Genomic DNA, 286192 nt, shown 5'->3' with positions numbered 1-286192 from the left:
GTAAACACACAGTGACAGCAGCAGTGGAAACGCTGATCCAGATGTGGTGATGTCCTCCGTACATGCTGCAACAGACCTCATTGCCGTTTCATGCTTAAGCTTTGGCAAATGTTTATTTGCAGTGACGCTGAACATTGCTATTCTCAAGGTCATAGTTCAGCCCTGACCTTTTGACTGAGTTCATCGCCACAATTTGAAATGTTCTCTTTTTGTGTTTTCACAAGGTGACTCCATTTATGAACTATATCATGCACATGGCTTTATGTGTGTGTTTGGTTTGTGTGTGGCTGACTGAGTGAAAATGGCAGTAAACAGATGGTGCGATGCAGTCTGTTCCAGCAGCTTTGTCACCAGCGAGTGAGTGAGAGAGAAAGAGGGGGAAGATAGGTGGAGAAAACAACTAACGCTATGCTAGCATATTCCTCTTATGTCACAGACAGGGGGGAGATGGGGCTCTGGCCTCACCTTCAAGGAAGGTTGGGCTGATCCATTCTGCCAGGGTCACGGGGGGTGAAAACAGAGCATCACAAACATTGTTTGGGTCCATGTTGCTAGAGCAGAAGAGGCTGGAAATTTTTATGGATTTTGAAAAGTCTGTTTACCTAAAAATAATAGTTTGTCATTTACTTTTTCCAAACTCATGTAACTGGCCACATAAACATTTTTTTTAAAATGTCTTCTATTTTCCTCTATGGAGGAAAGGCAGTGCTTAAAATAATGTACTGTAATAATGTTGAGTAAATGGTAAATTACAGGATTTTCTTTTGTTGTTGCTGTTGTTGAAACATCCTTTAAATGCATTCACATATGCCTGAACTAAAGCACATTTTTGTCTGTTAGCAGTGATGTCACTAGTTTCTCTCACCTAAAGTGTTTGTAAATACAGCTACTGTATTTTTAGCCAACTTTTTCCCACACGTTTTTTCTTGTGTTGTTCTGGTGTTTTTGTGCACATGCGTGGTGTTCAACGCCAGTGGATTTAGCTTCTGAGCTGAAGCTGTTCTTTGCTAATTAAAAATTTCCACACACACTTCTCTGTGTGTTGGTCGATGGTGTGGAAGACCGACCTGCACCTTTAAGCCCAGCTCTCCTAATGCACTTTAGCCAAGATTATCCAGCATCATCAAACTGCACTGCAATTAGCCCCTAATAACACAAATAACGGCCCACTGAAAGGACCCACTAACCTTTTAGTGGCTCTGACACCGTTCCACAGAGCAGTGGACCACATTAAGCTCCTTGTCCATCTGACAGAATTACGACTTTAAAAAAGCGAATGTGCTTTGTTTTCATAAAGGGTCATCTTTGCTTCTCTCTTGCTCTTAATGTGCTATGCTGAACAGACTGTAGCTATGAACAGTGCAGGGGAATTTTATTGGATGTGTTTTATTACTGTACAACATTTTTCACATGTAAATCAAGCATGGTTTTAACCATCTTAGTGGGCTTGTTTGAATTTATAAGCATGTTTGTACTTTTGAAATCAAATCATAAAGTGACTGTCATTCCAAACCACAGCCCAACAAGGTAAGACTGAGAAAGTAGCCTGACTCAGAATGTGAGCTCAGTCTGAGTGTGTGTGATGCCTGACTGATACCAGATTAGGAACAGGGGGTAGAGATCAAATCGGCTTCTCCTGTGCCGCTCCGGACATAACGTGACTGTAGCTCTGCTTCAACAGAACTGGCTTATGCTGGAAAATCAGGTCATGAGCAATTTCCCCCTCTCTCTCTCTCTGTCTCTCTCTTTCTCACTCATTATTCATCCTGCATGTTTTATATTCTGTCCGGCCCTTTCAGTAAAGCCCCTCTTTTTCTATCTAGCTTTCCCTCATTCCCGTATAGCTTCTAGTTAAAATCAGATTATGGAGAAAAATCAGAGGCCCCATCTGTAGGATTAGAATCGGCCATGAATGAAGTCACAGTGACTGATAAAGTGTTGATATCATCTCTGAGTTTCATCAGTCATATTGTTATGAGTCTCTTTGTAGGTTCTCATCCTTAGAAATATCTTTTCTGCTCCACTAACATCTCCAGATGGAATTTCAATAATAAAGACTTTGCCTGCAAGTGGTCGACAAATCAATTGAAGAATGGTTGTTTTGGACTGATGAGGTTGCCACCGAAACATAGTTCATTACATTCTTGAGGAATTGGTAGACCATTTGTGCTTTAAAAGGCATCACATGCATACTTGCAAGTATGCTCTGTTTCAACATCATCCAATATGCATAAGTTTAACATTCTGTTTTTTGACAGATATCCCCAGAGGCTGTGTCTGCCTGTAAGAGCAGGTTTAGGTCTAAATATCTGTATGTATATGGACGTATGTAGTCTGCATGTGCCCCGGCTCATTGGGATTTGGCTGACAGAATGGGAGCTGATGGTGATGTCTCCCCGGTGAGATGCGGAACAGATTGGAGTCTGAGCCCCACTCTCCTGACTCATTAATCTTCTCTTTAATTCATTTACGGTAGGCACAAACATGGCCACATTGCCAGGCAAGCACAAAGGACACCTCCCACAGACAGAGATCTTCCAGATATACAATCTAAAATAAAACAGTAGGTGTGCCGCTCGGATTACTTTGCATGCCGTGATGCGATTGGATGTTTGTGGTCTAAATTTTATTTGGGCCGTGGGTTTAATTGTCAACTAAATTTGAGGCGTGGGGTTTCAGGTGTCGTCACCTCTCACTAAACAGTTACATAATGAAACACTAATGATGTTTCAGGGCAAAGACTGATGTAATTGGAAAAATTGGATGTAGGAGAATAGTTAATAAACTGAGAACATTTACTGCAGTTGCTGGAAAAATCATCTGTCCTGGCCAGTGTTGCTGTGGTTTCAAGGTGACTGTACTTTCTGTGCTCGGGAAACTGATGTTTGGTTTTCATCAAGGGCGCTGCTTCCTGTATTTGGATTACTGAAATGTTAAACAGTTGGATAACTTTTCCGTTGTTGTCTGTTTTGCAATAGAAGTGGCTGAATATTATGTAATTTTTATTTGCTTTGCCACCATTTTACACAATTTGAATACCACTGTTAAATGTAATCTTCGCTAAATGTGCATTATGGTACCCAAATTCACATATTTTAGATGACAGTGATACATTTTTCAGTTAAAATAATGTAATCTAATTATAATATCAGTCATAACATAAAAATAATTACCATATCATATTAGCAGAAATTTAAAAATTGGTGGATCCAAAATTTGGTACTTGATCTTTTGGGCTTAAATTTTTTTTTTTAGGTTTGGATCATTTGAATTAAATAATTATGCAATTTATGATTGGATGTCTGTCAATAAACTGACTCAACAAAATTAGTAACATTATTTCACATTGTACATCAAACAAATACAAATTGATACAAATTGTATCTTAATCCAAGGATAAATAATATATCCTTTTAATGAGATTTAAGGTACATATTCCAAAGAAAGCCGGCAATACCATTGTGCCTGTACCATTAAGGAGGTAATTTTAAATGCGCTACTCTAATTCTGAACCACTAAACCCATGGCCATAAACCAGACAGAGATTCTTGCTGTCTATAAAAAGTGAGAGACACTCTATAATAAATGTTTGCCTGACCTGTAGGTGTGTGCTGACATCACTGACAGCTAAAATGGTAAATACCAGGCTGACATCAGAAATCCCATTTGCTGTAAACCACCTTCACAGCATCACCCTCTTAGAGTAAGATCACATTGTTGACCTAAACTGAAGAGATGATGGCAATCAGTTTGATCAGAAATTAAGTAACCATGGTTTATTTTGACCCCAAAAATGTTGCAATGCAATTTCACCTTCATCCTGTTTGTTTTGCAACATTGATGTAATTCTCAAATGGCCATGGCTGTCACATATCCTGCTCTGTGATGGCTTAGGTGTTTTTTTTTTTTGCTTCATTCCTCTTTTTACTTATTTTTTCCTACCATATCTACGGTCGTGGACTGGAAATCTCAGTTTTCAGCTTGAAGTCTGAGTGACTCAGCAGAGACTGAGTGAGAAACAGCAAGGCCAGTTTCCTATCAGCTGATTTCCACACAGGAATGAGGGTGTCCAGCATTCCTGAGTGATCGTGAGGAAATCCTGCCCTTCCAACCTCTTTATAATTGTTCTGCTCAGTGATGGTGTGCGGGCTTCACATCTGAAAAAAAACCCACTGGTTTCCTCTTGTCTAACCACTCAGGCTCAACGCGTTTTAAAAAAAGGCAGACAGTGTGTGTGGTTTTTTTGTTTTTTTTGCTAGGAAACCTCTTGAACATTCCAGGTTGTTGTCTCATCTGCTGGGAACTTGGCTGCTTTGTTTGGTTGCCAGCCTCGGGCTGTAGATATCCAGGATGAGCTCTTTCAGTGGTGGTGCTAAGGAATCATTATTACTACTGCTGAGGGTTAGGGATTTGAACAAACCCATAATCCTAGAGATTAAACTGTTTAACTCAACCTGCATTGTTCATGCTTTGGACATCAATGATACCTCAAATGTGGTTTAAGACGTAATATTATTTTTCTAAGTGATTCATTAGACAATTTAAAATTATTCATTTTGAGGGACAATTTCCAGTGTTTTACGTTGGCCAAGAGATGGGAGTCAAATTGAGAAACCAACATATCATAGGGAACTGGTTGTGAGGTCTTTTGACTTTGGAAGTGACCAGATTTCTGTCTGAATATGCATACTTCCTACAATATAAGAAACATTATGTGAAAGACTAGTAAGTCTGAATTAACAGTATAGTATATAATACTGCCAAAACATATCTGAATGACAAGATTCTGAAGTGTGCATGCAAAATACACTTCACAATCCCATGAGGCCACTGGAGAGAAGTTGTGAATGACAGTGAAGCAAATTAACTGACGTCTGTAGGTCACATTACAATAATAAACAATAAACATATTATGTCTGGATTACATTCATACTATATAGAACATACTTCTTGCTCAAAAGGAATACTTAGTCAAGAGAGTATGCCATTTGAGGTGGAGCCCAGGAGCTGGAAATGAAAATGTCATGCTTCGTGTAGAGATCTCAGTTTAAAAAGTATGTTTTGGTTTTTTTTGGTAGTTTATTTATTTTATAATGTGTCCATATTAACTGGACCTTCCTGAGAACGAGGTTTTTAGTGTGATTTGAGCTAAAGATGCATTTATGATGCAAGCTAGAAACACATTTTCAGCACTCTTCTATTCAAATTTTATTAAAAGTACAGCTTCTGCAACCCAAAATGATTAGAGCTGTTTGGGAACTTTTCCAAAAGCAACCATACAGAACACCCTAACATAGAGGCTTGCATGGGAATATTTTTGAGGATGTTTACATATGTAGGTTTTCAGAGGATTCCCTTTGGTCAACCAAGCAAGAAAAGGCTGAAACGGAAGTATTGATATGATTGATTGAGGTGATGGAGGATGGTGAACCATCACACCCTTCCCTCACTAGCTTCTGTACAGACACACCAGTGTTCTCTAATCAGTACAGAAGAGCAGCCACGCTGTGTTTCTGTAAAACGTGTTACGCTCTAAGTGTGTGCATCATCAATCATCTGGCTGAAAACAGAACGAGCTGTTCTGGAAAACAAGTGACTGGCTTCACAAACGCCATGGCAAGGGTTATGGGGTCAGGATGGTGTAACAGTGGAGAAACCCAGTGCTCTGACTCAACTGAACCAAACTGAACTATATGTACGACACACTTATAATCTCCCCAAACACACACACACACACTCTCTCTCTTTCATGAACAAATTGCTCCTCTTTTAACAGGATGAGGCTGGACTTGATGTAATACGCTGATGTCAACAGAGTAGATCATTTGCGGTAGCAATATAGTGGTGAGGATGACTTTGTGTTTCTGTGGCCTCATCATCTGTGCCAGCTTATATCTCCCCTCTAGTACCTCACCTTCACCATGTTCCTTTCAGAAACAGAATCGGCCCCTTTCTTGGCCTCTATTTGGATATTGGCCTATGCTAACTAACAGAACGCAGGCACCTTGCACCTGGTTTCACTCTCTCCTGTAGGGCCTGGTTTGTATGTGCTCTTTGTTCAGATAGGGCTGTGGAACACGCCTGGCAGTCACCGCTGCCTAGCAGCCGGTATCTCTTGGGAGCGTTCACACAAACTCGGTGCTGTTTGGAGCCAGTAAAAATCAGGCTTTCTTGACAGATTGTGTTTGTGTACAAATGCTTTCTTACTCAGTCACACCTACAGTGTATCAGTGGGAGTTTGGGAGTGGATCTTTTAAGGTGTCATTGCAAGATGTACAAAAAGTCACGTTGGTTAATGATCTGTTTAAGAAGAGGAACAAATTCTGTCCCGATGGTCAGGAGTATTACACTTTGTTGTTAGAGACATGTCAGGGCATGTGCTGTACCTGGCATGGTGGGCTTGGGATTGTTAATCCCCCCAAAAAAATAAAAGTTTTGTTTTTAGTTACTCATCCTCATGTCGTTCCAAACTTATAGCAAATAAAGACAATCTGAGATTCTTAAGTTGCTTAATTGAATGTCTAAACAACTGATAAAATGCTTTTAGTCTAGCAAATATTGTAAAAGAAATCCATATCAATAGCACATCAAGAGTAAGAAAGTACGTTTGAGCCCTCGTTTACCATATTCAGTGTGCAGTGTGTGCTCTGATCTGTTTATTAAAAATGTTACTCCTATAAAACAATTGTGTCTCTTCAGAAATGAGCATTTAACCACACAATTAATATACATTTATTTCATTTATTTTAATTAGTTTTAGATAAACTAAACTTTAAAATAAACTAAGCGTTAAACTGAACTTTTGAAAATGCCTGGCGAACTAGAAATTTTTGTTGTTTGCTAATTAGCACGAAACGTAGATAATCATGGAATTAGACTGAACATGAAGGAAATGCATGTTTACTAAGGCAAGCCTTACTATTGCATTTTACTATTGCAAAGTTCGGTTATGTTTCAGCTGATGATTAATTCATTTAAAGCTGATTATTCATGAGAGATATTTTGCTTACTCACTTCAACATGATGTCAGCTCAAAAGACACAGCCAAACCTCCATATCTGCTCCTCCTCGATCCACCTATCACATGTATTCGATTGCACATATAACACATAAAACACTGTAAAATGTGTGCTGCTGTGTTGCAGCAGCATAATCTTACTGCCAGCAAGCATGCCTTAACATGTCTTGGATTTATGACTTGGACTGTAATCAAAGAGTCACATTCTTCTCATACCAAACTACATTGTTCTCACCTTGTTCTCACGATTTCACAAACTGATACTCGTGAATGCATGTGTGCATTGGGCTTGGTTCTGCTTTTCGGCCGTACTGTTAGCATTCCTGCAGTGGTTACTCATATACATGTTAAAAGGTGATGCAAATTCATGCCATCTTGACTGTATTGACTACAGCACGCCCTCTCTGTTCACCATTCATGATGAGGTCAGCGCGGGTCATGTTAAAACGGAGGTTGACAAAGGCGTACCTGAGGAAATGCATGAGGAAAAATTATATTTACTCTTCACTGTGCATTGACACAGTGGTTCACTTTTACACTAGATTGTTCTCATAGGATAGTAAACATTCTGTGGGATGTACAGTACGGTGTTATGGGGTACTGTTCGTTACATATATGAATCAAACATCAAATGATGTGGTTTGTATGCAGGTATTTTGGGCAGGTATTATTAATTTGTTTTTGGGTTTTTTACAGAATTGAAAAAGTCTAGTTGTTCAGTAATTAATAATTAAGCAATATAACTGTGGGAGAAATTGTAATCATTTTTATTATTATTATTATTAATGATTAGTGCTGTACAATTAATCCATTTTATGCAGTCGTTCAAAGTGACAAATAATCATAAGTCCACTTGTTATTTTGTGTGCTTAAGATTTTCTTAAGGTTGTTTCCATCGTTTTAATTTTAGTTTCAGTATAACATTATGATTCATAATCATAGTTTAGCTTTTTTATTTAAATAAACCAATCCCATGTGTAATTGACTTTTGAGGTTTAATACTACAGAAAAGCAATACGTCATGCAGTTGCTTCAAACAATGATATAAACATTCAGTGTAAACTGTGATAATGGTAATTAACGATTACAAGGGATTAACTGACAATTATGTAGTTTTTTTTTTTTGTTGTTGTTGTTTTAATAATCACGCAGCCCTATTAATGTTGTTTCTAATAGATTTGTGCTCATGTGAGGTGTTTTGTGGGTGTTTTCGGGTATCTGTGTCAACCTTAAGTCAAAGTGAGTTGTGATGTCATGTGCCGCGTCACTGTTTGTGATAACCCCTCTGCTCTGGAACTGCTGGTCTGTTATCAGCCTCCGCCATTCCCATCACCCCTCCCTCTTTCTTACGAAATCAATTCCTATGAATTTCACCGTGTCCCTATATAAATCACTCTGCTTTTTTGCTTCACTGCACACATCTATGCAAGGGACATCTCCTTGACTACACGTGTCACACATTTCATATCCACCTACTTGACCGTCTCTTACTTCCTTCTCTTCATCCAACTCTTTCAGGCTCTTTGTCAGTTAAAACACAAAGTACCTGTCAATAAATTTGACAGCTCCACCCCAGATTATATAACCAAGGCTTATCAGTTGTATTTAGATTGTCCATTACCCTTCCATCTCCTAGCGGCTCCTTTTTTGTGTGATTGCACATAATATTTTTAGTGCATGACGGTGTAAAGATATTGTTAATGTTTAAGAATTCACAATCCAATCCTCTGATTCTCGGAAACATGACTTTAGTGTATTTGCTAGAATAGATTATGATGAGTATTAATTTGCAGAAATAAGGTGACATGTATCCTCGCTGCTTTGTAAAATTATGGTTGAACTGATGTCATGAACTGTTTTACAGTAGGCCTTACTAAGTTTCTAGGCCTGAGAACATTTGCACTGTTGTCTGTGCAGGGTCTTTTTAATTAGCGATAGCTGATGGTTGCTTAATATATTTGGTCTGCTTGGCCATATACCAAAGTTTGTTCTTAGTGTTTTATAATATATTTTCTAATTTTATCTTTGTATGATAGTATCACATAGATGGAAAAATGTATCAATATTATACCAGCCATCAGTCACGTACCCCTTTTTATTCTGAACAATCCAAGTTAAATAAATAGTCAAATAAACTTCTTCCTGCTACATGCTTTGACATGTCCTCCAGTTTTGTTTCATTGCAATGAAAAACGCTGATAAATCTTGTGATAGTGCGGGTTTTTTTTAACGCATTGGATGGTTTCATTTAAGTCCTTCACATTCCTTTTCCCATATTTTCAAGCTTGTGTAGATAACTAGGGCAAAGGGAAAGACTGGAGGATGACATCAGGCGTCTTGAGTGGAAAACAGGGGTGGGAGTCTGAGGGGTTGTGTGTGTGTGTGTGTGTGTGTTGTAATCGACTACATGCACAGAATGTTTTCGGCTTGATCGCTGCATTGCTCTAATACCGTTGAAAAAAAAAAAAAAGCAACATCAGTGAAACAAATTGCATTGTCCCTGAATCCGATGATCCAACTGAGAAAACATGAAGAAAAAAATGCTTCTGTCCTCAGAAATTGTCTGGGTACATGCATGTTTATGAGTCATATTAGATTTTAGCTGCAGCGCTTTGGTTGAGTTATTTCAGCCTCCGTCTGGAGTTGGTGTGGTCTACTTGAGCGTGTTCCCTGAGGAAACAGGTTACGTTATAAAGCCTGAAATCCCCTTTCAGCTTTTCAGATAAAATTGGGCTTGCTACAGAATCCTGCTGAGAAATGAGGTTAGTGAAGTCTTGGAAACAGACGTGGTAAATCTCGCCCCCTGGTGGCACACGCTGTTATCACAGGAAGGGCGGGATTATTGGAAGGCCTGAGGGGGGAGGGGCACTGAAGGAGTGCAGTGGTTGGCTGAAATGAGCTACTTTCAGTATCTGTCAGTTATTGGAGTAGGTAGCTTTAAAGTACTGTACCAAAGAGTTTTATGTTACCTTCACTGTACAACTGATGGGGCAGCTGGTAATAATTTAAGCGTTCATTCATGTTAATAATAACCAGGGTGACCATACGTGCTATTTTTCCAGGACTCATCCTTGCCAGGATTTTTATATCGCTTTAATTCAAAGTATCTCAAGCATTTTAAAAACATAAGCAATCGATGTCATACACCAATCAGTCTGCACACGCAATCAAAGCCAAAGCCTAGTGGTTTGGTTTTTTTTAGGCAATAAAGAAATCCTGGCCAGGATGTGTCCGGTTTACTGTTATACGAGTCTGCTCCTATACAAATCAATCCCATTCTAAGCTGTTTTTTGTGTGTGTTTGCAGGAACGCTTCGCAGAGATTTTTGGAAAGGATGCAGCAGCAGAGAGCAGAAAATCGCAAGAAAGCTTCAAGAAGTGGTTGCTGGCGGGAATGACCTTGCTCACAGGTGTCGTGGTTGGGTCACTCATAGCACAGAAACGCCTGTGAGGATAAGGATAACTGAAGATCCAAATACACCCACTGCTTCACTTAGACCTCCTGCTAACATGAAGGAACTTCAAAAATACATTTGTTTCCGATTTATTTGTTTCCCTTTTATTGCCAAGAAATTTCATGTTTACATCCCACACCCCACCGTGTACTGTTGACTGAGTGGAGCGCGTCTGTGATGTGATGTCACATGATCCAGACTGCATTGAGGGGGCTTTGCTTTTTAGCTGACTAAGATCAAGCTAGCCTACGTCTCCTTAAACCCTGTTTAACAAAATGAGAAAATGACTATAAAAAGAGTCTAGGAAAAAAGACTTAAAAAAAAAAAAAAAAAAAAAAAAAAAAAAACGAAAGTTTGACCAAACCTTCATTCTCTGTGTCTGTAATTATTATTTTTTGTTGTTCTAAATAATTATTTTCAGCTCTATTATCAGTCTTTTTAAGTATCCTTATTATACTCTCGTTTTCAAAGAGACTGACGAAACTGACAAGGATACAAACATTTTATCTTTGAATCTAATTTAAGGTCATTTTTTTGACTCCTGAGTTAATGACCCGATGACAGAGAAGAAGTTGAATCCAAACTGAATCGGCAGGATTCAGTTATTAAATCAGCACTGACGTTTCTGAGGAAAGTTGTTGCTGTCTGGAGTGCCAGATACCACCTTTAGGGCCCCGGCGCTACATTTGAGGGCCTGCTTCCTCTGTGATCTCTCTATCATTAGAGGACAGTGTGAAGAACAGATGAAACATGTTTGCGTGTGTGTTTTCTCCAAAATATTGTTCTGTTCTGTTCTTTTTTTCTTTTTCTTTTTTTTTTTTCCCCCATGCACATCTGAGGGTTAAATGTTTGATTACCTGCACGGACAGGTTTGAAATCATCTGGAGCATCTAAATTAAAGGACCAACAGTTATGAGAAATTTGTTTTGTTGTGAAAGAAAGTTCTGTATGTTCATTGCAGTTTGATGTTTGATTTATTAAACCTAACTTCAGCTTCGGATGAAAATCTTTATACCTTTTGAGATTGTTGTAACTAGAGATAGAGGAGACGCAGATACACAAGACGTGATGAGGTCACTCCTGATGTACGTGTGGCTACCTTTTACTGTATACACAGATAATGTAACAGAAAACAGCAGAAAGACATTAGATTAAACCATATTGCCACAAGAGCGCTCGGTGTCTTGTGTGGTCTTGGGAATGAGGATGTAACTAGAATACTGGTCTAGCAGTTGTGACAAGCTAATAGTCATTGAGTTTTTGTTTCACTTCAGTATGAAATGTCATTTGCAGCTGTTTCGTTGGTAAGCAGAAGTTTAAGACAGAGCCAGACTAAAATGCTAATCCTTTTAATCCCTTAGCATTCACATTTCCAAAGTGTAAATGTTACGCAGATTTCAGCATTCTTGGATTTGTTGAGTTGACCCTTACCGTGTAATGGTCCACAATGTTTTGAATCCTGGATGTCAGACATGTATTGGGTCAATTAACATCCTGGTGACGCCGTGAGAAAAAACAAACAAACGAAAATCTGAAGTTTTTGACTGAACCTATTTTTTGTAACTCTGAAATGTAAGCTTCGCAGTCTCCCTCCTCAAAATTCCAATTCTTCATGCTTTTGAAAAAGCAAACCTCAGAATATTTTGGATAAATATCTACATTTCCCCCCGTCTCCCCACAGCTGATTCCCGCCAAATCTGATTTGAAGTGCTTTGCTGTCAGAGCGGTTAAGCTTGAGTGTCAGTCCGCGCGCACCTGCTGCTTCATGCTCGGCTCGTGTCAAACTCGTTAAAGCGCCCGGAGATGTGGAGAAATGATCGTTAGGCTTCAAACCATCATTAATTCAAATAGGACGTCGGCTTGAATATTCTTCGTCTTTTCCTCGAGTTGTAATGATTGACGGGCGGGTTAATCCGAACAGACGCGGTGAAAGCTATGGCGGTACAGGTGTGTTTCATGCCTTCATCCCGGGTTGCGGATCTCGTGGGGAAGCTGAGATCTTTTGGTGTGTCAATCAAAACATACAAGTCATAAGCGTAGCGTCCTTTGAGACCTAACCCAGAAAAGAGACGTCTATAGTGTTCTGCGGGTCTAGAATAACGATTTTTAGCCTACTCCCTGAACCACTCTTGGAAGAACTGTTAAATGAATTCCCAGAGCTCTGGTGTTTTGTCTTAAAGTCAACATCGAATCAAAATTTACCCGTTTAATTACTACGTTTGATTGTGAATGATTCATCAATCTGTACAAATCCAAACAGGAAAAGTCGTCTTTGAATCTTCAGATTGTAATGTATAATAACATCCTTTTGCTCTCTTGTTTTCTTAAATAGCCTACAGCCTATTTAATGCTGTTAATGTAATAAAACACACGGCAATTACAATGTCTTTGAAAGTCGTTAATCCGAACGGATGACGCCTTGCTCTTTCACGATTCCAAGTTTCATTCAGAGGTTGAAAAAAACAGCATATGCTGGTTGGGTATGTTTTGAATCTGGGATGCTGGTTTGAGCTAGTTTAAGATGGTCCTTAGATGGTCCGATCAGCTTAAGACCAGCAAAGGACCATCTTATCCCAGCTATAAAACAGAACTAACAAGCAAGCGTATGCTGTTTTTTTCAACAGTGTAGGCGTAAGTAAAATGGGTTGCAAATTTACTTTCATGCTGACTTTAAAGAAGTTTCACAGTTTTGACATTCCATCCGATAGCTCCCTTTTAAACTTCGAAGTTTAAAGTGAAGTGTTCAGTAAATGTACAAATTATTGTTGGTGAGTCTCAGCAGATTAAAATTGCAGACATTTACACTTTTTGCTGCTCTGTAGACACTGATTCACAGAATACATTCCGTGTTACGAAATTTGCTGCTTGCATGCTTAGTCTGTGTGTCACGTTGCAGTGTGTGTGTGTGTGTGTGCGAGAGAGAGAGAGTGTGTGTGTGTGAGCGTGAGATGCTGTGTGGTTAGTTTGACAGTATGCTTAAGAGTGAAATGTACCAGCATTGGCTCAACACTATGTAAACTAGCTAACTTAAATGACAATTAGCCTAGCTCATTATAGCTTAGTGAAAATATTTAAGGCATTTGATGATTTGAAAATATTATTTATGATATTTGGTGTAAACTCATTGTTCCTTCCTATGGCCTTAAACTCCATTATAATTTCTTTTGACGTGTATTTGTGTCTTATTGTGTTTATATTTAGCCAACTTAACCTAAACGAGGACAAAAAAAGAAAACTATTTTTTTAAGGTTTTGGGTTTATTTAAACAGCTTCGCCCCTGAATAATTGTTTTATGTCTTAGGACTTTTTTTTTTTTTTTTTTTAAATGTCTGATATCGTTTAAATTAAATAAAAACCCATCTGAATTCATAAGACATCTCTTGTGGTTATTAAGAGTGTTGAATGAATACAGCGACACACAAGGCGTAATTTCTCTCAAGTTTTACTTCCGCCAGTGAAGAGGAAACACTTGCGATTCATTCAGTGTTATGAATTCATTTTCCTCACTTCTTCAGATTTTAACATGGTTGCCCACTGGATAATATTCAAATGTTCACAAAAGGAGGGCATAGTAATGCATGAAGACTGCCAAAGGAGAACGGCAGATAAGTAGCAAGGCTTTGATCTTTTGCTCACAGCTGCATTTCTATTCATCTATTTCCACTGGCCCTTCTCATAGTCCCATTTGGCTGAAAAACCCTCCACGGGGTTCACCCGCATGTCCAGCATCCGCTTCACCTGCATAGCCTGCCATTCGTCATCCAGGGTACGAGGGTGAGGGGGATATACTGAGAGAGAGAGAGAGCACAAAAGACTTGTCTTAAAAATTTTGAAAATAAATAAATAAAAAACCACCACACATGATCCCTTACCGTAGTACGTTTGCCAGAGAACAACCAGGCCAGTAAACCCAATGAAGAAAAAGATGCCACCAAAGACCGTCTTCCACTCACCAGTTGGTTTCTTCATCTCAGCGTACGTCTCGTTAAACATAATTCTGTACACTGCCATAAAGAATCGCAGCAGATAAAGATTTAGTCATTTCCGCTTAGTAGGATACTCCTAAAACAATATTAGGAGCCTTAAAAATGGCATAATAGGGGGACTTTAAAATCTCAACTGCACTAGCACTTAAGTATCAAAGCCACAAAACCCTTTAATTAGAATAGATTGCTCATAAAGCTATTTGAACTCCCCAAGCTGAATGTGTGTAGTACTGCATAAAAGGGACACGCGAGCATTAGCGGCACTAACAAGCAAGCTTCTCCTCTTTGGAAAGGCTGTTCCAGGGGCCCTTCTCCTTCTCCTTCAGGCTCTTGTCTGCAGCGCTGAGGGTATCTTTGTATGGTCTGTCAGGCAGAGGAGTGTCCAGACGGTCCCAGTACAGGGGTAAAGACATGTCCGTCTGTTCGGTCACCCCACCTGTAAAAACAAGAGCAGATGAACAGTTGACTAACGACAGGAAAACATGGAATAGAAAATGCAGGTCATCGTATTTGGGTCACATAAATAGTAAATATTTCATTTAATGCAGTTCTTTAAAATAACATTAAACATTACCGTGACTGGCCATCTTGACCGCGCTGGAGCTGAAAGCAGCTACTCCCCGTCTGGACAGAAGCCCCACTACACGTCCTGCTGTCAAGTGCAGCATCTGATCCACAAGAGAAGATAAAAACACACTCAGAAAAAGAACGCAATGCACGGCAGGCTATGAGGTGAAATACAGTCACACCAAAATTCAACGTTTCTCACGTTATAATTTTTTTAATTTGCTAAATTCGAGGAAAAGTCCGAGTTAAACTGCGTAAGAATAAATCATCTGAATAATGTCGGTTAGCATTGATATGAAGGTATGTAATGAATTAGGCTAAATAGCTGTCAGCTGTTAAATTTAAGTAGACAATTAGATAATACCAATTCAGGTCAACCAATTACCAAGCAACTTTTACTGCTGTTCAGTCTGTGAATGACAAAGTTTGCATTAGCAATTCTATAACAACACATGGATAGGTAGATGTGTCAGAATATTGTTTGGCTCCAAATTTGTATCCATTTTACTGGTTGAAGACAGACAGACAGACACAGTTTACTTGATTTTGCTATTAACTATTTTGCGCCCACTAGTAAAATAAATCTAAGTTAACTCGAATTGTGGTATAACTAACATTTATGTGCTCTACACTACGAAAACTGCTATGCTCCTAAAGTCAAGCTGAAAGCTATGCTTTTAATGTGAGTACCTCCATATGCTATATTATACATTCAGCTCTGGTGTTGTTTACTAAATGATTTCAGGGAAAAGGAAAAAACCTTGACAAGAGGACTTGTACTGCAATTTTGCTATGCATGTATATGTGCATACATAAAGGTATATAATCCCCCTGATGCTTTAGCTTCTTCCTCTTCTGTTCTGGATCACATCCAAATCCCTGCACGTTTAGTCTAGTCACGCAATCATCTTTTGTTGTTAATTAGAGTCTCCACAATTCACAGGTTGTGTCTACGGAACAAAACAAGTGGACTTTTGCTGTCATAAAACATTCTTCAGTTATCTGTGCGAAGCACTTTCTGCATTTTCCATGTGCAGCAAGAGAGAGACAAAACTGCTGTAATTAAAATGGATGAAATTGGCAAAAGGCCAAACCAAGAGTTCTCAGGGACCCCATGCACTCTCCAACAAATAAACAAATGATTTACACAAAAAAAAAAGTTGTTCTTTTCATATGGCTATCACATTGCTATTCTACCGTATAAAAATATGGACAGTATATAATCATGAACAACAGAAAGTAAAAGCCGTTATTGCATTAAATGCATTAAACTTTTCAGTTTTGCGACTGCTAAATGCTAATCAATTCATCCATTTCTCACCAGCATCAAAAATATGTCGCATCTCTTTCTCTTGCTGCAGAATTGTTAAACGTTTCATCTTTGGCGCTATTTAAATTATTTTTTTCTAATAGTGCTTTTAAGTGCACAGATGCGTTTTTTTCTTCTTCTTCTTCGGTTTTTCAGTCCATGCTTACTATCCTTCTCCCCTTGCTACTTCTAGAAAGTTCCCTCATCGTACTCACAGCCTTCCTGAGAGACAAGATGATACAGTTGAAAAAAATCACGAATGAGAAAATAATGGAAAAGGGAAAACAAAAAAGTGCACACGTTTTGCTTCGTTTTATGCGTATGTCCTTACTTGGGCTGTTGGCAGCAACTGACCATGAAAACACAGGGTGGGTGGAGAAATGAAGGAGAGAGAGAGAGAGAGAGGGCCAGTGGGAGGTACTGGCTTTAGAAAGGGATTTTAAACTGTGAGAGACTGTGCAAGTAAACATCTGAGACAAACATGTGACACTGGGACGTCTGTGCTGAAGTTTAACTCTTTACGTTATCAAATGCTCAATGCTGGTTTTGTTGTTTACTTTGACCCAGTGTTCCCCTTCTTTTTCATAATGGGTTTTGATCCCCTAAAGGTTAGTTTTTGAATCTGCAGATTATTGCATTTATGCAACTGCAGTTCTTGGAAGCAAACGTTCGGAGAACAGAGGAAATGGATGCAATCGTGAAGAAAACAAGGGCTAAACAAGAGGAGGGGGAGAGAGGCGTGGAGTTTATCTGGCTCATGTCCAGTCCTGATCTGGGTTTAGCCCAATGCAACCTGAACTAAAGTCTGGCAGTGAGTCTGCGTGTGGGAATATGTTTCACCGCAAGTGAAAGACGGAGGAATATTGAGGAATGCTCGGTGTGAAGGGTCAAATAAGGACAAACCTGCTGTGAAACGTTCCAGCTTCTCCGCAACAAAGGGCCAGATATATCTAAAGAGAGATCAGACAATCATGATATTTCTGCTTTGCTGTGAGTGTAAGGGTTTTAGAAAAATAAGGATTTGGCGACAGTAACTGCAGGTGTCTACATCTGATCGATATCTGATTCCCTATCATTGCTGATTTCTGTCACTTGACATAAAAGTCACAAAAAGCAACCAAAAGCTACTTGCCAAGTCACATCTCTCATTTCTGTTAATAGTGTGCTATAATAATTACAACTTTAATGGAAAGAAAATAAATAAAATTATAACGCACTCATTTAAAACGATTTAACAGAGCTCGGCTCATAGACATACAGGACCTGTCCACTCTTCAGGACCATTCTGTGTCAGAAGACGTTACCTCAGATGTAACCAGAATTACCTGCTCCACTCTTATCTTAGCATTTGTGTTTACAACTGAATGTAATTTGTTTTCATCAGCCATTCAGTCGTGCTGAAACAAGCATATGTGTATACGTAGATGACAACGCTAGTTGTCACTGTCACTTTTTCCTCAAACTAACAAAAAATGCAGGACAAGTCGGGACAGTTTTCTTTGCATGTGGACTAACTGATCTAAACATGCTCTCTCTGGTTGTGTATCAGTGAATAGATAAAAAAAAAAAAAAGAACAGGACATGAAAGCCTTCGAAAAGCACCAGCAAGAGCTGAGTTTATTTGTGTGAATGTACATACCTTGTGAAAGCTCTGGGTGGCAGCAGTAAGCCTCACACGGTGCCAAAAAACGGTCTTCAGTCCTCCTCAGTTTATCCAGGGGGCAGCAGTCTGACCGAAAAGACATATGCTCACAAGACAGGCTTTTGTTGGTGATGTGAACACGAAGGCTTGCTTTGCTTTAAAACGGGAATAATGGCCAGCATCACAAATCGTACCCCTGAGTCACTGATGTCAATTTATAGACCCGACTGGAAGCAAGCCTATAATTCACCCAGTGTCCTCTGGAATTTACAATGGTTTTTTAGAAAAGCTATTTCTGAGGAAAATAAGGTCTGCGGTGAACCACTTGAAGAGACATTTTGTTCTACAACATAAATAAGCGTTTCCATAATAAATGTCAAATGTGACTTTTTGTTATACTGGTGCTGCTGTTAGCGTTGAGTTACTATAAAATGGTTACACTGGTTGTCTGGTGTGTGTACATACGCTGACAAAGCAAGCTAGCATATGCTGACACTGATGTGGTAGTTAGCTGCTCACTTTACTGACAATTGCAAAATTCGCACTTGAAGTATAACTGCATAATTTTTTGTTAAGGTAAAACGTTTAAGTCTCTTTAAGTAATGATAACTCATAAATCAAAACCCATAGGAAATTCCAGAGGGAAATTCATGGCTGGAAAATGCTAGCACTCTTCATGGGTTTATGACTGCAAACTGAACAGCTCTATATGAAGTTTGTGTGTGTGTGTGTGTGTGTGTGTAAATCTGCCACATAGTTAAAATACTCTTTTACTTTCCATTTAACAGATAATTTGATGATTACATTTTAATCGCTGTTTGAATGAGTGCAGGAGCGAGTAGAGGAAAAAATGGATCCTGTATCATACAATTAGTTCATAACAAAGTACATTTGTCTGTAAACTTTCTTCTGAACTTTAGAATATAAATGTATTTTCACGCTAGAAGGATAATCAGTATAATCAAAGTAGCACCGCAAATATTTGGCCTCTGTGTTTGAAATATAAAATCGCAAGTTACATGCACAATAGTTTTGAATTGCTGTTTGTAGCAACCAAAGATTTTAAATAAGACTTTCTGATGTTTTTGAAAGTGTCTTATTCTCCCCAGGGCTGCAAAAATACTGTATTATTGTGAAATATTATTGTTATTATTAATGCAATTTAAAATAGAGTATAGTCATTTATTCCTGTGAACATAAACCTGAATTTTTTAACATCATTACATAATTCTTCAGTGTCACATGATCATTATCAGTTATCAGAGTTACATTTATTTATATATATATATATATATATATATATATATATATATATATATATATACCAGAAGGCATCTGCAGCTTCAATAAGACATTTATGCCTGATCTTTTTTTTTTCAGCTGAAATCAATCCCTTTCTATCAGAGGATAGTGTTTGTGAGTGTTGTCTGTCCCGCTGATGCTCGGTGCTGACCGTGACACCAACAGCTGGCAGAACAAAGCAGAGGGCCGGATCGGGCACCACTGGCTGTGCTCCCTCAATTCCATCCTGTCCCCTCCCACCGAGAGTGGCACGTGTCCCTGCCCACCCCCAACTAAACACAGCTTAAACTGAGCGTACACAACCCCCTGCTTCTGCCGTTACACCCATTGTTATCTCCTAGACCCCTTCCTCCAGCTTGCTCCTATTATATGCTTACATTTTGCATTTTTTGCTCTCTAGAGGAAAGTCATATGCCATTTGTCCTCGCCCTCCCCACCCCAGGCTTCTTGCTTTGTCTCATCCGCTCACAAAGCCACAAAAAAAGCTAGAGATGTAAACTGAAGTAGAAATGACCCTCTTGACCGTTAGCTTTAAGTCAATCTCATCCCCAACTCCATAATAGTTTATCTGCAAACCATGATAATACTTCACTGCGGGCACCTCAGTGCATCTCAGTTATTTCATGAATGAAGTGGTTTGTTAGCCCTTTTGCTAAAGACGTCTGGGCAGGCGACTCTTGATTTGACAACTTCAGCTTAATTCCACTCATTGTGCAGCTCTCCCAAGTGGATGAATGGGCTTTGCTTGACAGTATTCTCAAGCTTGCAGTCATCCCTGTTGCTTGAGCACCTTTTTCTACCCAATATCGTCCTTTCAGTAAACTTTGCAAGGAACATGCTTTGATACAGCACTCTGTGAACAGCCAACCCTTTCAGTATTGGCCTTCTGTGACTTACCCTGTTTGTGGAGGGTGTCAATAATTGTCTTCTGGACCAAGTCTTCCCGATTATTGTGATTTTTTTTTTTTTTTTTTTTTTTTTTAAAGAACAGGAGATGCCTGGAAATCATACTGTGTGGATGGTCATTTCATGTAAATATTTTAATATTTTGATAGGATTTTTGACTTTCATGAGCTGTAAACTTTTGATAATCATCACAAAAAAAACTTTTAAAATGTTTTGTTTTACATCTAATGAATCTAAAATATATGAAAGTTTTACTTTTTGAAATAAGTTACAAGAAATATTTTTTGCAATACATTTTTTTTAATGCACATGTATATATACACGTACACAGAACAAAGCGTGTTTGTAGCTTGTGTACAAGTTATATGCATTACGTTAAAGCCCCACTCATCCCTTACTATAACTGTAGGATAACCACAGACTTCACCAAGCTGAAGGATGGCCCTGGCAGTGAGTTATTTCTGTCACAGAAGTGAAGTTTAAAAAGATGCTTCATTACTTTCTGCCTCTGTGTGGTTCATTCAGCCTTGCAGGGAAATGCCTTCTCATACCATAATCTGAAAGAGCACTACTTTAGTGATAATATATCATTCATTCTCTTTACACTAACCCTTGTAGGGTCCTAAATATGAGAGTGAGCCTAAAACCCAAGAAACCCTGCCCTCAAAAATATGGCCAAGGGCAGATGCCACACATACAGTGCCAGCTTTGACCAGAACCTTCTTCTTCCAGTGCCCTGGTTTATTTTGCCACCTCTCTCGCTCTTCCTTTCCTTCCTCCATTCACATCCAACCTACTTTGCATACTGGCACCATAAGACAGTCTTTTTCTTTCAGCCTCCAGGGGAATGCTGGGTAAATGGGTCACTCTCCCACTGCCTTTCGTACGAAGTGTGGCTGCTCTTTTTGTTGTGTGGTTACAGTTTTGTGTTTGATCTGGACCCTCTCCTCCTCTGCTGGCTCTTGTTCAATGAGGTTATGCTCGCGAGCGTTGAAAGGGACGTCAGATGATGCACTCCACGATGGCCCTGATGGATGATGGGACACTGACCTGCATTACACACCAATTAGAGCTTCTCACTGTTTGTTTTTCTCTATTCAAAGTGGCATTGCCAAACGTTTGGCGGTAATAATAGCATTCAGTGTTATCTTCGTGACAGGATTATCAGGCTGAGCTACCTACTTGCTTAGAGTTTTCCATATTATCTGCAGTGCTGGCAGGATATGTAATGAGGCAAATGAGGTTAAGCATTTGGCTGCAGGGTGTAACATCATTGCCCTTCCCCCCTAAACAACCACCGTGAACACAGGCAACAAGTTCAACATTATTCAATTCATTCGTATTTATTCAAATTTATTCATCCGAAAACCGTGATGTACTGCGTACTAAAACATTCCATAAAGACAAGATGAGATATGTCTGAAATAGAAATCATTTATGCACCATTTGCTGGTCCAACAAGTTTCCCTGCCAAACATGATAAGTAAATATAGAATGTGTTACTTTTACTGTCCTTTTACTTCATTACATTCCAAAGCATTTTTCTATGTTACAGTAAAAACATGCCTCTCCTCGTTCAGCGATGTTAGATTTGTGAGCAAATCATTCGAATCTATTCTTTTTCGATGAACCAGTTTCAAGGCAAGTTACATTTTGGCCAATTGCCGTCTAAAAGTTAGTCTTGTTAGTACATTTTTGATCTGTTTATGCTCCACTGATGCTGCTTAAGGCAGGATTAGAGGTACATTTTTCATGATACATGATCTTACAAAATAGTCACCTTGAAAAAAAAACTTAAATTTGAGTGATCTGGGCTGCGTTTCCCAAAAACAACGTAATCCTAAATGGATTTTAGCTCCTGAAAGCAGAAAGTTGCTTCTATGATCAATGCTTTTTTGGAAACGCAGACATGAATGCATCAAAAGTTTACTGTTAACACTCATTACATCTGGTGCTGATGATTTTCTCTGGTTTGTTTTAGCCCATGTATGAATCAGAAGATGATTACATGGTCTAAATTACATAATCACAGAAAACGGTTATTTCCAGATTTCTCAGTGTGTGCTAGCCCACCAGCTGTCGTGAATCATGGGCCATCATGCTCTAGATCATATTATTACAACACATGCAATGTCGAAACATTTGTGAAAATTGAACAGGGTTTAAACTGATGTTATCATTTACACACAGTCAAGTAGATCCAAACCGACATGAATTTCTTTGTTCCGTTGAACACAAAGGAAGATATTTTGAAGGAGGTTTGTAACCAGGCTGTTTTGGTCACCATTGATTTTCATAGTATTGTTCTTTCCTACTATGGAAGTCAATGGTGTCCCAAAACAGCCTGGTTTGAACCTTTTTCAAGATATCTTCATTTGTGTTCATACAGGTTTGGAAGTACTTGAGGGTGAGTAAATGATGACAGAATTACATTTTTTGGTAAACTATTGCTTTGATGAACCTACATGAATTTAGCAAAAGCAGCGATTAATTTAGATGTTGCCAGCACACTGCTACCATTTGAGCTGCTGGCAATAACATATACGGTAAGATATGATGTGTTATTTGTGCATATTGAATTAATTGTTGTTTTTTGAGTTCTAGGGAAGGAATAGACATTCGTCCTCTTAAGTCAGCATTTAGTTTTATGAGGAACTTCAGTGGAATGGATATCTGGAGCAAGTGGAGCAAGTATTGCTTGTTCAGGGGTTTTCTTGCTTTTGTTCTTTGGGTGAAGAAGGAAATAATTTCCTTTTCATCAGAAGTGTATGTACACGTAAATATCTACACAAGAAGGAGACCGAAGGATTTGTGTGTATGTGGGGAAACTACAGAACCGACCCCACTGTCCCAAATGTGTGTAAGTTTAACCCAAATCTGTGAAACACTTGTGCCACGTCACCCTGCATACACGCTCGACCGGAACGACTTTTTCCAAATACAACATTAGAAAAACAAACATGCTTATGTGCATATACAAGCAAAAACATTAAATCGGCCAATGGCGCTCGGGGTAATGACTGCGGCTTTCCACCAATGGATGTTCATTTTTAAATACATAGGGAAAATTCAGGGAAGTTGTGACACTGTCGGGATTGAGATGACTGGGAAAAACTGTCCTAATTAACCTGAGCTCACCCTGCTATTGTAAAGTGTTACCAAACTTATTTACTGTAAAGTATTATATCAATTTTAGCAATATTATATTGGATACAATGTAGAGGGGGAAATATTACAATAAAAGTGTTCCTTTAAGGGATTGTAAATATTAAGTGGTTTAACAAAAGTATGATATGCATTAGCTGTATTAAAAATGTGATCCCATGATTATTTTATTTGGTAATTTTACCACACAGTCAGTTAACAAAATATTGACAGCAGCTAAATTACATAAACAACTGTTCATTTATACAAATCCTTATGTTTACTGAATTAATGTGACTAATCCTCACATAAAAAAACCCCCCATAAATTAGAAAGCATATAAAAATTTGCTGAATAACCGCTGGAGATGATCCTAAAGATTATCCAAAAAAAAGAAAGAACCAAAGCAGCTCTGACCACAATGCAGTGCAGAATAAAAACCCTTGTCCTACATCTGCAAGTCTCTAAGTCTCATCCCTTTTTGCACAGCTTCAGGACAAAAACATTATCCTTCATTCATTATTCATTATGATATTCATATTCATAATTCAGCTGAGTGCTTCTGTGCACAAGGATGCAGTCACTGAGCAGGAACACGTGCCTCGTGTCATTTTGTCACTTAATAGCAGGATCAGTAGAGTTTGGAAGATGGAAAGAGTGAGAAGGCAGGAAGGGAAGGGATGCTAGGGATAACACCTCCTTCTCAGGAGCTTTGAGGTCAGCTCCCATGGGTTTTGATCTTTGACACAGCAATGAGCGAGTAACGAGCCTGTGTGTGTGCGTGTGTGTGTGTGCGTGCGTGCGTGTGCGTGCGTGCGTGCGTGTGTGTGTGTGTGTGCGTGCGTGCGTGTGTGTGTGTGTGTGTGTGTGTGTGTGTGTGTGTGTGGCTAGCTGTGCATTTTAAAGGAACTGAAAAAGATGATTGTGTAATGTGCTGCTGCATAATATGAACAACTGTGTGTCTGATGTTTTATGGCTAATTTCACAGTCAATTTGCCTTATAGCACTGACATAAAAAAAGTGAAATAAAACAACATAAATACGTGATGAAAATTTTAAACTAAAAAATTAAAAATACAAATAAAATAAATAAAAAGTGTCCTGGCTTCTAACTGAAAAAAAAATTAACAAAAAAACTAAAATACAAAAACAAATACAAATTGTGACTAAAAATATAAAACTTAAAGCTTCAAAATAGCACTATTATGCTATAATAGCACAATAACACTGAAATAACACTGCTACATCTGTTTCCGTATTCTCCTTGCTACATATTTTGATTAAACAAAATATATGGGAATGTAAGTTAGCAATTATTTATTCCTTAATATTTTTTTAGATTTTAGTTAACGTTGTATTTTTTATAAGAAAATCTATTGTGTTCTCAAGTACACACACATTAGACTCCTACGACTCTCTTTTATCTCTTTGTTTGTTTTAATTTTGAAAGCATTATTTAATCCAAATATATAATAGAATTGATTCATTTACCTTGATGTACCACAATGCCATTTCAAGTTGCTAAACACATTAAACCAATATATGTGTGTCATGTTAAAATAGTGCAAAAATGTACAAACTGATGACCACCTATTAAAGGACAGAATGACCCCATTAAAGATTTGTAGTGCAGTGTGTGTGTGTATATATATATAATGGTTAATAGGTGTGTGCACTTGCCATATAGAAATCTGGCACATGCAGTCTCGACCTTTGAACTGTAGCGTCTAGTCACACTCATCCTCCATCTCTCCTGGGGCTTTCCATTCACAGCGAGAAGGACAGCTGCTGCGTGTCTAGATGAAGAAAAGGAAAGAGGATTTGGAAGGATGCGGTATTTGAGAAAAGATGAAAGGAAGGAAACATGAAAAAGTAAAAATGCCATGTGGACTGTATGTAACAGCCTTGCTATATATAGTTTAAGGTTGAGCTTTAAGGGTTCACTTTTCTTTTTTGTGAAGGCCTTCTGCCATGATCATCATTATCCATGTTTTTTTCTTTGTTGTGGTCTTTTTCACCACACTTTGCACATTCACACTTATTGTTTATCCTGTATGAACAGATGTTATCTTTGACCTTTTAAGCGACACCATCAAAACATCAACCTTTAACACGCCACTCTTCCTCTTTCTACTTCCACACGCACTTATTGTGATGCGGTTAACATGAACGATCCTGTCAAGAGTGGGGTTTAATACACTCTCAAGTACTCACATTCTGAGACACGTGCAATTCAAGCATGCCTTAGCTCCCTAAACGACACTACGCCTGGCACAATAGTGGTTTGGATTTGTATACACATGTGCAAGCTAGTGTACAAAAATAGACAAAAACACACCCGATGCTAATGAGCTTGAAGCAGCCTTGACTTTGAAAGAACCATTGTTTACACTGTGTCTATTTCCTGATAAAGACTGACAGAGAGTAGGTGGTGCATGTGTGTGTGAGAGAGGGTTTTTTTGTGCATGTTTGGGGGGGACTTTGTTGGCTGAACCTGTTTAATTCGCTGTGAGTCTCTGCTGCCTGGCATCTGCTGATCCCTCTGTCATGGTCCTGCTGCTCACGCGCTCACTCCACTGGGAACAGAAGAGCACCAGAGAGCATGCAAAGACAGTATTCGAGAAACAACATAAGTCGGATACAGTAGTTAAAGAGACAGCACACCCCCAAATTTTAATCGCTCACGGCCTCATGTCGTGTTTCTTCTGTGAAACATGAAAGGAGATATTCTGAGGAATGTTCACAATAAAAAAGAAAAAGAACAAATGCACAGTATGAAAAGTTTTCTAAAGCTTTGCAACAGCTTTGAGGGAGCGGGAAAAATGTCATTGTTATTTACTGATGTCTTACCTTAAAATGCACCTGTAAAATTTGTTATTTGTTTTACGGAGAAAAACTGTAAAAATGGCACAGTAAAAACACGTTGAATAGTATTATCTGCATGTTACCTTACCATTTAAGATAAAAAATATGAATGGTTTAGATTTACATTATATGCAAATTTATGAAGTTTGCCAGGAATAACTATAGCATATAATTAATGGTGAAAACAGGTTTCTCAGCTTGAAACATAGAATTCAGTTTTATTTATATAATTTAGTTTCTTCTTAGTTAATCTTTAAGGCATTTTAGTGTACTGTGTTAGCCTGATGGTGTTCTGTGTAGCTGATTTTTGAGTAGATACATTATGTTACTTGAAGAAATATACAGTTATTAGTTTCAGAATATACAGGCATCAGTATACAATAATTTAAACATTGTAAGTATTTTCTGTGCATGCATGGTCACCGTTCACATTCATTGTAGAAAAGTATAGCTGGAGCATTCTGTTTAACATCTCTCACAGAAGAAAGACAGCCATATGAGTTTTGGAAGCATTTGGTGAACGTATTGCTTAAAATACAGTGATAGTGAAGGGAGTGTTTGTGCACTGATAAGACAACACACTGCTCTTTCTCTTGTAAGCGTTATGGAAAGTCAGTAGACTGTGACCTTACGCTTAGTCAAAACATTTTCAAAGGTTTTTTTTTTTTTTTATCTCAAAGCAACGCACTTTTCATTCTTGTTAACAACAAATGCATTCTGTATGGTTTAGGTTCAGTATATGGAATATTATTTATCACCTAAGAAACATCTCACACGCTGATCACGGTTGTCATCTGGTGTTTTCTCATTGTCTGTCTCTGCAGTGGTTTTCTGTTATCCAAAGCTGTTGGCCTTATCTTTCCTGTTTCATCTTGCCACTCTCTTTCTGTTTTCACCAGTGGGATAATGAAAGGTAAGAGATAAGAGATCCTTCCCCATCACCAGCAGCATGGATCCTTTCCCATGGGTCCATCGTCCAATGGGAACCAGTCAGGGTGCTATGAATAGCTAAAAGACAGGGAAAGGAAAAGACAGTATTTGTTTGTATGAGAATGAAAATGTGTGTGTGTGTGTGTGTGTGTGAGAGAGAGAGAGAGAGACATGTCATTGGTGATTGAATAGCAGCATCCTGGTTTGGCTTTCTGCCAGCCTCTGCCTCAATGCAAGGAAAGATGCGGTTGTCAGATGGGCTTTGAAATATGGGTATAAGGTAATTAGAAATGTGTATTCATATTTCAAAATACAATACAAAATAGTCACATGGTTGTTTGTCTATCATTGTTAAGATGCTTATATATTATTAAAGTGAGAGTTGTTCGTATTCCAAACCTGCAGTTTAGATGCTTTTCCCCCCCATATAAAGGAAGTCAATGCGCACCAAAACTGACTTTGCGTTCTGCAGAAAATGGAGTGACATGAGGGATGATGACAGAATTCAGTTCTGATCGTGTCACGTTTATAAATCTGAATTATAAGCATATTCTGTGTGAGCAGAAAAACTAAAAAAAACGTAGCCATGGCATCTACTCGAGATCTGCTTGAGAAAATGTTTAGCGCCTCACCAGTCCTCCTCTGTCGCAAAAGGCTAAATAAAAACATCAGATGAAGCTTTCAGAGTGCGTCAAAGTGTGCTTTTCCTCTCCTATAATTATTAGAGTTGATTTTGGACCTAGATTAAGCAGAACATGAAGTCCTGGCTCAGTTAAATGGAAGTCATTGAAAACAGACAATAACTTGGCTCTCCACAAGCTTATATATAAAGCCTCAGAGCATCGTCAGGCAGGTTTTCTCAGAAGCTTCTCAGGAACATTTATTCGGAAAGCGGACTACCGCAGACTGCTGACATAATCGTCATTGTTTCATGTCCAAGGGTTATGAATAAAATGGAAACAATTTTCAGAGAGAGAGAGAGAGAGAGAGAGAGAGAGAGAGAGAGAGAAAACTCAAAATAGAAGTTAAAGAGATAAACAGATGGTATTATTTGCTCATATTCTGTATTTAAATCAGCCAAACTGATTTTCCGTGGAGAAACGTTTTCACTTCTCTTCACAGTCTTAGATGAAGCACTATGCTTACGTAACACTTACGATGGTACAATGGTTTTATGCTCTTTTGTTATGTTTTCATGACAGCGTATAAAACCAGAAGCTTCTGTTGCAGGTGGTAGAGTGAGGAACTGTTATACTTCACTTTTTAAATGGTTTATTTTCAGTAGGGAGATGGATCAGCAGTAGCTTGGTGTTTAATGAGACATGCTTGTAATGAGAGAGGATTGACGGTTGAGGTTCATGGCCCAGGGGACGATGTCTTTGTGTCTCAGAGTTCTCTGTTTTCTTCTTTCATGGCTAACAGTTAAACTGAGCGCTGAACAATGGATGCAAACGCCATTTGGCCTCTCAGAGCCCCGAGTGGGAGTGAGTAACGGGAGTTTAAAGATCTGGCTGCTCAGGCTTCCCCCCCAAAACATCTTTCTTATTCTCTGCTTCTCCTCATTAATTACATCCAGTCTACACAGATTAGCAGCAGTGTAGAGTGTAATATTCTTTGGTACATTGTATTCCCCTACAATGCCTGTAAATCATATCTAAAATAATATGCACTTCATATCATATTATCATATGTATATAGTAAATGCTCACATTGTTTTTTGTATACATATACCTTTAAAATATTCAATAAAATATTCAATAGAGATTATGCTTTAATTTTTAAATCTGTAATAAAAATCAGCATAATCTCTAAAAATCTGCATTCTTTGTCCTCACGTAGAACATAAAGAAGTCAAAAAGTAAAAGTCCACCTTAAGTTAATTAAATCACTTTCAATTCAGCCTACTTTAGTTTATCAGCACCCCATTGTATACACAGACGTGAACAAACACTGCTATAGTCAATCTGTGGCAGTAATGAATTAAGCCCATCCCCCAGTAACACCCTGTCTGGGTTGGCTGGGCCTCATGATGAAGTCCATGTAGCAAAAATGCTTTAATTAACAAACTAAAAAAATCCACTAACTAATATCCACTAGCTAATTAATAATTTGTTAATATTGTTGTAGTTATGAGCCATAATAATAATAATAACCTAAGCCAGAATTTAAATTAATTTACATTTCTAAAGTACCATCCTCTTTGTGTATTCAGCATCCTCTCCTTATAATGTACCGTGTTTTTTTAAGCATTGCTGACATATCACCGTCAAATCATGTTTAAAATGTTGACTAAAAGGTTCAGGCCTTGACAAAATGGAAGATTTAATGTGAATGCTCCTAAGTAGATGCCGGAATAAAACCCAATGAATTTCCCCCCAGCTATATTTTATTAGTTACTTACTATGCGTTTGTAACGACGCTAAACATTACGTAATGCGTAACACATAGAGGGCGGTTACCTTGGAAACTTCCCTGCGTTTTCCAAACTGGGAAGTGACCAATGGCGGGATTCGGCTCATACCATTATTTGCAGTATTAGGGGTGTTCAAACAGTGGGCGGACACTCCAACCCACTTTATTGTCCTAAACAGTATATTTCTTTCATTGTGATAACATATTAAAAAACTCTCGGCATATATTTTTGTGATAAATTAAAGCACGTGTTACCGTCGACGTCCTGTTTTAATTTATAATAGAACAACACTGCACCCTCATATTTTATGGACTGCGGTGGTACATTCCCCGCAGAAATTCAATCGGCTATCAGGGCTCACGAAAATGTAGGTACTCTCATTTTTTCCTCTCAAAGATATTTTAACTCTAAATTCATACGGTACAGCCTAGTTAGATTTTCCTGGCCGAAGTCTGCTTTGGAAACGCGGCGGTGTCTCTGCTGAGGTGAGTGCTTAAAATGAAGCCTCAATGACAGATTGTGACTCCAATGAGCATCAGAGCATCTACTTTAAATCTCGAAAAGACATTCTCAAGGTTTAGTTTAACTTAATTAATGTATAATGTCGATTAAGTGTTAAAATAGACGATGCTCGAAATAACTGGAAATGTTATTTGCTCACAGTTGTTTTGTAAATTATTTCTTGAGCATATTCAGTTAGATCAGATGTGATGCAAAGCGTATCAGTGTACTGTATTTGTTCTAGCGAATCTTTTGAATGGGTTTACAAATTACTTTTATACTGTATAATGCAAACGCAGTTAAAAGAGGTTTTCTTGAGAATTATGTTTTTATGAGTTGAATGTTATATCGATAGTATAATGTGATGAATGTGATGCGCAATTCCCTGAATCCTTAAAGGTTTTAACTGTTCGAATCTGTTCGAAAGAATCGATTCGCTGCGCCGAGTCAGCCTACCCATTCCTAATCAGTTTTGGGTGAAGAGCACTTTTACTGCAGGACGTCACTTTATTAATGTGCAGTCCTGTTAAAAGTGTAGCCCATGGGCAAGTCGTGGACTGAAGGTTTACTGCACACTGGGTGATTTGTCCTTGACTGCTCACTAATGTAACAAAATAGCAGCACATAAGTATGAAGTGACATCTGCTTCTCTATTTCACAGTGCTGTCTTTTGGACTATTTATATTTGAGTGCATGGAGCATATTTTCTTAATGTTTTTTTTTCCTTTGAGACAGATTCCCATGTTACAGAATCCCTGTCTTTGGAAGAATCTTTTTTTCTGCAATCCAGGAAAAGTAAACTAGTAAGTGTTTGGTTGTGTGACTGTTAAAGTATGTTGCACATGATGTTAAGATAGGCCCGTGTGTTTAAATTTCTGCACAAATAGGATATAGGATGTCTTTAGTCACCAACCCAAGTGAAACCGATCATATAACAAGATAGCTTGGCAGTTTTGTTTAACTGTACACATATAGGCTCCTACTCTTCATGTTGTTCTGACCTGATTCACTGTGAAGGAAACTGGAAAGGGATTAGACTAGAGCATGTTTTTGTTATTCCCTGTTAGTGGATAGCCTGAGTATTATCATTGAGGCAGTGTCTGTCTAAATAGGAATTGCATCACATTGACCTTTTTGGACACTATTATAAGACCTATTATATATCATATCTATGTATTTTTATCACTTGTGGTACTTTTCTTTGTGGTTTATTGTAGATGTTGCCCTAAATTTTAAATATTATTTAAAAAATCAAATACATTTGATGATTTTTTTTTTTGTTTTTTCTCATTACTTTATTTAAAGGATATTTAAAGCTAAATGTTTTTGTTGGCTGTGTTTGTCAATATTATTTTTTCCAAAATAGTTTTTATTTAAAATGCATTTACATTGAGTAACATTTATTATAAATGTTAATCATAAATTACAATTATAATTTTTTCCCATAAATTCTGTTTCCCATTTTAATGGTTTAATTACATTTTATAATAAATTGAATTAATAAAACGTTAACATAATTTATAATTTTTTAATGATTATTAGGCCTATGTAATGCTGCAATAATAGTATATTTATACTAAATTCTATAGATAAATATAGATAAGTTCTGCATGTCTGTTTTAATTATGATTTAATGCAAATTATCATCAAAATTAAATAAAGGCATAAAACATTAACAATTCATACTGTAAATTAAATATAAGATTTTTTTCTGTATTATGGAAATCTTTGGTTAGCTAGTTAGTGTGCATGCAGTGAATGCATACTTGGAAGAGTCCGTTGTGGAAAATGAAGATATGTGCTCGGATGGAGAAAAGTCCCACAGCATCACACATGTGGCAAAAGATTGCATACTCTTTGCTTGAGTATTAGTGCTAATGTCAGTTTTGTGGAAAAAAAATCCTTCACAGTGTTGTGAAATGTGGGATTAAACTGAATGTCATAACACAGCCAAAGTCCATGACTTCACCGGCCTCCTCTGTCTCATCTGCTAGTGCTTTGTGTGTTTCCAGTATGTGCTGCAAGTCAAATTTCAATTCAGCACTGTCAGCGGTGAGTGGAGGTCTATCAGCAGAGATGGAGTACGGGGGGACTGTTACGGTTTAGTAAAGATTAATCTGGAGTCTGCATGTTCTGTCTCCTCCAGAGCAAAGTCTGTTTTTTCAAACCACACACACACACGCACACACACACACTCGCACTCAACCACAGACTAGCCACTAGGTCCTAAGCCAGTTAGTTTGCAAACCATGTAAAGCACCACAGTTTTTTTTCTGTGATTATTTGACAGCCTCGGGGCTCCAGCGCATAAAATTATCCCATGCTCAGCAGAGTCGAGAAGATTAGAGAGAGTCTGAGACATTTTGGGTTCCCAGAGTGATCTTAAACTTTTCTAACACTTTCCTAAACTATTGATGATGATTCGTTTAGAAATTCATATTGAATCAGTGAGGTGTTTGGATAAGCACGAACGTGTAAACACGAGGTGTAGTTTATTTGGTTATTTCTAAGTAGCTGATAATGGGCCATACACACACAAAAGCTACTGCAGAACATGATGTTGACTGTGACCGGGTTCCCTTTGACCCACATAAAGTTTCACACAGTTTCCTCAATCTATGGCTTTAGTGAAATTGATTACAACTTTCATGGCATTTTCATTTATATATGATGTTTTTATGAATTTTTTTTATGTTTTTTTATTAACTTTTAAAGCAGCTGCTGTCTGTAGAACACAGAGATATTGAGCCAATGTTTTTAATCATTTTTTCCTTTACAATGAGCAAAAAAAGTTTTTACCACAAACATTTCTGAGAGAGTTTAAAACTTTTATTATAGTGACACACTGTGTGACTCATTTCTCTAACGGTCCATTTAACCACAACCCCTGTATTGAGTTTTTAACATTGGTTGCTAATCAACAAATGTTTATATTTTGTAAGCTGAATTTCTACTCTATACCTGATTACTGAGTATTATTGACTGATGGAGTTCAGTTGTAAATCAACGTGGATAAAAGCATTCGCTAAATTAATAAATATAAATATTGTATTTGATTTTATTTAGGGGGGAAAACATCTTTAGAGTCACATAATATGAGTAATTCCAGAAAAATGAAATTTTGGCAAACTCCTCTACTAAATCTAGTCTTATTTTTATCTCTGAGTGATGCTTTTGACCCATAGGAAGTTTGCCACATCAACCGCCCACATGCATTTACTAAATACAGCTTCCCCACGTTTGGACTTCAAAACGTGACCAAGCTTTTCTCTTTTACTCATACACTCTTCTAAATCTCCATTTTTTTTTTCCTGAGGAATGTGAGTTGGCTCTTTCAAGCCTCTCCCTAGAAACTGCCCTCCCAAGATAAACAGCACTAGTCCAGCCAGCCCTCCACCCTTCCCAGAGGGCCGTGTTTCCCTTCAGCACGTGAGACGGTGGATCTGGCCTCCTCCCCTGTACGGCACTGCAACTGAGAGTGCACTCACCCCTGATCTCCCTATTGCTCCATGCATTGATTGGCTCAGGTGCTTATGTTTTTGTGTTTTCTCTCCAAATCTGTGGTGCAGGCTCACCAGGCCTCTTTCACGAACTCTGTGTGCGTGTGTGTGCGTGCATACGCTTGTGTGTGGGAGTGTGCACGCACGTGTTAAAGCAGCCTTAACTTCAGACAATCCTTTCAGTGCCACCCACTTGTATCCAGGCACAGAATTCCGCTGAAAACTGTAGATTTCCGTGGAGTAGAACGTTCTTTTGATGCTCCGCCCCTTACGTGGTTGTTCATCCAGTTAACAGGGAATATCCTCAGAACCTTTCAGTAATGTTTTACTTGGATGTTTATTTTATTTATTATGTTTTTTGGGGGGTTTTTTTTAGAATGTTGCTAGTTTCAGAACATGTATCATTCCCATAAAGTTTGCAAAATGATTTTTAAAAATTTCTTCTGTCCATTTCTAGTGTTGCTCACATGGAAATCTTAACTGTTTATTTAATTGGCGGTGTTAAGTGTGTAAACAGCTTGTCGTGATAGTTGACCTCATTGTTTGCAAACAGTCATTTTCATCGCTGCTTGACTAATCAGTCGATCGTGTTTGTGCACATGCATGTTCACGGAGGGGTGTGTGTGTGTATTTGTGACGATTTAGTGGTGTGAAAGCCCGTTTGGACACGTCTGAGTGTAATACGAGTTGTAAAAGGAGATGTCCATGTGTGAGTCTGACCCTGTGAGTGTGTCTCGCTCCGAGCCTACAGCGTGGTCTTCAGAATGAAAGATGGGCAGCGGTAGTAATCCTGCACTGCTCCATAATCCTCTCTTTCAAAGACGCTGCCATTCTTCAGCAGCTCAGATGAGCACCCAGACAGATCAGTGCTGACAGCATTACCAATGTGGCACTGCACACAGGGCAGCCACTCCAACAGTAGTGTTGATCCTGCAGTGTAAGCAGCTTCGCCGTAAACCTTTGCGCAGGGATGAAGTTACGATGTTAAAGAATAGGGTTCGCTCAAATGTAAATAACTGCATATTTTACTCCCCCCGAAGCCATCCTAGATATATATATGACTTTCTTCTTTCAGATGAACACAGTCAGAGTTTAAAAAAAAAAATTCCTAAGTTTGGTAATGCTGGTGCATAGCGGCCATTATTTTGAAGCTCTGTGAATCAGATATATACAACATAAAGCCAACCTATACGCCTTTAGGGGGTTATCACATGTCCTCTGAAGCAGATCGATGTATTCGAAATCGAAAGTATTATCAGGGCAATTTTTGGTCTAATTGGGCAAGCAGAAAAAATGCTTAAAGCTAAGCACTGATAATGCTTGTTATGCACCCTCTTTTTAATTTTAGCCTACTTTTTCACAATCCACGGGTGCCCATCTGTGTTGCAAATATTCCATGCAACTCAATGTGTATTTTCACTTTAGATCCTTGTATAGACAGGTTTTTCATACTGCTAAGTTGATTAATCATCAGTTTAATTTTCTCAATTTAATTATGCACAATTAATCGTCAATCAGTTGTTAACACCCCTATGTCAGATTTTTGGTAGTATCTGCGTGATTCACTTTCCTCGACTTAGAGCTTCAGCCATTCCCATAGAGATCTGTTACCATAGCCACAGGCAGACATTCTGTGGGTATTGTGATTACGGTGGGTCTCAGGTATGCCCCCTTGGCATGAGAGGGTGTGGGTTTCAAAGTCAGTCGGATGGAGAGGAATGGGCTAAGAATCCACACCTGCATTGACTGAATGAATAGACCTAAAAAAAGAGGAGCTGTTTGGGTCAGACTCGTTAATTTGTTGTGCATCTGGATGGTAGATGTTATTTGTTTTTCAGCAGAACATTCACCTTCCCACAAAGGTGGTCTGCCAAACCAGAACTCCTTAAATGGTTGTGGTTTGTTAGTTAATCTTACCGAAAACGGAGAGGTGGAGTTTTCAAAGCGAGACTGATACTGGCGCGTTTAGTGTTTGTTTCGTAACTTTCATTCATTTCCATCTCTTTGAGCTGAATCCAGTCCACTCCCTATTCTTACGGGATTTTACTTGTATTTTGAGGACGATTCTCAAGCCAGACTCTCATTCTGAGATCCGAGAAACTACAAATTCTTCTTAGCTTCCCAGAACAGAGCCGGTCATACGAGATGATTCTCTTCATTCTGTCTCAGGTAATTCCTTGGAAATCTTCCTGAAATTGTCAGAAGGAATGAATGGATTTCCTTATGGCTTCCACTGCAGCGCTCCTTTTACTTTGATGAAGCCGACAGTCAGTCTTATATCACTTCCTCCTGTATTCTACAGTAGGTGCAACGTGGGAAAGGATTATTGAGAGCTGTTTTGGGAAATGACCACCACAAATATCCAGGAGGTGAACAACAATCGGAAGCGACAACTCCAATCGGAAACCTCGCGACTAAGAATAGGCAAAGGATTTGTGGAGTAAATAAGACGAGCACATATTCGTTTGGTCATGTGTCTGTAGGGAAGAGTTGCGCTTCCTGCTTGTGTTTCTCCAGTCCTAGCTCTTCCTGAAAGAGTTGCCTGGGAGGAGCTATGGTGGAACGAGGGAGGAGGAGAAGTATTTGAGTTGCCGTGTCAGTCGCGCTCACACACACATACACACACAGACTCTCACACACATTCACTGGAGCGCCGACTCTCTGCTGAGCTCCGTTCTTCAAAAGGCTCGACAGCTTGAGAGCTTCATCCTGCTCTTGGAAAACACTTGTCCTGGTAAGTTAAGCAACCTGTAACAGAAATCCAGTAGACTAGAGACCGGATTAGCCTTGTGCTTTCTGCAGTTAGTTTGCATTGACTGTGTTGAACTCTGGCTTTATATTAGTTTTTTTTGTTTTGTTTTTTTTAAATCTATTTATCTCCCTAACTTTTATTTTTTGTTATTTTATGTTTAACTGCAATGGCATTTATAGTGAGGCTCATGTATAACTCATGTTTTCTCATTTCATCATTCATTTATGAAGGATGTGAGTGTCTAGTGTGTCTAATTTAAGCGTGCTGGGACTGGGCTGATTACCTAGTAGGACATAATAGTTGTTTATACAGGATCAGCAAAAAATCGTGTGAGTGTAGGGTAATTGAGTTCAGTTTTAGGCAGTTAAATACAGATCAAGTCCATTAGGACTTTTATCACATGCATTAAAACGGCGGATGTCTGCAAGTTTGTGCTGTTGTGTTGGATTTAATGTGTTTCGAATGTCAATTTGTGCCATTGTTATTAGGGATGCACCAACATTACAATTCTGGCTGACACGTGTATGTGTATAATTTTATGCTGATGATTTTAAAAATACAATTTTATTTATTACAAAGTGTATTTCTGTAATTGGTTCTTTTGGGTATTAATATAGACTCGTAACATAAAACTAGCCGTTCATCTTGGTATTTGTTTCTTTTTATAAATTTATTAGTGTTAGGTGACACCAGAGGCAATTTGAATTTAAACATAGGGGAAATGAGCATCAACAACTAAACATACAATATCAAAAAGTAGTGATTAATAAAATTGACAGCCGCTATGATGCATCTTACATCCCTGAAATGAATGTTAACAGTTTGTCAAAATAATAACGATTGAGAAATGAGGAACTGAGTAAGTGTGTGTAATAACAACTGTGAGGTGTCTGCATATTCGTGCAGGAAAAGATCTCTATCTTTCCCTCTCTGAGATCCATTAACTCGTTGACATTCCTGGCTTAGTTATTGGTCAAACTGGGTTAATAGGTGACCTCTGTCTGTGTGTGTTTGGAGGTTGTGTTTGTGTTGTGCTCTAGTTTTTGTAAACCAAGTTGCTAGTTGTTTGTTGTTCTTTTGTTTTGATGTGTGTGTGTGTGTGTGTGTGTGTGTGTGTGACTGTGGGAAAGCGGAATTGGTAGCTGCTGTGGAAGAAGGTAAAAACAACACTCTGGGCTGACGCTTAAACCGTCTCGTCTTTGTGATTACACACTGTGTCCACACTCACATGTGTGTTTGTTAGCATGCTTGTGTGTGTGTGTGTGTGTGTGGCAGGCGTGAGTTTGCATGTGTCTTTAGTGTTGAGAATGTGTGAGTGACATCTCTCAGCTTTACTTTGTCAGGCCTGAGGTGGGCCACAGGGTCAGGGTCCATTTAGAGGGCCCCGGGGTCACGGATTCCTGAGATGAGTCTGACAGAGACAAGGTTGCCATGGTTGTAATTAGGGGATGATCAGGCCATTTTGTTTGATCAATATGACAGTGAAGTGCATCTCTCTTTTTACAGCTGACAGGGAACAGTACTGAGTTGGGAGTTTAAAGAGACCTCTGCCACCACAGTGCTCTTCCCTTAAATGTGCAGCTGGTACTGCAGAGCTTAATCCAAAGGGAAACAGTACATCACTAATAGTCGTGTAAGTGACAGATCACCTAGGTCTTTGGGGTCAGATACATTTATCTGAGTGAGCGTGAGCATCTCTGCTGTGACGTTCAACCCTGATCAGAAAACTCCAGGGAAACTGATTTGATCTAATCTGGTTTCTCTGGTTTGAAGTTTTAAAGTGATGGATGGAGGGAAATGTAGGGAATTTATGGTTGCATTGTGGTTGGTCCATGAAGGACAGATGGACTATTTGCTCTGATCTGATTATCTTATTACAGTCAACATGAGAGATGGAAGAATGGCCTTATTCTGTTCTCTTTATGTGTCCTTTTTAACATGCTTTCGTGACACGTTTAAGGGGGAAAATGTAATTACATTTACCTTTCTACAAGATAAATTGATATTACAGGAAGGACAATTTTAAAAAAACCTTTTAGGCATAAAATGAATGTACCTAATATGATAGAAAAAATATAAGATATCTTTAGGGATCCACATATTGGCTGAGATTATAAACGGGAGATGAATGATGATAATATCTTCAGGGCTCATTAAGACAGTCAGTGTTAGCTGTATCCTGGTCTTACTGTGGGGCATTTAGTACAATACCAGCTCTGTATAATGATGTTGTGTTGAGAGGTCATCCTGGGCTGCTGTGGACGGAGGGGAGACAGCTGTGCTGTGCGTTGCCACACATTGAGAGGAGAAGGCTGTTTAAAACCGTTATAACCAGCTGTCCCTCACCGATGGAGCTTTGTGGCAGTTACGGATTGAAGCAGTGTAAAAGGTTATCAGGCTAAAGGCTTGAGTCCTCCGGGGCATCTTTATCGTGGTCGCTGAGGTGAGATGAATGAGAAGTGTGACTCTGTCAATGCAGTAAAAGCCATCAGGGCCAACCCTTGGGAATGATGCTAGTTAGCTTGTACTTAAACATAACACCTACAGTGTAGCACAAGAGGTCAAATCTTTAAGTGTGGTTCATCTGTAGGGCAGAGTCGCTCAGATTCAATCCAAAACAAGCCGTTATCAATAAATCAATTGAGAGCTGTCACACAAAACACTGGGAATATATGGCTACTTGTTGCTATATAGTAGTTTAATAGTAGTGCTTGTCTAGAATTGTTTTAATCTGGCAGAAAAAAACGACCCTGGAAAGGTAGTCTTTACCTCACCGTGTTTCTTTTTTCTGCACAGGGTGGTGATGGTCTCTCCCTTAGTTTGATTGACACATTCCTTCTCCCTGTTCTTTACATCCGCTAAGTCAGCAGGATGCTTTACGTTTCCAGTTGGGAGAGATTCCTGAATTCCCTCGTTACTCATAGTGACGTCAGATCTTCTATGCTCAGTCCTTGCCTAATACCTAAAGAGACTCACGCAAGCTTCCTGCAGTATTGACACGCTAAAGGATGGAAAGTATGTAGCCTGGGGAACAGGAGTGTAACTGTAAGATTGCACAGGTGACTCAGAGTGAATCCTCCCAGGCTGCTAGGAGCAGGAAATGTAGGTTTTGATCTATTTAGAGCTGTCAGTCTCCAGTCACAAAGTCGAACATGCCTCTACATAGACAGTTTGACATCCAGGAGCTTCTCATCAGCGTTCCAAGCCTGACAACTAGGGCAAGCATCACCGTTACTATTCCTCTCTATCCCAAAGTGTAGGCATTATATATGTCTTTATGACTCATTTTTGAAATAAGGCAATGTCAGCTCTTGTGTTAGGAATATGAAACCATTCCTCAAATTGTGAGGTTTGTTGAGGAAAGGACAAGTTTGTTGTCCTGCTGAACACATTTTAGCAAGAGCTTGAGATTGTGGTGATTTGCTTTTGCAAGCACTACTCACATTTTCTTTTAGAAACTAAAAGCATTGTTTATTCTTCTACTGTTTGCTGTTTACCAACTTTCTGTCTCTGTCTGACTCTTTATCTCAGTTTTTCACGTATCTGACCCATTTCTCTCTCTCTCTCCCCCTCACTTTCTCTATCTTTTTTTTTCTTTCTTCTTCTTCCTTGTCCCCCCCCCACTCACGTGTATCTCTCATATTGGGTCTGTTGTCGCAGCAGTAATTGAAAGATATCCTTAAAACAGCAGATCTCATCCACTCATGCTGAGTTCCCCTCTAATTACGATGTGGAGTTTCTTTCAGCCAAAATTAGTGAGGTCATTTTTTTTTACTTCCTGCAGCTGTAGACCGCCGTGCTCGACCCGTCGTCTCCTAGTGCTTGTGTCCATGGGTTTTAGTGTAAGCTTATTTGCATCACATTTTCCTTCATCTAGTGTACCTCAAATCTTTATATGCTAATAAAATGAACATTACACATCCATTCAGATTTAAAAACACCCACAAAAACATCACTGTTAGATGCCATGCTCAAGCCATTAGCAAACATTTTCCATTCACGTTTTTTGCGGCTCAATAGTCCGGTCCACCACTAAACACTGTGGGGAAAATTACATCAGCTCTCAGAAATCAAGAGCAGATCTTTATTTTGTGCCCAGCAAGGTTTGCTTTGGAGATGCCTGTGTGTTTCTGTGGTTGTGGCAGTCAGACGTGGGTGTGTGTGTCTCTAAGTGTGTGTATTCCTGGCTCTCCTCACGTCCTTGGTGCTCTGAGTCCAGTTGGCTCAGTGCTGAAATGCTTCTGTTATCTCAATCAGTTCACACCACGCTTGTGCCCATAGCTTTGGGCTGTACGTGCCACCCTCGCCCCTGTGGCCCTCACATTCCACAGTGTGTTTGCTTCTGTTTGGAGATCTTACTTTACATGAGACCTAAACACTTTAATGGTTTTGGGATCACTGTGTGCTGTAAGATGAGTAAGATTTTAACTTCTGTTGGACTGAGTATATCATTGCTCTAAACAGTGGTTCCCAGCTGGTGGGTTGCAACCCAAAATTGAGAACTAAACCCTGCTTATTACAGTCTGCATGGGGGAAGTTTTTTTATGGACCGTATGGACTGGAAATGTACAATATTTTGGTATGCATATTATCTGGCAATATTAGAGATCTGTTTTTAACATTCGTTTATGTCTGACCATTCTGTGTATCTGCCAACTTTGGATATTTAATTGCATATTAATATTTCCCCGTTTTATTGATTACATATTAAAAACAGATTAATGAAATCTTGAGATGTTTTTTATGTTTAATGGGATTGATTTCATGCCTATTTTATTTTTAACAAAATATGATATATTTTTAATAGTGGCCATTTACTTCGCTGTCTATGCAGGGTCAGAAAGAAGGTCATAAGTAATTAATGACAGAATTTTCTTTTTTTAGATGAACTACCACTTTAATGATGTTCCCAAAAGCATGTCTTTGGATGTTTCATAGGCTGTTTCTGTGTGCTGCTTATCTCAATGATGCCTGAGGTAGTTAAATAGTTTTATGAAAGTGCTCTGATGACTTAACAATCAAAGCAAGCAGAAATTGTAGGCTTGTTATCCATAAATGTACAAGCCTTCATTCTTGTGGTCTATGGTTCCTGTGGAAGAATTTTCTTCTATATTGGTGTTTAGTAAAGGCCGGTGTAGCACAGGGGAATATAGAGATGTGGAGGGGAAGGAATGATGATCTGTTTTGGCTTTTTGACACTAGAGCTGCCTCACCCCTAACAGCATAGCAGGGTCCTGAGCAACTGTGCTTTCTATTAAAAGCCTGGCCATTGAGAGACAGCTGTAGGTGTATATATGAGTGTTCATCATCTAAATCCATCACAGAATTTGACCTGGATAAGCATTTATTGCATTACTCTGTTCATAAGCCTCTTATAACACACAGTAACAGATAGAAACATGCCAAACATGTTTAATTAAATCTATTTACATTGTAATGGAAACATTACAACACAAAACATTTCTGCAGTGTTAACCTACTTTTAACCTACCTGTCTCTGAATAACCCTGAAAAATCAGGACACTTTACCATGAAACGTTCCAATTTTACATATTGAAATGATAATAAGCTTAACATTGAAGTTAAAAATTAAAAATTGAACTCTGAAACTTTAGAGAAAAAGCAAGCTACTAAAATCTAAGAATTGCGAAAATGCCCTGATAAAATGGTCCTCGTATTATTGTGAACATGCATCAGGAAAGTAAGGGGTCAAATTTGAGCTCATTTAAGCGATTTATTTATTGTTCACTCTTTGTGGCAAATGTCAGAAGGGTTATTAGCAGGTTTCTCCTAAAGGCAGTTCACTCTGCAGCTAGAGTTTAAGACTATATTTATGATGTCAAATGAACTGTTGCTTGGTTGGGGGACTCTTTCTATTGTGTTAAGTCTTTTCTATCTTATTAGTGAAAAGGGGAGGGGGAGCGTAACGGGGATGAGGGCCCAGACTAGAAGTCATGCTATAAAAAGATTAATTAAAAATGTGTATTTGAATATAATGATGATGAAGATGATGATGAACAGCAAGGAACAAGCCTCTCAGCGCTCTTCATGATGTAATCCAAACCTTTAATGCAGTAACAAAAAGGAGAATAGGGAAGGGAAAAGGCAAATTGCCTTCACTCCCTTGACAATGAGGATCAAGAGGAATATGAAAGCATCAGAAGTTATGATGGAGAGAAAGAGAGTGAGGGGAAAATGTCTAAATTTGAGCCAGCACAGATTTGAAACGGCGCTCTGTTTAATTTCTTAAAGTAAGAATGTTTTACTATAAAACTAGCTTTTCTTAGACAAGCTGTATTTGAGTATATGAGCGTGTGTGAGTATGTATACATGAGTGTATATGAGTGTTTCAGAGAGATTTAAATAACCCTTGGCTTAGGTCTAGTCTGAGACCAGAATACAAAAGATGATAATCTGCCTATAATGTACTTTGTAAAGATACTACACAAAGCATCTTTGTGCACTCATGAACACTGAATAAGTGGAGGAGGATATTTAAATATTTTCATAAAATGCCACTATTTGATGCAACTGAATATAAAGGATTGCAGCTGTTCTGTAGCTCTGTCCTTTTCTTTTTTGTTTCTTTTCAAAGAATCACATTTGAATGAAAATTCAGTAGGAGTGTTTGTTGTGAGTGGGGGGAAGGGTGCAATTGGTCAGCGTTCCGAGTTTAGACCAATCAGAGATTGGCTGCTGGCTTACTCCTTTCTCCTCCTCTTGTGCTTGGAACTGTATTCTCTTTCCTGATTGGCTGCTCCCACATGCAGCATCTGGAGGCTTTAAGAGTGTAGTAGGAGGGGCCAGACAGTGCATTATAACCAAACGTCTGCCCCCATTCGCCCTAGAGTACTCCAGTTATATGTGTGTTGCAGAGGGAGTGAGAGGACGTCCTCTCTTTGCCTACCCATGTCTGACAGCATCTTTCTCTCTCTCTCTTTCCTCCAGGAAAAGAGTCCAGGATTACAAGAAAAAGAGGATCAGGTTTTTAAGGAGCGTTTTACAAGTCTAAGACATCTGGAGTTTGAGAGGAAGGGACAGAGTCACAGTGTTTCACCAGAACCGTTCTGCTAACCTTTCAGCTGCAAGGAGCTCGATTTAGGATCTGCCCCATCCTAGTGGGTCACTCAGCCGGACTGATGTGGAATGCGACCCTTTATGACCCCATCCCACGGGCCTCTATTCAATGAGCCGGACTCAGGAGAGAACAGATAATAGAGGCAAAAGTCCGGCACACAAAAAAGAGTGAAGTAACAGCAGCAGGAGTGTTCATACTGGTAAGAAAGTTAAAGGGGCCCTTGAAGGTGGGGAAACATATACAAAGGAAAAGGAATAAAAAGACCTGTGACTACAAAAGTCTTTCTTTGGAGTGCAAGACTTTCTTGAACACAACAAAAACTTTGACCCTTAGCCTTGATTTCACCTCTTAAATTAATCCCACTTCTAACAATCATGCCAGTGGAGACCCTTCGTCCCACAGATGGCCGTCTTACTGGGGGTCCATTCACCTCTGCCATGCCTTTCCGAATCCTCAACAAAGGCCCGGACTACTTCCGCAGAGCCCCCGAGCCAGGAACGCGGAAGCTGAGTGCAGTTGAGCGCCTGGAAGCAGACAAGGCCAAGTACGTAAAGAGTCAGCAAGTAGCACTCAATAAGCAAGAACCTGTGAAACCCCCAATCATCCGCAAACCGCTGTTATCACCAAGCATGATGATGCAGTGCCGAATAAACACTCCGCCTGCGAGGAAGATTACCCGGCGCATACTTGAGACAGAGAATGGAGGTCCAGATCATGGCATGAGCAGAGGTCCACAACTCAACCTTGAAGTACTCAATAATCTAATCAACGTTTGTGACGGACCGCTTGCATCCTCACCTACCCCATCTTCTCCTTCTCCCTCAGCCTCCTCACCCTCTTCCGGAGGTCAGAGTGTTGGTAGTGGACAATCTGCAGAACCTCAGCACTGCATTAACTTCAAAGCACACATTGGATCAACGTCCAACTCCTCTCGCACCTCCTCTCCGCTTAACAATCAGTCCTCACCTGCTGAGCCCAGCCGAAGGCCACCTCCGGTCCCAGCCAGGGTTCCCCGGCTGGTACCACAAGGTAGTTACGGGACCACCAACTCTGTAACTGTACGACGGGTGGACGTGCGACCGCAGGCAGAGATCAGGAAACCTCAGAGATTGCCTCTTCAACCCAAACCTAGACAAGCTCAAGTAGCTCAACCACAGATAGCCCAGCCACAGGCACCTCCCACACAGCAGCAGCCTTCGGGAACTTACCCTGCATCCCCCTGCATCCCCTCCAGCCCCCTGCTTTTACGTGCTGGCGTTCTACCCCCGGCTTCCCCTGCTTTCACCCGCATTTCCTCAGCCAGCTCTCGGGGGTCACGTCCCGGTTCAACCCGGAAGCATCCCTCCCTCCACCGCTCCAAATCGGACTTGAGCGACCGCTACTCTCGGGCCACAGCTGACCTGGAGCGCTTCTTTAACTACTGTGGACTAGACCCAGATGAGGTGGAAGGAATGGGTGGTGTGGAGCGGTTTGCCCGGGCGAACTCGGACATTGTTTCGGTCTCCAAACTCCGGAGCGTCAGTACACCTAGCTCAGAGTGCGGGGACGGTGGGGACGGACGCCGAGGAGAGGAGGAGGAAGATGATGAAGATGACGATGGACCTATAAAACCCAGTGAGCGTGTTCCTTACGGCATCTCAGTCATTGAGAGGAACGCACGCGTCATTAAGTGGCTCTATGGTATCCGACAAGCACGGGATGCCTCGCAAAATATCTCCAATGTCTAGAAGCTTCTCTCTGGTGGTCTACTCAGACATAGACAGTATAAATAAGAAAGAGACTTGCTGTAGTATTCAGTTGATGTCTATCACACACCTAATATTTATTATGTTCTTGTTTGAAGATATTTAAAGGCTCTGACAAATATTTGTTTTGTTTGTATTTGCCTTACTATACGGATAATGTTCATGATGTTTGTTACATAGAATTTACATGGGCATCCTGTCGTTTTTTGAGTATCTGATTATCTGCAAGGATGATGTACCTCTAGATGCGGAATACTACAGACTCAGCACTGTGACTTTGATACATTTTGATTTTAAGCAATAAGATTAATGCTAAAGGCACTAAAAGAGTGGATGATGATTATGAGAGTGATGAAAGCAGCAGTCGATGTGCTGTGTCGGTGCTGTTTAGGTACAAAGTCTGTATTAACAGCAGTGCTGTCGGACCCGTGGCCTAAGCTAATTCTTATAGGAACCGTTGTGTTCATCAAAGTATTGGAGATCAAGCAGGTACTTTCTAGTTTTAGAAATCTTTGAAGAATTGAAGAATGAATGAACCTTTTTTTTTTGTATGCTTGTGTTAATGAGGTCATCATTTGGTGTCGGTGGTAGTAAGACCTCAGGGACAGGTTTAATAAAGCCACACCTAGAACAGAGACACAACCTGCAAAGTCCTAAATTGCACACATGTAGAAACTGAGACACATATGAACCCCTGCTCACTGTGCACACACTTTTACTCCATAGGTGTCAAATTCACAAGTGCGTCAGATTTTCAGTGTAGACTTGTTTTTGTTTGTTTTGTTGTTTTTGGAAGGCGAGACTATGATACTGTGAAGAATTCAGAGCTTCCACAGAGGTGCTGCTCCTCTGCAAACATGGCTGGTAGACTGTTATGTTGAATATAAGTTTAGAAGTTCAAAATATAAGCATGTGAGAGCCTCTTGTCAGCATGCACACGTGGATGTACAGCTGTATTACGTGGCAAAGCACAGTTGCACGATGTGCACTTCTCAAACATGCATTCCAAAATATATGGGTGTACATTCCATTCAGCTTAATGTTTATGTATGATTTGTGTGGGTTTTGTTTGTTTGTGACTGTTCCTTCCTTCATAGGTTATGTTTTAAACAGTTGTGTAAGACAGGTAAGGTTTGAGAGCTGACAGAACTGAGAGAAAGAGTGTTTGGCTCAGTACTTTTAGGGGAAACAAAGCTGTTAAATCAGTTTACTGCAGATTTTTCACAATTGTAGTGAGAAAGGGAAGCCTTACGAAGAGAAAAAATACTATTTTGATGGAAGTTGGTTGAATATGTGCACAAGTCATGAGGCCACACAAATGTTCACTGTTGGTTGAGAGTTTTTTTGAAAGAAAGAATTGCTTTATTAAAAAAAGCACAATAATCAAAATTTGTGCAATCTCAATATAGCCATAATTGCATGAAGAGCTAAATGCAAAACATTTATTGACTGAAATACATTTCTCTGCAAGCACATTCAGAAAGAATACAAAAAAGGTACAAACCCTCAAACAATTCATTAGTTATTGAAATAGGAGGGTAACGTGGTGGTTCTGCTTGTTTTCTGAAGTTTACCATTGACTTGGAAAGAGTTGAATGCAAAATCGGTCCTTTGAAGATGTCAATAAAGATATGATGTTTTTGAAAACAAGTTGTGAGCTTTTTATTCTCTGCATGATTGGAATACTTTTAAAACTTGACCTAGATTACTAGAAAAGACATTTTAATCCAGGGTGCAACATATTTCAAAGCCACTTTACATGAAGAACTAGAACAGATGTCGTTCTGAATATGATTACAAATTTCTGTCCCTTGAGACAGAGCATTACATATAAAGGCAGCAGATACAGCCTAACATTTAAACAAAATCTAAACCCGAATTCGACAGATGTTGTCCAAAGCTGTGAACGTGCGCTTGCTAATTTTTTGTGTTAACTTATTGCAGAAGCTTTAAGTTGAAGCGATTTGCTTACATTAAAAATGTTATAACGCTTTTGGCTATACAGTGAAAGTCACCTGAGCGCTCTTTGGCTTTGGCAGAACAAAGAATCAACACAGAACGTCTTGGCGTACGACAGATTGTCGCGAGATGCGACCTCTACTTCCAAACATACACTTTTTAAAATGCTCTACCCTGAGGATGAGTCTGAGGCTCTGCTACAGCAGCAGCAGCCTGTTGCCCCAGTCACCTGTGAATTATGACCAACCTTGAGCAGACAAGTAGAGAATTACAGCCAAGGAGAGAGAGGGGGATGTGACCGTGTTAGAAGAAGAGGAAGAGGCCAAAGATGTGATTAACAGCATCTTCTACAGCGCAATTAGTTTTTATTGAAGAACCTCCTCTTTTAAATGAAAGCGGCGTAAGGATGAGTAAGATTTATGATAATGTTTTGCCCTAGTGAGGTGGTTTGGGGTGAAGTGTGTTTTTCTGTGAATGCAGTGAACTCATGTAGACTGATGATTGTGCGAGTGAACTAGAGACGCAGAGGGATATGTGCACTCATACAGTGTTTACTCTTTCACCAGCTGCTTTCCTCAGGAACACACAGTACAGTAAATACTTCTGCACCTGTGAGCCTCCGGCGATGTGTTTTAATTTTCACTTCTGGATAATGAGAGGAATCTGTTTGGTTACAATTTGGTAACTGGCTGCGTTATGCTCTTGTAATCAGATTCGAGTGCTCGTTGCTTCCATGCTTTCTCAGTGGGATCGCATATTAAACGTATCGCAGAGATCAGAATGTTGGTAGCGACTTTTTTGGGGATTGCACCGCTGAGGCTGTGCAAAAAGGAATTACATTTTATCCAGAGGCTTTTTTAAATTGCAAATGAGAAATGTGAATTACTTTGCTTCTATATAAAACGTTTGAGACAAATGATAGTCTCCCGAATGTGCTGCGAACAATGTTGCTGAATTTGCAGTGTGAATGTACCTTGCATTCTCTGTAGCATGAATAAATTATGAAGTTAGCTTTATATGCTTATTTTATGCTGTTTACTGGCTGTATTTATGCTGACAATGTAGTTTTTGTCATGTTTGCTAGATATTTTCGGTGATGTTAAGATCTTTTGAGCTTTACTGATTTCTCTCTGTTATTGAAGTCTACGTGTGCTGCTTCTACTTCACAAGATGTTTTTTCTTTATTATTAAGTTCGTTACATAAAAAGAGTCATTTAAAGTCGTACGAAACGGAGACCAAATAAGAAATCCTCACACCAGTTCATTGGGTGAATGTGACATTTTGTATTTCGTGAACGGACGAGTTCAAATCTGCTGAACTAAGCAGGAAAAATAATGTGCAATCTTTCCCTTTTATTTTATGTTTACAGTGCAGCGCATGTGCCGTGTTGTTGTAAACCGCAAAGCGCGGCAGCCGCCAATGTATGTCACTGCCTGACCCATGGGCTCCCTCACAGGCGGTCGGGTGGATATGTGGTCGTAAGCTGATTAGATACACATACACAGTTCCATCTGCCCCGTGCATCTAACTGGATGCGCCTTGAGTATTGGTTAGTCTGCTCTCATCAGCCTCATTCTTCGCTGAGCTAAAGCCACTTAACCCTCACTACTCATCTGCTTAGAGAGCAGACTGTCAGCGGCTGAAGTCAGGGGGATAAGCTGTACAGATCTATGTCAGTCTTAAGCATCACAATCTATCGATGGTGGGAATGAACTTTGACCTATTAAGCATCTATGCTTTTGCAAAGTCTCTATCAAGAAATGTCAGTTCACTTAGCAGGCGTTTTCATCACATCCAGGCACTTATTCCAGCCATACATGAAATGAAATAGCAAAACGCCAATTAATATTTTGAATCGACACCTAGATGTGACATGAATTGTCCTATAAATGTTATATACATATATATGTATATATAGTCTTCAGCCAATCTCAGTCAGAGTGTATGACAAATTTAAACTTAACAAATAAATACATTTTTCAATTTTAGTTTTTGCACATGAGAAAGGACCATATGTGTCATATTTAACAGTTTTCCATTTCGTAGATTTGTATGAGGACGCTTGACAATCATTCCTCGGGCTGGAAATTAAGCTTCTTTGGCTTTATTGTTTATGAGAAGTGGTATATGGCGAAAGAGAGACATGGCTGCTGGCTTGGGAAGTTTTTCAGGAAATGTAGTGCATTCTTGTGTCTGTCTGCTTTGAGCTTAAAGCCATGAGATAAAGGAGGGCTAGCCAATGAGATGCAGGCTATGTTTATCTGGACTTTGACCTAATTGTTTTGCTCTTTTTGCTGTGAGTTGTAAAACGTGCCTTAAATGTATAAAGACCTTGACTGTATGGTTATTTATTATTTCAGACTAGCAGTTGAGATTAGTGAGTTCCTGTAGTCCTCGTGAGATAAACCAGCAGCCTTTTTACATTTTTGTGCAACATCTTAATAGCTATTTTTTAAATATTATGCTTTTAAATATTATGCTTATTTGCTAGCACATGACAAGCGGAAAAAATGAGATTCAAGTCTGTAAATAATCATGAATATTTTGCGATTTTTGAGACAAATTTGTTAGATTACTTCGAACCAGTCCGAATTGAAAGTCAGAAAGTCAGATGTGTGTCAGTGGGTCCTTCATCCTTCTAACAGCCAGACTCAACAGATCGATGGCTCATGGCCCTGACTGATGAGCGGAGCTGGATTAGACATCAACTCTGACTAATAAACCAGGTCATGTGATATCACTTCCCTCTTTTCTGGCACCCTCCCTTCGCTTCAGTTTCTCCATTAAATGCATTCATTCATTAAGATTGCAATTTTAATGCTGTGAAAATGATACGGTAAAAACCTGTATTCATGTATTTTACTGTATAATCATGTTAAATATCATTCTGAGAAGTTCTTTTGTAAATTAAAACTATACTACTATACATTCGTTACAAAAGTAATTCGTTTCACTGTCTTCAGCTTGTTTATCTCACTTCTTTGCCTTCAGCTCTCTTTTTCATGCATGGCTCAATTCTTCTTGCCTCTTTCTCTTGATATTCATCACTCAGCGTCTGGACTTTATAAAATTTACTTTCATTCCCTCACTAAAGAACAGATATACAGAATGCGGCCCAACTCCTAGTCGTCTTTGCATCATTGTGTGAAATGACACTAGGTCCCAACTGACGGCAGGTGTTTTGGTAGATAAGAGCTAGGCTGTTTGTCTGGTTCCTGTTTGAATCTCTGAGTCTGTTTATGTGTGTGCCCAAAATCCTTTTCTTTATCGCTTTGGAAAGGAAAGTATTTTTGCTTGTCTCTGCATGTTTGTTGTTTTATGTTGTGGGCATATGTTATAAAAGGTAAACTACTTCAGAAATCTATAATAAAGCACTAATTAGATGTTGTCTGTTTATTTTAGTCAATCCTCATACTGTTCTTTGATGGGTTATGCGACCAGGATTTAGTCTATTTGATATGATCTTTATATCATTATTTAAAAAAAAAAAGTAGAGTTTAAGTGAACCTGGATTATCTTGCTTCATGTTTCACAAAGCTCATAATTTACACAGGGTTAACAATTAATCCTGTGTATTCGTAGACTCACATTTAACACTAAATTCCTAAACATGGGTTAACGTTCTCATTTGTGGTGTGTCCGTGTTATTGATTGGACGAATGCAGCATGCAACCTATTTATGTAACGGCTGTAGCATTGTCCTATTGCAGATTTTTCTCCTATTGACATTTTCTGGCACCATTTGACGTTTTTTTCCCTCAGACTGAAACGACTGTTTGTATGCAGCGTTTCACTGTCGAAAGAGGCTCACGTGATTGGCTAAACTCTGATTGTGTCTGAAAGAGGAAAGTCCTACACACCTATGGCTTAATGTTGAGTATCATAGGGGAATTTTCACTTGGTTGAACTATCCCTTTAGAATAAACATTATGCCACAAATGCTGTCAATCTGAGTTTAACTCAAACTGACAAATATTCCTCTTGTTGTAAGAGTGTCCTGTTACAGATGTGATTTCTGGACAGTGATATCAACAGCTGTGTGATGCAGTATGTCCTTCTGGTCTATCTGTTGTGTGGGAACCTGCAGACGGAGCCAAAAACGCAGGCCTACTAGATCAAGTACTGACTGTAAAATATGTCTGTAAAGCTCATGAAATCTAGAAAGCCATTTTGAGCCAGCTGGAAGAAACCAGAAACATATACACTATTGAGGGCACACAAACAGCAGCATCATCAAAACCTCTTCCTTCTTTGGTCCTCTCACTTCCCTCTCCATTCACTCAGCAGAGGATTCTCACAGATAGTAAATCCCTTCTCTAATTAAAAATGCAAAATCTAGCCCACTTTTGGCTCCCACTAATGCGCGTAAAGAGAGCTGTGATGCTCCTGCAACTTTCAGATGCCGCCTCTCTCGCTCCCTCTTTCTCGGTTTAGATCTGAGTAATGTAAATCTCTCTCTCCCTCGCACACTCCTGAGCCTGAGGTGTGGGTGAAAATTTTCAGACATAAAAAAAAATCCAAATGACTTTCAAGTTAGCAGGCAGTGATTCATATGTGGAGTTTCATACACTGGCACATACTGAGAACTGTCACCATTTGCTGCGATCCTGAAGCCTGGCATTTCATTAAACCTTAATTAACCTACATATCGTATGCTTTTGCTATAGTGTCTAAACATTTCAGTCTCTCTTTGATCTTACTGTTACATATTTTTCACGTGCAGAAGACGGCTTGGTTCCCAACAGCAGAAGAGAAAAGTGAAAAAAAAGACTTCCACAGATCTTATTGTTCTCTCTGAGCAAGCTGATGTTATTTTCTAGATCATGCACATTTTTAAGCAAAATCACATAAGCATTCAACCAATTAAAGTTTTTTTTTATTTCACCGTTTACTCTGCATGTATTTTGTACGGTAGTACTGGAGCCTTCCTAATATTTATTGATCGATTCTTTTACATTTATTAATAGTTACAATTATTATTATTTTGGTAATGCTTTGGTAATGGTTTTATTTTCTTTTTATTTCTCTCCTACGCACTCTCTTTAATGGGGATGTCATGCTGTGCAGCTCAAGCTGTCTTCAAAAAGAAACAGTAATGTCTCAAAGGCAATGTCTCCAAACTGGGTCGTTTGAGTAGGCATGAGATCCTGCATTCGGAGGAAATCTGTGGTTGAGGCTGAGAACAATGCGCACAGAGAAAGGCTGTTTCATATTCTCGCAGTTTTCATTTGTCTTGAGAACTGCAGGTGGGCTCTCCTTACAATGCATTCAAACAAGAGACTCTATTTCGGGTTCAGAGCGAATTGTATATAATTTTCTACAGAGTATTGTTTTAATGTATAACGCAGTTTGTCATATAAGAATGTGGTGAATGAGTGCTTGTCTTTTGGCAGAATGAAAATGATCAATTTCTGTCTTGGCATACTTTTAAGCATGTGTGTGACTGTATTTATGTGATATTTAATAGGTATAGGATTTGTTCAAAATAATCTTCCAAAGGGGTGTTTAATATAGCCTACTGTTTTAAAGGTTTTGACCTCAATGCAGTTCCCCTGATAGTTCTCCTGTCTCTCTGTTTAGAGACCTTCACATGCAGTCCTCATTAAAAATGTACTAGTCCATAACATGGGCAAGATTTCATGCTACGAAGTGAGTTTGTGCATGCAGAAAATGTGAAGTAAAGTACTCAACACAAAAATAGAGTTGCACACAGACACAATTTTCCTAAGGGACACACGTGAGCAAGCTAAGGTAAAAAAAAAAAAAAAAAAAGGTAAAGCTGTTGGTAAAGAGTGAATTTAACGGAGCGTCTGTTTTTAAAGGGACCACCTTCTAACGTTTAGAATACATTGCACAAAAAATTTGAGAAATCAAAATGACCTTAATCTTTTGATATGTTTGAGGTTATATTGAAGATTATATTGAAGTCAACAGGTTGTGACATGTGTCACTGTGTGATGTAATAGTGTGGCTAAACATCACTTCCGCAGAAGAAGATCAACGCCTGCTTCTACATCACTGCCCGTTTAGCCCCGCCCACAGATTCACACACAAGTGTAGTAGTTGTGATAAGAGCGACAAATACAAAAACCAAAAGATGAACTTTTTTGATTAACTATATTTTTTTAATGAAGTTCCAGACCACGTTAGTAAGAATCTGGTCCTCTCTTCACTTCTTTTTGCTGTGAATTCATTTACAAACAAGGTACTATTCAATGCAGGATTTTCAGAAAGACTGATGTTAAAAGATGTTGCTGTGATGTGATGACTAACTGTTTTTATTATGTAATCTGTTAAAAAGATCAAGTGATATAAGTATGTATGCCTTTAACCTGAATGACAGCAGTGTGTCTGTCTAAAGGATGTAGGATGCCAAGCGTACACAACTATCAATTCTTGGCAGTGGGCATTTACTTTAGAGTCTACAGTCCACAAAGCGTTCTGATTAAAGTTAAAAACAGGACAAAAACATTCAAAATTATGTAAAAATCTTGATAACATGAGTCAAGCTCAGAGAACAGTGCAAAATTATAAAATAGGCAGTTCATGATCCCTTTAAAATTAGAACAGAATTTAAAACACTACTTATCATAAATGACTGAGGATCACACACTACCCTGACTTTCAAGTTGTTCAATCACAGAAAATTAATAAACATTCAGCTTGTTCCTAGAAGAGAAATTAAATTGTGTTCCAAAATCAGATCAAAAAACAACAAACATTTAATACCCTCCTTCTGGATGAAATCATAATCTGAAGCTGAAAAATGAGTCTCTATCATACACTGCACAGTTTTCTGGGAAATCTGTCAGCTCCAACTGCCCAGTATCTGACTGGATCTGACTCCTTCAGACTCTGTAACACTTTATTTTGATGGTCCCTTATGAATATTCTGTTGACAATAACTAACTTACATGTCAACTAACTTTAATTAGAGAAGTAGATTGTCTGATAATTATCTGGTAACTGTTTTCAAGAACATGTCGACTTATTCTAACCCTAACCCTACCAGTCTACTAATACTCTACTAAATCACTAAAATGATTTACTAAAATTTTGCATAAAGCATCATTTTGTGTTTTGACTACATCCTTGTGGTGGAGATCTGTCAGAGGTCATGTGGGCAGGGACAGGACGGGTCTGAAATAACACGAGGCACTGTCTATCAGCTGTGCTAGTACCTAATTGTGTGTGGGGGGTTTAAGGTCTTCGTTTATCTGTCGCCAGCTTCACTCCCACCGCCTCAGCCGCTGACGTCCGATCACACAGCATGTTGAGTCTGCGCTTTGTGTCTTAAGGTCATCTGTAGCGCCACAGAGATGTTTTGTATGACTCTTTCAGTGGAGGAGGCTCACAGCACTCCTTCCATTCGCCCATCAGTTTGTGAAGTTACGAGAATACTTTTTGTGCGCAAAGAAAACATTAATAACATAATTTATGTTTATTCGATTCTTCCCCCTGAGTTACCGTCTTCCATTTTCCTACATATCAGAAGAATTGCAGAATAACCTATGTTTTGTTTAGTTTTTTTTTATTTGCAATGATTTATCATTCAAAATAGACTGTCGATTCTGTAATGAAGTCATGTTAGAATTTGTGTAAGTGTTTTCGTAAGAGCATACAAAAAAAAGGCAGAGCTGTGTAACCGGAGGCAGAAGCAGAGAAGAGGTGTGGAATTTCACCAGAGCGAACCGCTTGTTGTTGTCTAATGCGTCCTTGCTTGTCGCATTACTCATCTCGTGTGTGTGTGTGTGTGTGTGTAGCGCAGGATAATATCTTTTCATCTCTTGATTTTATGCGCTGTCATTTTTAGCACTCGCCCCAGGCACCCGCGACCCGCCCTGCGCGCATTCTGCCCAGTCTTGTCCGAGATGACCCGACCTGTCCTCTGACTCACCTGAAGCCCTTCAGAGCCGTGACGCAGATCGCTCCGGTAAAGGTGATCTAATCTCCGGATCGCCTTACATCAGACCCGACTCTGTTCGGAGCGGCATGCTGCGTCTGCCCTACCGAGGGTGCTTTGTTTCTGGGGCCCTGATAATGAACCTTCCCCCTCCGACTCCTCACCTCTCCTCTCACAGCTTTCATGCTGTGAGTTTATCCGAGCCTCCCAGCACATGCAATAACGGAGCAACTGTAGTGATGCCACCGTGTTATTGTTTAGTCAGCTCCCGTTTATGTTCTGAATCACCGTGTTATATTGGTGTGTGTATGGTTTTGTGCAGTGTGAGTCAAAGTTTACCTCACTTACTGATTTTGTGTCGAATCTACTAGCAGCAGACTATAGCGAATCGTTTCTGTCTCCTGCTGGTTTTAGTTCAGTTGTTTGCGGCCGGTCACAGCTGCATATCTGTCATGCCGGTTGCTGTCCCATTCAGACAGACATGTTTTGGAGAGGAGATTGTGGCTGTTCAGGGAATGTAAATTACATGTTGCAAGTTCCTTCGCATAAAGTAGCGGAGTTTAAGAGGCTGCAGTATATAATACAGCCTCGTTTGGCGTGACCGTGTGTGTATGTGTTTGAAACTGAAAGAAGAAATACTATCTGCACACAAGTACACATAGCCTCACGGACAAGGTACACAGGCACATTACGCCTTATGAAAAATTGAAGGTGCATTCGGGTGAGCTGGAGTCTTTTAAATATTTCATTAAAAGTTGTCTCTTTCTTGCTCCCGACATCATTATCCTTTTGCATGGAACTGGGACAGGATGCCACTCACTGCCACTTCCTGTCTGATAACAAAGACCAGGGGGGAGAGGGGGAGAGAGAGAGCTTTTTTGAGGCAGTTTTTGTATAAAAAAAAAGTAGGGTGAGAATGATATCTGGACAAGGATAGTTTTAGAATGTGACAATGAAAGTTAGTAAGTAAAAGTATGTTTAATGGCATGAAAGAAAATGTTTGTATTCTTTGTATTCTTTTGAGTTGTGATGTGCTTTGTTGGAACACAAAGAGAACAAGTGAACAGTGAATATAAAGAGGCATTCAAACCCTTCAAACAACTTAAAAACGAAACACAAAGACATTTGATCAAGTCATATTAAGATTAAATACGTTAGATACAATGCAAACCGTAGGACCTGCTGGTTAAATGTAATTGCAAAAATTTCTCTCTCCTTTTTTGTGTTTTGCAAATGAAACTTAATTTTAAATTGTTATACGATGGAAGGATTTTCATTAATATCTATGTATCTATAGTTCACAAATTGTGAAATTAATTTTACAAATGTGTTTCAATTTATTCAATTTATATCAATTTAAGATTTTTTAATTATCCAGTACACAAGAGAGTCTCATTTTCCTAGAAATTGTTTTAATAAGCGATTATATTGTAAAATGATATTACAATTAAAAAACTTTTTTTTTTTTTTTTTTTCAATCTATCACAGCCTCTCAATCCACGGCTTTATGTTGTATGAGAACGAATAAATTAAAACTTTAGAAATAGTTTTTATATGTGTTGTTACCCATGCAGCCTTTTCATATTTGAGAAAAATAACATGTGGTTTCTCTCAGTGTGTTTACATCTCCAGCCTGGATGCATTGTGGCAATTTACACATGGATCTGTGGTAAGCCGTCCTGGCCATCGGTCCTGCCAGCTTCCTTAACAACATGACCGGGCGCAGATTTATGAGGTGAAGTTGAATTGATTGTGCGATGCAGGCTTGCTTTTCCAGTGGTCACTCTGTCTTTGTGTGAGTTTCTCATTACAGCAGCTGCATGTGTGTGCTTGCTACAGAGATGAATTTAGTCTTAATAGGCACACTGCTGTCTTTTTTTCATTTCTGCGAAATTCACAAGTCTGCATTGCAGCTCTCACATTTCTTCCGGATCCTGTGCACCTGTTGTTCCTGCAGTGTTCCCGAGTCGTGGTAATAGTATGAGTGTTAATTACAGCTGTTGAAGGCCAGCTGTGTTCCCCTCCGTTCTCTCCTCGTGTCTTACATGAAGACACAAACATACACTACTGTTCAAAAGTGTGGGGTCAGTAAGGTCTTTTAAATGCCTTTGAAAGAAACTTCATTAAACGGTTTTATCTTTGATTTAAAAATACAGCAAAAACGGTAATATTGTTATTATGATTTAAAGCAATTGTTTTATATTTCAATATTTTTTTTAATGTAATTTATTATTCATGTGAATTTTCCGCATAATTACTCTAGTCTTCAGTGTCACGTGGTCCTTCAGAAATAACTTTAATATACTCATTTATTATTATTGAAAACAGTTGTGCTGCTTTGTGAATGTGTTTTTTATTTTCTTACAGACCATTTAAAATATTTTACTCTCACTTCAAAGCATCTCTTGCAGTTCAAATGCAGTGTAGTAAAATCAGTCAAAAAATACATTAAATATCACAGGTCTCATAAATGCTTAATTTAAATCCGTCAACAAAACACACAATTCAGAGTAATCCTATCAGTGCTATTAAATACTCTCCCCCTAAAACACATCATTTAACCTACATATACACACATTTGCACACGCATGGGTCACAGAGCAGCCAAATGTTCACTTATATCCTGGGCAGTTAGTTGCTGACACAACCCAGACGTCTATCCAGCCAGATGAGGTCCTCACTGGTTGCCATGGTGACTTCCCTCCTCTCGCTATATTAGCGAGCAAGAGAGACCATTGCCTGGGTGTCTGGAGGAGGAATGCTGAGCTGAAGACCCTGATGTATGGAGTCTTAGTGTCTGAGAGAAGCTCTGATGATGCTGTGATAGCACGCTGTAAACACAGACATAAAGAACACTAGGACCAACACACATTTTGGTATGGGTTTGTCAATGTCTGTCATTTTACGTGATGAATACACACTTTTATTGTCTGACTTGAGAGGTTAATTGTGCTAACAGTGTCATAAACACATTCGCAGACTCTGACTAATTGTTGATTGCTTAAATAAATACAGGATGAACTGTGGAAATGTCACACCTATTCTAACAGGATGCCATGTCTGTTTCCCTTTCACCTTCTGCCTGCACCAGTGGGATAGAAAAACGGCTAATTAAGTTACTTTTACATCTCAGTGTTAGACGATGTAGAGACTGAATGAAGAGCAAATGGAGACTTTTGCGTAAGTCAAAGTTTAGTTGATTTTAAAAGGAGAGAAAAATTGTGTAATTCTGATCTCTTTAAACTTTTTATTTTTTGTTACGATGACTGGAATCTTAGTTTTTTTTTTTCTTTTTGTTTTTTTCAAATATTTTTTGCAAGAACCACTTTTAGATCATTTTAAGATAATTATTTTATTACATTTAATTTTATATTAAGAGAATTTTAAATAAGTGAAATTCAAAGAACCATATGAGAAAATGTGTTTGAGTATTCACTGAGATTTCAAAGATGAAAGCCATCTCAATGAGTGTTGTTTAATTAGAGTTTACACAGTGCTTTGGAAAGGTTGTCTGAAGAAAGGGCTCTTGTTAGAGTGCACTAAAAATAGATAGAGTTACACTGCTGGTGTGCTCACAGTAGATTTACTACTCTCACTCTGTCAAGGGGGTGATCAATCTGTCCTTTCTGCTTTAAAACCTGTGTGCTTCTGTTCTCTGCTGCTTTTGAACACTGTGGGCTCTTGTAATAGCAGGGTGGGTCACACAACATGAATCTTCTTCTCATTTTCTGTGAAGATATGATTTCACTCTGGGAGGTTCCTTCAGTTTGATGTTCCTCCTGTGATCTCCGCCGTGATACGGGGCTCACCATTCAGTACGTATAGTGGAGTGAAGCCGCTTCGAGTCCATTCGTGCATACGTACAGGTGGATTGACAGCCGACGCAGAGAGCGAGACAGATGGAAGCTGATTTATGCAAAATGGGAGGGACCAGAGTGAAACGGATGGACAGGAGGGAGGAGAGGAGGTCAGCTTGCTGTAGTGTAGTTGAACTCTGATTAAACTGTCAGAGTGAAAAATGGAAGGTCATAGAGAGGGGCGTTTGAGATGTTACACACACACACACTAAAATGAGAGAGCATTATCAAAAATAAAGATTCTTTATTGACATCCAGGGTTCCGAGATAGAATCTTAAAGTCCATATATTATGGAATTCCGAAAATTAGCTTTTTTTTGTTTAACACAGTTCTAGTGAATGAAAACATCCTGCAAAGCTTAAAATCTGAAAGAGCACAACGTATAAAGTTAGTGTCTCTTAAAGAAAGACTAGTTTTTAAAACTAATCTCAAGCCGTTATGTTGATGTAAACATGAAATATTAGCATATTGTCTTCCCACTTGTTGGTCTTTTATCATAGGTCTGAATAAAAATAAAATTTAATTCACTGACCGAATCGCTTGGGAGTCGTTATAAGGAAATGAAAGAGTTTTTTGACCTTGCAAGCATGTTAACCTGTTGTTTGGGACTCCCAAAACCAAAAATATTGGGCACCTTAAAATCCATGGAACTTTTCTAATACATACTTTTTTTTTAGAATGGAAAAAGTTTGCGCAGTGGATAGGTCCTATGGAACCATTTATGCCAAAACAAAAATAAGTATTTTTAAAGATATATGTGATAGTTGATTAGAAATGGCGAAAAGATGGAAAAGTGCTATAGAAGATGCCTGAAATGGAAAAGATGACAAGAGTTGGGAGCATAATCTCATGGCTCTCCGGTCTACGAGCAAAGCTCTTCCTGTTGATCCAAATTTTATCTCCACATCTAACCCAGTGAAGTGCTATAGAGCTCCATACAAACAGAGCTAATCCTGGGAGAGGAACAGATAGCACGGGAAAGCGGCCTAGCTAAGTAAACAGAAGTGTCTATTGATGTAAATTAAGATTAAACTAATTTGTTTAGCAGTATAATTTGTTATCTTTGTAATTACGAAACCTTTTCGTATTATTTACGTTACGTATTACTATCCTCCAAATATCATTCATGGATAGAATATCATTCATGATTTTGCCCATGCATCTGAGTAGCTCATGGGAATCGATTAGTGAAGGTGACCATCACTGGAGAGGAAGTAAACCATGAGTTCTGTTTGGAAGCCATAAGCTCTGATAGGCTCATGGGTCAAAGGTCAGGCATTCAGTTTCAGCTGGAGGGGTGGTGGTGGTATGAATAAGAGGGATGGACCGAGAGACGCTATCTGCGCACAACTGATGCAACTACTTCTCAAATGACAGCTTGAAAGGGGTAAATGAGTCTTAATTCACTTGACCAGGTTGCCCATTAAGACTCCACCCAGAAGTGGTCTTATCAGCACAGAAACTGATGCACGTAAACCTTGCTCTCTCATTATTTTAATCACCTCCATTCTGCTGTATGCAACATACATCATGTCACTGAACAGATCCACTTTCCTGTTTGGACATTAGGGAAATATTTATAGTATGGTAAACCAGATTGAAGATTAAAAGACGGATGTTGGTTTAAAATGTGTACTCTGAGTATGAAAGCAGTGATCATTTCACACGTCAACTGGGCTGCATGATTGTGAACAAATCTCAACTGTCAAACTGTCAAGATTATGCATGATGATTAGTAGAATTAGCATTAACATATTTTTGTGTATGTATAATGGACAAATCAGTGCCATATTTTTATTGAAACCACACATCCTAATTCTGTCAAAATATGTCATAATTTTGACATGAAAAGTCATTTTTTACTTAGTAACTCATAATTGTGATGTTGTGCTTCATGATTATGACTTAGCATCTCATCATTTCTATCTTTTATCAATTTTTTTTTACTTTTTGTTAGGGCATTATTTTATATTTAATACTTATTTTATACTTATTTTTAAGACTTATTTTATAACAATACCATAGTTTAATTTCGATGTGGCAAAAATGGTTTATGGAAGACCATTTCTGAATGAATCTATTCTTTTGTTCTGTTTTGTTTTGTTTTTCCATCATTAAATGGCAATTAAATGGTCAACTTGCATAGAAACTTGAAAATATAAACTTGCGATGCAGCTGAAGTAGATGTTAACAGAATTCTCTCATTTTCAGCAGGCATTGACACGGAATTATTGTTTTCCTGTCTATTATCCTTTACTATTAATGGTATTTCATACATGCTTGTCCTCTAAAGTCTGCATATACGTGTGCTTGTGTTACATATCAGTTATTCAAACTCTCACAGGTGCGGCCTTTGACCCTAAATGTCCTGTTCCACACTCATCCTGACCTGTCATCGGGAAAGAGTGCGTTCATCCAAGCTCAAACGACGTACTGTTAGACGTACTCTTATAGCCATGCTTGCGGTATAGCCTACATAATATAAGACCTCTCTCAAATTGATTTATAAGAACACGCACAGTCTCAGATCGGTCATATTGCTCATAGCCATCTTGTTGATTCACACTTGTGTGTATTTTCTAGTATCACACCCAATGAGGAAATCGCTGTTATTCTGATACGTCCTTCCTCGTTCTGGCCCTGGGATACTGTCTGTCTGTCCGTTCTTCCTCCTGCAGCTGAGGGTCGCAGGTCTCCGCTCTCTGTATTGTGTGTTGGGAACTACTTCCCTGCCCTTTAACACAACAGTGACTGCAGACCCACAGCCAGGCTGCCGGTGAGAGTTTCCCCATGATAAGGCTGCTTCTTCCTCTTTCTCTCTGGTTGAACGCACCCATATTTATCACTGTCAACAACTGTTGAACTGTTGCTTACAATATTTCATTAGTAAAGAATGGATGCATATTTTGGTATATTTTATGCATAATATGATCCAATCTACCAAGAATGGAAATATAGCACCTTTATGTCATGTATATGTCTGTGTAACTGATTGCAGAAAGAGGACGCACTTTTCTCAATCAATAGGAGCACGCAGCCATAATGCATTTAAAAATAGAATCGTTGTCCCTTAAGGGCCTGCAAGATGATTAAAAAAGGTCTCGCACATTTGAGGGCATATTGCTGTCTTGCAACAGCTGCAGTGAGTGTGATAGGAAAGGAAAGCTCGGGGGTGAATGATGACAGCAGTGCTCTGGTGTTTAGTCATGTACCAGAACCTGATTATCTGTGAAGATCAAACGAGCCAGTGCACTTGAAAACAAACAACAAAGCATCGCCAAGTTTCTCTCCAGAAACAATATGTGCTAAATTAGGTCCTCCAAAACTAATTTAGCACGTATTTTGCCTCTGTTAGGAACCTTGGAATCAGCACTTGCCAATGAACGGATATTACAGGAAAAAATCCAGAGAAATCCAGGTCACACAATAACTATGGTTTGTAAAAGCTCTGCGGTAAAAAATCACGTGTGAGAAGAATCTTACAACTAAATTATTGACACGTTATTTCTGAATTATCAAAGGGCTATACATGGAAAAAAGAGACATTGTTTTATTACTGATTTCACTGAAACTTTGAAACCCCACAAATGTTAGGCTTATATTGTTAAAATATTCCTGTGTTATTATTATTATAAATAGTATTGCTGTATTATCATGAAGTATAGATATAAGAAGCATGGGATTCAATTTATCTTAAGCTAAATATCACATTTACATTTTGTAGCTTTCATTTGACTTTTTGATTTTATAAAAAGGTTTCTGTAATCTTATCTAACTGAAAGAAAATGTCTGGAGTGAGGAAAAGCTACTACCTAACAGAATGAGCAGCATTGAAAATTTATTTGAGGACACAAGAAAAAAGGAATGATGACCAATGACCAATTGTTTGCTTTAATTAACAAAAACTAATATAACTTCCATCTTTGTGCACTTTAAATAGATAAGTATAAATGTTATCTAATGTGGAGCTGAAATGATGCACTGTATAGTAGGTTCTGTATTGCCATCTGCTGGCCAATATAAATATATATTTTTAAAAAGAGCGATCGCGACATAATGTATTTGGCTTTGAATTCTCTATTCCCCACATGTGCTTAGGTTGAAGTAGTAATATCTGCATTATGTAGATTCTAAGCACATAAAATAATAATCGTGCAACTTACAGCCTACTGAATAAATACGTGCAAATCGATATATGATTTTTGCGCTGTTTTGGGATATTATAAATCTTTACATTTAATACAAAAAATATTTGCATTTACAAAAACATCGACTCCATAAAAAAGCAAAACAAAAATTCGCTATAAACTCTGTGCTCCAAAATAGTGGAACCAAGCGTTCGTTTGCCCGTTTCCTGCCGGATCTTTCCTGCGCGTGACACGTTAAAATGGCGGAGCGGGAAGAAGCGGTGAGGGGATTCGTCGCTGTTACTGATGTTGATGAAGAGAGGGCCCGTTTCTTCCTCGAGTCAGCCGGCTGGGACCTACAGGTCAGTAGCACACTGATCTCTTTAGCACTGAAATATTATGCTGTGAAGCACAAGCGCTGCAGCTGAGGATTTAGCAGACTTTAAGCCTCCACTGGCAGTCAGTGAACTGGACAACCGGCTAACGAAATGTGCAAGTCACTCTTCATTAAAATCACCAGGAGTATCTAAAACCGGTTCGTCTGATTAATCATATGTGATGGGATTCTCACTTCAGGACTGGGCAGTCTGTATTGCGTTGAAGTAAAGATTTTTAAATTGTGCCGGTATATTTTACGTAGAAATGAAGTCTTAAGCTAGCAGCTTTTACGTTAGCCTGATCAAGTGATGGTCATGTTTACCTTAGTGGTTTGGTTTTTTTCGCCCTTAAACTCCTAGTTTGGAGTCGTTAATATAATTAGTTCCGATTTATTTAGTTACAGAAGGCAGATAGTGTGTGTGAGGGTTGTTTTGTTTCTGTAAATCATCTCATCTAGTGTGTGTTTGTCTGTCGGTGAAAGAAGTGACAGGTCTATTACCTCTCGGTCCACAGCTTGCTTTAGCTAATTTCTTTGAAGATGGAGGAGATGACGATATCGCCACCCTCCCTCAGCCAGAGTCTGGCTCGGTCAGTCGATCCACGGGGCCAAGGTAACATAACTCAGATGTTTGGGCTTTTCAGTCATGCAGTATCAGCTATAATAGTAATATATATATATATATATATATATATATATATATATATATATATATATATATATAGTAAGGTAATGTCTTTTGATTTCAGTGAACACAGAGTGACGTCCTTCAGAGATCTTATGCATGAGGATGAAGATGACAGTGGCGACGAGGAAGGCCAAAGGTATTAAATTCCTCTGCAGTTAAAAGCAGATCGCCATGAAACTTTCATTTTTAATGGAATATTATTAAAACGTGAATTATTTATAATTGTAAGTCAATATTGCCGTGTTTATTAGAAATGGTGGTTTATCTGTACAGTCACAAATACAGTATATTTGTTTATTGTATACTGAACAAATGCAGTATATTTGTTTATTGAACATTAAAATGTATATGATTGCATAAAGCAAATTGTATATTTTAGACTCTGTGAATGCACACATTGTCTTTTGAAGTTTTTCTCCATGTTTAATCACCATTTGTTTTTTCGGTTTTCAAATGGTCTTGCATTGACATGATTCATATTCAACGTATTCTTTCGGTTATTAAAAGATCATTGGATAAAATGTGTGGTGATTATAGCAGAATTTAAAAAACCTTGTTTTTAATTCCATGTTAATTTATCCTAATTCCCATTTAATGCTTTATTTTATTGAGCAATGTCTGACTCTTCCTGTCATAGGTTCTTTGCCGGGGGTTCAGAACGCAGTGGGCAGCAGATTGTTGGTCCTCCCAAAAAGAAGAGCTCAAATGAGCTGGTCGAGGACTTGTTTAAAGGTGCTAAGGAGCACGGGGCGGTTCCTGTTGACAGACCAGGCAAGGGACCTGGAGAATCCAGCAAATCCAGCAGGGTAGATTCTCCACTGAATAAACTCTACTCTAAATCTAGGATAACATGCTTGCTTGCATCTCATTTGATTTGAGTCGCTCAGTTTTTCCCACCGTCTGCCTTTTCTACAGCCGTTTGTGGGTGGTGGCTATCGATTGGGTGCAGCGCCAGAGGAAGAGTCTGCTTATGTGGCAGGAGACAGGAGACAGTCCAGCAGTGCACAAGATGTGAGTCGCTGACCTGTGACCGCTCAAGTCTCTGAGACGTAGAGAGATCTGCTGCAGTGATTTGTGCTGTGCCAACAGGTGCATGTGGTGCTGAAGCTCTGGAAGACTGGCTTTAGTCTTGACGAGGGGGAGCTGAGGAACTACAGTGATCCTGGGAACGCTCTCTTCCTGGAGTCGATCCGCAGAGGGTGAGCTCTGAATCCATTCTCTTGCTATCTGCGTTGTTTCGGCAGTTTTCAGTAGTATATATTTATTAACTGAAGTTAACTGTAGTTGCGGCTCAAAATCCTCTGGCTGTGTTCTTTACACGCATTAAAACATCTATTTAGTTTTGTGTCGAGCCCTCTAGATAGTAGATACTCCAAATTAGACTTTAACAGGACTCCTTTCTGGCTCCCTCAGGGAGATCCCTCTCGAGCTGAGACAGCGTTTCCGGGGGGGACAGGTAAACCTAGACATGGAGGACCATCGGGATGAAGATTTTTCCAAACCTAAACCTGTTTTCAAGGCCTTTACTGGAGAAGGACAGAAACTTGGCAGGTTGGAAAATTGTTTAATTTCTCTCATTTTCTTCTCTCTGCTGAGCTCGTAATTATACGCTTCTCTTCTAAAACGTGTGTGGCTAATGCCTCATTGTTGGACAGGCAGACTTATTGCCTAAATAAACCAATCAATGTCTGTTTTTCTGAACTTAAGAGGGTAATTTGTTTTAATATTAACAGTGATTAGACACTGTCCGTTTACTCTTTCACTTTCAGCAGTGAAACTGTTCTACAGCATTTTTTAGAAAGCGGTTGCATAACTTGATTCTGATTGGTCAGCAGCTGTTTTTGTTTTGTTTTTCTTTTTTCATGATACTGCATGGCTATGACTGCTTCATTGAGCTTTTCTGTGTATCATTGAGCAACACCCTTAGCAACATAAACAGTTAATATAGCATTAGAACTGTTTAAAGTATTGTGTATTTCAGCAGAATTAGCGGTTTATTTATTTCAAGTATGAGCGAGCGCTATGTTTTCTCATGTGGAGATGTTGATGTGTGAATCACAGCTAAAGGGGTTCTAGGCATTCTTGTACCTTATTGCTTATTTGTTAATATTGAGGTATAATAATAATAATAATAATCTAAAATGAAAAACTAATCACCAATAACTAATCTAACTTAAATTGGTGGTTAATTAGTCGATCCTCATTCAGCTGGAGTGTGTACAATGTGCAGTTAAACTTTTTAGGCCTGGTCTTCTTGCTCCAGTGTATCTATTTTACCACAAGGGGGCATTTGTTTATTTCCTATAAGCCACTTGTTTTTTCCTCACTGTATTTGGTTCTGTTTTTGCTTTTAAAAGCAGGGAAATAGTTGGGCTTCACAATTTGGTGAAAAATATTAGGATTATTTAGCTATTAATAACAATAATAAAAAAACTCCAGGTTTGTTTTGCTTGTTTGTAGGGCTGCAGAAGTTGGCCCAAAATTGTGTGATTTGTGTTAATAATAATAATAATAGTAATAGTCATACTTAAAATATTAATATTTTTATTTTAATATTTTAATTTTGTTGTAAGACAGTATGGCTTGAATTCTATTTTCAGTATAGAAAAAATGCACACTGTTTATAAGGGCTATTCTAACAAGTTTAAGAAGATGCATCTATCCAGTGAAATTGAATCAGTCACTGTGAATTGATAATCATACTAATCCACAATTTAATTATATTTTTCATTTAGCACTACTAGCTCTACTAAATAACAGCTTGATTAGATTGATGACTACTTTGAAAATCCAACAATTAATTGTACACTGTGATCTTATAAGTTATGTATTTGCACATGGCCGAAGTGTTCAATCCTTCCCGTCTTTATTTGACCCTCACCCCCCTAGTGCCACTCCAGAGCTGGTGTCGCTCCAGAGAAGCCCTCAGGACCAGGCCGCCAGCGAAGCTGAGGCTAGTGCTTCCATCAGCGTGGACAGCTCTCAACCTGTCACTAGCATCCAGATCAGACTGGCTGACGGAGGCCGCCTGGTGCAGAAGTTCAACCACACCCACAGGTAAAAGCTCAGTGAAAAGGCTGTGAAAACGTCCCCATAGCTTGAAAATGCTCTTACACCATCTTTCTCCTTCGCAGGGTGTCTGATGTGCGTCAGTTTGTGGCGAGCGCTCGCCCAGCTTTAGCTGCCACCGAGTTTGTTCTCATGACAACTTTCCCCAACAAGGAGCTGACGGACGAGGGCCAGACGCTGAAGGAAGCCAACCTGCTGAACGCCGTCATCGTGCAGCGGCTAAAGTGATCGCTGAGCGGGCTTTATTACAGCACTCTGGAGATCCGGGGACTGAAAGGACTTCTAATTACTTAATTTTGTTTTCTTTAGTGATATGTTATTCCTCTGTGACAGTTTTGGGGTGGTGGGTGTTCCTGATAAAGAGAAAATGGAGATGAAGGGGAAGCAGTCACACTGTGATACAGTTAAAGAGAGGGAGAGAGGAAACCAAGAGAAGAACTAACGAGTTTTATGGTTTTAGAATAACTGCTGAACATATTCAGATCGAAATAAAGAGCTTTCTGAAGAGTTTTGACATCCTTTTACCTCGGTGTCTATCTTGCAGCTTTACGCTGCTTCGCTTTACCTCCTCAGTTTTATTCCTCGTTCTGTGATTCATCTCTTAATATTTCTCAGAACTGTCATTTAAACTAAAGTAGCCTTATATTCTAGCCCCATGACCAAGATCAACCTCAACTGTCAATGATCAAAACTTTTTTTTTTTGTTTTTCTTTTTTTACAAAACAATCTTTATTTTATGACGTTTGAGGCTTTATTTTGTTATTTAGGTTGTCACACTATATTAATTTTTTTATTATTATATTTTTCCTGGTTATTAAAGAATGGAATTATGAATTGGTTGATTAAGAGCCAACTTCAATTTTGGACACTGCTGCTGGTGAACATATCAGTGGCCTTCTTGTATTCTATGCAGAAGCGTACTATAATTCTGGAGATATTGTGTGATTGTGAGCTGTGGTGAACCTGATATTAAATCCCTTTGTCTGGCACTGGAGAGCACTTTATTTTTTGGAGCGTTTCAGAGCACGTGTCCATGCGTGCTGATATCCCCTCCCCATGAAAGAGACCTCTGCTTATCAGGAAGCAGTTCGTTTTTGAAAGCTTTGTTTGTCGTGAGATGAAGCTAGAAGGCGTGATGGAAGCTATTAGTTCAGAAACTGGAGTCATGAGTTTGTCATGCACTCTCAAGGTCCGTTGAGTCCACCGGCTTGCGGTGCATCTGTGAGAAATACTTTCACACAGTAATGACATTGAAATCAGACATTAATCGCTTAATCGAATTTATTTGCAAAAATACATAGTAAAACTTTAGCGTATGGATACCATGTTTACAAGTACCCTTCAGGACGAAACGAGATTAAGCTGGGCCTCTTTTATTATTAAATTAGATATAATTGAGCTAATCAGATAGATTAGTCGTGCTTGCCCTTTAAGAGTTAACTAAAACGCGCTGATCCTCCGTTTCAGTTTTGTATATTTATATACGGCTAAATACAGTCTAAATAGTCAAAAAAAATAAGTCTCGCAAGAAGTATATAATCGCTCAGCGGAGTATATCAACAGCAAACATTCTTCACGTGGCTTGGCTGTTTTTAGGAGACTCGTTTTTATTCCCTTTTCCTCAGATGGATGTACATGACTCCGCTGCACAGGAGCAGAGGCACACAAACCCACGCCAAGTAGAAGCAGTACCCGAAGCGTCCCGAGCTCAGCTCGCGCGAGTCCGCCAGGATTTCTTCGCTGTGCAGCGTGTAAATGAGCACGGCCGTGAAGGCGTTGAGGCCTGAGAGGACACGACAGTTTGCGTTACTTTCCCTCGACTTCCGAGTCACCGAACACGAGCGCTTTGGCTCGCGCTGGAGGGGGCGACCTCGGGTGATAAAGTTAATTAGGTGGAAGCACTTACCGGCAAACGCCTGGCAGACGCCGGTGAGGTAAAAGAGTCCTCCTTTAGACATGGTGAAGAGTTGACCCAGGAATATCAGGAACGAAATGGCGGAGAAAACCACCGACAGGATCATCAGGACCTGCACGGCCTGAAGCCACTCTGGTAGAAACAAAGCAGAGGTGTTTACGCTCGAGTAGATCCCATTGTTATCTAAAAATTATTATTATTATCTTAAACTTATTATCTAAATGCGTCGCTTTACCCGTCTCTTCGGACGACGCGCAGAACCACGCCTCCGTTTCGTTGTCAAATCTGCAGTTGTACCAGAGGTCCGAGTGTTCCGTGCCGTCCCAAACCCACCAGGACTGAGGCGTACAGCACATTACATATGCATTCGTGATTACAGACGCACGCACGCTTTTCTGACGGTTTATCAAATAGTAGTGTGCCCTGAAGGGTTTCACACACTGACCTTCTCCATGGTGGCGATGAAGAGAACGGCCAGTATGATGAGATGAAGCAGGGTGACAAACACCAGAAGGGACGCCATGCTGATCAGCGGCACCTGTCAACATCTGGAACTTTATCATCTCTACTTTTGTGTTATACATCAGGACAATAACTTATTCTTGTTATTAGTAATTGTATTATTATTAGTAGTAGTATTGTTATATTGTTTAGAAACATTTGAAATAATGCTCTATATGTAATTTTTTTTTATAATACTATCAATATATGATAGTATAGTAAAAAAAATATCATTATATTGTTGTTTATAAACATTCCACTTAACATTTTTATAATGTAAATATAAATGATTAAATATATAATATAAATACTATTATATTATTAATAATACATTTAGTATATTTATTTTGGTATATGGTAAAACATTATTATATGTTTATAAACATTTCAATCAACGTTAAAATATTTTAAATAATATTATTAGTACTGTTTGTATATTTATCATATAAAACAATGTTCTGTTCATTTTTTTAGAATGCTTTTTTTTTTATAATTATATATATATATATATATATATATATATATATATATATATATATATATATATATATATATATATATTACTATTATTATAATATAATGAGTAGTTCATTGGAGGGGTTTAGATATGTCTGCATAATTGTATGATTACTCTCAGGTTTTTTGTAAGCACGAAAGGTAAAACAAATCTGCTTCTGCTAAAACGTAACGATGGAAAAGGCCAGGAAGTAAAAATACTAAGTAAACTGACTATGGCTGAAGTCCAGAGCTGAGAAATGAAGGCGCTCATTCAGACTTTTTTTTAAGTCTTGAGACACACCATGCTTTTTTTTTTCAGGGCAAAGCCAGAGAACAACAGCCCACTCTCATAATCAGTCTACTGTGAGATATATCATGTTATATATATTTGATGTGGTAAAGTCAGTGTTATGCTGTTGTATTTTATGGTTCAAATCTAGTTTTTATAACAATTTTACAATTCCAAGTGATACAAAAAATGGTATAGTCTACCTAAATAAAATGTAAACTCACCAAAAGTGATCCAAATCCAGCAGAAGCGAATACAGTGTGTATGGACTCTTGCTGTGTTCGTCCAGGTCTGCTTCTGCTCTCCGCTCTTTTCGGCTCACCAGTAAATTGGAGGATTTTTTTGGGGTCAGCTTCAGCAAACGCCCATTTCCTCGTCTCCGAGTTAGTGCTGTTGTCCTGCACACAGTCCCATCAGATCCTCCTTGTGTGTTCAGGAAACGCATGAGCATGAGCACACGTCTCTCTTTCCTCGCTGGTCGTTTATCATCTCAGAGGGTGTACGCTGAGTTCCTATGGGCTTCTATCATAACCTCAATCTCCTTTGATGATGTTGATTGTGTGTGTGTGTGTGTGGGTTTCATTCATCATCGCCCAAGATACGGAGTTATGCTCATTTAACAGGGACGGGAACGCCACCTAAACTGGGAAAACAACAGGAACCTCAATGTTTATTTGTTAACTGTGTACAGTAAATGTTGGGGGCCCCGGAAAAATATAAATATATTTCTGCATGTTATATTATCTATATCTGTATTCGTTCTACAAATGGTTTTCATCGGCCATTTAAATAAGTGAATATGCATTCATTTCATTTATTTGAATGATTTCATAGAAAATAATGTTCATCTAGCAAGTTCATAACAACCGCATTGGGTAAACGGTTTAAAATATATAAGCATATTTCGCTTTTAAAAATAGTAAAATAGCACAACCCTAAATGCTTACTGTTTACTAGTTTTAGTAAACAGTGAGTAAAATATTAAAAATCTATTATCGTTGTTGTCATCAATTATTATTACTAATTTAAGCGTAAAAACTAATTTCTTTTTAACTTTAAACTTTTTAATTTTTGATTAAATAGTACATGTGCTTCAGAGATGAAGCATACATTACAGTTTGATTGTTTTTCTGTGTTTGTGTATGAGAGAGATTAATTTAAATGATATAATATAGAATAGTGACAGAAAATGTTATTTAGTCTTAAGTTCATATAACATGTTCATAACAATGGCAGTATACGCATATTATGCTGCTTTAAAAAATAGTGATCTACATTACTGTACGTTACAACTCTGACTAAATTAAATGCTTGCTGTTTACCAGTTTAAATACATAAAATCTATAACAATAATAATAAAAAAACGTAAATATGAATTAAACGCATGCTTCAGAGTTGAAACTAATTAATGAATTATTTTTTAGTAGTATTATTTGTTATTGACATCTGTGTGATTTTATGATGATGATAATATTATTATTACTACTAATTATTATATGTTTTGACAATAATGTGTGATAAAACGGCGGGCGCTCCAGCTGTGGTTCATCAGAGGATGTGGCTGTGCTTTCGACGCCAGTCCAGCAGGGAGCAGCATTAACTCCGTCATCTCCGGCGGCCTCGCGCACACCTCGCTGCGTCACAACGTCAGAGCGACAGCAATGGCGACGAGGAGCTCTGGGTTTCCACGGACCCAAACAAGCAGAGGAAATTCACGCAAAAACATTTTTAACAAAATCCGACAGTGCCAAGTCACGGGCGTTGGGTTGACCAGAGGGTCTCAGGTGAGATCTTGAATCACGTTAAGCTCTGAACTGTCTTCGAAGCGTTTCTTAGACACTGTTTACAAACGAGGGCCTGAAGAGCCATGGATATAAAATCGGTCCCGAACAAAACTATACAGCGTTTAGACAGTATCTCTTGCTTAAGATACTTAGTGCTCAAACAGTTAATGCTAATGAGGAGGGTAATAATGCAGTGTCTGACCTGTTCGTCGTATGTTTGCAGTGCTTGACAAGTGTTGTGATTGTGTTGTCAAACGCAGTTTCCTGTGGCTCTGCTGGAAGAGAGAGATAAGAGAGCTCAATGGCAGGGGATACCAGTGTTATTGAGGAGACTACACGAGAGCAGTCACCCTAACAGCGATCTCTCCAAGATTCACAGCATGGTTATGGTATTCAAGACTTCCTTGTCTGTTCACGCAAAGCGTTCACGCAGTAATTTAATGTCAGATGTTAAGCTGCTTGTTTTGTGACCGTGCAGGAACTGTCATCGTTGCTGTCCATGGAGGCTATGTCATTTGTCACAGAGGAGCGCAAAACACCACAGGAGTCGATTTCTCCAAATACGTATACGTTTGACTTGTTTGGAGGAGTTGATGTGAGTTTTTTTGTAATTAAATATTACTCTTTACTCCTTATTGAACCGTTCCAGTTTCAAGGCATTAATTGAAATGATTATACATGTTTGTCTTGAATTTATTTTTTAGTTATACTTGATCAAGAGCCTGCTAAAAATGAATGCTATTGTACAAACTTTTTTGAGTTAAAGAAATACTCGGCAAGGAGTGTGAAAAGCAGCCGTCCTCGTACTGAGCCTTGTGGTACTCCATACTGTTTTTGATTTATATGATACCTTGTCATTCGCTGCTATGAATTGATGATGGTCGTATGAGTAAGATTTAAACCACTCCATTGCAGTTCAACTCATGGAAACTTCATTTTGTAGTCTATTTAAAAGAGTGCTGTGGTTGATAGTTCTAAGCCATTCATTAAACTCTTCAAAATAAACTTCAGTGAACTGTTGAAAATAAACACATTAAAAATATGATAAAAGATTTATATTTAAAAAAACCAAGAGAATCTTGAACTGAATGTATCAGACATTCCACAAAAATCTTAAACAGCTCAACATTTTCAACAGACATAAGCTTCTTAAGTGCCAAATCAGTTTTAAATGCACATTAATGCAGTTATTTTCTGATACTAAACAGCTCCGAAGCTAGCTGTAGATTCAGAAATGAACATTTAAAAATATAGTCAAAGCAGAGTTTGTGCTACAAATAATTATTACTTTGATATACTTTCCATTGTGAAATTTAACATCATGCTCAGTTTTTATCCACTAGTAAATATTGTAATATATGGTATTTTATTATGGCATTGATACTCACAAGACCTTTAGTGGCAAGAGCTTCTGTTCTTGGCTTTGTCTTCTTATTCAGCTCTTGCAGTGTGGAAAATAACAACAGAAACTGAACTGTACAAACGTGTCATAATATTTTAATTAGAAATGAACCAGTTTGGCTGGTAACATAATTATCTTAATTGCAGAATGAAGGTTTGTTAGTCACTCACTGTGCTTTTGTCATCCATACACAGTTATTTGTAGAGATTCTGATGCGGCCAACTCTCACAGTACAGGGAGACCTACCCATATGTAAGCTTATTTAAATGATAAATCCAAGCTTCTTTTTTTTTCATATTTAAGTATAGAAATAATACTCATTTTCATTAATGCTGTCCCAGTCATTAAATGTTTGCTTCATTATTTTCAGTGAGTGATGATCTGATCAAGGATTGTCTGAGCGTTCTGTACAACTGCTGTATATGTGTAAGTATAAAACAATGTGTATGAGTCCGAAAGGACAGAAATAATAATTCTCAATTATTTCGATTGTTTCTGTATGAGTAACAGCATCTGTTTTTGTCTGACAGACAGAGGGCGTTACAAAAAGCCTTGCAGCAAGGGAGGACTTTGTCACGTTCCTGTTCACTCTCATGTCTAATAAAAAGGTTTTCCTGCAAACCGCCACTCTTATTGAGGACATCCTGAGTGTTCGAAAGGTAAAAGCCAAAGCATATACACCCTGTTACCTAAAGGTTTGGGTTCAGGATAATTATGTTTTGAAAAAATAAAGATTCATTAAATAGAATTGATAGTAAGTACTTTTGTCTTACAAGTGATTTTTATTTTGAATACTAGTATTGTGTATCATTTTTATTTTTTGTGGAAATACACTATATTGCCAAAAGTATTGGGTCACCCCCTTCCAATGAGCATGTTTAGAACTACTTTAGTAATATTCATAAGTACAAATCTTAATGTTAAAGCACATAATTCTTTTCTACCATGACAATGCTTCTGTGTATAAGGCAAGGTTAAAAAAGAAATGACTGATTGAGTCAGTGTGGTCTGCATAAAGTCAACTCCTAATCTCAGCTCAACACCTAAACCAAAAACTCATCACCATCACCAATGTACATGTGGATATTACTACAGTAGTCAAACCTGTTTATTAGAAGGGGGTGAGCCAATGCTTTTAGCAATATAGTGTATGTTTCTATTTAATTTTTAAAAAGATTACTTTTTGTTTAAATTGATACATATTATAGTGTTATAATGGTGTTATAATGTTACTATAATATGTATTTGTGTTTCCACAACAAATAAAATGGCACAAATGTTTTCAAGATTTCTAAGAAATTGAGCATTAAATCAGAATTAATCAGGGTAATGATTCAATATTCAGTGTGCCTTTTACAGAAATATTTTAATAATAATAATAATAATAATTAAAATGTCTTAAATGTGTTTTTAGGAACGTAATCTGAACCTTAGCAATGCAATAATTCACCTAATTTTAATCTTAGGAAATCATCCAGCTTGAAGAAATTCCCAACTTGGCCAGTCTGGTCCAGAGCTTTAACCAGCAGCAGCTGGCCAACTTCTGTCGTATCCTCTCAGTCACCATATCAGAGCCAGACGTGGGTGTAGATGACAAACACACTCTCCTGGCCCGCAGCACCCAGCAAAAGACCAGCACATGTCCATCTCGGGCAGAGAGCAACCAGGGTTAGAAAACACAACTGCAGTTAATCCACACCAAGTGTTGACAGGCTTATAAATGCGCTGTGATCTTTCTGCAGTGACTCTAGTGAATATCCCAGGCTTTATTGAGCGTCTTTGTAAGCTCGCCACGCGGAAAGTTACAGAAGCTGCGGATGCCTCCGCCCGACTTGAGCTGGAGGACTGGCACAGTTGGCTTGACAATGCATTGGTTCTGGATGCTCTCATGCAGTTAGCAATTGAGGAAGCAGAGCAGAGCAGTACAGGTGAGATCCTCCTTTCTTTCCCGCTCTGGTATTTCTATTAGCTGCGTTATTTGGTCTCACCAAGTCTTGATTGGCTGTCTTTCAGAGTCATCTGATGAGAGCTCCCTGTCCTCTAGTCCGCTCAGACACAGGCTGCCTCAGTCTATGAAGATCGTACATGAGATCATGTACAAAGTGGAGGTTCTCTATGTGCTGTGTGTGCTGCTCATGGGCCGACAGAGAAATCAGGTAATGTGATGGGCTTATAGTGACTGTGAATCTTCTGGTTAACGGACTAGTCACCGAATAATGTTGGCTAAGGTTGACCAGTATGTTTATTTACAGTTGTTTTTTTTCGTATGTGTGTATAGTAAATCAAATTTAAACCATTGGTATCAAAGACCATTGGTATCAAAGCTGAATTATCATTATTATGACATTGCATTGTAAATGGCTTTGTACGGTCTTAACTTTTGACTGGTGTTTTGAAGCATTTTTTTCATAAACGTTTACTTTTGTGACACAGGTTCACAGAATGTTGGCAGAGTTCAAGTTAATTCCGGGACTCAATAACCTGTTTGATAAGCTGATCTGGAGAAGGCAGCCTTCTGGTCACGTCCTTCATCGGCAGAACCAGAACTGTGACTGCAGTCCAGTAAGAAGCAGCCCTTTATTACTCTGAATTATATTAAAGACTCACATATGGATGATCACAGCCCTTTTCCCCTCTACATCAGGAGATCTCTTTCAAGATCCAGTTCCTCCGGCTGCTGCAGAGCTTCAGTGACCACCATGAGTGAGTATCACAAAGAGAAACAAGGAAATGCTAAAACTGAGAAAAATCCACTGGGCTGATGGGAGACTTTTTCTTTCTTGTTCACAGGAATAAATACCTTCTTCTAAGTGGACAGGAACTGAATGAACTGAGTGACATCTACCTGAATGCAAACATCTTTGAAATGGAGGCACTGAATAACACAGACAGGCATGGGGACGCTATTCATATCATATTACTTAAGTTCTTCCTTATTTTAAAGTTCGGAACTGCTCATTAACTGGTTTATATAAATTGGTTTACAGAAACCTTGTCTGTGATGGTAAAAAGGGTCTTCTTACACGGTTAATCTCAGTCATGAAGAAAGAGCCAATTGATTCTTCGTTTAGGTGAGATCTTTAGTTACATTTTGTAATGTTTTCTTACACTCGCTGATCCTCTTATTTCATAATAGACATCTTGTGTCTATAGATTAACATTTCTCCATGTCTCTCTTCAGGTTCTGGCAGGCAAGAGCCGTGGAGAGTTTTCTGAGAGGAACGCCATCGTACGCTGATCAAGTGTTTCTTCTCAGACGAGGCTTGTTAGAGGTCAGCAAAATATGTAACTTTTCATTACATTGTCTCCACGAACGTACACTGCCATTCAAAAGTTTGGGTTCAATAATTTGTTTGTTTTCTTAAGAGATAATGCTTTCAATTGTCAAGGATACATTAAATTGTTCAGAAGTAAATTGAAGCAAAGCTGTTTTCAGCATTGATTAAAAACGAATGTTTCAGCAAATCAGCATACTTGAATGATTTTTGAAGCATCATGTGACACTGAACACTGGAGTAACGGCTGCTGAAAATGATTTTTTTTTTTTTTTTTTTAAGATGTATTAAAACTATTCAGTTTATTTCAAACAAGTATTTAAAATGTTACTGTATTTTTAGTCAAATAAATGCAGCCTTGGTGAGAAGACAATTATTTTAGTAACTTTAAAAATCTTAAGCAGCCTCAGACTTTTGAATGGACCACTAAGTCATCTCATAATTCTCTTCTTTCAGCATATTCTATATTGCATCATCGACAGTGGCTGCAAGTCACATGACGTCCTTCAGAGCTACTTTGACCTTCTTGGTGAGCTTATGAAGTTCAACATTGATGCCTTCAAAAGATTTAACAAATATGTCAATACAGAGGAGAAGGTGGGTTTATATTCAGACCCTTCGTGATTTTTTTTCACACTGAAATAATCGAGTAGATCTCAAATCTGTCCTTTTGGCACCTCAGTTTCAGATGTTCCTGACTCAGATCAACAGCTCTCTGGTAGACTCTAACATGCTGGTGCGATGTATAGTCCTGTCTCTGGACCGCTTTGAGGGCCAGACGAAAGATGTGAAAGGTTTGACTCGAATGACTAACATGCTCCTCCATCTCTCAATTAACTGTTCAAAGAGTGTTAAAAATGTGTGTCTTTGTCTCTTTCTCAGTGGTTGAAGTGTTTTCAGAGTGCCGCCTCTTGTCCTACATGGCTCAAGTGGAAAACAGGTTGTCCTTCCTTTTCAGACTGTCCAGCATCATCAATGTCCAAACTCTCACTCAGGCAAGTTCTGTTAATAGCAAATGTAAAAACCCTTTTACTCAAAAAAGTGCAATGAATAAACCTCAGGCTTGTATATTATAAAGTACTGCGTTACTTGTAACTTGAAAGAAGTAATCTGATTACATAACTCTCATTACTTGTAAGGGGTTACCTCAACGCTGAATTACAGTTGTAGTAATTGCATGTAACTAGAATGACACCAAATAAAATAACAAAATAAAGTCTTGTTGCTTTTTAAATTATATATCATTAACCCTTTAACTGACTTTGATGCATCACAGGAGAACGTGAGCTGTCTGAACACCAGTCTGGTGATTCTGATGCTGGCGCGGAGGCGGGGTAAGTTGCCTTTCTATCTGAGTGCTCTGCGAGAAAAGGAATATTCCGAGAAATATCCCGGCTGCCTGCTCAACAACTTCCACAACCTGCTGCGCTTCTGGCAGCACCACTACCTCAACAAGGACAAGGACAGCACCTGCCTGGAGAACGTGAGCTCTGATGCACTGATATCACAGAGATCCTCTTTCGGTTGTGAGCTCTTAAAGCATAAACCTATCTATCTCTTTCCAAAACAGAGCTCTTGTATTCCGTTCACCTACTGGAAGGAGACGGTCTCAGTGCTGCTGGGCTCTGGGAGAAGCTCACGCTGTGCTATTGCCTCCTACATCGATGAAGCCTACAGGGACCTGGACAGAGACTTTCTGGAGCTGTGACTCTAGAGACTGGGAGACTCTCTTTACGTTAGAATTACATCATGCCTACATTTATAAGACCTAGCCCATTCAGATGCATTACAGAATAGGTGTGTGTGTGTGTGTGTGTGTGCGTGTGTGTGGATGCAAGTGTATCTGGGTATTCATGGTGCTGAGGGTATTGATCTGCTCCTGTTCAATAGCATGAATGTATGTTGGCTCAAAGTGTTAAATATGAATGTGGGAATTTGTAATGCCACTGTAGGTGTGTTTGTGTTTGCAGTGGCACTAGGGTCTGGATGTTTTTTAGTTGGTAGAGTTACAGCTGCCTTGTTCTCTAGTGCTGATTTCTCTCGCCTCCTGTAGGTTGGCTTGCCAGTTACGCTTTCAGACATGACAAACTCCTGGAAGTAGTCAGGAAGAGCCTCACTGCCCACTGGTCCCTTACTGCAAAAAAAAAAAAAGACTATTTAATTCAGGGACATTAAAATGTCTAATATTGGTGATTGGCTTAGTTTACATAATGCCTGTATATTTATGTTATTATGTATGTAGTTCTCACTTAACCTAAAATTTTACATTTTCAGATCCAAACTCACAGAGTGACAACACAAAATCAACAGAAGAAAATAAAGATCTTGTTTTATCACATGCATGTTTATGTTATGGCCACTAATTCAACTGAAATCAGTTTGCCATGTTTAAGATTTTAACTTTGGGATTATGTAAAATAACCAGATAGTTAAAAGATAAAAGCAAGTTGCTGGAGTTACTTTTATTTATTTATTCGATGTAATCTTTGTTTTCTGTACTGATTTTTTTTTCTGTTATTCAAAGAACAACAGCCCCGTCCATTCTGTTTTACTTTTTCCCCTCTCTCTTCAGTCTGACCAGGTTGCTTGTTGAGTCAAGTTGGCATCGATCCGGGAGTCTGGCCGGAATGGTGCATATTGTTTTTTTGTTTTATTTTTTTAAGGTGAGGTACTTTTTTACTTATGATAAATTAATTACGTTTATTAGATTACAAAGTGGTTTTAAGACAGATGCATTGCAAGCAACAAAACCAACTAAATATCAAGTTTAGTATGTATGCAAGCTTAATGTGTAACTTAATGTGCATCACATTCATATTATTTACTTTTTTAAAGGGGCACTTCAACCAAAAATGAAATTATTACTCATCATTTACTCACCTTGTCATTCCAAACCTGTAAGACTTTTGTTCATCTTTAGAACAAAAATTAAGATATTTTTTATGAAATCTATGCGCTTTCTGACCCTCCGTAGATAGAACTACCATGCTTAAAGTCTAGGACATTGTTAAAATAGTTTTGAGACATCAGTGGTTCAACGCTGTGTGCTGCTACGCTAAATGTGCTATGTCTTGTTCACAAGCAGACTGTACATGATGCACGCTGTATATAAAACAGTATTCATAAACATTTCTAAAGATTTAGACTGAGGATGTCTTTAAATTTTTGCCTAGCCTTATTTAAAACAGAATATACAACCGTCAATGAACTAAGAGAGATGACGTTCTACGTCTAAACAGAGACTTTGTACCAGCATGGTACTCTTGTGAATGCACAATGAAGAGAACAAATTGTTTGTCATGAATTTTTTGGTGAACAAAAATCATTTTTGTAGTTTGGTAAAAGTTGAACCACTGATGCCACATTGACTGTTTTAATGATGTCCTTATTACCTTTCTGGGCCTTGAACATGGTAGTTGCACGCTGTATGTGAAGCTTAGATTTCATCAAAATATCTTCATTTGTATTCCATAGATGAACAAAGGTTTTGATGGTTTGGAACGACATGAGGGTGAGTAATGACAGAATTTTCACTTTTAGGGAGATCTATCTCTTTAAGTAAATAATTACAACTTTGTATTGCCTCTAATTAGTCTTCTGATTCCTGCTGCTTACAACAGTGTGTAAACTGGTACTGGAGAGACCAGCTTAGTAAAATTACCTTTTCATAGCAGCCAGATAATATTATATTTTAAATCAAGAACATTTGGTTAATTTGAAAACATAACCAAAGACGTACAGTTCTAGGAGACTAAGTGCAACTCTCAAACTTGACCATTCAAAGTTTTCATCCATGGAAGGAATGTAAAAGTGATCAATTAACCCACTTTGTTTAAAACTACTTGTGCTGGACCAGAAAAACAAGAACACATTCTTAGCGTTTTTATTCCAAATGAATTTCTGTGCAACTTGACATGATCAAGCAAACATTTCCATTTAAGTGCTGTTTATTTATCATGTCCAAATAGCTTTTCAAATACCCTGTGGGTCCTTAAACTCAGTCCAGTTTCAAATCAGCTGTTACAGAAAGGCACACAGCGATTTCTTCATGCTGCTCTTCAGCTGTACTGTAATGACGCAGTGGTTTTCCAGAAACATCCCTTTCCTTCCAAGAAGGACATATGAACAAACACTTAAAAAAAAAAAAAAAAAAAAAACTTTTCAAGACTACTATTGAAGGCTTCAATCACATCAAGAAAAATAAGCTTGCGTTGACCTTCAGTAAGCATTAAACATTTCCAAAACCTTTGTGCCTTGCAGCATTTCACAAAGACCAAAAAGAAAGGAAAGGTACTTGTCACACGATACATGACTCTCAAAAGTCATCTGGCTTAAGTCAGTCTTCACTCCACGATCTGTGAACAAAAACACTTTTAATTTTTATTTCAATTTATTTACATTTAAAGAAATGGACCGCTTTTCTGAAAAAGGAATTAAACTTGAGTTTTACCGTTTCTGAATCCATTCAGCCGATCTCCAGGTCTGGGGGTAGCACTTTTAGCTGTAGCTTAGCATAGATCATTGAATTTAAATGTTCCTTTAATTAAAAGTTCCCTGATTATTACGCAGGAGTAAGAGTATAGTTCCTATCAGCTTAGAAAATCTGAACTTTTCATTTTCTTCCTGCCTTAATGTAAATACACAAGTCAAGTTTTAAATAGGAAAAATATCGAAACTCTGGTCACTTTTGAGAGTGATGCTAACAGTCTAATCAGATTCAATGATCTATGCTAAGCTACAGCTAAAAGTGCTGGAGATCGGCTGAATTGATTAAAAAACTCAAAACTATTAAACCGTTTCATTCAAAATAAAATGTTGTGGTCCTTTAAAGGGTGAGTTCATTTTTTGTTGATTTTGCTGAGATCAGTTAAGTGTGTGTTACCTTGACAACGTGAGTTTCTCGGGTGCGCACACGCAGCTTGTTGACCTGAGATTCGGCTATATCTGCCCTCTCCTCTGCTTCATCCAGATCATGCTGGATCTTCTTGAACCGAGACATATTGCTGTTGGCCTGCTCCTCCTGCCACACAACAGTAAAATAGCCTTAGAATGGACAATGCCACATTATTTAATAATATATTTTCAAGCACTATTTTAGCCCAATTAAATAAAAAAAAGAATGAATTTAAAAAGCTGATTTTGTAAATGAACAGGAGATACGTACTGCATCCTCAGCTTGTCTCTTAAAGCTTTTTACTTTTGCTTGTAGTTTTTCGATCAGGTCTTGCATCCTCAGGAGAGTTTTCCTGTCCTCCTCTGTCTGCAGACAGAACAGTCTTGTAAACTCGCTGAAGATGACAGTGTTTTTTTTTCACATGTCCTGTGAGTAATACCTGGTAAGTGAGCTCTTTAATCCTCCTCTCATATTTTCTGATTCCTTTTTGAAACTCTCCGCTCTTCTTCTGCTCACAGTCCAGCTCTCCCTCTAGCTCTCGCACCTGAGGATTCAAATGTTCCCTCAAATGTTCCTGTAAAGTATGTTATATACAGGTCTTGACCGACGCTAAAAAAGACATTTTTCTGCCTACCCGAATTTCCAGCTTCTGAATCTGTTTCTTTCCCCCCTTCAGCGCAGTCTGCTCAGCCTCATCCAGACGTATCTGCAGATCTTTGATGGTCTGCTCCATGTTCCTCTTCATCCTCTCCAGATGGCTGCTGGTGTCCTGCTCCTTCTTTAGTTCCTCTGCCATCATGGCTGCCTAATGAGGGATACATTTGGTTAAAAACTATAACATCAAACAGTAAAAACACCTCTGGAACCAACACAGCTTAAAAAGCCGGCAGGCACTAATGCAGGATATTGTTGTTTTAGTAGGAACTCACATCAGTTATGGCCTTCTTCGCCTTCTCTTCAGCATTACGACACTCCTGCAGAGTATCATCCACCTCCCCGGACAGCGAGGACAGATCACTCTCTAACTTCTTCTTGTGGTTCAACACCACCATGTTCTGTAGAGATTAATGGATGTTAAGTTGTCTGATCTCACTACTGATTTGCTACTACTAAATATATTACATGGTGAAGAGTGCTATACAAATAAACGTGAATTGAATTGATTGATTTTACCTGAGCGTGCAGCAGGTTCGCTCTCTCGGTGGACTCCAGAAGCTCGTGCTCAGCGACTTTACGCATGCGGTCCGTTTGCTCCACCACTCCACGCAGCTCCTCCAACTCTGCAGTCAGCAGGGTGTTTCTTCTTTCTGTGACCATCACCTGCTCCTTCAGGTCCTCACAGTGATGTATAGACTCATCTAACTCTAACTGCAGGTCCTGAGAAGACAAACCAGTTGCACCTGATAAAAGAGCACTGACACGCTGAGTTTAAATGATTATTTCTATAAAGATTTCATTGTGTGTAATACAAACCAATAGCCATGCATTGATATTAACGTAGATGATTTTGTCTAAACAATTAAAAAATAAAAATGGTATTTTAAAAATGATTTTAAAATCGTTATTTTAAAGACTACAAGTGATATAAGGCATCACAACTTTATTATGCACATTCTGAAAATTGACTCGTTTTTAACGAGGAACTGTACATGAACATTACATGACAGCAAAATTAATCTATATGTAAAATTAAAGGAAATGAACATGAATAATTAAATATTCAATATCAATGGATATCAATAATTAAAGAGAGAAATCACTATATTATGCATCCCTAAAGATTATTTTCAATTCCAGATGTTTAAGATTATTCAGTTCTTCCAACCATTCCTCCTTCTCACCTTGACTTGAAGCTGTAGGTTGCGCACCATTTTCTGAGACTCCACAGCTTGCCTGTTTGCGTGGTTCAGATGGATCTCCATCTCATTCATATCTCCCTCCATCTTTTTCTTAACCCTGACTACCTCGTTACGTGTCCTGATCTCTGCATCCAGCGTGGTCTGCATGGTGTCCAGAGTCCGCTGATGGTTTCGACTGCATTGATAAACAGTTTCATGTGATTTAATTATATTCTGTAATTTGAATAGTATGTTTTCTTGTCTTTCTCCCTTACCGGAGATTGTCAATCTCTTCATCTTTCTCTGCGAGTTTCTTTTCGACTTCAGTTCTGGTCTGGCTGAGCTCCAGTTGGATGCGTATGGTCTTACTCTCCTCGTGCTCCAGAGTGCCCTGAGTCACACAGAGTCAGCTGCCCGTTAGATTTTTACCCTAGTATATAATTATTAATGTCTGCGGTCAGCATTGTTTGGTATCTCAGATTATATTCATCACCTCAGCCTCCTCCAGTGCTGCTTGAATATTATTCTTCTCATGGTCCAGCACCTTCTTCATCTGCTCAAGCTCATTTATGGTCTTGTTGCCATGACTAATCTGATCAGTCAAGTCAGTAATTTCCTCTGCAAAACAAACATATTGGTTGGGCTTATTTTCAAAATCAATCTGAACCATAATCGATTCTTCCTTCCTTTAAAAATGTTTGCAATTTCATATGCCCTGTCCTGAAGTCTAGGTGCAGTCTTTTTACCCTGCAGGTTCTTGTTCTCCCTTTTGATCGTCTCCAGCTGGTCTAGGGCTTCTTCATAAGAGTTTTTGAGCTTGAAGAGCTCTGTGCTGAGACTACGGGACTCTTTCTGAGAGCTTTCCAGCTCTGCCTGTGTCTCCTCAAACTTCTGCCTCCATTCACACAGGACCTGGACATAGTAATAAGAATATGTGTTAGTGGAAAATAAATATGAACCATGCCTGGTTAAATCAAATATTTAAATCGTCTTATCCTGACCTTATCAAAATTGCGTTGCTTTTTGTCCAATGCAACAGCCACAGCATTAGAACGCTCCAAATCAACCATCAAGTCCTCAATCTCAGTCTGCAGACGGTGCTTGGTCTTCTCCAGCGAGGCACATTTGGCATTGGATGCTTCCACTGTCTCCTCAGATGTTTGGAGTCGTGCAACCAGCTTCTTCCTGAAGAAAGATAAGCCAGTTTTAAATAAAGCAAAATAAAGCAGCAATTCTGCTTGATCTGTGAACAAGACACAAGATTGACAGCAGAGTGACTCTTACTTGGCGTCCTCTAGTTCATCAGTCCTCTGAATGGCATCAGTCTCATACTTTGTCCTCCACTGTGCAATCTCGGCGTTGGCTTTAGACAGAGCACGCTGCAGCTCAGATTTGGCTTCCTGCTCCTCTTCAAACTGCTCTCTCAAAAGCTCACAATCATGCCTGGATGACTGTACCGCATGAGCTAAACTGTTTTTTGCCTGGTACATAACACAAACCCAGTAAGATATTAAATGTGTGATATTATTATAATGCATCTGAGATGCATATACTGAATAAATTAACACTATCGTTCAATAGAATTTTTTTTAATCCTTAAGTAAGTCTTGAATGCTTACTAAAGCTGCATTTATTTGATCAAAGATACAGTATTACACTAATATTTTAAATAGTATTACAATTTAAAATTAGTTTTCTATTTGAATGTAAATTAAATATTTTAAAATCCTGTAAATGGTAAAAGTCATGAAGTGACAGAAATCATTCTCTTTATGCAGATTTTGGTTCTAAGAAACATAAAAAATCTTCGTAAAAGTCTCTTTTTTTCACTTTTGCGGTTCCAAAATACTTCATCAGTAGTGTACGCAAAACAATACATCAACATCTAAAGGCATTTTTCCCCTATGCTTTTCTTGTCTGCCATAGTATTGTTATGTTTAATGTCTTTTTTTCAGCAAACATTGAATAAAAATTTTGTCTCACTTTGCATTCCTCTTCTAGCTGTTTCTTCAACTCTTCCATGCTTTGGCTGAGAGCACTCTTTGTCCGCTGCAGTTGCATAACCAGAACCTCTCTCTCTTCCAGTTTGCGACTGACCTCGGCTGTTAACGGCAAGACCGAAAAGAGAAAGCAAAGCCTTTACGAAGTGCCAGTGGCCCTTTTCTTACATTAATCAAGCTCTGTTTTGCCACATGTTTCTAAGACAAATGTGAATCTCAAATTTCTATTCTGTTTTAAAACACAGGACACTGACCACTCTCTGTCTGGGCCCGTGCTTTTTGAGAGGTGATGTCCATTAGCTGCCTCTGAAGTTCCTCCACCTTTGTTTTTGACTCATTCAGCTGGTCTTCATACATCCTGCACATTTTCTCTGTTGTGGCCTGCAAACAACAGAATTTCTGTGAACTCTCTCATTTGGCATATAACAACCACCGTTAACAAAGTATTTTTCAACCAAGTTCATGTTTACTCTATATGTTTTAACCATGAGCTCCATGGATGATTAGACAGCGATGAGTCTTAGAAACCATGTAGAGCACATTGAGATGTCTTACTTTGGCTCTGGAGAGATTTTCAAGGTTAGATGCCAGATCTTCAGACTCCATTCTGACTTCTGCCTTTTCCTTCTCCAGTTTTTGCTTGACCCTCTGCAGGTTGTCCAGTTGCTCCCCCAACTCAGCCACAGTGTCTGCATGCTTTCTCCTCAACATGGCCATAGTAGTTTCATGATGCAGTGAGGCTTCTTCCAGATCTCTCCGCATTTTTAAGAAGTCTGCCTCCCGCTTCTTGTTCATCTCAATCTGAGCAACCGTAGCACCTCCGGCTTCCTCCAGACGTTCACTTAACTCTTCCAGTTCCCTTGATACATCAGCACGCTGCTTTTCTGACTTTGATCGAGCTGCTCTTTCAGCCTCAAGTTCCTCCTCAAGCTCTTCAATACGTGTCTGTGAAGAGTTTACCATGATATCATTATAGTAATAACTTGTTAAGCAAATGTGGAATTTTCTGTTTAATTTGCCAAATAATTACCTGCAGTTCCTTAATTTTTTTCTGCAGTTGCATAACCAAGGCTTGCTCCTCTTCAATCTTCGCACCTATGTGAACCATTTCCAGGTCTTTCCTTCAGAAAAGACCGTATACAGATTTTGTTAGAGCTGTGTTGATCATGCAGCATAGCAACATAAGCATATTATGCATAATGTCTGTAAAATCTCACTTCTTCAGTCTTTCCTCTAGCTGCTGTTTGTTGTTTTCTAAATCCATGGATGACTCAATAGAAATCTTTAGATCTCCCTCTAGCTTCCGCTTCACTCGTTCCAGATCCATACGCACTTTCTTCTCTTGCTCCAAAGATCCCTCTAACTGTTGCAGTCAGGAAATAATAATAAGCATTGAGCTGTGATTTAAAAATCTGTTAAAAGTTACGAACTGTTACAGACTTTTAAGTTTGTCTCGTAGCTTTTAATGCATACTCACATCATCCACCTGCTGCTCAAGTTTGATCTTGGCCTTGGACAGCATGTTCACTTTGTTTTCCTCATTCTGCAGGTCTTCCAGAGCCTGCTGATGAGCGTCCTGGAGGGCTTTCTTCTCTTTTGTCAACCTGAGGATGGTTTCATCCAATGCAGCCATTTCCTCCAGCAAGTTTTTCACCTGAGTTAAGTATAAATAAGGTTCTTGATAATTAGTTCATTAAAGCATCAAATGCAGACAACATTTTACCATCCACTGACATACCTTGTTCTCAGTGGCATGTTTTTCCTTCTCCACCTTGGCCAAAGTAATCTCTAGGTCATCTAAGTCTTTCTTCAACTCAATACACTCATCCTCAAGTTTGCGTTTCTTGGCCAAGATGGTGGCATTAACCTCCTCTTCGTCTTCAAGCCTCTCCATCAGCTCCTTAATTTTCCCCTCCATCTGAATCTTAGCCTTGATTAGCAGGTTACAGCGGTCCTCAGCATCGGCCAGGTTATCCTGCTCCTGGGGTTAGAATGTATTTCACTAAATGTATGACGCATTAAGATGTGATCATGAAGCCATCAGGAAATCATGATGTTAGAGAGTGATTCTGATTTGTAAGTTGTTTCATTGGTGTGAATTAACTCTGACACTAACCGCTTGAAGCTGTAAAGAGAGGTCATTTTTCTCTTGCACCAGAGAGACCTGTCTCTCCTCAAACTCCTTCCTCTTCACCTCAGATCTCTCGAGAGCCTCTTTTAGCTTCTGGAACTCCTCTTTCAGCGTAGCCAGCTCCTTCTCTGTAGCTGCGCTCCTCAGAAGAGGTTTGATCTTAAAGAACAAACACATCCATGGCCAGTTCTTGACGGCATAAAAAGCACGGACGTTCCATTGAATGACCATCAGAGCTTCCCTGAGTGAAGATAATGAGATGGTGGATTAATATATATATATATATATATATATAATATACTATATAGTATTAGTATTAAATAGTATATGATTTTTGCTTTTCAAAATCAAACAAAAAGGTAATCTTAAAGAAAAAAAATATTTTCACTTTTAACCATTTTTCTCTGTGCATGTTGATTGCACTACAAACCTTTCTTCATAAGGAAGTTTTTTAATTTCATTTCAGTTTTTCCCCGTGATCTCAGGGAAGACTATCAGTAACACACTGATATTTTGATATCATCAAATATCAAAATGAATTTAATTTCTTCAAATTTGCATCACAGAAGCAGTGTATTCAAGTCACTGTGTCAATGAATTGCATTTCAAACATAGTTTTAATTTAATAGATCTACAACAAAATGTGAATCATGTCATTGACCCCAGTGCTGATATTAATAGACATGTCTAGAAAGTATTACATAAAGCATCAGATGAATATCTTCCAAACAAAAGATATTACTGAATACTAAGCTTAATTGAGGAGTATCAGGATGAAGTCTTTCATACCTTCTCAAAACTCTTTCAAACTTTTGCCCAAGAATAAAAGAAGCCCCATGCATTTTGTAGCCTGCACCTCACACTCCCTGTCCTTGTTGTTCTAAATTAGCTCAGTATGTCTAGCACCAAATAGGGCCAAGCTGCCACACGCCATTGTTTGGTGTGTTCTATATCAGTAATCCCACTGTGATACTGAACATGCCTAAAGAGTAAATCAATTCCGCATTGCTGAAGTGGCGACACAATCAGGGACAGTCAAAGGTCAGGCAGAGGTTGTTGATTATCTAAAGCTGAGCCCATTTGAAGAAACAAGAGGACTTAATCCCCTGTCACCTGGGATGGCATTTCAGCAATTTTCAGCCAGCTCCCAGCCATATCCATTCTGGACAAAAGAGGGTTATTTATAATGAAGACAGGAGGGGGAACTCTGGTGAGGAATCGTCAGCAACTGGTATGCGTGCCGTTTGCGGGATACATGACCCACCTCTACACCTGCTTTTGGAAATGCCATTTGGGGTGGAGGGGGTTTAACCGGCTTTTTCTATAGTGACCGCACATACACGTACAAACATACAGACACACGCCGGACACACGCCACAGCATAGTCTGCATGCACTTTGGACATTCCTCCCATAGATTTGCAGGCTCATAGGCCTGTGCACACTCTCAACAGTTTATCACAGTGCTCAAGTAAGCAATATCTGGAATATGACACTTTCTTTGGTTAGTGTTTGATAGCAACTATTCGGACACTTTATAACCATTGACATCCAATCGGCACATACTTCTCTTTCATCATCCTCCTGCGCTCCATCCGCATGAGTTTGCCCCTGCAGAAGGCCTGCAGCAAGGTGAGGATCTCAGACAGACGCTCGTCCCTCATGTCTTCCAGCTGGCCAAGAAGTCCTGCCTTAAAGAAAACCTGAAGAAGCACAGATTCACAGGTCGGTGTAGCCTAGGATGGGTTTCAGGGACTGAAAATAGGGAGTAGCAAGAGAGTGAGAGAGGACAAATTCATCAACCTTGCTGTGGCCAAACTTGTACTGCGTGTGGTCGATATCCAGAGACCCAAGCAACTTTTCTACAGCTTTCCTGCTGTCCACATATGTGTCCTCTGGGATGGCCAAAGGGTTCAGGATACGGTAACTGGTAAAAGCATAACGGTTTAATGTCATCTTTATTATTATTATTATCTTCATAATAGGGTTATGTGACCATACTACTATTTCATTAAGCTGGTAAGCAAGATACAGTACCGCAAGTTGAATCTGAATAGTATCAGAATCAAACACTGTCCACCTTTTATTTCAACATGGAAGTAAAGCTATGGGGGAGGCTTCTAGACATACAGGTAAATAATGAGGAGAATAGTAACGTGCAGTAAACGGTAATACTGTTTGCACTACAAACCAGTGTGTTCCTAATTAAGATACATTAAAATAACAAGCTTTTGTACAGCTAAAAATATTTGGATGCGGATGAGACCGAAAACTAGACCCATAGAATTTACAAATGTGCAATATGTTGGAATAGTTCCACCTTCTGAATAAAACAGACAACAAGTCTGTTAGAGCGGCTGTTAGAAGTTCTGGTTCTCACACAAAGCAGAGACGCAAATTTATGACTGCACGTGCGCATCAGCTTGTCTAGACTGGACATTTTAACGCTATATGGACAACATTTATGGGTTAGTTCATTTCAGATTTTGTTGCCAATTTAAAATTCAATTGTCACTTTTGGAGATTTTAGGATTCCCTGTTCATTTAGATACGACTAAGGTCTTGGATGCCCAAAACAGCTGCCTGGAGGAGTTGCAAAAATGGCTGCTGAGTGAACAGACTTTCTATGAAAGAGACTTACTTGGGTAGCATTCAATTTGAAAATCAAAGATTGATAGATGGTTAAAATTCTATTCCTGCAATTATCCAATCCCATGTGTACTGCTGAAATTAGAAATGCGACCCATGAAGAAAAACTAACCGCTGTTTGAACTCTGCATAGAGAATGCGGTTGGGAAATCCCTTCCTGCAAATGCGGATCCCTTCCAGGACTCCATTGCAGCGAAGCTGGTGGAGAACCAGAAATGGCTCCATCATCCCTATCAGATACAAGAAAAAAACTGAAGACTGATGATGTGTTGACGATAGGTTTATGGAGATCTTGTAGTACAACAACTGGTTTTATCCTCTGCACTGTGATATTTTTTTGTACCTGGGTTCTTTGACTCATTGGGGATAATGCATCGTACAAAATGAGGCTGGGTGCTTCTCAAATTAGTCATCAACTTGTTTAGATTCTCCTAAAGTCATAGAGAAAGAAAGATCAGTCAACATGTAGTCCATAATACAATACATGTTCAGGTTTCTACTGTAGTGATGCTAACTACTAGGTCAGATCTTACCTGCATCTTTCACTCTGTAGCTGGTGAAAGCTGAGCCAGCACAGACTTAAAGTGATGTTCATGGGTCAGATTACCTAAACATCACTGCAAGTCTTAACTGGCTCACTCTCCAAGACATTTCCGATATCTATATAATTCTAACTGATATTCAAAGAAGTGAAAAGTGGCTTTTCTGGTACATTTGACCCACCTTATGCAGCTGGGACACTGTTTGAAATGATGCTCCTTTCTTCCTCTTCTCTTTGCTCCCTGGTTTTGCTTCTGTACTTGTAAGTACACATGGTAAACACCTCAGTACAATCAGGTCCATTGGAATTAACAGTAATGTAACACTTTATAACAATATAACAGTACACTATGAATTATTAGTTAAGCATTAGTACCTTTATCTTTTATAAAACATTGTTCCAACATTCTAAATACAGTTAAGTTTATAAATACAGTTGCAAATATTTTGTTCTTGAGCATACATATAATGTTTAAGAATTGTATTTTCATACTTTATTAACAATGAATTTTGAATTTCAAAATTTTTGTGTTATTTACAAACCAGTTATTTAGGAGTTGTCAGTGGTTCATAAGATCATTTAGAAAGTAAATGATTGATAAACTATTTAAATGCACAAAGCATTTATAAGATGTTTTTATAAACTGCTTACTAATGACTATTATTGTTGGGACAATGCTTTATAAAGAATTCTTTATAAAGAATACTGACAATATACTAATGCTTACTTAATGATTCATAGTGTGCTGTTATTATAAAGTGTTACCGAATTGGCTATTGAATTGAATATTGGTTGTAATAATATGCACCTGAATCTAAGCTGATGAAGTTCTCGAAGAGGCTTGCCATTAACTTGTTTGATGTCCTTTGGAAGATTCCCACCACTGTTTCATTCAGAGGATCTCTATTTTTGTCGAGCCATCCATTGATGTTATATGGCACCTGACAACATACATTTGTATGTGAAATTTTAAGTGAATTATAGTTATTAAGGATTGAGTTATCACCATTGTGTCACTGAGCAAGGCACTTAACCTCAGCATGGTCCAGACTATCCCTGTTACTTAAATGGTGCCATTCTATGGCGGCAATGCATACTGTAAATTGCTTAACAAATTCCACTGGCTCCAGTTATTGTGGCATATAAAGACTCCATTGTATGCTATGGTAAAAATAGCCTTGAAATATGTGTGTAAATATGAAGTTATTTCCACTCACCACTCCGGCGTAGTGCACCAGCTCAAAGTGAGTCTCGTATTTGCGTTTTTTGTCTGGCCTTGGTTTCAGGAAGTTGGGAGACTTGCCAAGGTGATTATCGTACAGTTTAGCTTTGAAGCTGCTCTCTGTGGCTTTAGGGAACATGCACTCCTCCTCCAGGATAGAGAGTATACCCAACGGCTGCAAACAACGAAAGAGGGATGTAACACTTTAGTGTAGCTTACTGTAGTATACTACATTTCTTACATATGCTTTCATTTCATTATATTTAATTCCATATCAACCTTCTCAATGAGATCAATGCAAGCCTGCAGGTCTAATCCGAAGTCTATGAAAGTCCACTCTATGCCCTCTGTCTTGTACTCCTCCTGCTCTAGGATGAACATGTGATGGTTGAAATACTGTTGCAGTTTCTCATTTGTGAAGTTGATGCACATTTGCTCAAAGTTGTTGAACTGTTCAGGAAAAAAGAAGAGGAAGAGTTTTAGGTAACATGAGTACTGAATAATGTGTAGGTTGTGTATCAATGCACATTTCCTGAAGTTCTCTACATTGTTTGCAATGGACATTTGCATAAGTCATTATTTTATGAATCACAAAAAACTGGTGCAGAACACATTGTCATATGGTAAAAAAAGGAGTAATCCAAAGCAATAATCAACTGACTTACTTCAAAGATCTCAAAGCCTGCTATGTCCAGCACTCCTATGAAGAACTGCCGAGGGATGGCCGTGTACAGGGTTTTATTGATTCTGCTCACCAGCCATTTAAACATGCGGTCATATGTGGCTTTGGCTAAAGCACCAACAGCGTAGGTCACCTGTTATGACACAAAAGCCCATATTCTCTCACTGCAAGATGAAATTATATAGCAGAGAAGCTGTATATCATTACTCTGACCGAACTGACCTGTTCAACTGTCTGTCCTCTGACAATGTACTCATTGCCCACTTTCACTCTGGGGTGAAGCAGTCCCTTTATGAGATCAGCTGAACTGATCCCCATGAGATAGCAGGCTTTATCCGCACCTGGGTGAAAAAAAAAAAAACAGGTCTTGCAAGACACTAAACCGAAAACACTGATATTGCTTATGACAGAATCCCTCTTACTTTCAGTGCCGTCCGCCTCGGCTTGCTCCTCTCTTTGCCGTACTTTGAACTTCATGTTGCCAAAGTGCATGATAGCACCGACTATCTTGTAACAGCCATACTTCTCCTCAGGGGTGAAGCCAAGGGTGTCCATTGCATGCTAGAGAAGGCGGTAAGCACGTTTTCTTATAGCGAGTGGTTATTAAGTGTTTAATGTGGAATAATTAGGGATCTCCTTCATACAAGCAGCACTTACATCAGTCGCAAGCAGTTCGTCTCCGTCATCCAGCTGGTCTACAGTTATGACGCCCTGCGAGCAGAAGTGGTAGTCATAGGGATTTGACGACACCAGCAGCATATCTGAGATGGAAGATGAAGAGCGCACTTTGGATTGCAGGCATGTAGATTTCTACACTTGAAATAAAGTTAAACTTAAATAGGAGTCATGTTAAAGGGGATTCTTCGGAATACCTTGGAGTTCTGGTTTCCTCTGTGAGAGGATCTGGTAGTAGATGTGGTAGCTTCTCTCTCCAGCTTGCTGAAAAATCACTCTGGATTTTTCCAGAAGATCTAAACAAAAAAGAATGGAAAACGGAACAAGAACTGAAGTAAAAAAACTGTAGATTTAATCTATTAAGACAGGAATATTTTTCAGATCAGCTTACAGATGTCAATGTCAGCAGATGCTAGTTTCCCTGTTGGCCCAAAATGGATTCGTATGAATTTGCCCTGTGTTAAAGATAGAGAAGAAAGTGAGACGGAGAACAATATTGAGAAAAAAACTAAGATGTTGTGCTTATGATGTTCACTCACAAAGCGGGATGAGTTGTCATTCCTCAGGGTTTTTGCATTGCCGAATGCTTCCATAGCTGGATTTGCCTCAATGATCTGATCCTCTAATGTACCCTATTTACGTTGAAAACAGAAGAATGTGTGAGTTTTTATTCCAACACCAAAATTATATCTATGAGTAGGACAGAACAATCGGAAATGGAAATGAAAATGAAATATTATCTGTCATGATTGAGGGGAAAATAGATGAAGTTGGGTTTTGGTTTTTCAAAGAAATGCAAAAAGGAGTTTATATTGTTAAAAACAAGAGACAATAATGAGAGACATTGCAAAAAGGGAAAAGGGCAATGTAGAGTGGTATAAAAAAGGGTTTTAAAAACATACTGGAACGGGAATACAAAACTAGGGTATCAAGTCTCTGAGGGTCACTCCTTATCGGTTAAAAGGATGTCTGTGAATCCAAAAGGAATAGATAAACATTCAGACATTATTAAAAATCCCCAAAAACAAGAAGTAGAGGAACAAAAAGAAAACTCGTAGGGAAACAAAAAACAAAGGATAAGGATGGGTGATGACAAAAAGACAGAAGTGAAGTTTCTGCCCTTACTCCTTTTTTGCCCCCTGCATCGCCAAGAGCAGCTATAATGGCAAAATACTGAATTACACGTTTCGTGTTGACAGTTTTGCCAGCACCGGATTCTCCGCTAGGCATGGACAAAATTTATGTGAAATATACATGAAACAATATTGAATTCAAGAAGTGAAGAAGAAGAAGAAAAAAGAAAACTTTTCAAAATGGTAAAACCCCATTTTTTTATACCGCTTCATGATTAAATAATGAGAGAAAAAGGATTTCCGGACATTTTGACCTAATAGTTGTAGAATAGAGATGTAATGGAGGGTCACTTACGTGATAAGCATTGACTGGTTTTCACGATCTACAGGAGAAAAAAACTGCTCAGATCACTTTAAAAGTATGCGTTAAAAAATAAAAAGACCATTAAATTCATCAATTTTGTTTTGATCTAGTAAGTGTATTCTGAATCAAGCTACGCAACATAGAAGACATGGGTTCATAACATACTTTTTAGCATGTCATTGTAGGCATTGTCTGCTATGGCATAGATGTGAGGTGGAACATCTGTGCGACGCTTGCCCTTATATGCTGCAACCACTTCAGGAGAATAGACGGGAAGCCATTTATACGGGTTAACTGTCACACAAAACAGCCCTGAATATGTCTGTGGACAGACAAAAACACACGCATTGAGACTGAGACAGCCCTGAAATTATCCAAGCGTCATAAAGAGCATTAGAGAAACAGACAACTTGACTCTCAAGTTATTCTTAAACCTCTTTTGGTCACAGACAGCTGTTTAGCAGTAAATGATAAAGCGTTGTCTCACGTAGATCATCCAGAAACTGTAGCGTCGGCTGAGGTTGAAAAGAACGGAGGCCTCGTTGAGGTGCGTAAGCATAGCCATGTCTTCAATCATGTCAAACTTCGGGGGATTCATCTGCTGAATGTCTTCCTCTTTCACCGTTAACATCTGTCAGTATTAGATTCAAGAATGAAATCCCCACCTTGTGATTCATTTTAGATATTTTAATGAAAACATGCATTTTTTCCTCACTTGAGTCTGATGAATTGTTAAAGAAAATCTAACATACAGCATTGTTTTGATGTACAATATAATTTCTTTAATCAATATTTTTTTATAGTAAATACCTAGATTTGTCTTTATTTGTTGTGCTTGTTGCATGAACAAAGATATTATTGGATTTTTGCTTACAACAAGAAAAAAATATTTTCCATGAGTTAAGAAAGATTGAAGGTTTTTTTCTTAAAGAGAGTCTTATGCAATTTCTTCAATTTCTATACTTACTGAAAAAGTAGACAAACTGATTAAGACTGTTATTATTATGACTGTGTTCACGGAAAATAATAAGGGCAATTGAAGCTTCACTGACCATTCCATCTTTGGTCTCCACCATGACTTTATCTCCATCTGTATCTCTGATCTCCACCTCAGTGTAGGCTTCTTTCTCATCTGGAATCCAAACGCGTTTCTTCCCTGCACACAGAAGTATGTGTTACTTCTGAAATTAACTCTACATGCATGGTAAATATCCTCTTATGCTTATACTAAATCGATAAAAATACTATTACAACTGTTATATCTTATCAAGCTATGTAGGATGTAATATAAATGTATTTTGCATCGCTTTGCATGTAAAAGAAATAGCTGGTTTTATATCAAAATATCAACTGATTATCATTATTCTGTTTACATGGATATTACATACTCGCTTCGATGTGTAACCTATTCATTCAGAATCGAATATTATTTGAAATCGACTGAAACATTTTGAGAGGCCTGTGCACCAATACAATGTCTGGTTTTCACACAGGACTCAAACAGGGTGTGTGACAGTACCATCAAACGCATGGGACTGCGCAGCGAGTTGTTCCAGGTTGGTTTTACGCAGAAATGTGGCCGCATCTCCAAAATCCCTCAATTCCATAAAGCGGGACATGATTAACGCTTCTGGTCCCGGAGCTGCGCTCAAACACCTGTAACGCCGTAGAAACTTCGTTAGAAGAAAGCTTTCTCCACTTTGTTGTGTTTGTCGTAGACGTGTGCTGGGAGGAAATAAAAAATCTCTAATCCACAACCTCGGTAAGCATTTGCGTAAAAAAGCAAACAAAAAAAATCTTTAAATTACACGTTTCGTCACATGCAATGCAGGGCGCCCTATCCAAACGGCGCCGTGGAAACACATGCATTTGAATATACTAACCTCAGTAATGTCTAAACGGGTTGGCCTCGAAAGAAGCGGCCCGGTGCTCTTTTATTGTTTCCCTCAAGGTCAGAGTTGGGGAGATGTGTCAGATATCCCCATGTGTCTGTGTGTGTTCAGTTGCTCATTGGCTGCGCGCTCGTGCGGTCCGGCCCTGCGCCTTCACAAAAGGCAAACAGGTTTGAGGAACCGTACTGTAAGGGTTTATTTTTAAAACGACATTGTTGTTGGTTGTGATTTATACGCTGCTGTCCAGAGGCTAAATACGTGACCTCCCTATTCTTTAAAGACTTACGTGATGTTATAATTGGCAAAAAAAAAAAAAAAAAAAAAATATTACGATTGCAATAAAATGCAAACCTAGGGCGCGAATTGTGCTGGGATTTGGAGGGGTCTGGGCCTAATTAAGATTTGAACCCCTTTAAAATAGTAAGATCGGGGCGGGAAAGAGGCTTATTTTGTGCTTTTTCAGACAGTATTTCTATTACCACAAAAGTTAAATTATCGCGAAAATGACTCACAAGAGTCATTTATATTTGTAGTTTTATTAGCATAATAAATATTATAAAAATAAAGTTTTATGCATAAAGAAATAAATGTTTAATTTTTTAAAATAAATATTTATATAATATGATTACTTACTAAATGTACACATTAAATGCATACCATAAAACATGGGCCAGATAGCTCAGGCAATTCAAAAAGCTATCAAGAGTACTTCATTCTACTCAAGAGTAGAATTAAACTATGTTATGACAGGATGAAATATGGTATTTGAAAGGGATAAAATCAGCCTGTGCTTCTACCTCATCAACGGCTTCCTGTAACTAATTTTTGAGATGAGGAATTAATTTATCTACTTGATGCAGTCCATGTGTGTGTGTGTGTGTGTGTGTGTGTGTGTGTGTGTGTGTGTGTGTGTGTGTGTTAGAGGTATCTCACTTTGCTTTATTCGACAGACTAGTTGTATGTTCAATAGGACACACAAGATATGCATGATGTTCATACTCGGTTACTGATACAATCAGTTCCTCCTCAGCAAATAGGCGCCTCAGAAGCTGTCGACCTTGAGGGGTAAAGCTGAGATAAGTGTCCTCTAGCAGAATCCAGAGCCCACTATGTAGTCCGAAAATAGAAGAGAATACAACTCCTGTTCGCAATAGCAGGCATTCCGTGCAGAGATAGCCGTGCTGTCTGGCATGGGTTTGTGGTTAAAGAGGCGGTGCTCTGTTTTGTTTCCCTTAGAAATTACTGAAAGTGATCTGCCAGTGATCAAACACTGAAAGAGCGTCCACATCTCAACCCTAAAAATACCGTCAGATGTCACCATTTATACAGCTATACACTATATTTTTCAGATTTGAGGAAATTTTTCTTGAAAATATTTTTAGCTATAATGCTACTTAATGGTGCAGTATGTTTTTGCAGAAAAAAAACTATTAAGTGATGTAATTTGCAATTTAATCAATGCTTACGCCAAAAAAATTAGGGTTTCTGAACAGTCAGAGTGTCAGTATTATATTATATATTATAACAGATCCTTTTATATGTATCCTACTACAGTCATACAGTACACATCCTACTGGCAGAAATAGAAAATAGTATTCTACATGGAGCAAGGATTTGAATATGAGAATCGTTTTGTAATCTATTTGTTTGGAAGAACCAATTTATTACAAGGAATCTTTTTAATGCTAAACGAAACAGACACAGACAGAACTGTTAAAGAGAAATCGATTCATTACGACTCAAAATGTCCAATGGTACATAGAACAGAGAGAACTGTTTAAGAATAAATGGTTTATTTGAATGAATTAGACCAGGGCTGTCCAAACGCTGTCCTAGAGGGCCGGTGTCCAGCAGAGTTCAGCTCCAGCTTGCCTCAACACACCTGCATACATGTCTAGTAGGACCTTGATTAGCTGCTTCAGGTACGTTTGATTAGGGTTGAAGGTAAACCCTGCAGGACACCGGCCCTCCTTTCCATTGCTACATAGTACAGAGAAAACCATTTAAGGTGAACCAATTCACTATGATTCAGACTTTCCAAAGCTAAACATCAGAGAGAGGATCGTTTATGAAAACATTATTTCATCAGTTCAGCATTTAAGAACAGTGACGTACCTTAAAGACAGTTCCTCTCCAACATTATACTATTCATTACAGTGTCATTTGCCATAAAGAGTGGCTGACATGGCACACCTAAACAAAGCTTCCAGGAACCAGGGTTTGAAGCTGTACGCATGGCGAGCAGTTGTTATAGATTATCAGCTCTCACCCAGTGGCACAGAGCTCTAACGCAGAGGCTGAAAGGTCAGAGGTGGAGGAGGGTGGTCGCATTCTGTACGCACACATCCAACGGGGGCCAAAAAAATACACGTAAACATACTTAATAAATGTTTTCCTATTGCCAATCAAAACATACGGTGTCTTCTGGTCTTCTAAATCCTATGTGTGATCTATCCACCAGGTGCAGACATGTGAGTCAGATCCCAGCTGAGAAGCGTTCGCCTTCCCACAATTCAGGATTCTACATTAATTTTTCCCGCTGATCTGCGTCTGACAGTGACAGTAAGACCCTGGCACACAGCGACCCCCTGCACCTGTGCGTGGGATTGAGAGCGAGAATGAAGAGAAGGAGAGTTTGGGAAACCCTAGATGTCCTAATCTCGGGATAACCAGCTAGCCCGTCCCCACAAATCGTCCATAACGTAAGCTAATCAGTCTTTTAGCAAGTGACTCATTGGATGGAGACAACCAGTGCCATTCTCCCCCATCTGGCTCCGCGCACGGCCTGTCTGCATTGTGTTAGTTCTAGATTGCTACACCATCAGTCTCACACACACTCAAACACATAACCTAGATATGAGCACCCACAGCTGTCTGCTTATTTTAGTCTGGATTTTGACAGCGCTATATCTCTCCCCCTAAGATCCCCCATAACAATCCCTGACGCCTTCACCAGAACAATAGCCAGCAGCTCACATAAACCTTTTAAACTTAGAAAGCGCTGAGGCTCAAGAATAGCGCAGCCATTCTGGCGCAATCCCCTGCCACACGGTAAGCCCAGAGAGGACGGACTGAGTTAACAAGGCCTTGAGTCAACACTGACTTCAACAATCCCAGATGCCTGATTCAAGTCTATAGGCACTGATGCTTAAAGGTTCAGTTGCATCAACGGAGAGATCAATATTAATTTTGTAATAATAATTTAATTTAATTTAATGTAATAATTTATGGCCAAAAGAAACAACAAAACACCCTATCATGGTAAATCACGGTAATACCTTTCCAGCTAACCACATGAGAATTGCTACACATTTACAGTGACTGAAATGAGTAAAACAAGAGCTATGATGAACGTGACCATGTGTTCAGCCTCACGAGCGCGCTTTATCTCTTCATCTGTCACATTGTCTCTTAACATTCCCAGTATAGTCTTACACCACCATCAGAACTATTTAAATAGTACATATAACCTGCAATTAAAATTCTCAGCTCCACTTATATACACCTGCACATCTCTACATTCATTTACTGTCTCCCACCATGGGGCAATGGGAACTTTGACAGATTGGAATGGGAAGTGAATATGGGTTAATTCAGTCAGTCTCCCATAGATATTACTGTGTGACACGTCTCTTAACTATTCAAAGGCCCAGGGATTGATGGAAACATCCACATGGCTGACTCAGAAAAGCCACATTAGGTGTATCCAACACTGCAACCACTGTTGAAGAATGCACACACACACACACACACACACACACCAGGACCATATTTACCCACAGTTCTCATCCTTTAACTAGCTGTGTTTGCTGTAGTTCATTTACCATTACTACTCGAGTGCTCAATGATGATGAATAAATGCAGATATTTTCAGATGTTTTAGTAGTTCACAAATGTTTGCATGTACAATCTTTGTTATACTGTCTTATATTATTTGCTAGGGCACCATGCTTGCATGTTCTGTGTCCAGCTGGCACAAGAGTTGAGAAGACAAATGATATTTGTTAGAAAAGAAGACGGGAGTGGTTGCGAAACTGAATATTTCCTCCAGTCATCACCTTGCACTGCACAAGGTCAGAGAGACGGCAGGAGCATCGTGGTGTAACTTGTAAAGCTGCTATAAGGCTGCTGAAGAATCCTGTCAAGTGTTGTATGGTATGGAAGCAGTGTAGTCTTACACTCTTGAGATGTCTAACACACATTCCCTCAGGGCCGCTACAACACTCAGATATTTAATAGCTTGTTTATGAAATAAATTACTGATTTAACTTTTATGGATGCACCAATACCATTTTGTGTACAGGAATCCTACACGGTAATCGATTCCTGTTAAACCACGAGGATTTATATGACAGGGTATGTACAAACGTTTCAGTGCTAATATAATAAGAATCATTTTTATATTCATTTTGTTGTGGTAGTCACAGTCATTTTGAAATGGCACGTCTGAAACTCGCAATGCTATGCGAGGTCCGTAGCAGATCGCCGGTTCTTTGCAAACTAATTGGGCAATATGAAACTAGAGTCAGTGCATGCGTGAGGAATTAACAGTTATGACCGCGGATTCGCCTTTGCTTTTGAAGCCACGCTGCATTTAGATATAAGAGGTTATTTTAGTGCTACGCACAGGTGGCATAGATTTGGAGTGACATGAAAGAGAAAGGGAAGCATTGCATCTATATCCAGTTCGTTTTTTCCTTCAACGGGAACGGTTTTCTTTCTTTCTTTCTTTCTTTCTTTCTTTCTTTCTTTCTTTCTTTCATGTTAGCATCTTAAGGTGCGCAGTCTAGTGTAATCTACTGCCATCTATAGGACAACAGACGTACGTCGTCTGAAAAGTTAATAAAAACTGCGTAATGAATGTGCATAACTTTTAAACGTTTACAATATTGGTATAAACTACAGGACTATAAATATTACCAGTGAACATTTGTTAAGCCTATCGTGCTCATTAGTTATATAGGGCTATATAAAATAAGCATGACCACATTTACAATGAATGCCATGGTAGTTTTGTGTAAAACACTACATAAAACAGTTTTTGTTACAAAGTTTTAGTTTTTGATTTTGAATTAATTTGGGACCCCGAACATTTTAAATGGGTTTCAGGATTTTGCATTTATTTTAATTCGAGAATTTGTTTGAAATGAGGTAAATACAAAGTTTTGCTGCGTTAACTACAGTTTATATGGTGTACTGTGGTAGCTATTTAAAAAAAAAAGTTCGCAATGGACTATTATTATGAAATAGTAAACGTCAGGTGATTACAGTAGCACGTTGTTGCTTGCAGCAGTAGCGTACACGCGCACCGTGTCTTTTGCTATTCCTTATTTAGCAGTACGCGTTATTAAATGTACAACTGATTCATTTGTTTATCGCTCGTGCTGTAATGGCGGAACAGATCACGAGAGAAGATGCGTTGACACGGGAGGGCTACAGACACGCGTGTCACGTTTTGCTGTACGGAGACTCTAGTGCCAAGCTCTTCGGGAAAATCCCAATCAAACATATAGTACTGGTAAGGAAGAGTGCACTCACTTTTTTTTTTTTTTTTTTTTTTTACTTTTTATGTGAAGAGCGTGACTACGACAGGTGCCCTATACCAAAGCAGGAAGTTAAATAATATGTAAATAAATGCCCTCGACCTGAATTCAGATTACTGTCATTCAGATGCAGATGCGTTTTGATGGCTTGCTGGGTTTCCCAGGGGGGTGAGTTACTTTTTATGCAAAAAATAAATAAATACATTTTGAATGAATTTTAAGTTTGTTTGTTTTTCCAAAAATGAACCGGCATTATTCATGAAGGCTGTGTGTTATTTTATAATCAGATTGGTGAACCCGTCTGAGGAGACCCTGGAGGCGGGGCTTAGCAGAGAGCTCCACGAGGAGGTGGGCGTGGCTGTGCCTGTGGGCGTGGACAATCACGTGTCCTCCTGTCTTTCTCCATCCTGCTCTCGGCTCATCACGCACTTCTACATCAAGAAGATGACAGAGTCAGAGCTGAAAGAGTTAGAGCGAGCAGCCGTAGCTACAGCCGCAGACCACGGTTTAGAGGTTAAACTCTCTGTTATTTTGCCTGTGTAAGTGCACTTACAAAATCTTATTAAGCAACTTTCTTATCTGTCTCCAGGTATTAGGTATGGTCAGAGTACCCCTCTACTTCCTCAAGAATGGAGGTGGTCTTCCCTATTTCCTGTCCCACTCGTTCATCAGCGACTCTCGGGCCCAGCTGCTCTCTGCCCTGCAGCGCTGTGGGCTGCTGTCCCAGGGGGAGCTGGAGAAGGCTGTGAAACAGGCCGAGCAGATGAGACGCACACACAGCGGTGATCCACACTGACATCAGTTTACACAGCGGTGCCTTTTCACCCCTGGGCCACAGCTACATCACAGTAGCCCAACCCCCTCACTGCCTGTAGAAACTCCCTCCTGTCCTCATTCTACCTTGCTTTCCTGATTCAAGCATATACTGCATGTATTCTCTGTAGAGATCCTGTGACCTGTTTAACAGGGCCTTGGCTGTTAACCAAACATTTACTTGTGACTAGATTCACTTAATTGGGATTGTTATTGTTTGGTAGTGTCTTTATGTCCATATTCGGATATACCGTGGGATGTTGCAATAATTATACCTCATAATATAATTTTTTGTTAATATGTACTTATATAATTTGCACATGCAAATGAATAATATATTATTTCTGACGAGGCGCATAAGAGATTTATACGCCATACTGATTTTGAATTTATCAGATCTGTTCATGAGAGTAAAATATTGTGCATGCTGGTTGACTAATAAAAAGCAGAATGCTTATAAGGCTTATTTTTCGAAGATTTCTTGCTAATTTAAATTAAAGCTAGGGTTTCAATCACAGAACACATGCAGTACTTAGAATTGCCACAGAGTTGTGCTACCAGACTTTTTTTACAAGCATGTCTGTATATTTGGCTGTGACTTTATAATGTCAGAGCCACTTGATTTAATTATAAAATTGTATTCTAATAATATTTGACAGAATTGTAAAAATAAAGATTTTTTTAATCTACCATTGCTTAGCAAACAGTCCCGCCCCAAACTCACTCCATTGGTTGTACCAGCGTTGCAGACCACAAATAGTTATTAATAGAGATTTAGTGTTTACACAGTCAAGAGAAATTTACCAATGGCTCACTTAAGGTCTTACATAACCTTTAGTGTTATATTAGGTTATAATTCAGAAAATCAATCCATCAATTACTTTTATTTATATAACGATACAGATTGTGTCAAAGCACCAAACCGTATCAAATAGGAGAATAGAGTGATAGAACTGTATAATGACCAGATGAAACACTCAGGTTTTTATTAAATGCAGAGTCTCTGTAATCAAATCGACGATAATCGCTAGAATCAAGTGTCCCCAACTGAGGAGGCCAGAGGCGACAGCGACAAGGAACCAAAACCCCATCCGTGACAGAATGGAGGAAAAAGAAAACTTTAGACCCCCAGAAAACTTTAAATAAAACCCACTGGTGATGAAATGAGAGTACAGTTATTTTCAACTCTCTTTCAGGTTCCCCTTTCTTTAAGGAAACAGTTCCACAGAATTCATGACTGTACAGTAATTTAATGCAATTTAAAAAAGCACTGGAGGTAAAAGGATTACAGATTATGTCTTTTGCTGACAAAAATGGGGATATCTTGGTACAAGTAACAGAACAGAAGACACACATATATAAAATTAAGGTGTCTAATGTTTCAGATCAGTCTGTTAGTGAAAATGTTTCTATTTTGAATTATTCCCATTTAATTTTCTAACTTTAGTACAAACTATATTAATAATTGCCATGAACTAAAAAATAATGCTAGTTTTGTTCCTCCTTTGCTTTAATGGCAGCAGCACTCAACAGGTTTGTGTGAAACCTGATCTTCATGTTCTCTAGCATGATTTGAAAATGATCCAAAGAGCATTTTGAGCTTCAGTGCAGTGTCACCAATTTGCTTAAACATGAATTCAAATATTTCCTATCCGTTGACCTTTCCGGTGTAATATTGTAAATAAACCCTCCCTTGATGATTGATTTCGAATCTCAGCATTAGGGCCGTGGTTTCAGAGTTTCGAACCCCACTCTGATCAATGCACACGTGTCCGTGCGGTCTGTTTATGTCACTGCTACATCCTGCAGTCCATCAGCATCTCTGAACAGCAGCTTTGTTGATGTGTTCGTCAGACCGCAGCAGGTGAAATCAGCTTTGTAATCACCACTCAGCGTTCATTTGCATCGCCGCATGTGCACTTTTGAGCGTGTGCGAGTCCATGAGTACGCATATGAAGCCGGAGACGTGAAGTAGGTCAAAGCTGTGAGGACTGACTGACCAAGTGGAAACTGAACTGTCCCTAGGGAGGACGGGCCGGGGTAGTAAGGACTGATGCGGGAAGAGGAGCAAGTGTAGAACCAACAGTATCAGAGGCAGCGCTGACAAACTGCTTATATGTTTCCTACCTGCTGGGCCCTATAAATCGCTTCTCGTATTGCACAAATCTGACAACCTGCTGTAATGTTCACGTCACATTGATGTCCGAGTCCCATCGTGGCTTCCCCCCGGCCACCCTCTCAGTGGAGTCGCCTTTCCAAGCACTCATGGGTGGGGTGATGCTTCCCGTAGACCGTTCGTTGGCCACAAGGGAACTGGAGCATGTGCAACAATCCTTGTCACAGCTATTATATCCATGATTTTTGTAAGTCCTTACTGACCAACTACACCCGTATATATTGTTTATGCTTGCTAGACGCATATACGGTTTCATTATATGTGCACTCTGTTTAATAGTGCTGCCGCTGCACTGGATTTCTCTTTGGGGATCAATAATCATCAATCTTTTTATATCTGGTGAGATTGGGGCGGCACTGCAGCTGTAGATGTTTTGTTCAGCTGTGTGTGCTGCAGTCTGGTTTTATGTGTAAATATGTATATATTGTGAGTGTGTGTGTGTGTCTCTGTTTCACTTTATAGGATTTAAGGGGCTTAATTTCTCTTTATTTGTCACATCCTGAGGATTTTATAGTAAGAGAAAGAGAACGAACACAGGCTTAACATGAGAGAGGAAGGAAACAAGCACAGGAAAGATGGGGGAGGTGAAGGGCTTGAACTTCTCTTTGCACCTCAACCTTACAAAACTCAAGACAGGAATTTTACTGTAGCCTAAAGTTGGCCAGAAATATAGTGTTTTTTGAAATTAGATAGTTACCCACAAAATGTAAACGATTACGTTGCCACATTTGTTTCATTAAATGAGTTTTTCTCTGTGATAGATAGAGTGTTCAGAGTGTTTTTTAAGAATTGCTAAGCGATTTCTTGTTCTGTGTTTGCCGAACTCTGAGCTTCATTGTACATTACTACAAATATGGATTTAAAATTGATTTTAAGAATAACAAATAGTCAAATAATCTCATTCTAGGTATTAAAGGGATAGTTCGTCCAGACATTTTTTTAATGAACTATCCCATAAAGGTCTTCTTCATTTACTAAACCCATGCATAGGCTTTGCAAATGACAACGGTGAAAAATTAAACTGCCTCTTCTAAATTTGTTAGCCAAGCATATTTACGTTTCAACAACAAATTTAATAATTCTGGCACATTCACAAGTCACGACCCACACACAAACACTTCTGAGCATCCTTTTAGCATCTGAAGCTGTTACTGTTCACGATGTGACCGAGTAAATTGGCGGTTTTGTGGGCACCATTTCCTGCGAGGTGCGAACTCATCCGAAAACTTGTAATGCCCTGCTCTTATTGTATGCATAACCATAACGCATCTAATGAGCTACTCGGATATTTGCACATGCATACTAGATGTGACAGATAGGTCGTTAGCACATGACAGCGCGCGCGCGCTCGCGTGGTGCAACAACGGTGCGTTCACAATGAACGTGTTGCGTTTGTAAGCGAGCGCAGTGGAATTGAAAGAACGTTTATATAAAAAAAGTTGAACTTCGACGTGTCGTAACGTTCAACGGTCCGCACAAAACAACGCAGAGGGACGAAAAAAGGCGTCATCTGTGAACCAGTCACTATAGTGCGAGCAGGTGTGTGTAGAGAAGCGTCGGCCATTGTTTGTTTATCAGCCAGCTATTGCTATTACCCATTCAATTCTTTTTGTACAGGCATTAGTATCAGTTTTACAGCTCATCTGCAAGAACATTAAATAGATTCACGAGTGTACATTAATCCTGAACGCGCGCGTGTGTGTGTGTGCAGAGAAAGGGGGGCTGGTAGTCCGCGAGCACAATGCAAGGTCATAAGAGAAGCATTTCATGGCCACAGAGAGGGAGAGAGAGGGGGACTATTAGGAATGAGAGATGGAGCAAAGCGGGAGGTGGGGGGGTCTAAGAGAACAAGACAGCATATTCATATCCATCCCTGTATTTATAGTAAGCCTGCGGGGAGGGGGGCGAGGGGCGTGGCTTCGGTTATGACATTCTCTCTGATTGCCTGAGAGCGGAGGAGACGGAGAGAGAGGCTGTGTTTCAGCATGCGCGTGTGGTGTGTGTGCATGTGTGTGTGAACCAAAGAAGGGGAGCTGTTTTCTAGCATGCATGCTTGTGTGTGTATGCGTGTGTGCGCTTCCACCTTATTTTGAATGCACTCCCCGAGAGAGAGAGAGAGAGAGAGAGAGAGAGAGAAGAGAGATGTGTGTAGAATGTGTCAGAGGGGGTGAAATCAAACTAGCTGCATGAAATCTGTGTGACTCAAACACAGTGTTCTCTGTGTCCAGCGAGAGGGAAAGAGAGACGGAACCTAGGAGAATGAGGTAAGCTTTTCCTTATTATTTATGACTGTAATATCACTGTGCGGTCCTCTCGGCATGACCGGCTGTATGTTTATGTGTTCTCGGTCCACCTCCTCACACACGCAGCGGAGGCTCTCTGACATGTTTGTGTGTGTGTGTGTGCATGACAGCGGGCATTGCGTTATTATCCTTTTAATAGAATGAGTGTGTGCCTGCGTGTTTTTGGCAGATGCGTCCATCACGTCCACGCACAGGCTGCTTGTTTTTGCATACATGACTGATTGTGCGCATGAATACCACAAAGCGAGACAAAGTCGCTAACTGACGGGCTGCTTCCTCTTTCGGTCTGTCTCAGCATTGATTGTTATCAGGCTGTCCGTCCCACCTTCTTTGCTTCATTCTTCCACCCCATCACCTCTTCTACCTCTGTGGTGGTGTCATTTGGCTGAGGGTTTCCCTCAGTGTCTCTCTTTCTCTCTTCCTCTTGCATAATAATCTGCCTTTCATTTTTCACACTTCTAATCGCCCATAAACGAGTGGTACACATCGAAATTCAATTTTTCGACATTGCTTATGCTCCCTCGTGTAGTTTTACACCTGTGCGAGTTCTGTCTAACGCAAAAGGAGATGTTTGGTAGAGTGTCCGTGCTGCTCTTTTCCATACAATGAAAGTCAATGGTTGCCAGGCTTTACGCATGTGGAAAAAGCATACAAGAATAATGACTATTCGACACCGTGGCGCCGAAGTCTTGAGAGTATCGATTGAAAGCAAACTGTGTACGCTGTTCTGTCAGCCACAACACACTAAAACATCTCTGTGTTGATTTAAACGAATGCAGCGCATCCGTGTGTCGCAGTTGACACAAAACGGTGATGAATTGTTGAATAAAGTCATTTTTTTTGTGTACAAAAAGTATTCTCTTCGCTTACTGATATTACAGTTTTACTGATGGGCTATTCTGATGGTATCGTTCATACTTTTCTGGGCCTTGACAGTGCTATTCACTTGGCAGTCACCAGGAAATCGCAAGGCTCCCGGTTTTCATCCAAAATATCTTAATTTGTGTTCCGAGGATGAACAAAGCTTTTACGGGTTGGGAACGATATGGGGGTAAATGATTAATGACTAAATTTTGAAGTTTGTATTATTTTTAAAGAGCTAAACAATTACTCGCACAAAAGGAGATGGTTGGATTATTGAAATGATAGAAATATGTATCACTTGTGGTGTCATCTTTCCAGCTTAACAGCGTCTCATCATCATTCACTTTCGTATTGTGGAAAGCAGAAGTATTATCGTTCTGCTAAACTTCTCCATTTGTGTTCCAAGTAATAAAAAAAATCATACAGCTTCAGTACAACATGTGTAGGATGAGTAAACAAAGATTGCTGAACTAACCCGTGAAAAAGGCAGATATGTGGCAGCTGGGATAGATGCTCCCATCAAAGAGGTATTGAAAGGTAGATGTATGAGTCTTCAGAGGCTAAACTTGGCAGATAAGCAGAAGAGAAGAGATGTGTTCTCTGTACCCACAGAGCACACCACAATGTCAGACTTCAGGTGAAGTGCAGGAAAGACTAGTGACTCAACCTGCTTAATATGGGATTAGAGAGAGTGTGTGTGTGTGTGTGTGTGTGTGTGAGAGAGTATTCATATACACATGCTGAAAAGGAGGCGACAGTGCAGGAAAGGGAATCGTGATTGTCAAATAAGCAGTCTCATCTCAGCGTGACCTCTACTCAGCTCCTATTTACTGCTCTAAGATGTCCCTCAAAGCTCTCTCTGTCTCCTAAAAAGAACGAAGTTGCTCTTTCATACCTTATTTGAGTTAAAATCTCAGTAATGGTCTCAGACATATTAGAATGATTTCTAAAGCATCACGTGACACTGGAAACTAGAGTAATGGCTGCTGAAAATGTAGCCTTGCCATCATACAAAAAGAATCTTCAAGTAGAAATAATTTTAAATTGCAATGTTATTTCACACCATTACTGTTTTTAGTCTGTCTGTGATCAAATAAACACAGCCTTTGTTAACCTAAGATACGTATAGTCCCCAACCAACCATTTTTTGAATGGCGGTATATGAGCTGAGGCATTATTGAGATCTCTTGAATCTCTGAGTGTGATCTTCAGGAGACTTCATCACATTGCTGACTTGGAAAAAGCATCGAGATGCTTCAAAGATCTCATTTGTGATATTTAATTCCTATTGGCAGCCATCAGAGCAAGTCATATCTTAATTAACTTATTAGTCTGAGGCAATATTTACTAATTGCTTTTGCAGAACTGCATTTCTTTCCTCCGTAGTCCATAGCACGCATGTTAAGAATTATGCTCAATTTAATGGCTCTTGGCGCAATTGTGATGCCATTTCATTATTTATTGTAGATAATGCACATTAGAAACAAGATTTGTGGACGGACACTCTAATCTGAAGCCTACTTCAAAAAAGAGGCCGGGGGTGTGAGGAGTAAGTGTATCACGGATGTGGTATGCATTATCAATGATCACATGAGTTTCTGTACTGTTGTGTAGGTAGTGATGTTGTGGTTTACTGTTGTGTAATTGGACGAGTTAGATGGTGTGTTTCCATTTTGAATGGCATTTGACGTTAGGGCTATGTTGCACTTCAAAGTGTGACTTTAGTGTTGTACTGGCATATTGGCAGGATAGAGTGTGTGGGTGCTGGTGGGAACATACATTGTGTGTTTTATTTGTAATTTGCATCTCCAGTACCATTTTAAAAAAATGTTTTTTGAAAGATGTTAATACTTTTATTTAGCAAGGATGCATTAAAATGATCAAAAGGACGGTGGGCACTTTTATAGTTGTTTAAAAAGAAAGTTAAACCCCAAAACAATCATTTTAGAGCTGTATGACTCTGGATAAATTGAGAATAATGATTTTTTTTATCAAAAAAACTAAAAGTCCTTTGAAAAAAAATTACTAAATATTTGACTATATAACAACCTATATAGATTTAATATATTTAATTAGCCAAGTTTTAATATTAAAATGATGAAAAGGTGGTTTAAATGAATTTGTTCATTTGTTTCATTGTTTCATTGATCATATGAGTTACTGTAAAACAGAAATAGTGCTGTGTAGTTGAAAAGACAGAGGTGAGTCGTTTTGCATGGCTGCTTGAATCGAGATTGCAATCTTTTAACAGTTTATCATGTAAATTCTGTTGTCATGCACCATCACCAACATGTTTTTTCAAACTCATATGAGTTTTTTTTTCTCCTTGAAATATAAAAAGAGGTATTAGACAAAAGTATATGTCTAGTTCCAATAACTACAAAGTACTAACTATTTTAAAAGTAAAATCTTTTAAAGCCATAATAGCTTTGTGTGAGCGTCAGACTGAAATTTAAGTGATTATTAACTGCAAATAGTGTCTATAAAATTGTATTTGACAACCATTATTGCATTTATGAAACGGTACAGCTTAGACATTCATTTGTTGTGTTCCGCTGCAGAAAGAAGGTCATACGGGTTTGAAATGGCATGAGGGCGAGTAAATGAACTTGAACTTTACTTTTAAATAAACATTTTGTGATGCAGTGTTTAATATTTGTGCCTTTGACTGTGTGGCGAGAGCTAAGAGAGAACACAGCAGAGGTCTCAGCGGTGGTGGCTGTAAGTGTGTGCGTGCGTGAGGGTCCCTGTGGTCTTCTGCTCTGAGAGATAAGACCAGAGCTCAGCTTCTTCCCAGCCTCCACCGGGAGCGTAAAACAGGATTGATCCCATGGATCTCCAATTCCCCTCAGTTTCTTTAACTCAATACAGCAGACAGATCAAGTTTAAACAGGCACATTCACTCAGTCATGACACCAGAGTGGTTTCACGCAGGCATTCCACTGCTGGATCAATATACATGCTTTTCTGGCCTATGTGTAGCTGACACTATATGTGTTCATATATGTAAAAATAGAATTAACCACCGCTATTATGCTGATTTGTGAATTGCTAAATAAATTATGCAGTTAGATGAGTGGAAACTATGTGGGGTTTTATTTTTAGAAATGTAGGCTTGCCTTTTTTTTCATCTTGAAGTAGAAAATGCTTCAATCTTTTCTATAAAATAAAGAAACTACTGCCGAGAGTATATATCAAAACGCACTGACATGCAGCATTGCCGGCATACACTAATACAATAGAATTCAACCCCATTGTGCACAAATTCGATTCAACTCTTGTGAATCAATAACGGCATTATCATAATGAAGTCTCCGATGAGTTCTGATTGGCTGGCTGAGGCTTTTGACCTCTAAACAGTGAGATGGAGGAAGTGAATAGCAAACTGCCATGACCCCTCGATGACTGAGAGCATATGATCTGGCTTTTGCATGATGTCAGTTGACAAGGAAATGTGCTGCTTAAAAATAATCTATACTATTAGTATTATGGGTAATGTGCATTAATAATGTATTTATTTGATGCCATTGTTAAATTAAAAGCTTTGCGTTTGTAATGGTTGGAAAAAAAATGTTAATGATTTACTTAAAAACAGCAATGCAAATAGTTGCTAGCAACATTTGAAAATAATTACAAAGAAATGGCAAGTAACACATTGAATAAAAAAAAAAAAAATTGATTTTGAAGTAGAAAGACTGTTCGGTAACATAAGAAGGCCTGGACATCAACAGAGGAAAATAGTGGTGGATGATCTTAGCATCCTCTCCATGGTAAATAAAAACCCTTTCACAACATCCAGCGCTCTCCAGGATGTAGACATGTCACTGTCTACTATCAAGAGACTATTTCACCAGAGTAAATAAAGAGGGTTCACCAAAAGATGGAGGGGGAACTGGGTTACTGCTGTTTAGTGATGATTTACAAAGTCAGAAGCAGTCAGAAGAATTCTTAAGTGTACTGACAAATACATACAGTAGTCAACATTTGGAAGAAGATAAAAAAAAAAATCTAAGTTTCCCTTAGTCAAGCACATTTTTGTTTTATGTTTTAGGAGAACTGTGATGAAAGTTTTGATCCACTTTAAATATTGCCTACTGTACTCCCTGCCCAGATTCAGCCAAAGTTAAATGAATGGGACTTTATAGTACAAGTGCACAATGACCCAAACCACACTGCAAAAACAACCTTGGGGTTTTTGATGGTGAAAAGTGCTATATTTTACAAAGTTCAAGCTCAATCCAATTGAGCATGCATTTCACTCGCTGAAGACAAAACTACACAGAAAGACTTTTATTCATATATATATATATATATATATATATATATATATATATATATATATATATATATATATATATATATATATATGTATGTATGTATGTATGTATATATATATATATATGTATATATGTATGTATATATATATATATGTGTTTACATGCATGTTGGGAGCATTAACCAATATCAGAGAAGTGATGTGCTTTTAAACTTTTGAAATATTAACCTTAAGTCGCACATCCAAACATTTTTAAGTGCAGGCATGAGCCAAATGATGAGATACATTTTTACCCCATTTATGTAAATATATGTCCATTAATTCAAAATGTGCAGAGCATTTCTGTTTGCGTTTCTCAGGTTACTCACCAAATATGTGCGGTACCTTAAATTCTTAATGCACAGTGCTAGAGCAGCACTCTCTGGTCTGACTAAGAGTGTGTGTGTGTTTGTGCCGAAAGCCATGATGACTCAGGTCCCTCCACCCTCTCATAAGACCAACGGCCATCACTGGCGCAACTCACAGGAACTGTAGCACACTTCAGCCTGCCGTCCTACAACAAAAAAATCAGTCACACAGAGCTTCTAAAAATTCCTTCTTTCTCTGTCCAACGTGTTTAAGGCCTTTAATTTGAGTTATTAGCTCAAGCTTTAGAGTAGTGATTCTCAGCAGTGGGTTTCAACTAAAAATTGGGTCTCAGGTTTGTCTGATTGGATAGTAAGCAGCATTAAAGATGCAAAATGTGAATAATAAAATGTTAGCATAGCAAAATAAACAGACTGCATAAGAAGGATATCGTTTGTTGTTGATATCAAAGACTGTGTGTTCAATTACACTCTATTTCTGATGAAAATTCATCTGTCACTTGGTGGAAGCGGCCAAACTAGGCAGATGGCAACATGGACAGGTTGCATATGCAAAAATAAATACAATTTTGGTACTGTGTTGGGTTTGCCACTGAGAACTTAAGAAGTTTGTTTTTAGAAGCAGTTAAACGTATGGATACTTAATTTTAGGATTGACAGGATGTCTTGATGTGAGAATCTTTCTGAATTATACACATACCATAGAAGACAAACAGGATGTGGGCAGGTGTGCTGTGTTCGCTTAACCGTTTTTGTCCTCTGGAAGTGCCAGAGACATGTCATACTCAAGTAACATGTCTCTTCCTCTCCTGCCTCTCTCAGATTGTATTTACTTCCATATTCCATTTATGGTTTGTTTCTGTCTTGTACTTTGTCATCATCACACCTCTTACCATAATTCTCTTCCTGTCTCTCTCTCTCTCTGTCTTTTTCAGGCAAGGACAATCAGATTTAACCACAGTCTCAGGAAAGAATAGTAAAAAACAGGCCCCTGCAACGTTCTCTGCTCTGAAAACGAACCTTTAAATGCACAGACTCAGTGCTGAGAGAGAATTGCTTGGATTGGAGCTCCCTCGGTGTTCACAAACACTCGTACACGCGCAAACATACACGTGCACACAGAGACTTCCCTGTTCCGTTTCTGCTGAGGGCACAGATTGAAAGACTGAAAAGAGTCAAAAGGTTTTTTTTTTGTAGCCTGGTATGAACTCCAAACTGAGCCCGTCTTTCTGCGCTCTAATGGAAATATAACTCATTTTGCAAAAAAAACAAAACGCATTGATACTGGAATTAGAATAGCTGCTTTTTGAAGAGTTACAAACCTTCGCGTGATCATCTCAGACTGTGAGGAGCTCTCAGCAAGTCAACGGGAGCGCTACACCAGCGAAGGAGAACATGACATCACATGGAAAACTTCGAAAGGAAAAGGGGAGTCTGGCGGAGTATGAGACACAAATCAAAGGTAAATACTTGATCTAATACTCTCTCTTTCTCTTTTTCTCTCTCTCTCTCTTTCTCTTGACTAGATAGTATAGACTGTACGTGTAATGTTTGTTCTTTGTGTAGGCCTGCACTGTGATGTATTTATAGGCAGTATTAGGGATGCTGTCTTCCCTCATCCAATCAGCTCTCAGCCCCAGGCCTGGGACACTAGTGCGGGGGGGAAACAAAGTCATTAGTTCACGCCACTTTTTGTGCTGAAAACCGCCCATATGTGATTTCTTTCCCTTCTGTCTCTTTGCTCAGAGGTGCGGGGTCAGCTCTCAGAGCAGCTAAAAATCCTAGACGCGCAGCTGGAGGTCAAGACACAGCAGCTGCAGGATCTAAGCGAGTACCTGCGCAGACGGGGGGAGATTGAGGCAGAGTATGCCCGCTCTCTGGAGAAACTCAGTGAGAGGTTCACTGTGAAGACAAAGAGGTATCGTCTTGCTTTTAGCACTGATGAAGCCAGACTGAGATGTGACCTAGTGTTCTATAGCTGTTGATAGATAAATAGATAGATATCATTAGGTGGATAGATATCAATTGGTTTATTAAATGTATTTTTAATATATATTATAAATATAATAAATATTAAATACATTTGTAATAATTTGTGACAATTAAACACTTTTCATATTCATATTTTGTCACAGCCTCTAGTAAATAACATTATTTTGTTAAGTTCAGAATAGTGGAAGAATTCAAACACAGTAACCAAATAAATGACTGTCTGCATCCAAAATTTCATACTCTCTGAGTAGGTATTACTTTTAAATAAGTAATTAGTGACATTAAAAAATATGAGGTAAACAATATAAATATAACTTGAAAATAATACATTTGTTATGTTATTGTCATATGACTTACCAGCATCAGTTGCCAGTCACAAATCCAGACCGTGGCCTCTTAGTGAAATATCAATTTGATGTGATTTTCAAAATCTCACTGGAAATAGTAGATAATTTGAGGACCTGTATTCTTTTATAAATACTCTCAATTTGGACATAATCCTCTTTATGCATGTTTTGTATAGGATAAAAAAATGCAATACAGGCTCCGCCAGTTATATCTGTGAATGTCACTGGATCATTCACTCAACTGATTCATTCAAACATACTGGTTCTTTCGAAAACAAATAATTGATTTTGAGTGAGTCATTAAATCATTCTCTCAGCCGATTAGTTCAAAACAACCGATTCATTTTGGAACACCTCTTCCAAGTTCTCAGTATTTGTAATAAGTATACCAATATTAACTTCTTGTTTAACAATTTTTCTGTAAGTACATGCAAAACATGTCTTTGACTTTTGATGTCTTAAGGAACTGTGTATAATTTGTAAGCTTTTAATGTTATTTCAGGGTTTTGCTGTGTCTCGAGACCCATGCATTCTGTGCTGTACATTTTTATTATTCCCCAGTGGTGTCTGGAGCATTTAACTAAACAGTTCTTATATATATATATATATATATATATATATATATATATATATATATATATATATATATGAGAGAGAGAGAGAGAGCGGATAGTATTATTGAGTGTACATATATTGGCATTAAAGTCATTATGAAATAAAAATGTACACTGTTTATTTTCAAAAAGCATGGTAGTATTGTGAACAATTTCAGTTCACATTTTTAGAAACTGATAATTTTTTTATCAGATCTTCTGGCAAAACGCAACCTTTTGGATAAGGTATGCCAGATTTTAAACACTCGGCTTTTTTTTTTTTTTACAGTTAATTGTGAGCTCACTTTCAGATCAACCACTGATAGAACAAAGTTTATGTATTTCTTTTACAATAATTTGATAATACAGGAGATCTGTCACCATTTCTGTAACATTGCAACTTTAACCTTGTCTTTCGTTCTCCCTGCTGTTGCCTGTCTTCAGGAAGGAGCAGTTGGACCTGTCTGTGGCTCAGTGCTGGTCTGTTCTTCTGACCCAGACCAGGCAGGAGAGCCGAGATCACAGTTCACTAAGTGAGCTTTGCTGCAACACACTCACGCAGCGGCTTTCGCACTGCATAGAGGACACACACCGCCTGGCAAAACGGGTACAGAAATCTCTCTCTTCCACTCTATTACCAGATCTGACATCTAAATCCCCCTCTTATTTACAAAAATAACACTCCCGCACAAAACACAGCCGAACCATCTTCCTTATTTCACACGGACTCTTATTCTCTGTTTCAGAGCAAGGAGGTGGGACTCCAGATGCAGGATGAGCTCTTGAAAGTCACCACAGAGCTGCAGACGGTAGGTTGGAGGCTGTTTTGCTGCGAACATGCTAAATTTACATGGAGGAACACGCTCTAGTGAGCTGAAATAGAGTCCAAATGGCATCAGCTTTGAATTACATCATCTCGCTGCGGCCAGAAACTGTGTGATTAAACTTGACTAAATAACACATGATGCACATATTTGCTCATGCATTCATTATTGAATGCGTCTTTCTACAAACCCCAAGTTTCAGTGCATCTTGGTTCATCCTGTAGCACAAAAAAGCGCATGCTTTCCTGAGCTAATTTCTAGCTGTGCTCGGGTCAGAGCTCACTGACCCCAGCTGACGGCAGCTGTGTGCTCTCTACCCTCTAGTAGACAAACAGCTTGCCTACCACAAGTGTCTTGGCTCAAGGCTCAGTGATTTTATGATTGCGTGTATGTTCTTTTTCGTAGTCTTACGTTTGATTGTAAAAATCTGGCTTATTATATTAAGCAATAATTGGAAAAAAGGATTTGCCTATGAAATAAAAATAGTAGTGTGTATGTATATATATGTATATGTGTATATATATATATATATGTATATATGTGTATATATATATATATATATATATATATATATATATATATATATATATATATATATATATATATAACAATTATTATTACTATTTATTTTATTTAAATCTTGTCTTATTGACAAATTTAACAATAAGCCAAACATCTGTCTCATTATGTTGGCATAAATTAAATAATTAGTTGCCCAAGGAGTAAAGTTTACCATGCCTGAAGGATGTTTAGATATTACTGAAAAAGATAAAGGAGTATAAATTAAGATTAAAGTATTAAAAATTTTTTTGCCGTGAATGTTGTAAGTGTTAACAGTTGTTAATTTCTAACAGGCATTGAAAACTTACCATCAGTACCACATTGATAGTCTGGCTGCCGAAGGTAAGCTCAAAGAGGCCACACGACTGGAGGAGAAACAGACGGGCAAGTCAGCTGACCTGGGGCTCAGCCAATCAGGAGGGCAGAGGCGCAGCTCTGTGAAAAAAATGGAGAGACTGATGGAGAAGGTAAAATCAGTGGTTTGTAAGAATGAAAGACAGTGACATCCGGAGCTTCGCTCTGTGAAGATGGCACAGGAAGAGCAGTATCTCACTTTATCTCTAACCCCCTAGTTTCCACTATACGTCTGTTTTCTTTACAGAGACAAGGCAAAGTACAGGAAACTCAGCTGAAGTGCACCAAAGCTCGTAATGACTACGTGCTTAACTTGGCAGCAGCTAATGCCTCCATGAATAAGTACTATCTGCAGGACATTTGCACTCTGATTGATGTGAGTCTAAAACACCGCTGTCACATTACCATCTGTCTAGACACTCTTTAGGATATCATTAGGTTTTAGTTCCCTTTTCATTTTGAATTGACCCCTGACCAAAACAGCACAGAGCATTTTATCTAATGTGTTTACTGTATATAGAATATGTCCATTGAGAGAGCTCTAAAGTACCAGTGAGCACACTCGACTGATTTATGTTTCTCATGGTCTTTAAACAACTTTTGATGCAGGAAAAGAGCTGACGCATGTCGAGCATACATATAAACCCCCTTAGTATTGTTTAAAAGAATCCCAGGATGCACCTCACTAGATCATTTCCGTGTTTGTGTCAATTCATAGTTTCAGTTGCTTCCCTATTGTACTTCTTGACTGGTACTGTACATTTTTTTGCGGCTCTCAAGTCAGCTCTCAGAAGTGTCTGATGGTTTGTTATTCCTACTGCCTGAGGCACATTGTAGAACATGTCAAGTCAAGAACATCACAGCAGTTTTAGTCAGTGAGCGTGAATCAGAACAGTCGCGTTCGTTCAAACAATGACTGTATTTTTTCTCTTTTTCCGTCTTTGTCTCGCCATCTGGCTGATGCTGAATGCAGTGTACAGATCTGGGCTACCACCTGTCTGTGTCTCGGGTTATACGTGGTTACCTCTCCAACAGAAACCGAACCGTCCAGAATATGAAAAATGGCCTTCAGCAGCTAGACACAGCGGTGACTGGACTCAACCAGGGCCAGGACAGAGATGCTCTGCTCCAGGCCCACAACACGGCATTCTGTCTGCCCTTCCGCTTCCAGTACCAGCCCCACGAAGGAGACCAGGTAGCTCATCTGCATTTAGTGGGGCTTTCAGTGGCAGCAAATCAGCATATTGCAATGATTTCTGAAGGATCATGTGACACTGAAGACTGGAGTAATAAAATTCAACTTTGCCATCATATGAATGATGAACACTTTAAAAATAGAACGTTTAAAATTGTAATAATATGTCACAGTGAATATAAAAAATATGAATATAAATCTTATTAATGATCAATCACAATCAAAATAATAGTTTTTGTTTACATGTGTATAATGTGTGTTTGTGTGTGTGTATTTATTTATATATACACTATATTGCCAAAAGTATTCGCTCGCTTATCCAAATAATGAATCAGGTGTTCCAATGACTTCCATGGCAGCAAGTGTATAAAATCAAGCACCTAGGCATGCAGACTGTTTTTACAAACATTTGTGAAGGAATGAGCCGCTCTCAGGAGCTCAGTGGTGTAAAGCACGACTTCAGCTGCTTATGTGATCTTAACACATTGACCATAATGAGGGGACATTATTATGTATAATAAAAACATGTGGTGTATGTGGCAGGTGTGTGAGGTGAGCGCAGAAGGTCAGGTGAGGTATGAGCTCGAGACCAGATTCCAGCAGCTTCAGTCCAGACTGGCATCTGTTACCTTGGAAACTGAGGAGGTAAAAATCTGTGCAACGCTCTTTATTTTTGTGCACTCCTTCAGAGATGCTGATAGCAGCACTGTGCATCTTACACTCTGTTTTTCAAGTGGATTTATAAACAACTCCTTTTTGCCACTCATGTGCTGCATCTTAAACATGAAATTCTTTCAGATCAGTAAGACACTTAAGACAACACTCTCAAACCTCCTGGAGAGTGTCTGTGATGATGACTGTAACCCCACCCCTGATGCCTCCGCCAACCCATCAGTGGAGAGCTCAGGAGACAGCACAGGAACCAAACCCAGCCTCGCCAAACGCAGAGCCAATCAACAGGACACCGAGACCTTCTACTTCACAGTAAGACCTCCTCCTCTTCTTCTGGTCTGATGTGCTTTATGACCAAAAATATTTGCACAACCCCTACTATTCATTAAAGCTGTTAGAGTGAGAACAGATGCATAATGTTATTTTGAATAAATGATTATCTAAAATATGTTAAATAAATAAATTCAGCTTTTAACTTATGAAAGTGGTTATGCTTTTGTCTTTTCATGCAACAGGAAAATAAATACCTTGATGGCAAACAATAATACAGTCATTATGCTTTTTTTTCCAGAAAGTGAAGGAGCATGTAAGTGGCAGCTCTCTGATCTCAAAACTCCAAGCCAAGCATGACCTAGTTAAAGAGGCCATACAGAAAGGTAACTAACCAGAACTAACCAACTCTTCAACTAAGAATGAAAAGAAAGAAATGAAAAATGCATGTGTGAAAGAAGCTTATTACTCTGCCCTAATAAAATATAGGGTGCAATGATTTAAAATGCCTCACAATAAAAGAGTTTTTTAGAAGCAAGAGTGACTTTAGTATCTATAGTACTTTGTTGGAAACTATGTGATGGAGTAACTGTCAACTTAACAGTTATCCTTATTTTCCTCCTGTCTCTTTTGCAGCTGAGGCCATTGATAGCGATCCCTCCAGGTACGTCTCCCATCCCATCTGTCTCTCTGTGACTGTGTGCTGTTCACGCAGTCATGTGCTGAAAACATTGGCCGCAATCCAGCAAACATCTGTTCTTGTTTGCTGGCCGACGGCCTCCGCGTGTTCAGCAGAAATTAAGACGGCTAAACAATCAGTTGAAACGACTCAAAAGGATCAAACGAATCAATTTCATAATGAGGCTAAAACATCTCATTGTGGGATAAATAGAGTGTGTTTTGACCCAAAACCGTGTGCATGCTCTTGAGTACGTTTCCGTTGTGTTGTTGTCTGTTCTGTGTGAATTACTGTTATGTTAGCATGTTTGCATGAGTACACTGATGCCATAGTGTCACAGTGGAGTGCCGGTGTAAATATTTTCCCAGAATGCAGCCTGGTAGGGCAGTGCGTGTGCGGAAAGCCAGGCCCTGCTCCCAGTACAACCACAAACTCTTCTCTGGAGATATGCTCTCCTTCATTCAGGTATAGCCCTGCGGCTGACAGCCCTCTGATCTGTTACAGACAGATTTCTGTATTGTTCTTGCTGTGTTCCTCTAACGTCATTCCCTCCATGGCTTCCTTAACACATCGTGCTTCTGCATTTGTGCACTTCTGGTACAGCTTTAAGCATGGCAATAACTCATCGGTTTATTATTGTGGCCTTTTAATGATTATTTGTGGATCAAGACCTTCTGGTTTGACCGTTCGGGTTGCAAATCTACAAGGTCAAAGTTAGATGTTTAATGAAATTTTTGTAGATAATGTGATCGCTTGTAAGATTAGAGGCATTGGCATGGTTTGCGTGATTCTGTTACCGAATCTTATTTGAAATGACATGCTACGTTATTTCCATAAAGTGACATGGCTGCTTATTAAATCTGCAGAGACAGACGCGCTCACAGTTTCCTCTCCAGGCATCTGTGCAGCCTAATAATCCATGTGCTAGCCAACAAAAATGTGTGTTCACCTGTGTGTGTGTGTGTGTGTGTGTGTGTGTGTGTGGAGGCATGCATATTTTTGTGCATGTTGTACTCATAAGATTCACAGCAGTCATTGTTTGAATGCTTATCCAAGCCTCTTCCTCAGTGAAATGCTTTGTGATGCTCGTATTTATTGCTTATCTGGCTTCCCATTGATACTACAGCCAAAAGAGCCCAACAGTTACTGTCCAGTTTTTCCGTAGGTCCGGAATTTTCATTGATTCTAAAAAAAAAAATGTCCCTTCTTGTTTTTTCCATTTGGATTAAAAATATATTAATAGAACTACAATTCCTTAAAGTTTTGTGAATTACCTGGTCAATAAAAAACCCTAATGTATATTAAACTACAATAAGAACTATATATGATAACTCATTTTTGAAGAATTATCAAAAATCATGTTTTTTCATTGTGCGTTCCAATTAATCTCAATCCAACTGCAGTTGGTTTGTTTTGGCTAGGTTAAAAAATAACATGAAAAACAGCTAACTAAAACATAAAAGACAGTAAAATACATACATAGTTATAACTTGTGTGTGTATATATGGTAGTTGACAAATAAAAAATTGGACTGTGGACTATGGTGTAACAGCAAAAATGTAAAAAAAAAAAAAAAAAATAAAAAACATCAACACAAATAACATGAGAAAAATATATTTTCATTCTTGGAGTTCACTGAATGAGAGCGGTTTATCTTCAGTGTTAGGATATGACAAACAAAAGTGAAAAGAAAAGAAAAGATGCGTCAACTACACATAACTCTTATATACACACACACGCTATTGTTGCTCTTGTGCTCTTTTGTCACTATTTGTATTTCTTTGTGATTGTAGGAGCTCCCTGTATTTATTTTTAAAAAATGAAGTTAAAATGACAGCATATGGGATTTTATTAGCCACATATAGAGCTTGCTTTTATTAACTCTCATTTGCTCTGCTGACAAGTGTTTTACAAACTAAGAATAAGACTCATAGCACTTTCAAGATGTGGCTCTCTGATAGCGCTGGGGAACTCCAGACTTCACACTTTCGTTTTTTTTTTTTAAGTACATATCCTACCGGTTAAAGCATAACAGCTTGTGCATAATGTGCTAAATTTTACATCATCTAAGACCTATCACTCTTGCTGTCATGCTTATCTGCACTTGATGCCCATGGCTCATTAACAGTGTCTTTTGAAGACCACCAAAAATCCACCCTGCTGAAAAGACCAGCTTAAACCAGCATGCACTTGGGTAGTTGACCAATAATGTACACAAAATATTTTTAACAGGAAACATGTAAATAAAAATAAGTTAAGAAATAAGTATAAATGTTTAAAGAACGAATTACACTACCTGTTAAGTTTAGAATAATTAAGAATTTGCTTATGTGTTTATTTAAAGTCATATGCTCACCAAGGCTGCATTTATTTGGCGAAAAATACAGTAAAATGGGTTTAAAACTATTATTTTAATTGTTTTCATCATTTTCAATTTAATGCATCCTTGCTGAATAATAATGATAATAATAATAATAAATCACAGAAATAAATTGCATTCTAAAATATATTAAAAGAGAAACTAGCTATTGTAATTTCTAATAATATTTCACAATACTACTGTTTTTGATCAAATAAATGCAGCATTAGAGAATATTAGATACCTCTTTTAAAAAAAATCCCAATTATTCCAAACATTTTAAATATAAACAGTTGAATCATTTTTATGTACATTTTTACCAGTTTAAGTGAATTTAAAAAGCATTAAAAATTAAAATAGCGTGTCACACATAAGTCACCGTTCTCAATGCTTGAACTTTAGTGTGAACTTTCCATTTCATCGCTAGTCAAGGCTGATTAATTTTGGCTTTGAGTAGAGCAATCATTGAAGGTCATATAGGTCAACCAGCGTGGTCTTTCTGGTGAAGCTGGTCAGCGATGGTAATCTCCCTGTTTAAGCTATTTAAGAAGGCTTTCGGGGATGCCAGCATCCACCAGACAGCATATGCTGGTGAGCGGTCATGCTAGTGGTTTCAGCAGGGTGCTCTCTATTCTCTGAGATTCCCACCGTGTCTCTCTCTGTCCCTCTCTATTCCTGGGAGCTCAGGCCTGTAGAGCACCGCTCTGCCATCTGGCTCTCTGTGCTTTGAGAAGTGACTTCCTTCTTCTCGTCCACTCGCTGCCATTCTCTCACACTTTTATTCTACTGTGGTGGAGTGTCTAACAGTGTCTTCTACATCCTGCATTAGCTATAGCTGGTGTATCTCTTCATCTTAAGTGGACAGTAAATCTATGAGATGTGCACTCTCGTTACACCGCTAATAATTGGATAATGCAGTCAGGGCCACAGTACTGCTTTGCCAACAACACTTTTTTTTTTGTCTTGATTGGTTGATCAATGGGTACGGCCCAGTAAAATGGACATTTTTCTGGCTAAGTGGACCGAAATCTGATTTAGAAACACGGTTGGCATTGAGCTAACTTGCTAACATCTTGTTTTTGACCCTAAACTTATCCAAGACTTTTAACAAGCGTAGTTTTGTCTCCTAAATTTTGGTTGGTTGCATGAGATATGTTCAAGAAATAAAACTAAAAACTAAAAAAGTAAAAAGACATGATATGCTTTTAAGGGAGAGATTTTCTTATTCTTGAGAGAATTTGATTGGACAAAAATCTGTGTAGTGCAGGATGAGCCATCAATCTGTTTCCTATAAGAAAAAGGATAACAGTTTAAAGCGACAGAACCTTTGAAAGTTTGGGATTGGTACAATTTTTTTGAAGGAAGTCTATTATGCTCACGGATGCCTTTATTTGACCAAAATACAGTAAAAAAAATAGTCAAATGTTGTTATTCCAGTCTACAGTGTTACATGACCTTTCAGAAATTATTCTAACATATGCTCACACACATTTTAATTCTCAATGTTGAAAACGGTTGTGCTGTTTGATTTAATTTTGAAAACGTAAATAAGATTACGTTTACGTTTCACGTTTGATCAATTTAATGCATCCTTGCTTATTAAAAAAAATCTTTCTGACCCCAAACTTTTGACCCCAAACAGTAGTTTATTTATCTGCTAAAAGTGTATTTTGTCAGTGTCCAAGGGTACACTAGCATATAAATAAGAATACATGGACTAATCGAATTTTGATGTAATATACATTTATTCCTATCTAACCAGATCTAAATTAAAACAGAACATCCCTAATGTTGCTTTTCATCTAAACTCCTTGTTCTCTGCTTTTGTCTTTCTCCCTCACCCTGGTTTTTCTCCCCTTTTTCTGACTGCTTTTGCTTTGGTTTGCTATTCTCTCCCCATTTTTCATGTTACACTCCTGATCATGCCACACAATCTACTCCTCCTTCACACGTCCCTCCTGTCTCTCTTTTTCCTTGCTTGGCTGCCTGTGACTGTAGAAGGAGGAGACGGATGTCAAGAACTCAGGTACAGCTGTTTCCCCTATCATGCATGCATCCGTGTTTGTCTGTTTGTGTGGGTAAATGTATTTCTGCGCTCTCTGCACTCTTGGTCTTTGTCTTTGTTCGCTGCATTTCATATGTATATTTGTTTGATTTTTCTTTCATGATCTCTGTACAGCTCTAGTCCTATTCGAATGTGCATAATCATTTTCCAATTTCCCCTTATTGTTTCTGTCAGAGCTCTGGGCAACAGATCCCTCTGGTGGTGGAGAGCTGCATTCGCTTCATCAACCTGCACGGTAAAACTGTTCATCACAAGACAATGCATTATAGTTGGCCTTCATTTTTGTACACATAATGAAACACGATACATAAAGACTGAGTACTGTGTGAATACAAATGTGCTGCTGTTTTTTTTTTTAACAGGTTTGCATCATGAAGGCATTTTCAGAGTTCCTGGATCACAGACTGAAGTCAATCATATCAGGGATGCCTTTGAAAGAGGTACAATCATGATAACATCGATAAATACACGTGTATCATCATAAATACGTAACAAGAAGAATACTTTGAAAATCATTCCCATATGCTGATTTACAAAAGGATCACTTGACACTGAAGACTGGAATAAAGGCTGCTAAAAATTCTGCAGTGATTTCACATAAATTAATTCAATTGTTTTTGTTTCAAATTTAGTTTTTTCTCGCTTACTGCATTTGTTATAAATACATATAAATGCAGCCTTGGCAAGCATAAGAGACTTCTTTAAAAAAGCCTTCAAATATCTTAGCAACCCCAGTTTTTTTTATGGTGGCAGTAGTATGTATTATCATACAATATTTAAAAATATACAGTTGTATTTATAAACAAATATGCCTTCTTTTTTCCTCTCTCTTTTTTTGTGGTTTTTGCAGGAGAGGACCCGCTCACCGACAGCGAGAGTGACATTGATTCAGTGGCAGGGGTTCTGAAGCTTTATTTCAGAGGTCTAGAGAAACCTCTGTTCCCCGAGGAGAGCTTTAGCCAGCTCATGGAGTGTGTCCGTAAGATGCCTTTCATGTGTTCTCTCTGCTTCTGTGTGATTATGTGCACTTTCAGTCACCCAGAACAGTATTTGGACATTTAATTTGCATTAGGTAACGACATATCAAATCATTGTGGCATCTGCAGGCAAATAAGGCCAGAGTATTTCTCAGAGTTTTAAGCTAATAGTGAATTTCAAAATAAAGTAATAGTTATAATAATTATATATGGTTGTAATTATCAAAAGTAGTCAAGAACAAATTGTATAAATTAATTTAATGAATATTTTTATTTTGTATAGACCAATTACATTGATCAAAAGTAACAAAATGTATATTAAAAAAATACTCTCATTCCAATGAAAAAAAAATTTTAAACATAAAAAAATTATTATTTCTAAATATATGTGTGTATATGTGTGTGTGTATATATATATATATATATATATATATATATATATATATATATATATATATATATATATATACACTAAGCATAATATTATAATTCATTTATTTAATAATAAATGAGCAGTAAATCTGCATATTATAATGATTTCTAAAGGATCACGTGACAGTGCTTTACCATCACAAGGAGTAAATTACATTTTGAAATGTAATAACATTTTTCTATATTAAATGTTTTCAAGTTTTTAAACATTTTATTTTAAATTATGATAAAACTACAGTATTGTCGCTTTTACATGAATTTGTTTAGTTTACATTAATAAACATTTAAAAAACATAACAAAACTTTCTGAGCCCAGACTTTAAGTGTATATCCCTTTAATAGTTAATTTAATAAGTTACTGGTATTTAGTGTTAAAAACCAGTGTGTTGACTAATCTCTGTCAACTCTGTTTCTCTCAGAGATGGAAAATATGACAGAAAAAGTAGCGCAGATAAAGATCATAATCTCGTCCTTCCCCAGACCAGTCATCATAGTGATGCGGTATCTCTTCGCCTTCCTTCATCAGTGAGTCCTGCTCTCTCTCTTTTTTTTTAAAGGTCTATGTAATCATTCTAAACTGATTAAGGTGGTCAGTGATACAGTTCTTAACCTGGTTTGTTGGCGTCTGTTCAGTGTCTCTCAGTACAGTGATGAGAACATGATGCAGCCATATAACCTGGCCGTGTGCTTCGGACCCAGTCTGCTCAGAGGGGTGGAGATGGGTGGTGATGAAGTGACACTGGCACCTCAGATCAATGACCTTGTTAAGACAATGATCATCCATCATGAGAGCATTTTCCCTGGGCCTTCAGAACTCCCGGGCCCTGTCTATGAGAAATGCATGACTCTAGAGCAGGAGTACTGGTGAGTCCTAAAAGGGACATAACACACACAGTTTCATCTAATCTTTTGTTAATATTGTGTACCTATAGAGTAGTATTGCATCATTTTATATCGAGTTTTTACTTTTAACATATTTATAAAATGAAGATAGAGCTTTACACTTTTCTTCAAAAATAGATGTAGTTCACCCGAAAATGTAATTCTCTAAAAATGCACTCACCTTTTTGTTTCTTCATCTGAACAGATTTGGAGAAATTTAGCATTACATCACCTGCTCAATCCTCTGCAGGGAATGGGTGCCGTCAGAATGAAAGTCCGTAATAACACCAGTCAAGAAGCCTATTCCCTTTTATCCACTCACATCAAAATCCACCAATATATTTGTTTAGATTAGAATTGTTCTGGATGACTGGAGAAAGCAATGTTATGCATATAGAACTAGTATTTTAGCCTGAAGCAAGTTTAAGGTTAAAATCTCCTAATGATGGATTTATTATTACAAAATCATTTTTTTTCACTTCACAAGATGTTATTTGATGAACTGTAGTCATGTAGATTACTTATGGATCATTGTAATGTTTTATCAGCTGTTAGGACTCTGGCAGCACCCATTCACTCCAAATGATGTAATGCTAAATTTATTCAAATCTGATGAAGAAACAAACATCTTAGATGAGCATCTTGGTTTTATCATTCTTTTCCAGTAAAATATTCTTTTTAAGCAGTTTTTACTAGATTTTCTTTTTTCTTTTATGTATCTCCAACCTTTCTTTCAGTGAACCTATAACAGAAGAGGGCGAGGGAGACACTGAACATCTCCCCAGTGAAGATGGTAAGAAGACCCAACACATACATGATGCCAATATATTTTTAAAACCTTTCAAGTTGTAAATAATTGCTTATCTAAATGTTTCTGTGTGTGTTCCATGTTGGGTTTTTGTGTCCTGTTGTTGCACTGTGGCCATTCCATGTTGGATTTTGGCATATGTGGCATTTTTGTTGCCATGCTTTGCGTTGTGTTTGTTTTTTGTCTGTTCGTGTGTGTGTGTTCATTGTATGGGCAGAGTGGGAGGCTGTGGCCATGTTTGATTATGTTGCACGCTCTGCAGCCGAGCTGTCGTTCAAGCAGGGTGACCACCTCCTACTACACAGCAAGGCCTCTGCTGATTGGTGGAGAGGGGAAGTAGGAGGAGTAAAAGGCCTGATCCCCCATAAATACATCAGTGTGGTAGAAGGGTGAGAAATAACTTCACTATAAACTGGATGAACTTCCTTCAAACATTTCGTTGATATTACTATTAGAGTAGCTCTGTTTTAAAACTTAGTGAAGGTTTTCTTCACACAATGTTTATGTATATATTTTTATATATGTATACACACACACACACACACACTGGGTGAAATAATCTGTTACACTCAATATACTCAGTAATGAATTTTGCCTCTATGGACAACTCATTAGGTTTTGCAACAGAGCTAATGAGTACAATTTGCTAACCAAAACAGCTGTGATGATTAATTATCTGCTTTAACATTACCATGTGGAAACACAACTGATTAGAAGCACAATAAATCATTTAATTCTGCCTTGAATAGAGTTTTATTCAGAATAGATGCCATGTTTAATTTGACACAGACACAAGTAAGACCGTCAGGGACAGAAGTACAGTCCATGGTACTCATTTATAAAACTATTTTTTACATAAACAGTCACGTTCATTTCACTGCAACCATTTACATAAGAATGTATTTATGACTGATTTACACAGAAATTCTGCTTGTGCTGTATTTATGAGACTTTTTTTTGTTTGCATCAAATCAGATATGGTTTCTACACTAACTGAAGTCTAGCAAACCATTGCAGAGACATGTGACTAAGGAAACTAATTGGCAGCAATAACCTGACCACTAGCTCTGGTGACCTCCTCTTGTTGCCTTCTCCTCCTCAGGGCAGAGCGTAAAGAACGAGGAAAGAAGGAGGACAGCAGAGGGGGCAGCACAGGAAACCTATCAGACGAACAGCAGCTGTCTGAACACAGCACTCGGTATTTTCACTCAGACCGCTGATAGTAATGAACCTTGAATGTTCTTCACAGGCCCAGTGAGATCTTTACTGTAGCGTGTTTGCTGTCATCCCCAGTATGAGAGTGAACAGTGACAGCGCGTCTTTGCCCGGCCGGCAGAGGACCAGCAGCGGAGGCAGCAGTATGGCTGGAGGCAACAGTGGGAGTGGAAGCCCCATCCGGAAGATCCTGCAGGTGCCTGAGGGACGGCTCATCTTTCCTCCTCAGACAACTGCAGTTGCACGCCAATTCTCATGGTAGGAGAACTGAAGGTGTCATTTTGATGGCACCAGCTGCTGAAGGTCTTGTGTATGATAAGTTATCTGATTCTAGGACCACCATTAAACCTCAGTAAGTTTACAGAATTATTTGGGAGATGACAAAAAGAGTGTTATGGGAAATCAAATCATTTCCAACCAGATAAACACTTTTATTTAGCGAGGATGCATTATATTGATTAAAAAAAATGTCAGTGTAATTGAGTTTTAAACAAGTTTCAATTTGTCAAATAATTCTGAATAATTCTTGTTTTTTTTAATCCTAAAAAAATAAAAATAAAATAAAAGTGCCTATTTTGGCAATGAATTAATGATTTCTAAAGGATCGTATGACATTGAAGACTGGAGTATATTCTGTAAATTCAGTTTTGCCATCACATGGATACATTTTTAAATATCTTAAAATAGAAAAGTTATTTTAAGTTATAAAATTTGACTTAATTTCAAAATAAAAATAAAAAATCCCTTAAAGGGATAATTTACCCAAAATGTTGTCATTAATTACTCAAAACCTGTAAGAGCTTTGTTCATCTTGATGAATTATCATAGCTTTGTAAAATTGAGGATAAATCACTGATGTTAAATGTACTACTTCACCGTCTATGGGAGGGTCAGAGATCTCTCTGAATTCATCCAAAATATCTTACTTGGTTTTCTGAACATGAATGAAGGTCTTACAGGTTTGGATTGACATGAGGGTGAATAAGTAATAACAAATTTCATATTTTTGGGTGAACTGTCCCTTTAAAGCAGTGGTCTCTGAGTTGAACTCAGTTCATAGTGGGCCAGAGCTCTGAAGGGTTTAGCTCCAACCACTTCTAAATCACACCAGTTTAGAAGTTTCTAGTGATCCTGCAGACCTTAATTAACCAGATCAGCTGTGCTTGATGAGGGTTTGAGCTAAACTGTGCAGAGATGTGGCCCTCCAGGTAGTGAGTTTGAAGACCAGTGTTTCAAAGCATGGGATAAAAACGGTATCGCTGTTTCAGCTGTCTGCTTTCTTTAGTGTAATAGTTCATGGTTTGTTCGTTTCTGTTTCTGAGAAACAGTGAATTGTTTGCCTGGAGAAGGCAGATAGATGAAACGCATAGTAAAGTAAGTGCAGCCTTGTTGAGCATGAACATCTTTAAAGAACATCTTATCGACCACAAAACTTTGAACTGTAGTGTATGTTGTTATAAGCCTTTGAACATTTTTACATGTTTACATCATCGTTCCCTATTTGTCTGTCTGTCTTTCTCTTCAGTCATCAGGAGCGCAGACACACTTTAGACAGTCTGAGGCCAGTGGGAGGACCAGCAGACAGACAGACGGTACATATCGACAAGGTCTGATTCTTCTACTGATATTTCCATTGAAGGAAATCTAAGTTATGCATTGATTTACCAAGAATGAGGAGTCTTGAAGAGCTCCTTCACGTGCAGTGAAAGTATACAAGTTTGCAAGGTCTTTCAAGCTTGACAAATAACAAAAAGTACCATGAAATATTCATAAAGCCCCAGAATAATAGGCCCAGTGACTCATGGTCTATTTTCATGTGTCATTTGCCAAATGAAAGCTTTATAAGATTAATAGAATTTAAATAATTATTAATTGACAGTTAAATTTAGCATGTCAGTCATCAAACTGGACATGCAGTATTGTAATACATACCAGGGCTTTCACACTTATGGATAATCTGAATATATTAGGAAATTGCAAAAATATTCTTCCAGGGTTGAGAGAGTCATGAAAATGTATTCAAAATCTTAACAGTCATGGCATGTTTATATAATGAATCTAAATTGTTCTGGAATTATCTACTGGACCACATTCAAATCTCTGTTTTTTTCTCTTCGGCCACATTTAATCCTCAGTCAGGGTCTAGATATAACCTAACATTGTATTCTTTTGTTTTATATTGCATTATTCAACAAATGTTATTTTTATTTGAAAAAATCTTATTATATTAGTAATATATTAAATTATTTTACTATATTTCCACTTGTGAACAAAACAGCAGCGTTATCATTACAGTGAAATACCAAAACTATCTTACCTACATGCCTACATGGGGTGAATATTATTATCTTTTACAATAAATGTAAGCTCCAATCCATGAATATGAAGAGCTAGCACTTGTAATCTCAGATGGATGTCCTTATGTATCACAGGAGGTGAGCCGGCAGATGAACTCAGTGTTTAAGGAGCTGCTGTCCCGTCAGCCTCCTCTGGAAGCCTCGGGTTCGAACCCTCCTCCCTCCTCTCCTCCAGCCTCTGTCCCTTCAGTGCCCTCCACTGCTGCTCGACCTCCGGTGAAGAAGGGAGGCTTTGGCCTGCGCAGCAGAGGTCTCTTCAAACCCCAAGACCAACAGGACTGAGGGAGAGGAAGGGACGACAGACGAGTGAATCTGAGTATGAGTGTTGTGGGGGAACAGCAAACTCATCACAGATATGAATATATTTTTCCAGTCATACAATATGTGGTACTCTTCACGCCTTATTAACTACAGTGTGTTCAAAAGATTTCAGTCGACAGTGACTGAATATGGTTTTGTTTCACGTGAGGCATTGATCCTGTTATTGGTTGTATTTGTGTTTTAGCTTTGAATGCAGTTAATCTGGACCTCATTTGAGAATCTCCCTCTTCTTAACTAATCATTCATCACAGTGATGTCCAATGTGTCTGACGTTCTTGACTGTAGTGTAGACTGTGTTCATTTGGAGAAACATAAGTATCTGCTGATGATGTACCTGAAAACAAGTGTTGAGTCCCTCAAAGCACATCGATTCAGATGGACAAGTGAACTGTGGAAATGACGTCCATGACAGACAGAGTCCACATTGTTATTTTAGATATAGACGTGTCTCCCTGAATGTAGCAAGAGATTTTTGAAGGCCAATACTACCCTCAGATGTTTGCCAACCAAGATTCTACGGTATTATTATTTTTCTTCAGTGCTTTTTTGTTGCTTTTTGATATGCATAGCTCAAATAGGTCAAGGTACGACATAATAAATATTAAAATGTTAAATGTTTACCTTTTTTTTTTTTTAAGAAGGCTCATTTAGGTTTTTTTGTATCATTTGCTATTTAATCCATTTTTTTTAATCATTTAATTGCATTATTATTTTTACAGTTATTTGCATTACAATGAATTATTCTTTAAAAAGCATTCTATCGTAACTGAACCAGCACACATGCATGCAAACACTGACGCGGACGGTCTCGCGTGGGAACAGGTGGAGCGGCCAAAATAAGCACAGCTCTGTAGCCGCTTTTACCCCTACGGCTCCATTTTCTCTTTGCCACATACAAAAAACTGGAAAGACAACTGTGAAGACAAGTGCCACTCACAGCAGCTCAGGAACAGAGAAGCCAGAGAGAGAAGATCAAACTGTGAAACAGCACATGTAGTCGCAGGAAGTACAATGGCACTCACTTCCTTTTTTGCTGCACATTATTAGTGCCCCTAGTCACCCAATCCCCCCCGACGTCCAGCCCGTCACCCATGCATTCCCTTTAGCAGTGTGTGTCTCTGGTAGATGATGTCATCATTGATGTGTGGATTACAATAATATCAAAATAAATTATATAGATTCTAAAATACCGTCGGCTTGCTGCGTGTTTCATCATAATGTGTAATTATTACTCTTGAAACGCTAGTTAGGTATTAATCATAATAGTATTCATTATATAATAATTTGAATTAGATACTACATTTACTGTTAGCTTGTTATATAACTTGTGCTTCTGTAATTTTAGATTGATATTTAGCTAGAATATGGCAATAATATGTGCTTAATTAGCACTAATAAATGCCCATATTTTATTAATATGCATGCTAATAAGCAACTAATGGGTGTGACCGTTAAATCAAGTGTTTATCACGTATAACAAATTGATTTATGAAATGTTCTATTCCATAAAGTGATGGCTTTTTCTCATCGCTCAGTCCAGCAAATAACATCACAGTATGATTACTGTGAAATTAATATCACCTAACAACACTGTGACACAATGACAGACATTTTAAAGGGAATGATTTTGAAGACCTCTGTATGTTTTTAGAAAAAAAAAAAACTATAAATGATTAATTGTTTTGAGTATGAGGTGATATGTGAGGAAACGGGCTGTGTTTGAGGAGGGTTAGTCTGTCCCGTAACTTGATCGGCAGTGCCCTCTCCATTCCTCTCCCCAAAATAACTCTACATTCAGCCTGCTAATTCTTCACTGGGTACAGACACTTCTACTCACTAGACTATGGCAGAAAGAGTGAGGTCACACCTCCACACCGAAAGACGCTCCCCTCCCAGCAATAGCTTGATAAAGGCCACAGATTCATCTGTTAGATGTGGGCAACAAGACAATTTATGGAGATTATCAGCATCTGTCAGATAGATCGAAACTGTAGCTTTTGCTGAATTTGCTTTGTTGACCTGGACAGAATTACAGTTTATTTTTGGACCGGGACCGCTGAATAGGGTAAGTGATAAATATTCATAATTGGTTAAATTATCTTGCACAGCGTTGATGGGTAATTTTTAACAGAATAATAATCATCATCATCTAATTTAATTACCATTCAAAATTAAATGCAGCCTTTTTCACTGTTTTAGTTGCAAAATGCTTTTTGTTAATTTTCTAAACAAATTGATATAAGAAATGCTAGATATTGACATTTACATCCATACTGTACTGATGAGTTAATTTAATCACCTCTCAGTGGAGTACTGTAGCAATACAATATGATGTAATACTATAATGAGTAATACTAGTAAGCAGGATTTGCCAGGGTGTGTCTCCTCAGATCTGAGTTTATAATTGTCACATGGGCTTATAGTTCAGTGGGGCTGGGACTTTTAGCACACTAGCAAACAAACGGAAAATAAGAAATAACAAAGATAAACACAAAAGTAAATACAGCTATTAATAATAATAATTTAGCTAATTTTATTTCTCCTTAAAAAACAGGTTCTTTCTCAGACAACTTGTAGAAATTGCGAATTTTACAGAGCTTGCAAATAAAGAAATTTTAATATTCTAAATAAAGTTATTTTATTTTTATAATGCAAGATTAGATATTCATGATAACAATGTTATACAGTGTACAGTGTTTTACAAACTAGGGAAGTCATGTAAATTGGTCATAAGAAATGCGTAAACCATGAACAGTGTAATATAAGATTGAATTATTTGTAAATATTTAATTTTATTTACATTGCCAATTGAGCATCTGTCAACAGAAGTATCAGAAATATGGATTGGCCTGTCTTGCAAATATCAGAAACCAGAAATGTCGAGAACCACTGCTGTGGTTTCTCTACTGGAGCTAAACCATTTAATCCACAGCTTGATCCACAATCCAAAACCTAATTTATTTCAATAACAATAATGAAAAAAAAAGCCTGGTAGGCCTGCTGTACTCTATGGTTCAGCACTGATGTGTGTGAGAAAGTGCATAAAGAGTGTGGTCTGCTTTGCAGTCAAAATGATGTCAGATGAGTATTTGGTGGAGTGTAACATCAACGACGACGACGACGAGGATGACGATGACGACGATGATGATTATGATTATGATTATGAAGTGAAGAAGATCCACCCGTCTCCACCTCCTCCCCCACAGTTCTCCTCCACCCCGTCCCTCACTCAGTGTGACATCAGGGACCCCTGCGGCCTGAACAAACACCTGAAGGTGAGCGCAGCTGTCTTTTCTACCAGTGAAATAACCATGACACCAATAAATGGCCTTTCGCTTCATTCTGACGCACCAGATAGAGTTCAGCGACGTTGTGGCGGAGCCCGCGTCCACGCACAGCTACGACCGCGTGTGGGTGTACAGCGGCATCGGCTTCGAGTCCTCGCGGCTCTGGGGCTACCGCTGCCTCACCACGCTCTGCGCGCTTCCGCTCTCGTGTCTCTGCGGCTGTCTCTTTGCCCTACTGGCCTGTATGCACATCTGGTACGCTCATTTTGGTGATTATTTATGAAACCTGTTACGTTGATGAAATAAAACCTTTTAATCCGAAGCACTGTCTCTTGCCATAGGTGTGTGATGCCTTGTGTTCAGGTGTTTCATAGCTGCCTGCCCTGTGTGAGGTCACTGTGGATGAGTGTGGTCAACATCTTCATCGCTCCTTTCTGCTCTTCTGTGGCTCGCTGTTGCAGTGGCATATACGTAGTGTTCTCTAAAGAGTGAAGGAACTCAAGGAGGAGTCTGAAGAAGCTCGGAAAACTGCTTTCCTCTCAATTAATGGAATACCAAAATAGTTTTTTTTTGTTATGTAAAGCTGTGTTGAAATAATGAGACATTCAATGAATAGGAATACATGTTGTTAAATAGATTTTTACATGTTATCAAATATATATGCAATCATTTATAACAAATTCTGCATGGGTTTGTCATATACGAAATTAAAATTTTTCATACAATCTGCTGACAGGCCTATTTTTTGTCTCTCTCTCTCTCTTGTGATGTCATGTATGTTTCTTTTGATGGTGGCCATGCCATACATGTATTTTAAGAAAATAACTACTTAGCCTGCATCTTGTAAATACAAGATTGTACATTTGCAGTCTTCAGTGTCACTTGATCTTTCTGAAATCACTCTGATTTGGTGCTCAAGAAACAGTTCTTATATATATATATATATATATATATATATATATATATATATATATATATATATATATATATATATATATATATATATAAAACACTATATATATATATATATATATATATATATATATATATATATATATATATATATATATATATATATATATATATATATATATATATATATATAACACTAACATACTGAACTGTGAATTTTCCTATCCATTACAATAAGTCTGTTTCTTCCTTTCAGAAGGATGCACAAACTCAATGTTAAGAGGATTAAGTGTAAACTATTATTAATTAAACTTAATATTATAATCTAGGTCTAATAATATTATCTGAGTTAATAAAGGGTTGAGAAACACTGCTGTAATGCTCCCTTTATGATTTATACGATAGTTTTTACTGCGTAAAACATAAATAATCTACATTAATATTGGTTATAAACAAAAAACAATAACAAAACAATATTGGTCGGACCTAAAAATGTATTCTTAATCAAAGATATGTACATAAATGACTTGCAGACGTTAAAAGGTTTGTATCTGTAATAACAAAACGCCGAAGTTCCTCGTGACTTTTTACTCTAATTTGTCTTCCCATAATTCCCCCACCCGGAAACAGCTCAGAGTGTGATGAAGCGCGGAAGTACCGAGGGGGAATTCCTCGACAGTCTCTACCTGTCCGAGCTTTTCTGGGTATTTCTGTCTAGTTCACTTTATAAAACTCGATTCTGACTTTCCAGCTCTGCGAGGCTGAAGATGTTTGCCGACCTTAGCGTCTGTGGTCGGCTGTAAACCGGGCCGTGTTTCCTTGGCGGAAGATCGACGGACGGGGGATCTGTGTTAGCGCAGTTAGTTAACACTGCGAACGGCTTGATAAGGTAGTAATTACCTTCCTGTTACATCTTACTATATACTTATCACGTATACGATGTACATCTAATTTATCTGACTCGTTTTAGTGTGTGGCTCTGAATGTTTTGGGGTGTTAAACGCGCTGGTGCTAGTCGTGTCGTTAGCTCCGCGCGCCTGTCAGAAACCTGTAAACAAAACATTAAATCTCGTCTTTCAGAAGATGCGAGAAGTTGTTTAAAAAACGTGTCGATAAGAATTAAAAATCAGCACGATGTTCTATTGAACAGTGTTTTTGTGTTTAACAGTGTTTCTTTGTCTTGGGAATCGACACCGCACTATTATTTATTCGTTATTACTCAGCTTTCACTCTCCAAGTGTACTGTGTAACATTTTATAGACAGAAACAGATGAAAATAAATTAGCGTTTTTTGATTGCAGAAAAACTGCATAAATGGCATTAATGCAAGTTCCATTAATACAAATAAAATATGTATTTTCAGATTTAATGTTATTAAAATCATTGTATATGTTAATATTAATTAATGGACTTGAGCTAACAGAGTGAATGCATTCTGCAAATGCACTTAATAAAGACTCATAATTTGCTGCAGCAGTCTTTAAAAACTGATTCATTATGTTTATCTAACAATCACAAACAACTGTAAAATTAATTTAGTTTTCGAGCTCCCGATGTTAATTATTGTCTGGTCTTCTCTCTCAGGATCATGGTCCAGCCGCAGCCATCAGGTGGTTGTACTCTGCAGTGGGAGCTGACTGGAGAGGAGACTGTGGGTGCCAGGGGTCAAGGGTCACTGATGGCCAGTTCACAGGGGTCTATGGTGGTCCCTCCTGAATTAGCTGGAAATGAAGTGGTCCATAGACTCATAACAGATAATCATCAGCTACGAGGTGAGACTTGAGAGATTATATATGCCAGATTCCTTGCCCATTGATAACAGTATAAACTTGCATAAACAACTCAAAACTTTCCACAGAGGCTCTGAAACGAAGCAATGATGCCCTCAAAGAAAGATGTGAGGAGATGGAGGGGTGGCAGAGGAGGTCAAGAGAGGAGCGCGAGTTCTTGAGCTGTAGATTTCGTGAGGCCAGAGCTTTAGTGCAGCGACTGGCACAGGAAAACCAGAGCCTGTTGGGACAACTCAACCACAGCATCGGTCAAACAGGGAGTCTGAGTGTTGGCATCTCTAAAGAGACTGGAAGCCAAGGCCAGGACCAAGAGCAGAAGTGCACTAATGTAGAGAAGAATGTCCCCATGGACTCACCAGAAGTAAGCTCTTTTGTGAAGCGTTTGGAACTTGCATAAAGCTGTCAGTTCGCTGAATTAAAACTTCCCTTTATCGTTTCAACACGCAGGTATTAAATGAAGCTGTACTGACAGACCGAGCTGAAGGAGACGCTGACAGACACACAATGCCTCAAAGTTTGGTAATTCACCATAATTGTCAATATGTGAAATATCTGTACAATAGAGCTTTATCGGCATTGAGGGCTAATGAGGTCTGACTTCTTTTGGGTGTGGTGGGTTTTATCCTCTTGCTACACTACACAGTGTTTCTTTATTTGGGCCTTCATCTGTACAAATGTTTTTTTTTTTCACTTCAGCCTGCTGAGGGCTCTAATGAATTTCTGAAACTGCTGAAAAGCCACAAAGAGAAGCTGGAGGAAGGGATGAGGGCGCTGAAGAGGAGGAATGAGGAGCTGGAGAACGAGAAGGCGGACAATGAGAAAGAGAGGGAAAATCTCCTCGCCACCGTAGAGCAGTTACGCTCCAAACTCAGTCAGGTAGAACATTTATGCTTCATTTGTTTATTGATACAATTACATCATATGGGTAGTTATATTTTTACTGTTCGTCTTAATTTGTTTAATTAATGCTAGGCCATAATAACGGCATTTATAAAAATACACAAATTAATAATAAGTCATATCTAAATTATATACACTACTGATTTATTTAATGTTTTGAAAGATGTCTCTCATATTCATCGAGGCTGTATTTATTTAATTAAATATATAGTACAGTAATATTACAGTTTAAAATAATCATTGCTTGAGTATTCAGTGTTTTTTCAGAAATAATTTTATTATGCTTGTTTGGTGTTTGCAAGATATATTACTTGATGATATCAGTGGTTTTGCTGCTTAATACTTTGGTACATTTGTTACAGGATTATTTAAACAGAAATGTCAAAATGGTATTTATATATCCGTGTCACTTCTGATGATTGATTAATCCTCTCTTTGATAGAATGGTGGTGTTACTGAAGAGTCAGTCCAGCAGGCATGTGCTCTCACCGTTCCTGCAGAAAGGTACTCTCAGATGTTCAGTTTACACTGCTCTCTCTCTCTCTCTCTCTCTGCAGGCTGTAAAGAGCCGGCAGCAACTCTCCCTCAACTCTGCATGCTTGGATTGTATTGTAATAAATCTAAGTGCTTTCATGTGAATGGTTTGGAATCTCTCTTTTCTGTCTTCTGTTTTGATCCGTGTGTCTGCTTAGCTCTCACTTGGCTAAACTAACTGAGCAGCTTCAGGCTACACAAGGCAGGTGAGGGGAACTATATCTCGCTGTGTGTGTGTGTGTGTGTGTGTGTGTGTGTGTGCACACTCGCATGTCCCTCCCCTCATTGGTGTTGAAAAAACACAGTGTCTGTGACTGGAACGAGACAGACGCACTAGCATCATTGACATTTGACATTTCTTGTTTGGTCTACTGTTCAGAAGTTTGAACTACTCTACAGAAAGAAGTGAATGCGAGGACCCATTAAGTTGTTTAAAAGTAGCAGTTAAGACATCTATAATATTACAGAGGATTGTGTGGACTTTCTATAAATAAATTTTTTTTCTCCCCATAAAATATTATGCAGTGAAACAGTTTCTTGTGCACCAAATTAAGAATCATGTAACACTTTAAGGCTGTAGTGATGGCTGCTGAAATCTCAGATTTGTCATCACATAAATATATTAAAACGTTTTATTGAACCCAAACTTTTAACAGTAGTTTGTATATTTACTATATTATTCACAGGTTAAAAAAAATGTAATAGTGAATTCAGTAAATGCAGTAAAAGTTCCTAGCATACACAAAATCTCATTGTTTACCAGAATTTGCATCTAGGCAACTTATAGACAAGTACATTAAAGAAGCTGAAATGTAAGTTCATTTTGATTTGAACATTTTGGTCATGTTTCCCACACTTCAATTCATGTGACTTATGTCTCTTTAATTTCATGATTTGATAAACTGTACTGATAATACGGATTGAATAGGGATGTTTAGTGGTGCAGTAAGATGGACTGTTAATCCTGTGTGTGTCTTTGCTGTGATGTAGGTACAGGGAGCTCCAGGAGAAGCTGGACTGTCTTCAGAAGAGCTCTGTTCAGAGAGACAGAAATGAGGCTCTACTCAAACAGAAGGAGAAGGACTTTGTTCAGGTACATAAATGCAAACACAGCCTGTGATTCTTGCAATCTGTTGCAGCATTGGAAGCAGTGTGGAATGAGTGATCATCATCTTTGTGTTTGTAGCTGACAAAGGATAGTGAAGCTCTGAGAGCTCAGGTCACGTCCCTTCTTGGCGAGTTGAATGAACGACAAAATTGGCTGGAGAAAAGCGAAGCAGAGAGACGAATTTTAGAGGATAAGTGAGTGAATCTCTTCGTGCTTGTGCATGTGTTTGTGTATGAGATTTGGCAGCTGTGTGTACAAGACCTGTTTGATCTCCCAGGTTGGGCAAGAAGAGCGAACGCCTGCAGACTTTAGAGAGAGACATGGAGCAGCAGAAGAAGCAGCACAGTGTGACCGTGGACAATCTGTTACTGCAAACACAGAACCTAGAGACTGCACTGAAGAACGAGAGGCTCGTCATAGTGGAGGAGAGGTGAGGTTAGCGTAACAAATGGAGCACCTGTAACAGCTTCCCTTTTCACCGTTATGGTTGTAACATTAAACCACAATTCCCGTTCTCTTCCTCATCTAGGAGGAAGCTGGCTCAGCTCCAGCATGCGTACACATGTTTGTTCCAGGATTATGACAAAAAACTCAAAAGTGAAAAGCAAGCCAATCACAGGGTAGGTAGCTGCTGTTTGTAATTTTTTTTTTTTTATGGTTATTAAAACTAAATTTTCGATATTGCTATTATAGTTTTTATTTGATTCAATTTTGGGGTTTTTACTTATTGACATATTGAATTTTTCATGTTTTCATTTTATTTCAGATTTTTTCAGTTATTGAAAGCAAGTTGTAATAGTTTTAGTTAACACTAACAAAGACAAAATTATAAATTTAAATGTGTGATCCCTCGTAATTGTTTGTGGTAGTCAAAAATAAACATTTATTAATAATTCATGATATTTTTTAATAAATACTTAAAATATCTCATTGACTTTTTTTTATAGATCTAAAATATTTTAACTAGATTTAAAAACTATTTTTCTGTTCTATATAGTATATGATTTAAATGCTACAAACCTAGAAAAATAACAGTTTGATGTTTGTTGTAGGCACAAAATAGGTCAGTTCATGATTCATATTATATATTTGTTAAAGGAAGGCATGCATGTGGTCATTTCCGTTTCAGAGTGGAGAGGCAGACACACTAGCTAACAGGTTAGCAGAAGCTGAGAAAGCTCTGGCCCTGAAACAGGATCTCATCGATAAACTCAAGGAGGAAACAGAGCAGCTAAGAGCTGCCCTAGAGACTATACCAGTGCTGAATGCTCAGGTGAATATGACACATGCACACTAATGTTACAGTCCTCTGCTCACGTGCTTTGTCTTAACCTGTTATAAGTACCTGTTCAGCATGCATACTGCATATAACGACACAATCACACACTGAATTTTTGCAGGCAGAGATCTATAAGATGGACTTCCTGGCTGAGAGGGAAGCCAGAGAGAAACTTAATCAAAAGAAGGAAGAGTTGCAGGAAGAGCTAAGCAAGGCACTAGCTGAAATAGACAGACTCAAGCAAGAAGGAACCTCAAGGTAGGAAAAGAGATGGACACTGTGACTACTATATGATACGTTATTAGAGATTTTTTTTCATGCTATTGATATTGTTCATATTGGATGTTAATTTGCTAATTTCCTTTATTTTTACATTTAGCCTCTTGTATCGTATGATGCTATTTAGTAAAGGCAGTGGATTTTTGCACTGGGTGTAAATAGCGATAGAGGCTATTTTCACCAAGTAAAAATGGCAGCGGTTTTTAGTGATATGCTTTTTGAAAATAGAATATTTGCTTAGCAATTTTCAGCTTCTCTGATGTGATTTGGAATTTAAAAGGCAGATTCGAACCCTGGTTGATCGCATCAAGATAAGACCACCGTACGTTTTACCATCTGCTCCGCTGGAGCTGACATCATCTTTTGTAATGATGACTCTCCCAATCGCATGTTGGTGGGCGGAGTTAGTGCAAACGGACCCTGCCAATAAGGCTGTAGTGTAAATAGACACTCCATTTATTAAATCAGAGTTGATCCGTAATCTGTATGGACCAGGGCCTGTGGTTTTGCACATGGCTTGTAGTTTAATAGCTAAAATTTAACCACCATATAGTGAACTTTTGTCTTTCCAAAGTCCAATATTAATCTGTATTAATTTATACTATGAAGTGTTGTTATATTTGAATCCGAATACTTCCCTTAGACAATAAAAAAACCTTTTTTGATCATCATACATTTTTAATACTGTACACTATATTTAATGCCTAAATTCAATTCAAAGAATTTAAAGTAATGTTTTTTTATATATTTTTTAAAACCAGAAAATAGCACATTTTAAGTTATTAGTATTATTATTATTATTTTCATGTTAGTAATGTCAATTGAGCATTTCAATGTAGCATGCCAGTGATTTAATATAATTAAACTGAAAGAAATTGTGTTGAATAAATATACATGAATATTGGCTTATAAAAGCCCCCTAATGAACCAAGAGTAACATGTGCTTGTTGTTTTCTCACAGAGCTCGCATTGAAGAGATGCAACAGAGACATTTGGAGGATTACAGGCCTCGTCCACACCCACCTCCCCCAGTCGGTAAAACACCTTTTTCTACGTCTCCATCAACTACAACATGCACTGTCTTTCCTTCGGTTTGAATGTAATTGTTTCATTGACCACATGACAAACGCAGCGGTTAGGTCTTATAGCATATTCTATTAATCTGTGGTGAACATGTTTGGGGTCTCAACTTGAAATTTCTGCTTTTAAAGCGCCATTCGCAGGAGCAGCCATGTTCAACCCCGCCCAACCTCCATCTGCACGCAGAAGAGACGAAGATCAAGACGGGCTGCCCGATTACTGCTGTCCCAAATGTATGTACAAGGCTCCGGACATGGACACCCTGCAGATTCACGTCATGGACTGTATCCAGTGAGGGGAAGAGATGTTTCAGATGATCTCTGGACACCTGAGTGAACTAGAACAACAGAAAATACCAGAAGTGAAAATCAAAACCATGCTAGAAACAAGAACACCAGACCCATCTAAAGACTTTGAACATTTAATCCTGCTGCAGATTGACTTGAAGTAGACCGATAGCAGATGTTTTTATCATGTGGCTATAGAGCAGTCACCGTGTTTGTGTACACTTAGCGTGTGTATCTCTTTACAAAAGAAGCTTATCTGTACTGCCTTTCTGTGACAGCGTAGCGTAATGTACTGCACGTGTGAATGTTTGCGTCTGCTTTACGTCTGCACACACCTGACAGTGACACTGTTTCCTGTATAACTGTGGTATTCGTTGATCTGGATGTACGCACTCTTGAGGATTCACGCCTGTGTTAATATTGTGTATTATCTCGGCCGAAGTGAATACGAAAAAACTTTGAAAAAAACTTTGTACAGACTATTGTTATGGAGAGATTTAAAGAAATAAAAATATGAGTATGTATGCAGTCTTTCATTTGACGAGCACATACTTTGTGTGCAGCAGGAGACCTTAAATGTCCTACTTTTATGAAAAACCTGAAAAGTATAAATTAATAATACGGTGGCCGAGAGAGCTCCACGCGCTGCAAATAGGAAAAAAAACACCTGCAATTGAATAAAATAAAACTAATTGGTTTGACAATGCACTGCAAATGTGAACCGCAAGTAAAATTGTGAGCACTGATGAGGGTGTTTTCTTGATTTGCTGCTGCTTTTTCTGAAGTTGAAGTGCATTGAGCTCCAGGTCTCTGTTATTATAACCAATGGATTTTATTTTTATTGGTTTTGGTCAGTTTTGTATATTTAACTGTCCACAACATAATCTTTAAAAATAACTTAAACGATGAACTGTAATTTTTTGCAAATCTCAAATTATTAATTAGATTTTTTTTTGACCAAATAGTATTTAATTCATTTTATATTACAGTAATATAATTATTCTGTCACTTAAAATTACATGTTGGTTAACAGATTAGGTTAAGTCCTATGTAATCACATTTAGTAATATCTGCAAACGAAATTCTAATTGTTGCAATTGTTATAACTAGCACACCAAGTGAAATTAAATTTATGTTTTTTGTGTTAACTTGCTCAAGCGAAACATTTAACAAAACTTTGAGTTTTAATATCTATAATAAATTAACTTGAAATATTACCTCGCAATGATACAACGCCGCATAATATATTTAACAAAAATCCCCTTGACCAGTTGGTAAAAAGTATTGATGGGATGTGGAATGTCGTTAAGCAGATTTGGCTAATATCACCAATTTAGAAAATGCTTCCAAAAATGTCTACATTCTGCTTTTGGAGCGTCTTCCCAACTCTTCAAATAGCTTTTTTTTACTTTAAGGCGCAACACTTTTTATTTGGTTTAATAAAAAAAATAATAGCATGAAAACTATTTTATATTGATATATGTATTGATTTATTTAAGCGACTGTTTAGATGTATCAATAACGTCTGTTACGTGAAAGAGTCGCCCGGCGCGCGCCCGTCGTCTCGCGCTGCAGTCCCGGCGTCTTTCAGCAGAGGCGCGCTCGCGCTCGCGGTCGGACACGTCACCCCTGCGCTGAGGTGACGTGTCTGTGCGCGTTTCATTGGGTGAAGGCTAGCTCTGCTCTCTTTCCGCAGGTTTGACTTGAGTAACGTTAGCGGTAGATTCAGCTGCCCGGGGACCGACACAATGAGAGTTATAACAGCGATTTTGGCTCTTTGTCTTAGCCTGTGTGCAGGTAACTTTCACATTTCTTTCATGTACGGCATCATCATTCGTTCAGTCGTTTCTCTTTGTCGTCTTTGCTAACACCGAGATGCCTCGGGCTAGCGTTACGTCGAATTGGTTCCGTTTTTTTATCGTAGTTTGATTCAGGGAGCGAACTTGTAAGCGGTGTTTTCTCTCCTCAGCCGAGACTTGCACAGACCCGGTCATTTCTCCGTCTTCGTACACGACGACAGACGCGCTCATCTCCTCCGAGACCGTCTTCATCGTCGAGTTGAGCCTGGCGTGTGCGAACGGAGCTCAGGTGAGCGGCTAATGCTTACATGAGTCCACGTTTCAATTAGAAGTGTGCACTGACCAGACTTGTGCTTCTTCTTCAGAGTGTTGCTCTCTATGCAGACGTCAATGGCAAACAGTTTCCTGTGACCAGGGGCCAAGATGTTGGCAAATACCAGGTGAGGTTACAGGATTTAAAGGGATCGTCACCAAAAAGTTTTACGTCTGTTATCATCTGCTTACCTTTCACTTGCTCTAAACCTGGAAGAGTTTCTTTGAATGCAAAAGATGTTTTGAAGAGTGATGGTAGCTGTTGACTTCCATAGTATTTTTTTTTTCCCTGGAGCTCAGTGCTCAAATTCAAATAGCCTGAACTATCCCTTTAAAGTCTTCTGAAAAAGACATACACGTAAGATTTTTACAAGGCACGTGACAAACTGTTCCACTGATTTTTTTTTTTTTTTTTTCCAGGTCTCATGGAGTGTCCCTCATAAGCAGGCCAGCTCAGGCACATATCAGGTCAAGTTCTTTGATGAGGAGTCTTACAGCACTCTAAGAAAGGTTGGTAAAATTAAGGATTGATTGTAATAATTGCCCCGTGAATTATTATTTGCTCACCGATGTCATTCCTACCTGCTTCTGTGGAGCATAAAAGAATGTTATGAAGAATGTCTTTGAACTCACAGAGCAATAATACAGTTTGGTTACCAATATTGTTAATATATAGTTCTACATAATAAATGAATGCAAGTTTTGAATGACTTGAGGGTGAGCAAATAATGTCAGTTTTGGGGTTAATTATTCATTTAAAGTGCTTTGCGAGACTGCGTATATTTAATGGGGCTGATGAAAATGTTACTGATTTCAGGCTCAAAGAAACAATGAAGACGTTGATGCAATCAAGCCTTTGTTCTCTGTCAATGTGGATCACAGGGTACATATGCATGCTTATGACTGTCATCGGTTCTCTTATCCGTTTAATGAATGGGGCCAAGAAAAAAAAACTATAAACATACATTAACAAAAATGTACTTCCACACAGAAACGTGTTATATAGTTTGTGATATTTTCTTTTTTTATGTATCATTTGTCTCTCTGTTTGTTAATCGGTGTGTTTATGAATTGCAGGGTGCATGGAGTGGTCCCTGGGTGTCTACTGAGGTCTTGGCTGCTCTGATTGGCATTGTGGTCTACTACCTGGCCTACAGCACCAAAAGTGCAATCCAGGCTTGAGATGATGAGTCAAGCCACCACGCTGTTCAAACTGGTCTTGAGGAATTCCCTATTCTGATGTTTAATATTCAGATTTAAGTGCCATGGACAGCTTGGCTAAACCACGAGACCGGTTTGTTGCAGAGCTTGGAGAAAAATGTCAGTATGGACATTAATTATAACGGCGGTCATGTTCATTTTTTTTCTTTTTTTTAAATCTCGAATTTAAGAAATAAAACTTTTTTCAGTTGTGGTATTAATGTTAAACTTCAGAAAGACAACGCCTGAGGTGGTTTACCTGTGACTTACCATCATAGTCCAGTTCTCTATTGTGAAGTGTCCCAAATATCAATGAAATTCATTGACTATGGGAATAAACAATTTCCTCAAAGTTTCCCTGAGTGTTTTGTTGTTGTTTATAAAGAACTCATTTAATTAACCAATCTACCTCATTAACATTGTGACATCACACACACACACACATAATTTTTTTTTTTTTTTAGAAAAATGTAGGTTGTGTGTGTTAATCTATATACACATATATGCGTGTATGTATACATATATCATTACTTATTTGTCTAAACTTTCAGATATTTTTACACACACGCATATATACATACATATATTTAACGTGTGAATGAAAAAATTGCTAAAGGTTTGGTTTACTATCTCTCTCTATCTCTCTCTATCTCTCTATCTCTCTATTTTTTTGTGAGGAAGCAGATGTATCTGTATTTGCATGAACGTGCAATCGCCTGGTGCACCTTTAAGGCAGTACCACAACAGGCGGAGCTCACGATAGCCGACTATGCTACGCTTCTTTTTGAGGGGGTTCAAGTGTAACCAGCCAAACGCAAAACACCCTAGACGTAGTTAATTTGGTGCGCGGATCATTTCCCTGCACTTTCTCCGCCCGTTTGCTTGTATTCTGGCAGTGATCTGTCTGTCTGCAAGACAGTCTCTTACCGGTGTCCTAAGTCGAGTGCCTGAAGTCCCCCTCTGCGGGGTGAGATGGTTCAGTCCGCGAGCGCGCCGCGTCCACGCTCGTTTCTATGACCGAGCGTGCACATAAAACACGCTCTCTTGATTCAGTCAGCCATTTATCCCGTCAAACGACTCACCCTGTTCTTTCATTTACCCGTGGCTCACCGCCTGAATGAGGAGTAAATAAATTCACCCTGGCCATGTCAGTGTCTGAGCCAGCGTCGGTGGACTGTGGCGGAGCGGGAGGGTACGGAGCCTTTTACCCGGCTGGATACCAGGCGTTGAACCCGGAGGAGCACGGCCTAGACCGCGGCTTCCGACTCACGGCCTTCTCCGATATGAAGGGATGAGGGTGTAAAGTCCCGCAGGAGACTCTGCTCAAACTCCTGCAGGGACTAGAGCCGGACCGGCCGCCCGGAGAGGACGGCGGCTCGGGGGCGGGTGTCGGAGACGAGACCGCTGAGTTCGGACTTGTTTCAGTAGCTCAGGGTCCTCGACTAGGTAAAGTATGACTGACCTGTCACAGTCACACCATCGCTGTCAAACAGCGAGCGCCGATTCCCGATCCCTTTGAGTCGGATCTTTTTCAAAAATGTGTTGAGCAGTTAAAAAAAAAATCAGCTACCTGCGAGTTTTCATTTATTGATAGCAAGTGCATTTGGAGTGAATCAGGAATGTGACTGATAGGGCGAAAATTAGTGTAAAATATAGCCAGTAGAAACATTTGTACGAGTAAACGTACTCGAAATATGTTTTGAAAACGATGCTAGAATTTCCCAATAAGAGGTGAATTTAATAAGTTACATCAAACAAATTGCTTAGTATAAAATTGGCATATACGTAAGCAGTAGTGTGTTGATTACTTCTGGTTTTATTGTGATTAAAAAAAAAATCTGTGAATCAGTTTAGTGAACCGGTTCGTTGGAACAAACTGTTCAAAAGAACCGAGTCGCGGAAATGAGTCAGACTTCGCATCATTGCCAAATATCACACTGAAAGAAGGAAAACGCTGTTAACTGACTGCAAGGTGGAAGTTAACCAACCGGTATTGCGAAGAAATCCTTGTTTATTCCAGCGTTTGTGCTGCAAAATAGAAAACAGATTTTATTTCTTGCATCAGTTTTTTTAATATTCCCTGATTAACCTAACTCTTTAATGCATCTGTTAATAAATATTATACTATAGACGTTATTCAGTGTGCAATATGTTGTCATCTATTTATGTATAACACAGAACTACAAAGCACCATTGTTTTCACGTTATTCGTATGTCTCGAAAAAATACACGCAACATCTGTGTTTGTAAAACTGTTTAACCTTTGGCTTATCCTGTTAATAAAAACTGCTAGGAGGTACAATGCAATCATTTGCAAGAGATGTGAACTATGGACCCAGGCTATTAATAAATGCTTTTCACTGCAAAATGGATCATAAGTAATCCTACAAAAATGCTCTTGCCAACTGATCGGATTTAAGTGCCTATATTATATGATTAGTCAAAGCTTCTTTAAATATGCATGCACGCTGTGCATGAAATTACAGAGGGTGAAAAATAATCTCTCTGTTCGTTCTTTATCTCCAGGTATTGGCATGGACTCATGTGTGATCCCTCTGAGGCATGGAGGTCTTTCCCTGGTCCAAACCACTGATTTCTTTTATCCCTTAGTGGAGGATCCTTACATGATGGTGAGTGTTCCCTGTTTATATTTCGGAAATGCTAGCATTGAACTTACAAATAAGTGGGACTCACAGCCCTCTTTTACAGGGACGGATAGCTTGTGCAAATGTTCTGAGTGATCTGTATGCCATGGGCATCACAGAGTGTGACAACATGCTAATGCTTCTCAGCGTCAGTCAGAAGATGAACGAGAAGGTGAGCTGGGATCTTTTTGTTTATATGTTTTCTATATATAGGTTTTTTGCAAATATATGATGCTGATTGTGAAATGGTTAATTGTCTTTGTACTGTGCCGTTGTTCTCTCAGGAGAGAGATCAAGTGATGCCTTTAATGATGAAGGGCTTCCGTGATGCAGCAGAGGAGGCTGGGACTTCGGTAACCGGGGGACAAACAGTCATCAATCCCTGGATCATCGTTGGGGGTGTGGCTTCTGTGGTGTGCCAGCCCAATGATTTCATCATGTGAGCGTCTCTGCTTGCTCTCTCATGAATCCAAAGACTTTGTGTCTGTGCACTCGGTTCGGAATGATTCAGATTTGTCTTGATGGATATTTTCACAATCGTAAATGTATATCTATTGTGTGCCTCTTCACGGTTTTAAATTTGTAAATGCTCACATGTATGTAAATGTCTGCAGGCCTGACAGTGCTGTACCTGGGGATGTGTTAGTTCTGACTAAACCTCTGGGAACTCAAGTAGCAGTGAATGCCCATCAGTGGCTAGATATAGTGAGTACCGCTGTGCATTAGACTCTGTAGTCTGTTTTTTTTTTTTTTTTTTTTTTTTTTTATCCACTTTATTTATAGATGTTATGAGGAGATAACAATGTACATGCATCACATCTCTGTAATCGCATATAATTTATTTCTGTATCTTTTTTACCTTTTGTGCTTCATTTGTTTAGCCTGAGAAGTGGAACAAGATAAAGTTGGTGATATCCAGGGAGGAGGTGGAGCAAGCTTATCAGGAGGCTATGCTCAACATGGCCACCCTCAATCGCACTGGTATGTTGTTGCATAAGCATTCTTATTGTGGATTCATTTCAACATGCATATTGATTATTTATTAGTACTTTTATAAAGCACACATTATTGCCTTTTCATGCATGACTATATTTTAGATTTCCTTAATCCACCCCATAATCTTAACAATTTCCTTAACTATTGATAAGCAGAAAATCCAAAAATTGACTATTTTTCAGCAATAAATGCAGCCTTAGTGAGCATAAGAATTTTCTAAAACAAAAGTAGGTCTTTTAAGCAGTTGAAAGTGGTTGTATTTAAAAAAAAAATTTATATATATTGTTTTCCAATTTTTATTTTTTTATTTTTTCTTTCTCTTCAGCTGCTGCCTTAATGCACAAATTTAACGCACACGCTGCCACAGACATCACAGGCTTCGGGATCATAGGTCACGCACGGAATCTCGCCCAGCAGCAGAAAAATGATGTTGCCTTTGTCATTCACAACCTTCCCATTATCTCCAAAATGGCCGCAATCAGCAAGGCTGGTGGCAACCTGTTTGGGCTTTTGCATGGCACGTCTTCTGAAACATCAGGTGAGAGTCACAGCTCAACACGGTTATGAACCAGTAATAATTGTTATAACTTTCAAATCGCAATGAAGCCTGAAGTGCCTTAACATAATCAGATCAAGATTGTCACTTCTTCAAATGTTTTAATAAAAAACCCTGCTCATTCTTTGCATCATCCCAATGGCAATCGTAAAAGATAACTGTTAATAGTAATAAATGAACCATAAATTAACGGAAATAAAACTACACTGAACTGAACCTAAATATATTAATATACAGTGGATTAACAATATCCATTCTTGCATTTGTATTATAAAAAAATTAATAAAGAAAAGCACGTTATATTCGCGATCCTCCAAAGGTTTTTTTGGTATTAACATTAATCACATAATGAAGTTCCTGGGTAGATAAAAGTCTTTGTCCTGCCTCTCTCAGGTGGTCTGTTGATCTGCTTGCCACGTGAGCAAGCTGCCCGCTTTTGTGCCGAGATGAAATCCAGTCGTATGGGTTTGTCGGGAGCTGTGGGGCAGGACGGAGGGGCGGGTGATGGGCAACAGGCTTGGATCATTGGCATCGTGGAGAAGGGCAATCGTTGCGCCCGCATCATTGATAAACCTCGGATCATAGAGGTCCCGTACCGTGGCTCTGTGGTCAGCGCACAGGAGGGGAGCAACAATAACGCCAGTCCTCCTGAGGTGCAGCTGACCTAGCGGCTCCACAGAGGCCCTCTCAGTGAGCTTGATAAATTTGTGTGTGTGTGTGTGGCCATAACAGACATGGGGTTTGTGTAAAGGACGGAGTATGTGTGGTTATTCCTGCTGTCCATTTCCTCCCCCTGTTCAACCAAAGGGTTGAGAGCAACAGACCAAAAATATCTTGATTTACCTGGTGGGAGATGGAATGGACAACAAGCGAACAAATTTTCATCTCATTTCCCAATTCATTCTTTCAAACACACACAGCTCCATTTTGTTTCTCTCTTTTTTTGTCAGTTGAGCTGTTTTTATTGTTTTTCGGCTGTTCTTTAAAAGTAGTTCACCCAAACGACACCCAAGCTGAGCTATGTTGCTGAAAACCTATATGCTGCTTATATATTTGCAACTCATCATAGTGACTATCAAAAAACATCATAAAAGTAGCTCTTCTCCACTATATTTCAAGTTTCTTCAAGACAGAAACATCAAAAATGTTCGTACTGTTTTATTTTCAAGCACAAAATATCCAAACATTCTTTAAAATTACAGCTTGCTTCTGAAAAACAGACAGAAACTCTTACCTTCATGCCACTTAAATGTTGAATGAGATTTGTACTTTGGGGGGATACTAAGTGTTTTCTCTATCAGCAGACAAAATTTGTTCAAAACTGTGATGTATCAACTAAGCTCCGGATAATCTAATAATTCTGGTTATAAGGAAAAGTGCTTAACTTCTGTTTCGTGTTCCTCTGAAAAAAGAACATGAGGGTTTGGAATAACATGAAGTGGAGTAAGTGCTAAAATGTACATTTTTGGGTGAACTATTCCTTTATCTAGAAAATGTTTGACCAAAAACATTTTTTTGTTTTTCTGAGCTTAATTCTTTCTGCTTTATGATGTGATGGCTTTGGGCCTCACACTAAAATGAAAGCCGTGCTTACCAAGAAAACATTCCAATGATCAATCCTGATCTATCAAACGCTTTGGGTAGCAATGATCCTAAAATGACAATCAAAAGTGTTTTTTTTTAAGCCATCTGACAGATGCGTCAAAGCTGGGCACGCTGTCACACCAATGTATCCTGAGGCCTGAATAATCATAATCGTTTATTTAATTGTGATATTTATTGGTACAATCAATATTGAATTTGTGTCAAAGATTTAAATGCAATTATCCAAATTTCAAGTGTTGTTTTTTTAGGTGATGCTGATCTTGTACGCTCCACATAAGTCTGAATGTTCCACCTGTTTTAATAGGACATCTTTGTAACACTGACATATGCCTGGTAACATCAGTTTAATGTTCTCTCTTGTGGTTTGTTTTCCTGAATAGAGTGACCTTACTCTGGTTAGATTAGGTTAGACTGGTTCTTCATTCATTAGAATACATAAAAAGTGTCATGGTTTTAGGGGCAGCAGTTAATTCTGTATGATTGTGTGGAGAAATATGGATGATGTGCATCGAAACTCTCTTTCTTCTCTCTCGTTCACTCTGTAGAGCAGAAGATGAGGTAGTCTGGTTCTCTCCCTTGTATTTGAGAAAGGGTTGAGCAGCTTTCTCTGGTCCAGTGGGTGAGCCCAGAATGCCCGTTGTGCCAATCTGAATGGCTGGGACAGAACAGCAGTGTCCACAGTCCTCTTTATGACGCCTCTCTCTCTAACCCATCTCATGGGACGGGCGAGGTTGATGTTAGATAGGAAGGGATAGGCTGATCTGCCATGTTCATTCACTTGCCACTGGTTTTGTCATTGCAGTTTTCATCCGTAATAAACCTGTAATTTCTCTAACCTGGCTCTATTATTTATTGAAGCTTTGAAGTTGTTTGAGAGTCTAGATGTGTTGCACTTAGTTTACCACAGTGTGTCAGCAGAGTGCAACATTGGAAGATGAAATTAGTTCTGTTTTCTTCATGTACTGGCTGCATAACATCATGCTGCTTTAGTTTACCTCTTTTGAACCTCAGTAATTGGCAGCTAAATTGAGTGTATAATAAACATGCATTTTTTTGAGCATTGGCCAATGGTTTTTGAGCAAAGGGGGAAACTAAGAAAGAAAGAAATCATAAATGTGCACAATCAGAAACCAGTTTTTTTTTTTCCATCTTCAGCCAATGGACAGATGGAGGCTGAAGCATTTGTGAAATTTTTCAAATTCAAGATAAGGAAGATTTGTCATATCGCTTTTCACTAGTCTAAAGTTAACTTGCATATTGAATGTTTAATACTGGAGAATACATTTGTTTCCGTCACCTCATGCACTCCCGTTTACAAAAGCTTTCTAGATCTACATGTCTCCAAATATTTAGCTAGCTTTATGTATTCATAAAGAGTAGAAAATATTCTCCCTCAGAATAATAAGAGACTGTTCCATTGCTCAAGTATCAGCGCAATATGAGAGTATGTAGGAATTTGTGCAGGCGGAATGCTTCCTTTACGCCGTCCTTGTTTTCACCTTTAGGTTCTGCCCTTTCTTGTTCTACTTTTCCACACTTCTTGCCTGAATCTGCAATTAGACCATAATCTGTCTTTATTGACCTAAAATGTTTAGTTTACTTCTTCATCCATCATCCGGTTTGTTGTTGATTAGCAAAGGAAGAGATTGATGATAATTGCACTTTGTGTGCATATTTAGTTTTTCCTTCTCACAATCCTTTTTGGTGCAGAGTCTGTTCTCCGTGAGGAAATAGTTTAACAGCTTGTGATTCCACTCATTTTCTGTCCATGGTGCCTGACACCATGCCCAGTCTAAACCTTTCAGCAGAAGCCTTGGTGGAGCAGTTATTGCACTGTGTATTAATGTCCCCTTTACAGCAGACACACAAGGGTCATTGCCATCACTGATTAGTGTATATATTTATGTTGATTAGGCGTGATATGCTGGTTTTGAAAGCTCCCCTGTTGTTGAATCCATGCCATCACTCCTAAGTCTTAAAAGCAAAAACAAATATTATTTTACTAGAGCTGAGTTGGCATTTATACAAAAACACAGTGCACTACAAAGTGATATCTAACAGCATGACATACAAAGAAAAACAAAAAACAAACATCTCAGTGAGTGTATTTGGATTAATTTGACTTTTTTTTTTTTTTTTTTTTTTATAAGATGTATCATATTAATGAATTAAAAACATACATGACCCATGAATAACTCGAGCCATGGTGGGCTTAGTCATTTAAAATGTTTCAAATTTGACAAAAAGCCAAAATGTAAATAGTCATAATTTTTACTTTGATTATAAATGTGTATCTCTAGAATTCTGATTTGTATTATAGTTCTAATTATCCCCTAATTATTATTATTTACTGGAGCTTTTTTAAGAGCTGCTTCTCATGAGTAGTTCAGACTTTCAAGTTACCATTTGAGTGCTAAGCTGTGTAATTTAAACCATTAGCAGAAAGACTGCGTCTCAATGTCAGCAAAGTTAACTTTTGATTCATTTGCATAATAAATGTAAACTCAAATCAAAATTTGTACTTGGATATAGAGATCATTATTTTTGTTTGCAGTGATTTGTGTGTGTGATCTAGAAATCTTTTTCACCAGTAAAAACAATGTGTCATGAGTTTGAGTAAAGTGGGATAACAGATATGGGTTTTTGAGTTCAGTATGGAGAGCACGAGCCCCAAAGGATCTGCACAGATAGACCACAAACACTGCCTCTGATGTAAGTGCATTTTTGCATCCAATCTCCAAAAATACACTTTGCAGCTGTTCTCAGCTCTCTGATTTTAAGAGAGTGGAGTAAGTTTAAAAGATTCACCTTTTTTTTTTTTTTTTTTTTTTTTTTTTTTTTCTCTTGTCCAGAAAGAAAAGTAAAATAGTAGGCTGCTCTAACAGAAGACATTGACTGTATTCAGCAAGGATGCATTAAACTGGTGAAAAGTGACAGCTGAAGACATTTCTAATGCTACAGAAGATTATTATATTTCACACAAATGCTGTTCCCTTTTAAATTTTTGTGGATCAATAGATCTAGAAAAAATGTTCCTTTCACCATTCTATAGATTTCTGAAGGATCATGTGACGTTGAAGAAAATTCATCTTTGCATCTTAGGAATAAATTACTTAAAATAAATAAATATATATAAATAATAGATTAAAAAAATCTATTATAGTTAAAATTGTAACAACATTCCACAAAATTAATGTTTTACTGTGTTTTTGATCAAATAACTGCAGCTTTTATGATGCGCAATAGAGATTTGAAAATCTTACTGACCCCATACTTTATCCTTTTTGTGGTTATGCACAATTATAACACTGTATGCACGTTACGTATTATTCAATAAGCAGTAGCTATTACACCATTCTATCCATTTCGCTCTCTTTTCTCCCAGTCCTTGTGGTGCTTTAAGAGTAGACTCCACAGGCTGAAATAACCAATTAATGGGGTTTAGCACACCTTTCATTACAGTTCATCCTTCCTTTCTAAGTGTCCTCTGATGGTGACAATCAGATGGAATAAAACTGCTACATTTTTCCTTAAAACACAGAAGCATCTTCTTTATACAGTCTAGCTGCAGTGTGGTTTTTTTTCTTCTTTTGAGATGCCTGTCATGTTTTAAGTTTGATTTAAAGATGAAGGGAGGTTTCTCTGCGTAAAGGAAAGAGACAGGTACATGCGGCCACCTCTTTTGACCCCGGACACGACACCCGTCCGCCTGTCATCTCCCGGGAGGTAAAGCACATCAGCCAGCAAAGGCAGAATAAACCCGAAGCAAATCCACAAGCAGTCACTTCCCATATCTAATGCATTCAGTTTCTGAGCCACACAATATAGAAGCTGACACGAGAGACAGGAGAAGCGTCAAGTCTTATAAAATTACAATTCATCTCAAATGAACAGAACGACAGTGTCATATAATGTTTGAAATGTAAATATCCACTCAGTATAGGGTTTTTAAGCATATAAATACCTTTTAAAATTGGTCAAGACTCTGAAGTAGACTATACTTTTACTATGTGATGGATAATATAGACTCAGTTTATGTAAGGGATGTAAACCCGACTTTGTTGTGCACCGCCTTGCATCAAAAAATAGATGTGAAAAACATTTTCTGCAGTTGTCACAAAGGTGATGTATGTCCTGTTTTGACTTTAAGAAAATAAGGACCAAAATATAGAACAACAAATCGATATAAAAATAATTTATTACAATGTTTATCATATTTTAGGTACTGCACATCTTGTCAATTAAATGTGTGCGAAATAATTTTATGATTATTCATCATTATGCATTGAGTATAACAAAAAAGGTCACTAGCAGTTAGTTTTCTCAACGTTTCCAATATCTGATCACTATTCTTACTAATATCTAATGGTTAGTAGTTTACAGTTAACTCTGGTCATGGTACACTGTTGGACAGTATTATATTGATAAACAGTATCTCTGTCCCAGTCAAGACTGATTGTTCATGGAAATCATGTGATTTGTTGGTTTTTATGTTAAATGGGGAAATTTTTTTATAATGCATTTCCAAATAGCAAGAATTTCAATCCATTTTTCATCGAGGAGGAAGTCAATGTATTTCAAAACAATTTCCTAAAATGAGAATACATTTTTTTTTTTATCAAACTAACATTAAGCAAGCTATGGACTTCCAGAACGAATTTATGATTGAAATACGTGTTTATAATAATAATTTGCGGTGGTGGGATTAAAGCAAGCAGACGTGTAGCCTCCTAAAACTACTACAGACACTACTGAACTCTAAATTGCACTGACCGAAGTACCTCAAGAGTCTGGGTGTTAGAAACATACATGTACATACTGTATATATAATACTTTTTTAATAATAAGGCGCTTAAGTTGCAATGTAATATTTTGTTTTTCTTAAACCTTCAACACTTCTTTATTATATTTATTATATTCTCTGTACAAATAAGTTACTCTGAAGCATGTGAATGGTCCCCTGATTCCAGATGAGAAAAAAATGTAACACAAAAATCAAGCAAATACTAGAGGTAGAGCTAAAAGAGTGACAAATTAACGAGTGATTAGTGTGTACATATATACATAATAGAGATTTCAACTGTGACGGTTGCTTTTAAAATTTTGCTACTTATTATATAGATTGGAAATTGACCTGTATATTGCTGTTCGTTTACCTTCAACCTGTTTCTTTTGTAAAAAAAAAAAAAAAAAAAAAAAAAAGAAAAGTTTTTTCTCACCCAAATAAATAGAAAAAAATAAAATATAATTTTTTCCACTGATTCTCCAGGACTGCGAGGATATGTACATAGTATCGGTTGTACTGAAATGCATTACACACTTACCAGCTTCTAAACTGTGTGTTATGTCTTTGTTTTGGTACATTAACCCACAAAAATGACAGAACATGAGATTTCCTTCTGCATTAGTCACATGTAGATTTCTGTCCACTGCCAGCGCTTTTAATCATTTAAGAGCTAATACTGTAGACCAAATAAATTCACAGTGTCTTCTGAACGCTTTACATTTGATAAATAGATTAAATATGATTCGGAAAGTCACTAAGTTTCCACTGTGTTTGATTGGCACAGTCAGGCTGATATTTTCCTAACATTTTTGCTGGTATTGGACTTCTGAGGCTCTCATTTGCAGCATCTTGCCGCAAGCTGTCCGGAGTACAGCCAGATAACCTTTGTCCATTCCGTATGCATTGTTCACATCCTTTTTTCTCTTCCTACTATCGCATTTTCCACACTTACTTTATACTGTAAAGTCTGATAGATGTAATCCTGCAACCCTAATCTATGAAAACCATCCATGAAAGAAAACCGGAGAAGAATGGGAGACCTCCGATCCTTTTCTTCCTAACCTTCCTCTTGATTCATCTCTCCAGTCTGCTATCACGTAACTGAATGGACAGCTGTCTGTAAAATGCACTGGGTATGGCAATGCAATTTTGTCTTTGTTATTGATGTAACGCTGTTGATGACAGATCAGTATCTGCCTTTCAGATTGTGTAACCGCCATGTACCTGAATCTAAAGAAGCCAGCCAGGACTTTGCCCCAGTCTTGTACCAAACGGCACACTTTTAGCACATTTGTGCCATTGGCACTTGTCCATGAAGATCGCAGGGCATCCCATTTGCCATTTTAAATACTACAAAGGTGTTTAAGAGCCCTGCTGGTCTATTATATCCTCAGCATGTGGGTCTAGGCCCTAACCCGTCTGTGTTTGCCGTGTATGTGTGTGTGTGTGTGTGTGTGTATACAGTACAGTCAGGCCAGAGCTCAGTATATGGAGTCCTTGGTGTTGGTTGATGTGTGAGTCGTGGTTGAGTCGTCCGGCAGCGAGCCTCGTCGTGGGGGTCCGGTGTGGCAGCGCAGCAGTGCGAGCAGTTCACGGGACACACTGTTGGAGAAGGCTGTGTAGATCCATGGGTTAGTGCAGGAGTTTAGACTGGCTAGAAGCATCAGGATAGTGAAAGCAGCCCCTGCAAGAGAGAGAAAGGAGAGGAAATCATACTTTGCATTTATCACTGCATTGACAGCTCTACTGTACTGCCACACTTTACAATAACAGCACACTTTGAATCATATAAGTAATAATTAATAAATCGTCAGTACATCCTTTATAAAGCATTGTCCTAGCAATAATAGTCATTAGTAAGCAGTTTAAAAAAACATCTATAAATGCCTTGTTCTTGATTTATAATCATATCTCTTACCAAGGAGATTTAAAGGCTCAGTTATCTTCCTAACAGAAAAACTAATAAGCAAACACTGAAACTAATAAGCAAAAAATTAAAACCGTACAACTGTATACTTTTTTTTATCAAGTGCATGAGTGGTAGGATTTTGTATCCCTCTGTGCTGTGATTAACTTTTCTGTTTGGAAAATAAATAAGCCTTTAGTTCTCCTTTGTAAATGCTTTACAAGGTATAAACAGTCCTCACTTTAGATGAGCTCACAAAAAGTGGCATCTATTAAACGTTTTGTAACTACCTGACTTAATCATAAATTACAGAAGGAATATGTGTTAATAAAGCAACTATTATCATGTGTCTAAATAATAAGATTTACATATGTACATTTAAATAGTTTATCAATCATTTACTTTCTAAATGATCTTATGAACCACTGACAACTACTAAATATTTGGTTTGTAAATAATGTAAACATTTAGAAATTCAAAATTCATTGTCTATAAAGTATGAAAATACAATTTAAAAAACATTATAGTTATGCTCAAGAACAAAACATTTATAACTGTATTTATAAGCTACTTACTAATGCTTATTAATGTTGGAACAATGCTTTATGAAGTATAAATGGACTATTTGCTAATGTTTAACTAATGATTTATAGTGTGCAGTTACTGTAAAGTGTTTTATAGTAATCTTTGCTTGAATAATATGTGTGTTTTTATCATCTATCAGTTGAAAGTCTTGAGCTTGCTTAGTGACAAAAACATTTTGAGCAAAAATAATATTTTGAAGAAGTTTCTATATCCATATATTATTATTTAAACATCTGCTGTAACTGATAACACAGTTAAATGCCATAGATTTCTACAAGGAAAAGTGGAAATTAACACACTGAATTTTTTTTGAGGTAATAGGTTGCAAACAATTTACACTTAAATAAATTTAGTTGAAAGTTAGTCAGCATTTAAATGTTACTACAATAAATTGATTGCAACTCCTTGCCTTAAAAAAATAAATTCAATGAATCATTTTTTTCAGTGTATTTGGTTGAATGTTTGAATTTGACAACTTTTTCCTTTAAAAAGTCGCTTATGTTCAATAAGGCTGCATTTATCTGATTACTAACACATTAAAATAGAAATTGTGAAATATTATTACAATTTAAATTTAAAGTATTGACAAAGATGAATTTTCCGTATTATTACTCCAGTTTTTAGTATCACCTGAGACTTCAGAAATCATTCTTTTTCCTTTTTTTTTCAAACCCAAACTTTTTAATGATAATATATAGTAAAATCAATGCATATAGGTGCATATAAACAATGCATATAAAAATAATAATGTAAGCCATATAGAACTCAAATTTAGGTTTACTTTGGGAGGGAAAAAAAGTAAGTTTGCGCCGTTTTCATAGTGATTTGGTTGCCAGGTGGCTGGTCAAACTGTGCAGAAAGTCCAGTCTAATACAAGGGTGTAAATACCAATGAGATTACCCAACACTCAGGTGAGCGAGCAGGTGTTTGTTTTTCTATGTGTTAAGGCAAAAGAAAGCAGGAGACAGTTATATAAAGAACAGGACGATAAAAAACGGGGACACGGTGAAAACATGATTGATTATTTCTGGTCCTGGAGATCTCCCCTCCTGCAGACTTCAGTTCCAGCCAAGCTCTAACACACCTGCCTGCAATTTCCAAGCAACCTTGAAGACCCTGATGAACCGATTCATGTGTTTTTGATTGCACTTGGAACAAAACTCTGCTGGAAGGTAGATTTCCAAGAACGGGCATCTCTGTTTTTGAGAGATTCCTGGAGAATGTGCTGCTTGTTTAGTTACGAACACCACCCTGCTGATGGCCAAGCCGAAATTCAGCATCATTACTCCAGTCTTCAGTGACACACGATCCTTTAGGAATCATGCTGACTTGCTGCTCAAGAAACATTTGTTATTATTATCAATGTTGATAGTTGCTGCTTAATATTTTTCTGAAAATGTGTTATACATTTTTCAGGAGCTTTGATGATTCCACGTTTATTTATCGTTATAAATGTCTCTACTGTCACTTTTGATCAAATTAATCCGTGTAGAATAAAAGTATTATTTCTTTATATATTTGATGCACCCTGAAAAAAATTCTCTGGCTAAGATAATGTACATGCACAAACTAGTCTTATCTGTATATGAAAAAAATGTATTGCCTATTTATTATTATGATATGAACCTATTTAATAACACATCATACTGTTTTAGCATCCGTTTGCTTCAAATCTGACCTTGGTTTGGTGGGTTGGGGTCCCAGGCTGCCCATAACTGAACAATAAAGAAAGGACACCAGCAGACGGTGTAGACCAGCACAATGACAAGAGTCATCCTCACTGTTTTAGACATGGCCTTAGTAACACCGGGGAGAGGCGGCGGATGCGAATAGTCTGTCGGAAGGGGAAAAGCATCTGGAAGCACATCTGGCCACAGTTCAGAAGCTCCAGAGCTATTTGGGTGTCCAGTCAATGCACACACGCTATTGGCTGATAATGATTGAGAATGGGAGGGGTCTGAGAGGTGTCTGGGAGTGCTTTGCATGTGAGTTCGGACGGAAGGGGAGGGGCTGTCTGTTGAGGGGCGTGGCCTAAGACAGGGCTCGCAAATAGAGCTCCTACAGGGTAGAGTATGAGAGTAGCTATCGTAAAGACCCGAGGAGGCGGACGCTTCCTCTCCCGCGTGATGTGAGGGGCTGCAGTGAGCTTGAACAAGACCACTGTCAGCATGGTGGCTGTGTCTGCTCTGCCTGTTTCTCTCTCGGCTCCTTCCCCTGCCCCCTTCCCGCTGAGCAAAGTGGAAGAACACAGAGTTCCTCTTAAATTCTGCAGTCACCACCCGCTCCGACTTCAGGTAGATATTGTCATGGATTTCTCTGAAGATGCGAACCTGAGGTGAAAAAGAGAGACATCACTGTACACGTGCTCCTACTAAATGAGTTGTGTGTCATTTAGAACTGAACTAAGAATACTTTTTGAATACAGTTTAAGAAACACTCAGAACTGTACATTTGATTGAAACTGAATTAAATGGCAAGTGTAGTAATGTGCGGTGGACAATGTATGGTGCTGTATGGAAAAGTTAACATTTTTGTCCGTTTTGGAAGTATTTAACGTCTAATAAATATGCTTAATATATTGAGGAAATCATTTTGTTAGATTGTGTACAGGGTCACATATGGCATTAAGAATAATGTTGTAAACATTAACTAAGAACAGAAAATGGATTTGAAAAATACCCTATAACCCTATCTAGCTCAATGTAAATTACTGATAAAAGAAAAAAAATTTAACATACATGAATTACAATCATACAGTGTGAGATTTGTTACAGAACTTTTGTGAATGTCCATTTACTGTTTTCACAGTAAATGACACTGTATAATGTGATGTTAAACATTTACAGCTAATTTTAACCAAATACATTACTTACTTACATTACTAACATTTTTTTAACATTACAATGCATTTACTATATATTTGGACAAAATAGTTTTTGTAACTTTCCAAATACATAGATTCTCAATAGCCTTACACTAGAAAAAATCAAAAGCTAGTCTGAAAAAAATGATACATGGCAACCTTTGCTGGACACTGTTAAAATTTTAATGTGAAGCTTTTGCGTACGTCATTTACATTCATGCATTTGGCGAGCGATGTATGTGTTGTATTCAAGGTATACACTTTATCGGTTCATGAGTTCTGGGAGTCAAACCGATGATCATGGCATTGAAAAATAAGTAAAAAGGAAGCCAAACTTGTTTTGGTCTATGGAAATTCCTCTGTGGCGTTACAGTGAATTTTTTTTGAATTGCAATTAACTAAATTCCTCTTCCTGTCATTCAAATTCAACATCCACCTCAAGAATTGGAGCCAATTATTAAATGCTGAATTTCACCCGGCACTAGCACAGCCATCAAGCTGTTCTCTGCAGTGCATCTAATTCCCGTTAAACATGCCAAGTCTTTGACATTTGCATAGTATACATCATGTTCCTATGCTATGACGCATTGTTAGACAAGAGATGTCAAAGCAATACATGTAATTAAAACAAATAGTGGAGATAGTGAGAGATTAAAAAGAAATGAAGCTGGATATACCTGACAGACAGTGATGATAAAGGCTGGCAATACAAATACAGCCACAGTCATCCAGGTGACGTATGCTTTGAGACCCCATGGCTCAGCAAAGTGGCCCCAGCATTCGTACACCCCGGGGGACACCTCTGACCGCGAGAAGATAAACACCTGCGTGCAAACAAGGAGACCGTCATGAGCTCGACAAAATAGAGCCAATCACAATTTAGACTGTTTACTGTTTACCTGTGGCAAACTGAGCACAAGAGCCAGGCCCCAGGCAACCATAATGGGGGTGTTCCAGCGGGAGGGCGCACCTCCTCGATACGCTTGCAGGGGGCAGCAGATGGCATAGTGCCGATCCACGGTCATGGCAACAATCATGTAGGAGGATGCGAACATCCCGACAATTTGCAAATACTTGACGGAGCGGCACAGAGCGTCAGGGCCCTGGAAGTGCTCTGTGATGTCCCACACCAGCTGTGGCAGCACCTGGGGACAAAAGTCACCTTTATTCATACGGCGCTTTATACAGTACTGATTGTGTCAATACTCATTGTTTAACAGTATTAAACAGGACAATAGTGTGTCGATAATGCGAGAGGACAATAGTAAATACTAAATGTTCAGAAGTTCTTCATTGACTCCAGATCAGTTTGGTTCAGAAAGCATCTGTGCAATTAAGTCGACGGTATTGCCAGAAATGAATTATCCCCAACTAAGCAAGCCACATTTAAGTAACCACAACTCCATCTGTGACAGATCTACATATATCTATTTCAGTCATGAAGCTCTAGATGGTGCAGACTGACAGGTCCTTTTACAAGCTGTCACGTCATGACACAAACTGGCCTTGGCCTTTGCTGATTCTACAGCCAGCGAGATTGCAAACCTCCACCTCCATCAGCACCAATTTGCATAAAATTTTTTTTTAATCAAAATTATTTATTGACATTTATTTATTCCAGCTGATGTAAGAATAGGCTATAATTAAACAACGTGCATGCACCTGCAGGATCCTCAGCTGAATGAGACGACAGCCTGTACTTGACTAGTTCTTCATGTTTACAGACGTGACGTAATGACGCAGTGGCATGCTCGAATTTCCCACAAAAATCTACCCCTACCACTCAAATTAGAAATCATTATTATGAGCAAACCATTGTGAATCGGGCTAAAGTAAGGCAATAGTTTTGAACACTGGCTGGTTATGTACGTTTTCAAATATTAATTTTGGATGATTTTTCACCAAAAATAAAGTTAGGGACAGCATCTTAAAAAATAAATGCAACCGCTACTACTGATACTACTACTACTACTACTTTTATTTCAGCTTATTTCATTATGTATGTTTAATTCATTAGCTTTTTTCAAAACCGTACCACGCTTCACTCCTATTATATTGCAGTTATCGAAATCTTATATTCACTCAACCCCTATCACGATTTCTTTTTTCTTTTTTTTTTCAATGAATCATGCAACCCTTAGAATATCTAGAACTTCTCTGCTGACACAACATTTCTCCCACGTCTGATATTTCAACTGCATTTAAATAAATGTAGTCTCACTATATGTTTCCATTCAGGTCAATGATTACTTAACCGTTAAGCTCATTTCAAAGCGCTCATTATTTTTAATAGTCTCAAGAAGCTGTTACCTGAAAGAAGGCCACTACCAGGTCAGCCACACACAGATTGACCATGAAGAGGTGCATGGGAGCGTGATGTTTCTTTCTGCGCAGCAACACCCATAGCACGAATCCATTACCCAGAGCGGTGAGGGCAAGCACCAACCCCAGCACCCCGATCTCCGCCTGGGCCAAGGCTTGGTCCCGTACCCGTGGAGGGGCAACCGGCTGGATTGTGGGCCTGGTGGTGGTCCATGTGATGTTCTCTGACGGAAACAGCCAGAGAAAAGCCCCCGTGCCCCCGTAACTGCTGCTGAGATTAAAGAGAGAGCTGGACAGGTCCGGTGGCCCCTCCATCTCCAGCACAGAGCGATTGGGCTGACCCAAATTCTCTTCCCAAGAGGCCATCCTCATGACCTACAATGAGAAGGACAGACAAGAGAGGCAAATCCAAAACATCCCAACACTGATCCCTATCTGGTCTAAATGGTTAAACAAACAGCTGTAAATCATTTTGATAAAATTAGGCCAAATGAAATTCATTTTGTTGGCTATTTCAGTAAAGGAATGGTGGCGTCTAATCAGATGAAGTCATTACGATCTCCCATATCATCTCAAATGAAATTTTCCATCTCAGCTTCTGTTTTTAGAGACAGCGCTTAAAACATCATGTTAAATCATTGTGTTTTTAGCCAAAACAGTAAGAAATTAACTACACATGTACTCAACAGAGTTTGGAGGTTAGTTTTGAGGTTTGGAACAAAAGGAATGCAAATGACAGACATAAATAATAAAATTGTTTATGAATTTATTACAGACAGCTTTGAATCGTTGTCTTTCTGGAACCTCTACATAAAACATTTAGAAACCCCTTCGATTTTCTCATTAAGATGCTGCGTGGATTATTATGACCAGCTGCTAAGGCAAGTTTATTAGTGAATATCTGAAGGGCAAATGTGAGATTCTCTCTGGATTTACTCATCTTTTGTCTCCAGACAACATATTTGCAGTGAGACTGAAAAAACAAAATATGAAAGAGATATGGGAACAATTATGGTTTAAATCCCTCTTTTGGATACACGGTGAATGACTGAGGCATGGATGAGGGAGGTGAGGAGGACGAGGGCTTTTAAGGGCTAAATGGAGAAGTATGCAGATTTTAAAGGTAAATGTAATTATTATGCTCTGACACACAGTATATAACTGAAATGGAAGGCCCAAGAAACGCTTGCTTTTACTTACATTAAACTTAATTTTTTGCCTAATTTATTGAATGTTTATAAATTGCTTTCAAAGTGCATGCAATTTACCGTACATGCATACTGGTATTACGGAAATGCAAAATCAAATATAAGTGCAAAAGAATTTAAGAAAACAACATCGGATAATAAAGGTTGAACAGTGTTGGTTATTGCAAAGAGCGCTGCCACTATTAGGAGAAAATGTGTGGTTACATTAATAAGTCTCACACAGACAGATTTTGTTTTAATTTGACTAATATGTAATGTATTTTTAAAAGGAATAAATGCTTTTATTCATAATTAATATATTTCGATTTTTTTTAATTCAATGTATTTATATAAATACATTAAATTAAGCAAAATATTTATATTTCAGATAATTGCTGTTCTTACTAATATATGTCTAAATATATATTAATATACTATATATAAAAAGAATCTATATATTATTTTTATTTTATATGGTTTTCTCTGATATTTTTGATACTTTGATTCCTTTGGTGTTTGTTAGCTCATACACGCTGCTTAGCCTTCAATCAACGTGTTTATGATTTATGCGAGGATTAGCAAGAATAGAACCAGAATGCGGTTTGTTTCAAAATTAGCTCTTGATTCAAGTCCAAGTCTCCGAGACCTGCAATATTTCATTCACTTCATTCATCCTCACTCACTCAGTCTTGCTCTCACTCACTCCATCCATCTGGAGAGGTGGTTTTCATCTTCCATTTGCATAATCAATTCACAACAGAAATAGCCACTTCAGAGCTGTGCTGGTTACAGAGTCCTAATGAAATCCTTCCAATTGTAACACAAAGCCTGGCAAGATCTTCCTTTGACGTTGCCCGCGGAAAGCCCGTCAGTCGCTCTTGCTGTCCAGTTTGTCGTCTGTTCGCACTCTTTGCATGTCCCAACTACTTTCCATTACCTACTTTGATACCTCCTGGGAAATTACAGAAAGAGCCTCCTCTCACGCTCTGGGTCTTTAAATGCTTCTGATGCACATGTGCTGGCTCTGGCTATTCATCAGGCAGAAAGTGGCTCTGCTGGGCATGTGTGCATGAAGAGCTCGGCCAGGTCTGCCCACAAGATAATGTTGAAACTCTCATGTTGAAATTACATGGAGAGCAAATGGAATCTCCTCTCTGGAATTATCACATGCGTCTTCTCTGTGGTTTTAAAAGGGATTGCAATAATTTCACACAGTGTGATCAGATTTATCAAGAAAGAGCCTGCGATCAAATGAACAGACATTTAATTAACCCTTAAAACACACTACACTAAAAATAGTGTAGCTACACAATGAAATAATATTTTTTTGTAAAACATAGCCACCTACCATAATGTTTGTTTTATTCACAATTGATTCAGAGGGGAGACACTGCAGGCAAAGTTTGAGATTTTCAGACTAGTGGAAAGAAAACATCCAAAAGACACTGTAAAGTGTTTCTTTTATAGCACTATCTATTTGTTATCAAAATGTGTTTTCTTTCTCCTAAACTGAGGCATAAATCTCAACTTCAATAGCACCAAGCTTTACATTTTTATTCCTGTTTATATTCTGAAGATTTTTGTGCTTTTTCCAAAAGGTTTTTGTACTAGTCATTTATGCAAATTGGAACATCATTCATTAAATAATGACACATTTGCATATCTAAAACTAACTTGTAATACAAAAACATTGTTTGCAATTATTAATGTAATCAATCATCTGGGAAAGTAAGGAGATGATTATTAGTTATTTTTCTTACCCTGTTCACCTGCAGTGTCTCACCTTAAAAATGTTTTTTTGAAGCTTAAAAATTTTTGTCCAGCTTAAAAATAAAAATGTAATATGTAACAATTATGTGAATTACACATTTCTAATGATCCAATATTTGCATTTTAATTATTCCATCTTAGCACTAGCACTAGTTTGTTTATTGGCATCTCTGGTTCTATAAACATCCATGGAACCCTTCCGTTCTACAAAAAGGTTCTTTAGATTTTGAAAATGTTCCTCCCACACAAGAAAGTAAGGGCTATTTGAGGAAACAAAAAGGCACTGATGTGAATTGGGAACCTTTATTTTTTTTAAAGCTATGAAAGAGCAACCTCTGTGCAATCAAAGAATCCGGTCAAAACCACACCAAAACTAACAGAGATGTGTTCTCTGTCTTTCAAACCTCCATCTGCTGGTTATCAGAAGGACACTAAAAATATTTCACGTTTCCCATGGTGCTCTGCTTAGAGGTCAAGGGGGCAGTGGAAAAAGAGGAGATGAGATTGGAGGATGTGAAAGCCAACTGTGGAGAGCAGCAGTGCACTCATCTGTCTCTCTCACTCCTTTGCTCCTTTCTCAGTTTGTATCCTCTCTCTGTTCACCGCTGCTGTTCATAGTATCTGACTTTCACGTAAATATCATCCTTCTACCAGATCAGCCTGCCCTTGATATCTCCTAATCTATTCCAGCAACAGAATAGCAACAGTTTTAGCCAAACCCAACCTGGTTCTTCACTTCGCAGCTGAACTCTTAATGTTGATGCTCAGATATAACTACTGTCTTTCAGATCTCATCTGCTTAATGACTCTTATGGGTTTTAAAAATGATGCTTCCCAGACCCGTGTCTTTCACAAAATGCTCTGTGTCAGCTGGGGTCATATGACAGGAGGAAAGGACGGTCAAGGCGCAGCAACGGGGTGCGCTGGGACTTGAGCCCACGACCGTTAAGGAGCACTTTCTAAAGGTGCCCTTTGCCAGCAAATAAATAAATATGGTGAAGAATTAGAGGAAATACTAAAAGATGTGAACAAGAAAAAGACAGGAAAGCACGCTGGAAATTGAGTGAATTTAAAAATTGAAGAAGGTGATATAAAACCTCAGGTGTTTACTATAATATTGCATCTCTGGTTAAATTACAGGAGCAATGATGACCACAAATTAAATTGTATTTGGCAATTATATATGCAGAGAAATACATTTAAAATAAATGTAAAAAATACTCATGGGCCAATATAGATTTAAAAAATATATTTACATAAGTATTTTCAATATTTCTTTTTTGTATCTATATGAAATATATTTCTATAAAAGAAAAGAAAATGTACACATACATATGTAATGTAAACAAAAACATTTTTCATGCAATTCATCATTTTATGTGATTATTTCATTAATCATTTGACAGCACTAATATGTTTTATTAAATTATTTATTTTTTCAAATCCAGGATTTTTGTGCGGCTGTGTGTGTTTGTGTTTGTGTTTTATAAAAATGTTTCAGAAATGTATTATATTTCAACTGAAATTTGCCAAAGTGGCAAATTTGGGTTTTCTTTTCGGCTTTGTGGTCAGCATTATAGTGGGTTGTGTTGCTGTCTCTAATGCTAAACTATGGTTTATTGGTTATTATTTTAATGGCTTCTGTATTTTAGTAGAACTTTAAAACTGCTAAAACCTCAAACGTAACAATACATGAGAATTTTGACTGAGAACGTAGCAGATGACAACAGTTGCTATATAATCGCTTAATAACGGGCTTAAAGAATTGCCAGGTGATCAGAAAACTACTCTCGCAATAACAAAAACAATAATATATTTATGACCCACTGGATGCTGGGAAGTCTTACCTCCAGCACTGCAGACATCACTATGACGTAATAAATAAAATTTGCAATTTAAATATGTTATATAAATATACGAGTTAATTGTGCGGCGAAGACTACATCGCATTCATATTGAAAACAGAGAATAGGCTTGGATGGTCGACCAGGATGGTTTCTTTAATCCTACTGCCGCTGAGTTTGAGCGGCCTGATCTCACACTGAGCGCTGATGAAGTGCTGATAAGGAATTTATCAATGTACGTCAGCACATCAGAGCAGAGCATTATGTGGCTACACTGGAATCTGTGTGTGTGCGTGTGTGTCTGCTGGACTAGGTGAAAAAGACGTGTATGGAAAGTAATCCCTAATTTATGAACGCCTCCCAGGAATGCCTCACAGCAGGAGAAGCTAGCGTGTAGTGCAGCATCCCTATATTTAAAGGGACGATAGAAAAGAATAGAGAGATTGAAAAGAGTCAATTAACGGCAGCAGATCACTCGTGTGTCTTCTTTTTAATATATAAGTAGCTGGCCGCCGGTCAAATAAGTCTGAGACCACTTCTGTTCCCATCGAAGCCTGAAAGTCATTTGAAAGTTGAGGTTTTAAAAAAATGGAAAACAAGAAAAGCTGTGTTGGAGCTACAATAAATAAGAAATATTTCAGATTATGCGCCTTATTTTTTGGGACAGTAATCAAATGCCAAGAGAAAAAAATAGAAGCGTAACTAAATCATTCAATCAGTCTTGGCTTTTAAGAAATATTACTTCTGTTGCAAAAAAACCCCCAAAAACAAGTATGTCTCGCTTCTTTATTTCACGTCTTGTCAATGACAGGAAAACAGCCACACCACAGGAAGGATGACTGAGTGATCCACCTATTTTCATCTGTTAGCGCTTTTGTTTATCTAACCCATTCCCACTGTCTGTTTGTCCTTTCATGTTTCATTTCTGTTCTGTGCTGGGGTCAGAAACCCAGAGTCCCTCCCAAAAACACCCGCATTCCTACAACCCTGTACAGTATAGTTTAATGCAGCAACAAAAATTTTTTTTTATGTTTTTAATTTAGAGTCTTTTCAGTGTAGGTAGAAACATGATGCATGCATGGGTGTGTGTGAGAATAAAGACCTGGAGATCTTGGAAACTGGTTCATGCACTCATGACTTGAGCAAATGACTGCGCATTTACTCATTAACTCATCGCTTAGATGCCTGTTTAAACAGATGCAGACTGAAACCTAGAAAAAATGTAAATAACACACCCGAAACGGCAAAAACAATATGAGCAGTAGGTCCATAACCTATTATCCTGCTTTACTCTGAATATTCTGGGCCGTACGCAACGAGGGAAACATAAGCTAATACATCATGAGGAATCAATGGACTTTGAAACCTCTCAGGTTCACAGAGAGACGCTGTGTGTTTGTTTACTTATAACAGGATTCTGTCCGTGATTTCAAAGTTCTCCGGGAGGCACATTAACCCAACTCTGGTAAACACGCTGAAATTTGCAACAGCTGTGGGCAACTAGCTTAACCTAGTCGTTTTTCTCTCAGTCCACAGCTTCACAAAGCTCTGTGAGGTTTTAACAAAAGCAGGTCACCCGTGTTTATTCAAGACCGTGATTCCAGTTTTGCGGTGTTACCGGGTTCCATTGCATAGCTACTTTAGTTTTTCTAAATCCTGAACAATTAAGCGTCACTGTATTAGTTTTTTCTTCTCCGGATTAATGCATGTATTTTGTTTGTAAGCCTGTACATACATTAATTTAAGCCCAAGTTCCTGTTTGCAAAATCCTCTATAAGTCAATCAATCATAAATGTGACACAATGACCTGTCCGGTGACTCAGCGGCCATTCATGGGTAGCCTAAAGCTTCTCATGAAAGGCTGTAAAGCGTTTTCTAGTTTTAATTAAGAGGAAAATGAAAAGCATCAGGGGCAATTAGCATCGCTCTGAAACTCATTGGATGATGGATGTACTGTGGCCTTTACAGCTGACCTCAGCCATCAAAATCCACTGGACAGACACCTCATGCGACGAAGCGCAATCGTTTTATGAAATCGTTTTATACTGTATTGTGTTATAAAGTTAATCGTTTCAACATTGCAGATAGCTCTGAACTGACAACTCAGCTATGACTTAACCTCGTATTCTTCACTTGAAATATTTTGACACAACCTGGCAACTATATCATTGCCAGCAATTCAGAAAAAGTGAAGACAGTGTTTCAGGCATTTCAAGATGGCATTTTGGTGGCTGTAGCTATACATCATCAACCCACTTTAACTACTAAAACAATAAAACAAAGCCCATCAAGTTTTTAATGAGCATTCAAAATGTGCACAATATTATCCACATAAACGCAAAACACTTTTAGTAACACACTTGACTTTAGATACACAAAATAACTGAGCAATATCAAGTGTTACCACCAGCTGTTTAAATAAAATAGCCTATAATTAAATGTGACACAGGGAATTCTGGGAATGTTAATTTGCTGTTTATCAGTGTTTTCATGTAGCTACAAAAACACATGGATTGCTTTAACTATATATATAAATATATATATATATATATAAATATATATATATATATATATATATATATATATATATATATATATATATATATATATATATATAGTCATTGTAGATATAATTTTTTACAGATAAGCAATCAATTACTATTATTTTACATCTTCCTTGCGAACATTTTTAAGTCATATATATTTAGTAATCAATTAAGTGCTCTATCCCCACGTGTTTTTTGCTGTACATACATGTTAATTCATTTTCTTGTCTTTCTTATCTTTATTACATACTTCGTGTTTCTAAAGTAAGGAAATGCTTACGGTAATAGATACATGTTGGTGGTTACCAAATCAAAAATACGTTCGGGATTTACCTCGTTGGTCCTCAGATCCTTTGAAAAAAGGTAGGCTACAATATGTATTAATTCATTTTAGTTTATATTATCGTTAAGCACTGGAAAATCGGGGTCGTTATTTAAGTGTATGAAGACCGCAACAGCAACCAAAAATGTGGATGCATTCAACAGCATTAAAGTCGTTTGACATTGTAGCGCGTGAAGGGAGCGCGCGAGTGACAGACATAGTTGAGTGGCGCGCGCGAACAGAACGCGCTGATTGATTGACTTACCGTCAGGCAGCTCCGCGTCTTCACTCAAAGTATTGCGCTTTGCGATATAATCCACAGTTTTCTTCACGAACTAAGCCATATAATGCTCTGTCCACGCCACGTCCGCGGCTTCTGTGCTGACACTGAATCTGTTTTGGATATCCGCCGTCTACCATTGTAACTTTGTTTGGAAATTATGTCAAATATAAAGGACTGTTGCCAAATCGCGCCGTTCTGTCAGTCGAAGCTCATTTTACCTACAAAGTTAAATGCGCTCATATGCTTCCAGGTTTCAAATAAAATAGCCGAGTGGGTCTATATGTCTTTCTCATGCTCTCTGTCTGTTATGTCTCAGTATATTCCCTGATCTGGTGCGCGCACTAAACATAATTTGGTTGAGCTACTTCTGTTCCTCCTACTGTCTCCCTCCCTCTCGAAGAACTCCTCCCTAGCTCTCTTTATTTTTCCTCCGCACTCTAAACAGATTCTTTCAAAAAATAGATAGATAGATAGATAGATAGATAGATAGATAGATAGATAGATAGATAGATAGATAGAAACAAAAAAAATATCATTAACCTTGACATCTCAAGACAATCATTTACTAATTGTGACAAAATTCAACAACAGAAGTGTACAAAAACCTGCAATTGGTCAAACATGCAACCAAACTGTTTAAGCAGATTAATTATATCCTTAACAAAAATTGTAACACTTTACAATAAGGTGTCATTTGTTAACATTAGTTGATGTATCGACTAACATGAATTAACAATGACATTTATTACAGTATTAATTCATATTTGTTCATCTTAGTTAATGGAAATACTGTTGTTTAGTATTAGTTCATGTTAATTCAAGGTGCATTAACTGATGGTAACAAGCACAACTTGTGATTTTAATAAGGCATTGGTAAATGCTGGAATTAACACTAAATAGACGGATAAATGCTGTGGGCCTAGAAGTATTGTTCAATCTTAGTTCAGGTTAACTAATGTAGTTAACTAATGTTAACTAATTAACCTTATTGTAAAGTGTTACCACAAAAATAACATGAAATAAAAATGAATAGATATTTTTAAAATGTCGTTAATCCAAACTGTAAATGCATTGAAATATAATTAAGTTAAATACAGTGTTCAGTGTTTCGTGAAGTCTACAGAAGCACAGAATATTTTACAGTGTGGCAGCTTCTTTATGTAGTTCAAAATAAAAATAATGCTAGTATTATTATATTAGTCTGAATTCATTTTTCACAAGCTGATCTGTATCAAATATTTAAAGAAGGTGTTACTTTGGTGATTCTACAGTGTTCTATACAAATATATATATATATATATATGAAATGCAAAACTTGTAATATTCCAGCTGACTTAAAAAGTCTAAGAGCAGACATTTAGTCCTCAGGACAGATCTGTGGCACATAATTGAAGGGCTTTTTGTGTCGTTGAACACTGGTAGATTCTGTCTATAACCAGTTTGGAGTTATGTCACTGAAGTAATCACACGTATGCACATTATGCACACTTACGAACATTGACTTCATTGTAGTGACAAGTTCTTTGTGTATTCTGTTTCTTAGAATCATAAAGTCTATTCCAGATTCACAGGCTTTGAAACTCAACACTCTTCATCCATCTTCAAAATATGTGCGTGTGCAAACAGAACATAACAAGAAATCCCATGTTTTTATTTTCCCCCGAAGGAGGGCGAAATCATACCTGACAGGCTCATTATACAATGAAATTAATCACATTAAAGGAATGATTAAAACATGGAAGAGATTACACACTTACACTGAATACATAAACATGACAGTGTTCAGCCTCCGAGCGTTTCGAACACCTGCTCCTCTGAACGGGATTAAATTGAAGTTTGAGCAAATGACGGTCTCTCTTTTCTCTGCAATTCAAATGAGTGCAGAACTCCATCCTCAGCAAACCCAGTGCTTGAGTCAGCCAAAAATTAAAAAATGACATAAATCCCCCTCCCTCCTTTTTCAAGCTCTCCCTCAGTCCTGCCTAATCATTTTTTCCTGATGACAGAACAATGGATAGATAGATTAAATAGATAGATGGATAGAGGAGAAGAAAGAGTGGGACCGATATGAATGCTTAAAAGTAATTAATTGCGTTCATGAAATAGATCTACAGGGCTGATTCATGCTTCGGTTAGCAATGACCCTCCGTGCGATTGTTTTGTTCTCACAGAGAAACAGAGGCGTTGTGAAAGAGTCTGTTTGTTCTCTCTGCAGAGAGTGTTTCTGAAAGAGGGAAACGCCACATGCCCGTTACTTAAAGTCTGTATCTGAGCAAAGAAGATTCAATTTTGTGAAACTTTCCATCCACAGACCAGATCGGTTATTAAACTTGTCTCAACCAAGCAGGTCTATAATACCTGGAGAAGGATATATTCATAGCAATGGCAGTGGCTCGGCTGGCACAGGGACACCCGACAGTATGTGATTCGATTTCTGATCTGTTTGCTCGTATGGGTTTGGTTCTGGCCAATCACTTGAGCCTTAAATGTGACGGGTTGCTTTGTCTTCGGAGGCTTCCTTTGAATTATTTACGTGCGACATAATAATCAGTTTGTAATTTGGATTCGTGACTAAATTGTACTACGGAGAAGTCTTCATGTATCCACCTTAATCCGTCAGGAGTTGTGTAGACAGGGAAAACTTTTAGTCATGTAAATGCTTCAATCTCAATTTCTTTTTACGTAGAATAAACCGATACATAAAGGAGAATGAACCCCAAAAAAAACATCTGACATACTTTTGGCCATCACGGTGAAAAATAACATTTGCAATATCTCTGGTGACATTTTTTTACGAACGTGAGCACTTTTGTTCAGAATACACACAATGCACATTTTGCCTCCCGTTGGCTTGCGGACTGATGTCCAGCTTCTCGCTGCAGTCTCATCATGTGATCAGAATCATAAGCGAGTGGTCAGAGGTGAGAGGTATAACGGCTCGCTTCACGACTTGGCTCATAAAATGCTGTCCTCTGCAAAGAATAAGACAGCACATATTATAACACTCTGTGCGGTGTGTTCATTATTAGGAAGCATTTGGTGCACATATGGACAAAGTATTAGAATTGATTCTCTAAAGGCGACATATCCTTTAGGAGGGGACCTTGTCTGTCTTCATAATGGACTTGAATCAAAACTTCCTCTCGTTCTAGGATTTAGTCCAAACTCCCTTGTGTCCTTGCAGACGCTACACTGGAGACCAATTCTGGCTCTCTGCAGAAGTTTCAGATTCCCATCTTTGGTGTCCAAAGATGTGCTAATAATTTATATAAGAGACAGTTGTGTAGGGGGACTGATATAAAATGTGTTTTTACAAAAAATGCATGTTCTGGGTGTTGCGGCCGAGGGACTGTGCGAAAAACTAAGGCGTTCGTCGGTTACTAGATTTGTGTTTTTATGGTCTTGAGAAGCCATAGAGCTAGAAGAAAGACCAAACACACATGAGCTGAGGTGAGAGGAAGGTGTGCAAAAATCTCTTTTTGGATTTCTTATCTTATACTTCTGCTTTCTATTTCCCTGACATTCTCTCCTTGCCCCTTTATATTTTCCATAAAACAATGCCTTTCAGCGGTTATATTTTGACATCCATTTTTCATCACCCCAGTCTTACATTTTTCACCACTGGCCAAAAAAGAAAGAAAGAAACAACAAAATATAAAGACCCTTAAGCTCGCCATTAAAAACAGCATTAACAGTTCTTTTATCCTTTTCCGCTAATTGAAACTGTCCCAAGAAAATGACAAATCACACACTTATAGTTGTATCATTTATTCCTTAGACAGCAGTAAGATCAAAGCAAATAGGGACTTACAAAAACAGAAGAAATACTAACAATATCTTTACATGTTTATGAAAATTTATTAGATATTTAACTGTTAATGTTTTACATTTAAACTATTTGCTGTTATTAAACCAGGGTTATTATCATTAGCTAAGACTAAAACATTAACTAAAAATGTCATTTTTATTATTTAATATAACTCCATGTAGACAAGTTGTGCTGTACTTCAGATAATATTGGTAACTTGCTATTTATCAGGCATGACATGAAAATCTGCTCATCTGACTTGATTTTAATATTGGTACATCAGTGCTAATTCATCTGCATTATCTTCATAAAAACTCAATAGTCGCTTCCTTTGTGTCTATTTTTTTTCACTTATTAGAAACATATTTGACCATGCTCATACAAAGCCAGGAATAGAAGTCCATCAAGTCCTCTAAGCTATGCAGGAGATACTGTTGAGCAATAACAGATTCCTCTGGGGTGAGTACACATCCCAAAGCCTCACTTACATGTATAATCTATTACTGAGCTGTAGTAATTGTTTGTGTTTAACTGTGTGTGTGTGTGTGTGATCATTCAGTACTTCACATGACAGAGGGCCATTTCATAATTATCAATTACTGAAACTGACCAAAGAAATCCTTGCACACAATATGCTATCATTATATCTAATAGTTTTTGACCATGGGTCCCAAGGCTATCTTAATCACGAGGGGCCCTTAAACACACATGAACATCTATCTAATCATGAGAACAATGGTGGTTGTCAGCAGTGGTCCTGTAATATATACAGAGTACATAGGTTAGGGTGAAAGGTTCGGTTCATGGGGTTGCATGCATCATTTGATGCAAATTCGGGGTTTAAGGTTATTGTATAAGTCAAGGTCACACATGTAACTACATAAACAAAAAGGTCTGATTGACATGGAGTGAGCATGACTGCATCTGGATCTGGATCGCGGCAAGTGCATCTGATTAAGGTCTGAATCCTTTGAGGAAGGCATGAGGGGGAGAAAAACATTTGGATCGGGTTCCTAGTGTTGGGTGCCAAGTTAGACATCTCACAAATCCAGCTGCAGGCTACGGTTATCCAGACTTTTCTGGACATTTCATTTAAAACATGTATATTACACACATTATTGCACATCCGTAAACAGAATTCAAAGTTCAGGTTAGAAGGTGCATCAAATTAGACAGTACGAATGAATGACTCCTATGATCTGAATAGAATGATCGGGCCATTGTACTCATTCTGTTTTGTGTAGAAAACAGCATAAACGTACAGGTATTAATACTTTTTTTCAGTTAGGATGCATTAAAATAATCACAATAATTAAAATAATTACAAAAATGACAAAAACTTTCCCTTTTAAATAAATGCTGTTCACTTTATATTTGAGTCCTGGAAAACATGTATGATGGTTTCTTCAAAAATATTAACTGTACAACTGTTTTCAACATTTATAATAATAGTAATGTTTCTTGAGCAGCAAATTCGAATTAGAACACTAATATATATATATATATATATATATATATATATATATATATATATATATATATATATATATATATATATATATACAGACGTGACAAAATTGTTGGTACCCTTTGGTCAATGAAAGAAAAAGTCACAATGGTCACAGAAATAACTGTTATCTGACAAAAGTAATAATAAATAAAAATTCTATAAATGTTAACCAATGAAAGTCAGACATTGTTTTTCAACCATTTCTGCTTCAACAGAATTATTTAAAAAAATAAACTCACGAAACAGGCATGGACAAAAATGATGGTACCCCTAGAAAACACTGAAAATAATGTGACCAAAGGGACATGTTAATTCAAGGTGTGTCCACTAATTAGCATCACAGGTGTCTACAACCTTGTAATCAGCCATTGGGCCTATATATATATGGCTCCAGGTAATCACTGTGTTGTTTGGTGATATGGTGTGTACCACACTCGACATGGACCAGAGGAAGCAAAGGAAAGAGTTGTCTCAAGAGATCAGAAAGAAAATTATAGACAAGCATGTTAAAGGTAAAGGCTATAAGACCATCTCCAAGCAACTAGATGTTCCTGTGACTACAGTTGCACATATTATTCAGAAGTTTAAGATCCATGGGACTGTAGCCAACCCCTGGACGTGGCCGCAGCAGGAGGAAAATTGATGACAAATCTAAGAGACGGATAATCCGAATGGTAACAAAAAGAGCCTAGAAAGACTTCTAAAGAGATTCAAGGGTGAACTTCATGCTCAAGGAACATCAGTGTCAGATCGCACCATCCGTCGTTGTTTGAGCCAAAGTGGACTACATGGGAGACGACCAAGGAGGACACCATTGTTGAAAACGAATCATAAAAAGCAAGACTGGAATATGCCAAACTACATGTTGACAAGCCACAAAGCTTCTGGGAGAATGTCCTGTGGACAGATGAGACAAAAATCGAAGTTTTGCCAAGGCACATCAGCTGTATGTTCACAGACGAAAAAATGAAGCATATCAAGAAAAGAACACTGTCCCTACTGTGAAACATGGAGGAGGCTCTGTTATGTTCTGGGGCTGCTTTGCTGCGTCTGGCACAGGGTGTCTTGAATCTGTGCAGGGTACAATGAAATCTCAAGACTATCAAGGAATTCTAGAGAGAAATGTACTAGCCAGTGTCAGAAAGCTTGGTCTCAGTCGCAGGTCATGGGTCTTGCAACAGGACAATGACCCAAAACACACCGCTAAAAACACCCAAGAATGGCTAAGAGGAAAAAATTGGACTATTGTAAAGTGGCCTTCTATGAGCCCTGACCTCAATCCTATTGAGCATCTTTGGAAGGAGCTGAAACATGCAGTCTGGAAAAGGCACCCTTCAAACCGGACACAACTGGAGCAGTTTGCTCATGAGGAGGGCCAAAATACCTGCTGAGAGGTGCAGAAGTCTCATTGACAGTTACAGGAAGCGTTTGATTGCAGTGATTGCCTCAAAAGGTTGCGCAACAAAATATTAAGTTAGGGTACCATCATTTTTGTCCAGGTCTGTTTCATGAGTTTATTTTTTTAATAATTCTGTTGAAGCATGGTTGAAAAACAATGTCTGACTTTCATTGGTTAACATTTATAGAATTTTATTTTATTATTACTTTTGTCAGATTAAAGTTATTTCTGTGACCATTGTGAGTTTTTCTTTCATTGACCAAAGGGTACCAACAATTTTGTCCATATATCTGTATATATATATATATATATATATATGCTAATCGTTTCCTAATGTTACAGTTTTTATTCAAATGAGTGCAGCCGTTAGTCCGAAATGACTAATGCTTTTGTTTAAATCATTTATTTAGAGGTGAATAAATTTCATAAAATTGTATTTATTCATATGTGTACTAATTATACAATGACTCAAACGCTCTTCTTCAATAAGCACGTTTTTAATCTCTGTTAAGATGTTTTCCCCCAAAAATCTTTATAAACTAATATTCTTTAATTAATACATTTCTTTAAAAAGTACTTGTTTTTTAACTAGCTTTGGTAACGCTTTATTTCAGGGTGTCCTTGTTACAATGTTATTATAAATTTAAGTACTGATTAATATTAATGTGTTAACTGTATGGTTTAGTGTAACTTGAATGTAATTCTGCGTAATTTATTGCTGTTATAGAAGTTAATACATTTAACGTGCACCAAGGACAACGCAAATAGTATATTTTTCTAAGTATTTAGAATGTAAAACGTTGTTTAAGCTAGATTTGTTATAATCAGTCATTTTTCCTGTGGTAACAAAATCCACAGGAAACAGCCCAGTCTTTAGCACATGAACTGATGTCCTTTACGTCCTCTGCAGCTCTCCTCCTATCCTCTCTACCACACAGCACATATATTTCACACCTACCACTGTTCTTCAATGAAAGACGGATGTAGGTATCCCAGATCAGCTCTCAGTGAGGTGCATTAGTCATGCTTTGATTAATCGTTATTATACAGCTTAATTAAAAGGAGCAACGTGTAAGTGAGCAATTACATCGGACCGTTCCTCCTCAGACTGTTGTCATCTGTACTATTCTCTCACCACCTCACAATAGGCTCATTACGATGCTTCCACATTTGGCCATTTTTCTTCTCTCCCTAGATAACTTCTTCTGTTTTCCTCGGTCAGTGCTGTGGGAATTGCAGAAGCAGCTTTTACCCAGGCCAGTCCGAGAGTATATGACAGCGTGCTGTAAGGTCAAAGATGAAGAAGGGCCAGGACATTCACCCAGCCGCCCGTGCAAAGAGAGAGGGGCTGCTCATTTTTATCAAGTAATAGTAATAGTATACAATAAAATGAAAAAATGTACTACATTAATTTTTTTTTTTTACAAATTATTTGTATTTTAAATATAAGAACAAAGCTCAAAACAACAGCATTTAAGAATGATCAACACTGATAATATGTTTTTCCTGAGTATTAAAGCATATTTAAAAGATTGCTGTAGGATTTATAATGTTAAGTTATAATGCTGAAAATTCATCTTAGCGTCACAGGAATAAATTACATTTTACAATATATTAAAATATTTAAAAATGTAGTAATATTTATTTTTTTTAAATGCAGCCTTGCTCTTTCAAATACAGAAAAAAATCTTATCCACCTCAAATCTTTAAATAGTGTATATATAAAAATACTATTTTGCCAGAGTACATGGCTATTTTTAAATAGCCATCATTAGACGGCTGTCTTCCAGCAGGGCTAACAGGGCTATGCTAAATAGCCAAGCCTTGACCTCTTGGATCTACCCGCTGATGGTCATTAGCATATGTTGTCTTTTGGATTCTGCTGTGATGCTGTTCCCATCAGGCAGAGAGTGATTTCTGTCATCATTTGCACTCTATATGACTTTTGTCTTCTGGGGAACACAAAAGAATATTTTGAAGAACACAACTTTTTACACCCTTCATTATATCAACAAGAAAAATATGTAGTCTTACGTTTCAAAAATGCACACAGGTTCTGAAGTGCTAACAGACCAGCACTAACCAGCCTGAACCAATGAGGAAATTAACTAGAGTGTGTGCATCACCGTGGACGTTTATGACAGGTGTTTCATTACAGTAGAAGAGTACAGTATGGGTTCTGGCATATGTTGTCATGTTGCATTAGCAGAAGCTATTAGCTATTAAAGGGATAGTTCACACAATAAATAAATAAATAAATAAGTACTCATCTTCATGTTGTTCTAAACAAAAGACCTTTGTTCATTTTCAGAACTTAAGATATTTTTAATGAAATCTGAGAGCTTTCTGACCCTGCATAGACAACAGTGCAACTTCAATGTTCAAGGCCCAGAAAGGTAGTAATAGCAACATTAAAATAGTCCATGTGACATCATAAGTTAAGCTTTACTTTTATGAAGCTATAAGAATATTTTTGTAACAAAAAAAAATGACAACTAAAAACTTCTCTTCTGTGTCATTCTCAGCCTGCTTGTTTCTTTGTTCACAAAAAAAGCATTCTAGCAGCATCATAAAATTGAGGTTGAATCACTGATGTTTTTACATGTGTGGGTAAAAGCTTAGAAAATACTGTACCTGGTTTCATTTGTTCATTTGAGTCTCATGTAGTGAAGATGTAATGATGAGGGGAATACAGTTGTCCACAAGGACTTAACAGAACTGAGCTGAATGGTAAAAGAAGCAGATGGCTCACGCTGCAGGTGCATGAACCGTGGAAAACATAAAGGGTAGCGTGGCAAAAAGAGAAGGAGAGGAGAGAGAGAGAGAGAGAGGTGATCATGATGAATGGAGAAGGCAGTAAAGGAGGACACTTCTGAACCCAGGAGAATCCATTCTGATGCATCTCAGGTCTTCTGAGCTTTTCTCTCGAACGCCGCAGAATTAAATAACGCTGAGGAGGAGCGGAACCAACATTTATAAGCATACTGCACACCTTCAGGCTTTAGATAAGACGTTTTAGGAGAGGTTGTGATAAAGACCCCTTCACTTTCTGGATGGGCAGCGTGGAGTTAATTTCAGCTGATAGGGCTAATTAATTGCCATTCAGTTAGCATCATTAGCATACGTGTGGGTGAGGGCCCATGCTAATCATTCAGTTCCTTGCATATCTCGCTGGACTTAACCAAATGACTCTCTCCATGAGGAGTTTTGTTTTTATCGAGTTATTTGCTACTGGGTCGTCACAAGCATTAAAAGTGCCTCATTAAGGCAGTTCGGTGTTTCTGTCTCCAATTTCCTTTGCTTTGTCTCTGTCTGTCGCATCCTATTTGCTGTCCGTCTGTTCTACAGATTTTTATATTTGCACTTGACAGCCTCTATCCGGGGCTGATATCATTATGCGTGTAGAGGAGCAAGGCCACGATGTATTTCTCTAGCAGATTTATGAAGGACTCCGATCTACAATCATCTTGATAACCTGTAATTATGTTGTCAGGGTAACTGCTGTTGTGAAGCGGGACATGTGGAGGAAGGTCAGTTGAGGGCACCTGGGGTGAAGTGTCCATGCAAAAGAAATAATATTTTTATTAAGAGACAGACAGCCATATCATCTGTTACCAGACGTAGGGTTATAAAAGCAGTGCATCTGGTAATGAAGATGATGCTCTAAAATGACGTTTTGAGATTTAATAAAGCATTTCTAATGCAGTCTAAGGCAGCATTTAGTAAGAGAGAGAGTGTTTGAAGTACCATATGACTCTCAACAATGTTTAGCAGCATCTCTACTCATAGCAAAACTTTAAGTTTCATTGCTTCAAGAACAGCAATGTTATTAACTCAGTCTCTGAACTCTGAAGCAGTGGAGATGAGAGAACAACTTGAGAATAGTGTAGAGAGGAGAAATCAATAAACATAAAATATTAGTCACTAACTATTGGTCACTTTCTAAGTAATAAAAGTATAAATGCATCTACTAACAATTAAAAATAAATACATTTTTAAAAATGTAAAAATGTTAGAAATAATGCTTCGTGATACAAATGCCAACTTGTATCCGATGCTCATAAGAGAATCTTACCATCCCAAGTTTTTGGGAGTTTTATTTCTTGTGTTGTAAAGACCCCGGACTAAAAATAACTGAAATTGTTTGAAGTAATATTGAAGAACTGCCAGGAAATACTTTAGTCGTGTGTCTCCAGAGGAATAATTGCACAGCTTAGAATGTTCGTCAACCAATCAGATTGAAGCATGGAACATCCCTGCTGTATAAATCTAATTTAGATATAGATATTATTTTTGCCAGGACCGTCTCACAGTCATTTCAATATTTTTCAGCAAGGAATGCTTAAGCTCAATCCAAGCCAAAAAAGGCATAGCCAATCATGCAATCTCCTAGGATCGCTTTATTAAGAATATTATTTTCCCAGAAAGTCAAAACCACATAGCATGATGTGTTAAAACAGAAAGGGATAAAAAAACAAAGAAAAAACTAAGAGCGGGAGGTATAGAGCAGAGGTGTGGACAGATGGATTTGTTTGTTCTATGTGTAATTCAATAACATTTAATTCCTTTGAACCAAACCATTCCCAGAAGCTTCAAAAACAGAGTGAACTATATTGATCATTGCTGCTTCTTTTACCATGGAGACATTAAATCAGCTATTAGTTTTCAGCAAATAATGAAAGCCTTGTTTATTACTCTCCGTCTGGTTTTGTTTAATCTGTGGTGCCAAATACAGATTCAGACAGGCGACTGGAACAGTCGATATCCTGTCTACAAGCACATGAATGGAGAGGCTGCGAGGGTAAAGCAGGTCCTTTGAGGTCAAGAGATGGTCTGAAAGAGGAAGAAGATGCTTTGCGTGACACTCAGGGAATGCGCAGAATGGAAGGATAAAAGAAAGAACTGACTGCAGATGAGGGTAGACAAATATGGATAGAGGAGGAATCAATGTGAGGAAATGTCACATGGTGAAGGGGGAGATGAACGGAGCGGATATTGTAACACTCTGAGGGTGCAAATTAGTACTTTCCTGTTTATCAGTTGGAAATGAACAAGGAAGCAAACGATGTAAGACTTGAGTGCAAGTGTGCGTGTTCTTTTATACAACAATAGACAAGAAGTTAATATTTAATAACTTACATTTCAGAGACATTGCCCGTTACTTTGTCTATTTCCCCTCAACAAAAATAGTTCCTAATGACATCACAGCAGAATTAACTGTTGCGTGACTAAGTAATATACGCTAATGGCTTTGCTGAACGAATCAGTGTTTTTGAGAAAATAGTTTGAGGAAGTAGTTGAATGGCTTAGAAAGGAAGTCACTTGTTTAGCTCTTGATTGAATCGGTTTCACAAATCAGTTTGGTAAATAATTGTATAAATTGCTCTGTAAGGCAGTCGTCACCTGCTTCATTCCTGAATGAATCTTTTTTTTTTAATTGGTTGAGTAAATGTTGAATGAATCAGAATGAGTCAGAAAGGTAGTCAGTTGTTTTGTTCCCTAATGAATAAACATTTTTGAACAGCATTTTGAAAGAAAATGCAAATTCATTCCTTGCCACTAGGTGCCGCTTTTGGAGCATTAAAAGCTCACAAATGCTGCTTTAATTTGACCAATCACTGAAGAGGTTTGAAAAAAAATGACAAACAAATTGTTTAGGAATTATTGAACAAATAAAAGGTAAAAACAAATGCATATTTTAAGAAAATTACAGTGTTTTTTTGATTTTGCATATCAACCTGTTTCAGACTCCTGAAACCATAATATGAACCTTTCATAGCTAATAATAGGAGCACTTTAAACAAATTCATTAAGTAATTGGTTAAATGTATAGCACAGAAAGTAAACGACTGAATAAATCACCCAGAAAGGCAGTCACTTGCTTAACTTGTGAATGACTTGTGAAAAATGTTTTCTGAACAAGTCAGTTGAGTGAATGACTCAATAACTCATTAAGACAGTCAAGTGCTGCCACCCATCGGTGCAAAGACGTAACCTGCAGAAAGAGTCACTAATAAAATCCCCACCACAGACAGTCAGTCTGTCATAAACACACCAGGCATAGTTACACCAGCAGTGAACAATCCCAGTGCTGTTGTTAGAGAGTTATATCAGCACTCCTGGAATTCAGTTCAGCCAAATAAATTTGAGGACCAGAACAAACTATTGTATAATGGTGCATTTATTAAAAGTAATGATAGATTGACTTGGCTGAGGTCAAAAACTCAGTGCCCCCTGTTTACCTAAGAGACTCTGGTAACTCTAAACACATGCATTGCCCACATACAGTACATGCACACGGTAAGCACTGCATTCACGGTGACGTAACCGTGAGAAGTCGCCAAATATATGTTTAGAGATGATCACACATTCCAGGGGTGTCATGCACCTATTTTTCGCTCAGCTCCTACTTTCTCCCTCTGTTTTAATGGCCACTTCTGATATATTCTGTCTGCCTTTCATTGTTTCTCACTCTCCCAGTAGAGATGTGGTTCGACAGGTGTCAGCTCACAGCTGCCAGTGTGAAACTACAGCCCCTGATATCTGACCCAACTAACGATCCGCAACATCTTTCATTACACGAAACACTCGCACGCACAGTTTCTTGCTTTGAAATAATAGGCCGGGTCATGGAAAACCATTAAACTCTGCATTAAAACGTGAACAGTTTCCACTGAACGAATGCTGAACAGAAGCGCTGTCGGGAGGATGCGGTCATCTGTGAATGAGAACACGACTGATCGTTCCTCTGCAGGTTCAGCGAGGTCCAAATCTGTTTCCAGCCGTTGGATTATAAGAGCAGTGCACCTGGTGAGGCTGATGAAGGGGACAGAGGAACGGTGTGGAAAAACGGACAGATGGTGGCAGACATTCTTAGAGAGAGCGGGAAAGAGGGGAAAGAGAGGAAGCCGTGGAAGGAGGGGTGGGTTGGAAAAACAGCAGCTGTTTGGCACTGAGGAACAGGACAACATAAGATGCTAAAATGAAAGCGCACAGCCCATCTTACATAGCAGATCTCACCGTAAGGCCTGTTTCACAGCGCATGCAAAATTAACAAGTTTGTGCTAATAGTAACACTTTTTCACAGTGCCCACGTAACAGAGGAATCCCAGTGAATGGAAGGCCCTAAATACACTAATTCTTTTTATAGTTAAATGGATAGTTCACCCGAAGATTAGGGACAATACATCATGGTACTCTACAAAATGACACGGAGAAGAACTGCTGAATAAAGTCGTTATTTTTATTTTATTTTCTTTCTCATAGCCCTCGAAGATGAGCAAAGGTCTTACGTGTTTTGATTTTTTACTAATGAGATTTTGGATGGGGGGTGGATTTAGCTAAAGTAGTCAATATTATGAGGCCATTTCACCGCATTTTATTCCTGATTGAAATACGTTTCAGTATTTTCACGTTCAAGTAGAGATGAGCTGTGTTTGCATTAATGGAAATTAAATTGCTGCTGTAATGACTTGCAATAAGGGACTGCATAACAAATAGGGTTTCAATGTCAAACCTATTTTTTTTCCACATGAAGTGCATTGAAAAAATACATTCTCTGTAAAGCTACTAATAAAATAATAATTAAAAAATAAAAACACATTGGGGCTGAGCCAAGTTTTTAAAAATGTTATTTTCAGTATATCTGTCTGAATCTTGTCCCAATTCTTTTTTTCAAATATATATATTTTTGATACTTCTGTTGTGATGAAAATAGCTTTTAACCTTATGTACAGAAATTAGGATTGGCAATATATTAAAAACCATATATAACTATAACTTTATATTCTTTATTTCCATATTGCTTTTAAAAAAACAAATATATTTATTTTACTCTCATTTTGATTTCTACCCTGCAGTTGTATTTTTGATATACTGGTAACACTTTATAATAAGGTGTCATTTGTTAACATTGTTAATTTTTTTGTTCATGTTAATACATTAACTAATGCATTTATTACATTCTTTATTCATCTTTATGTTAGTTTATAAAACAATTCAGTTGGTATATGGTGCGTTCACTAACATTAACAAACAACTTGTGATTTAAATAATGCATGTTCACTGAAGTAATTAACTAATGAACCTTATTGTAAAGTGTTACCAATATACTAAACTGTTATATGCGAGCGTCTAATTTTTCACTTTAAATGTAATTCAGAAATGTCTTTATTCTAGAGAGGTGCAGCTAATGTGAAAGCATGCTGCTGCTTACGTGTGTGGTGTGAAACAGGCCTTGCGGTGAGACTGGAACGCATGCACTCAACCCTAATGTTACCATGGAAATAAGCAGTGGCCCTTGTAAGTTCCTGCCGGGGAACTGAGCACCTCCTGCTGTTGTTTCCATCAAGGCAGGATCTATTGCGCACGGCCGCTGATGCTGATCCGGGATGACTGCAGGTCTCGAGGAGGGCAGCGGGTGTCTACACTAATTACTACAGCCTACGAGAACCTGCGCTGAGCAGCGTGATGGACAGACCGAGAGGGGCAGGGATGTACATGTGGAGGGAGAGATGGAGTGAATGCATATGTGAACGCATACTTGGAAAAGTTAAAAAAAAAAAAAAGCAGCAGCAAGAATGAGAGCAGTTACATGAGCAGCTATAGACAGCGTGATCGCTGGCTCCGCTGGGCTTTCAACTGCCCTGCATTTTGGCAACATTTAGGTCAAGACGTCTTTAATTTTTGATGACATTAAGTAGCTGCGTCGACGTAAATGTGAGGGTATGAAAGGTATGAAATCACAAATGCGGGTTCCCTACATTATAACCATATGTCCTTAACATGGTTATTGCTAAAATTTAAGGTACACAAAATTGATTTTCTACTTAAAAGTACTTAAAAAAAAAATTCTAATAAATTTAAAATGAGCTTAGTTAAATAGGGATTTTAAAGGATAATCATTGGGTTCAGTAAGTTATACCTCACATATGTGTTTAAAAAATTAAGCCTACTTTAAATATTTTTAAAAGCGTATTTTCCATGTTCCTGTATGTTTTTCCATTAAATAATTTTCAATATGGTGTTCAACCTGACTAGCTGGGCACTTTCACAAAACATTACTGACCCATGACTGTTTGCTTTGTATGTCCAGGGTACAGACAGGAGAAAGGAGGAAAACAGAACAATCTAAGTGTTTCCTCTGCGAAAAGAGATGAAACTGCCCTCCTCAGCACTCCAAAACTGAGAGACGGCTGTTTTGGAGAGCCCTCTTCAGTTGGAATATGCCTTGTTTTTAAAAGCAGAGTTACAGACAGCAAAATTACTTTTGGCCTTTTTCCGTTTGATTCGCGTGCTGTTTTTCACTACATTGCTGGAGCTGCGATGCTGAAGCTGTTTTTCTCATTTTACTTCAGAGGTGCTTCAGTACGTATTACTAGCAAAGCGCCCCTCTCTCCCTCCTGCTGTGAGCAAAGATTGCCAATTTTGTGTTTTTTTTGCCAATAATTCAAATCATGTGAGGGAATGTATGTGTGATCAACAGAAAAATGTAATCGGTATAACCCTGCTAAAGTCTTTGTTCTTCATTCCGGCATCATTTTTCCTTCCATTTCACTCCTTTCTTGACATTCCATCACTTTCCTTTTCATCGCCCTCTCGCTGGCAATGGCAAACGGTCTTTTTTCCGCTCAATTGCTCTCTCATCAAGAGAGCGCGCTTACATTGATTTAATAACCACAGGGTGATATTAGTTGCTTTAAAGTCTTTCTCTCCTTTGATGGATCTTTTTCTCATCTGACCTTTTTTTTTTCTTTCTCCTGATTACTATTATTTCAAACTTCAGCGGGTCAAAAACAAGTGTTGCTGCTTGTCAAAGCTCGCTAGTGCACCCAAATTTTGAAAGATTTTCCTTTCTGTGCATCATTCATTCTGTGCATCATTCATAAAAACAACAACAGCAAAAAAAGACATGTACGGCTGGATGAATCAGATAAATAAATCAACCTCAAAAGAACGGCTGTTATTAATACCAATCATAACACAACGTCTGCCAGAAATCTTTGCACAGCACTTTCGCAGGCATGTGTTTTGGACACGTATCTAAACCTCTTAACTTTTGGTTTCCTAATTCACTGATGACAGATGTAGTTACGCTCAACATTCCTACAGGACTCGTGATGCTAAATAATATTTACCTGATGACTACTAGAGACAGAAACAGTCAAATGCCGTGTCAAAATGAAATTATAAATAAAAGCCGTTTATATTTTAATATTCATAGTGATTTTTCATGAAAAAACAAAAGACATTCTAACCCACTCATTATTGCAGTCACTTGTGCTGAAAATTATATGTAATATATTTCACTTTTTGCAAGTCATAACTTTATGATGCTCATAAAAAACGATCAAGCTGAAGTGCAGCGTTTTAGTGCCACCTATTGGAAAATCTTTGTCTATGCAGCACTGTCTCTTTAATTTTGAACATGTCTTATGAGGCATGAAGTTTTATAACATTTATTCGTGAAAGCGCTCGATGCATCATGAGTTAGCAACAGGCAAACTTCAATACAGAACCAGTTGGGTGAAATACACAGCAGTCCGGTCCAGTTCAGATAAAGGCCTTAACTCAACTTGATCATAATAAATGAATCACACCAGGAAACATTTATACTACCAGCTATATAGATTTTAAGAGAAAAACGTATACGCTTTGAACACACTAACTTTACATTAAGGAGTTCACAATGTGTCCAGTGTTTCACAAAAGAGTTAGATTGTTTCTGTGTGTGAGCTAGAGGTGTGTGAGAGGGTCTAGAACTTGCAGAAATGAAGGTCAGATCTGTTCTGAAGTGCGTGGTCCTCCTCTCTGGATCTCCTGCATAACAGAGTAGACCACTTCAGACGTAGTACCCCGACCTCCCAAGTCAGAAGTCTGCCACTGATGACACATAGAGACATGTCAAACATAAAGCAGTGCGTGTTTAGAGAGATCTAATACTGCAGGTGTGTTAAAGTGGTACGGTAAGAGTATGAGCTATTGATTCATCCTGCGTGAGATGAACTGCTATAGCTGTTTGACACAACGAGCGTGTGTTGTATGATACCTGAGATTCAGACAAAGTTTTCAGAACTGCTTTTCGAATCATCTTGGCATATGCATGAAGCCTAGGAAAGAGAAAAGACAGCCCAGGCTTGAATGGAATACACAATTCCAGTCTCACTTTTTATGTATAATGCATGAAGTAAATGTGGATTTAAAAACTCTAATATTAATAAAACCTCCAATGAAAATGATTATATTAAATTAATATTCATGCACACAGACTTTAAGTGATCCAGCATCAGGCAGCTTGCCAGCAGTGTGGCTGTGGGGTTTGCGATATTCTTGTTAGCAATGCTTTTCCCAGTGTTCCTAGTGGCCTATATAAAAACAAAAGATATCTAATGTGTTCTTTAATCGCTCTGATGGCTGACCAGTACATGCTCTGTTCTTTCTCACCGTCTCAAAAACAGCGTAGTCCTTGCCGTAGTTGACTCCTGGTACCAGACCTGGACCTCCAACAAGTCCAGCGCACACATTGCTCACCACATTTCCATAAAGGTTAGGCATCACCATCACATCAAACTGCTGGGGTTTAGAGACCAGCTACAGCAGCAAAAACACACTCAGAATATTGGTAACACTTTACTTGAAGCCTTCTTATTATGCTTAAAGGTATAATGTACTTTATGCTTTCATAGATAATGTTAATCGAAGTTAAAGAAAAAAAACGTTTCATAGACATTTCTCAGGTTACGAATGCATTACTTTTTACTTTATTTGTTACAATATTTAGAAGATTGCCTAATTCATTATGTGATGATATGCAAGGCCTTAAAAATGTATAATACCGCAAGTAAAGTTTTATTAAAAGTATTGGCAATGTTACTATATTCTATATATGTGACCCTGGACCACCAAGCCAGTCATAAGTGTCATTTTTTTTCTAAATTGAAATTTCTACATCATCTGATAGGACAATATTTGTCTATGATACAACCATTTGAATATCTGGAACCTGCAGGTGCCAAAAATAAAATAAATAAATAAACTAAATACTGAGAAGCTCTCAGCAAGACATATTGCTAAACAAAAAAACAGGTTTTAATATTTTTTTACAGTTTATATTTACCTATATAAACAAACCCAAAATAATTTATTAGATGAACTATGTATTATATCATGTAATACACAGAACTCAAAGAACAAAATACAATGCACAACCACTTGAAATGTTTTTCAAATATTTTTAAAATGCATTTTCAAATGCAATTTATTCCTGTGATGCAAAGCTGTATTTTCAGCATCTTTAATCGAGTCTTAGTGTCACGTTTTTTTAGAAATCATTCTAATATGCTGCTGCTCAAGAAATATTTATAATATATTTAGTGTTAAAACAGTATTGCTGCGATATATTTGTTGGAAGTGAAATAGAATAGCTTTCTTAAAAAAAAAAAAAAAAAAAAAGAATCCTTTTGTAACAGTATACACGTTTTAACTCCTTGCTGTATAAAAGTATTAGCTTATTAAAAAAAAATTACTAATCTACCTGCATGGTGGTATTATCCACTATCATGTTATCAAATGTGATATCAGGATATCCAGCTGCCACCTCTTTACAGCACTGCAGGAAGAGGCCGTCGCCAAGCTTCCTACAAAGAACAGGAAAAACATACATGTACTGATGTGTTTTTGTCCGTTGTTTGGGCTCAAAGTAAAGCAGAATTAAGTACGAACAAGCTCTTACATGATATTAGCTTTATGTACTGCCGTGACCTTACAGCGGCCTTTCTCTCTGGCCAAGTTAAAGGCATACTCAGCGATCCGCAGCGAATTGACACGAGTTATGATCTTCAGACTCTCCACCACCCCGGGAACATTCTGGAAGACAGGAGATTTAAACTTGAGGAATGAGTGTGACCGGTGTCCTATAAGACCGAAAGAGACCCAAACACACGGACCTCATGCTCCAAGCTGCTGTACTCTCCTTCTGTGTTCTCTCTAATAATGATCACATCAATGTCTTTGTGTCGGGTCGGGACCCCAGGAAGAGACTGACAGTGCATGACATTGGCATACAGATCTAAAAATGTGCTGTGGGAGAGTTAAAACCGGTTATACGATTTAACCCTAGATATTTACCAATGATATCCCAGTAAAGAAAAAACTAATCCAAGATGTCTTACCGAAGCAGGTTGTTCCTAGATTTATGAGATGGAGGAAGGTTGTGATTTGTCTCTATGTTACCTGTAAAAGAGTCACACTGTAATTTAACTGAATAATTCACCCAGAAATTAAACTTTACTCATCCTCAGGACATTTAAGAAGTAGATGATTTATTAGATGCTGATTTAAACTAAAGAGGATAACTTTCCTTTTTTAATACATATAGGCTACCTTAAAATAATATACACTCTTGAACAAAATCTTAAGACCAGGGAAAGTATTGATATTTGACGCTGGTAGATTGTAACAAGGTTGTAAGTACTGCTTTAAAAGCTTTGAGTTAAAATGGGGTTTTCCCCCCAAATTGCATATTTTCACAATTTTTGCCTCTTGGTCCCGTTTCTTCTCTTGACTTTTTGTAGCTGTGCTGGTTTCGATCCACCAGCGTGAAATATGAATACTTGTAATGTCTGAGGTGCTGTATGTGTGATTTTAAGTGTGTTTGTCGTGATTTAAATGTATGCTACTGTGGGAGACCAATACTTAATTTAAAAAAAGAATAGAATAAATGTAACCTTATTAAACGGAGGTTGGAAATGTTTTTATTTTTATTTTTTTTACAAATCTTACTGATTTTTAAATGAACAAAAATGTTAAATGTACATTTCTAAGACAAAAAATTATATTAATATTATCAGAGAGTCCTGTTTCTTAATTAGAAACTAATTAGAACATTCAATAAAAATTTTACATTATTGTGATAATTATCAATATCGACTGATTTATTAAAATTATTGTGATATTTTTTGGCCGTATCACCCAGCCCTAACTTTAAGTGACTTTGTTATATGATCACAGAGGTAATTTAATCTAAAATGAACTGATATGGTACCAATATATTTATGCATTAATATGCAGCAAGCATTTGCGTGGCTGATGAACCATTTGTTGACGCTCACCCTTCAGCGCTACTCCGTTACGTTTGATCGCAGTCACCGCATTATTGATGTCGTCCTCAGAGGAAGCAGACGAATCCACCCTGACTATCTCAAAATCCACTGGCACACAGCAGAATCTGTCAATATTATCGAATGACAAAAATATCAGAGCTCTTCTTTAGTATGTTCTGGCGAAGTCTGTTTATAGCGCGCTTCAACTTTAAACCTGAAAAGCTCTCTGACGTGGTTCAGCAGTTCTGGCCCAATACCATCACCAGGGATCAAAGTCACTGTGTGTCTGCCTCCGTATTTAGCAGGAGGAGGCTGATGGGCAAAGATGCAAAACAGAGCATTGACAGAAGAAGGGCAAAGGTCATGCTCACAATATGAAGCCAGATCTCGGGTGCTATTAAATTGCCATGTTGAAATTACTGCATCAAAATATAACACTGATGCTTACTTTGAACCAAATACCTGGAAGCAGCATTGTAAAGTTGTTTGCTTTGGTCATTGTATGTTGATTTACCGAAACATCAAGCTCAAAAAATCTATAGTTTGCTGAACGGTACTCACAATAGTCTAGTCGTGACGGGTTGATGAATCAAGGGAGTGAACAGAAGTGGTTAGTCGGAGGACAGAGTTAAATCCATTCTGCTTTGGTTATGCTTACACAAATCAGCTTACAAGCACAGGAGAGAAGCAGGACATCGGAGGAACAGCGGAGATGCATTTAAGTGCTACGTTTAATTAGGATATTATATTAACTGCAATTAGCATGTTACCCAAAGTACTAAATTAAAGTAGTTTCCGATGAATAGGGAGAGGGAGTGAGATGACAGTAAAGGGCTGCAGGAAGAGATTAGTCAAGCTGTAATTAGTTTTCATTAAGTAAATCATCAAATGTAGGGCAATAGGGTCAAACGTTTTCATAAATCAAGACTTCAGCCCACACTTACAGCATATGAAGACTTCTTCCTCTGGCAAAACACTACAGGGCTTTTCAACTGTCAAAATTAGAGAAAAGAAACATTTAATAAGTGATGTTCCTTTTAACTTTTCCTTCATAAAATAACTCATACTGCTTTATAAATAAGTCAAAATATCTCAATAAACGCATTGCCGACACCTGCAGCACCTGCGAGCAGTCAAGTGACCTTGTCACTGTCACACAGCACCTTTCCCCCACCTGACTTCACAAACATCTGTTTCTATATTCCGCACACGGTCAACTAAATGCGCTTGATGACATTTGTTGACTGCTATTTGAAGCGGAGGCTTACGCTGAACGCGATGCTCTTCGGTCCGGTCCGTGGCTGCAGGCGCGGTGGGAAGCGGACGAGCGCTGATCTCGCTGCTATGGACATTTCGAGTTTCGTCAAGCTCGCTCCGGCATCAGCAAACAAACCCGAACAAATGCCACCGTGCGCTATGTTTGAACCAGGCGCTGTTCCGCAAACTCTGGAAATAACTTTTTATGACCAAACGCTTTTACTTTAGCGCGCTCTAGTGTCGATTATGTGTATATATATATTTTTTGTTGTTGTTGAGGTGCGCAGACATGACGTCACTTTGTAGGCCAACCCGTTCACCGTCGGGTTTTGTTTTTACTTTTTAGAATACATTTTTTCGATTCGTGAGTAAATTGTGGTAGTTAATATTACTTGAAAAGACTTTTGGGTTTTGTACTACAGTTATATACAATCACAGAGCCAACCTTTTAAGCGAATTTGCTAACATGTTGCTACAAAAGGACTACAACTACCAAGAGGATGTGCATTGACGTAAAGATTCAGATAACCGTTGTAGTAGTCCTTGTAAGAAATAATTTTCCAAAGTACTTGGAAAGTAGGACTAACTGTCATTGTCTTATATTAACAACTTCATGTAATTTTGTGAAGGGCCCTATTGTAGACTGTGTAATGATTTTATTTTCCCAACTCACGTTCCCACATAGATTTAATTGATTTAAAATACGAAACACAAATGTTTCATAAGTTCATAAGTTACTTATTCGATAACTCTTATATTTCCTATAGGGTATGTATATGATTTACTTTTTTTGTTTCATTTTCTTTTTTCCTAAGGGATTGTTAGATTCCAGTGTTTCCTTTCGTGTCTGTGCAACGATTAAAAACAGTATTATAGCTTTTAAACGATTTCTTGTTATTGTGTTAAATCTATATTTAACCTAGTGGCGGCGTTTTACAAAAAAAAAAACTATGGTGTGGGGGTGGGAATGATAAATAAAACAATCAAGCGCTATATGCACAGGATATTTAAACCGTGCACAAGTATATTGGCTACAATTAAACAGCTACAACCCTTTAAACACAAAAATATTAGTCTAAGTTACAGACATAGCGTCTGAGCGCGTGGCGTGTCAATCTAAATGGAGGCGGGGTAAAATTTCACTGACAGTTTGAGGATCCAGTTGCGGTACTAAGTTTTACTCACAAGTTCTTTTTAATGCTTATTATTGGTTAAATATTTGTAAAAATATTTTTTTATTATGATTTATATTATAAATCGTTATAATGTATCATATAATTACTAATTATATTTATAATGATAATTACAAAATATAATAGATATATGAAGTTTGGAGAATTTGGTGGCTGTGCTTAAAAGGGTACATAAAATTTTACACAAGTTGGTAGGATTCTTTAGGATCTTCTTGACATTTAAGATTGTCGTTTAAAACACCATTTTTACCTGTCAAAACAGCTCTGTTCACAGCGACTCATTTCAGTGCATAACTCTTTACATGCTAATGAGCCTACTCAGCTAATAAGCTTAATTCAAGGGATGTATGATTTGAAAATCTGACTGTAATCAGTGTTGAGTCCTACTGTAAGGTTAACCCTACCTGGTTTACATGCTTGAAAATGATTAACAGTTGAAAACATTAGAAATTTAGAAAGTAACGTAATCAATAACATAACTTATTAAAGTAATTAAAAAGTTACACTACTTATTATGTTTTAAGTAGGGTAACCCGTAATCTGTAACCAATTACATTTCCAAAGTACTTCTCCCAACACATAATTTCATAAATATAATTTAATTTTGTTTACAAAAAAAATTCTTATTTAATTGATAATATACTGAACCAAAAAAAAGTTATAAAATATTACCTGGACAATATCTTCAGTCCAAAATAAAAAAAAAAACATGCTATATCATACAGAGAATGTGAGAAGAGGCAACAGTATTTAAATGGGTCATTTGATGTTGCTAAAAAGCACATTATATTGTGCATTTGGTGTAAAGCAATGTGTTTATGCAGTTTAAAAAAATGCATTATTTTCTACATACTATTGATTTTTATTTCTCCTCTAAGCCCCGCCTCATGAAACGGGTTGATTTGTACAGAGCAGTTGAGAATCTAAACAGCTGGATTTGTACAAACCTCATTGTTCTAAAAATCGAGGTGTGCTTTGTTTGGTCAGGTGTCCAGTGCACTGTGATTGGCCCCTAACTACAACGTGATGGACGTCAGGACTGACACTGTGCTATTTCACCAAAACAATAAAACACCTTACAAACGAGGCATTTGCTGCATCCATTGGGGACATAATTACTGATTATCATGACTTAGTACTGTTTTTTATGCGTTGTGTTGCATCACGCCTTGTAAACATAACACTACCCATGCACTACCCTTCACTGCTCAAAACTCACGTTTGAACAGTAAGTAGCATGTTCTTTTAATAAGAAAACATAGCTTACTTAAAGGATATGAGTCAGAAGCGCCAGAATGTCCTTGCAGAGGTATATGCTACTCTCCAGGTTTTAGGAATCCGTCCTCCGTAAATGCGCTGAACAACAATGTAATATTTGGTTTGAACTTTTATGGAACAGTGATTTTGTAGTTATATCTTTATTTGGAAGCATAAACAAACAAACAAACAAACACAGTGCATCCAGCAACACTACAGAGAGTAATTTCTCCTTCTTTCTTTGCACAAACATTTGAGCAGTGTTATGAAAACACGCCTCCACCTTGTGATGTAACAAAGTGGGGGCGTTTTTCAACAAGTTGTTGGTGCTTGCTGGGGCTGTACATAACTTTGATAAACAATATCTCTTTGGTTGTAAAACATTAGTCTTTGAAACTTTACAGATCTTCTTTAAGCACCAAGGGCTTGTAACAGGGAAATCTTAAATCACATCACATGACCCCTTTAATTAAATAAATCTCTATGAAGACTTTTTCATTTCTGACACCCAGGGCTGTGAAAAACATGAAATAATCACTGAACAGTCATTAGCAGAACGAAAACAGCAGAATAAAAATAACATTTTTGGTAAATATACTGAAAATGTTATGGTCCTGATAACTAATACATGACAGCACTTAAATATGCCTAAATTTATTAGACTGTAATTTTTCCTTTCTTTCCTTAACTGCAGAGCCCCTGTTATCCTCTTGCGGGCCACTAGTCCTACAATGTTTGTTCCCACACTAATTGAAAACTTCAGAGACAGTGATTTTAATCTAGCTTTTCCAACTGAACCAATTTTCCCTATCAACTTTTGAATGAACCGTTCCTTTAGGATATGGCATGCCACGGGTCTCTCACTTTGCTGTACTGGTAGTTGTAGTTTTTCACTCAATAATCCAGATACGTTTTAATTCAGAAAAGACTACATCCCCCAGCACCAGGTTCATCGCTCCTCCCACTTTCCTCAGCTCGCCTGCCCTCCCACTTTCTGTCGGTCCGCGGGGAAGTCGCAAGATGGCCGACGTCGCATGAAAGTATGTTCCTCTCCTCAACATGAAGTCGTGAGTGAGCCAGAGAGCGAGGGAGCTTACGTCGGGCTTTTGTTTTTGTTTTATTTTAGTTGTTTTACTTTATTTTTCCCTTAATTATTCATCTCATTCCGAATCGCGGCAGCCCCCGATTTGTCTCGACTAGTTGACGCGTCAATCACGCCGGGATCTTGGCTAACTGGCTAACTGCGCGAGCTAGTTTGTTAGCCACAAACTGTAGCTCTTATAACTGTTAACCATCACAGGACATACTGTATTCACTAGCAGCTAGAGTTAGTTTGAATCATCTAACGGTCATGTTGGATAGCAATGGTGTAGTTGTTGTTTAGTTTGCCGCTAGAAAGGTTACAAATAGGATTATATTTTGATGTTACCAACATTGTCGACATCATAACTGTAGCGTGCGCGCCGTTATCCTCCATCGTTACATTGTAGACCGTGCAACATTGTAATTGATCAAAACAGAAAGACTAGCGGGATTATACTATTGACACATTAAGGAATGGACACAGATTGCATTTACACGACCAAACGTAAAAAATAGCCACGCGTATTTGGAAATTTTACAGGGGGTCGGTTGACACTTGCATTTGTGGGATAATTTGCCAGACATTTCAGCTTTTTAGTTATCCAACTACAACCGGACAGATCTAGTTCTGAGCACACAACCTAGAAATCAACTTCTTAACAAGATTCATCCATCTCAAGCGCTTAGACACAACATGGGAGTGCAAGGGTTTCAGGAGTATTTGGAGAAACGCTGCCCTGGGGCGGCGGTTCCGGTAGATCTTCTCAAGCTCGCGCGAACCGCAGGCCGTCAGCCCCCACACCACCACCACCACCATCATCATCACCACCACCACCACCACCATCCCCATCATCCCAGCTCGCTGCCTCCGCCTCCCCCGCCAGCGCGCATTCTGGTTGACGCAGACTCTGGCCTTCAGCGGCTCTACGGGGGCTATCAGACCGACTGGGTTTGTGGAGGCGAGTGGAACGCAATGCTCGGCTATCTGGCGGCGCTCTCCCAGGCCTGTCTGTACCAAGGCGGACTGGAGTTGGTGGTGGTTTTTAACGGCACGCTTGGGAAGGATCGCTGGCCAGAGTGGGCGCGGCGGGCGCAGGGGCAGCGTCAGACCGCGCAGCTCATCGTCAACCACGTCGGAAGCAAGGCGACGCCCCCTCCTCGGGCATGGTTCCTGCCCCCGGCCTGCCTGAGCCACTGTGTCCGCCTCGCCATGTTCCGATTCCGCGTGCGGGTGAGTGGCCTGATGCCCTCCTCGAGAGGGGCTGCGGATTGGATGTCCTTTTAGCAGCTTTCTTACTTTTTTTACATTGAAATGTAGAGATTTTCTGGAACTGCTAATACAAGTTTCGTTGTAAAAGTATTGACAAAGCAAGTAAATATCTTAATCATGAAACTCATTTTAAAGTTGCACTTTTCCCTCGTCTAAGTAATGCAATGATTTTTTTTTTAATGTGTGGGTAAAACTACAGTCAAAGCTGGATTCTAATAAATAGTTGGTTTATTTTACATGAAGCAGTTCTCCTCATAAAGGCTGCCATGTTATGATCAGCAACTCTGACACTTTTCCTTGAGGGATAACTTATTCACAAGTTTTCACAATACCTGCAATTTCTACCTTTGATACAGTATCAGAAAATATTGATATTCCACATTGTTTTTGACACTAAATAGAAAAATTGCTGCAACACTTTCCTGCAAGGTTTAAAGTGTTTTCTTATCAACTGAAACTCTGATGTCTGAGATACATCAGGCCTGATAGCTTTGAGGAAGATTATATAACAATAACATTATTAGTATTATTATTTGCAGTAAAAATTCATTACCAGTAGTAATGCAACTGCACTGAAAAGTAAGAACATTTTTACATTTCTTAAATGGCATGTGAGCTAAAGTATCTGTGGCCACAGGTTTACAAATGTTTCTCATTAGAAATTTGGGTGAAATGCTTCTGTCAACAGAATTTTTGAAAAGTTATGCAGATGTAAAAAAAACAGCCTAACTGGCATCTGTCCATCGTGTTACAAAGTGCATGTTAAATGCATGTCAGGGCTGGTAGTTGTGCAGTTTTTTCACATATTCAGAATCGCTATGTATAAAAATGTGTTCTTTGGCTACAGTGTAAACCTAAGATGATGGCCACATCAGCCAAAAAAAAGTAAGCTAACTGAGTGCACCTGTAAGCTGGATGGTCAGAGCAATAGGAGCTTGTTTATCAGTAGATCACAGGATCACATGGTCTTCTTCCACCCTGCCTGTGTTGTAGGTGGTGCAGACCCTGGAGGACCACCATCAGGAGGTGCTATCCCTGTACAGAGACTATGGTTTTCAGGGTCTGATTGCACAGGACTCAGAGTTTGCGCTATGCAACGTTCCGGCCTATTTCAGCTCCCACGCTCTCAAGCTCTCCTGGAATGGCAAGAATCTGACCACTCACCAGTACCTGCTGTCAGAGGCAGCTCGCCAGCTCGGCCTCAAAACCCAGCACCTTCCCATCTTTGCTGCTCTTCTTGGTAAGCGACACCATCACAGGTTTTTTTTAGTCCAGGACGTGACTTTGCGTTTTTTCCATGCATTGTTTGGTTCTAAATGTGGGTCTTCAAATAAAACAGGTAACCACATTCTGCCAGATGAAGACTTGGCTGCCTTTCATTGGAGTCTGCTAGGCCCAGAACACCCTCTTGCCTCCCTAAAGGTGCTTATGCAATTTATCATTGCACACATTTTCAGATATTTTCATTCTTTCATTATTGTAATTGATGATTCAGACTTAAGCATCCTTGAGCATCAGCTTTATCAATATAACCCATTCTTTTAACTTCATTCTTTGTTTTTCTTCTCTCTGCTCAGGTAAGGGCTCATCAGTTAGTGCTCCCTCCATGTGAGGTTGTTATTAAGGCTGTATCTGAGTATGTGGCATCCATCAAAGATCTTGGGAATTTAGATTCGGTGGCCAAGGATGTTTTCAAGCAGTCACAGGTGAAGCATGGCTGTGTTACCATATGCATTCTCATGTACTACTTTATCTTAAAACTTCATCATAACATGGAGACTCTCTCATTTGTCTAACCTCCAGTCACGAACTGAAGATAAAATTGAGAGGTTTAAGAAGGCAGTGGAATATTTTTCAGCGGCCAGTAAACCAAGACCTCTCTCCATGGGACCTTCTCCTTACCTCTGTAGGTATAATGGGGTGTTTGTAGACCCTTGACAGTACATACACTAATGTTCAAAATTTCAAAATTCAAATACAGACCCCAAACCTTTGAACAGAGTGTATGTTTATTTTAAGCTATAGCCATAGATCAATCACATTGTACACAATATTCATTTGGTTTTCCTGACTCTTCTTTCAGTTCCAGGCTTTGGGCCTAGTCAGTTTAGCGGACCTCCAGGCCACATGGGGGCAATGCAGCCTGTAAAAGCTCAGGTATATTCTTTCTAAAGAAATGTATTGCCACAAATCATGTTTGTTTTCCTGAAACTAATATCTATTTTGCTGTTCTTCACAGTTTGGTCCACCCCAGGTGTCAGGTGTTAAGGTGCCTTATCCAGGTGGGCTCTACGGACCCAGCCCTGCCACTGGTCCAGCCCTTTTATGCCAGAACCCAACTCAGCCTCTGCAGGACTGTAATGACTCACTTGTTGGGAAAATGGGCTTTGCTGATTGGTCTGCTCCATATGATTCCTCTCAAGGTGGCAACCGACAGCCCAATCATCACACTGCTGCTCCTACAGGCCCCTCCCCCTCGTCATCGTCGTCTTCAGATGGGGAGGAGCAAAATGACACCAGCACTAAGTGAGTTTAATACACAATCCGTTCATTGTGTTGTGTACCTGCAAGCAATCTGCTATTCAGAGCAGAATGAACATTCATTTTCTGTCGTAGTCATTTGGCTGACAAGTCTACAAGATGGGAAGATCCCAGTGGACGGGGTGGCAGTGGCTCTGGGGATGGGCACCATGGTAACGGAAGTGGGCCGTCCATTCCATCTTTGCTGTCCATGCCAACACGGAGTCACATGGACATCACAACTCCACCCCTTCCACAGGTCAGTGCCGAGGTGCTGAGAGTGGCAGAACACAGACACAGAAGAGGACTCATGTATCCACAGATCTACCACATCCTGACCAAGGTACAACAATCACACAGCATGTGCTCACTAACATGATATTCTGGTTTCCTCCCTAAAATGTATGAATCTGCAATGACAGGTTGTGGAGTGTTTTATGCATTTGAGATCAGCATTATTACCTAGCTTTATGTATTTCAAAGTTAATTATAACCTATAGTGTATAACTTTTAATGCTTGAAGGGATGGTTCACCCAGAAATGAAATATCTGTCATTACTCACCCTCGTTTCGTTTCAAGGTGAGACTTGAGGGTGAGTAATTAATGACTTTTTAATTAATAATTTGAATTTAAGTGCACTATCCCTTTTAAATAATATTATACCAACATTTGTTTATATTCAACGGTGACAAACACCCTGAAAACCCATTTAATGTATTAAAAAGCATCTAATAATACCTCTAACACTCCTCTTTGTCCCTTTGTGTTTTTCCCTTCCCTTTCTTTCTCTCAGGGGGAGATGAAGATGCCAGTGTGTATAGAGGACGAGTGCAACCCCGACCTGCCTCCTGCTTCTCTACTTTTCCGTTCTGCCCGCCAGTATGCCTACGGGGTGCTGTTCAGCTTGGCTGAGACCCAGCGGAGGCTGGAGAGACTGGCCATGCGCAAGCGTAGTCCAGTTGATGGTGAGCTCAGACCTCGGTTAGATGAGAGCAATACCAGGCAACATTTGAGATTCTCGGTCCGTTTTTAGTATCACAGCAAAAATGAATGTGCCGTTCAACGTTAATATTTAGGTTAAATACATACCAGTTACATCAAAACAATAGGCCATTATTTGTTAAATAATTAAACATTGCTTGTTTTTCATGGTAATAATATTATTAATAAACACAGCTTGCCAGATAGAAGCTTGTAACAAATAATGAAAATAATGCCACGTCTATCCAGAGCAGTAGCTCTTGATTTGTGTTGCTTTTAATAATAGAGATATATTTTGCCCAGCTTTGTCTCCTCTGGCTGTGAGGAAGAAACATCAAAGTAAGATGAAAATTAATCTAAATGTGTCTGATTTCTGTATGACTCCACAGTGCCTCCGGTGATTGTAAAGGAGTGGTGTGCCAGTAAAGCTAAATCTGCCCTGACCCCAGAGCTCGTTCCAGCCCTGTGTTTCCGCGAGTGGACGTGTCCCAACCTGAGGCGGTTGTGGCTGGGTAGAGCGTCTGAGGACCGTAGCCGTCGTACACGAGCCTTCCTAGCCTGCATGCGCTCCGACTGCCCTGCCCTGCTCAACCCGACCTGTGTGCCATCTCACCTGCTGCTCATGTGCTGCGTGCTCAGGTACATTTACGAGATGACATCACTGGAAACCTGTTTCTCATTGGCTCTTGACATTGGAGTGGATCTTACTGAATGATTGGAAAAGTAGATCAGCACTGATTCTGATGAGGTCTGGGTATCTTGAGCGTTATTGTGTGTTTCCAGGTATATGATGCAGTGGCCGGGGGGTCGCATTCTTCAGCGCCATGAGCTTGATGCCTTTTTGGCTCAAGCTGTGTCCAACCAGCTCTATGAGCCTGACCAACTTCAGGAACTCAAGGTAAAGCATTTCTCCTTAACTCTATCAGAGACCATCCCCCAGTAATTAGGGCTGTGCACAGTTTGGTGAAAAATGTCATGTTTTTATTGATGTAATTGTATTATTATTATTATTGTAATTATAATTACTAATAATATATACTATAATTAATTATTACTACTAGGGATGCACGAAATGAAAATTCTGGGCTGAAACTGAAAATTCTGGATGTAATTGGCTGAAAACTGAAACATTATTATTTTATTAAATAATATAAAATAATTGTGTGATTTTTTTTTTAATTTTACACAATTTTAATGATACTGAAAAAAACACAAGCCTATAAAATAACCACACTTTTACTGAAACTGGGCAGAATTTATTTTAATAATGGTATCACTTTACAATAGGGATCATTAGTTAACATGAGTTAACTACTATAGTTAACATGAACTAAGAATGAACAATAGTTTAATACTTTAGTAATCTTGGTTAGTTTGTTAATGCAACATTTACTAATTATTGAAATGAACAGTTGCGCTTGTTAGCAGTTAATGCTCTGAATGAACATGAACAGTGAACAACTGTATTATCTTTCACTATCATTCACAGATTAGACAGATTAATAAGTACTGTAATGTGACCAATTGTTCATTGGTCGTTTGTTAGTTAACACATTAACGGAATCTTATTGTAAAGTGTTACCTTAATATTAAATAGCAATACATTATTTTTTAAATTAATTTTTATGCAACAGAATCAAATTTAAAGTTTTTAAAAAACTAATTATACATTATGTCCATATAATGTATAATCCCATAAAGCATGGCAGAGCAGAGCATGGCATCATTAAAGGGTAGCGTCTGCTGTACTACGGCATGTTACAGCACAGTAGCTCTATTGCAAACAGGAACAAGTAGCCTATACTACATAGAAGTTTCCTGTCTGTGCATTATTTGAGCGGACTCTGCTTTTTGAGTGGACTTTGAGCGTGAGCGGTAGGCTACTATACGAGCGGAAGCACATTCATTGAGTGTCAAACTGCGCAATGACAAGGGCGGGGCATGCCATATATTAGATCATGTAGCCTATTTGGAGCAGCATTTGCTGTAAAATTAGCCTCTCTGAGATTTCAAAAAAATGTGTGTATATATATGTGTCTGTGTGTGTGTATTAGATGTGTGTCAGAATCACAAGGAATGATTGAGAACTAGTTGGACGATTTTTATTTCTAATTAAAGATGTACTTTTTATCGAGTTACAAGCAGATGGAGAGAGAGCTGTGGTTTGAGACTAAAGCACATTTGCATGCGTTTGCATGTCCTTACATAACTGTACAGACCCAGATTACAGTAAAAGCAGTGAGAGGCGGGATTGAATTGAACGCTCCACACAACATACCCCATGCACTCTTTATCTTTGTATCTTCCACGCTCTCTTTATTAAATGTTCATTCACAACGATTTCTAATTGTTTGCCTTAAGGCAAAGCATGTTTTCAGACAAGACTAACATGTAAGTAAAGACTCCTCTGCTCAACTTCAATAGCTGTATGTCATATAAAGCAAAAGGTTCAAGGCAAAACATTTCTTTAAAATAGAATGCTGTCTTTCAACTGTCAGGTTGTCAATAACCTGCTTTGAAAGAGCTCTGTGAAATCTGAAATGACATGCCACTGTGACATTTACCAGGCTGATGCCAAACATGCCGCCGCATCATATTTCTTCTCTTTGACACTGATACCAGGTGGAGAAGGTGGATAACCGTGGGGTGCAGCTGGCCTCTCTGTTCATGAGTGGAGTGGACACTGCCCTGTTTGTGAATGATGTATGTGGACAGCCCTTGCCATGGGACCACTGCTGCCCTTGGGGCTTTTTTGATGGGAAGTTGTTCCAGAGCAAGCTAGCTAAAGCCACCAGAGACAGAGCCTCCTTACTTGATATGTGTGAAGGCCAGGTAACAAACGATTAGGTGCAGGCACATCTATTTTATATTTAAGGTTTTTTTTATTTATTGTTTTTTGCCATTTTGTCCTACAGGAGGAGCTTGTTTCGAGAGTGGAGAAGATGCGCCAGGCCATTCTAGAAGGCATCAACCTGTCCCGGCCGCCTCCCCCACCTCCACCACTGCCACCCCCTGCATTCCTTCCCCCTGCCATGGTGCCCCCTTTCTATCCCATGCATCCTCTCTACCCTCCTCGCCCACTGGGCTCCATGCCTCCTCCTCCTCATCATCACCACCAGCACCGGCCCAGGGCCTTCCCAGGTAACAGCTTCCTCCCATTCAGCACATTCAGTTAATACTATGTGCTGGTCTTTGTGTATCACTTTCTAAAACGTTTTTTTTTTTTTTTTTTTTTTTTTTTTAGGAATCCAGTCTATACCTCCCCAGGGTGGCAAACTGGAAATAGCTGGCATGGTTGTTGGTCAGTGGGCTGGGAACAAACCAGTCCGTGGCAGAGTCAATATGCAGGTGGTGTCAGTAGGAGGGAAAGGGTGAGTCCATTCTGTGTCATAAAAGAGTGGCCGTATAGCTGATTATTTATGGAGGTATGACAGAAGCCTTTCTACAAATGGCTCCCCTCTCTGCTGCTTTTTATCAACTCTCAATTGCACAACCTACTGGTGACACTTGAAGCAATAGGCAGAGATTTTAATGTATCAAACTCGCATTCATGTTGGCTGTATATGTATGTACACTAAAATCTCAGTGCCGTGCCAGCTGAGAGCAAACTGTGGTATTAGCCAACTCTTATTTCGAATAACTGTATGAAAAAAAAGTCATATATTTTAAAGCGTTTTATACTTTTTGATACTAAACAATAACATTTTAGTAACAAATTCCAGAAGCTTTAAATAATCTTAGTGTTAAAGTGTTACTTGTTCATATTACTTTGTCCTGTCAAAAATGCTTTCTCATTTGATTTGATTTTGTGCTTTATTTTCTTAGTTTTCATACACAGCACTGCACCAGAAGTTACAATGGTTTTTGATGCTAAATGCAGAAGCATTTATCTATTAAGATTATTCTTAGATTTTTCATTTATTTCTTTATTTTTAGATTGATTTATTTTCTTCACCAGGTAATCTTTTGTTAAAAAAATAAAAAAAATAAAAATAAAATATATATATTTTATATATATATATATATATATATATATATATATATATATATATATATATATATGAAAAATGATGAGTAAATATGAATAATGTGCAGTGTTTTATTTTGAAATATTCATGGTTGAAAATACGCTAACTTGTAAAATTACAGTCCCAAAAAACTCCAATTATTTAATATGCAGTTCAGCAAGCTTAATGACAAAGATTCTTTTGATCTCCACTATTGTCAATTTTAGTCAAAATCAGCCAAAATGTTATTCCTACTTCCTATAAAAAAACCCTGATCTTTTTTTGCTGTTTCCCAGAAGGGGTAAAGAATTGACAGTGAAAGGGAGGGGAGGAAAGAAAGTGACCACCAACAGAACACAGGTCAGTCCAATGCATAACTTTTAACTTTTCGAAATGCTAAATAAACGTGAGCGAGAAGATTAAGTTTTTTTCCTTCTCCCAATGTTTTTTTTGTAGACTCTGTCCTCTTCACCACCCTCCACCAGCCCCCCGAAGCTCACAGAGGATGGTAAAGCAGTGGGGCGGCCCACGGAGGGAACGGGGACCGCGTCGCAGCAGCTGAACGGCAGCTCTTCAGGAAGCGCCACTGGTCAAGCTCTTGACCTGCCACCACTGGCCCAGCCAATCCAGTGTGCCTTAGCCAGCAGAGACAACCAGTCAGGAGATGGGGTGGAGGTAGAGGCCCCTTGTTGCCTTGACGACTGCCCATCAGATGGTGCACTACAGAAAGAGGAGTAATTACATCCCATAATGTAATAAGAATGAGAAAGTGAGAGGGAATGATCTAAGGTCGACTGCCTTTTCCTTGCAAAATTGAATATTTAGGGCACAGTAGCCACTTTGTGTTGTCATGGTATAATTTATGATGCTGCACATGCTGGAAACGACAGATGGACAGTGTCAGGAATGCGGTCTATGTGTCACCTTAAGAGCCGGGTCTGGTTTAAAACCGAGTGAGTTTAAATCACAACCCCCGATTGCACATCGCCCTGAATCTTTGGGTTCTGGACCTCATCCTTTCCACTGGCCCATCAGTGTTGTAGCATCGTGAAAAGCTCTCGAGTCTTTTTATTTCGACACCGTTTTCTTTTCAGAGCTTAGTACATTGACGTGACCTTATATGTATGATTGCCTAAAATGGCTACGAAAAGCCCCCTATTATTGCCCAAAGTGTATTTAAAAAATTGACCTACTCAAAATACTTGCACGTGTCAAGTAGCACAGCAGCACCTGCTTTAAAGTTTCCACCACACAGCAAAGAATCACACTATTTGTACTTGCACATGGCTGTATATGCAGCAGTGTAACACATAGAGGGGGGGATTTAAATCAACACTGCCCTGAATACAGTAGACGAGTGGAAACTGACGGAGAACGCGGGTTGTATTTGTATGTCACAGTGTGCATTCACACACACATGGTTGCCCTTTTGTTTTTGTTTTTGAACATTGTCTTATCAAAGAGTGAATTGCATGTGGAGAAGTTGCTATTGTCTTCAGCACAGGGGCCACGGGCGGCCCGAGAAGTCCAGGCACAGAGAGGCGGGCTTAAATAATAAAAGTAAAAGATTCGTAGAGGTTACAATCTGCATCGCGTAGCTAGCTCTCCTCTGTTGCTTTCTCTCACGTAGACAATCTTTTTTTAGGCCCACGTCCCCTTGAGGATTCACAGCAGTACTCAAGAAATTCTAAAGTACAAATATTTTAAGCACCTTAAGCCCGAAATTATACATATGCAAGCCCTCCTCCTCAAATGAGGAAGAAATACCCTTAAAAATGAATTGTATTGTAACGTAAAGCACTTAAAATGTTATTTATGATAGTACTGCGCTATGATAGTACTGCGCTATGTAGATACAGTTAATTGGTTAACGCCCTTTTAAGCAGCAGGCCTTCATTTGTTTCGACAGTTTAACTGTCCAGATACACTTTACCTTGCGTGTTGTTTACCAGTATGACGTACAAATCAACACCAACCCATTTGAATGTGAGAACGGAGTGCGTCGTAAGCTGCACTTTGTTTTAAAACCGAAAACACACTGGGTTGTCCTCGAACCAGGATAAAGAAAAATCGAGGCCTCTGGCAGAGATAGGGAGGAAGCAGTGTGTTCGGAGGGAACCGTGATACTGTTTGACATCCCAGCCGTTTGTATATAGACCCAAATGTACATGATCCTGTTACGCAATGACGTGATTTAGGGGAGTGATTTTATCAGTGGTTGAGAATGCACACAGTCCCTCAGACAAACCTGCCATTTGACATCTCTCTGCTTCACAACAATTTGCTTTCAGGTTTTAGCAGCTCTTTTTCCTTTTTTCCTCCCTTCGTCGTTCACGTCTCCTCTGTGCCTTGTGCATGTGTACCATGTGGATGCTTTTTTGTACATGTGCATTCTCCCACCATCGCTAAAATCATCGTAGTTTTATTACGCTCGGAAGAATTGAATCGAACGAACCTTAGGATCACCTTTTATTGTGACAAAGTCATTTAAAAAAAAAAAACGAAAAAAAAAAAAATTGGAGTCTGTGCTTCACCAGACTGTTTCGTGATCAGTCCGTCTCGTCTTGTTTTTGTGACAGTCCTATAAACTCATGCACTTCTATGTTCAAAACATTACTTCTATTGAGGCAAACGGGCTTTAAAATGAAATCGAACGAAACACCCTGAAGTTTAAAGCCACGCTTGCCGTTATATTGACCATTTTGCATCAGATGGTTAGGAGATTAATTTTACTTACATGTTAATGTTTTAAATGCATTTTAAAAACAAAATACATGTTTTGTACCAATGATTTGTTGGACGTAATGAATGAGAATTTAATTTTAAGAATAACTAATACACTTGAGAGAGACTATTGCATTTAATCATAGTTTAAGATCTGTACAATTGACAATGTCAAGATTTCATCACAGCTTTCTATTGAAGTTATAAGATGCACCTTATTTTGTTAAGAAGTTAATATTATATTTAGTGCCACTAAAAGTATATTGAAAGCTCTTTAAAGCAGATTATGGAAGACACCCATTATAGTTACATGTCTATGTATATTCTGCAAATTCTCACTCTTGAGGAATCCAGACAGATCAGCCCATCAGAAATATCACGATGACCTGAGGCATGCATTGTTTATGCAGTTTGCTAGAAAATAAGTAAAAAAAAATGACAGTGATATATCAGTGTCAGAAAATGACAATACTGGACATACCGGACAGACTTTAAACCAAGAAGAATCTTGACCGTAGCGTGACAGGTAGTGTTCGTGAGCTAACACGCTGCACCGTCATGCACGCTAGAGCATTTTTAAACCTCAACCTTAGGTTGTCACATTTTTATTACGCGTTAAGTACAGTAGTGCTAGTTTTCAAGAGAGGATCTCCAGCATGTTAGTGCATATGAACATGCATACGCACCCATTAATGGAATTTTGGTTTCCTCAGAATAACAGTAGATCCTTTTTAAACATTCAGTCCTGTTTCACCTGTGATTAACAGCCGTTTCAGTTAGTTGGGTTTTTTTCTCAGTGTGTTTGTCATAGAGTATCAGTAACTCCTTCACATTTAGTTATAAGTGTAATCTAAGAAAGGAACAGCATAAACCGAAATATACAGACACACCAAATAAAGATATAATCTCTCTCTCTCGCGCATACACACAGTACCTTTGTTATACCTGTAGAGAGACATCAGTTAGTATGAGGGAGAGAAAAAAAAATAGTAAAACTTTGGCATATTCAGATATTAATGTATTTGTCCAGTGTGTTAATTTCTCTTACAATTATTTGGATGCTTAATTTGCAGTTTCAGATGCTTGGTTCCAAAGTTACCCTCTCCAAAGCTTCTCCGCTTTGCTCTGTTCTAGATTGCTGCTTGAACTCTCATTCAGACGTTTCTGGAGATTCGTGTGAGAGTAAAATATAGACTAAGAAATATATATTTGGGTTGAATGAGAAGGATGCTCTGGAGGTCAGTGAGGTTGTGTTGGAATGGCACTGTTTTACTCCAGATGCTGGTCTTGATAAAACCATTATCACAAATGCAAATCCCAATGTTTTCTTTTTTTCGACCCCTTTTTTTCACAGTTTTATGGGCCGTGGACATTTACAATGAGTTCAAGTGTTCTCCCTCCTCTTAGCTCTTGCCTCTGTTCATTCTTTTATTCTTGCCTTTGTTTCCCCCGCAGCAGCTCTCCTTAGGTTTTCATACTAACAGTGAGAGATTAACTTTTATAATTAGTCTAATAATCTGTCTGTAAGTAATCTTAGACAAGAGTTGGTAACATTTTCAACAGTGAATCGAGAAATTTAACCTTACCATCTTTGGTTTCATTCAGTTGTGAAATTGTGTTTTTTTTTCTTTTTTTTTTTTTTTTTTAAATGTTATTACAACAGCTACTCCTTTGACCGTTGCTACATTTAGTATTAAAATTTGCTTAGCAGAGATAACTAGATATTTTCAACTGTAATGATTGCAATTTTCCTCACCTCTATTTTGTATGGTATCGTTTCAAACCACTTCACCATTATGATGTAATTGTCACTCGCAGAAATAACATATTGTGTTTGGACAGTGATTATTAGATTTTTTAATTTTTTTCAGTCTCTTTAAAATCGTCAATTTAAAGATGGATTATTTTAAGCAAATTTTGCTTCCTTGCACACAAAGCAGACTAATACACATTTGTGCAACATATTAATTTTCAACCAAAGTCGATTTCTGGAAACTGCTTTTTCCAGTCTATAGTTAACAGTCTTGATTTTCTTTCTGGATCCTGTATATATGATTATACAGCTACGTGTTTTCAGTAATTGAGCTATTAGAATACGTAAGGGGTCCGTAATCAGATACTAAATAAAGAAAATGTGATGTTTACATCTTTTTGGTGAACAGTGGCTAAATCTTGTATCGTCCAGTTTCATTGCTAAAATGAAGATTTTTTTTTTTTTTTGTTTTAATTTCCTCTCAAGTGGAGCCTTGGACACAGCTCTTCATAGCGATTAACCCTAGAACACTTCTTCAGCTCCCATGCACATGTATCGTCCCTCTGAAAAATGTAGCTTCAGTGTAGTCATGGATAGGTTAAGTGTGAACACATACTGTAACCATGCACACACACACACACACACACAACAGCTATTTTGGTAAAGAGTTTTGCCTGTGCATTCCTGTAGATTTGTGTCTGGACCTCAGATCTGACTCTTGCTTTATAACTGTTACCCCTGTATCCTGGCTCTGTCGCCCTTCACTCCACAGGACCACTGGTGTGTGGTCAGGTTTCGATCCTAGTCTGATAACAGCAATGTGTTGTGTACAGTGGCCCGCTGACATCCTACATTTTCTGGAAGTACGTAGCCTCTATATCTCGTCCTCTTTGCTTTTTAGCATGTGCCCCCCAAACTGTCGAGACATCCATTTGTAGGCAACACATTCTGTCGTCTGTTCTTGGAAAATCGATCCGTTCATCAACACAAGCGCATTGATGCATGCATCAAGATCTCCAAAAGCTCCAAAAAAACTTGTGAAGTGAAGGGTAAAGTTCATTATTATTATTGCTGTTATGGTTATGATCGTTATTAACAATTTCTCATTTTTAGTATAAAGAAAGCACCTGATTGTTTTGGAAAGAAACTTTTTCTTTTTAATTTGTCTTGCTGTTGTGGTCTGATTTCACAGTGGATTGGGGAGAAAGCCAAAAGGCTCAGAGAGAGAGAGAGAGTCAAAGTTGGCAGTCATGTTTGTATGGTTGGGAAATGACTTACAGTGCTGAAATAAAATTTATTCTTTTAGTAAACAGGAGTTTGTGGTTTTACTTTAACGCTCGTTTAAAAGACTTTCGGCTTTGTGCTACCTTGTTTTCTTTGTAAGGGAATACAGCTTTGGGTTGTAACTGAAAAAGTAAGACTTGTAAAATTAGGATTAGGTATCATGCATCAATTATTAAAAGAGACTACAGTTACAAATAATTCACTATTTTTCAGCAAGAATGCATTAAATTGATTAAATGTAAAAGGAAAAATATTTCCTTCTATCTATTCACCAACAAATATATTAAAAATATTAATCAGCTCAACTATTTTCAACACTGATAAACATTTCTTGAGCACAGAATCGGCATATTATAATGATTTCTATGTATCTCATGCAACACTGCAGACTGGAGTAATGGTATTTTAAATTCAGCTTTGCATCACATTAATAATTGTCTTTTGTTTTTTTCCCCCTTATTATTAAACTACCTCAAACATTTGGTAAATATACAGTTTTTAATAGTTTTTTCATAGTGCCTTACTGTTGAACTAAATGAATTTATTGCAATAAGTAACAGCCTGGTGTTAAAGAAGCCTACCTTCCATTTTATTCCTAATGCCTTAACTAATGTTAACCTTCTGAACCTGAATATCAAATGTTAATAAAACAACGATTTACTACCCAAAAAAAAGTAGGTTTTAAAAACAATTAGGCAATCGGAAGTCTATTTTTCTTCTTCGTGGAATGTCCTTTTCCTATTTCCAAGCGTACGATTGTTTGCAAGGTGCTGCGGTTTTGCCTCGTGCGAGCTGTGACATTTGACGACCGCTGCTCAACTGCACACTTTGTAGTCCACTTAATTATGTAGTCGTGATCTGAATGGAAGGCGGATCGGATCACTCGAGGGGCAGGTCACCTCAGGGGTAGATCTGCGCGCCTGCAGCTGCTGGATCTCTGTTCTTGCTGCTGATGTAAGATGGCGGTATCGTGTACAGTCGCGGTCTCAGGTGAGCAAAACACCACGTTCCTTCTTTGAAATGTCATTGCCGCAGTCACCGTGAACACCGGCGCTACGTTTGCATCGTGCCTTGCTTTTGCCTAGCCACATTTCACCCCAGTATGACGACTAGGTTTGTTTTAGCATGCAATTTATTGATTATTATACTAGGCGCACTAGTGAGGCAACCGCCATTTTTCGCATTTGATAGCTTAACTATAATATCCGAATGTGTGATCAAAATGTCAGGGGGGAAAGAGGAGCAGATCGTGCACGCGGATCTACGATTTCCTCTGAAATGTTAGCCGACAGAATGCTTCGTTTCAAGCCGAGAGTCAATCAAGTTAGGCTGTCGATTTGATTCGTAAAGCTGCAGTTTCTCGATAAAACACTTGATAATCGCACGCGTGTCTCTGCTTGTCATGATAAAGTGAATCTGGCGGCCAGACAGTCGAAAAACGCCTCTTGTGATTCAAACCCATCAAACTGACATGCATTATCATGCCTCTGCCAGCTGTTGATTCCTGAGACACAAGTACTGAGCTGGTGTGGATGGTTTGCAATAATAATAATAATAATAATAGTGGTGATAATAGACCATGTGGACAGTCCTCATCAGCTCTGGCATTTGGCACAAACGCAGATTATTTTGATGCAAAGGTGTTTAAATCTGGCTTTGCTCGAATAAGCACATCCCTGCTGGAAAATGCATTTTTTTATCAAGCATGGCAGCTTGATTCTAGCTGGTGCAAACTGGTAGACCATCATTGGATTGGCAATAGGCAAAAAGAAACCAGTAAAAATGTTATATAACTTAGCTACCAGCTTAAGCGGGATTTTTCAAATGGGATGCATGTGTGTGCATATATGCTGTTTTTTAAAGTACGTAAAACGTTTTCGTATGAGGTTGACTCATTGCTTAATTTCACTCGGTCCTAATACATATTGACACAGCTATTTCCTTTCTTGCATCATCTTTACAAATGCAGTGCACTGCATAATGCATATTAGAACCAGGGACACAGTCATGCAGCGAAATATAGTTGTGCATATATTGTAATGCATAATATATTGTAAATCAATATTTAATATGCAGCATTCATGTTTTTTTTTTTTTTTTTTACCAGTGCTCTTTAAGCTTCATTAATGAGCACATGCAAGTGGCACATTTATCACATCAAATGCCGCAGAGCACCAGATCCTTGATCCATTTTGTGCAATCTCTTTGTTGTTCATGGTATATCATGACTCACATATCAAAAGATGAGTTGCTTTGCCAGAAATCTGCCCACACTCACGGTGTGGATGTTTGAGGAAGGTTAATACTGGGTTAAAGGGATGATGACGACAGACAGCTTTCACTGTGGGATTTATGGAAATCAAATTAGCAATTGCAAAGGTGGTTCATTAAATTAAGAGTAAAAATAGCACAAATAAGCATTTTGTTTCTAGCACTGACACGTCTTTCTGACTCTCTTCTCGTCCCGCAGGGTACCAGACAGAGGGGCTGCCTCGTTGGGGGCTGTGGAATGAGGTAGTAGTTTGTATAGTTTGGGATCACACCAGATCTGGGAGATAACTATACAGCCTACTGTCTTTCTCACAGCTGCTCCCTCACATCAGATACACCGATGACGTCCCTTCTCGTGGGAATTGTGGGGTAGCTGTGTGCTGTGTGCTTTCTGAGTGTGTAAATAGTAGACAAACGGTGATTGTAGAAGTTACTATAGCTTAGCCCACAAATGAAATGTTGGTGGTCGTGACTAAAGATCTTAATTTAATTCACGCGGTCTTTATAGAGTGGGGTTCAGAATTTAAACTGCACTGTCACTGTCTAATCAATATGCTGTAACTAGATGTCTATGGTGTGTGATCGTGTTCACCTCCAGTTTAAACATACGTATGTGTAGTGTGATTACTTGTGCTATTATTTTGTTTGTTTACATCTGCTGTAATTTATAAAACCAAATGAAATACTCATTTGTGTCTCGGTTCACTTTGTTAGTAACGTTATTTTTACGATTCCTAATTAAATAAGACCTATAAAATCTCTTTTTTAAAGGTGAGTATTCAATCTTAAAGAGGAAGGTACGCAATTGTTACGAGTCTTTGTCAAATGCAGTGTTGGGAAGGTTACTTAGAAATGTCATAGATTACAAATTATCCTATTTAAAAGTAGTGTAACTATTTTAATTACTTTATTAAAGTAATGTAACTGAATACATAGGAATACTTTTCTAAATGTCCGATGTTTTGCAAATGTTAATCATTTTCAAGTATGTAAACTATGCAGGGTTAACCTTCATCATCACTTGAATTACCATTATTGGGATCGATCTGAGGTTAAATACAGATTTAAAATAATACATAGTTTAATAGCTATTATAATTGTTTTATTCTTTGCATAGTTATGACAGGAATCAAAAAATTAAAAATAAAACATCGAATGAGTATGTGATCTAACCTGAATTTTATAATAGCCAATGCAATTTATGAAAGAAATTATAACATTCAGATAACCTCCTGTATTAACATTTTAATCACAACTAAATTAATCACACCTAGTTTTTCTCAGTAAATGTAACCACTATTACATTTATTTTGTAATTAACGTTACATGCAGCTAGTTACTTCCCAACACTGGAGGTCAAAGACAACTTTAAGTCGTTTTACTTCACAGTAACCATAAAATGTTATTTCTCTGAATCTTAAAAAGATGCAAATCAGAAACATTAGTAAAATACATGCAAAATTTAACATGTTTTAATTTTTGAGGTAGAGATATTCAAGCACTATAATTCAAGTGAAAAATACTCCACAAATTGAATATTTAAATGTATAAATCTTTCGAGACCGGGATCGATGCATTAAATGTAGGTCATTGAATGCGCCTGCCACCTTAAAATACTAACGCTTCTAATTCTGACTGATCACCGACGGGTTTGGGACTTCCTGTGAAGTGGTCGAATTAACAAATCAAATTATCAAATTAACTGCAAGCCAATCGGCTTGGAGGGCGTCATCGCGTGCGTATCTCTGATTGGCCAGCGGAGCGCCGATGCCCAAGCCGTTGCAGCGTGTGAACATGGCGAACATCAGAAGTGTCAAGGTGAGAGAGAAATTGAATGAATTGACAGAAATGTATCGGCACAAAAAAGCCGTCTGTCCTGAGCTTCAGTTTTTCAAGACAGCTTTGCAGCTCGCTTTAGTCAGCACGTCGTTGTGTGGCTGTACTCGCTGTATTTTGAAGTTGTAGCCGCAAAGCTAACTATAAACTCCTGGAACTTCTGTGCAGTTATGAGAGTGATTCATAGATCTGTAAACATCAGAAATACTGGCGATTAACAAGCTTTGCCCTCACTTAGTACATTATTCGTAAATTCCAGTGCTTTTATACTTCATTGTTTTGCAGCATATTACAGTTGGACCATAACTGATTTGTGTTTGTTGCATAATGAAACAAACCGAGCTCCATGCAGGCTTTGCTCCAGGTTGACCTTATTGAATGTGTGGCAGGGGATGGTAGGTCTGGTGACCGGAGGGGCCTCTGGTTTGGGCAAAGCCACTGTGGAGCGGCTCATCAGTCAGGGGGCCAGCGCTGTGATCCTGGACCTGCCCAGCTCAGATGGACACAAGGTGGCTGCTGCTCTCGGAGACCGATGTGCATTTGCCCCTACTGATGTGAGTGACGCTTATTATCAGTGAGCTTTTGATATTTTTCGCTTTCCCTTTTATTTGTTCTTTTAGTCGGCGGTGCTTAAACTATTTGTTTTCTTCTGAGTGGGTTTTGTTTTTTTGTTTTTTAACTCAGGTCACGTCGGAGGCAGATGTAAGATCGGCTGTGGATTTGGCCAAGGGGAAGTATGGTAAAGTGGACTTGGCGGTGAACTGTGCTGGGATAGCTGTGGCTTTGAAAACATACAACTTTTCGAAGAACATTCCTCACAGTCTGGAGGACTTCACTCGTGTTATCACTGTAAGCCTCATTGCATTTACAGTGCTGCCTGAACCTAATGGCACAGGTTCATATTTCTATGATGACTGTTTTGAATGTCCCATAGCAGCTCTTTTTTCCACCATAATGCTGTTATTTCTGTAAAGCATCAGTTCCTTTGAGATGGGTGGACTCTGAAGGCAATGCCATGTTATTGCATATATTATAATGTCTATTTTTAATGTGATCTGTTAAAGGTGAACATTGCTGGGACTTTTAATGTGATCAGATTGGCTGCCGGGGAGATGGGAAAGAACGAGCCTGATGCGGATGGACACAGAGGCTGTATCATCAACACAGCCAGCGTTGCTGCTTATGATGGACAGGTATATTTTTTACCACGTTTTACACTAACATTCAAAAGTTTAAGGTTGGCAAGATGTCTTTTTTTTTTTTTTTTTTTTGGAAAGACAGTTATACCCAAGCAAAAAGGCATTTATGATCTTAAAGAAGATTTCAAATAAATGCTGTTTAATGAACTTTCTTTTCACTGATGATGATGAAATATTTCTTGAGTAGCAATATAGAATGATTTCTGAATTATCATATGGCACTGAAGACTGGAGTAATGATGCTGAAAAAGCTTTCACAGGAATAAATTGCATTTTAAAGTAATAGAAATAATTTTTTTAAATTGTATTAATGTTTTCCAAAATTACTGTTTTTACAGTGTTTTTTCAAAGAAATGTGAATAAGAACTCTAACCCCAAACGTTTGAACAATGGTGTACTAATTTTACTAACCTTACAGATTTATGACACTGCAGGTTTTGTAATGTTTTGTTGTCTTTTAAGGTGGGTCAAGCTGCTTACTCTGCATCTAAAGGTGGGATTGTGGGTATGACGCTTCCTATTGCTCGAGACCTAGCACCAGTGGGAATCCGTGTGGTCACCATCGCCCCAGGTCAGTGTCCTTGAGATGCAGATTTCCATCTAAATAAAACTAGCTTTTCACTAAATCATGACCAGAATCTTTTATTGCTGGGACTGCCCCTATTTTAGTTTCAAACAATATGGACTGGGCTTTGTTTATAAAACATTCGTCCTCGCAATGACGGGAACAAATAAACACTTGCGTAACTCCGTTGAGGAGTAGTGCCTTTGACACAGGATTTCTCAATTTGTCAGATGTTTGTTGATACTTTAGTCATGTTCAGCATAAGAATCAAACTCTTTAACAATGCAGATAAATTGGAATGCATTAAATTAATGTGTTAAAACAGGCTGGTCTGATAAAATTAGTACATAATGGCAGATGGACTGAACGAGAATGCAAATTGACTCTCTGACAGCAGGTGGCGCTGTACAGCATTTGGTTATGGCTGTAAGCAAAGCAGTGCTGTGCTTATGAACACAATTTCAATACACAGAGGCAAGATAAAAATAAAGTACAATCTAAACTTTTTTTTTTTCACAAGTCAGTCCTCAGACACATTGATATAAAACATTCATTCTGTTTTATCACTTTTCAGGGAATGTCTTTACTTCCCTTTTGTTTGAACTCTGTTAATTCAGTATTACTCACTTTTTTGGTGACCTTTTCAGTTATATCCTACGTGCCATTTTCTTTCCCCCAGGTCTGTTCTCCACCCCACTTCTAGCAGGATTACCTGAGAAAGTGCGAAGCTTCCTTGCCAGACAGGTGCCCTTCCCGTCGCGTCTAGGAGATCCAGCTGAGTTTGCTCACCTCGTGACCGCAATAGCAGAAAACCCCATGATCAATGCTGAGGTGATTCGCTTGGACGGAGCCATCCGCATGCAACCCTGAGAGGAAAAAGGAAATGGGTGAAATATCCAAAACTGCTCTGTGACCTAAAACTGAAGACCTAACCGTACTAAGCTTCTTTTTTTTTTTTTAGCAGTTGAGATACTTTGTATCTGAGTGGAAGTGCTACCACTCCTGTGAGTGGAAATCTTGTAGATTTTTCAACTCTTGAGTCACGTATTTATATACTGACTGCACTTCTGTGCCTGGGGAGGTACTAATGATTGATGTGTCTACATAGAAAATGCATTTGTGCAATCAAAGTTGCACAGGAGTCGTGCATGTCTCTGGTATCCACATATCCTTTTGTGTAAAATACTGGATAATTATTGAAATTAAAATATTATTCATACAATTCAAATGAAATCTACTGCTATTAAGAGTCGTCACGATACACAAATTATGGCTTTTATGCAATATCAGACTAAATTATCTAGATAACTTACTAATACCACAGTAAAAAACTGAATATAAAAAATGCATTGAACACCTTTTTGCTCTCATTTGCTTTGTAAGATTTTATAAGAATTCCTATTTTGTATGAGCATTTATCAGACCTTTCCAATCCTATGTCATTTTATTTTACAATAGCAATATTTCAAAATTTCAATATAGTTGGCAAACTACAAACAAATGGAAAAACACAATTCTATATTTTTTTTCAGGTACAGAAAATTTACAGTAGCATTTAAGTTAAAAAGACACTAGGCCTACACAGACGGACTACAAAACTACAAAAAAGTTTTACTGCTCTATATGATGCTCAAAATTCTTTCTGTCTTTCCTATGCGGCAAAATCCTCTTCTAAATGGAGAATGATTTATTTGCATTTACCTACTTTTTTATTTTTTTTTTTTTTTGGAAAAAGGTGAATTACAAGCATTTAGTCAAACATCACAGCAGCGTGAAGAACAGTACCAACAGAGGGCAGAATCGAGCTTACTTTGACAATCACGACAGGAGGCACGTATGACTTGCATGTGATCTAAGCTGTGACTCTGACTGGGTCAAAGATCTTTACTGCAACAGCATTGAAAGTTTAATTTAACTTGCAAGTGCTATTTTAAATGTTATAAAACCTTTTATGTAAGTTTTTCAGATGAAGAATTATCTGTAAATATTTGTGGCCTTTTAAAGTATTAAAGCATGGCTTAAATATACAACTACTTAAACAGCATGTAAGTAGTCACCAGCAGCCCAAAAAAAGTAAAACCGGAAAATATTGGCAGCTGTGCTCAAAAGTCCTGCTAAATCCTTTACTGAACAGATTGTGCATAATTAAAGTAAGCCCAGATTGATGTTCGTAAATCTGCTTTAGACACACACACACACTGATTGATTTCCTTCCACGGGGTGGCAGTTCCTCTCTAATCTGTTTCATCTATTTCACCCCCCAAAAAAAAAATCTACACAGGTCATGTTAACGTGATTACAGAGGATGGTTCATGTTTTCTGACATCCGGTTTGCTATATTATTTCATTGATTTATCATTATTATTTCTGATGTTTTAATCCACTATTTCAAACCATATGGAATGGGTCAAACATACATTTGTGAAGTGTGCAGCGAAACAGATGTTAGATCAAACATCAGGTTGAGGCGAGTGGTTTGAATCATGGCTGATGGTTATTGAGTGTCACTGTGTTGTCTCACTTCACTCTGATGTGTTGCCCAACGTCTGCTCCATCATGTCACGCATCTATCAGGGGGCCGTGAGTTAGGACAGCTCTGATGGACACTTGCTGTCATCCCATAGATCTCCGCACTGCCAGGAAAATTACTTTCACTATTAACAACAGAGCTCTGGCTTCCGCAGAGGACAAACATCGGAGGCTGTGTGAAAGACAAGGTTAAAGACTGAGGGGTGTAGGAAAGACGCATTCTGGTGCCTGTTCCCAAAGCAACTAAAGGTTTTGTCTAGAATCTCCAGAGCACACTAACGCACCGATTCATCAATATGCATTATTAATGTGCTCGGGACAATTCAGCCCCCTCCCCACCCCCGGACTGTGTAAATATGAGAGTTTGGGTGTAATCGGATTCCAAGACCGCTTTATGCTGAACCTCTAGAGGGCAGACGGCACAAGCACGCGACAACCTGATCGGCGTTTAGAGACACGTGCATCGACAGCATGAACATGCATCATTTGGATAACAAGCTGTCTCTGAAAATCCCTCAAGATATAGAAAAGACAGTGCTTCATGTTGATTTTATCAGCGTAGATCCCCAAGAAGTCTAGCCTGTCTAGCCTGCTGCGTGCTCCTTGAAGTGGTCTAAAGAAAAAACAAGGGATATAGGCTGAGATTCTGTTGGAGAGGAGGACAGATGCAGAAATAAGGAGGCAAGAATGTAAGCTGGTTGTCATCTATCTGGGTCAGCAAGACCGACCTCTTGTCTTTAATAAAACATAAACATGCATATAGACGTCTTCTGATATATTAGTGAGATATCAGTAGTGTTCAGTGGTATTGTGTGCAGATGGGTGAACCTCAGGAAACAAGAAAAAAATTATGATTTATTGAAGCCTACTTAAAGGTCAGCAGGATTTTTTTTTTTTCTGGAGTAACAATGCATCACATTTTCTCCTCTATTATAATGCTTTCAGAAAAGTACACAATTATTACAATTTTGGAATTTAAATTATCTTTGTTATTTCCACATGACGGTATGAGAATATAATACTGGGAATGAGAGGTTTTGCATTATGTTAATGGGAATTTGGAGGGAAATTAACTCAGATATCATAATGATCCTAAAAATAAGCTTCATTTTCTTCATGCAAAATATAAACACTATCGCTCAAAAGTTGCTTTTTTTCCAATCAGTTACTGCTTTCGTTCTGCAAGAAATCATTAAATTGATCCAAAGAGACAGTAGAGACATGTTCATGATCTTAAAAATATATGTATTTTAATTTAACCCGTTAACTGTCACCCACATCTTTGAACATAGAAAAGAAAATGCACTATCCAAACCTTCAATTAATTGCTTTAATTTATGAACAAATACATTTTGTAACATAAGTTTGAAGAGCCGTTTCCATAGTAGTACAAGTTTTTTATTAATATCTTTTAAGATATAAAACCTTTTGTGACAAAGGTCATAGCTCCTGTTATGATGTAAATTTCTTTCTATTACTGATTCTATATAGTTTGCAACAAAAAGCAGTGGTAAAATATCTATTTAGGATATACCTTTCTAATGACATGACATGACATTAGGATTTGTTTGTAAAATATAGTGAAGCAAACTCAAACAGGTGACAGTTGAGAGGTCAAAGACACTCTGAAGAAAAGCATCGCTAGTTCCATAAAAATATTAAGCAGCACTCATATTGAATTGATAATACTTAACATTGAAGATAAGAAAATGTTTCTTGACCAGCTAATGATTAGCATGATTTCTGATGGATCATGTGAAACTAAATACATTTGAAAATGTATTACAGTAGAAAACATAAACTGTGATATTTTACAATATTTCTGTTTTTAGGGTACTTTAGAGCAAATAATTGCCGTCTTGGTGAGAAAAAAAAAACTTTTGTATTGCATTATAATGAATGTATACTGCATGAAGAGAAGTAAGCTTTTTTTTTAGCATAAAAAATGACAGAAGAATCATACTTGGAGAGTCATTAGAAAACACATGAACAGAAACAGCTTTCAGAATTGTGTGTTTGTAATTAAACGGCACAGCGACGTCCCACTGAGACGCTCAATCCTTAATCTCCAGAGAATACTGCAATGAGAAAGCTTAGGACAACGGGATCCCTCCTAAAAAAAGCAAGAAAAACAAAAAAAACTTTGGGAAACTCGAGAAAAACACCCCAGAAATGTTCAAGGGATGACTGCACCCACTAAAGAAACAGCCAGAGGATGATTCCCAGTCATTAAATCTAAAGCGTCCCAATGATCTCAGATGTGTAGGACCACTGGCTGCTTTGAATATGAGCATTATCACTCAATCCCACATTTACAATACCTTTCACATCAGACAATACCGTAACCCAGCCTGACACTGCTCATTTACGTCTTATCCTTCATGAAAACAAATCCATTTGTCTGAAACATTGGATACGGTGTCTTTCTGGGACCTATTAGAAGCATTGTGCTGGTTTTATCTGTTGAGAGCAGGCTACAGTAGCAGTCTTTGTGCTGAGGGACGGTAATCCTGTATCTGTATGTGTATTTGTGCCCACTTGAGGGTTCAAGACAGGGGAGGGAATCCACTAATGCTGCCTATGCTACAGAAAACAAATCAACACAGCAGGCCTCCAACTAGCCACGACAGAACAGATATTCCCACGACATTGGGTATTTACAAGCGTATGCTCAAATAAAGCTATTTTTCACGTCTGTTACGATACACACATGTTCCGTACGGCTTGGATGTGGATTTGTAGCTTGCAGGATGACAAACATACACAGGCCACATAAAGAATCAAATCCGATGACTGTAATACCAATCTGTTATATATATATGTTGCTAGCAATGGGATTCTTTTTATATATACTGGGCATTCGGAGCACCATTAAGAGCCAGTTGTGTTCCTGAGAGGCTAGTGAGTATATATCGTTTCCTGGATGGCCTTTGAAACAGCCTGTAATCATAGCTTTGAGAGCGTGATGAAGATCCAGCGCTCCTTTAGCAACACACACCGACTTCTGACCTCATCCAGAGCTTCATTGTAGCATGACCATAAAGCTGATAGAGGTTATCCGATTTAATCAGAACACAGTAACTGCCTCTCATGAGGGTCAGACACTGACATCCTCACAATGCCGCCGCGGAAAAAGCTTTGCATCTGAAGTATGCATCTCCTGAACACGGCAGAATGATCTCTAAAGGGAACGGTGCCGTGGTGGGTGTAATTTCTTTACAACCTAGTTTGAGACACAGCAATGTGTAGGAAATCACAGAAATCGTGTTATCAGGTCACCGCAATTATAAAAGCATTTCGAACTGAGTGGCAGCATGGTAAAAAAAACTCGTTTGACTTCTTGTTTTCTCATTCTTATCTGATCTGTGTAAGGCTCAAATCTCTATCAAGGGAATAGTTCACGCAAAAAATGAATATTTGCTGAAAATGTACTCACCCTCAGGCCATTCAAGATGAAAATGAGTTTGTCTTGTCTCTTCAGATTTGGGGAAATTTAGCATTATATCTCTCCTCTGCAGTGAATGGGTGCCATCAGAATGAGAGGACATCTTTAAGACGTTTTTCACTTTTAAACTGTTGCTTTCGGCTGAAATACTAGTCGTTTATCCATAACACTGTACCAGTTCTATACAAATATGTCAGTGGATTCTGAAGTAAGAAGCAAGAGAATGGATTTTTTTTTTTTTTTACAGTGGAAGCATTATTATAGATTATGGAGCCAGAAGCCACAGACTGAAGTTAAAAATGTCTTTGTGATGGATTGGTTTCTTACAAACAAACGTTACACTTCACAAGACATTATTTGATTGGATTGCTTGTGGTTATTGTGACGGCACCCATTCACTTCAGATGATCCATTAGTGAGCACATTCAATGCAATCTTGGATGGCCTGAGAGTGAGTACATTTTCTTAATTTTGGGGTGAACTATTCCTTAAAAGTTACCATGAAATCAAAATCAACTATTTATATTTTTATGGAACATTTCAGTGTTTCTCACAAGTAATTTATCCACATCCATCAGTATTTTTACCTGATCTGTGTCAGGCTCAAATTTCTATTAAAGTCAAAATGAAATCCAAATAAATAACTATTGCATTATTATAAACTATTTTTTATTATGCATTATATATCCATGCACATTATTATTTAGATCAAGTACCACAGTGTTCATTATACATTGTTTATCCATGCACATAATTATTTGTATTGAATATTGCAGTGATTGCTATAAATGATTTATTAGTGTATATCATCTTTTTTGTCAAATATTGCAGTGTTTATTTTAAATGCCTTATCATTCTACATGATCCTTTTTTATTGAGTACTGCAGTGTTTATTATAAATTATTTATCTTCGGGCATTATTTTTTTTGCGGTATGCTGCAGTGTTCATTATAAATGATTTATCTGGGTACTTAATTCATATGTTCTTATAATCTTTAATCAAAAACATTAACCTCCCCCTCACACAACATCTTTTCTCTGATGATCCAACCAATCCGTTCCGATTGAACAAATCAAGTCCCACCCTACATGTCTCCTCATTTGAGAAGCCATTTCACTCGCATATACATCAATATAGGGAAGAAAAGACGACTGCAATTTCCGTTTCATGCTGACTTTAACATGGTGGACAGGCAGTCACACCGGTGACAGGTCCACAGGGAGGGAGAGATGCCAGCTTCAGATGCAATTCACTGTTGGGTTGGAGAGAAAGTGGGGAAAAGAGAGAGACAGCGAGAAAAAAACAGACACAGAGGGAAACAATTATGAGACATAGTGAGGCATGTCTGTCTGCTCTACCCTAAGGAGAGACATTGAACCATCAACTCAGAAGCATAGATCTGTCATGACATACAACTGAAACTTAAAAATGTTTAAAGTAAAGCATAAAATGTTAGTGAATTTTAAATGCTACGGCTCTCAAAGCATCGCTTTGTTTGAATCCCGCTGTAGGGTGATAGTAGCATGAGGTTGGAAGGGGCATTGTTTCTTTGTTCAACCAATGGAGTTAACATTCACTGACCTATTTGAATTTGTTTTAAAGATTAAAGAGTAAAGAGCCTCATAATGGGTTATGAAAGGTTGATGTTTTGGTTTTGGGAGTCACAAACAACAGTTTGACACGCATGCAGTGTTAAAAACACGTCCGTTTTCTAATAATATGAACCTATTTTTAACATGTTTGTTCAACGAATCAACAATTTGTTCAATTGTTGATTTTTCAAACCCCTCTAGTGATTGGTCAATTTCGTTGAAAGCAATGTTTGTGAGTTTTTTAAAAAAAAAAAAGCGGCAAAGAATGAATTAGCATTTTCTATTCAGACAAACACAAAAAGAGCAACAAGTAGAAGGGCAACAGGCTAATGTTTCACTTTGATGTCAACAGGAAAAAGGCTTGGGACTCGTTTTAATGATTCAAAGTTGACTATTTCTACATTTATACACAATGCACTTTCAGATTTAAAACGTTGCAGAATCTTTTCATCCTAAATCTCAAAAAACAGAACGTGCTATTGTATTTATAAGTGTAAATGCAATGCAGCGAAAATGGAAAAAGAAATTAGGGGCTTGAATCATGTTTTTAAAAGTTGAACAATTAGCTTGCACAACATATTGAACAAATGTTGGCCATGTAAAATAAGGAAAAAAAAAAAGATTTACATTACTGATGAGAAGCAAATCTTTTTGAAACTCTTCCTTACTGTATTCCACATGCATTATCATTAAAATTCATTAAAACAACCTACATTTTAAAACTGATCAAAGATCAAACCATGAATTAGACACTGGTTTGTAAATTCACTAAATGAATATCCTTTAGCAACGAACAACTCAAAATCGTGATTCAAAACAGCCTAGTTTTCTAAAATCACATTACCTGACTGGTTTGAACAATGATTCAAAACAAAAGTATTAAAGCCTCGTGAAGCAGTGTTTTGAAAGTGGCCATCACTCATTTACATAACAAAGCGTCTCTGTTGAACATATATGCTCTTCTGATATGACAACCACTAAATTACATTTATGAATTTGAAAGACGCTTTTATCGAAAGTGACTCATGCTGCATTCATCATATGCCGTTCACGCATTCCCTGGAAATCAATCCCATGACCTTGACATTGCAGCATAGTTTACTGTTTGAGCTACAGGATACGTTGCATGCTTATATGTTGCAGTTTTAACCCAATAAATAAATAAAAATCATTTCTCATGCATGTATATCTATTCAAACAGGACATTTCTTACACCTCCCAAGGCCTTTTATGCATGCAAAATCATTTTCCACCTGCAAAGTAATTACCTTGTCCATTTAATTACCATGTGCATCTGGAAAATGAACCCTGAAAATCACAACTTTGTTAATGAGAAGGTATCAGCATAAATGTGCGTTGCTGGCTTGCATGAAAAGAAATGCATTTTTAATTTCAGCAACTGCTGAAGTTTCCACCCTTTTGAGCCGAATCATAGAGCTTACAAATATTCATCTCCAGCCGAGAGTCCGTGCCATGGAGCACGAACTGTCTTTATCCATTCATAGCAGCCTAACTCCAATTGCTTAGTATTTCAAAGACATCATTACCACAATACGCAAGCATCGTGATAGTCTGGGATGTAGTCAGCGAGACTTCATTAGCGAAGCAGTTTCATGTAGAGAGCCCAAAGGAGCCGCTTTCCATTCCTTCAGCAGGGTGCAGTTCTCTCAAACTTCCCCTCGAGAGCAAGAAACTCAGGCTGTAAGAGTAGCTATTAAATACATTACGGCTTGTCTGTTACACAACGCTCGTCTGGAATACCAAACCCCCCCCCCTTCCCAAAGTTCAGGGTAAATTATGCATAGGCTAATGTCATAACTGAAGTACAGTTTACATGGGCATTTTTTCAAATCCATCTACATGATTCATATCAAAGACGCGTCGCTGATGAATTAGTTACTGATCCGGGGAGGAAGGGGGTGATCCTGAATCACAGTTCAACATATTTATACGCTTTCGTTTTTTTGCACCTGAATTGCCCCTCAGAGATCCATTCAATTATCTATGCATCTATCTGTCTGCCACACCTTTCTCACGTCTTTTCCGCACATCTCAACTGAAACAAAACTCCTAATAATATTGGATGGCATTGATAATCACCTTAGAGACCGGCACGAAAACCTGCAGCTGAATATAAAACACTTTTGCTCTAGTTTATAACACTTGTGTGTCCAATCAATTTTAATATATTGAAATCTATTCAAACAGAAGCTCAATTATGCAAAGGAGTCTGAGTCAGATGAATCTGATACAGGACATGCCAGTAAGCCTCAAAACAGCCTTCAGCATACTTAGGGCTAACGTGACCGACTCGAACACGCATGTAGACACACTTCTGCTGGATTGAAACAACTGCTAAAAGAATACAGTGAGGTATTATTTACAGCAAGTAAATACGTGTGAGATTTACTCATAGTAAAATCTCCTCAAGTGCAGATAATAGATATTTTAATTTGACTTCCACAAAACGACAAATACATGCTTCATCATGTTTATCTAGACACATTTTAATTCAAATTCATCATGATTATTCATTTTTCAAATTCATCTTTAAATTTAGATTTGTTCTAAATGCACCTTAATAATCCTAACGGAATGGGGAAAAAAATGGTGAGATTAATCAGTGCGTGTTTCAGATTCATATTATTTAACTTTTACACATGCATAAGTATAAAATACGTAACTAAAAATAATCTCAATGATCGATAAACAAACATTTGGTGAACCTGTAGATTATTATTAGTGTTAATTTTGTATCTAAAGTATGTTTTAGATAGCTTAACATAATTCCGCTATTTGGTAAACTAGCAAAACACTACAGTATTATATACAACCCAAATCTCAATGTTAATAAATTAATACAATGAAAAGATTTTTTTTTTTACACAATAGAACATAGAGAACATAACAAATGTTTAAACAGAGAAATTTTACACTTCTAGTGAGCTCATTTGGCTGCTATAGATCTCATAAATGTTGGCGTGGGGAAACAAAGGGCTGTAAATGGAAGAAAATAAAAAAAAAAAAAGATTCAGCTGGCAGAACCTCTAGCAACTAATTAAGATTGGCAGAGGTTCTCCAATCTGAAAAAGAACGCATAAAAAGTTTGGAATTAGGGCTGGTAGATATGGTCTAAAAATCAGAAAAATCTGATTTACAATTACAATTACAAAAAAAAAACTGGGCAGTGTACTAATATAAATTAATTTCAATAATCAAGTTTACCAAAAAACCTTTATAGTTCAACGTTAAAGATTTTAGGAAAAAAGGTCTAATGTATCTAGAGTTGGTTTGCCATAGCATGATGCCACCGATTCCAGGACCACTCAGAAAAGCAGCTTAGAAAACAGTAAAATATGAAATATTAAAAAAACCAATAAAACAGAGGGACACAAATCCAGAAGGCACGCAGTCCCATCTCATATTTATTCTGTTTAAGGCGTTCTGTAGTACATGTCATTTTCTTTCCGCACACGCAACTATGGGAGCTCAGAGGAGAGGGTCGGCGATTGTTAAAGACAAAACCAATTATTATTCAAACAGATCGAAGTAAACTACACATTTGAATTAATTGATTAAAGAGATTTATCACCCAGCCCTAATTGGAATACTCTAAAAACAATGTTTCTCAATGTCAAATAACAAAGGCTTTGCAAATCTCTTCATCTGCAGTGCATAACATTATCAAGCGATTCAGAGAATCTGGAGACTGTGCGTAAGGGACAAGGCCTCTGTTGTGTGCCTGTGGTCTACAGCCCTCAGACGACACTGCATCACTCATCGGCAGGATTCTGTCATCGACAATTCAGACAATGTCAGAAATGAATAACCTCGATGCCCAGATATCTTCAAACGGTTTTGAAAAGAAGAGGAGATGCCACAGCATGGCAAACATGCCCCGTCCCATTTATTTTGAGACCTGTAGCAGGCGTCAAATTTGAAATGAGCTTATTTTGTGAATAATATTGTAAAACTTCTCAGTTTAAACATTTGTTGTTATCTATGCTCTAAATCTTGGCTCATTTGATTTGAAAAACGTCCCAACATTTCGTGAATTTGTAGTAAATGGTGTAACTGTACACATTGCGCAAGTACATTTTTCAGTTCTTACACTTTACATTATTGACAGTTCAGTAAAAAGCAAATGCTCCCTATATTTCTAATTCAATTATATCTAAATTCTACCTTTAACAGTCCTTGCTTCGGTAACAAATTACTTAAAGCCTTTATTTATAATGCATTATAAAAGTAGTTTTAATGCATTAATTATGCCTTGTAATGCACCTATAATGCACTGTACAATCTCATGAATAATTGTAACCACACTTAATATATTCATCACTGCACTGTGCATTTTAAATCTGGTTATAATTATTTAAGACAATATATTATGTATTTTTATGAATAATTGCAACGAATTATACTCTTTAATAACCCTTAATGCGATATAAATTAAAAACTGTTTTTATTTGAATTGCATCTGTGTCAGGTTCAGCTTTTGCATCTCCTCAGTCACAACGAAACCACAAAAATATGACACCGTATGCTAGAATAAATAGACGGTGATAGCTTGAGATTGAGATCTTCGATAATTTTAATATGCATTAGCTCTCAAAACATTATGATGTCAAAACAGGTGTTCTTCTGCATGCAACCTATTTCTGAAATCGAAACTGTTCAGTCAATTACGTAAAACTGTACAGCCAGCTCTGTGGAAACAGGATGATTGTTACACATTTCAAGTGTTCTTCAGTGAATGAATCATTTTGAGGAGAGGAAACAGATTAGCTCTCCTATCCCCTATCTTTTGTCAAATTGGCTCTTCTTGTTGGAAATCATACGCGGTCTGAAATTACCTCATTTATCATTCAATGTTGCATTGTTTCTAATGGGATCACAGGTAGCCAATATAGGGCAAACTTTGTAAGTCGAATCCGCAAGCGGTACCGCGTGACGTGAATGATTTAGTCGGACAGATGACATTTCGAGTCCCTTCTCCTTCATTATGCGACGTATGGACTTCATGGACGCTCGCTTTAAGAGAATAACTCACCTGACCAACAGCGCATGTCATGTGGGTTGTGTCAGCGTTGGCTATGAGATGATGAGGCTGCGTGATGCTGTATTCAAGAGTATGAATAGAACATTAGACCACGTTACATGACTGCTCTGAATACATAACACTGACTGAAGACAGACAGAGGCATCCAGAGAGCCATCGCCCCTCACTGAGCACTGAACTATGAAATGAACGCCTGTCCTATCGCTCTTTGAAAGGCAGGTTCACTAGGAGCTGGACAGAAGTGAATTTAATGACGTCTAAATGATGAAGAACATGCCCTTGGTTTGTAAAACAATGTCGAAAAAGGAACTGGGATGCAGTTATCAGATAATGCACCCAGGTCGATGGGTGAAGCAGGTCCATATTTGCAGCTAATGTCTTGGCCGAGATCCTAATCGAGTCCTGAACAATCTGGCTGTGGAATGATCCACTCAACTGAAGGGATAATTAAAGATAAAGGGCTCCCATTTTTCTATTCAGCGCTAATGTAATTGTAATGGTCTTAAACAAAGTACGGTCCAGAGAGGTCATTATCTGGTTTTTGTTAATATTCTTTGCAAACTCCTGCCATGAGGTAGCTGCATCTCAGCTGTATCAGTCACAGAGGGCTCGATCGGTGTCAAAACACTTCAGTTTTCTGTGGCTGGAACTAGAGTTCAATTAAATGTCCATACATAAGTCAACCTCCAAAGCGCTGTTTTGATTTTCTGTGATTGTCCTTCAAGGCTAAATAAGAGGTATAGTTTAAAAGTCTAAAACAAATTTGAAAGCGGTGAGGCAATCTAATATTTCAGACATTTAAGGTGTAGGTATGACTTCAGAGGTTGCAGGTTTGGCTCAGAGTAGATGACCCAATAACTGGAAAGTTACTGAAATCACTATCCTGCTCACCGTTACGCCTTCTAGCAAGATACTTAAAAGAATATTTAGTCTTGTAATATTTATGTTTCTGAAAATCTCCAAGCTCACCAAGGCTTCATTATTTAGCCAAAAATGGAACAGAAAGTGGAACAGTAATACTTTGATATATTATTACAAATTAAATAACAGTTTTCTTTGAATATATTTGAAAATATAATTTGTGTTGTAAAGCTTAATTTTCAGCATATATCATTATTCCAGTCTTCACTGTCACATATACTTTTTGATAAAAGCAAAGTTTAAAATAACAGCATTTTTTAAAATTGAAACGTCTAACTGCTTTAAATGACATTTTTTTAACATCAGTCTACACTTCATACTTTTGCATATTACCAAAAACAGAATCGTCACAAACAAAAAAACTGAAATAAGTGCACTGCACAAGTATTCATAACTACATATTTAGCTGAAGCACTTTTTTGCAGTCTGAAGCTTTGCTAATAGTCATTTGTCAATTATCTGCCATTCTTCTCCTCACCTCTTCAGATCTCATGCTCTGTCAGGCTGGATGGGGGCAGATGTTCAGCTTTCTCCAGAAATATCTGATTTTTGACTTGGGCCACTCAATGACATTCACAGAGTTGTCTATAAGTCACTCTTGCTGTGTTTAGGGTAAACCTTCTACCCAGTCTGAGCTTCTGAATGCTCTGGACTGGGTTTAATTTTATATTTAATTTTCATATTTTAGTGCATTGAGCCTTTCTTCTACTCTGATGAGTCTCTCAGTCCCCGCCGCTGAAAAACAGCCCCACAGCATGAGACTGGTACCAGCACACTTTACTTTGGGATGGTACTCTTCAGGTGACGAGCAGAGAAAGCATTATGCCTGGAACTGAGATTCATCAGAATGTTGTTTTTCACATGCCGAGGGTTCTTCAGGTGTTTTTTTTCTCCAAATTCTCCTGAGCTTTCGTGTGTCTTCACTCAAGAGAAGACACACAAAATCCACACCGCCATAAAGCCCAGATCGGTGGAGTGTTGCAGAGACATTTGTCCTTCTGTAGATATCTTCTACCTCTACATATGATCATGGAGCTCAGCTAGAGTGACCATCAGGTTCTTGGTCACCAGTCTAAACAAAGCACTTTTCCTTCACTTGCTTAGTAAGAGCCCTGGTTGTTTCAAACTTTTTCCATTAAGGGTAATGGAGACTACATGCTTCTGTAACCCTTCAATGCAATTTCTTTTAACTCTTCTCCAGATGTGTGGTTCTGTTTCTGAGCTCTACAGGCAGTTATTTTTACCTTATGGTTTTTGCTTTTATATGCATCATCAGCTGTCATTAACTTTTAATTTTTTGCCTTTCCAAATCACACCCATTCAATTGAATTTGCTACAAGGAATATGAATGCTCTTAAACAACATTTCAACTGTCCCAGATGAGGGAATGGATACTTATGCAACGAAATATTAAGTTTTTTTATTTTTAAGAAACTTGCAAAGATGTTAAAAACCCGCTTTTAGCTTTACCGTTATGATGCAAGTCATTTAAAGCAGTTTATCGCAAGGCAGCAACGTAACAAAACATGAAAAAACTGGGGTATGAATGAATACTTTCACTAATATGTTACTGACCACTAAAAACTATGTACCACATGTGCTGTGCTGCTGATTACCCACTCACCCCTCAGTGTCTATAAATGAAAAGAAAACATATTCGCAATAAAAAGACTAATAATACCTAGCAAGAATGTGGAGCTCATAGTTTAGCTCAGGAGTTGTTCAGTAAAAAATGTTTGTTACTTGAGGTGTTAAGTTGCTACCAGTGGGAATCCGCAGGAATGATGCTGTTGTGCCGGGAGCAACTTAACAGCTCGAGCAACAAATATTTTCCTGAATTCAGCTCTGTGTGAACACAGCTCTGGCATTACTTCCTGCTACTTTCGCAAAGACACTTCGTGTTTACCTGTAAAACCGGTCATGACATGAGTTAACGTGTGTTGATGTAAGTCATGTTAGAGTGCTATGGTTGCTTATTGCAGTCGCAGAATTTGAATTTGTCTTATATTTAGTGACGTTTGCATCATATATTCTGTTATTTTCCTGTTATTATTATCCTGTTATTACTGCCAGGCTGCTCAGAAACAATCTGCACTGGATACTGTAAAGCGCTGAATAAATAAAGGTTACTTGGCTTTATAAAATTAGAAAATGTTTTCACTTTCAAACGGTTTCTTCCAAGACCCACGTTACATACCTTATATACAACAGTACATATTAAGCTTAAGTATTTGAACATATAAATAACCTTAAATGTCACATGGTAAAAGCAAAGTTAGATTTAGACTTGGATAAATAATGGCTACTCATTAATAGTTACAGTTGAAGCAGAAGTTTAGATTTAGCAGAGTTTAATATGTTGTAATGGGAAAAGAGTCTAGTAAATTGGCCCAAATAGATAATAATGCATAATAAAGTCTAAAGAGATTTTGTTTTTGAAGAAGCTTTTGCAAATAGTTTTCTGAACAACCTAAATGAATCAGCTCCATCCTAGGGGTTTAATGGACCTTTCAGAGTACCTCTAGTAAGTAACACAGCTCTCACTTTGAACTTGAAGGCTGAATTGCTCTCACTCATTACTCAAACACACACTCACACTCTCACACCAAGAACAAAAGAGAGAAACGTCTCTCAAAAGACCTCTGCTGTACAGTTCCTCTGAAAAATTGCAGACTTATCAACTGAATGATGATGGCACGTATCTATCAACGGGGCATTACGGGGCAGGAGAACGGCAGCCTCTCGGCGCTCTGCCTTCTGCAGCAATGCGCCGTAAATTTACAGGGCAATAATTATGAGTCTTTTCAGGAAGATAAAGGCAGGACCCTGTTTCCCAAAAGTAATAAACCTGACGCACGCACCCCTAGTTGAGGATGAAAAATGTTCCCCTGGCAACTGCGTTTGTCGTGCATGCTGGTTTTCCTCAACTGGCATGCTAGGCAAGCAATCTCCTTTCATCACAGGGAGAGAATGCAATTTCAGGGCTCATATCCACCAATTTTGTGTAACTCACATAAGGGAAGAAGGAATGTAAGCTGAAAAACATAACACGAGGTGAAAAAACGACACACTAGACCCGTCTCCTCTTGTAGGACTGTAAATACTCCACTTTTAGGTTAAAATACGAGACACTCCGAATCGAAAACATTTCAGACTATGAAAACAAAATCTAGGAGAAAAGACTCATTAGATCCTGATTCAAGTGCCACATTATGTTAAACTGTTTTCTTGAAGTTTGGCAAGATTTACACTGGTGGCTAAAAGTTTGAAATAATTCTGAATTTGTAATATTTTTGAAAAAAGACCTTTATAATGAACAAGCCTGCATTCAAATCAGCAAAATTGTGAAATATTATTTAAAAATGTAAAATGTCTTTTTAAATATATTTTCAAATAAAATGTATTTGTGTGATGTAACGCTGAACATCAGTGCATTTATTCAGCAAGGATGCATTAAAACAGTAAAGTGACAGTAAAGGCAAACAAAAAACACTGTTAAGTGAGCTTCATATTGATCAAGAATATTAATTAATAATGGTGATTAAGAATGCTGAAAAAATGTATTATGGTTGATTTATTGATGATGATAACATTGATTAATTAATATTGATTAACACTGCTAATAATCAAGCACAAAACCTTTTTGCATTTTGTAATTTTTGTTCACAATATTACTATATCTTTGATCAAATAAATGCAGACTTAGTGAGCATAAGAGACTTCTTCAAAAACATTTAAAAACAGTCATTCTTATTTCAAATTTTTGGCCACTAAAGTCTGTGTCATGAAGCCATCGACTTTTCCCTGACATTCCAGATGCAATAAGCCTTCCTAAAATAGTTATCTTCTCCAGTCTAATCTATGTGTTAGGAGAATGACACCTATTCTCCCCCCAAAATGGAGTTTGGCAAATTGGTGTGCGCTAAAAGAGAGTGGAGCTATTCTACATCTGCGTGTCCCTGCAGGCATGTTCCACTGACAGGCCCAGTGCGAGATCTGTCCGTCACCGCCTGCCTCTGCTCTTTCCCTGCTGATACACGCAATGTCCTTCTCCCCTATCTCCCCTTCCACAAGACACAATCACACACCACTACGCCTGCCTCGGACCAGGGAAAAACCAGGAATAATTCCAAGTACGGTCAGTGATGAGATGCAAACACCCTGATGTAATTTGGGCCATGTCCACCAGAGCAACCCTTGAACACGAACAAATACAGAGACGGTTTCAGCCATTACGCGCTTATCAAAGAACTTTGCCGATGTGAGAAATAAGTGTGCCGTCTGCTCTAGCCAGGTGCATTGTGTCAGGAATGAAAGCCTCAGACACCACGCAAAGAACTCAGCTATTTCAACAAGTCTTGCAAAAAAAAAAAAAAAAAAAAAAGGACTGAAGCTTTATACTGCAGCACAGTGACCTTGACATTTTCGCTTAGAATGTCGTTGTGCCGCTGCCACAGAAGGAGATGTATCTGAATTAATCAGGTATCTGGGAGCTTATGCAGTGTTGAAAAGGTAATGCTGTTGATACAACACTCACTCCTGAGTTTAAACCAGTGCAAGTACCTCGTAAACTGAACAGAAATGACAAATAAAATTTGAGTAAAAAGGTTTCCTGCACACAACATGTTTAAGCATATTTGAATGACAATTAAAAATAAAAAAAATCGATTAAACTTGCGATTTATTTGCATTGTGATGTCACTTAAAGTAACCTAAAAAAACCTTTTAAAATAACTATATATATATATATATATATATATATATATATATATATATATATATATATATATATATATAAAACACTGAACTGTTGTATTAGATAATATTTTCTTTAAATCTCTATAAGCTCACTGCATGCTGTTTAAACTGATGCAAAATGACCTTAAAATACTACAGTACCATTTAAAAGGTCAGTAAGATTTAAAAAAAGGGAACAGAAATTCCTTTATTCAGCAAGGGCACATAACATTGATTATAACTGACAGTGAACACATTTACAATGTTACTAAATATTTCTATTCCAAATCATTTATTAACACTACTCTTGGAAAAAAAAGAAATTAAGAGTTACCACAAAAATATTACATCTGTTTTCAACATTGATAATAATAATAAATATTTTTTATTTTCATCAAATCAGCATATTACAATGACTTCTGAACGATCATGTGACACTGAAGACTGAAGTAATGATGCTGAAAATTCATCTTCAAATCACAGAAATAAATTACACTTTAAACGTATTCAAAAAGAAAAAAAATCCAATTGTTTTTCATCAAATAAATAAATGTATAACAACAACAACAACAACAACAACAAAACACACGAAAGAACAGTATTGTAGTTTTAAGAAATAAGACAACAAATACACACGTGCACACACACACACACACACACACACACACACACACACACACACACACACACGCCTTCACTTTCAGCATAAATATATCATTTTGAGTAGATGAGCTCAATGCTTCACAAAACAAACCACCAAACCTGACAAAAACATCAACATTAACTATATGCAAATATTTTTTTAAAGTACAAATGTACAGCAAGTTTAATATTTTCAAGTTTACACTTGAACAAATACACTGTAGAAAGTACCGAATCAGCACACAATCATTTTCCCGAGTGCATTCTATTATTACTGAACATCTTAAATGCACTTTCATGCAGAGGTTTAAAAAATCCCTTAGCGTGAATAATACAGACTCTAGAGACTGCATTTCAATCTCAGGAAAAGCATCACTTCCAATCTTATGACATCATCCAAACATTTATGTCAAATCGTGTCAGAGTGTCCCTGTCCACTCCATGTGATCTTAAAATGTCACTTAGACCTCTTACACGCTCAAATCACTTTGTGACTTTCACTTTCACAGGCCTCTCAAAACCCATTTAGATGTGAGTCCAAGCGAGAGGGCAAAGCTGTGAGTCTACTTCAAAGGACACCAAATGGCAAAACAAATATCGTTCTCAAAGCTCTCGTCAAGGTGACTTGAGAAAAGTCCTCATGTACTCTGTTAGCCTGCACCTGCATAACATTAAACAGAGAATTATTCATAAACATACAGTATGCCTTCTACGAAAGGTGATATTCCACGGGAAAGTGCCTGATAGGGCATCAGATGTAAGGTTCATTAGTGTGGAGCGAAGGCCAGAAGCTGGAGCAGATGCTCTCTCTGGAGATGTTCATCAGCATTCTGGACAGAACCTCTACAGTCATATTCCATTCCATCTGCCTGCTTCTGTCTTTCAGCTGGAAATGGAGCACCTATTAATTCCCAAATAAGTGCTCTGCGCATTCAAATGCTTTGAAAGAAGGGCATCTATTGTGGACCGTCCATTAAAGCACATTATCTGGGCCAGTCAAAAATGACAGCAACTGAGAGACTGGGTTGCAAGGATGTAGCAATGTGTGTGTGATGTGATATGAGCTGGAAAACTCTTTTTGCAACGGGACAGGATGAGATAACCTTTGACACAGGCAAGGTTTGAACCAGAGGTCTAGCAGATGTGAAATAATACCCCTTTACCCTGTGATTGGGTCAATGACATAGAGCCTTTTTTTAAAAAAAAATCTATTTATTCATAGCATTACTTGAACACGCCTCTATGATGAACATGTTCTCGCTTCTGAATTAATACTTACAGATTTTAAATATGTTAGAAAATGGTATATATATAAAAATGCAGTAATATTGTGAAATATTATTACAACCTTTAGTGTTACACGATTCTTCAGAAATCATTTTAATGCTTTCTTATTATTTTCATTGCTGAAAACGGTTTGCAACTATTGAATGCAGCTAAATATGTTTACCATAATATTTTTTTCTGAATTCTTTGATGAATAGAAAATTTAAAAGAACAGCATTAATTTGAAAAAGAAATATGCTATAACACTGTAAATATCACTTTTGATTTATTAATGATACCCTTGCAAAATATAAAAACAAAAACATTCTTTAGAAAATCGGCTATTTTTACTGTAAAAAAACAAATATCAGGGTGATTCAACTGTCCTGACATTTTAATAAAGCCTCCTTACTAATTAATTTAGTTTTTATTATTAAAAAAAAAAAAAAATAATATATATATATATATATATATATATATATATATATATATATATAAAATGCATATCATTACATATCATCAATTCATATTAATGCATTAATGCACAAAAAGGGAAATGATATCATAGAGAAGACCTCAGCAGATCCTGAGTCAAGGTCAATAAATCTCTTAGAATATCAGATAAATGTGACTGGTCGTGTCGAGTATAAAATATTTCTTACATTACATTAAAACAATCACAAATAAAGGGAAAAACAAAATGCATTATTACTGAAGGTTACCCCACATGAGTTTTTTACCTTGAAAATGTTTTTTCAAAATCATACAACAGCAAAATGAATTGAAAGAGCACATTTCTATGATGTTTCCTTTTTTCAATGACTTTATTTCTTTTATGGTGGCCACTCCTATTTGTCATTGACCCGATTGTGTAGGATTCATTGCGCTCTATTTCTTCTGTGCAACCACATTCTTATTCCTCGCCTGTGGGAACACCAGCAAAGGACAAAGTGCAATGCTTATTAACGTACAGCATGTGCTCACACTTGCTATCTCTCCTCAATTGAGCCGCAACCAATTAGAGCTGATGGTCTACAGTAGCTGTTGTACACTCAGGAGCTGTCCACTCAGCAGCGGTGCTGAACTGAGGCAGCCGCTGTCCGTGGTGCTGAGGATTATCTGTAGTCAGTACCGGCTAAAATGGCCATTGACAATCAGTCCAAAAACTCATCCCATCCATCATCCATCACATACTTGCCCTTGGCGCATCACTACTCCTCAAGTCCCCATTCCCCCCCCAAGCCTCTTCCATCTTCCTCTCTCTTTACATCAAGTCCCTCTCATCTGTTCTCAGACACCACTTGTCAGTGAGATGTGCAATGTGGTCGGATGAGTGTGTGAGGCCCACAGGGCATCTATCCCTCCATTGAGAGATCAGAGAAGGTGCCAGATGCCTGGAGCTCATAAAAAAAGAACATCATGCTTTTCAGCTCACCTTCAGCTCCTCGGTGCCCACACATATCCGGTTAACTCACTTACTGCCGACAACACCTGCACATTGCATACTGCACCACGTTCAGGATTCTTGTCTCACACGTCATGCGGCGTGAGCGCTTCTCAGAGCTGCTTTATGTCGTTCATAATGCTGCTTGACAGAGGTCCGGAGTTCATGAACACTGCATTTTTATGCCGCAGAAAGTATAGAATAAACCAGAGCGACTTCAGGATAAATGACTATTTATCATTTGTCACCGAGTTCAGCAGACGGAGCGAATATATAGGGCTGAAAACCGCAAGCCATATTTCTCTCAGACAAGATATTAAAACGTGTTAAATTATTAAACCGTGCCCTCTTGACCCAAACGCGCTCAGTCAGACACGATGTGCAGATATGAGATGTTTAATCAGACTTTTCATCATGTCGTATCAAGAGACTCCTACACCGAAACTGTCCATTTAAATTCACCTGTCATCCACTGGCTTCCCTAATGAATATAAAAAAGTGAATCTATTGAGAGGACCGGACTCAGATGGATGACGTTGACGTGGCCGGCGAGATACAAATGCACATGCAATGCAAATCCTTGGCGAACCATTAAAAATATACTCTCTAATTGAGCATATGCACAGCAAGGACGTTTGGAGGGAAGAGAGCAACTGTGTGTGTGTTTTTTTTTTCTGCTGTCATTAGTAATCTCTTCAGGGCAGGTAGGAGTCACTGATGGGAGAACCGGCTGAGAGACAGACTGTATAAGAAGTGAGATAGTGTATCTGGCAGGCTCACTGTGAAATGTAACTGTCAGCCATTAGAAAGAATCAGAGGAGAGAGATTTGCGCTCATGAGATAATGAGTTTCAATCTAATTCCATTCCATACAGAAATATTCTCATAAGACTGACATTCAATTCTCCCACAAGCAGCGGAAGTATTGACATACGCATTTCCTTTGATTTCCTTTTTGTTAAAATCCACATCAATCACGCCCCAAAAGGAGTAAATATTTAAAAGTTTCACGGAGCTCATTATGAAAATCCTGCTTTATCAGCAGTAAAGCACATTTCTGTTTTGTGTTTTCTTTTTACTCCCTCAAAACGCCCCTAGTTCTCTAGTTTCCTCAAAACTCTTGCTTCTGGGATTTGTCTAACATGGTCCCCTGGTTTTGCTGAAATGTCTCTGTTGCAGTGCAACCCAAAGAATTACATCCTGATCCTGTATTCCCTCGACTATATCCCGGTGCTTTGTCTCTCTAAACACACCACCCATAGATTGCGGGTAACAAGAGAATCAGGAGAGATGCTGATGCTGTATTGTCTCATCGGGTTTATCGTCCTAAAATCGCTCAAGTGCAGCTCTCAGAATAAAGCTTCATAAAGACCTCTCTAGCAATTTAAAACACCAGATATTTCAGAACATAGTTTAAATATACAGACGTGGACAAAATTGTTGGTACCCTTTGGTCAATGAAAGAAAAACTCACAATGGTCACAGAAATAACTTTAATCTGACAAAAGTAATAATAAATAAAATTCTATAAATGTTAACCAATGAAAGTCAGACATTGTTTTCAACCATGCTTCAACAGAATTATTAAAAAAATAAACTCATGAAACAGACCTGGACAAAAATGATGGTACCCTAACTTAATATTTTGTTGCGCAACCTTTGAGGCAATCACTGCAATCAAACGCTTCCTGTAACTGTCAATGAGACTTCTGCACCTCTCAGCAGGTATTTTGGCCCACTCTCATGAGCAAACTGCTCCAGTTGTGTCCGGTTTGAAGGGTGCCTTTTCCAGACTGCATGTTTCAGCTCCTTCCAAAGATGCTCAATAGGATTGAGGTCAGGGCTCATAGAAGGCCACTTTACAATAGTCCAATTTTTTCCTCTTAGCCATTCTTGGGTGTTTTTAGCGGTGTGTTTTGGGTCATTGTCCTGTTGCAAGACCCATGACCTGCGACTGAGACCAAGCTTTCTGACACTGGCTAGTACATTTCTCTCTAGAATTCCTTGATAGTCTTGAGATTTCATTGTACCCTGCACAGATTCAAGACACCCTGTGCCAGACGCAGCAAAGCAGCCCCAGAACATAACAGAGCCTCCTCCATGTTTCACAGTAGGGACAGTGTTCTTTTCTTGATATGCTTCATTTTTTCGTCTGTGAACATACAGCTGATGTGCCTTGGCAAAAACTTCGATTTTTGTCTCATCTGTCCACAGGACATTCTCCCAGAAGCTTTGTGGCTTGTCAACATGTAGTTTGGCATATTCCAGTCTTGCTTTTTATGATTCGTTTTCAACAATGGTGTCCTCCTTGGTCGTCTCCCATGTAGTCCACTTTGGCTCAAACAACGACGGATGGTGCGATCTGACACTGATGTTCCTTGAGCATGAAGTTCACCTTGAATCTCTTTAGAAGTCTTTCTAGGCTCTTTTGTTACCATTCGGATTATCCGTCTCTTAGATTTGTCATCAATTTTCCTCCTGCGGCCACGTCCAGGAGGTTGGCTACAGTCCCATGGATCTTAAACTTCTGAATAATGTGCAACTGTAGTCACAGGAACATCTAGTTGCTTGGAGATGGTCTTATAGCCTTTACCTTTAACATGCTTGTCTATAATTTTCTTTCTGATCTCTTGAGACAACTCTTTCCTTTGCTTCCTCTGGTCCATGTCAAGTGTGGTACACACCATATCACCAAACAACACAGTGATTACCTGGAGCCATATATAGGCCCCAATGGCTGATTACAAGGTTGTAGACACCTGTGATGCTAATTAGTGGACACACCTTGAATTAACATGTCCCTTTGGTCACATTATTTTCAGTGTTTTCTAGGGTACCATCATTTTTGTCCATGCCTGTTTCATGAGTTTATTTTTTTAAATAATTCTGTTGAAGCATGGTTGAAAAACAATGTCTGACTTTCATTGGTTAACATTTATAGAATTTTTATTTATTATTACTTTTGTCAGATTAAAGTTATTTCTGTGACCATTGTGACTTTTTCTTTCATTGACCAAAGGGTACCAAACAATTTTGTCCACGTCTGTATATATATATATATATATATATATATATATATATATATATATATATATATATATATATATATATAATATATAAAATAGTAGTTGGTTCATTTTTAAACAAACAGAAGATTTTTAAATGCAATTTAATCACATTTAATTTTATCACAAAACTAAGTAACGCACAGCAAAAAAACTGCAATTTTGTACAGAAAAGCACATTTCCTCATAAACACCTCATACACAGTGTGTTGATTCCAACCCTTAACCAAAAACACAAGCCTTTTGTGTGATGTTAAACCCAAGCTACAGCACACAGCTTGAGTTTCACATCACAATAAAAAAACATCCAAAATCTAAATAAAAAATGAGTTAGAAACATGATTCTACTGTATATAAAATCATTTAAAAAAAAACGCTGTAAGAAAGAAACACTTCCTAAAATTGATTCAGACAAGACCTTTGTGACTGTAGATGAACAGTGATAAAATCTCAAAATATTAAAAGGTATGAAATTAACAGAAGTGTGGAGGTGTCAAAGATAAGTAAGATATATGGTTATGAGTTTAAACTAATTAACAGCATTGCACACTGCAAAAAAGTCATGTGAAATCTACAGGAACTTACTGTGTTTGGGCACAGGAAAATTAGTGCATACAAGCTCACAGTAGAATACTGTAGTTTTACTCAAAACCGTGAGTCACAGTAACCAGCAATGCCTTGTAGAAAATCACAGTAACTTCCAATGTATTGTGGGAGGAAAACGCAATAACTAATTTTGTAAATGTACAAAATTACAGTAACCAAAAAAAAATAAATAAATAAATAAAATCTGAGTAACCCATTATATCCAGCTTAATTTTCAGGAGAGAGTGGGTGCTACAATTCATAACTTGAATATGTTTGTCTTCTGGTGTCTTTTGCTTCCAAATATTTTACCAGTACAAAATCAGTCCATTATACTGCTTCATGCTAATTTCACTCATTACCATATTATTTAGTATCATAATTCCAAATACACCACCCAGAAAGCAATTTCACCATACTACCATTAGGGTTTTCTGAAACCCAGTCACTGGGATAGAAATGGAAAACACAGTACACTGGCAGCTGGGTTTCTAGCCGATGACTGCATTTGATTTGACCTCACAGTAATTAAGTTACATTTTAAGTTCAAATAGAGAATACAGGAAGCTAAATCTTTCTTTAATTAAAAAAGATGTATTGTTTTCTACACATCTAGCAATAAGTGAAGAATGACTGATATACTGATAAGCAGTTAACTGACTGTTGATAAATGAACATTTTTATTTAAATGATGCAACATGCATTTTTATTTATTTGGACTGAATCTGCAATGGAACGTACAAGTACTGATAGTCTATGGTCAGCGCACTCACATAGTGTAACTGTATAGTGTATTCGATTCCTGGCTTAAGGTCCTTTGTTGATCAGTGCAGGCTTGACAACTACTGGATATACATAGAAATACTATTATATATTGGCCAAAACAAACAAACAAAAAAATGGGTGCAAGAACACCAAGCAGAACAGGACAGGGACAGGAAAAGTCTCATCTTTTGGTTTAAATTTGAAATGTGTTTGAAATGTTTTTAATAATTAAATGTTTTGAGGAAGAAAGAATGGTACAGGACTCAAAGAACATTTTTATTCAGATTCTGAGAGGAGTTGAACATTACTTGGTGGTAAGCACTCAAACTATTTCAAAGACAGCTCTAAAACCCTCTTCACAATTATGCCTGGTTTGGGTGAAGTTGTACATGGACTTAAAAGGGAGTGGGTAACATTAAGACTTTAGCACAAAATGTGCTTGTACTTTCTAGCTTGTCCAAAATTTTAACTCTGACTTTACATGAAAAGGGAAGAAAAATCCAGCTGGCAGAGAGTGGCTCAAGGTCTCAGTTCAGACAGCTTCAGGAGTTCTGGTTTGGCAGATCTACTCTCTAAAACGAGAGGCCGTGTAGAGCTGTTGCTCTGAAAGAGACAAACTCCACTCAGGGAAACAGTGTCTGTTTGTAGATACATGTTATTCAGAAGCAGCTCCCTCATGTGAGCAGCACTGCAGTGACTAGTCTTTAGTGGGAGGGATATCAGGTTTGCAGCAGCCAGCAGGTGGAAGAGAGTCAGCCAGGAAGGGAGTCAGTAGGCAGGCTGAGTGGGAGCTCTCCATGGTAGTGATGGTTTCCAGCAATTTCACAACACATAAGCATGGTCTGAAGGTCTGCTTTACAAACTCATAAAGGAGCATCAAATCCCATTTAAGGCTACCCCAGGTGGAACAGCTTGAGGTAAGTTTTCTTTTAAAGCACCTTGCAGCTACGATATATGGTTTGACGAAACATAATATTTGGATGTCATTTTGTTAATTTGTAATTTTACATTTTAATCGAGCAATTATATACATGCAATATTATATAAATGATGAATAGTGGGTGTGAAATACATTGTTAGGAAATACATACATTTTTCTAATACACATTGGACACAATTGTCAGCACCCCCTTAGAAATTCTTCTTTAGTATTTTCCTACTCACATTCACACTTTGAAATTGTCCTTGAAATGACTCCAGTCATGACTTCCTGTCATAATTGTGAAGGCCCATTCTCTTAATCATCTATCACAATGAGAAAAAACAAAGACTATAGTTCTGATGTGCAGCAAAAGACTGCTGTGTGCAACACAAGGTAGAAAGTGCCTGTAAGAGCTAATGCATTGGAAATTTCCTTTCCACAATCAGGGCAATAATTAATAGGAGATGTTGGGAATCTGCCTTGGAATGGACATGAGTCCATATCATCGTAATGCACAGCGAGGAGCATAGTTTGAGCAGAAATTGGTTTAAGTCAGAACAAACAAAACCTGACTGAATTTTGTAATACACCATAGTTGGATCTTCCATCAGGACAATGATACAAAACCAACATCAATAACACAACAAGGAGTCACTTGCCATGGCTGTCCCGGTCCAATGATCTACACCCCATAGCGTGTGAAGAACACTGAAAGATTCTACATGGAAGAATAGTCTCCGATCGCCAACCTCATCAGGCATTATAGCACAAGACTCATGGGTCTTGACAAACAGAAGTTGCAAGAAGTATTAAATAAAAGGGGACCAATAATAGTGGACACTGTGTTTTCCAGAATTATTTTTTTACCACCTGAATCCCACCCCTGACACTTTCAATTGTTTACTTCAATTAGGTTAAAAACTATTTAATAACCGATTAAATTGATAAACAATGCATATTTATCTTTACAACTTTATTTGCTCATATTTACAGACGGGGCTAATAATTCTGACCCAATCTTTCTCAAATGATATATACAGTCAACATTTGAAGTGGATCAAAAAAGTTAAAGTTGTCGTAAGACAAGAACACATTTAGTTTTTTAGGTTTTACAACAACTTTCATGAAAGGTATATATATATATATATATATATATATATATATATATATATATATATATATATATATATATATATATATATATACACACACACACTGCTGGGACAATCAATTTTTGTGTGGGTTTTACATTCAAGATTTATTGTCTTCAAATGAATTAGCATACGTCCAAAACAACTCCTTTTTCTAATCTCAAAGTTCAAATTGAAAAGAAATTCTGCAATAGTTTCTGCACATCATGCTTTCCCTTTAAAAGAGCTAATTGATTGTTTTTAGGACCTGCTGATTGTGTCACAAGTCTATTGTTTGTACCCTGGTTAAGTTTAAAGGAGAAAAAAATAGAGTTTTGTTGTCCAAAACACCAATTTGTTGGTGACAAGCAAGTGACTCCAGGTCTGTCAAGGTCTGGGCTCAATTACATGCTGAGGATAGAGGGGGCTTAAAAACCTGAGAGTTACTGAGATCACAACCACAATCTGTTTGCGTGTTGAGTGAAAAATACTGCTCAAGGGGGGATTTGTGTTGCGCTAGAAAAGAAAAAAAAAAAAGTTTCTGATAAATGTCAGTTCACCATTACCCATTGGAACGATATATTAAGATACAAACGCCCGGCATCATTTCCCAGTTTCCAGTGACTGCTAGATCAAGGCAGGTTTTAGATGAGAGATCATGTATAGCTTGAAGCTAAGAGCTCTCGTGTATCGGGAAAAATTATTACGTGCAATAGGAGGGAGGGAGAGAAAGATGGAGTGAGGGACTAAGAGAAAGAGACAAGAGAGAAAGTGTGTGAGAGAGAAAGAGATGAAATGGGAGAGTGAAGCGAGCGAGAGAGAGAGATAGAGAGAGAGAGCAAGAAAGAGGGAGGGAGGAAGAGAGAGAGAGTACCGCCCTTCAGTTGTGTTTAAATGTGAAGCGGAAAATCATCTCCGTGGCTCAGGGGAGTGAAGAGGCGATTCTAGTGTTAGATGAGCGGGTTTGCCGTGCTTGAATCATAGCGCTCTCTCTCTTTCGCTCTTTGTTTGTCCTACAGTGTCCCTGATTTCAGCTTCAGGCTTCAAAGTGAGAAGACAGAAGAACTGAGAGTTTCTACAAGACGACCATACCTGTACGCGGGGATATCTGGACACCTCACAATGGATGGATTGAGGACAAATTGTTGAGTTCTCCTACGGCTGTCCCTGAATGATACAGGTACAGTAGTTGCTTCAGCTTTGTTTTGCTCTTTACCAAGTATCGGCGTGCAGCTGATGCAATAGAAATGTTCTGAAAACAAACATATAACATGTTTTTACCTTGATGCAAGGAAAATGGTTGTTTGGTTTGGGGTTTTCTGGTGAAAAAGGAGTGTACTGAAAGATGAGCACGAATACCTTTATATGATCTCGCATTCAGTGAATATTATAGCCTACATTATGAGAAGCATATGCCGTGTGACTGGATTGCTGGCTCTTTTCATAAGTTCTCCAGACGTTTTTATAGTTTTATAGTCTGACATGCAATTTCAGTATATGCTATGTGGATAACTGAAGAAAATGTGACTGCCTAGTCATAACTCTAATTTATGAATATGAATAGGCAATTGGAGACTCAGGGATGGAGGCAGACTGTCAGGTGGCTCAGGAAAAGAAAGCGATTGGCACTTTCATCTCTAAATGTGGCCTAATAGACACACTAAGAGGCTGAAAGCAAGTCGGTCTACATGGAGATTGAATCTGCACTAGAAAAAAAATTGGTCTAGAATCAATTTCTCAAGCAGAAATTGCTAGTGCATTTCACAAACAATTACAAAGAAAGGGAAAGCAACATTGAATTATATGTGAAATACTGAAGTATATAAAAAGTGAAACAATAATTACCTGTAAAGCATACTCAAATAATCACTCAGTTTGCAATTTCCTAATCATTTTTTATATTGTGAGGAAGTTCTGTCAGACTCGAAACGATAATATTTCTTTTTTTTCAGTTTTAATTAGAAATACCAGATCTGAAAGGACCTCATGGCATTCACAGCACTTAAATAGGAATGAATGGGAGTGAGAGATGAAAGGCGAATGTGTGAGTTACTGACCTCTCTCTCTCTGTATCTTCAGAGGAGTGTTGGGATGTCGTGGCTGGTGTGGGTGTGGGTCAGTGTGACAGTCCTGCTGATGTGCGAGGCCACTTTCTATGAGACCATCCAGCAGCACCTGGCCCCGCCCGGAACCAACATACAGATCCTCGGTGAGTCCTTCCTTCCCTTCATCATCCTGCCTCATCGTTCTCTCTGAAATGTAATGCATCAAAAAGAGATTGTAGTAGTATATAATCTTCTGAATAAAACATTCACCTTTGTATGATGTAGAGATTTAATTTGGCTTTTTATTCACATATAAACATTGACATGCTTGTGTGAAATGCATGATCAAACCTCATTGGTTCTCACGGTTCAAGCTAGCACGTTTGTGTTTGTTTATTATATTTAATGTGCTCTATATATGTGCTTTGATCAGTGTTTCTATATAAATAAAAGCCTAAAATGATGACGACAAACATTCTGTTTGCAATTTCCACTTCCTATCAAGAAGTTAAAGGGATAGTTTACCCAAAAATAGAAATTCTGTCATTAATTAATCAACATTATGTCTTTCCAAACCTGTAAGATCTTTCAGAAATCCGAGAGCTTTCTGACCCTCCATAAACAGCTGTTCCAGCAAAAGGTATTTTTGTAGCTTTATAAAATTAAGGTTGAATTACTGATGTCACATGGACTATTTTAAAGATGTCCTTACTACCTGTATGGGCCTTGGACGTGTCAGTTGTATTGCTGCTTATGAAGAGTCAAAAAGCTTTCATTAAAATATCTTCATTTGTGTTCTGATGATGAACAAAGGTCTTACAGGTTTGGTCGACATGAGTGTGCGTAATTAATGAGAGAATTTGTGGGTGAATTATCACTTTAAGAGAGCAACAAATATAATATTCAACAAAGAATATTTAAAGAAAAATAAACATTCAAAATAATGTGAGAGTACATGCAGTATTTACATATTTCATGTGGTAAAATGCAAACAATATATAACAATATAATTAGTGCTGTTAAATGATTAATTGCATCCAATAAAACGTTTTTGTTTACATATTACATGTGATCTGTGTATGTGTATATAAATATTGATAGAGCTCTTAAATATATAGATGCATGGGTGTGCATTAATATATACACAATAAATACACAGTATACACACATATTTTATGATAAACGATTTTTTAATGTGATTAATCAAAATCAATAGTTTGACAGAGCTGAGTATAATATAATATAAAATCATATAATTTTTCATATGCTGTATGACACTCATGTCAGAGTATATTTGAAGGGCTTTTCGCTGCTGTTTATCTCCATTGGTTAATCCACCATGGCAGACAATCAAAACTAATTGCAGGTGAAGGTTTTAATCACTGGTTTGTTAGGCAGTGTATTATTAAGTAGTGCACACAACTACAGCAAATCCTTTTCTTAATTGAATTCTCATTGGTCCAACTCTAAAGCAGGAAAGTAGACATGAGGATGGATTTCTAGCACAGTGGTTCTCAACATGGCATTGCTGCAGGACCCAGATTTGGACATTTATCAAGTGGCAACCCAACACAGCAGCACAATTGTTTTGATGGTTTCAAGCTCTCTGTATCCAATAATTCACTGCACACAATGCATTTTGGTCTGTATTTTAATGGCGTTGAGGTTTACAGATTTTTTTTTAATGCTGTTAAAGGAGTCAAGCACTTGACAACAAGGGAATGTGAAGTAACTCTGCCTAATTTAGCTAGCTTTTACCATCTGTAAATGGCCAATAAGTCTGCATTGGAGTCACATCTTTTGACATCAGCAGCTGTTCCTTCCAAGTTCATACATTACTATGATAACTAAGCACAATTATGTAGTAAGTTGTATTGTTTTATTTCCATTTAACAAATACTTTTTTTTTGTTTTTCATCCCTATCAGAACATGCAAAACACCAGCTGAGAACTGCTCTCTGACCTCATGGTTAACAAGTTTACAAGCACCTGGGGTGTGAGAGGAATTTTCAATATTTGTTCAGGCTCAAGTTTACCTACAGGCACACTGCCTCTTCAACAGTAGCGTATTCAGGTTGTGTTAGCTCTTTTAATTGGGGAATGTGATGACTACAAATAAAATTTTCTTCTCTCGAATAAACTAGAATATGCACACAGAGGAATGAGGAGTGAATAATAGACTGAGAGAAGTTATGCACCCTGTGCCCATCAAAGTACGAAATTACAGTTTCTCTTCCTCACATCAGGTCAAGAGGATATTGGACATTTTTATCAGAATGTAAATCTATTAGAAAATCCTGTTTGTCTAATATCTCAACGATCTGGGGTGGTTTTAGGGTTCACCTCAATTGAAACGGAGCACAAATGCTTCTTGTAACCTCACACCTTCAAATGAGAGGGCTAAAAGCAATTTGAGACCGTACCACTTACCTTAACTAATCTTGCTAGAGGCACTTTAGTGGGATTGGATCCTGAATTGGAATTGATTTTATTGTACAGACTATAGAACAATTATAGAGGTACATGCTATTCTTGATTCAAAGCAGAAGGTCGCTGGAGTTTTGCCTCTTTGACATCAAATGCTTTGACTATTTAGATTTGGCTTCAGTGTCATTCTGAATGTAGATAACGCAATGTTAGGAATGCTAGCCCTGATTAAACAATTGAGCTCCAGCTGAGAGACATAGTATTTCTTAACAATCAAATGTTCATCCTAAATGGAGGGCTATATATATTGGCTCACCAGTACTGAGCACTCTGGGATTCCACTATCCTAAATCTGAATATCAAAGCAGATAAACAAACTGCACAGATTGGGCTTTTATGAGCTTTGGTGACGTTGCGTAAAATTCACATTCGGTGCTGGATGGAATGAATGGACAGAGATTACGTTTAAGTGTCCATATGTTCTCTCAAAAGATGAACAATACTGAGGCATTTAGATGTTTCTTAACTGAGTGTAAAAAAAAAGAGGCACTGAATAATTCATATTTAAGTCCCCATTCTGCTCCAAAGAGATGATTTCTCCAAAAGATGTCAATTTATGGTCATATTTTCTGCACTACTTCATTTACAAAAGGAAGGAATGTGAGATATCAATGTTTTCTGAAATCGCATCTTTACAGCGATTTCCTTTTACTGCTCGTCTTATATGAAAAACACAAACAACCAGCAGCTCCAGGACGCATTTGCATGGTGTAAAAATGTCAAGCTCAGCAAACATTTTCTTAAACTGACAATCATATAGGGAAAAAAAAAAAGTTTAAAAGGTCAGCCAAACTGACAACATCTGCTCTGCTTTTAAACCATGCGTGATTATGTCGACATGTTTGATGTTATGACAAGAGCGTGCTCTAACTGTAATTTTTTATTTATTTTTTTCAGTCAGGCTGAGACTGTGGCTTTGGAGAGGGTGGGAGTGTGTGCATGTGTGTGTTGTGTTACAAAGAGATATTTGTTTAAGTATTGAGTGCTCTGAGGCTGGTAGATTGTCCTGAGTATCAGGGTTGACAGGTCATGAATTGTTGCGGTACCGTTGCTTTCATTAAAACCATCAATGTGACTAGTGACCAAGATCACTGCAGGAAATTGCAAAACGGTGTTTGTTCAGAAACTGATGAATTGAGCTGCATTTATTGCAAAAAATGTTGGTTTTTCTATATTGCGAATTTTAATTTAGTATTTGAATTTCCCTGGAGGTCAAGGTTTATGAGAGCATATGTTTGACTTATGCAGTATTGACTATTGTGCCGTATAAACTGCACATATTAATGTGCCAAAATAATGTCGCTTGGCAACTGCAAACAGCCTGTAGTTAGAAAAGTGAACAAAGTTTAAGCAATAAGGTTTGAGAAGATGTGCAGCACAACGAAAACAGTCATAGCTGAAAGGTTCTGGTAGGCAAATCACAGATTTTAAAATCACCTACTAACCACACAATAAAATATTAAGGACCAAATTTTTGATTTTAAAATTATTTTATAAAGCAAATTCAATATTCAATACAAATTACACTAGTAGATAGGAATAGACAATATACGGTCACTAGCTTAAGTGAGAGATAATTGACTGGTATCAGGCAATATTAGATATGTATTGTAACAGTGTTGAATATTTAATTGCTCATTTTTATAGCCTGTTATTATTTTAAGATAAGCATTACCCTCATCTAACATTCATGTTAGAGTCATGTACAACTGAATTACAGTGATAAACGAAATAACTATTTATCATTTAAAATGACTGGTTTTAGTTTTTAAGTTTCATTTTTAATTCAAATATACTGATATACAGTTATACTGTTCTAAATAGTAGATGAATTACCTGAAATGGCATATAAATAAAAATAATGATCCACTATAGGAACTGTGCAGTGATGTGATGAACAGCTGTTACTATATTATTGTGATTATATTATGATTGGTCAACACAACTAGGATTACCACCGTAATGTGGAGGAGGGTGTTAGCGTGACCCTCTTTGGAACTCTAACAATGCATTGACCAATCACAAGCCAAGATTGAAACTCTCTCTTCTATGTTAATACTGACTTATGCTAAAATAATATTATACTCTTTTAAATAATTGCCAATACATTTACATTTACACATATACATATACATATATATACATACACATATATATGTATATATTATAAGCTATTATAAATATCAAATATGATATATATTATAAATAAAAGCACTGATGTCTTTTGATGTCTAAATCAAAAGCAATAATTTAAAGGCTGAATATAGATGGCTACATATCTGTCTAGCAATTATAAAAGCATTTTTCCAAAACACATCAAGGAATCTGGAATATTGCAGCTATGTGCATTGAAACGCCTGCCTGTCGTGCAAGAGATTGCATCTGTTTTAATTTTTCTACATGATGTGTGTACATCGGCTGCTCTGTGGGCTCAAGGGTCCTGATTTACTTGCTGCTGAGATGCGAATCGATGATTATATGTATTTCAAGATGTAGAGATGGCTCAGAAGTAAGGGAGAAAGAGAGTGAAAGACTTGCAGAAAGTTTCATATTTTTAGTTTAAGTTTTAATTTAGACAGAAAATAGCATAGAGCTTTTTGGTGCTAAAGGGTTTGAGGGCACCCTCCTAGGTAGTGCAACAATGTATTGACCAATCCAGAGCCAGCACTGGAACTATCCGTTCTATCCACTTTATTTTGCAAAGCTGAAGTAGACTATTTACTGTGAAATGTGCAATACTTCCAATTCATCAACTGCTATAGTTAAAAAAATGAAAGGGCAGTAAACGGTAAAACTATTTAATTTTATTGCTGTCTAAGAATGATAAATATTGCACATGAGAAGCATTTTTTGCAAAACACACTGAGCAATCTGAGTTATTATAGCTATATGCATTGAAGCAACATGGTGCCTACAGGATGCGTGTATATAGGCTGCTCTGTGGGCTCACAGGTTCTCATTTACTTGCCACTGCAATCCGATGCGAATCGATGATTATATGTGTTTTAAATGTAGCGAAGGGATAGAGAAAGTGAAAAGCACCGAGCGATAGACAGAAGGAGAGACAGACAGATGGAGGAACGTGTAGCGCTTCTCGCAGATGTGCTGCCGGCTGTTCTTGCTCAGACAGACAGATGAGGATGGGTGATTCATGAGACCAGGTCTTTATTCAGCTCTGACAGCTGCAACAGCACTAAGCAAATTGTGTTTGTCATGCATGCATAGCTGCCATGTTTTAGCGTTACGAGTCTGAACTCTCCAGATGTAGAAAATAACCCATCTTTAACAAACCGAGACCTGAACCAACCCTTTACAAACAAACACAGACATAGTTTCTCGGGGCCCCTGGGAGACCATCACCAAGTCCAAGGACAAGTAGACTATTATAAAACCAACCACACCGGAATCGACCTGGGTAGATCAGAGATTTAAAGTGCAAGTGTTAATAGTAGACAGGCGGCTAACTGTATTACTTTGAAAATAACAGCAGGCTAATCCGATAACTGCGGTTCGGCTGCCTCTTTACTTTAACAGCAATACAACTGTGACTTATGAGCTGCTTGCTGTGGTTTTAGAGGACAGATATCGTATCAATCTTGTGGAGTTTCTGGAAAATATAGATTGTCTGTCAGATTCACTTTACTTGTTAGGTTCTTGATCAATGCAGCTCTTCCTGGACATGAAGCTGTGAAAATGCATCACACATTGCAATATGTATCAACATACATCCTGACATGTTCATGTAAGGCATCATATATACACATCACGCCACATATCCATTTATCCGTGTAAGTTGAGGCTTGAACAGTTGATGATACAATATAGGCCTGACATCAGATCAATGTCTTTAAAAGAAATGCACTTCTTAGTCTTGGTTGGATAATGTATATAATATATTTTTAGGTTTAATTGTAATGTCTGCCAAAATGCACAATAAACATGCTTTTAGTCCTAGTGTCCTCTACAGTGGACACGTATAAAATTACTTCCTTTTTCATAACAGGAAGTCATATTTGGATTGAAATACCTTTAACATTTTCCTGAGAGTTGCTTTTTTTATTTATTTAAATGACAATTACAAAATATAAATCATATTTGCATGACAATTTAACATTTTTCACTAAATGAACATTAGCCATCTTTAAAGACCTAGAAGGCGTGGTCATGCTGAAACGTTCAATCATTTGGTATCTTATATATACATTTTATTTTTTACTTCATTTTCGACATTAAAAATATCAGCATCCATAAAACAAGATACATTTATATGAGTATTAATCAATATCTTTATTTTTAACAGGAAATATCTTACAATTATTATTTTTTTTCAATGGCAAATTAAACAATTTCTTTTTTACAAAAATCAGCTTTTTGTCTCTCAGGTAAATGCATCTTGTTTCAGGAAGGTTATTATTTTTCATTTTTTTGGAACATGAAAAAACACTGATTAAAAAAATATTAAGGGCAGTCAGCGGCTGTATGTAGGTTCTGTGGTCTTCTTATAGAGTGTACTCTTTGTTAAAAGCATCTCCTGTCAGTACAGATATCCTCACAGGTAAATATCTACTAAAATCTCTGTTGAAATTAATATTAAATGTCTTATTACTGCTGCTTGACAGGGCATATGCTGTAAAGAAGTATGAACTATCACACTACAGCTGGACAGATGCTTTTTATTGATGCATCTTAAAATAAAAAAAAAACTTGGGCCATATGGGAAAAAAAGACAAATACATTTTTTTCTTAAAAACACACCGAATTATATTTAACTATGTTGTTCATAGAATTCAATTAAACGGAATAATATTAACAGGAACGAAAGAAGCGTGAAAAAGAGAAGACACCTGGAGACGTTCAGAAAGATTTCCGAACTGAAGTGTGTCATAAAACATTTCACAAGCAACCACAGCTATTTCATTTATTACTGTAGATGCTTCTCCAAAGCCCGGTTCGTTTTAAGAGGCTCCTAAAACTCAAACCGAAATATATTTTTTGCTCCAAATTCCCAGCTCACGATGAAAGATATCCGTGCATTTTTGCGTTGCCATCAGCTAATCAGTGTGATCATGACATCATTTCCCCCTCGGCTCTACAGTCATTAGTCACATGCCATTTAAGTTCAGTTAATTGGCTCAAAACAACCTGGCAGCAGAACTGAGCACCCATGAAGATGGCAGCCTCCAGGTCACGTACTTCCAGGCCTGGCTCGATGCCAGTCGAGCAACCGCCGCCGAGATAAATGGGAATTCTAATGGATAGCTCTCTCCAGGTATCACATGAACCTGTTTATTTGCCAACAATCGAACGAACAAACAGTCTAACCCTTAACTCACGCCGTTTTAACTTTGTTACCAGTTTAATGCACTCCTTGTGGGAGATCTGCCAATATTTCCCATCTTTCCCAGGCCACAATAAAGACATGCCCGGATCTCTTTGAATCAAAGCGTCGTCTGGTTTCCGCTCTGCCATTAGAGTTCCTCTGGAGGAAATCTCCAGGAGGGCTCAATAAAGCTCAATAACAGAGGTGACGTTGGATGCCGGTTCTCCGTCTGCAGCTCTAGGCTGCCGAAGCCGCCCGAAGACTTTCCTACAAAGTGCCTGTGACAGAATCAGGGCTCGACTCCGGCACGGCATCCTGCTCGTCCTTCTTTGTATTAAATATATCTCGGCGGCATAAGAGAGAAGACAGTCATCTGTGATAATTCCCCCCACACGCACCGACGGATGCAGGCCATGGATGTAGCTACATCAAAACAAACATGGAATGTGTTTTTCATCTGCTGCAAAACAAAGGTTATCTTCCCGCATGTACGGCAGCACACACTGACAGTTTAATAGCCTTATATAATACAGCTCCTAAAGGCACATTATTTTAGCAGAGACGTTCCGTCCATCTCTCCCGCTTCCATCCAATTTTCCTGACAGTGCCAGCTCGCCTGTAGGAACAATGGGAGAGTCGCACAGTCTCAGCCCCTGGGCTGTCCTCCATCTGCTCTCTGTCACACTTCCGCTCGCTCCCTCCATCTCTCTCTCTCTCTCTCTCTGCTCCAGACAGCGCTTCTATGAATGCCAATCTGACCTCACAATACCTGAAGCCACCAGACACATAGGACCACATATTACCTCCCAATACTACCCTTGCCAGAGCACGGAGAAAGTCCTATATCAACTTTATTGCTTTATTGCACCTTATGAGCTTCACTGGACGTCTGACATCTACTGAGCTACCTGAACCAAGAGACTGATTTATTCACGCTCATCATTTGAAGTTGTGCATAGCCAAATACAAACACGATCATTATCGATAATATGGTGCCCAGTGTTGGCAGTGCATTACAAGTAATGCAAGTTATATAATCTGATTACTTTTTACGCAAGTAGTGAGTTACTTGTTGTTGTTTTTTTTAATTAAGTAATGCAAGTTGCTGTGTTTTCCCATTTATTGACTCCTCTCCTGTCCCTGTGTTTAGAAAAACTGGGAGAGAGTTCAGACTTCAGCCTGAGGCTTATTGACTTCACTTTTTCTGTGAAAGGGACTTTTTTTTTCAGTTGCCAAAAATATAACTTTATTTTATTGAGGTGTGACAATCGTAACGCAAACGTAAATGTAATGCATCACTTACCATAAAACGCAACTAAGTAATGCAATTTGTTACTTTTGTATGTAGTAACGCAATACTATAATGCAATACACTTGTAATAGTGACTTTTTCTCCCAACGCTAATGGTGCTAAAAGTATTTACCCCCTTACAAACATATTAGTAAAACTGAATTATGGTCACTGAACACAAAATATATATTCAGTTATCATATTTAATTTTTCACAACATTGAACAACAGATTTTTTTGGGATTTCATAGTGATAATTTCTACAAGTTGGTCAAAAATAATCATATGCAAAGAAAATGCAAGCCCACCGAAGCAAGTATTTAGTTGATCCATCTTTGGCAGTCATTTTAATCTCGAGTCTATGTGGATTTAGATCTGGCCACTGCAATTTTCCCCATTGTTCTTTGAACAACTGCTCAAGACTGGCTGCATGGAGATTGTGAGTGGAGCCTCTTTCAAACCACTCGAAAATTCTCAATTGGATTGAGATTTGGACCAAAGTATTCAGGCATCGAAACATTATCATATACATTCTGAATAATTACTAGATAAATAGATCATTTACAATATGTATTTTACAATATATTCAATTATATGGTTTAGATATAGACGATTTGCTTGCGATTTGCTGTATTTCTTTATTATTGAAGAGCGTTTTTCATTTCATAAGATAATAAAATTTGACTTTTTCATATACCAAGTCCACCGTATCATTTCAGTAAAAAGATGAAAACAGTGACAACTGTTTAACTATACAATGTTAAATGTCACAAAGAAAAGCCTGAGAACTGATATAATTGCAGGATTACATTATCTTTGGTTCAACGTGTTAATGCTCTCCAGATCTCCCATGATGCAATCAGCGTAGAACTTAAAGTGACATACTGCTTTTGTTGTCGTGGCTACATTATACTGATGATATGAAGCTGCGTTCATCGTTTGATGATTTGTGTTTTCAAGGGGGATTTGCTGGGGTAATCAAAGTCTTCACAGCACAGTAAAACACTGATCGGCTCTATCCATTAATCTCTTTTAATTGATTTCATATCTCGCGAACGGCAGAAGTTTAATAGGCTTGTTTGTGCCATCAGTTTCAAAACAAACAATTTCCAGTATGCAAGAGAGAAATCTATATTGCAGATGAGTTCAGGCTGATGTTCAGATATTCAGCAGGGAGGAACAGAAACTGAGCTGCTGATGCATAGCCAAACATTGCGCTTATTGTGTTTTGTTGTAGTTTTAAATTTGTTTCTGTGAAACAAAAAAACCTGACAGCTCCAAAATTAGAACAAATACAGACAGAGCAACAGACTCAAGTGTGGAGGACAGTGTGGTGCTGTCTCGCTTACAATTCAACTATCCTGCCATGGAAATTTTCTGCATAATTTGTGTGTAAGGAAACAACCCATCCGTGATTTGTGAATCATATTCTGGGAATAGCTGATGAGAATCAATATACGAGTCCAACATGGCCAGATGATGTGGATGGAATTTTAGTGTTGTTTTGAGTAACTGGGCAGATCTGTAAACCACTGCTGTGGGATGAATTAGAAACCTGTGCAAAACCAAAAACAGTCAATGATTTTTCATTTCTCTTTTTCATCTTTCATATGTTCCTTTTTAATATGCGCACAAAGAAAGTCCTTTTTGGCCACTGGATTTGCAAAAATCAAGTGTTTGAACATCGCATCAACTACTGATAAACACAATGTTTTTTGTTTGATTATTATTATTATTATTATTATAATTCAGTGGGTTGTTTAGTCATGTGTGACCATCTCTTTGGAAGACAGTTTTCACATTAAATGCACAAGAAATGTTATTTCTTATTTACATGTAATACAGGGATTCCCATACTTGTTTTATTTTTTTGGTTTGTTTGTTATCTAACACTCTTTCATAAATATTTTACACATTTTCATGCTCATGGTTTCCTGACAATAGTAGAAATATTTCTTTTTCTTTTTTTCTTCTGTTTTGATTTGTTTTATTATTATTTTTTAATAATAATTTTATTTATTTCTACATCAATATGGTCATTCTAGTTAAATAAAACAAGCTTGGTCCAAAGTCACGCACAAGTGCCAAGTTCATAGAAATGTTGGTTTCATTCATCCATCAAACGTCATTTTTCAATAGAAAAATGAACGGATTTAACTGACAGGTCAAATTTTACGTAATAAAACACTTTTCTTACATACTGAACAGTTAATTATACTCACTTAGCACTCAGTTTCTTGGGGTTAATTTATTCGACCTGAACTAACCTTATAACATTTTTATACTGACCTATACAAGTTTTATACATATACACATAATCATGCTTTTTTTTTTTTTTTTTTTTTTTTTTAAATACACTCAGTGAAGGAGTTTGTTTAAAGAAATGAAAATAAAAGGCTAGCTACGATTTTAAAGTACAACTTCAGGCAACACTTTTTCTTTCTTTACTGCAATCTGTACAAAAAAAGACCTGACAATCACTCATTCACCTAAATTTTGTTAAAAAATCTTAAAAGGGCTAAAGATTCAAAGCATTTTTGGAATAAATCAGACTGTGCATGAGACGATAACAAACTAAAGCATTAAAAGGAAACTGAATTTCCATTGTGCCATTCTTTATGAGAGAGAAGGCCATTCAGAACCTTTCATTTCACTCGACTGGACCAGACTTTCAAAAGGAATATTAGTAAGGAAATGATTTCCACTTTCAGTTATACTTCCCAACACTGATCACAAAAACACTTCTCAGAGTCTTCCATAGCAGTTACCAGTTTGAGTTTGTGGCTCGCAGTCAAAAATCACTTTTGGAGTTGATGAATAATTCAGAGGGTGTATCAAGAATGTGTTTGTGTGTAATTGTTTAAACAGCAGGAGTAATTGAAAGTGTACAGGCGGTGGTTGAGAAAAATGGATTTCGGTCGCCTACAGCTTAATTAATTACAGCACACTTTGTCCTCACATGTCGCTCACAGCCACAAAGTCCCAATAAGTGGATCCCCATGCAATAATAAACATGCCATCTCTCTGTATGTCTCTCTCATTTACTCTTTCTCGCTTTCTCTTTTTCATCCACTCTCACACCTACTCTCTTTCAAACAATTCCTCACCTGCAGCAGTATAGAGGCGGCAAGGCAATTTAACTGTTTTGCATGCGAAAGTTGCAGCCATCAGCCATGCAGAGAAGTAATCAATCAAAAACCGTCGTGCAGGCAAGAAAATGAAAACCACATTGAGAGGAAGGAAAATCTCTCGCAATGAATTTTAAGCCGTTCAACATCACTTGTAGCGTATAGCGCAGCTCAAGTTTTCATTGGTCTGATATAGGCATTCAGTGAACCGATTCACAAAAAAAAATGAAACAGCCAATCCAATGTAAACAGAGGCACTGTTTGAGATGAACTGATTTAATTCAATTGATCAGGATTTCTAATGTCACATAACAGAAAGAAGACCGGCTGACTAAAATGAAGACACAGAATTAATGTGTAATAATTAATAATATAATTAATCATACTGCAGAAAATAACACGTCAGACTGTTTTTTTTTTTGGTTTGTTTTTGGACCTCAAAGCTATTAATGTCCCTGGTTTCTATTTCAGGAATCTGGCCACCTTATTCAGGACGAACCAATTCACTAAAATGAACCATAGTAAAAATGCTACATATAAGAAAGAAGATATTAAATAATTTGCTAAAATGAATAAGAATTTCTGTTTCAACATCTGTGAATGAATTAGAGATTCCAAGAGACATTTCTGTTATGACGCATTAAGCAAATATTTAATTTTTAATAGGAGAGCACTTAGCGCAAAACTTTGCATGTTTTGGTTCAGCCTCTGGGCTCATCTTCTTTCCTGTAGATCCAGTAGCAATTTTGTTAATAAAGTGTTTACTCAAACGTTTAATATCATTGTCTTAATGCATTTAGCCACACTGAACATTTTTCTCCACCAGTCTTTTTTAGCTGAGAAAACATTTAACATAGTCTTTCCATCAACATCACGTATCATGTATGAACAGATATAGCGCCTACAAATATTGTCAAAAAGATTTCAGTTAATTTTATTAATGATGATTTCAAGATTTATTATTTTTTTAATATGTCCGTTTCAGAGACATGTTATTACAGCTTTTTGATAAAGCAACTGGATTCCCTCAGAACTTTAAAAAGTACCAGAATGAGTTCATTAATGTAAAAGTTTGTGTAATAAAATATGTCAAAATCGTGATTAAAATTAAAAAAACAAAACACAGATTAAAAAATAGTGAGGATATTTTTTTGTCCACATCGCACACGTCTGAACACACTGAGGGCCCTTCAGATGAATAGAGAGAGTGCTCTAGTACTTATGGGTTTGAGGGCAATTCTGAACTCATTTACACACATAACGACTCACTTCAGCAAGGACAGGACTTTTCTCTTGTCTGGAAGCCACTTTCAAGATTTCGGTGAGAGCTAATGAATTCTACGATATACAGAGGAAATGGACAGAAGGTTAGTGTGCCATTAATGTGTTCTTGCTGTGGAGTGAAAAAACTTAATATGTGTAATGTTTAAAAGAGAGTAAATTGTCCCAATAATACACAAATTAAAAAACTAATTTAAGTTAATGTTGAACCTTTAATGACCATTCCAAACATTAATAGTGGACAGTTGCAATGATAAAACAATGTAACATTTAGATTTAACGTCTGTGCACGGTGTCATTTTATGCTATGTGTCTCAGACTTATATAATATAATATTCCCCTAGTTGTCACGATATGAATTAGTGTAAGGTACAAAGAGGGCTGATGAGGGCAAAGAGGGAAAGATATTTAAATTATTATCTATTTATATGGTGTTGCAAACAAATTTACTGAATATTATGAATATTATGCAATCACCCATTTTATTGAAATCATCATAAAATTAAATGTACTAAAATTGCTTATAACTTTAGTAAGTGTTGCTGTGAATGGTGATACTTTCAGGGGGTGGTTGTATATCACATATACTTACAAGTCGTCGAAAGCATTGATCTAAAGAACGGTCTATATGAAGTTTTGTTTGGTATCCCTAAAACTATATTTATCCTACATTTTACTTCAGCAGAGGTCTTAAGGAAGCTCATACACATTCGCAAGGTCGATGTCAGTACGATTTTTTGATTATTTTAAACATTGATAATCAGCATATGATTGTTTTCTGAAGGATCATGTGACATGTAAGGATATCATCCCACTACTTCCCTTCCAACTGGTTAAACCGATGATGTTACAACTCACTCCATGTTACATCACTCCCCAGCCTCCCCTCCTACTATAAAACACTTGCATTACGAGAAAACTTAAACATTAATGAGATTAACATTTCGCTATGCAATCAAGAGCAGTAAATTCAAAATAACCTTACGCCACTTTGCAAACATTTGAACAATTTCCACAGTGAGGGAAAAAACTCATCACACCAGGAAATGACCAGAAAATGCAAGTCAATTCTCCGCTAAATGTGCAAAAAGCCAGAGATAATAGGAATTAAACAGAGTTGTGAAATTAGTGTGTTTGAATTAACACATCAGTTCAGTGTTCTTCCCCCAGGCCATGTGAATATTCGTAATGAGAGTTTAAAAGGCCCACTGCGAGTTGCGTTTTGTATGCCCTGCAAGCAAAACGGCAAGATTAGCACTACCTAAATCACAGCCAGAGTGCTGTTAGTGCTTCTCTGATGCAAAATTATTAGCTTGTTAGCAATACACAGTAATGATGGCTTACGGCCAAGATGCATGATCTCTTTTCTGGAATAATGAAACCGGACACTCTTTTGCCCATAATCACAATGCAAATATTCAGATGGTTATATTCCAATTTTTTCCTTTTATCTGTACCCACGATGGGCATTAAAAGCTGAATATCATGGGACTTTAAAACAAAATGTGGGGTAAACCGTGTCACAGCCATAAATACGATACGCATTATGTTTTGTTGAGATGTCCTGTTATTTTCCACTCAAGTCCACTGGGAAGCTGCAGATAAATTTCAATGAAACGCATTTTCACCGAATCTGCATTCTTCCAATAAGGCTTCTTCAAGAATACACTTCAAAATTAATTACCATTATTTCATATATATTTAATTACCCTCTTATTTCAGAAGAAAACATCTCGAGTTGGAAATTGAGCCCAAAAGGGAGGGAAACTTCATAAATTAGCAAGATAATGAGCAACCCGATCTGGGGCTTGGTACGTGATTAGGGCCGTTGTTCTTCATTCAGTTCCTAGTTGTGTATTTTAGCACCGTTCACCTTCGTGGAGTTACGAAGCCGTTACTGCAGCCCGAGCTCATTTCTCTCATTATGAGAGGATGAAGGGATTAGACAGAGGTTGTTTGAGGTGTGAATGCAGTAAGGAGGAAAAGCGGAGCGCGTGTGCTAGATAGTGTTAACATTGGACAATTTGAGCCCGTCGCATTTATACGGCGCGAGTGGGTCGCTTTGATCAGGGTGGCAGTGCTGAAAACAGATTGCTCTGTCCATGAAGACAGGTATTCAACAGGGTTCAGCGGCTGTGTATTTTTAGAAAAAGAGTAGATAATACTTATGTGCTTGAATGCATCCAGAGCAGCATAACCGAGAGCGGCTTAATTCGGTTCTACCAGTTCAAGCTCTCATCTCCTGGTTATTCATGCATGTGGGCAGACAATCTCGTCACGTAATTGTGTTTGTCTGAAACACTTCTTCGCGACATTAACGGCAAAATTACTCGGGCCACAAGGCTGTCTGTCTAGGTCTGTCATGTTGGTGGTGATTACGCTTGAGCATGAGACAGCTGTGTGAAGAGCGGCCAGGTCCAAATGTTCCCCGCACACACACACACATGCCAGCCTCTTTTGGAGATGAGATGAGTTCTGTTGTGGAGACCGGAGGACGCTGGAGAGGAAGAGATTAGAAAGAGGACGGGGAATCGCTCGCACACAGATCACATACTGATCCACCAGATAGACACCCATTATAGACAGACGCAGTTTCCCTAGACAGAGATTTACAGGGACTGAATTCGACATGGCACCCACAGCGAGGTCCGTAAGAAATGGTTTATGGTGTCTGGGTTGTGGGTGAACTTGACAGCTTTGCACAGATCTGAACTCCACTGGACATCTGAATCTAAAGCACTTGACCTCAGTGATGGCCGTGACTGAAAGGGAGCAAGTCCGCACAGTCCTGATGGTGGAAAGCTTTTCTAGTAGAGAAGCAAATCACGGATCAACTCTCCATTAATACTCGTAGTGAGGATTGAACATGATGCTTATGTTCAATCCTGAACATAAGCATCATGCGCGTCAAACCTGATGGGGTACTTGCTTTTGAATAAGTGGATTTAAAATGGAAAAAAAAAAAAATCACATGAAATATGTTTGTTTAAATGCACTGTGGAAGAAATCACACTTCCACGTGTCTAAAGTTAGTCAGGCCAGTTGACTCATGCCTTGTGCATCTACTTTAAACTGAATAATCGGTCATCTACCCACTCTTATGTCAATACCACAAACACATATTATTTTATTCTGTTAGAAAACAACGAAAGTTGTCAAAAGTCACTCTTTTCCATGCGATGGAAAGTAAAGTGATCACTAGACATCAAGTTGCAATTTTGCTGGGTTTATAAAAACTACATTTACTGTGTGCAAACCTGTGAATGTTTACATAAATCTATAAATATACATACATAAAATGAGATTGCTTGCCTGGTTTTATAAAAAAAAAATCCAAATCAAAAATATTGATACACATATAGATAGATAATTAATATATTAATTTTTTTAAATATTTAAAATCTTTATAATTAATAGCAATACATTCACCCTATTATCCCTTATTTATCATGTTTATGATAAAGGCACCAAGAGAAACAACAATGTCTGATACAAAACAAAAACGTGTGCATGTGAATCTCCATATAGATATGGTGTGTGAATGTGCACATTATACTTTAAATGTAACCTTTTCCCTTTCATTCTGTCATCTACCATCAGTCTCAGATGTGTCTTTCACACTGAAGTTTGGTGTAAAATCGCTAGTGCTGGCAGTGCTGCATGTGCCAGTATGTATCCAGTGCACAAACAGAGCACCCACATTTTTTTTTTTTTTTTTTTTTTGGGCGACCAGCTTCTCTTAAGGTCCTTTAGGAGATTCAGAATATGATTTCATGCCCCAGATCAGTTCCACTGTCTGAAGCTTCAGCCCCCTCTGAATGTGACAGCCCGCTGACGGCCTTTGAGGAAACGCATACTGATGTGGATAGATTCTCTCTCTCTCCCTCTCTCTTACCCATCCTCTATCCTTTCTTCCCCTCTCCTTCTCCTCCCTCTCTCTTCTTCAGTCCCCTCTCTCTTTACCCCCTTTCATGCCATTCTTATTCATCTAAAAACAACACCAGCTCTCGCCTTTTGTAGTTGCACGGCATTTTAATAAAACATTGGCGGTTTTATACAGGCCTCCCTTGGCAGGCTGTTTTTCACTCAGCGCTTGGATAGTGGTGCTCGGAGGCATGTGTAGTTTTATAAACCACCAGCTTTCATTTGTCTTCTGTGACTCGTGCTTTCAGTCCCGCTATTGATATTTGCTTCACCCATGTGTAAAATACACGTGTTGTAAAAATCGTAGTGTGAGAAAAACCTACCTGCCATTTGAAAGGGCATTGTTTCGGGAAAATGAATCTACGACAGAGATAATAAATGGAATATGTGCCCATTCAGAGTTTTTGCATAATTTGAGCCATGATATATAACCATGCCCAACGGCCATTGGAATGAGTAAGAAAAATACAAAAAAAACCAAACTGTATATTCACACGTGAGTTGCTTACAGAGATGCATTAGCTGCTAGTCAGTTCAAATATCTTATTCTTTAGTGGTCGGGGTCAGAAAACAGCCTTGCTCTGCCTCGACGCTGAACCACACTCAGGGCAGAGGTGAAGAGATGCCTTAACAGAATACATCTCGCATTTGTTTACTGGAGAACAAACCTTACTTCTGAGTATACCTTTCAATATCACCGTTCTTTTTATTCGTATTTTGTTTAAGACGTGCCGCCGTGCATTTTAAAGGGGTGTGCGCTGGGGCGTCTCTCTGTGTTTGCCCTTCATGTGAAATCTCTCATTGTGAATCAGCTTCATCTCAAAGCTCTGAACAGCATGACTCCATCAGACTGACATCATGCCAGCAGCGGCAGCAGAGAGACTGAACATTTAAAAGTTTTTCCAAATGCTTGTTCTCAGCTAGTGCTAGCATTTTATGGAAGAGCATAGTGTTTTCAGAGTCTATGGAAGTCTGTAAAAAAAATAAAATAATCTCCAGATTCATATGACGGAGGGATAGTACAATATAATAATATTATATAAAGTCTCCACCTGACAATTACATAGAATAAAAGAAGTTTGCAACTGCATATCGGTTTAATTTTTTTTATTTGAGCTTTTTAAAGGAATTTCTTATGTTTACCAAGGCTGCATTTATTTGATTACAAATACAGTAAAAACAGAAATATTGTGAAATATTACTAGAAATAATAGAACATTACTGTAAATACCTGTTCATGTATATTAAAATGTCATTTATTCCTGTAATGGCAGAGCTAAATTAAGCAGCCATTACTCCAATATTAAGTGTCACATGATCCCTCAGAAATATTTTCAATGTGCTCATTTAATGCTCAGGAAAGTTTTATACATAATATTTTTGTAGAAACTGATAATTTTTTTCAGGATTCCAATTAATAGAAAGCAAAAACTAATTAAATAACAGCATGCATTTGAAAACGCTCACCTATGACCATTTTAATGCATTCTTGCTGAATAAAATCGAATGAATGAATGAATTAAATGTCTATAATTACCATTTGTATTTTTAGTTTATAGTTAGTATTACATATTTAATTTTATTTTTAACATAGTAAAAAGCGACTTTCAGAATGCAAGAAACAGCAGCCAATCCCTTTTTCGCTTTATATGTGACTCAAATCTGTTTTTATTCATTTATTTTTTGTAGTAACAATATGACTAGCACAAACCACATGGAATCTGTTCGACTGTGATTTGGTCCATTTCCAAATGTGCTCCTAAATATGGTGTTTTGCAATGCTCTCCAAAATCCAAAATCCCTGCAAAGATTTTATTTTTATAGTATTTCTTTGGTCACTGGTGAATATGGAAGACAGCTGCTGAAGTGGAGCGACAGTCAGGTGTTAGAACTCATAGTATTACAGTGACAGCTCAATACTGGCAAAACGCGGTCATATCATAAATATTTAATTATTATCTTCTCGACCCTGTCTTCGTCCTCCTTATATAGCCTGGGCTCAAATTCCGCATGGGCTTCCACAATATATCACCTTATAAATGCATGTGTAAACACTGACTTCAATGGCCTTCTGCCTGACAGAGCCCTGCTTGTTGTCTTTGTTTGTTATAGTTACTTTGCGTATGCGAGTCACTTGAGCGCCACAATCAGTTAAAAATCATTTAAACAAAAGTTATGTAAATAATGTGATGTTAAGCGATAAAACCCCTGCTCTGTTGGTTTACTAATTTATATACAAAGTAAACTTCTAAAGCAAAACTAGTTAAACCCACTGCACTGTAATGGAAAAAATGCTATAATATTAATTCGTTTTAAAATAAATTATCAAGAAAATAATTTAGTACAATATACCCCTTTGCTTGACAAATTACTTTTATAAGAGCTAATTACCCATTGCCAAGTCACACAATGACTTGACAGGAATCCATTTGAATGCATTTCAAGCTGTACTGAGATATTGTATTTCCAAAGAAACACCAAGGAACACTAAAAGTAATTACGAGACAAGGTTCTTGAAAAATATCAGTCAGTGGAAGGCAACCCAAAGAACTTAATGTACCTCTGAGCAGAGAGACTTCCATCACTGAAATGGTTTGGACACGGGGAACAACTGAGAATCGGTCCAGAACTGGCTGTTCTCCAAAACAGTGTCTGGGTGAGAGGAGAAACAGAAACAGAGGTCATTAACAGAAACACTAACAGAGTTACAGTCCTCTCTGAACACGGAAGACAGTGTATGCGAGACAACAATAGCGCACACAGTTTGCACACACAACAGCAAACAGAACACACACACACACACACACACACACACACACACACACACATCACATCTCAGCAGGGGTTTTGCCCAAAGGCATGTAGGAGAGACTCACAATTTGGAAGAGGATTCTGTAGTTAGACCAGATTCCAACTTTCAGGCCTTAATACAAAGTGCTATATTGGAACAAACCTAACACAGCACATCACAACGAGCACAGCATCCCTACTGTGAAGCAGCATCATGCTTGAGGCACGATTCTTTGCGGCACGGACCAGAAAACTCATAAAAAAAGCGAAAGGAAAATGGATAGAGAACAAAATCGAAAGCAAAGTAGAAAAATCCTGGTGGCGCGGTAAGGAGCTCTGGGACATGGAAGATGATTCATCTTCCTACAGGAAGAACTTACAGCTAAAGTCACTGAAGTGACTTAAAACCAAAATGTGCAATGTCCTGGAGTTGCTCAGTCAGAGGCCAGAACTCAATTCAACAGAGAACGAGAACGATTTCTGTACAAAGGTAATTCTCACTTGACTTCGTAGAACAAAGCCTTTGCAGTGTGTGGTTGCAAAAATGATAGCCTTCGCTTATTTTTTTTTACAGAAAGAGAGACATACTGGCGTTTAGATAAAGTGATTACATGCTTTAAACATTCATTAAAGAATAACCAAAATTATTTAGGGTTAGATTTTTTTTTTAGAATTGTACGTGCAATGCAATGCAAAGATGCGTTAAATTGATTGAAAAGTGACAGTAAAGTCATTGTTACAATAAAAAAAAAATCCATGTCAAAAAACTCACCATACGGTTTTCACTGTATTTTGGATCATATAATTGCAGCCTTGGTGAGCATGAGAGAAAAGCGTAATAATAAATAAATAAATCTCATCGGCGCCAAACTTTTGTGTACAGATACTGATTTAATTTTTCTTTCCCTTTCACGCTGTAATAATTCTGCTCTATTGGTGGATGTTTTTCTGTAGCGGTAAACCCCTGTTAGCCTTTATTCCTTTGGGTAAAAATACACTCCTAGGGATGCGTTTCATGTGCACTGGAATAGATAACCTCTGTTCGTTGCCTCAGAGTTCATTCTTCGCCCTGGTGGAAGCAGCTTGGTTGTGAGAAACAGGTTTTTTTCTATCGGTGACAAATATGTTTTGAGGGTTGCGAGGATAAAGCAATTCATCAGTGAACAGTACTCACCAATTTCAGCTTTTCCCAGAAGAGTGACAGCATTCTGTGATGTAACACCCACAGGAATAAACACCCCTGGCCAGTGTGTAATAGCGGTGGAGGTTGTGATTTTTCTGCGTGTCATCAGTCTGCTCTCTCATCAACTGCTGTTGACAGCACTGTCAGAGTGAATGGCTAAAACCTGTATTCTGCCAAGGTCACCTTAAGAAACCTTCTGGTTTCGGGCTTTAAGACATTCTTGTTTGCCGGCTCGATTTAAACAGACCTGGTTTAGGGGGATAGGATGAATAATAAAGAAGTAGTGACAGAAAATAACTGTAAGGAAGCAGTCTCTGTACGGGTTTGAGAGTTGACTTTTAAAAAAGGAAGGAGAGCCTAAAAAGAGAAATACGGAGCCCCTTGGCTTTGTTTTTGTTTAATTACGTTAATTAAGTAATTTGTTTTTTTTTAAAGCATAAAAGGTGTCTCAGTTTTACTTGCCTCTAGTGTTAATTTCTTTTGGAAACTGCAGTAATATGTACTTAACGTTATGCATCTCATGTCTCGCTAAAAAGTGCACCAAGATACATTTATGCCATGACACCAGCTCCAGCTCCAGCATAGACGCTTAAATTGTAGCAATGCAAGCACGTACAGTTTTCAAACAGGTTTAACCAAGAAATCGTAACCATCCCTTTGTCCCGCCTAGCAGCTTTCATCAACAGTTTGAAAAACAACGTCATTGGTCGAGCTAAATTTTAGCCATTCATTCACACAAACTTTTTCACATTTCTGTAAGAAAGGTGGCTTAAGTGTAGATGCCTCTGTAAATGAAATTAATTCCGTTATAAGACATCGAACGTTAAGAAAAGACACATTTCGACTGTAAATTCGGCATAAGGAGCACAACAATAAGGAAACAATTTTGCTTTCAGTGTGTGGTGTTTCTGTCTCCTAACCCAGACTGGCTCCTCTTTTCATCATCCAGTTTCGCTTCTAGCTGTTTTGCAGCATGTGACTGAAATCTTTCCTGTCCAGGCTCATATGTTTATAGTCAGAGCCGCATTGTGCCTGCTCATCTGTCGCTGTTTGTTTGTCCTCTGAAAGCGTGTTTGTTTGCTGTTGAGAGGTTGTGATATAACCTGCCTGTCAGGGGAAACTCTCACGCAGATGGCTGCGGATGAATGGAACAATTGAGGCCGAATGCGCACACTACGCCTTCTCCAGACAGACAGACACGACACACACACACACACGCACACACGCACACACGCACTCCAGCTGGCTAATTAGACAGCAGAAGAGTCAAAGTTATAGCCTGTGTGTAATACGTTGTCTATTTTTCTCTCTCCCCACCCTGGCTGCTGCAGGAAAATGAGCTTTTATTGGTCCCCGATGGCCTGGTCTCATATCCATTAAACTGAATAAGTGCCTGAAATAGCCCTTGTAGTAAGCAGTATGATGCAGGATTCCCTACCACAGCAGCTATCAGTGCATCCGCTAGATCAATCAGCGGTGTAGCCCACACTCCCTCAGGGTGACCTTATGTTATGTCTTTTAAAAATATGATACTCAGCACCGTTCAATGATACTCTGTAGGTTTTCTAAGTTTGCTTAGTCATTAACATTTCACAGAATTATACGCGAGACTTTTAAATTGAATTTTCAAGGTGTTTTTGAGACGTTCCAGCAGAGGCTAGACTGCTTTTGGCTTCTTCCATTTAAATGGATAGCGGATCTAATTTCAGATATAAAGTTGATGAAAGGAACCAGAAAAGAGATCCTAAAATGCTAAAAATGCTATAAGGTTTTTTAAAGGAATTGGAAAATGCAGTATTGTAGTCTGGTTGAAGGTACACAGTCTGAGCTTATGGGAATGTAATTTAAATCCGACCATAAACAACTTTAGGACGAATAAATGCTATGATGCACAATTAATAATAATAATAATAATAAAATCTAAATCTAAATTTCACTTAGTGTGACTATCAAAATCGCAAAGAAAACAATATTTGCACGGCATGTTTCAGAGTGAAGCGCAGCACTGTGTTCTTTTACACTCACGAGCCCTTATCAGTCGTTTTACAGTTGAACTGTAAAATAAAATTAATTTTTAATATTCATTTTTGACAATGATCATATTTTGTTTAATATTTAGTGATAGGTATTATTATTTTAATGGTCACGTATACATACATTATTGCAATCACGGTATTTATCAGAAAAATCACAATATGATTTTTTCCCCACAAAACATGCAGACCTGCGTTATGGTATAAAATGATTAAGCCCATTTAAGATTTTGCTCTATTTCTAGGTCACTAATCAAATAAGTAAACATGTGACTATTTGTACAGATGGTCAGATGCTCTTGCTTCCACTGAAGCTCAAGATGCTCTCTGGATCATCTCAAATCATGCTGGAGAATAGCAGGTTTTACACAATCTTATAGGAGTTCACGCAGCTCAAGAGCTGCTGTCATTAGTGCAAAAACCGAGCAAGTTCTACAACAAATTAATGTGATTTTTCAGTGAATTTTTGAACTAAATTTGTAATGGGAAAAAAACCAGCATCGTCCCAGTGTACAGTATCTGCGTGCGCACACACTGACACGAGGTCCAGTTAATGAAAGCCGCTTGACAGCGCTTCACCACAGCTTTTAAAGTCCTCTGACCCACTGTTTGATATGTTGAGTAGGAAGGAGCCACACAGAGGCCTACATGAGATAACGCTAAGCCCCTGAGGTTCAGCAATCAATTTTTAGCGAGCCGCGCGAAGTGACAGAATACAAAAAGCAATCACGTCCCTGCATGGATCTGAGCTGTCCACTGTCACCTGTTTAAACATTCAGAAGTGCTTTAAAATATTCTGATGTGCCGTTAAAACAGTCGACAGGCAGCGCTCTGTTCCTGTCTTCCTTTGTGCGTCTCTCCCCTCCTGTTTTGACTAACTTCAATCTAGAGGTAATGAGAGCCTAAGAAGCTGGAGACAGAGAAGCTATTTACATTTTTATTGATTTTTGAAAGTGCATTTAACATTTTTTCTCTCCCCTTTCCCCCACTCTTTTCAAATCCCCAAATGAGAGGCCCACTGCTCTGTTTACGCTCATTGAGGAGTGAAGATATTTTAGTCAGGAGCTCCTGCACTTTCTCCCTCTCTTGATAGATCAAAGCGGAAACTGGGTCTGTCTTATGTAATTAAGACTAGGCATTAAAGAAAACAAACCCCTGTGAATTCCGACTGAAGCCCCACCGGGAAATGGGAGTATTTTTCATAATTAAGGAAGCACAAACAAGGCCTACTCAACAATCCACAATAGTTCTTGGTGGAGCATTATTGTTGCCTGATTTCCACGATGCTATTTGTTTGACTCCTCGAAGTCAAACCTACTAGTTACAGTTCGGCCATGACTGGATCTTTGTTGTTAGCAGGTGCACATAGTGTACTTTGCCTTTTTTTCACCCACACTTGGTAGGTCGTGCTAGATGCTGCTACATAAAAATACTTCAACACACACACACACACACACACACACACACACACACACACACACACACACACACACACACACACACACACACACACACAAGTGTCATTTTATGCATTTAAAAACCTATATATCATTGTTTTATCAACCAAATTCATTAGGTGCCGTATTATACTCACTGACAACTAGCTCTTGCTGGTGCTAAAGTAAAAAAAAAATAAGCTAAAAATTTTAATGTTCATTTACTTACCGTCAAGTTATTCTCAGTCAACAGGACTTTTTCTTCAACCAAACACCAAGAGAGAAACGTTTCCATACAGCGGGCTTTTGGGTGTTGGACTTCTGAAATCATGACAGAATTGTGCGACAAACAGACGGAAATCGTTGATAATTATGTTATTGTTCACGTTGTTAACGTTCCCGGATCTTTGAGTGAGTGAATTGAAATCGGGAACCGAATCAGCGAATTAATAATTTTGACTAGCTTTGTGAACTAAACCAACCGATTCGGTTCAAATCTGCGAATCTGCGAATCGGACAACACCGCTAACTTGTCACAAGATTTTCAAACATTCATTGAATAACGACTTTATTAAACGACAATATTTCTTCTCATAAATCTAATGTCACTTCATCAGAGTTAAAATATAATTTTATTAATATTTAAGCTAGGTCTATATAGCCTAATTAGATGTATCTGATTATTATACATTTTTTACACTTTACTAAATAATTTGTACACTTTAATAAAATGCCCCTATTATAGATTTTGAAAGGGTCACATTTTGGTTTTGGGAGTCCCAAGCAACAGGTTGACATGCATACAAGGTCAAAAAACACTTTCATTTTCTTATAACATGCATTATATTTGCATTTATTTGTTTAAAGACGATTTGTTAAAAGATTAATGTTTCCAAACCCCTCCTGTAATTGCTCGATTTTATTTAAAACAGACTTCGTGAGCTTTTAACTTTCCAAAAGCGCCATCTAGTGGCAAAAATGGATTTGCATTTTCTTTCAGACCAACCCGAAAATCTAGTTTTTCCAGGTCAAGTGGGGGGTCACTGTGCCAGTGTTTCATGTTGACTCATGTTCATGTTGCGTTCCACTCCACTTTAAGACACACACTCATGAACTTCACTATGCACTTCCCCTCGAGTGAATCCCCGCTGCCATTGGACATAGACTTGATCCCTCGATTTTCACAGAGGAAGCGAGTCTGCTTCATATGCACACTTCACACCACTCCATAGACCATAATGCAACATAATTTTTTTTACTTTTATAACAGCCAAACCCTTACTATATACATATAGTATGCTGCAGCAGACATATTTGTAAGGTGTATAGCTGATTCTAGGGCATAAGAAAATGGACTGAAACACAGCCCATGTACTTCTTTTAAAAACGACTAATTTCAAAGATTCAGAGTCAACTCTTTATTTTGAGAAAATAACCTGGAACATTTTCAGATTTAAAACATACACTATATTGCCAAAGATATTGAGTCACCCCCTTCTTATAAACAGATTTGACTACTTTAGTAATACCCATAAGTACAAATCCTAATGTTAAAGCATATAATGATATTCTGTGTGCTTCTAGTTTGGACAGGACCCTTTTCTATTCTACCATGACAATGCTTCTGTGTATAAGGCAAGGTTAAAAAAGAAATGACTGATTGAGTCAGTGTGGTCTGCATAAAGTCAACTCCTAATCTCAGCTCAACACCTCTGGTGTGACTTTAAATGCAGCCCTTGAGCCAAAAACTCATCACCAATGTACATGTGGGTGCAGTCATTTTAGACAGAGATGGAAATCAATTTTTAAATACATGAATTATGTTTCCATCTTTGTTGCCACCTTTTTTAAGTGCCTTTTTCTATTCTACAGAAGGGAGTGTACCAATACTTTTGTCCTTATAGTGAATGTACAAGTCATTGGTGTATGGTGATGAGTTTTTGGCTCAAGGACTGATGTTTAAAGTCATTTAAAGTGCATTAGAATTTGACTTTATGCAGACCAGTCAAGTTCTTCCACACTGACTCAATCAATCATATCAACCTTGCCTTAAAATTAGAAGCACTCAATTCCCTGTGATTATCATTATATGCTTTAACATTAAGATTTGTACTCATGGACATTGCTAAAGTAGTTAAACATGTTAATTTGAAGGGGATGACCCATTACATTTGGCAATATAGTGTGTTTGCAGGATGTTTCAATTCACTTAGAGCTGTGTTGCACACTGCATGCAAGGTCGTTTGAAAAAAATCCATAGTAAGGACACTTTAAAAGCTTATTTCAGGCTGTTTTGGTCACCATTGACTTGCATAGCAGGGAGAAAAATATATATGGAAGTCAATGGTGACCCAAAACAGCCTGTTTACAAACTTTCTTCAAAATATCTTCCTTTGTGTTCGGTAGAAAATAAATAAATAAAATTCACACAGGTTTGGAATATGTTCAAAATGAACAGTAGCCATATTTGTTTGGAGTAATATGAGAGTATGCTAATATGACAATTTGCTATTTTGGATTAACTATCGCTTTAATAATTGGTCTCCGTGGGTGTTTTGCACTAATATAAACAGTGCTTTATCAGTTTTATAATGAGTAGGCTAGTTCATTTCTCTCCAGTGGGCTGATGTGGTTTTGTCATTTGATTCACCTGTTCACACAAATCTGTTTTTGACACAAGTGTACAGTAGCTTACATGCTTTGAAATGGTAGCAAGTCTTCACTTTGCTGTCCTGATCCTGCTGTCCTGAGTCTTTTCTCTTCTATTAGAGTCGGCAAAGCTTTATTAGCATGATTGTTAGCATTTACAGTATTAACACATGCTGTAAAATAGACTATTCAGAAAATAAATAAGGTAAAATAGAAAAAGAAATTATAATAAAGAGACAAGAATACATAAAAGGAAAGCAAAAGAAATAGCCAAGTTAATAAGAAAGTACTGAATGAGACAAGAAAAGAGACAAATAAAGGAAAGAGACAAGGAAAAAATAAGGTTAATGTAAAAGAGACCAAATATTTTAAAATCAAATAATACAATTCTAAAATATGATATATAACCGTACGAAGTATGTGTCTCGTCTCTCCTATATATCTCACTTCCTCTTCTCTTTTCTCTTCTGCTTCTAAAGCATTACTTCATCCTCCCTAAGGAGTGTCTGCGGTGTCTACATTGAAATGCATGATGAATTATGTGGCAATATAAGGGGACCATGAAAGATGACATGCATGAGATAATGATTGCAAATGTAGATCCGCGTGGCGAGTCAGGAGTTTTTGTTTGTTTACTAATGGCTTTGTCTTTCGACAGAAGGAGGGACATGCGAGGTGATTGCGGCACACAGGTGCTGTAACAAAAACAAGATTGAAGAGAGATCTCAGACAGTAAAGTGCTCCTGTTTACCAGGGAAAGTGGCAGGAACCACCAGGAATAAACCCTCCTGTGTTGACGGTAAGTGAAGAGATGGCAACCATGGATGAAAGACTTGAAGAAATAATTCATGCAAAAATTAAAATGCACTGAAAATTTATTCACCCTCAAGTCATCAAAGATGTAGGTGAAGATTTGTTTCTTTTTCAGGAACAGATTTGTAAAAATTTAGCGTTACATTACCTGCTCACTAATGGATCCTCTGCGGCGAATGGGTGCCGTCAGAATGAGAGTACAAACAGCTGATAAAAACACCACAATAATCCACAAGTGATCCAAACCACTCCGTGTCCATCAATTAACATCTTGTGAAGTGAAAAAGCTACATGCTTGTAATAAACAAGTCCATCAATATAAGAGGTTTTCCATCAATAAGTCCATTATCCATAAAATTGCATTTTCCAGTGGAAAAAGCAATCTTGTCTGAATCAGGATAGAAATATGCACAAATCAGGCCCGGCTTAGAAAGTAAAAACAATCCAAAACAGGTCTAAACAATGTATGTTTTGATGTGAGAGCACAAGAGAGGATGGACATTTTCACTGGAGGAAGAATTATTATAGATGAGGAACTTTATGGTTTAAAGTTAAAAAGCCTTAGTGATGGATTTGTTTATTGGATAAATGCAGCTTTTCCATTCTCAAAACGTTAATTAACGGACTGGCGTCATATAGATTATTCTGATGTTTTTATCAGCTGTTTGGACTTCACCAGATCTATTCCGACCAAGAACCAAACTGCTCTACGTCTTTGATGTCATTTGATTTACGTTGTCAGAAACGTAACAGCTGCTCGACTGTTTTGAACCATCTCAATGCAGCTTTGCACAGTGCAGCTGTGCTTCAACACACTCCAAAAGACTGTGCAGCTTTTTTAAGGTGTGGTATGTTTGAAGAAACTCTGTTCAGGGTCGCTCTTGCAGTGTCCCTGCCCTAGAAAAGCTCAGATCCTCAGGGCTTTTCATTATTAATGCTCTGTCCTTATGACAAACGAGCTGCTGTAAACTAACACTTCTGGGAGAACATCTCATTCGGAACGCACCCAGAGATAATCAAAGAACATTAACTTTGACTGAATCTCGCGGAGGAGCATCCAACCTTTTCCCCATGTCAAGCTCGTTAGCATATTCTATTCCTAAAGGTGAAGCGTGTCATTTTTCGGATATTAAAACACCTGAATGATCGGCTTGAAGGGATTCTAGCATCATTTACTCATCTTCATGCCATTCCAAACTTGTATGACGTTCTTTATTCTGTGGAAAGGAGATGTTAACAGAATGACAGCTTCAGTCACTGTTTGGAAGAAAGATGAATTTAAAGTGAACTGAGGCTGTATTTTATTAAGCGCAAGGGCATAAATCAAGGGTTAGCATTATGATTTTATAAAAAAATTACAAGACATAAAGTTCAGAAGCAGAGGTGTGTGTCTGGAAGGGTCTTTTTCCTGGTGTGTGTGTGTGTTTCTGTAGTTGATATTTTATCCAAAAAAAGAAAGAAAAAAAACGCATTGGTCTGTGCTCTGAAAAAAAGGCTTTATTTATTTAAAGCAACAGGGGGAAATACGCAGGCATTTGGTCCAAAGATGCCTTAAGTTACTTGGAACTTCATGTTGTTGTTGGTTTACTGGTAAAAAAAATACAATTTCTGCCAAGAAAGTAATGACAGAAAAGATTCTGGAAGCTTCATTGACATTTGTGAAGGAATATAATATAATGTTTTTATGATTTTGTAATGTTATGATATGCAATTTTAATTGAATTAAGTAATACATTTATTAAATCTATAGTTTTATTAATTTATTTTGGTCTTCCAGCAGTAACATGATCTGATTTAACAATAGTCTAAAGTATCTTGAAGCTCTAACCACATTTTTGAACAAAATTCTAAGTTATTTTTTTATAAAAAGAAATCATAATCTGTGAATAATCAGTTAAGGTACTTACTAATTATAATATTTTACATAAACTTAGTTAATTTTTTTAGCTTTTCAGAAGTACCGTAAGTGATTATTTGCGTTCATTTCTTTCTTTCATTATTTTTACATTTTGTCGCATTTTATGATCTCCGCTTCCTAGTCACTGTCACTGAGATGATTGTCATTAAACCCGATCCATGTTCTCAATCTCCTCTCATCACATTGATATTCTAGGATATGAGGCTGAAGGCTAACTCTCCCTCGCTGTCAAAAGAGTACATGACATCGAAGGCTACATGCTACGTTTGAGACTCTTTGTTTACTTTTTGGAGGATAAGAGACCTCAGTAAAGTGAATTTTTATCAAAAAACAGAGCTCTTGCCTGAGGTTATGTTTTCCATGGATTTTTTTATTGCTCTGTGTCCTTGGCTATTCTGAACTGGCAAAAACGGGAAAAACAGTGTTAGATTCACCTCAGCCAGTGCTGTGACTATTGTACATGCGTGCAAAGTCTATAAAGCATGACTGTTTGTTCACCCTTTAAAGATATCCATGGAGAAAGTGTTGAGCACAGACAAATCAAATTTTAATGCCCTGTTTGCAAAGAGACAACTACTGTTTGAGTGCTTTTGGGTTTTGCAATATTGATGTATGACTTAAGTTCACCCATTATCACGGACAAGGAGTAAGTCACAAACTTGCAATGTACTTGTCAGAATATTAATAACTCAAAAGTGCCTTATATTATATTTTCATGCCATGCTCTCTCCTTAAACGTTTGCTGTTGGATGTTAGATAGCATCAGGTGATGCATTAATGTATCATATTCTAACATATTCATACTGATGCAACGATAAGATGTTCTCAACCCCCCGAGCACCTGCTTCCTTAATGGTCTCTACTGTTTCTCCATCTGGTAATGATCATAAATTTCACAAAGTTGGAAAAGTGATAGTTTTACGAGGATGCTTCAGTTTCAAGCAACTGGAATTATTTAAAACCTTCCACTGTAATGGCAGTAAATTGACCTTCATCTCATATAAATACGGGATATAGATCATGTAATTCTTCATAAGATTTCCTAAGACTATGGGGTGAAGCAGTTGAATTGAATGAATTGGCATGGGATTTCATTTCAGAATAATACATTTCATAAAGTGCCACTCTGTGAAATGGCTGTGCTCCTACTGACCGCAGACATCCACCGAGGCCATTCAAGCACATTAGATTCAAGTCAATTTTATTTGTATAGCACTTTTCACAACATATTGTTTCAAAGCAGCTTTATAGAAAATTGTACCTTAAAGCCCCAATGAACAAGCCAAAGGCGACTGTGGCAAGAACAAAAATCCATAAAATGTTTAAGAGCAATGCTTCCTTGAGAGGAACCAGACCTTGCTGGAAGCCATCCTCCTCTGACAAAACACACATTATAATAAATGCGCATGACAAACATAGTCACACGTTATATGGAACGCTACGTGCTTTGTGTGTGCTATTATGGGTTCACTGAATACAGCTACTCACAATTGACTCCCACTGTACACTGTCATTTTTCATGTTCGACAGAAGAATTGCATTAATTGAATTTAGATCATTTAGAGTATAAATGCTAAAAATCTATCCTAAAGCGCTGCAGTCAGTTAATGAAGCATCCTCGGACAGGTAAATATTATACGTCAGATGGTCAAGGAGCAGTCGATTATGGAGAACGGAGCATTGCTTTGTTTTAAGTCGGATGCCAGCGAGAGTCTAACCCAATTATGATCTGCTCACAGCCTCCATAGTGATTGGGAAGTGGTGGTGTGAGATGGAGCCGTGTCTGGAGGGAGAGGAATGCAAGACTCTACCAGATAACTCGGGCTGGATGTGCTACTCCGGAAACAAAATCAAAACCACCAGGGTGAGATTTTATGCAACCAAAAGGATTTCTTTTGTTAGTTTAGTTATTTAACCCTTTGATTGGTGCAGCGTGTGATTGCATGATGGTAATGAGCGTGTGCCCCATCTGTTTTGTGTTTTTTTTTTGACTTAAATATTTTAAGAACAAATAAACAACCCTCCTACACTTGAATGACTGCCGGCAGGTGTGTTGGACACTGAAAGTGTTATAAAAATAAAAGAGCTGCATACTGCTGGATCTCACTAGAAATCCAATATTTATTAAAATAGCAGCGATTCGGTCATGTAACCTCTCTCAAGCAGAAAATCACACCCAAATAATCGTTTTAAATAAATGTAACCAATCACAGTGTTTCTTCAGGTAACCAATAAGGTCATTTCTATAAAAGCAGATGTGATTTTTTTTTTCTTACATTCCTTATTTTTATTTTTTTTTACAGAATACCCACCCTTACACATCCTTGTAGCAGATGTAATGTTACTGCAAGCTCATAATGGAGGAACTTTATGAAGGTTTTTACTATTCCTTCTTTTTTTCTGTCACAATTGTGATTCAGTCAAGGCACAAAATGACCGATAGAAAACAGACAAAGGAGTAGACACTGATACATTTGTGAACTTATAATAAATTCTGCTAATTCCAATCGAATTCTGTCTGTTTGATATGTTGCTGCAGCTTATTCAACCATTAAACACGTTCGCGATTGTTTTCGTATCACTCATCCAACTTTTATTTACTGTACTTTTTCAGGGAAACATTCAAGACGACAAGCTGAATTAAGTTTTCTCAACTCTAAACCAACAGACATGTGTTTAATGACTTGAAACGGAGTCCTCTGCTCATAAATCCATCTGTCTCTGACTAACACGGACACCAGACTTTCAATTTTTATGGCCGTTGAACACCGCGGGTTCTTTCGTTGTTTTGTTTTTGTTTGACATTTGTCAAATATTTGTTTCCTCTCAATGAGTCCTGGATAATTAAACTCGTATCCCTTTGTGTGGAGTGCACTCAAACCAACTATACCTTGCCTGAAATAATCTTCAACTGTATTATTCTTGGATGTTCCTATGTCTCCGGATGAACATATTAAATCTCCTACTGTATGTAGTGAAACTGGCTTCCTGTTCATGTGGATTTGCAGAAGGAGATTGATCCTCATCAAGCAAGTTTAATTAAAAGACACTCTGTGCATCGACTGTGAGTAAAACGCAGAGGAGCACGTGTACAAGGAATGACCGATCCAGTCCGGAAATGTTCCTCCCGTTTCCTGGAACGTTATATCAGATACAAAATGAATTCTGGTGGTGATAATAAAACCAAATAAGTCTTCAGCATGATTTCTGTAAAGCTGTAAAAAAAAAAAAATAGGTGATGGAAATGTTTTACATAAATAAAATTAATTCAAAAGAGGTGAGAATGATGTTACAAATGTATTTGACTTACAATAAACTGTAATTTAATGTGAACGTAATGAGTGGGAAGGTGCAAAGCAACAGTCTTGTTTACATATTCTTGTCTGCCTTTCTGTTGGTTGGATGCTGTTTTTATTATTATTTTTGGGCTTCAGTAATATTTTGACAAATTGAGCCATCAAGGCTTAACTGAAGTGTTCTGAGAATTTACATGTTTAATGAAAAACTAATAGACCGTCACTTTGGCTGCAGCAATATTTAAAAGTTCTGGATTTATTACTGGGGTTAATGAAGCCTGATTGAAATATGCTGGCGCATGCACATATAAAATACCGTGACATTTAAATATTCTGAATCAAATTCATTTTCCGTTGTTCGAATACTCCTTCATTAAATGGTACAAGACCTGTTAAGACCAGTCTGCATGTTGGGGGATCTGAATGGACCCCAGGAAAGCGGGCTGAGGGTCTCTGAATGTGTGAGCAGGCAGTCCACACTGAAGGACACAGTGGAAATTCTGACACCCGCTGGGACATTTACCTGTCGTTTACATTCAGAAATAGTCCTCTCTGCTCGAAGCAGCTGAGGGCCAGCGCACGCACTCACTCTGAATATGTAGCTCCAGCATTTTAAGCAGGGAGCCGTGAACATAAGAGCCTCCGTGTTGCTGTCGGCATGCAGAAAGAAGGCTCTAACTACAGGCTGAGTGAATACAGATCACTACATTTACAGTCCTCCGCATGGGACAGCAGAGGATGAACTTTAGCCCTCACCTTCAGTGGAGCTTTAGTGGAATTTCAAACAGTTGACTACAGAATATCAGAGTGGAAAAATGAATACCAGGATATCTTAAGCAAATATCAGCATTATCAGCTGGGCTTTTGCTAGTATGGTTTTTGCTAAATCGAAAAGGTTCTTCTGAGTTTTTGAAAAGATGAAGAGGAATCGCTGTATTATTTTTAAGGAACATAAATGAAAGGAATAAACTGATCAAATTCCGGTCTCCGGCATCATTATGCATTAGTTTCCGTGCTCGGATTTGATTGGCGAGGCAGTTTTCCAAGAGTGCTGTTGCAGCCCAGCAGCTCTGGGACTTTTCGCTGTTTGTATCGCGCCACTTGTTTGTGTTTGCATGTTCAAAACTGTCTGTGCATTAATAATGAGGATGTCACAGTGTTTCCTTCCGCAGTTCGCGCTGCATTTGAGAGAGGGGGGACTCACTGAATGACCCTTACAACCAATTTGTTCAAAAACGGATTCATTCAGAAGCATCACAAGTGACTAAATCATTATTTCGAGTGATTCATTAAAAACAAGTGACTCATTAAATCATTTGACTAAACAAGTTTGATCGAAAGAACTGATTCAAAAAAAGAAAAGGCTGCGTCTGAAATTGCATACTATAATGAGCAGGTGCTTCTTTAGGATAAGTCCTCTCACTGCCGTGAGACCTGAGCATCGGTTGCATTGCTTTACTGCCATTTACAACTACTTCTCCATGGCCTCATGGGATAGTAAAGTGTTCATCAGATGCAAACTTTACTGAAAAATTGTTTTGTTTTGTTTAAGAAATAAAGATACTGATCTTTTCAAATACTGCACTTTGGCCTACTATATTCTAGGGATGTGTGTATATTTACATGTAGCCATTGTCTTTATGTGAGAATCATTTAACCTGGTCTAATGGTACCTTGGTGCACTTTAATACATGTCTGCTAGCAGTTGCCAAGTTTCCAAAAGAAATGAACTCCACAAAGGAAGTAAAACTCTGACACCTTTTATTCCTTTTCACTCAAATGAAAAGTAATAAAGTGTCATTTTTGCACAATTACTTGAGAAATATCATGTATTTTACACTGGGATGTAACCACGATTTGACAAAACAGTTCAAATCAGCACAAAAAGAAGTTGAAATGACAAGGTTGCATCAAAGAATGTGTTTCTGTATTAGTTTTCAATTTGTTAACACTGTGGGGTAGCTTTAGGTTGTAGGGGAATATTTCCAACACGACAGAGCATTAACTTTTAGCAACAGTTCACATTTGAATTCTGAAACATCCCAATACATACTTATATTAACATAATCAAAATGTGGCAGGTACTAAACCTGTGTTTTAGCGCCACTCGGTGGACATTTCTCTTTGAAAATGCGTTGAAACGTGCAGTAAGGCACGAAAACATTGCGTGAAAAAAGTGCACAGAGGTACATATCTTTATGACACGATTTAACCAGTATTTCAACCAGTTTGTCTGAAAATGATGATTAATTTAGGAGCTAGACATGTTCCTGCTGTAATGAGTGAGTCACTATATTGTTTACTCGACTGATTTGTTCGAAAGCACTCATTCAGGGACACCATTGCTAGAAAATGATTCTCCTTTGACTGATTTTTATATATTCGTTGGCAGAGCAAGTAACTGACAATACAGCGTCTAATATGAATGAATATGAATGAATCACAGCCCTTCTGCCTGTGTCATATTGCTTCATTATAAAACACCTACCAATTTATCAGATTTCTATCTACTAAAACTGGACATTTTGTCACATCATTTAGCCGTTAAAAAAATCATAACTCTCAAACAAACAGTTCCTTTTGTAATTTAAGCAAATGTAAATGGGTAGTTGACAACATGTCCATGGATCTTTTGAATCGGTGCCATAATTTTACAACTGAAAGTGTATATCTGGGTCACCATTTTTTTTAAAACTAATCACAGTTTTATCACATTTTTGCTTTTATAAGTTAATGTAAATTGGTTAAATATAGTTCAGTCTGTCAGTAACATGAGCTCACAAAAAGAGCATGCATAATAATTATAACAGGAAAAATTATTACAACAGAAAAAAGCTGTTAAAGTAGTGTTTCATGTCAATTACCCTTTCACATATTTCCCACTATTTCTACCATGTCTTTTTACCGCTTCCATACTCCACTACTTCTTTATTTTTTGGAAAGGCAAAGGTATTCATATGCACGGTGAGTTTTCAGAAAAAACATGCAACATCACACATGCTGATGGTTGCTTGTTGAGCTCTTTGAGGTCCAGCAAATGAGGCTATTAAGAATTCAAAGCAGCTTCTGATACAATGAAGCCGCTGGAGCTTTGAAGGATAAAAGCAGTGATGTCCTCCTCACTGCCACAGAGTTAACTGCACTGATATTTGCTCAGAGAGACAATTCTAGGTCTGGAAAGTCTGAAACGCTCCTGTGAGGCTCTCTGTCTGCTCTGCAAGTCTCAATGTCATTACAAAAAGTCATTTATATAACACTTTAAAAGGACGGCAAATGAGATTGCAAATTGGATCCTTTTGAAAATAACTAACTGGCATTTTTTTCTAGATTCAAAAGAAATACAGAAAGCACTAACTGAAGTTCTCATGTATGACGTGTAATAATTGATCTTAGAAATTATAGTTTGCCAATAGAGAAAACAATGTTATGAATAGAGGGCTCGTACATTTGCTGGAAACAATGTTTATTACAAACATGTATATTTTCACTTCATTGAAGGAGTCGCGTGGATTATTATCAGCTCTTGTTCTGATG

General features: G+C 38.0%; 18 protein-coding genes and 1 long non-coding RNA gene across 40 annotated transcripts in view; 14 read left to right on the top strand and 5 right to left on the bottom strand.

Annotated features, from left to right (window-relative positions):
• bcl2l1 (BCL2 like 1) overlaps positions 1 to 11644 on the top strand; it is a 17912-nt gene extending 6268 nt beyond the window's left edge. Inside the window, exons 3-4 of one of the 2 annotated variants that reach the window (XM_043224668.1) lie at positions 2477 to 2563; positions 10325 to 10461. In XM_043224668.1, the coding sequence (XP_043080603.1) occupies positions 2477 to 2554 (78 nt within the window). In that variant the 3' untranslated portion in view covers positions 2555 to 2563; positions 10325 to 10461. Of the gene's footprint in view, positions 1 to 2476; positions 2564 to 10324 lie in introns of both variants that reach the window. The other variant, XM_043224667.1, reaches the window with a different exon arrangement.
• A 2254-nt stretch (positions 11645 to 13898) lies between these two features.
• On the bottom strand, positions 13899 to 16746 carry LOC122328759. Of its 3 annotated transcripts, XM_043224669.1 has the most exons (6): positions 16666 to 16706; positions 16550 to 16556; positions 15033 to 15126; positions 14727 to 14894; positions 14345 to 14476; positions 13899 to 14260 (listed from the first exon to the last, which is right to left on the bottom strand). In XM_043224669.1, exons 1-6 carry the CDS (start codon positions 16689 to 16691, stop codon positions 14127 to 14129), a joined length of 561 nt encoding a protein of 186 aa, XP_043080604.1. In that variant the 5' UTR covers positions 16692 to 16706; the 3' UTR covers positions 13899 to 14126. The 3 variants fall into 3 exon arrangements, with proteins under 3 accessions (XP_043080604.1, XP_043080606.1, XP_043080605.1); XM_043224671.1 differs by lacking the exon at positions 16550 to 16556 and having other exon boundaries at positions 16666 to 16746; XM_043224670.1 differs by lacking the exons at positions 16550 to 16556; positions 16666 to 16706 and adding an exon at positions 15228 to 15350.
• A 13149-nt stretch (positions 16747 to 29895) lies between these two features.
• wu:fa11c10 (protein FAM110B) lies at positions 29896 to 46759 on the top strand. Of its 3 annotated transcripts, none has more exons than XM_043225217.1 (2): positions 29896 to 30021; positions 43238 to 46759. In XM_043225217.1, the coding sequence occupies exon 2, from the start codon at positions 43742 to 43744 to the stop codon at positions 45092 to 45094; it is 1353 nt and encodes a 450-aa protein (XP_043081152.1). In that variant the 5' UTR covers positions 29896 to 30021; positions 43238 to 43741; the 3' UTR covers positions 45095 to 46759. The 3 variants fall into 3 exon arrangements, with proteins under 3 accessions (XP_043081152.1, XP_043081153.1, XP_043081151.1); XM_043225218.1 differs by lacking the exon at positions 29896 to 30021 and adding an exon at positions 30777 to 30840; XM_043225216.1 differs by lacking the exon at positions 29896 to 30021 and adding an exon at positions 35537 to 36271.
• A 16410-nt stretch (positions 46760 to 63169) lies between these two features.
• nsfl1c (NSFL1 (p97) cofactor (p47)) lies at positions 63170 to 68082 on the top strand. Its single transcript, XM_043225286.1, has 9 exons — positions 63170 to 63322; positions 63852 to 63949; positions 64086 to 64160; positions 64662 to 64830; positions 64940 to 65035; positions 65114 to 65223; positions 65438 to 65575; positions 66914 to 67081; positions 67159 to 68082. Exons 1-9 carry the CDS (start codon positions 63221 to 63223, stop codon positions 67319 to 67321), a joined length of 1119 nt encoding a protein of 372 aa, XP_043081221.1. The 5' UTR covers positions 63170 to 63220; the 3' UTR covers positions 67322 to 68082.
• A 274-nt stretch (positions 68083 to 68356) lies between these two features.
• On the bottom strand, positions 68357 to 70727 carry emp3b (epithelial membrane protein 3b). The gene is made up of 5 exons (XM_043225287.1): positions 70521 to 70727; positions 69454 to 69546; positions 69244 to 69346; positions 69000 to 69140; positions 68357 to 68876 (listed from the first exon to the last, which is right to left on the bottom strand). The coding sequence occupies exons 2-5, from the start codon at positions 69529 to 69531 to the stop codon at positions 68701 to 68703; spliced, it is 498 nt and encodes a 165-aa protein (XP_043081222.1). The 5' UTR covers positions 69532 to 69546; positions 70521 to 70727; the 3' UTR covers positions 68357 to 68700.
• Positions 70728 to 71919: 1192 nt separating this feature from the next.
• trpc4apb (transient receptor potential cation channel, subfamily C, member 4 associated protein b) lies at positions 71920 to 79095 on the top strand. The gene is made up of 19 exons (XM_043225005.1): positions 71920 to 72080; positions 72341 to 72469; positions 72559 to 72675; positions 73677 to 73734; positions 73853 to 73908; positions 74013 to 74141; positions 74949 to 75150; positions 75225 to 75410; positions 75496 to 75638; positions 75916 to 76044; positions 76127 to 76185; positions 76273 to 76374; positions 76470 to 76553; positions 76664 to 76754; positions 77214 to 77354; positions 77440 to 77551; positions 77640 to 77752; positions 78034 to 78240; positions 78328 to 79095. Exons 1-19 carry the CDS (start codon positions 71958 to 71960, stop codon positions 78463 to 78465), a joined length of 2319 nt encoding a protein of 772 aa, XP_043080940.1. The 5' UTR covers positions 71920 to 71957; the 3' UTR covers positions 78466 to 79095.
• A 1531-nt stretch (positions 79096 to 80626) lies between these two features.
• myh7bb (myosin, heavy chain 7B, cardiac muscle, beta b) lies at positions 80627 to 96761 on the bottom strand. Of its 4 annotated transcripts, XM_043225003.1 has the most exons (43): positions 96709 to 96761; positions 96345 to 96481; positions 95878 to 95981; positions 95313 to 95456; positions 94991 to 95147; positions 94817 to 94844; positions 94514 to 94610; positions 93928 to 94020; positions 93780 to 93843; positions 93586 to 93684; positions 93371 to 93474; positions 93136 to 93274; positions 92936 to 93054; positions 92697 to 92846; positions 92311 to 92481; positions 92027 to 92206; positions 91618 to 91750; positions 90992 to 91062; positions 90612 to 90699; positions 90381 to 90498; positions 89423 to 89546; positions 89186 to 89322; positions 87606 to 87861; positions 87228 to 87470; positions 86967 to 87143; positions 86707 to 86852; positions 86520 to 86610; positions 86045 to 86434; positions 85744 to 85870; positions 85473 to 85591; positions 84774 to 84970; positions 84491 to 84674; positions 84236 to 84401; positions 83983 to 84107; positions 83765 to 83880; positions 83493 to 83685; positions 82825 to 83028; positions 82581 to 82706; positions 82286 to 82456; positions 82091 to 82195; positions 81922 to 82017; positions 81640 to 81777; positions 80627 to 81112 (listed from the first exon to the last, which is right to left on the bottom strand). In XM_043225003.1, exons 2-43 carry the CDS (start codon positions 96442 to 96444, stop codon positions 81101 to 81103), a joined length of 5802 nt encoding a protein of 1933 aa, XP_043080938.1. In that variant the 5' UTR covers positions 96445 to 96481; positions 96709 to 96761; the 3' UTR covers positions 80627 to 81100. The 4 variants fall into 4 exon arrangements, with proteins under 4 accessions (XP_043080938.1, XP_043080936.1, XP_043080937.1 ...); XM_043225001.1 differs by lacking the exon at positions 80627 to 81112 and having other exon boundaries at positions 81122 to 81777; XM_043225002.1 differs by lacking the exon at positions 80627 to 81112 and having other exon boundaries at positions 81122 to 81777; positions 96345 to 96550; positions 96709 to 96743.
• Positions 81955 to 82466, top strand: LOC122328925. Its single transcript, XR_006247856.1, has 3 exons — positions 81955 to 82093; positions 82170 to 82232; positions 82328 to 82466. It is a non-coding gene; the product is annotated as an uncharacterized LOC122328925 (long non-coding RNA).
• A 5202-nt stretch (positions 96762 to 101963) lies between the features above and the next one.
• zgc:103759 (U8 snoRNA-decapping enzyme) lies at positions 101964 to 103763 on the top strand. The gene is made up of 4 exons (XM_043224132.1): positions 101964 to 102235; positions 102388 to 102428; positions 102548 to 102773; positions 102850 to 103763. Exons 1-4 carry the CDS (start codon positions 102107 to 102109, stop codon positions 103054 to 103056), a joined length of 603 nt encoding a protein of 200 aa, XP_043080067.1. The 5' UTR covers positions 101964 to 102106; the 3' UTR covers positions 103057 to 103763.
• Positions 103764 to 107203: 3440 nt separating this feature from the next.
• Positions 107204 to 133150, top strand: arhgap4b (Rho GTPase activating protein 4b). 3 transcript variants are annotated; one of them, XM_043224639.1, is made up of 24 exons: positions 107204 to 107513; positions 113993 to 114519; positions 114804 to 114975; positions 116434 to 116596; positions 116736 to 116798; positions 117668 to 117841; positions 117976 to 118104; positions 118702 to 118923; positions 119467 to 119568; positions 119722 to 119907; positions 120167 to 120251; positions 120502 to 120529; positions 124902 to 124929; positions 125143 to 125203; positions 125331 to 125408; positions 125819 to 125947; positions 126797 to 126902; positions 127011 to 127241; positions 127997 to 128052; positions 128285 to 128456; positions 129170 to 129265; positions 129361 to 129540; positions 130808 to 130889; positions 131715 to 133150. In XM_043224639.1, the coding sequence occupies exons 2-24, from the start codon at positions 114453 to 114455 to the stop codon at positions 131919 to 131921; spliced, it is 2817 nt and encodes a 938-aa protein (XP_043080574.1). In that variant the 5' UTR covers positions 107204 to 107513; positions 113993 to 114452; the 3' UTR covers positions 131922 to 133150. The 3 variants fall into 3 exon arrangements, with proteins under 3 accessions (XP_043080574.1, XP_043080573.1, XP_043080571.1); XM_043224638.1 differs by lacking the exon at positions 124902 to 124929 and adding an exon at positions 120913 to 121009 and having other exon boundaries at positions 130808 to 130874; XM_043224636.1 differs by lacking the exon at positions 124902 to 124929 and adding an exon at positions 120913 to 121009.
• Positions 133151 to 133766: 616 nt separating this feature from the next.
• On the top strand, positions 133767 to 135988 carry zgc:158296 (uncharacterized protein LOC791212 homolog). The gene is made up of 4 exons (XM_043224640.1): positions 133767 to 134025; positions 135027 to 135235; positions 135315 to 135502; positions 135589 to 135988. Exons 2-4 carry the CDS (start codon positions 135032 to 135034, stop codon positions 135737 to 135739), a joined length of 543 nt encoding a protein of 180 aa, XP_043080575.1. The 5' UTR covers positions 133767 to 134025; positions 135027 to 135031; the 3' UTR covers positions 135740 to 135988.
• Positions 135989 to 136780: 792 nt separating this feature from the next.
• On the top strand, positions 136781 to 143938 carry ikbkg (inhibitor of nuclear factor kappa B kinase regulatory subunit gamma). 2 transcript variants are annotated; one of them, XM_043225071.1, is made up of 15 exons: positions 136781 to 137048; positions 137744 to 137931; positions 138018 to 138310; positions 138397 to 138468; positions 138646 to 138825; positions 139292 to 139353; positions 139542 to 139589; positions 140374 to 140476; positions 140570 to 140685; positions 140769 to 140921; positions 141021 to 141111; positions 141621 to 141764; positions 141892 to 142028; positions 143011 to 143084; positions 143261 to 143938. In XM_043225071.1, the coding sequence occupies exons 2-15, from the start codon at positions 137748 to 137750 to the stop codon at positions 143422 to 143424; spliced, it is 1821 nt and encodes a 606-aa protein (XP_043081006.1). In that variant the 5' UTR covers positions 136781 to 137048; positions 137744 to 137747; the 3' UTR covers positions 143425 to 143938. The 2 variants fall into 2 exon arrangements, with proteins under 2 accessions (XP_043081006.1, XP_043081007.1); XM_043225072.1 differs by lacking the exon at positions 139542 to 139589.
• Positions 143939 to 145052: 1114 nt separating this feature from the next.
• ssr4 (signal sequence receptor, delta) lies at positions 145053 to 147082 on the top strand. Its single transcript, XM_043225073.1, has 6 exons — positions 145053 to 145213; positions 145386 to 145504; positions 145581 to 145655; positions 145948 to 146037; positions 146345 to 146410; positions 146605 to 147082. Exons 1-6 carry the CDS (start codon positions 145165 to 145167, stop codon positions 146707 to 146709), a joined length of 504 nt encoding a protein of 167 aa, XP_043081008.1. The 5' UTR covers positions 145053 to 145164; the 3' UTR covers positions 146710 to 147082.
• Positions 147083 to 147740: 658 nt separating this feature from the next.
• sephs3 (selenophosphate synthetase 3) lies at positions 147741 to 153364 on the top strand. Its single transcript, XM_043224072.1, has 8 exons — positions 147741 to 148173; positions 149254 to 149357; positions 149437 to 149544; positions 149657 to 149811; positions 149987 to 150077; positions 150254 to 150353; positions 150694 to 150906; positions 151318 to 153364. Exons 1-8 carry the CDS (start codon positions 147873 to 147875, stop codon positions 151590 to 151592), a joined length of 1347 nt encoding a protein of 448 aa, XP_043080007.1. The 5' UTR covers positions 147741 to 147872; the 3' UTR covers positions 151593 to 153364.
• Positions 153365 to 156709: 3345 nt separating this feature from the next.
• On the bottom strand, positions 156710 to 173312 carry avpr2ab (arginine vasopressin receptor 2a, duplicate b). 2 transcript variants are annotated; one of them, XM_043224071.1, is made up of 6 exons: positions 172926 to 173312; positions 164980 to 167419; positions 163569 to 163814; positions 163347 to 163493; positions 161485 to 162136; positions 156710 to 158999 (listed from the first exon to the last, which is right to left on the bottom strand). In XM_043224071.1, exons 2-6 carry the CDS (start codon positions 165361 to 165363, stop codon positions 158797 to 158799), a joined length of 1632 nt encoding a protein of 543 aa, XP_043080006.1. In that variant the 5' UTR covers positions 165364 to 167419; positions 172926 to 173312; the 3' UTR covers positions 156710 to 158796. The 2 variants fall into 2 exon arrangements, with proteins under 2 accessions (XP_043080006.1, XP_043080005.1); XM_043224070.1 differs by having other exon boundaries at positions 164980 to 165366; positions 172926 to 173311.
• Positions 173313 to 190101: 16789 nt separating this feature from the next.
• On the bottom strand, positions 190102 to 195245 carry LOC122328405 (isocitrate dehydrogenase [NAD] subunit gamma, mitochondrial-like). Of its 6 annotated transcripts, XM_043224085.1 has the most exons (13): positions 195028 to 195244; positions 194704 to 194751; positions 194321 to 194326; positions 193974 to 194071; positions 193769 to 193884; positions 192830 to 192890; positions 192605 to 192737; positions 192391 to 192524; positions 192193 to 192295; positions 191103 to 191249; positions 190929 to 191023; positions 190708 to 190768; positions 190102 to 190541 (listed from the first exon to the last, which is right to left on the bottom strand). In XM_043224085.1, exons 1-13 carry the CDS (start codon positions 195109 to 195111, stop codon positions 190437 to 190439), a joined length of 1191 nt encoding a protein of 396 aa, XP_043080020.1. In that variant the 5' UTR covers positions 195112 to 195244; the 3' UTR covers positions 190102 to 190436. The 6 variants fall into 6 exon arrangements, with proteins under 6 accessions (XP_043080020.1, XP_043080023.1, XP_043080021.1 ...); XM_043224088.1 differs by lacking the exon at positions 190929 to 191023 and having other exon boundaries at positions 195028 to 195245; XM_043224086.1 differs by lacking the exon at positions 194321 to 194326 and having other exon boundaries at positions 195028 to 195243.
• Positions 195246 to 198455: 3210 nt separating this feature from the next.
• fam120c (family with sequence similarity 120C) lies at positions 198456 to 213115 on the top strand. Of its 2 annotated transcripts, none has more exons than XM_043225555.1 (16): positions 198456 to 199780; positions 200813 to 201059; positions 201159 to 201241; positions 201397 to 201525; positions 201623 to 201725; positions 201903 to 201976; positions 202059 to 202345; positions 202436 to 202682; positions 203134 to 203305; positions 203711 to 203960; positions 204105 to 204219; positions 205944 to 206153; positions 206237 to 206462; positions 206566 to 206692; positions 207628 to 207688; positions 207785 to 213115. In XM_043225555.1, exons 1-16 carry the CDS (start codon positions 199244 to 199246, stop codon positions 208064 to 208066), a joined length of 3150 nt encoding a protein of 1049 aa, XP_043081490.1. In that variant the 5' UTR covers positions 198456 to 199243; the 3' UTR covers positions 208067 to 213115. The 2 variants fall into 2 exon arrangements, with proteins under 2 accessions (XP_043081490.1, XP_043081489.1); XM_043225554.1 differs by having other exon boundaries at positions 207625 to 207688.
• Positions 213116 to 217054: 3939 nt separating this feature from the next.
• On the top strand, positions 217055 to 220193 carry hsd17b10 (hydroxysteroid (17-beta) dehydrogenase 10). Its single transcript, XM_043225473.1, has 6 exons — positions 217055 to 217178; positions 217586 to 217750; positions 217881 to 218045; positions 218261 to 218389; positions 218858 to 218966; positions 219640 to 220193. Exons 1-6 carry the CDS (start codon positions 217128 to 217130, stop codon positions 219828 to 219830), a joined length of 810 nt encoding a protein of 269 aa, XP_043081408.1. The 5' UTR covers positions 217055 to 217127; the 3' UTR covers positions 219831 to 220193.
• Positions 220194 to 245366: 25173 nt separating this feature from the next.
• tafa1a (TAFA chemokine like family member 1a) lies at positions 245367 to 282696 on the top strand. 4 transcript variants are annotated; one of them, XM_043224147.1, is made up of 6 exons: positions 245367 to 245930; positions 248085 to 248245; positions 249145 to 249274; positions 277290 to 277430; positions 281102 to 281226; positions 281977 to 282696. In XM_043224147.1, the coding sequence occupies exons 2-6, from the start codon at positions 248237 to 248239 to the stop codon at positions 282004 to 282006; spliced, it is 435 nt and encodes a 144-aa protein (XP_043080082.1). In that variant the 5' UTR covers positions 245367 to 245930; positions 248085 to 248236; the 3' UTR covers positions 282007 to 282696. The 4 variants fall into 4 exon arrangements, with proteins under 4 accessions (XP_043080082.1, XP_043080083.1, XP_043080084.1 ...); XM_043224148.1 differs by lacking the exon at positions 245367 to 245930 and adding an exon at positions 281666 to 281738 and having other exon boundaries at positions 247831 to 248245; XM_043224149.1 differs by lacking the exon at positions 245367 to 245930 and having other exon boundaries at positions 247835 to 248245; positions 277293 to 277430.
• Positions 282697 to 286192: the final 3496 nt, after the last annotated feature.

Source organism: Puntigrus tetrazona, chromosome 23 (assembly GCF_018831695.1).
Source record: "Puntigrus tetrazona isolate hp1 chromosome 23, ASM1883169v1, whole genome shotgun sequence".
In the NCBI taxonomy this organism is placed as follows: domain Eukaryota; kingdom Metazoa; phylum Chordata; class Actinopteri; order Cypriniformes; family Cyprinidae; genus Puntigrus; species Puntigrus tetrazona.
Note: the sequence above shows the minus strand (reverse complement) of the source record. Positions and strands in the feature narration are given on the sequence as shown.

Excerpts from the sequence above, each read along its gene's own strand:
- LOC122328759 (XM_043224669.1), bottom strand. The coding sequence starts at position 16,691 with ATGGTCAGTTGCTGCCAACAGCCCAA. Across the intron at positions 14,895-15,032 it reads GGTCAAGATGGCCAGTCACG|GTGGGGTGACCGAACAGACG; the intron begins GTAATGTTTAAT and ends TTGTTTTTACAG. Across the intron at positions 14,477-14,726 it reads CAAAGAGGAGAAGCTTGCTT|TGTACAGAATTATGTTTAAC; the intron begins GTTAGTGCCGCT and ends TCTTTATGGCAG.
- wu:fa11c10 (XM_043225217.1), top strand. The coding sequence starts at position 43,742 with ATGCCAGTGGAGACCCTTCGTCCCACAGATGGCCGTCTTACTGGGGGT.
- nsfl1c (XM_043225286.1), top strand. The coding sequence starts at position 63,221 with ATGGCGGAGCGGGAAGAAGCGGTGAGGGGATTCGTCGCTGTTACTGAT. Across the intron at positions 63,323-63,851 it reads CAGCCGGCTGGGACCTACAG|CTTGCTTTAGCTAATTTCTT; the intron begins GTCAGTAGCACA and ends CTCGGTCCACAG. Across the intron at positions 63,950-64,085 it reads AGTCGATCCACGGGGCCAAG|TGAACACAGAGTGACGTCCT; the intron begins GTAACATAACTC and ends TTTTGATTTCAG.
- emp3b (XM_043225287.1), bottom strand. The coding sequence starts at position 69,531 with ATGGCGTCCCTTCTGGTGTTTGTCACCCTGCTTCATCTCATCATACTG. Across the intron at positions 69,347-69,453 it reads TCATCGCCACCATGGAGAAG|TCCTGGTGGGTTTGGGACGG; the intron begins GTCAGTGTGTGA and ends TGTACGCCTCAG. Across the intron at positions 69,141-69,243 it reads CGCGTCGTCCGAAGAGACGG|AGTGGCTTCAGGCCGTGCAG; the intron begins GTAAAGCGACGC and ends TGTTTCTACCAG.
- trpc4apb (XM_043225005.1), top strand. The coding sequence starts at position 71,958 with ATGGCGACGAGGAGCTCTGGGTTTCCACGGACCCAAACAAGCAGAGGA. Across the intron at positions 72,676-73,676 it reads ACTTGTTTGGAGGAGTTGAT|TTATTTGTAGAGATTCTGAT; the intron begins GTGAGTTTTTTT and ends ATCCATACACAG. Across the intron at positions 76,375-76,469 it reads GCACTGAATAACACAGACAG|AAACCTTGTCTGTGATGGTA; the intron begins GCATGGGGACGC and ends ATTGGTTTACAG.
- myh7bb (XM_043225001.1), bottom strand. The coding sequence starts at position 96,444 with ATGTCCCGCTTTATGGAATTGAGGGATTTTGGAGATGCGGCCACATTT. Across the intron at positions 94,021-94,513 it reads ATGCAGGGGGCAAAAAAGGA|GGTACATTAGAGGATCAGAT; the intron begins GTAAGGGCAGAA and ends CAACGTAAATAG. Across the intron at positions 91,063-91,617 it reads CTTCATCAGCTTAGATTCAG|AAGCAAAACCAGGGAGCAAA; the intron begins GTGCATATTATT and ends TTACAAGTACAG.
- zgc:103759 (XM_043224132.1), top strand. The coding sequence starts at position 102,107 with ATGGCGGAACAGATCACGAGAGAAGATGCGTTGACACGGGAGGGCTAC. Across the intron at positions 102,236-102,387 it reads CAATCAAACATATAGTACTG|ATGCAGATGCGTTTTGATGG; the intron begins GTAAGGAAGAGT and ends ACTGTCATTCAG. Across the intron at positions 102,429-102,547 it reads TTGCTGGGTTTCCCAGGGGG|ATTGGTGAACCCGTCTGAGG; the intron begins GTGAGTTACTTT and ends TTTTATAATCAG.
- arhgap4b (XM_043224636.1), top strand. The coding sequence starts at position 114,453 with ATGACATCACATGGAAAACTTCGAAAGGAAAAGGGGAGTCTGGCGGAG. Across the intron at positions 116,799-117,667 it reads TCACCACAGAGCTGCAGACG|GCATTGAAAACTTACCATCA; the intron begins GTAGGTTGGAGG and ends AATTTCTAACAG. Across the intron at positions 121,010-125,142 it reads ATATGCTCTCCTTCATTCAG|AGCTCTGGGCAACAGATCCC; the intron begins GTATAGCCCTGC and ends TGTTTCTGTCAG.
- zgc:158296 (XM_043224640.1), top strand. The coding sequence starts at position 135,032 with ATGATGTCAGATGAGTATTTGGTGGAGTGTAACATCAACGACGACGAC. Across the intron at positions 135,236-135,314 it reads GCCTGAACAAACACCTGAAG|ATAGAGTTCAGCGACGTTGT; the intron begins GTGAGCGCAGCT and ends CTGACGCACCAG. Across the intron at positions 135,503-135,588 it reads CTGGCCTGTATGCACATCTG|GTGTGTGATGCCTTGTGTTC; the intron begins GTACGCTCATTT and ends CTCTTGCCATAG.
- ikbkg (XM_043225071.1), top strand. The coding sequence starts at position 137,748 with ATGGTCCAGCCGCAGCCATCAGGTGGTTGTACTCTGCAGTGGGAGCTG. Across the intron at positions 137,932-138,017 it reads AGATAATCATCAGCTACGAG|AGGCTCTGAAACGAAGCAAT; the intron begins GTGAGACTTGAG and ends AACTTTCCACAG. Across the intron at positions 143,085-143,260 it reads ACACCCACCTCCCCCAGTCG|CGCCATTCGCAGGAGCAGCC; the intron begins GTAAAACACCTT and ends CTGCTTTTAAAG.
- ssr4 (XM_043225073.1), top strand. The coding sequence starts at position 145,165 with ATGAGAGTTATAACAGCGATTTTGGCTCTTTGTCTTAGCCTGTGTGCA. Across the intron at positions 146,038-146,344 it reads CTTACAGCACTCTAAGAAAG|GCTCAAAGAAACAATGAAGA; the intron begins GTTGGTAAAATT and ends TACTGATTTCAG. Across the intron at positions 146,411-146,604 it reads CTGTCAATGTGGATCACAGG|GGTGCATGGAGTGGTCCCTG; the intron begins GTACATATGCAT and ends TATGAATTGCAG.
- avpr2ab (XM_043224071.1), bottom strand. The coding sequence starts at position 165,363 with ATGAGGATGGCCTCTTGGGAAGAGAATTTGGGTCAGCCCAATCGCTCT. Across the intron at positions 163,494-163,568 it reads TTGTGCTCAGTTTGCCACAG|GTGTTTATCTTCTCGCGGTC; the intron begins GTAAACAGTAAA and ends GTTTGCACGCAG. Across the intron at positions 159,000-161,484 it reads CCCCAACCCACCAAACCAAG|GGGCTGCTTTCACTATCCTG; the intron begins GTCAGATTTGAA and ends TCTCTCTTGCAG.
- LOC122328405 (XM_043224085.1), bottom strand. The coding sequence starts at position 195,111 with ATGTCCATAGCAGCGAGATCAGCGCTCGTCCGCTTCCCACCGCGCCTG. Across the intron at positions 192,296-192,390 it reads GTACATAAAGCTAATATCAT|GAAGCTTGGCGACGGCCTCT; the intron begins GTAAGAGCTTGT and ends TGTTCTTTGTAG. Across the intron at positions 190,769-190,928 it reads CTGATGCTGGATCACTTAAA|GCTTCATGCATATGCCAAGA; the intron begins GTCTGTGTGCAT and ends TCTCTTTCCTAG.
- fam120c (XM_043225554.1), top strand. The coding sequence starts at position 199,244 with ATGGGAGTGCAAGGGTTTCAGGAGTATTTGGAGAAACGCTGCCCTGGG. Across the intron at positions 204,220-205,943 it reads ACCAACTTCAGGAACTCAAG|GTGGAGAAGGTGGATAACCG; the intron begins GTAAAGCATTTC and ends CACTGATACCAG. Across the intron at positions 207,689-207,784 it reads TGACCACCAACAGAACACAG|ACTCTGTCCTCTTCACCACC; the intron begins GTCAGTCCAATG and ends TTTTTTTTGTAG.
- hsd17b10 (XM_043225473.1), top strand. The coding sequence starts at position 217,128 with ATGCCCAAGCCGTTGCAGCGTGTGAACATGGCGAACATCAGAAGTGTC. Across the intron at positions 217,179-217,585 it reads CGAACATCAGAAGTGTCAAG|GGGATGGTAGGTCTGGTGAC; the intron begins GTGAGAGAGAAA and ends AATGTGTGGCAG. Across the intron at positions 218,967-219,639 it reads TGTGGTCACCATCGCCCCAG|GTCTGTTCTCCACCCCACTT; the intron begins GTCAGTGTCCTT and ends TCTTTCCCCCAG.
- tafa1a (XM_043224147.1), top strand. Across the intron at positions 249,275-277,289 it reads AACCAACATACAGATCCTCG|AAGGAGGGACATGCGAGGTG; the intron begins GTGAGTCCTTCC and ends GTCTTTCGACAG. Across the intron at positions 277,431-281,101 it reads TAAACCCTCCTGTGTTGACG|CCTCCATAGTGATTGGGAAG; the intron begins GTAAGTGAAGAG and ends ATCTGCTCACAG.